The sequence below is a fragment of the Podarcis muralis genome, chromosome 1, assembly GCF_964188315.1.
Source record: "Podarcis muralis chromosome 1, rPodMur119.hap1.1, whole genome shotgun sequence".
NCBI classification, from domain to species: Eukaryota; Metazoa; Chordata; class Lepidosauria; order Squamata; family Lacertidae; genus Podarcis; species Podarcis muralis.
This window is the reverse complement of record NC_135655.1, coordinates 41,821,501-42,109,858: the sequence shown is the minus strand read 5'-3', so window position 1 is coordinate 42,109,858 and position 288,358 is coordinate 41,821,501. Positions and strand designations below refer to the sequence as shown.

Sequence of the window (288,358 nt, the reverse complement as noted above, 5' to 3'; positions counted from 1 at the left end):
AGTTTGTCAGTGTCCTTCTTGAACTGTGGTGCCCAGAACTGGACACAGTACTCCAGGTGAGGTCTGACCAGAGCAGAATACAGTGGCACTATTACTTCCCTTGATCTAGATGATATACTCCTATTGATGCAGCCCAGAATTGCATTGGCTTTTTTAGCTGCCGCGTCACACTGTTGGCTCATGTCAAGTTTGTGGTCAACCAAGACTCCTAGATCCTTTTCACATGTACTGCTCTCAAGCCAGGTGTCCCCCATCTTGTATTTGTGCCTCTCATTTTTTTTGCCCAAGTGCAATACTTTACATTTCTCCCTGTTAAAGTTCATCTTGTTTGTTTTGGCCCAGTTCTCTAATCTGTCAAGGTCGTTTTGAAGTGTGATCCTGTCCTCTGGGGTGTTAGCCACCCCTCCCAGTTTATATCCTTTTATTAATTTAGCACTTCATGCATCTGGATGTCTCCAGACTGTCGCTATTTTGCAGGAGGGATTCAAGAACATACCATAAATTTAGGTTGGAGCAATTCAAGTGTTCTGTTGCCCTAGTGCAACAAATCCACTTTTAAAAAGAAGCAGACTTTTCATGGTTGATACTGATGGGGAAAGTATGGAATGAATGAACAATTAACGGGAAGGCAAATAAACACCACACAAAAATGAATGCAGGATGAATGCTCATTGTCGTACATCTACCCAGTAAACAAATCAGAATAAATGCTGAACGAAAGCAAAATATAGTTTAACCTCTGCATAAGCTTCGTGGAAGCAAATCAGGATGAATGCTCAATGAACAGGTTGTCTGGAGGAGTCCTGAATCCATGTCAGTTTTTGTTGTTGTTTAGTCGTTCATTCATGTCCGACTCTTCGTGACCCCATGGACCAGAGCACGCCAGGCACTCCTGTCTTCCACTGCCTCCCACAGTTTGGTCAAACTCATGCTGGTAGTTTTGAGAACACTGTCCAACCATCTCGTCCTCTGTTGTCCCCTTCTCCTTGTGCCCTCCATCTTTCCCAACATCAGGGTCTTTTCCAGGGAGTCTTCTCTTCTCATGAGGTGGCCAAAGTATTGGAGTCTCAGCTTCACGATCTGTCCTTCCAGTGAGCACTCAGGGTTGATTTCCTTAAGAATGGACAGGTTTCATCTTCTTGCAGTCCATGGGACTCTCAAGAGTCTCCTCCAGCACCATAATTCAAAAGCATCAATTCTTTGGCGATCGGCCTTCTTTATGGTCCAGCTCTCACTTCCATACATCACTACTGGGAAAACCATAGCTTTAACCATACGGACCTTTGTTGGCTTATTCCACGATAAATCCTTTCGACATTAGGATGCCACAGTCTTTTCCAGTTGAATTTAAGGTTAAGGCTCGCTGCAACCTGGCAGCCCTCCTCAGAGGGACCACATCTAATGCAAGACTTTTGAACGGAAATCTTCCTGGGGGGGGGGGGGGACTAATTATAGGCAAGATGTGGCATTTCAACTCCTGCATTTTGGAATGTGCAATGCCCATGGATTTCAACATATCCAAACCTTTCTATGTGGTTCCACAAATTCTTCTTTCTCTTCCTATTGGTTAAGACTGTAATTGTCTCACAGCAGAAGGGAAACCTAAGAGTTCAGTTATACAAGAGGAAGTAGGTCCGGATTCCCATCACCTGAACACAGGTGGGGAACTAAGCAATGTGTGTAGGTCAGGGTAGGTTGCATGCCCAACTTTCCTTCTGAGTTTCAAGGTCAGTAGCGCATTTTTTACAGCTAATAAAAGCAGCCACAAGAGCTTATTTGTGCTGCTGCACCTCTCCTAATTTGGCTTGCTTTCTCCCCTCACCCATGTTGAAGTAACATTCAAGTACCTGTCTGTCAGCTTCTGTATGTAGAATTGAGAGGAAACACCATCTTGTCTTTCACCTCAGGCAGCGAAAGGTCTTGGACCAGCCCTTAAAAAGAGAGAGGAACTGCAGATGGGAGAAAGGTTTACAGTGACTCCAGAGGAACATTTCTGTGTGAACTGGCCTTTAGGAGCCAAGTGTTATAAAATGTTCCAGATGGTGATTGGTCTTTTGCTTCTGATTATAGCCAGAGAATGGACAGAGAAACCTCCCTATATTGTTAATGTTGCAATGATTTCCCACAAATAAATGAATCAGCAATATTCAGAGCTGTGCCATAGACTCTTAAAACTGTCTTTCCTCCAGATACAGCCTGATTTTCACTATACTATACTATACTATACTATACTATACTATACTATACTATACTATACTATACTATACTATACTATACTATACTATACAGCTAAAGCATAATAGCTGATCTCTGATTTTAAAATATTAATATTGTTTAGTTTTGTGTATAATTGTTGTAAACAGTTCTGATATATTTGTGTGTGTGTGTGATTATGATACCAGGTTTCATAAAAAGTGATTGAATGATGTGTGGCAGTTTCATCCTCATTTTCTCACACTCACAATGGGTAAAATAACACTTTTGCATAAGGGAGGATTTTTATGAAATCTCAGTTTGTATATGGAAATCACTTAGATAGCAAGTTGGTGGTTTGAGCAAACCTCCTGTTTGCTGTAGTCAAAAAGGCAAAATGTTTTACATGCTTCCTTTCAATGCAGTTTGCTCCTCTCTCCTGCTGTTTAGTCACTGCAATGTGTTCTGCCAGTGTATTAAACATTGCACTGGAAATATTCCAGGCTACACTCAGGATGGCTTAGACATTAGCCCAGATGAGGCAGCGTGCCTCAGATGCTAGATGATTTTAAAGGGCAACAAACTGTCATGAATTCATTTTCAAATCACATTTTGTAATTACCATGTAAGTACCAGGTCACACAATTAATATGGATTTGAAGGTCTTGTGCAACTTTTCTGTGATCAGGAAGTGATGGGAAAATTCACTGGAAAGTGTGGGATAACTCTTGCTCTGATGCAACATCATCTAACCTCCCTACAAACAAATCAGGTTGACGCTTGTTAAGTAGCTGGCTTTAGTCTAATCTCTGAAACTAAATCAGGATGAATGCATAATAGAAATAGGTTGCCTTAAAGCACACACAGTTCACACTGCAAAATGTGGCCATTTGATAGCTGGGAAAATGCAGTATCACAATAAAAGAAGCACATATGCTAAAACTGGAACAATACAGAGAAGTTACAGGTAGGTAGTCGTGTTGGTCTGCCGTAGTCCAAACCAAATAAAAAAATTCCTTCCAGTAGTACCTTAGAGACCAACTAAGTTTGTTATTGGTATGACCTTTCGTGTGCATGCACACTTTTTCAAATACACTGTTTCAGTTGGTCTCTAAGGTGCTACTGAAAGGAATTTTTTAATTCTGTTTTGAATACAGAGAAGATTGCCCCTACACTATAAAAGAAGTAGTACCTTTGATAAATAATAATGATAATGATAATGATGATGATAATGATAATGATGATGATGATAATAATAATAATAATAATAATAATAATAATAATAATAATAATATTTCTATGTCTGGACCCTTGCTACAATGAGCAATACAGAGATTCATAATGCAAAGGTATACCTATCTGCTCAGAAGTAAATCTCATTAAGTTCAATGGGACTTACTTCCAGGTCACCGGGGTTATGCTTATTCTGTCTGTTAGATATTGTTCATAAACAGGGCCAGCCTAACCATTAGGCAGAGAAAGACAGCTGCCTCAGGCAGCAGATTTTGGGTGCCATGGAAAGACAGCAAATGGTTTGCTGCCTAATTTATTATAACTGTATTTTGCTACCATGGAGGAGGGGTGTTTGTGGGATGTTCTACCTCAGATGCTAACATAACTTGGTTGACCTTAGATACTATGCACCTTGACTTTGGGTTGGGGAGGGGGACCATTTCCTGCTGTGCCACAGACAGTGAAATGTCTAGCGGTGACCCTGCCCATATAATATTGAAAGCAGAATAGAGAGCCATTTTTTAAAATTCAGTTGTACATTCTTGTCCATGTGGGCCTCCCATACTCTGAAACATAGTTTTAGCTACAATTCTTTAGTATCATTTGTGAAAAGACTTTGTTTTACCCCAAATAGTTTTCACTGCTAGTGAGATATTTTGGTACCAACAAGTCCCCACCCCCAGTTTCCAGGCATAGCTGTGCGCGTGTTTGTGTTGTGAGCATAATACCACTCCCTTAGCTTTTTAGGGAGGAAATGTTACCAAAACAACAGCTTTGAAAAGGAACTCTGAAATCCTTCAAGCCCTTTTGAAATACTTTATGAATCAACTGTAAAGTTGAGAGGAGGGAAGCAGAAGCATTTATGAGGAAGTTCATAACAGGAAGCCCTTGCTTGTGGGTTTCTGCAAGGAACAGCCTGCTAATCAACTCCGCCTGCCCACCCCACATTCTCTGGGCTGTTGGCTCCCCAGAGCTCACCTGTTTCTTCTGGAAAGCTGATAATTTGCCATGCAGATCAGCGTCTCTGCTTTCAGTTTGTGGAGCTGTCCTGGTGTTTTCTCTGGCCTATAAAGCATCTCTGGCTCCTGAAGCTACGGAGAGCGTTATGTGAGGAGATCCAGAGAGACAGGAAGGAGGCAGCTGAGAACAAGAGTCCTACGAGTCAGGATCTGAATGCCAAGATGTCAGTGCTTACCCCTATTTTGACCCCCCCTGAGGTGAAGGAGTACATGTCCAGAGGTGAACGCTTTATCAAGTGGGATGATGTGAGTACCGTGGTTTTTAATTCACCCTGGTTTGGGGCTCTTGAGAAGCAGGAAGTGGAAGGGTTCTAGACATAACTACCCAACTGTGTGAGTGAGTAAATCTCTCCTTCTGTGGTTGAGGGCAATAAATGAATGTTTGCATGTGGTAAGATTTAGGGGGAAGCAATGAGTGATGAGTAAAAAAGAGGAAAACTATGCAAAGTAATTATAAAGTTGTGGTGGGCCCACTCCTGCATTTTTATTGTGAGATATTATTATTATAATATTCCAGCCATCCTATGGAAGGCACTGCTATGAAGTGTGGAGGAATAGTATCTATCTATCATCTATCATCTATTATCTTCTTCATTTAATATCTATCATCTTCTTCATTCTTCAAGCTTAATCTGTTGAATACCCAAAGTAAAACATATATCAAATAAATAACTATAAATATAACAGCATCGAACAAAGAGCAACAGGCCATGTTCATACGAAAGAGCTGATCACCAGCCAGTCGAAACAAATGTAAGTTTTGACAGTTCTGTAAATAACAAGTGATAAAGGTGAATCTGCCCTGCGAAGAATCACATTAAAGAGGCCGTGGTTCTGCAAGTTCATCCAATTATCTGTGAGATCTTTCAAAAGTAAGTCAACCACAGTCTTCGTATACGCTGCGTTATCTGGCACAAATGACAAATTCACTGTGTTGATCTATGATTAATATCGGTCTTTGAATGAATAGGAAACAACTGCATGTTTCAAATGATGTGTCTGAAGAATATTGGCAAATGCAGAGGCCAGTGTGGTTCTTCCGCAGGTCCATGTACTCTAAGGCTCTGCAGCATCTCATAACTTTTGTGCAGAAAGCAACATGATGTGGGGATGTCATTGTGCCACTTTATGTGCAGTAAGCCTAGCATGCTTTGGTGATGTCCCCAGACTATGAAAGGTCTTTAAAAGAGGGTTAGATAAATTCATGGAGGAGAAAGCCATCAACGGGTTTCCACTATCAAAGGCAGTATACCTCTCTGAATACCAGTTGCTGGAATCGCTGGTGGGGAGAGTTATCTTGTGCTCACATTCAGCTTACATGCTTCCAACAGGCATCTGGTCGGCCACTGTAAGAACAGGATGCTGGACTAGATGGACCACTGGCTTCTTCCAGCAGGCTCATCTTCTGTCCTTTTGGAGGCCTCCAGTTTGGCACCGGGGTGATTTCATCATTAACCTGTGTTTCCTTTAGAGCAGGGTTGGCGAACCTCCGGTCCAGGGGCCAAATATGGCCCTGCAGCCATCTGTTTTTGGCCCTTAGGTCTCTCACCAGCTAGCCCTACAAACTTCACTGGACCTACTGCGCATTCCAGTGTTTTTGGCCTGGCTGGAATGTGTCCTTAAACTCTAACAATGCCTCTTGCTTATCTGGATAGAAGATACAGAGAGGCGTGTGAGAACGTGTAGAAATATACAGAGGCAAAGTTTACATCCATCGCTCCACTCCCTTTTGCCTCTCGCCCCACCCACCATTATCACGTGGCCCTCTGGAGGAAGCAAAGTAGGAAATGTGGCCCTTGGGCTGAAAATGCTTCCCTGCCCCTGCTTTTAGGGCTTCAGCTGTATAGAATATTGTCCCACATTGGTGACAATATTCATTCCCTGTGTTGGAATTCAGGTCAAACCAGAAAAATGTTTCACCATTGTGCTTTGACGCCCAAATGCACTCCTTCCTGTTTTGTTTTGGTGTTTGTTTGTTTTTTTAAAAAAACTGGTGTAGATTATATGGGTTCACGTATGTTAATTGGGACGCGGGTGGCGCTGTGGGTTACACCACAGAGCCTAGGACCTGCTGATCGAAAGGTCGACGGTTTGAATCCCCACGGCGGGGTGAGCTCCCGTCGTTCGGTCCCAGCTCATGCCCACCTAGCAGTTCGAAAGCACCCCTAAGTGCAAGTAGATAAATAGGGACCGCTTTCTAGCGGGAAGGTAAACGGCGTTTCCGTGTGCGGCACTGGTGCTGGCTTGCCAGATGCAGCTTCGTCACGCTGGCCACGTGACCTGGAAGTGTCTTCGGACAGCGCCGCCTCCCGGCCTCTTGAGCGAGATGAGCGTGCAACCCTAGAGTCGGTCCCGACTGGCCCTGACGGGCAGGGGTACCTTTACCTTTACCTTTACTATGTTAATTAAGGAGATACCTTTGGATGACGTTAACTAATTATAGAGGGTTTTTAAAAAAAAGTTATTGAGGACCTTTATATTATCATTGGGGACGCGGGTGGCACTGTGGTTTAAACCACTGTGCCGCTTGGACTTGCCGATCGGAAGGTTGGCAGTTCGAGGCCATGCGACGGGGTGAGCTCCTCTTGTTCAGTTCCAGCTCCTGCCAACCTAGCAGTTCGAAAGCGTGCAGGGCAAGTAGATAAATAGGTACCGCTCTAGCAGGAAGGTAAACGGCATTTCTGTGCGCTGCTCTGGCTTTTCCAGAAGCGGCTTAGTCACGCTGGCCACATGACCCGGAAAAACTGCGGAAGCAGAGAAACGTCGGCTCCCTCGGCCTGTAAAACGAGATGAGCGCAGCAACCCCAGAGTCATTCGCGACTGGACTTAACTGTCAGGGGTCCCTTTACCTTTTATATTATCATTGCTCTTGAATTCTCAAGCAGAAGTTTCTTATTAACAGTGTAATATCCCAAGCCACTGTGGGTGGCAAAATCCAGAGGCAGGAGTGTAGCACACAATGCTTGCACTATTTGATAGCTTTTCCTTCAGCAGCCTTTCCAGCTCGGATGCTAAAGTGCTGAATCAGTCGTGGAGGAATCTATCACCTGGCTGCCCCCTCAGGTAACAGCTGTGTCGGTTGTTACTGTCAACTGACTCAGCAGCCACAAGTTTTCTGTAAGTGGAGATACTGTATGTCACTTGGAGATAGACCATGTAACTATGGCTTTAATGGTGAAACAGAAAGCTCTTAAGAGCAGACTTCATCATGTTCTTCATTCTGTGTGGTGCGGTGTAGCTCAGTACATCTGAGTGTCATAGATATTTTAAGAACTAAAACCAGCTCAGAGTCTTGTATGATGCAGAACAAGGCTGATCACACAAAACAAGGCGGGCACAGCTGTCACCTCTATCATATTAATTTCCACTCCTTCCCCATTTCCAAATCAAGGTGTTTGCTGTCAAAGACAACCAAATGCTGACTGAGAAGTTAGTTTAAACAAATACAATAAAACTGCAAAAACAAAGCAGTAAAACCACAGAAAACAGAAGCTGCAGCAAATCTACCCCACTAAAAGTCCCACGAATTGGATTAAGATTTCAGGATCTCTTCTTTTAGACAAGTGTGATATTTTGACTTCCACTTTCTCCTCCAGATGCTCTGAGATGAATAAAAGGGAATTGTAGGCAAGGTAGCAGCTCATTCACATCAGATCTGGAAAAGAAAGTGGAAGTCATTATTACATAGTGAAATTAGCAACTAATAAACACCTAAAAATAATAATAGCCACTTCAATTTTGGAATCCAGAACAAACTTTTTCTGAAGTTCTGTCCCATGCTTTAAAACCCTCTCCCCCAATGTTTCCCTCTCTCTCTCTCTCTGTCTCTCTCTCTCCCCTCTCTGAAAATCCCGCTAATGAAGAAAGTGAGGTGGCAGAATGGGCAGGAATAAGGGCAGCACAAGAATTCCACTCAGCTGTAGAAAAGTTTGTGCTGATTTAATGTGGGATACATTCCTCTATTTACCTTACAGCAATTCCTAAATGTATGTGGATAGAAGTCAACTTAAATGATAGCACAGGGGAAAACCTTAAATCAATAATCATAATCATAATAATAGCAGCTAACATGGAGTCATCCAGAAGTTGATGGACTCCAACTCCCATCATCCCTTGCCATTGACCACGCTGTCTGGGGCTGATGGGAGTTGGAGTCCAACAGACAGGCCCAGACAGAGGGGGAGCCATATGGGCCGCTTGGCCCGGGCCTCCGATTCCAAAGGGGGCCTCAGTCAGCATATTCACAATCGCAGGGAATGCACTGGGGCAAACGCGGAGGCATGGGGGGGCACATTATCTACCTGGGCCAGGCCTCTGCCTGGCTCTGCAAGGCCCTGCCAACAGGTAAAATGTTGGCATCCCCTACCCTAAATATATGTCATCCAGCCCACCTCAAGCAGCTGAAGTGACATTTCCTCTCCTTCACAAATATATTAGAACACATAAATGACAGTTTCTGAGCTATTTACTGCACGGCCTTCATTGTTTTCTTTTATTGTATAACTTGCTTTGATGCACTCAAGTGCAAAAAGGTGACTAATAAATACAAATAACACACAAACAAACAAACCTGTTTTTCTGGTTTTGTCAGGATACAGCAACTGCCTCTCCTGTGATTCTGCGGGTAGACCCAAAGGGCTTTTATCTTTATTGGACTTTGCAGAGTAAGGTAAGTCCTGATCCTCAGTCTTTAATTGGAGATGTTGATGTCAAAAGATACCAGAGTCATAGAATTATAGAGTGTCATCTAGTCCAACCCCCTTCAATGCAGGAATCTCAACTAAAGCATTCATGACACATGAGCATCCAACCTCAGCTTAGAAATCTCTAAGGAAGAAGAGTCCACTATCTTCCGAGGGAGACTGTTCCACTGTCAAACAGCTCTTACTGCCAGAAAGTTCTTCCTTAAGTTTAGGTGAAATCTCCTTTCTTGTAACTTGAATCCATTGATTTGGGTCCTCTGGAGCCGGAGAAAACAAGCTTGTTCCTTTAGCCCTTTAGATATTTGAAGATGGCCCCCATATCTCCTGTCAGTCTCCTCTTATCCAGGCTATAAAACCCCAGTTCCCTCAACCATTCCTCATAAGACTTAGTTTCCAGACCCTTGATCATCTTGCTTGCCCTCCTCTGCGTACGTTCCAAGTAATCAGCATCCTTCTTAAATTGTGGTGCCCAGAATTGGACATAGTACTCCAGGTGTGGTCTGACCAAGGCAGAATAGAGTGGTACTATTACTTCCCTTGACCTGGACACTATACTTCTGTTGATGCAGCCTAGAATACCATTAGCTCCCCCCCCCCCCATCGCACTGTTAACTCATGTTAAGCTTGTGGTCTACCTAGATCCTTTTCACATGTACTACTGGCAAACCAGGTGTCCCCCATCTTACATTTGTGCAGGTGGTTATTCCTGTCTAAGTGCAGAACCTTTCATTTGTCACTATTGAAATTCATTTTGTTAGTTTTGGCCTGGTTCTCCAATATGTAACGGTAATCTTGGATCCTGACTCTGTCTTCTGAAGCATTAGCTACCCTCTTAGTTTGATGTGATCTGAAGATTTGATGAGCGTCCCCTGAAATCCTTTACCCATGTAGTTTATAAAGCTGTTGAACAACAACAGGCCCAGGGCTGAACCCCGCTTGTCACTCCCCCCCCCCCCCGGATGATGAGGAACCATTAGTTCTCGTTGGGTTTGAGTCTTTGAAGGGCAAAGCACATAGGTCCCATCCACGAAGCTCCCATCTCCTAAATCAGACCATTCCGTCAAGCTATCTAACCCAGTCCCAGACATCTTCTCTGATTTAGGGGGCAAATTATGTCTTAAATGCAAATGTGTGAAGCACACAGCCCTTATGCCTCACCTTTTTCTGAAGGAGAGCAGCTTTGAGAGGAACCAATTGTGAGTGATGAAGCAAGAAGTGGGGAGAAGGTGAAGATGCGCTTACTTTTTTCTCTGCTGGCTGTATCTCAGTAGTAAAGCATCTGCTTTGCATGGACAAGGTCTCAAGTTCAATCCCCGGCATCTCGAGATAAGACAGGGAGAGACCCGTGTCTGGAACCCTAGGGAGTCACTACAAGTCAGTGTAGGTGACCCTGGGGTGGATGGACCAACAATCTGACTCTTTGTGAGGCAGCTGCTTCCTAGGCAGCTGTGGTTTTCAACTCCAGGTCCATTCATGTGGGGTTCTAAGCAAATGTTTGCACATATGGTTGTGGGGGGGGGGGACAGCTTGGTGACAGAAGAAAAATGGGATTGATCCCCTTTATTCTAACTCCAGATGGGCTCTTCTTGGAGGCTTCAGAAAAAGCAGCCATAGCATTACACCTATCTTTGTATCATGCAAAGTTTTGAACTTATGACGGAGGTCCCTGACCCAGTTCTGCTCTTTGACATCCTTTTATCTGGAGATACCAGGCAGCCAACTTCTGCATGTAAGGAGGGTGTTCTGCTGCTGAGCTCTGGCCCCTCCCAAGCTAGAAGGGCATTAATTATATTTGCTGACTGACCAGCATGTGCATCTGGGGAATTCTGGAGAAAAGCAGTGAGTCAATGGAGAGCGGAAACTAGAAAGCTAACTATTTTATGTATGGAGATGCTTCGTGGGAAGTGATGATGATGATTTTATTCTTAATTGTGTGAGAACATTCTTTTCTCATGCAGTAGTGTTCTAAAATATTAGACATAGGTCATTTTTTAAAAGCCTATATTAAATGCATGAATATTTTAAATATGTTTATTTGTAATGGTGTGTTGTTTCACCACGTTGGTGTTAGCTGTCCTGGACTCTCTTGGGTGGAAGGGCAGAATAGAAATGTAACAATAAAGGAGCATTGAATACCCCATGCCTGTTGACCACTTCTTTCTACTGCAGGCAACCTCCAAACTCACTTTTTCTCTCAACCTTATACATCACCTATGATGTGCCTCTAAGCCTCATAGGAAGCTGACTTGTGCCAAGTCAGCTAGAAGCTTTGTCTACCCTGACTGGCAGAAAACTTTCCTATCAGCTGTTACCTGATCTTTTCTAACTGGAGGTGCCAAGGATGGAACTTGGGACTTTCTGAGTACAAACCATGTGCTCTTTCATTGAGCCACACTTCCTCACTTGGAAGGGACATCGCAGACATTAATTTTGCACTTAACCTTTCTGATGCTCTGAATCTTTTGCTCCTGGTTTGCATGGAATTGAACATGCAGGGGGTAGAAAACACAAAGTACTTGTGCATCCTGTTCTCCAGTATCTCTGTCACAACTGGAGGTGCTACGTGTTCTTTAGGCATCCTCTTAGTCTCAGTTTCTCTTTGACACATCCAATTTAGCTCTTCCAAAGAGCCACTTCCCACTGTCACCTGGCCAAAGCATGTACTTGTTGTTCATTGCTTGTGTAAAAGTTGGGACTTATAGTAGCACTAGGTTGCCTTACATGGAGAGATGCCTTGAAGATTTGAGACTGGGGTAGATTTGTCCTAGGGACGCGGGTGGCGCTGTGGGTAAAACCTCAGCGCCTAGGACTTGCCGATCGTTAGGTCGGCGGTTCGAATCCCCGCGGCGGGGTGCGCTCCTGTTGCTCAGTCCCAGCGCCTGCCAACCTAGCAGTTCAAAAGCACCCCTGGGTGCAAGTAGATAAATAGGGACCGCTTTCTAGTGGGAAGGTAAACGGCGTTTCCGTGTGCTGCGCTGGCTCACCAGATGCAGCTTGTCACGCTGGCCACGTGACCCGGAAGTGTCTTCAGACAGCGCTGGCCCCCGGCCTCTTAAGCGAGATGGGCGCGCAACCCCAGAGTCGGACACGACTGGCCCATACGGGCAGGGGTACCTTTACCTTTTTTAGATTTGTCCTGCAGATTTGGCAAAACAGAGAAAAGAAGGAACATAAGAACATAACAAGGGCCTGCTGGGTGAGGCCAATGTCTCATGGCATCTAGTGTGCTGTTCTCACAGTTGCCAACCAAATGCCTATGGGGAGCTTGAAAACTTGCCATGGGTTTCTGGATTTTTGGTATGTGGATACCAAATGGATCGTAGAATTGTTGAGTTGGAAAGGATTCTGAGCGCCATCTAGTCCAACCCCCTGCAATGCAGCAATCTCAACTAGATCACACATGACCGGTGACCATTCAACCTCTGCTTCAAAACCTCCACCTTCTAAGGGAGACCATTCTACTGTCAAATAGCTCTTACTGTCAGAAAGTTCTTCCGAATGTTTAGGCGGAATCTCCTTTCTTGATAACTTGAAGCCACTGGTCCTGTAGCTTGAAGACCTACCCTCTTAAGCAGGAGAAAACAAGCTTGCTCCATCTTCCATGTGACACCCCTTTAGATAATTGAAGATGGCTTTCATATCTCCTCTCAGTCTCATCCATTCCAAACTCCCTCAACCGCTCCTCATAAAGCTTGGTTTCCAGACCCTTGATCATCTTGGTCACCCTTCTGTGCACCAATCCCAGCTTGACAATATGCTTAAATTGTGGCACCCAGAACTGGACATGGTACTCCAGTTGTAGTCTGACTGAGGTAGAATAGTGTGGTACTACTTCTCTTTGGACACAATACTAGCCGAAACCATGGCTTAGATCCTGTGAGCACAGAAGCAGCATGAAGAGGAACAATCAGCTGCTCTAGCTCCATACACCAGCGCACTCCACATTTATTTCCAAACCAGTTAGGCTTAACTGTGGCTCCAAGTGATATGCATGAACCAGCCCAGTGTAAGGCTGTTTGGTAAGTGGAGCAATAATCCACATGAAAAGGAAGGCCATCTGTCTCCTTCTCCTCCATGAAAACTGAAAACGCAGTGAGATAAGCAGGCCAGTGGGGACTGAGAGCCTCTGATCGTTTAGTTCTGCTTTCTAGTTAAGTATGATACTGTGGTTTGGGGTGCTTCCTTCTCTTAATCACAGGAGTAACTGAAGCTTGAGAATAAGACAATAGCAGTAACTATGCACAGTAGAACCATGTCAGGAGGTTGACAATTTGTCAGGTTTCACTTCCTCTTGGAAGACTAGAAAGTGGTAGAAGTCCAACAGCAGGGATCATTCAGTTTGTAACGTAAGGGCTAACTCTGCTATCAATGTCTGCTAACCAGATAGGGTGGCAGAGGTTTCGTTTGGCAACAAGGCAGAGTGGCATGATGTTTGCTGAGTCACCTCATGCCCTGATTGGCTATGTAGCCCTGAGGGAGCTATGTACAAGACCTTAACTAAGAAAGGCAAAGCTTCTCTGTTTCTTTCTCCTCAAACTATACACTGCCTTCATTCAATTTTGTTCTGCAACGCGTTATCAGGACATTTCTCTCTGAAATCTGTCTGAATTATTTAAGTGACTTTGCTGACAATAAGAAGATCCCAGGTGGACCAAACCACACACACAACGCCCTCTTTTCCACAGTGGCCAAGCAGATATTTCTAGGGAGCCCACCAGCAAGGCATGAATACAATAGCTGTAGCTCCCAAGCAAGTGATATTCAGAGATATAATTGCATTTGGACCTGGAAACTCCATTCACTTATCATGGCCAATAATCACTGATAGTTTTGTCTAGAATAACATGTCACACTAAATTGAAACATTTACCTTGTAATCATGTCAAGTCACACCCTTAACATGCTTAACAAACTACAGTCATACGCTTAACAAACTACAGCACCCAGAATTCTTTGGGGGGAGCCATGAGTGGTATCATAGCGCTTTGAATGTGTGATGTGAATCTGGCCAGTGTTCTCCACCACACCCGAGGGGAGTTGGCTAGCTTAGGGGTGCAGGGCAGGTCACGTTGCACACAAAGCTCTGACCTCCTGAAACCTGGTTGCTGCTTACTCACGGCTCTGCCAGGTACTAGTTTGCTGCAGTATAGGGACCCTTTGAGTTAGGGATGAGTTTTCTAGAGAGTGAAGTGGGGCCTCTTGCACTCTGCTGCTTGTAGTTACTGGCAGATAGCTCACTAATTTGTCAACGGAAGAGATGGGCTTGTCTGAGGGTAGTGATAACTCAGGTGTCTCATTTGCCTGGAAAATTCAGTAGTCTTATGATTAGAATACTAAGCAAAATAAACAAATGTGGGAGTAGGATGGTGGTTTGTTTAATTCCACACTGGGAGGGGCCAGTGGCAGGCTGGTTTCCCACTTGCGAAAAGAGCTTGTAAACAAAGGTGAGCTCAAATGCTGTTGGGCAAGCTAACAAACAGTCCAGTTCCGAAGCCAGTTTTTGTACAAGGGGGGGTGACTTTTTGTACAAATGTATAGCAGTGTACAAAAAGTTCCGTCAGAATGGTTTATCCATGTAGTTCTTTGGGGGATAAGAATTCTATTCCTATCAATTTTAAGGTGTTGCCAGATGTAACATTTGCACATGTTTGCCATCAGATTCCTTGGGATCTTGCATCGTGTGAGATGCCGGATTTTGAGTGGTGAAGTTACTGGGCATTGTGGTGATTAACTTTTCCCTCCCCGTTGTTTTCTCTCTCCAAATGACACACCTCCTGCTGCTTCCCCCTTCTAAGTTTTTCTTCCAGAGTGAATGAAGTGAGCAATTTGGAGCGTGGAAATGGCCAGCAGGGAAAGGGTTACACCCACCCACCCCTTCTCTGCTCACAAATTGAAGCGGCTTTTAAGTTAAATAATAATAATCAGAGCTGAGGCATGTGATGTGCCATTTGGCCTGAATCAGCAAACGAGAATTGTGATGTTCTTGGAAATTTGCTTGTCAGCATTTGAAAATACAAACAAGGGAGATTTAGGCTTCTTGAGCTCCCTGCTGTTATACCCCATCATGAAAGTAAAAACCAAACAAAAAAGATATGCATTGATGCAGATCCGTGGTGTGTTACATTAAAGCTTCCATCATTTGACTGCTGTTGCTAAGCAGTAACCAGGGAAGGGGGTCGTGCCCATGCCGATGGGTGCTAGTGCCGCTGAGAGCCTGCAGACTTTGAAGGTTATAAAGTGCAAGTACAAGAAGGAGAAGGAGACGTGCAAAGCTATTGTGTGGGTTGCCCTGACCACTGTATTTGCAGCATAGCGTGAACCAATGATGTCATCAGAATGCGTCCTTGGCGGGCTAAAGACCTCTGCAGAGGCAAATTCTCACAGCAAGCTCCTCTTTCAGATAACCTAACACAGTGGCTCATAACACTGCATGGAAAATGCAATGAAGGTTGAAAAATGCAGTGGTCGGATTACTGGCTCGGGATCCGTTTAGATCTCTCATGTTTTAAAACACCTGTATTGGTTGTCAGTTTGTTTCTAGGCCCAATTCAAAGGGCAAACATTAGTATGTGATAGTCAAAAGAAGACAGCTAGTGAAAGATCCAGTTGCCATTTGAGTATAATACACAAACGTTTCAGAACGTCCCCAATATTTCCACATAATATTCATGTGAGAGTCACTGTAGTAGTTAAAGCTAAGAAGAATTCTAATTTTCTGAGAAGATACCTTGCATTTTATATAACACAGATTCCAAACATCAAAGTGATACTGGGCTAGCTGTTATGTTTTGGACATTACCAATTACTGCTTAGTAGTGGTAACATTCTCTAATGGAATCTGTTGAAAAATGGGTAATGTTTAATGCATGCTGTTTTGTACATTAGAAGATGTGATTAGGCTGCTGAGTAATGGGTTTGTGAATGCAAGTGCTTTCCTTTCCTTTACAATTGCTCAGGACTTGAATGTTATTTTTTGATATTTTGCAGGAAATGGAATTTTTGGAAATTACAAGCATTCGAGATACTAGAATAGGGAAATTTGCAAAGATTCCCAAGGTGAGTTTGTGGCATAGTGTATAGGATTAGTAATTGTTATCCATGCAATACTCATTGGGAGATGCCATTGTAACTTGTTCATTGACTTCTTCCTCTCATATTGACTGAGCTGTTCTTTTCATTTGCGGTAGCAAATTGTGTGTTTTGTAACACTGGACTGTATGAAATGTGTGACCAGTGAAACATGTATCCTTTTTTGCACTGCTAAATTTGGGAGTGGACAGTGGGTGCAAAATCTGAAAAATGTTCAGGAGAAACTGCTAAACAGTGCTTATGTAAGAGGTTACAAAATAGGTAAAATAAAATGGGGGAAAGTCTGGTGAATAAATGGGCATGCGTAGGCCCACATTTAAAAGAGAGAGAAAACATTCCCAAGAAAGATAAAGTTGGTGCAAGCAATATTCAGTGTACATGGGGTGTTTTTTTTCAAACTCAGCAAAGTCCCACATTAACAAGACAACATCTCATGGTCCTTATTTTTAGGACAGAATTATACATGGCGAAAAACACAGGATTGCTGCAAAAATATTAGCCCCATGAGAGGTTTGTTCCCTTCCTTTCCATAATGTGTGGTGAAACTTACCTGTGATCTGGCATCAAGAACCAAAGGTGTAAAACATGCACATTTCCTGACAAGTGTAGTACTGTAAGTTTCAGTATAACTTATGGAGGAGACAATCTCTCTTTTTTAAAAATATTATTGTATTGATTTTCCAAATTATTAAAAATCAAACCAAATTACTTAATTTAATACATTTTCTTAAAACCAGGTTTCCCACTCTTGTTGCAATCATATGTCCAATATATTCTCCCATATCTGCTCAGTTCTTATTTAGTCTCCAGTTGACATCCTTCACTTGTCATTAAAACATTCTTCCAGCTGTCCCCTTTTTCACCTTACAATCAGCACCTCATTTTCCTCTTGTAAATATATAATCCATTTCACTTGTAGCCCTTCATGTACATTTTTGTTCCAGACTTGGAATGTTAAAAGAGTTCAGTTCTTTCTTTTGTTGTTCAATTCTTTGCAGTGTTTATCTGAGTGGTACAAGGTCACATTCCATTCAGTTCCATTGTTATCAAACTGACATGTGAGCCACAGCCATAAATCTCTCATAGAGTGAACTTTCCAGACATCTGCCATTAAATTCCCCTCTGGAGTTCTTTCTCGGCACACAATACACAGCACACACTTTCCTAAGAATCAGCCTCTCTTCAGTAACTATCCAGTTGCGGGTCGTTTTTCTTTTTCCCTGCTGGATTTCTCCTACAACACCCTGGTCTGGCAGTGGTGATGAATAAAATCCATTCAGCTTCGGTTAAGTGGGGGGCATAGCAAAACCTTATTAAATTCCTTGTAAAGCATAATTGAAAAGCCCCCCTCCTCAGGGGCATACGAAGAGGGGGCAGGGAGCAGTCCTCCATGGGTGCCACCGGGGGGGGGGGTGTGACAAGATGGTCCGCTGCCTGCCCCCCAGCTGTAGAGTGGCCGAGGGTACGGCTCCATACACATGGCAGCCCGTACAGATGGCACTCGATCAGCAGTCCATACAGGCTGCCGCATGTGCGCTACTGGGTGGTTCGCCATGCCCCTCAGCGCCACACCCCAGGTGACGGAGAGGCTTCCTCCGCCACTGCCCCTCCCCGTTTTTGAAGCATCAAAGTAGCAACTACACATGTCTCTTCATCATAGGGGAGGACAAGAAATAGAAAGACCATTAGAAAACCATAAGAAAGTAGAAAGCTCCTTGTCCTCCCTCTTTCCTTTGAGGCTGTTGTAAGGATTCTCAAGCTTCAGAAAACATTCAAATACCTTCAGAAAACCAGTCCTGGTTATTTCGGCAGCTGATTGATTGCAGCCTCTTAGCATATGAGGCTTAGAGAGCGCCTCTTGATGAATGCCAATTATCCAAATTGAAGAGGAACCTTCCACAAATGGAGGCTCATCCATGGCAGCGGCACACTCCCAGATCGCTCCTGTTCTGCCTTTCAAGTTGGCAGACACGGGATTGCGCCACACTGCGGGGTGCAGTGAACTCCCCACTGAAGAAGACCGAGAGGATTTATGCCTCATTTCCTCTCTTCCCCCTGCCTGAATTTCCCTGCAGCCCCTGGAGGGCTGCGGAGAACAACTGCCATTGATGGTGGGCATGGCCAGAAACAATGGAGGAGACAATCTCGACACAAAGCTGCCATTATTTTCTGACAGCTCTGAGCTTATTTTAGCATCTGACCCTGTTATAGTATTTCTGCAAGAAGTTCAATAATCTATGCTGGGGTGGGAACATGTTAAACTTTTCAGTAAACTAGGGATGGGGAACTAGTGACTCCAGATGCTCCTAAATCACATCTGTGTCAGCCAGCACTGAGAAGATAAGAGTTGTAATCCAACAACATCTGGAAGGCCACAGGTTCCCCATCCCTTCTATAAACAGTAAATGAATAAAGTACTACACTATTCAATGAGTAAAGGGAATTATAATTTTTGAAAAATGCTATATTGGTTAATGTTTTCTGATCTTCAAGCTGAATCATTCCACTTTGAATTTCAAGCAAAAGGTTGACCCAGTTCTTGTTGTTTCAGGCAGGCAACTTGTCCTCCCCTCTGCATTCCTACTTGAAATTTTCATGTTTGTTTATCCTTTGCAGAGCCAGAAGCTCCGAGACGTTTTCAACCTGGATTTCCCAGACAACAATTTCTTTCTCAAGACATTGACTGTGGTTTCTGGTCCTGATTTGGTGGATCTCACTTTTCACAATTTTGTTTCCTATAAAGAAAATGTTGGAAAGGTATTCAAAAACTATAAAAGGAATTGGGCTGGGGCATCATGAAGAGTTCTGAAATTGACTCCAAAAGGAGTGATGGGAAGATGGGCAAACTGTCCACTAGTGACTTATTTTTCAAAGAGTGAGCACATGTTATTCACAAAAAGAGCAGTTTATGCTGCCCTGCTCCTCAATTATCCTGGAAGTTTGCGCAAGCAAAAAGATAAATGGAGCTTCCATGCTGAGTCACTGAGAAAGCCAGTAAAATATTTGAAGTGCTGGGTTTGGCTATGAGAGATTAATGTTTTAATCCCTGACTGGCCATGAAGTTTGCTGGATGCTTTGCAAGACACACCTGCTTTCAACTTGAGAAAACAGGAATTGAGAAAATGATTTCTGCTTATTTACCTTCAGCTCTTTGGAGGAAAGACAGAATATAAGTTAATTAATAAATAAACTTTTGTGGGTTTTTTACCTTGATGCTCTTTATTTATTATAGACAGGTACCTGTAAGATGTATCGAAGTGCCCTCTTTAAACAGGGAAAAGAATAATTTGTTCCACTAAAATCCTGATTTAAAGCTTATATACCAGAAACTAAATATCATTTATTTCAATGGCTGTCTAGCTGGAGGGCATCACTTTAGAATGGATAACAATGGCAGAGAATGAACAAGTTCCATGTGGAACTTGGCCATAACACACTTGCTCAGCGGCACTGGAAGTGAGGGTGTTGCACAGTTCATTTTCCAGTCTTTCCATGTGTACACACATCTTGTTTTTTCAGGCTTGGGCAGATGATATCATGGTCATTTCTAGGAACCCCTTTGTATATAATGCTTCCCGCTATTCCTTCCTGGAGAGAATGTAAGTAGTTATCAAATAACTTCATACTACCAAGTGTTTTCTGTTATTCCTTCAAATAGCATGCTAAAGTGTTGAGTGCCAACAGAAAGGGCGGCCCCTGAGAAAGAAGGGATAAGACTTGGGGTGCTTATGGAAACCCTCAAGTTTGCAAAGTACAAAACAACGGTTTAAAAGTAAGGTGTCAGTGCCTCCCCCCCAAAGCCAGCCCAGTGAGGACAGAGCTATGGAATACTGGATGTCAGCTGGAAAAAGGAAAACTGAGAGAGAGAGCTGAATGTCCTGTTTTGGTCCCTTATGTCATATAGTGTCCCAAAGGAGGACTTGGCTAGCTAGGACCTGATCAGGTGATGATACACTGCAAGCATGTATCATTCCAACTGTTACACTTCTTTTGTATTTTGATGACATGAAACTAGTCATGTGCTGAGATGAGAGGAATGTACTATAAACAATTCAATCCAGAAAGCTTAAGTATGATATCAACAGAAGATTCTTTTTAGCATCATGATGCTAATTCTCTGGCAAGTTCCGCTGACTTGTATTAATCATCTCAATATGAAATGTTGTTGCCTTTGAGTTTAGCTTGGGATGTCAGGAAACAAGGTGCCCAAATCTCAGTTTCAATTCACTTCACGATTCCCTGTGATTGCAAATGCGACGAGTCTGTGGAATTTAATAACTTTTCGAATCAACGTGGAATCAAATTTCAGCTTTAAATCTAACAATAATTCACCCCAGGCTTTTCTTATGGTTATCTTACTTTTCCCTATTGTTATGGCTACCATACTTCCCTTGTTCCATTTTTTTTCTCTTAGCCAAGGATTGTCTATTTTGAATGTTTCCACAGACTGGTGAAGCTGAAACTGCAACTGAATAGTGAGGGGAAAATTCCTGTTAGGAAGTGAGTATGGCATGTGCATTGTGCTTCTTTTGACTAATGATGGTGTGTGACAAACTTGAATGACTGCACTATCGAGGGATCTTCTTGGACAAATGGCTGCCCAGGGGTTCTTTTGGGAGAGAATGCTTAGAGAGGTCCAGTGTGATATACAGTTCAGAGGGCTGAGGTAAAATTTACCAGGTTTCAAATCCCAGGACAAATCAAGCTGTTCTACAGCACTCACTATATGTTGTGAAACCAGGTTTGCCTCAACTTAATTGTTTATTAAGTGAGGTCACATCCATACCATACTTTTAAAGCACATTTAAAGCTCATTGCTTCCCCCAAAGAATCCCATGAACTGTAGTTTACCCCTAACAGAGCTACAGCACCCTTTAAAAAAACTATAGTTCCCAGGATTCTTTGGGGGAAGTTGTGTGCTTTAAATGTGTGGTGCACATTAGGCTAAGAGAATGTGACTAGCTTAAGGTCACCCACTGAATTTCATAGCTGAATGAAAATTTGAAACCGCCCAAGCCTTGAACAACTTCATCCCCCTGGCTTCCAGTCCTAGGAAGACTCACTCTCCCTGGTTTCCTCACTTGTGGAAAAATTATAATAATAACAATTTTAAAATATTAAGTCATCATCATCTAACAACAACAATAATAAGGCTGGCAAAAGACAGGTTGCCATTTCATTTATCTGCAGAGGAACATAACTTGGCACCATTCAACATAAGATTGGCAAGAAAAAGCAAACATAGAAAAGAAGAGAGGCTCCTGAATTTATGGAGTTCTCAAAAACACTTTCATTGCCAGATGCCAGATTGCCAGAAACAAAGAACTGCTGAGGGGTGTGACACTTTGTCTCTTAGTGAGGCAAGTCATCTACTCTACTCTGCCAGAATTTTTTTTAAAAAGGGTAACGTGAACTGCTTGTCTTTTCTCAGTCACATTTACTCCTAAACGAAAAGGGGAAGGAAATATCAGATAACTATTGCTTATAGTTCTATTGCTATGGTTGGAGCCTATGCTGGATTAGTTCATGGAGACAACTAATGGCCTCCATGTTGGGCAATTTGCCCTTTTCTCTCTACGGACTGCCTTTCCCACTGGAAGTTTTGCCAAATAGCTCTTCCCCAATAACTTTCGCTCTCACTCACCCTTTTCTATCTCTTTCAGTATTTTTCAAGCATTTCCTGCAGACAGAAAAAGGGTAGAAGCAGCATTAAGTGCTTGCCATCTTCCGAAGGGCAAGGTAAGAAGTATATTCTCCATAGCCTAGGGCTCATAGTCAACAGACATGTCTGCCCAACAAATTTATATTCATTTTATACCAGCTTATGTCTTCTTCCAAAGACTTTTGGGAATTGTAGGTTGGAAAGTTCTGTTAGAGGTTCCTAACTCCCCTCAAAATGCTGTAGTTCCCAGCTTCCTTGAGGAAACCGAATGGCAGTTAAACCAGTTTAATTCTATGAAGTATCGATGCCCATTGCTAACACATCAGTAAAATAACTGTAAAAAAGTCAGTTTTCCAGGGAAAACTGCATTACTGTACAATATACAGTGTACCACAGTACAACACTGCCTATTTAGAGCTAAAATGCACATAGTGTTAGATGTACCTTTGTATTTAACTAGCTGTGTGTGTGGAGGGTGTGTGTGTCTGATGATTATTTGGATCACAGGAACTGTGAAGAGAGAATTTACCAATGTCCAACTCAACAGATCCCTCTTGGTTTGTCTCAGTCTTGGAATCTCTTAGCTCAACCTCAGAAGGTATTTGTGTTCAGTGAGAGGTCTCAGTCCTAGAGTACACACACACACACACACACACACACAAAATGAAAACAAGAATGTGTATGAATGCATGTAAAGCTGAGTACAGTGTATTTATTCTTCACTACTGAATGATGTGCACCTGGCACACATTTATTATTATTTATTAAATTTTTTAGTTGCTGTATCTTGCCAAGACAAACCAAAAAGAATCACAAACAATCAAATGAACAACAACAAAACCCCACATAGATACACTGAAACCAAGTGAGGGTGGAGGTAGAAATACATTTAAAGCACGCATATCTGGGCCTGGGCAGGGAAGGGCATCCAGGACAGAGGGCCCAACTTCCAGGGTAGGCTTTGGGCCCCTTCATTTTGGAAATGAAGTCCACAAAAGGGTCGATAACAGTCATCAAGAATTGCTGTTCTGCTTCCAGAATGACGGCATCAATCCAGAGGACTTTCCTGAAGCTGTGTACAAAACGTTCCTGATGAATCTATGTCCTCGCCCAGAGATCGATGAGATATTTACCTCCCAGTAAGCCTCCATTATGTAGCAGCCAGCAGGTGTGGGAGAGAAGGGATGCTGCACAGGCAAAGGGAGGCTGTGAGAACCAGCTGGAATTTTGCAGACTGCTCGATTGACAGCACTGTTACTTTTTAAATGAAAAAGTGGTGAAGGGTAGCAAGATTATCCCCATTCCTCCCACCATTTTGTGAACATTGGTCACTATCCAGTACAGAATTAAGTGTGCTTACGGTCAGACTAAATGTGAGCATGCTGTAAAGGTAAAGGTACCTCTGCCCGTACGGGCCAGTCGTGTCCGACTCTAGAGTTGTGCGCTCATCTCGCTCAAGAGGCCAGGAGCCAGCGCTGTCCGCAGACACTTCCGGGTCACGTGGCCAGCGTGACGAAGCTGCTCTGGCGAGCCGGCACCAGCGCAGCACACGGAAACGCCGTTTACCTTCCCGCTATAAAGCGGTACCTATTTATCTACTTGCACTTAGGGGTGCTTTCAAACTGCTAGGTGGGCAGGAGCTGGGACCGAAAGACGGGAGCTCACCCCGCCGCGGGGATTCGAACCGCCGACCATACGATCGGCAAGTCCTAGGCACTGAGGTTTTACCCACAGCGCTACCCGCATCCCATCATAACTATAATGCCTAGTTATCCCCATAACTTCTACTTACACCAACATTGCAGTGCATGTTTTTCCAGCACCCACTTCATGCTACTGGATGACCGTTTTAGCATGATAAATCCCCAGTCCCCCCACATCTTGTAGTACTGCTGATACCAAATGTAAAGTATCGGACAGGGCAAGGGTAAGAAGGAATTAGTCATGTCAAAACCACAAATGAGTGTAGGAAAAGTTGTCTTGCTGCTAAGAGGGATTTTCCAGAACATCTAAAGACACCACTCTCTCTTTGTCCTTTTTCCATTGTCTCTGCTTAGCCATTCGAAAGCCAAACCATACATGACCAAAGACCACTTGACAAAATTCATTAACAAGAAACAGCGAGATTCTCACCTCAACGACATGCTTTTCCCCCCTGCCAAGCCACAACAGGTTCAGGGTCTCATAGACAAGTATGAGCCCAGTGGGATGAATATTCAAAGAGGTGAGTTTATTTTTTCCATCAGCAGAAGTATGTATCGTAATATTGTTGCTATTATTATTTCTATATCACTACAATTCCAGGGGGGGGGGGACCCTAAATGGATTACAACCATCCTTAAAACATCAAATGTAACATTACAAAAGATCAAAATAAAACATTGCAAATGAAAACCAGATAGAGATGGTCATAGAGGTCCACTATTAAGGCAGCCAGGGATGGACTGCCCACAATTCTCAGTGAGGCAGTTGCTTCAGGGCAGCAGGCTCAGGACAGCTGGGAGGGACAGCAGACCTGGGTCCCTGAGGAGCTCCTTCCCTGTCTCCTCCTCTGGCGCCACCTCCACCTCGCCTTATCCCACTCACCACTGGCCTCCATTTTGGCCTCCTTTTTATTGGCGATGGTGGCAGGAGGTGGTAGCAGAGAATGAGGAGTCGTGGATGGTGCAAAGTCATCAAGGGAAGAGGAAGAATCTGTTTATTACATGGAAATCTTTCAGTAGCCTGGGCCTAGGGCAGCTTAAAATCATTGGGAAACCCAGCCAGATGGGCGGGGTATAAATAATAAATTATTATTAATAATTATATTATTGGGTATATCTGACTAAATAATACTCAGAGTAGCCCCACTGAAATCAATCACTCATTGCTGAGATGGGCAGGAATATGCAAACTCAGTTCCTCCAGGCCCTTGTATTTTGTTATCAGCAATAGTAACATTTTAAAAATTATCTTGCAGGGCAGCTGTCTCCAGAAGGAATGGTTTGGTTCCTGTGTGGTCCTGAAAACAGTATAGTATCACAGGATAAACTCTTGCTGCACCAGGATATGAGCCAGCCACTCTCTCACTACTTCATCAACTCATCCCACAACACCTATCTAACAGGTATGCAGCCATGAGGAGATATGTCCATTTCTACTAACTGTTGTATTTCAAGAGGGTAGCTACTGACCCTTGACTTAGCTTTGTAGCTTACTTTCATTATGAAAACTGTTCATCAGGCCATGACTTATTTATCACTAGCAGGGAATGCCTGGCAATGTCTGGGAATTTATAGAAAGAAAAAAATATTAAAATTTTAAAACAATTTTTAAATTTGTGAATGGACCTGTCACACCAGAAATCAGGCAAGGTCATGTTTTGGTCCGCCATCTTGAATCAAAATGGCACTCAGCATCCAAATATTGATGAAGATGGCTGTCCCTACCTTAGGAACCCTCATGTCAAGTTTGTTAATGAAGTGGCAGAACATGTGCTAAAAACCAGGTAAAGTCATATCAAAAATCACATTTTGGTCTGCCATCTTGATTCAAAATGGCATCTGGCATCCAGATGTAGATGAAGACCACTGCCCCCATCTCAGCAACCCTTGTGCCAAGATTGGTGATGATATTTTGAAAGGTGTCCAAACAAATAGAGAACAGATGGACAAACTATTGTCCAAAATTCATAGTAGAATTGTCCATAACTACCTTTATTTATATGTATGACACTGGCTTGATTGTGCTGTAGATATTGCTTCATGTTCCTTTTACGTATATGCCCTACTTATTGTTATTTTTGTTTTGCTTACTGTCCACATGTCTACTTCTGTCTACCTATTCTGAAATAAGTTATATAACAATTCTTTCTTTTAAAAGGGTTTTAAAAACATAACAATTTTCAATACAACCCACAATTATATAGCAGTGTGTGTGTGTGTGTGTGTGTGTGTGTGTGTGTGTGAACAATATTCATAATTTCAATTATGTCATAGGTGAATTAAAGTTTTCTGAATTTTTGGAAATGGAGAAGTCACAAGTCATTTTTAAAAAAGAAATAAAAGTTTTAAACATTTGTGTAGCAGAAATGAGTTTCCCTTCTCTTCATTCAAAAGATATGGCTGCATAGATGATGATGACAGGCTTATTTTTCCTCCTTCCCCCCCTTTTTTGCAGCTGGACAATTTTCTGGAATCTCCTCTCCTGAAATGTATCGGCAGACCCTATTGGCTGGCTGCCGCTGTGTGGAACTTGATTGCTGGAAGGGGCGTCCTCCAGATGAGGAGCCTATTATCACCCATGGATTCACCATGACAACTGAAATATTGTTCAAGGTACAGATATCTTTAGATGGTTTTTTTTTTTACCTTTTGTTTTTAGAGATTTCACAAAATTTCAAAACGCAAATTTAAAAAATACTGAAAACATCAACATTCGTAGAAGAAACAGAAAAACATAACAAACCTAGTCAGATAAAGCAGATAAAATCTGTGAAAATAAATATTCTTTGCCTGGTGCCAAAATGACATCAGATTTGATTCCAGGTGAGTGTAGTGGCGGAGGAACCCTCTCCAACACGCGGGGTGGGACCTGGCGGCGCATGCACGATGTGCGTACGAACTGCGCATGCGCGGCAGCCCATACGGTCGCCGTGTGAGAGGCAGCCCGTACTGACACCCATACAGATGGCACACAAGAACGGCAGCCTGTATGGATGCCATGCGAGCAGCGCCCATACTAACTGCACGCGTGCCCCTGGCCACTCTGCAGCGGGGGGGGGGGGGGAACAGCAGGCCATCTTGTCACCCCCCAGAATGGTGCCTGGGGCAGCCCCCCCCCCTTCGTATGCCCCTGGGTGAGTGTACCTGGATGAGTGTACCTGGCAAGGACATTAAAAAAATCAGTCCACCACCACTGAGAAGCCTCTTCCTAATAGCCACTCAGTGTATCTACCTCAGGCAATGGGAGAACCCAGAACAGGGACTCTGATGAGTATTCCTATGCCCCACAAATAACCCAGAGATGTATTTTAAATAAAAAGACACATTCTACTCATGTAAAAACACGCTGATTCCCAGACCGTCTGCGGGCTGGATTTAGAAGGTGATCGGGCCACATCCAGCCCACGGGCCTTAGGTTGCCTACCCCCTTCTCTATACTGAGGCCTGGACTGAGTACAAAGAATGTGCTGAGACACAGAAAGCAACCGTAGCCGACATTAGGGCTCTTCGCAATTTTCTTATTGCTTTATTGGTTTGTTCACACACTCCCAGCCCCCATTTTCATTTATCAGTCTAAGAGCTATTCCTTCTGGCTTCTACTCAGCTTCTACTCATCTATGCCATCTGACATCAAATAAAATACAGTAAAATGTATTTTCTTTGTGGCTTACAGTTATGAATCTACTTCCATGTCTTACAAAGTGAAATAGTTTTAATTTAACACCAAAGATAACCAATATAGCAAACTGAAAACCTGGGTCTTATGCAAACTCCGCCCTCCAGATGTTTTGGGACTACAACTCCCATCATCCCTAGCTAACAGGACCAGTGGTCAGGGATGATGGGAGTTATAGTCCCAAGACATCTGGAGGGCCAAGTTTGCCTATGCCTGGTCTTACATATGCAAGTTTAGTACTTAGAACATATGCATCATTAGTGACCCAACTATCTGCTCAGTGTCTGCTATGTGACCCAGAGTCCTGATGTCTACCTGCATTTTTCCTCTCCCAATGTTTTTGAAGACCTTGCAAAGCCTTTTTTCTGGATGCAAAATGTGCAAAGCATATCTGTTCTGGCAGGCATATCCAGCTAGATTATAGTGGACTAGTACCTCCAACAGTAATTGCATCAGCAGGGAATGAGCGAAGATGAAAGGCCGTTTTCCCTTCTCCTACTTTAATGATTAGCTTCTCTATTATGCTTGTGGGTTTGGTGTTCATAATTTCACATTCCAGATCTTATGACATCACGGTCCCCTTTACAATGCACCACCCAACCTGCAAAACAAATAGAGTGCTATTGTGGTTCACTGGAGCTATAATTACATGGAAGGATTGCTCTGCACCACAACAATGAACCTTGCAAAGGAATTACAGGCCATTAACACAGCATGCACCTTTCATTATAGCTTAAGTAATGTATGTTTCCTCCCTTCTTCCTATGGCTGCCTTCCTCTCCAAAATAGCTGTAGGTGGGGGAGGTGACACTCTCCTGCTTTCAACCTTTGAAATGCAGATTAAGTACAGAGGCACTGTTAACAGCCTCCTCCTAGTTCTCTGCTGCTTGTTCAATCAGGAACAGTTGCTTAGCAAGAGGTAATATCAAGTCCCAGGCCATGCTGAACCTTAGTACTAACGCTGCATATCAAGGCTCAGCTTCCACAAAGAAGTCATAAAATAGCACAGTATACAATTGCACGATGCCACATAAGGGAGCAGAAAGAAGGCAGATAATTAGAGATAAAAGCAATGTTACTGTAAGCTACCAATTACTAGTGTCGGGAGGGGAATAAAGAAAAGTTAATGACAAATGCACAGAGGTTTCACAAAAGTATGATTACAAAATAAATACAAAAAGCTGAGAAAGTGTCTGTGGGATTTGTTTGGAAATCTTATCGTGCCTTCCGTTTGTGCATTTCCCAAACTGTTGCTCTCTGAGAAGTGTCTCATATCCAAGGGATTTGAAGTCCATGTATTTAAAAAGTTTAAAGTGCAAGCTCAACAAATATGTGCTTACAGGTGTGCATGGCTCATCATGCAGCTGTGATTGGCTACAGGAGAACATGGTGTTCCTTCCTGACTTTTCTAATGCTAATGCAAGGGCTAGGAAAGAATCTGAAGGATAGAACTGATGGGCAAGAAGAGGAGGTGCTTAACCTTGGCCTACTGATTTTCTCCAATCCACTCCAGAATTAAATACAGTGGTACCTCTGGTTACGTACTTAATTTGTTCTGGAGGTCCGTTCTTAACCTGAAACTGTTCTTAACCTGAAGCACCACTTTAGCTAATGGGGCCTTCTGCTGCCGCTGTGCTGCCAGAGCACAATTTCTGTTCTTACCCTGAAGCAAAGTTCTTAAGCCGAGGTAATATTTCTGGGTTAGCGGAGTCTGTAACCTGAAGCGTATGTAACCTGAAGCGTATGTAACCCGAGGTACCACTGTACACGGTAAAATAATAGTTGCATAATGTCACAGAAGTAATGCAACAGGAGAACAAGAAGGCAGATAAGTTTGAGGGGTGGTGGGGTTTTTTGGGGGGGCTGTTCATGATTTAAAATAACAGAAGACCAAAGAGATTGTACCCCCCCCGATACAGAGTTACATTGACACTGTAAGACAGAAGCCACATATGATATCACAATGAACACGTGTGGCAAACTCTCAGTGGGATGCTGGCTCTGCTCCTGACCATCATGTGTTCAGCAGGATGCATACAATTGCACATGCATGTAGCAATACACACAAAAGGCTCTCTTTCTGAGATCACAAGCCACGTGTTTTCAAGGGTTCCAGTGGTGTAGAGGGAGCTCTATGGGAATGCTGTTGTATATGCAGAGGCTCTATGCAGATATCCAATGAATGCATAATCCCTCTGTCCCCTCTATGAATTCACTATGATATCTACATATGGACCATGGAGGGAGGTGTTCATGGTGAGTTCCAGCACCTCTGTTCACTGTATACAGTTATAGAAATGGGAGGCCCTTTAAAAAGCTTTGGATATATCATAAGGTTCATACAGGAATGACTGATGCCATTCTGAAAGCTGGATAACTACCAAGAACAAGGAGTTCCTTGGTTTGCAAAGTACCAATATCTCTCTTTCTCTTTCTCATTTGCCTCATGCCTTATTACAGGATGCAATTGAGGCTATTGCAGAAAGCGCTTTCAAAACCTCCCCTTATCCAGTGATCCTGTCCTTTGAGAACCATGTGGACTCGTGAGTACTAAGTGTCTACTGATTAGAGAAAAAGCTGAGATTTGCACTCTGGACAAAGGGTAGAGGGGTGGGTAAGAAATGTGTCTAGTCGGAACAAGGTAAAAAAAATAATTGCTGCACAATTAGAACCCACTTACCTGGGAGTCAGCCCCTTTCAACTCAATCAAACTTACTTCTTATAAGTTATTAGGATACAATGGCACAAACATGGCAGAGAGTGGCAACATTTTAATTTGCATGGGACAGTAAGCTTGGGCAAACCATGCATATGCTAAGAGACAGGTGGGGATTTGGGGGTATGGAGCAGGGATGAGGCCAGTCTTCAGGCTTGACATGTGTGTGTTTTATGCCTATATTTTCTTACAGGCCGAAGCAGCAGGCTAAGATGGCTGAGTACTGTAGAACAATATTTGGGGACATGCTGCTGACAGAACCACTTGAAAAATTTCCAGTAAGTGAATAGGGATGTCAAATTGCTACATGGGATGAAGTTATCATGCAAGCAGGTGTTAGCTTGGTCTGAAGTTGCCCTGGCAGTTTGTGCTACGTCTTCACTAGAGGAGTGATGCAAAAACCTAAACTTTGCATGAATGCTAACCTTTTTCTTATCTTCTGGGCAGTTAAAACCAGGAGTCCCACTGCCAAGCCCACAGGATCTCATGGGGAAAATCTTGATTAAGAACAAGAAGAATCAGTTCATACCTGGGGAGAACCAAGAGACTCTGAAGAAAGCAAGAAGTCTGGAGGATATTGTGACTGATCAGCCCACACCAGTAGACAAGGATAGCATAGGTAATATATTCCATAGGGATAGCCCTGTTAATCTTTCGCAGCAAGAGCAACAGTCTTGTGACACCTTACAGGCTAACAAATGTTATTACTGCATAAGCTTTCGTGGACTAGAGTCCACTTCATCATATACAGGGTACATTATGACAAAGGATGGGCCTCACTTGGGGAGGGGGGTGGGAATTCAGATAAGCCTGGAATCAGTTTTTAAGGCTCTGACATAAGCACAATGATTTGATGTGGAAACAGAGGGCAACACTGCCATTTTAGGACAGAATTTCACTTATAAGAATGAGTGGCTTTATCAGTGACTTCAAAAGCGTCTCCAAAGTAGGTATGAGGAAGAGGAAATCTGATTCAGTTCTCACTTAAAGGTGAGCCTGTAGACCTCCAGGTTTGGTAGATGGATTGGGAAGGGTGGAAATTGCAGTCTGAAGGAATTTCAGATCATAAAGAAGATTTTAGACAAATAGCTGGCAGATCTTGGTTGTAGTCATAGGTGGCAACTCCATGGGACACTGGGTGCCTGAACACCCATAAAATTCCCCATAAAGGGGCTAGACACCTACAAATTTCAGTGCCAGGGTCATGCACACTGCATCGCACACATGCCCCCTGGCACCCACCGTCACGGGGCCAAGTTGGTACTCCTGGTTGCAGTCATCACAAATGAACTAATTTCTCTTTTGATTTATTAGTGAAGTCAGGTGAGGTGACTGAAGAAGTATCTGAAGTAGAGGAAGACATGGGAAACCTGGATGAAGAGGAGATTAAAAAGATGCAATCTGATGAGGTACAATTACTGCTCTTAGTTTAAAGAACTCTTGAACAGTAACATGTTTTTGTTTTGCTTTTAAATCTTCCTACTTTCCTGCTTTTTGGTAGAATTGAGCTTTCCACATGTCCAGGACTGGTCCAAGATATCGTGCTGCCTAGAAGTCTACACATTCCCCACCCCCTGTTCTCTATGGGCCAATTAGGAAGTCCCTGTCCTAGCAATACTGCTGAGGCAGGGGAGCAGCTGCACCCCCCCCCCATTTGTGCACTCTGGTCCTCATCCGACTAGAGAGATGCACAAAGGAGATAGCTTGCTTCTGCATATCTGTGCTTCTCCAGCTGGATCAAAGCCAACTATACTCAAGGACAAAGATATGTGGTTCTCATTGACTGTTCTTCTGAGTTCTACCCACTACTTTCTGATTCTGTTTAGGGCTCTGTCTGCCACTGGGCTTTATCATTTTGTCTGTCTGTTTGTATGATATGCCTTTTCCTCTAACTGTCCTAATTTTGCTTAGGGTACTGCAGGTCTAGAAGTGACAGCATATGAAGAAATGTCCAGCCTAGTTAATTACATCCAGCCCATCAAATTCGAATGCTTTGAAAACTCAGCACGTAAGCAAAGATTTATTGTCTCTGTCCTATTGAATGTCATGTTTTCAGGTATTTAGAGCAAGATACTGTATCTGCATGCATTTAGATGTCATCTATAGGCTCCACTGTAAAGGTTGAACAACACATTACATGCTTTTGGAATCCTGGAAGTCTTCCTAAGGTGGTGTGGAGCAGAGAAGGTGGCAGCCCAAGAAAGGTGTTAAATACCTCCCTCCTGCCGATTCTGTGCTCCAAATCACCTACTTCACAAAACTGTATTTCCTTGAAACAAAACAAACTAGTTGTTAAGGGTTTTATTTTAAGAAAATGCAGTTTTCTTAAGACTGGACAAAGGTGGTGTATCTGGAGGGGGAAGGGCAAATAGGCCAGGTGAAATCCAGAACAGGCATAGATTTAGGGCAGAGCAAGGCAAGGTGCAGTAGAAAATGCATCAGGTTTGGGGCACAGCCATGCAGCACTAACCAAAGCTACTAACCAGCCTCCTAACAGATTATTCCTTCTTCCCTTTTATAGAGGTTATTAGGAGGCTAGAGTTGCAGAAGGAGGTGACCTGACATCCCAAAGCTACGCTGACCTGTAGATAAGTGTTCCTGGCTTGCAGCCCCTGAATCAGATGCTTTTCTTCAGTATGGCTGTGTAAACCCAGAAAATTTCCCCTGTACCTGGAATTACTCTGGTATCTGCCCCAATGTAATTGAGAACTGAAAGGGAGAAGATTGCATACTTGAAACCATATATCATGAGCCATGTTTTCATTACATCTGCCAAAGCATATCAAAAGATTCATGAGCTTGGGTAAACTATTGAGTGTCCTTGAAAGGATTTATGGAATTGATGGGAAGCCTGATGAAATGCAGAGCTTCCCCCTCTCCAAGTTTTGATTCCCAACTGATTTAGTGTCAGACAAAAATCTGGGGGCTTCTGAATCCTCATATTTTAACTAAATAAAATTGCGGACTGCTCTATGCTACATAAAACTCCTGGAAAAGAAGTCTGGAAATGGAACAAAGGACTAATAAAGATTATGCACTTACTATAAAACAAGCTGCTTCTTCTAAAAATATTAGGCAACAATAGCTGATTCTATTCCAAAAAAGGACCAGCAGCTCCAGATCCTTTATACCAATTACTTCTAAGCCTTCTGCCCCTTTCCTGAATCTAGAGTACCCATTCCCATCTTCAATCATAGCAAAGCAATGGAGGTGGTCTCACCTTAACATAAGCAGAGAACTACTGTCACGCTACTGTCACATGTGGCAAGGCCTCCTGAACTAGGGCAGATAGGTGGACAGCTTAAATGCATGAAGAAGAAAAAGAGAAAGTAAAAATAAATAAATGTCATGGACAGGTGCAGAAGGGACACCGTGGAACACTTTGCAGTGAAGTTATGGGCACCATCCCTCTAGGTTTCCAAAATGTGTCAATAGTCCTTCTTGCAAGAAATGCTGTTTACCCACAGATTTGATTAGCAGTTGATTACTGGTTACTCTCACAACCAAAACACTTGCTCAGGTGATACTGTCTGAGGGCTTCAATGCTGCTTAAGCGATTCCTTTGGGAAACTATCATGCAGAGAAAGGTCCTCAAATCAACCTCCATCAAAACCCAATATTTCTTACTACTCTGTGCCAGAGGTTCATGCATAGACAGTGTCTTTATTTGTGAATAGCAAGGGGCTGATAGTGAAGAAAAAATGGTAGAATAGGAGGATCTGGAACACTGGGCATGATTTATGTTTACCTTGCTTGTTCTTCCAGAGAAGAACCGGAGTTATGTCGTTTCCTCCTTCACTGAGATGAAGGCTTATGACCTGCTGACCAAATCGCCCATCCAGTTTGTAGAGTATCCTTTTTCTTTGGTGCACCTGCAAGTGCACCTATTCACATATTTAAAAGTTTGTCACATGCAGCCAATCATAATATTACTGTCTGGAAACAAGAGGTTGTATCCAACGAAGTTGTCCTGTTTGCACAAGGACTTACTATGAAACTGAACATATCTATCTCCTCTCCCTGTGTGGTCCTACACACACACACACACACACACACACGATTTGCTCTGCAGGATTTAGGGAAACCCCAGAACAGATCTGAGAATGCACTGGGGAGGAAAAGGGGACGCTCTGTTCACACAAGTGGCAGTCCTTGCATGAACAGGAAAACTTCAGTGGATAAAATCTACTGCTACCTTCCATGACTCAAGGCCAGTTCCCCAAATGGGTATTCCTTAGAACTATTATATATAAGGTGTACCTATTGATTTCTATAGGATTCGCACAGAAGTTGTTGTTAACTTTGCAGCACTGTGATATTAAACTTTAGTAAACCTTTAAAAACACTTTAGCTGTGTAGTGTTCTCTTCCAAGTGCTGGCCACAGCAATCTGAGGTGGGGGGGGGGGAGTGCAGGGTTCACAGCAAAGTTTCATGTTCCACCAAACGAGAGCCAGGCAAGTCAAGGTAAATAAAAACTCCAGACTGGTGAAGCAAGGGAAGAGTCAGAATATAGGCAGCACCCTGGACAGCTCCATGAAAAGCTCATACTGGGAACCCTGTAAGAGCAAAACTGCCAAGGGCATATATACTGCAATAAACTTCGGAGATGGGACTCCTATTAGGAAAATTCAGCTACAACAAGAGGCAGATGAGCCGAATTTATCCCAAGGGTACCCGGATGGATTCTTCTAACTACATGCCTCAGATGTTCTGGAATGTTGGCTGTCAAATGGTGGCATTAAACTTCCAGACAACTGGTAAGTGGTGCACCTCTTACAGTCCCTTCCTGTTCATAGGCGATCAATAATTTTCTGACTCTTTTAATTTCACCGCCACCACCTTCACTACCCTGCTATGTATAATTCTTTCTTTGCCTTTTCTCTTTTCTTTTCTTCATTTGTGTTCCTTCATTTATGTTTATTATTATTACTGGGTGTTCGCCCCCCATATTGGATATTTCCCCATATCACCCAAAAATGCAAGGGGTCAGCATCAAAGCTTGCCGAATTTAATTAGAGATCTTTCCAATGCAAAGTCTCCACATGTGCTGAAGACAGATGTTTATAGCCACAAAAGAAAGGGCCGCCAGCTGTGCAGTTTGGCACACCTGATTTTTGCCATCCCCTCCAACCTGCCGAAGCCCTGCTTCCTTCCGAAAATGCTGCTCCTGAGAGTTCGGAGACCCTCTGGAACAGAATGGGGTGGGGCTGCAGTATTGGGGGGAAAGACTGGTGAAAATTAGGTTCCCCCAACTTGCTCATGGAGGGGCTTTTTGCTAAATTAAAGCTACCTTTGGATATAATCCAGGTGTCCTTTCAAAGGAAGCAGGTGGGGTCAAAGGACTGCCTGCAACACAAATTAATCTGTTTCCTTTTGCCTCAAGGGCCAGTCCAGAGCCATCTGATAGAATATGGCAACCCAGAAATGAAGTTTCAACAGGCATTTTTTACATACAGAGATATAGATATAAAAGTGACCCACGGTGACTTACAAAATGATACAAACATTAAAGCCAAGTATAAAAAACCAGAACAAAACTAAAAGCTAAAAAACAACCCCACAATATATATAAAAAGGCAGGTCTAACACAGAACACAGCCCACCCTACTAAAAGTTAAACAAGAAAGAGGCCACAAGTATTCCTATTACCCAAAATCTGAGATTGATAAGGACAAATTGCCACAGGGTGATTTTTGTCCCTGATAGAAATGACTATATAGGGCTCAGAACTTCTTAAGACTGGGAATATATAGGAAGCAGGCAGGGAGAGACATTGGAAAACAGTGGCAGTATCAATACTTCCTGATGGAAAGGCAGAAAGGCATGACTTCAGGGTGAGCACCTTAAAGGCAGGAAGCTAAATCAGCATACATAGAACAATAAGTGGAGCTCATGATGTAATTCAGGCAAGAGGTCACTAACCTCTTTGGATATTGAATGGCCAGGTACAACTGAAGTAGAATTCACAGATTCTATTCAGAGCCAGTGTGGTGTAGTGGTTAAGAGTGGTAGTCACGTAATCTGGGGAACCGGGTTCGCGTCTCCGCTCCTCCACATGCAGCTGCTGGGCGACCTTGGGCTAGTCACACTTCTCTGAAGTCTCTCAGCCCCACTCACCTCACAGAGTGTTTGTTGTGGGGGAGGAAGGGCAAAGGAGATTGTTAGCCGCTTTGAGACTCCTGAAGGGGAGTGAAATCCAAACTACCCCTCCTCCTCTTCTTCCTCCTCTTCTTCTTCTTCTTCTTCTTCTTCTTCTTCTTCTTCTTCTTCTTCTTCTTCTTGTAATGGGGGAAATGGAGTATATATTGCATATATTGACAGTACGAGTGCAGCACTTCATCTTGCCTACAGCAGTTTCCATATGTTGCTGGTGCAGATGACATTACCAGATGCTTGCTGCAGTGCTAATATAGCAAGTCAGAGGACATAAGGGATGCCTGACCTGCAGTGGATGTGTAATGTAGTGCAACATCTGTGACCTCCCTCATAGCTGCAGCCTTGCATAGTTTGATCTACTCTCATTTCACTGTGAGGAAGGGAAGGGGTTCAGTCTCCCTTGGAACACAATGGCCAGTATGACTTCTGTTCCATCTCTTCAGTAATTTTCCTTTCTTCCTTACACTCATGCATAGAAGAGCAGAGTTGTGTGATGAGGAGAAGAGTGGGAGGATAAAGTGAACAGATGGGAACTTGCAGGGAGGCAGTGTAATAAATTTGGGAAAAAGGGAGGCAGGATGAATCAAAAAAAGTACACAAGAGAATGAAGGTGTTGATGGAATTGTAAGAGGAATGGGACAAGGAATGTAATGAGAAAGTGGACTGAGGTGTTCATTCATTTTAAAACTGGATACCCAACAGAAGATATTGGATACCCAATAGAAGTGGCAGGAAGATGCAGTTTCCTCATTATCTTCCGTTCTTCCTTATTAGTTTGATTTATTGTCCTATGTATCTCAGTGCCTGTGTGCAAACATCCACCGGCACTTTACTCATGAATGTTTTCCTACATCAGTATCATTTCCATTTAGGAGAAAGTTTTATATCATCACATGTGACAAGTACAGATGTGCTTCTTTCACCACATGTGTATGGTCAATTTGCAGCTTCCCAGCATGTGTACATGGAATGAAACAGATGTACAGCTTTCATACATGATGGTGCCTATATATATATATATATATTTCTACACATAGGTGACATCAGTGTTGGAACATAATTATTACATCCATACATCTCATGAAGTAGGATGCTGCGTGGAGTTAACTCTGCAATAAACCGATTAGAATGCCATGGGGTTTACTCGTGAGTAGATGTGTGTAGAAGTGCACTCATATAAAGGTGCCAGAGCAGTTAAAAACAAATGGGCACTTTCAGAATCTGTGCTGGAACGTGGCCCTATAGTTGAAACTTGAGTAAGCCAACAGGTAACGAGATGGCTAATCCCCTTTATGTAAAGCACACTGAGGACTTTGAAATGAATATGCTGCTGAAGCACAATTTCATCTGCTTTTCATTCATACAGTACATACATACTAACAGACACTCCTGCCTTTGTTTATTCCTGTTGGCCTGCTCCCTTAACAGATATTCCCATGCAGCAGAACCTGGCTCTCTTTGAATTCAATGGACAGAGCGGTTATATTCTCAAGCATGACTTCATGCGTCGCCCAGATAAGCAATTTGACCCTTTCTCTGTGGATCGCATTGATGTGGTGGTGGCGAGCACACTCTCAATAACAGTAAGTAACAAGCGCTAGGTTGCTTCTGGATTTAGAGCCCTTTAAACAGGGGTATAGTCTGGAGGCCCATTTATCACCCAGCAAGGCTCTTTGTGGAAAAATGCACCTGCAGTAACCTGCAAAGTGGTATTTTGAAAAAGGCTAGTTTCCTTCCGTGTTTAAATGTAGTGAGTCAAATGAAAATGGAGAATGAGCAATAGAAAGATGACACAAGTAGCACTAAAGCAAGAAAATGCATCTGAAGGATTAAAGTGGAGAAGAACCACAAACTAAGGACTTTTCCCAATGAACTAATTATTGTGTAATCATCCTGATTTGTTTTCACAAAGTTTGCATGGAGGTTATACAACATTGTACTGAGCAGTTGTTATCTCACATTTGGCAGCTTTTCAGTGTTTTCCCATCACTTTTCTTCCTGCAAAAAGTTCAAGTTGTGAGACGAGGGGGGATTGTTGCACCAGAGTGGCAATTTCACTTTAATTGTGCAACATGAGTTTTGCCAGTATGTAATTGAATTCCATCTGCAATATAGTGACAGTCTCTAATGATATAACAATGGATGATGTAAACTGGCTTTAAGTAAATGCTCCGTTGATCTTGTTTCCATGTATTCGTAGATACTTTCTGGTCAGTTCCTCTCAGAGCGTAGTGTGAGGTCATATGTAGAAGTGGAGTTATATGGACTGCCGGGTGATCCAAAACGCAGATACAGAACCAAGATGTCACCAAATGCCAACTCAATCAACCCTGTATGGAAAGAGGATGCTTTTGTCTTTGAAAAGGTAACAGTGCCTCATGCAACAGGTGTCTCTTCTAAGAACAAGCTTTTTTGACAGTTCTAGACTTCCATGGACTGAGGTCGACTTTCAAACTACAGTGTAAATAGGGTGTGTGGGGTTGAGTGATCTAGGTGCCACTTGCTTATATTTTACATTTTCTTTGCCAGCTTTCATGCACAGTGTTTTTTACAATACTGATTTCCTTCTTGTGAGGCAACCTTGTGAGGCAAATAATTGACATTTCCATTTCACAGATGGAGAACTGAAGCTGAGAGACTGAGGCTTATCCAAAAATTACCCACTGAGCTCTTGTCTGAACAAGCTTTTTAAAATTAAAATATTCCAGATCCAAGTCCACTGTTCTTATTTTATGAACCCACAAAATATTTTGTCCTGTGCGTTTAAAGTGGAACTTGCAAATCAAATGGACTATGGAAGTATACAGTTGCTTTGTTAAACTAGAAGGCATCTTAATTTTATTTCCCCCTCATGTATAAATTTGACAGCGTTGATTATTTTGTATGTTTTAGTTGACCCGGTCCTCTTGTATTCCTGTAATAGTAAGGACATTTCTAGTTCTTAGTTCTTTATCTCAGAGAAGGTTCTTTTTTCTATTAAAAACAACAACCCTTTTATACAAATTCCCCTGAAACTCCCATAATAGAAGTCCCCTCCTGCTTATTCTCATCAAAGTAATTCTTAAGAGCTGTCTCAATTCATTCTCTAATGTCCTGATTAGCAAGCAAAGCTGGTTTAAGAGACCAGGAATGACTCATTTCTAACCATGAGCACAATGTAAAAGAAGTTGAGCCAGACGTGTGATCTGTAATTTTTATAGAGCCAATACTTGTGGATGTTACCATAGTGAGTAGTGAGCTGGAAGCCGTAACAAACTTGATTCAGGTATTTGTTTTAAATTGGTATGAAATGAAAAGCTCACGTCTGTCAAGTCAAATTCACTCTGTGTATCTCGCAGTCCCCACCTCTCAAGGAGGTGCAATAGTTTTAAGTTCCCTGCGATCACTGGAGGAGAGATGTTGCCTGACATGTACATTTTGTAGCGAGATTCCCTAATGTTTCAGTTTAGATCACCTCCTAAGATAACATCTTCCTGTGCAAAGGAGTGAAGTTTTTATAGTGAATGGTGAGGAAATTTAGTTGTCTGTTGTTCAGGACATAAACTTAGCCCATTGTGAACTATTTATTTAGGGTTATCACATTTAAATCAGCCATACTCCTGTTTCAAACATTATGAACCGTATCTCATACAGTCCTTCCTTCTTTCCAAAAACACACATTCCTTATCACACACTCTACCTCTGGTTATTGGGGGGGGGGGGAATTGTGTGCTAAAAACCCCAAAACAAAATAGGGAACACTAAGCTGTTTTGTATACTCTGGCATTTACTTAGAATCAATTAGGTTGATACAATGCTGCATACAAATCAGTGTTGTGCAACTGCACACGCGCTATGTTTTCTCAGCCAGCTATAATCTACAGGACACTAGTGGAGAAAACATATAGCCTGTTATTATTGGGAACAGAGAGCTAGCAAAAACAAATGAACTGGAAGTAGAAAAGAAAAATTGCCCTCAAACTGAGTGAGCCAGAAGTCCAATACTTGGACAATCCAGGAATTCTTAGTGATTCATGATTCTTGAGAACTCAATTTTCTAAAATATTTTAAGTCAATTGAAGATAAGCATCATTTGATTCTTTCTTGACAGATTTTGATGCCAGAGCTAGCTTCTCTCAGAATTGTGGTTTGGGAGGAAGGAGGCAAGTTCATAGGGCAACGTGTCATTCCCATCACTGCTGTGCGTTCAGGTGAGAATGGACTATTTTTGAGATTTCTGAAAATGGACTTATTTTCTTCACTAGATCATTTGGTTGACTAGTAATTTCTCTGCATGAATCCATATGCCCTTCATGTGTTATAGGATATATGTAGAAACTGCTAGTGGCAGTGAGCTTTATGTTTGTTCTCTCTCTCTCTCTCTCTCTCTCTCTCTCTCTCTCTCTCTCTCTTTCTCTGTGTGTGTGTCTGTGTATTCTCTGTTGATATTAAACTTGATGCTTATTAATTTTACCAAATGCCCTCTGCTTCTTCCCTTTCTATATAACTTAATCATAGCTGCATCCTCTGTTAACTGAAAAATCTAGCAATTTAGTCTATTTGTATACAAGAGGTGCTTGGTCATTTTGCTTGTGCTTTTCTAGAGTCCTTTCACTAACTTCTACCCTATCATTTCCAGAGCCATAAATATTCATAGTGAGGATGTGTCATGGTTTGTATATGGAAATTATTGTTTTCCTCACCAGACTGAGACATTGCCACAATTAATTGAAATGAACGGAGCTTCCACAACTATAGCTCAGTTGGTAGAGCATGAGACTCTTAAAATCAGGATCATGGGTTTGAGCGCCATGTTGGGCAAAAGATTCCTGCATTGCAGGAGATTGAACCAGATGTTCCTTGTGGTCGCTTCCAACTCTACAATTCTATTATCTGTGATTCATAACTCCTGGCCATTTCAATAGGACTTATACAGGATAACTTCCTGAGGGCCTGTGCTCCATGAGTCAGCTCCCATGCCCACTATCCTTACTGGCAGGGCCGGCCCATCCATGAGATAAGGTGAGGCAACCACCTCAGGCAGCAGGATCCAGGCGGGCAGAAGAGCCAGACTCCAAGGAAGGCACTGTGGCAGCAATGGTTGCAGTGTGCACCTTGGAGGTTGGATGCGTCCCCTCCGCAGTGCCCACCCACCCCACCATGCCACCTCCACAGCAGCCTCTTGGCAAATTGGAGGTGCTACTGGTCTCCCCACACACTTAGTTCCTGATGTAGATCACTATTGCCCCTTGTTCCTGATGTGGATCTTCACTCACCCCTTCTCCCCTGGTGGGGGCACAATTTTGTGGTTCACCTCAGGTGCCAAAATGCCTTGGGCCAGCCCTGCTTACTGGTACGCAGAACCTGCCATTGCAGGTGACTTGCTGCACCTTGCATCATCCGAAGCTGATTTCTGATTGCCACCAGCATTTTCCAAAACAGTCCCTCAGTAGCATTCTGTTTGCCACCTGTTTCTATTGGGATATGTGCTTTCTGTTTTAGGCTATCACCATGTTTGCCTTCGTAGTGAGAGCAACATGCCACTTACAATGCCTTCTCTCTTTGTGTATGTGGAGATGAAAGACTATGTTCCGGATTCGTGGGCAGGTACCGTATTCCAAAAACCTGAAAGAGGGATGTAGTTACCTTCTTTTTTTTTAGTGGCATCTTCATAATATCTACCCCAGAGCAGAAAAGAAAAACTACAATGATAAAATGTACAATGGCACAGTTAAAATCAATACAAAATAGCAAATGAAGTCTTAATTAAAACAGCAGAATAAAACCTGCAGATATTAGCAGAGTTTAAATTGCATCACCCTTATAATATTGAAAATATGCATCATTCAAATGCCTGAAGAAATAACAATGTCTTCCTATGACATTTCACCGAAAAGATAATCCAGCAGGTACCTGGGAAGGAGTTCTATATTGGGGGTGCCACAGATCTGCCTTCTTGATCTGCGAAGGTGGTGACACTCTGGGAGGGGGCTCAGTAAAAGTTGGGCAGGTTAATATGGAAGGTGATCCTTACAGTATCTGGATTCTGTGCCATGAAGAATTTCAAAGGTTAAACCACCACCATGAAGAAAAACGAGTTAGCAGTGTAGACCTTACTAGAAAATGGTCTGACCATGACAACTGGATCACAACAAACCCTCCACTATTGGTCCGCTTTCACCAACCCATTACAAGCACCAGATCCAGAATGTGACTTGCCAACTCTGTAGGCCCTTTGACAACTTGAGGCATGATGGTCAGGTGGTCATTATTTGTAGTAGTTGTTTCTTAAGGGCTGGATGAGGTATACATAAATCCAGTGATTTTCATAAATGGGAGGGGTGAAGTGGAAATGTGTCCTGATGTGAGTAGCCATCTCCTACCCATGAGGCATGTGTCCCAAGAACACCATTGCTTAAAGAGATACACCCCCTTTTCAGGGGGTGAGCCAGTGGGGTGTAGTGGTTAGAGCGGTGGACTCGTAACCTGGTGAACCGGGTTCGATTCCCTGCTCCTCCACATGCAGCTGCTGGGTAACCTTGGGCCAGTCACACTTCTCTGAAGTCTCTCAGCCTCACTCACCTCACAGAGTGTTTGTTGTGGGGGAGGAAGGGAAAAGGAGATTGTTAGCCGCTTTGAGACTCCTTAAAGGTAAAGGTACCCCTGACCATTAGGTCCAGTCGTGACTGACTCTGGGGTTGCGGCGCTCATCTCGCTTTATTGGCCGAGGGAGCCGGCGTACAGCTTCCGGGTCATGTGGCCAGCATGACTAAGCCGCTTCTGGCGAACCAGAGCAGCGCACGGAAACGCTGTTTACCTTCCCGCTGGAGCGGTACCTATTTATCTACTTGCACTTTGACATGCTTTCGAACTGCTAGGTTGGCAGGAGCAGGGACCGAGCAACGGGAGCTCACCCCGTCACGGGGATTCGAACCGCCGACCTTCTGATCGGCAAGTCCTAGGCTCTGTGGTTTAACCCACAGCGCCACCTGTGTCCCTTAGTCCCTGAGTCCCTTAGACTCCTTAGGGTAGTGATAAAGTGGGATAGCAAATCCAAACACCTCTTTACACCAGCTTAAGTTCTACTGGGCTCAGCATAGCCAGCTGGGATGTAGGGGATGCTGAGCTGAGGATGAGAGAGTTAAGCCAGTGTAGCCCAACTGTGCTGAAAACCCCTGGCTTATCCAGATATGTGCTGAATCCTAGCCTGCTCATCCTGACAGAACTTCATTAAGGGTTGCTCCCTTAATGAACCTGTGCTATTATGCATGAATCTGGAGAACTGAGAGACTCAAAACTCAGGATATATGATCTCTAACATATTCCTAGAAACATAGCAGTAAGGAATAAGTAGGAGAGGGATGATATGATATTGTTGAAAATCCTGGATTATTTCCCTAGATCTCACCATGGCGCTCTCCAACCCAATAAAGTTTTTTAACGCACATGACAAAAAATCAGAGAAGAGCCAAGAGGATACTCCTGAGGTGAGTTCCACAGATACTTTTATTTATTTACCTACTCAGAATAATTGCATTCCACTTTCACTTGCACAGTTCAAGGTGACTAACAGCAGAATTCATGCAATAAAAGCCGAAGTTACTGCAAATGGGGCATATCAAAAATGCCTGAAGTGGTAAGTAGAGAAGACGTGGAGGTTCCATCTGGGTTTTATTTGCTTAGGGGAATCAAGAGCAGGAATGTGGGAGGGGAACCAGTTCTTAAAAGGAGACTTTTTCGCCCTAGGAGGGGCCTACAGGCAGAAGCTGGCAGCAGAATTTGGATCCTGAGTAAAGTTCAGTTCCCAAGAATAGTCTTAAAATGATGGTCCAGAATTCTACCCATTTTGGGTATTGCAGAGTTGGCTTGAACCACATGCAATTAATTTTACAAGGGGGACACTAACTGAAAGGAATGAGTGAACACACTTGGACTTACATTTTTATTAGTTTCCTGCATGTGTACAATGACATCACAGCATCCTATACTGTGCATCTTTAAACGTGTGCATTTCCATAATGAATTAGAATATCCATTTTCCATAAAAGGAGAGGCAGCCCCAAATGCTAGTTTTCTCTATGGAGAAGCTCGCTGCTGGCAATTTTAAAAAATGAGCATTCATTCATTGGGATAGGAAAACTGACACCCACTAGATCTTTTTTTAAAAATTCAAATAGGATGTATCTGGGGACTATTTTTCACATCAAAAGCAGTTGCTTCAAGCATTACATGCCACATTAATTGTATCTACAGGATTCTTTGAAAGAGCTTGAGATGGAAATGCATTCTTAGCATTGTGTTTGAAATTATTTATGCCACTGCAGGCAGTTAAGGTTTTAAATCAATGAATGGCTTTGACTGATTGACCAAGTTAATGGATTAAATACTGCAGTAGCACACACTTCCATAGAAGGCTCCTGTGCCTGGCACATTAGTGCACTACTGTACTAGTAACCACAAGCATCTCCTTTCCCTGCCACAAGCTGCAATGCAACCCCCTCCTCAATTCTAGTGTATTTATTGCTTGTTCCTGAATCTCCTGTTCTGCTTGCCTGTTCAGCCACATAAGACACAAGCCAGTGTCTCCTCAGCTTCCAGCAGGGACAAGAGGGTGCCACCACCAACCAGACTAAAACCCAAAGTCCACAGTGATGCAAGTTTGCAAGAAGATTAAAGATGTACCTTATGGCTCTCTCTCTCTTATGCCTCCTATAGTTTCAGTGTGGCAAAATACACAATGCCACGAAGCAAAACTGAGGGGAAAGTGTCCAGTTGTTTCTAGTGATCCGTTTTGCTATAACTGATGCACAATTAATTTTTGTTTTAGGGGCCTGACTTGCAAAAAAGTCTTTCATCTGTTCAACTCAATACCAACGGGATACATAATGCCACAGGGACCTTTAGTACTCCTCCTTCAAACGGGCCTGGAGGTAATGCTATGGATATGGTTGGGGCTGAGCACGGCCGCTTAAATATACGCTGTTCAGATTCTGAAAAGAAATGATCTTGATCCAGGAGACAAGAAGCAGGGTTGACATTTCTCATTTCATTGGGACTCACTTAACATGCTGGTTGTGATCAATTTCAATGGCTGTTATCTTTCACGAGACAGAATAAGCTCACTCATCTGTCGTGTGTTTTCCCCCCTCAGGAACCTTGAATGGAAAAGGAACCTCGACAGGAAAAGAAGAAACCACAAAAGAACCTACAAAAGAACCTACAGGTATTTCTAATCCTGTTCTTGTTGAATGGCAACATTCAAGTTCAAATTACTGTAATTTCTGTGCTGATTTTGCAGTGACAGCCAATATGGCACCCTCCATATGTTGTTGGGACTCCAACTTCCATCAGCCCTAGCCAGCATAGCCGATAGCAAGGTATGATGGGAGTTGCAGTCCTGCAGCACCTAGAAGGCAACATGTTGGCTAGCCTTGTGCTACTGTAACTGTGCTGGAAGTGAACTCATTACAAAATGTGAGGTAAGTCAACCACAGGCTCCGATTCACCTTTCCCTATATCCTGCACAGAATTGATAGCGGCTTCTGGACATAGCCACAGAATCCTGCAAAGCACATCCCAACAGCATATTTTCATTTTCTGGGATTACCTGGACCTTAAAAATAAGGTGTTGGAATGATTTAACTGACACACTTTAACAATCCAGCCAGTTTTCTTCACAGGAATCATGTAATCTTATACAGTTGTTTTTAATGAAAATAATAAAACTGCAGGTTTATTGTTGCATAAAAGTAGTTAGAACTACAGATTCATACTTTATTATTTCATAAAATGTATACACCGTTTAATTGTAAAATACCTCAAAGTGGTTTACAAAAATAAAACAATAGAATTGTCCATCACTTTTTTATCTGCATATTTTTAAGGGGTGGAAGAACACACACGCACACACATTTTAAGTAGTTAGATGTGTGCTGGAGGGCATCTAAAATATAAGAATAAACAGAAGGTTTCTAAGGCTAAGCAGAAGGTTCATAAAATTATGGAACAATGCTGCAAAGGTAGGTAGTGACTTTGTTATGGCTAGCCAATTTTTTAAAAGTTGTGGTTAAATGAGTGCTCCTGCACTGAAGACAGAAAATAGGAGAGCTTACAGTGTCCATAAGATTCTACAGCAATATTTACACTTTCCAATAAATAAATAAATTGAACTTCACACAGAGACACACATTTTAAAAATTTCAAAAAATGTTGTGGGTTGCAATCTATGCAAGAGGGGGGAATCATTAACCCTCTACTCTGCATTGCATATTTGGAGGGTCCTGTGTCTTAGGAATGGCTTTCCAGAGAGCATGACAGACTCAGTGGAAAGGGGGCCAGGTAAGCCCTGTACATGCATAAGACAATGTGGACTCCAGTGTCACAAACAATACCCAAAAAGGGCCTCTGACATTTGCAGAGTCGCATCTGCGCAGAACTCTTTCGTGGAGGCAAGTGTTACGTTTTCCCAGGGATAAAATATTGTGGTTTGTGTGCTGAGATGCTGTGATATATGTGCAATCGTAGGATCACCTTGAGAGGAGATGGGGTATACGCTGGCATGTCCAACCAGTAGATCGCATCTACCAGTAGATCCCTGGCTGATCCTGGTAGAGCGCAGGACCCTTATCAATCGTGGGATTAAATAAAAGTTTACCGAAAGTTAACAAATAAAAGCTGAAGAACTCTGGGCAATCCTACCCTTAAAAAGCTCAACAACCACGCACGCTCCTCCTCCCTCCAATGACAATGGGTAGATCACTGCCAGTTTTTTTATACTGGGAATAGATCGTGGTCTCTTCGGAGTTGGACGTGCCTGGAATATAGCAAAGAAAGGTCCTTCAAGTGGACAGTGAAAATGAGTGGCAATTTAGCATCTCGTTTAAGCAGATGCATCTCTTTTTCATGCTGTGTTTCAGAGCTGCAAACGGCGAGCTTTGAGGAGCTGCAGCAGATGAAGAATTTTGGGAAACTGTTGAAGAAGCAAGAGAAAGACCTGAAGGACGTGGAACGGAAGACAGTCAAGCGCAAGGAAGAGCTGTTGCAGAAATATGCTGTCCTTTTCATGGAGCTGGGCACGCAAGCTGGCAAAAAGAAAATGCCATGCCCACCTAAAACCCAGAAAAAGAAAAGGTAGAAACTGGATCATGAGCAGAAAAGGCTGTGGGATCCTTCTTGGCCATCAGAAGACTTGCTTTTAACTGTAACTTTATTTAATACATTTCTTTCATAATGTATGTATCATGGCATAAAAGGAATTTGTTCCACTACTGAGACATTATAGGACTTTTCCAGAGGAGAGAGATTTAGGTATGTGCATTAGAGAGAGAGATTTAGGTGTGTGTTACTGATTTGTGTGTTGATACTGTGTTAATCTCAGTGCTAGAAAATAGTGTGAGGAGAAGCCCCTGGCAGATGGCAGGAACAGTGTACTACTATTCTCAGTGGTATAGATACCTGCCACACAAATACACAACAAAACAGAAGGGGAGTGCCACAATGACAAGGAAGGAAGCAAAGGCGCAATTCAAAGCACTGAAGAAAATCCAATCACGGATGTGTCTCATGTAATTATTTAATCACAAAGCTCAGAGATCCCAATGTATTTTAAGGAAATGCCTCTTCACAAAGGGAAACAAATAAAAGGGCATTTCTTACACAACAGCTGCAATAAACAGCTGTTACATAAACAGAGAATTACAATACCACAGTTTTGCTATGTAGCCACTTTCTAAGTATGACAGCTGCAGGGTATAAAGGAAGCAAAATCGAAGGATTAATGATGGCTCCACCGTTCACCTTCCTGCTTAAATAGCAAGTTATTTATATTATTTATTTATAGGATTTATATACTGCCTTTTTGTGAAGGCACCCATGGCAGTTTACAGTTCTGCTACTGTCCCACCCACTCACCATCACAGAGAAACATAGAATATTCCTGCACTGCAGGGGTTTGGACTAAAAGATCCTCAGGGACTATTCCAACTCTACAATCCTATGATTATGGAATTCTTATCAATTCTACAATTCCATAATCACTGCAGAGTTGGAAGTGGCTGCAAGGATCATCTAGTCCAGCCATAGGCAAACTCCGGCCCTCCAGATGTTTGGACTACAATTCCCATCATCCCTAGCTAACAGGACCAGTGGTCAGGGATGATGGGAATTGTAGTCCCAAACAACTGGAGTTTGCCTATGCCTGATCTAGTCCAATCCCCTGCGATGCAAGAATCTTTTACCCCATTGTGGGGGCTCAAACCCATGATCCTGTGATTAAGAGTCTCATGCTCATAAAAATAAAACACAAACAATTCCCTCTCCCAGCCTTTCATCTTCCTATTCATGGGGCAGGTGATGTTCACTGGTCCTGAAAGGAGACAGTCTGACTGGCAAAGGCCTAATGGTTTCCCTGCCTGCCTCTCTTCTTTCTCACATGGCAGAATTAAGGCCCATAATCTACAGCTGTTATAGAACATACTGGCAATATTATGCCATGCAGAGATCTCGTGAAAAATGGCTCCTTGGTGGTACAGCAGTGAATTGGTCACAATATTAGCCATATTGTGAGAATTGTTCCTCTTTTGTCTGAAGTTGCAGGAAGTGGACTGTGGATGACAGCAGCTCAGGAAGGAGCGCCGGTGAGATGGCAGAGAGTCCTCCTGACAACAGAGTCTTGGAGCTGAAAGAGAAGCTGGAGAAGGAGCTAATGCAGCTAGGAGAAGAGCAGTATGATGCAATTCGGAAGAAGAAAGAGCTCCACGCCACAGAGGTACAGATAGGAGGTTTATTGCCCTTTCCTTACTTAACATTTGGCTTGCAGTACAGTGGTACCTCGGGTTACAGACACTTCAGGTTACAGACTCCGCTAACCCAGAAATAGTACCGGGTTAAGAACTTTGCTTTGGGATGAGAACAGAAATCGTGCTCTGGCGGCGTGGCGGCAGTGGGAGGCCCCATTAGCTAAAGTGGTACCTCAGGTTAAGAATAGTTTCAGGTTAAGAACGGACCTCCAGAACGAATTAAGTTCTTAACCCGAGGTACCACTGTAGTTACAGGTCATCCTACAACAGAGTTCTCAGAGCAGCCCACAATAGGAAATGAAACCATTTAAAATCTAATCGCAGTAAAAGCAGCAATATAAATATAATACAGTATAAAAACGTAAGTCACATAGAGTAAGCACAGATTAAAGACAGATTAAAATGCCTGGGAAAATAAAAAGATCTTTACCTCACACTGAAATGGCACCAAAATATGCCCCATGTGCACCTTTTTGAGGAGGGCATCCCATAGTGGCAATGCCACAACTGAAAAGGCCCTAGTGCGCATCATTCGGTTAGGGGCACCGAGAGGAAGATCTTTGAGGATCTCAAGGCATGAAGTCAGTGATCCCAGGTGCTGCGGTCTGAACACAACTCAGATCATTTTGTTGCAACTGAGTAGTGTCAGACAAATAAATCTGTTCACAAGGAAACGTTCAGCACAGGAATGGCAGGTAAGGGTGAGGGAAAACCACTTTTTCCACTTGCTTGTTCTGTAGATTTTAATCTAAGAGAGCAGCAGCATCTCATCCTCACTGCTATGGTTGTCTGATGTTCTAGTCTATGTGTCACAGACAGTGTCAAATATACCCCAAATTAGCTGTTATAGACCTCATGGGGGGGTTCCCTATTTTATGGCTGAATATAGGTTGCAGCCAGATTTATTGTAGGTACTCAGCTCATGGGCTGTTCCTGCTGCAGGAAGGGAAGGCTACAATTTTGCTGATTCCTCCTTCTCCCTGCAGCACCCTTAAGGTCTGCCCCAGCTTGTCAGGGGCCCTTCCAGGACAATGAAAAAGGTGGCACAACGGGCTGCAAACAGAAGTAGGAACTTGCAAAAATTGCCTCTTTCTCCCTTCCTCCAGCAAGAGCTTCCACTGGATAAAAGGCCCTCCCACAAATGGAGGAGCAACTTGCAGTTTTAGGAAGAAAAGAAAAAGAGTAAAATTAAATTCTGACATTCTACCCTGTGTTTTAATCTTTGGACAGCAAATTTCTAAAATAATTGAGCTTGCAAGAGAAAAACAAGCATCTGAGCTAAAGGCACTAAAGGAATCCTGGGAAAGGTAGGTAACAAAATAATGTAAGTTTTTCCCAGCGTTTTCATCTACTAATTTTGCATGGCTTAATTTTTGCTTGTGTTTTCCCTGTTCAGACTGGATTGCAGCTGATAGGAAGGGTGCCATTATTTTGAAACGGCTCAGTGCATGCAGTCCTGGTTGGTGCTAGTCTAGTTCACCTGTCGTTTGGCTGGGCAAGAAATAGAAGGGGTGGTCAGAAGGGATTTGCATGATGTAACCTGCACACAATACCTATGCATTTTCTCTCATTCCACTGGGATCATTTACCTCCGGCAAGGAACGTTTTCAGGCCTGTAAACAAAGAGCATTATGTGGTGCTTCCTTTACTAACCTGTGCTCTATGACTGAAATGATTGAAGACATTAGGTAGACAAGAAGACAGCAATTTACAGAGATAAAAATGTGTTATTGCTGAAATCGATCAACTCTAGGTGATATCTTCCTCTACAGTGACACTAAAGAAATGAAAAAGAAACTAGAGGTGAAAAGATTGGAAAAAATTCAGACCATGGCTAAGAACACAACCGACAAGAGCGCCCAGGAAAGGTACTGTGGCAGACTGATTGGCCTCTCTGGAGTTTGTATCTGCTGAACTCTTTCACAGGGCTGGGCATTAGCTAGAAATAGAGATGGACAAATCTGTCAATTCTGGCCCTCTAAGTCATGGGTCAGCAACCTTTTTCAGCCGTGGGCCCGTCCACCATCCCTCAGACCATGTGGTGGGCCAGACTATATTTGGGGGGAGGGTGAACAAATTCCTATGCTCCACAAATAACCCAGAGATGCATTTTAAATAAAAGGACACATTCTATTCATGAAAAACATGCTGATTCCCGGACTGTCCGCGGGCTGGATTGAGAATGCGATTGGGCCAGATCCAGCCCCCGGGCCTTAGGTTGCCTACCCCTAGTTTTCCTTTTTCCAGTCTTAATTGTAGTTCTCCACATTTCTGCAGCAAATTGCAATTTATTTTTTTAATCCTCTTGAAAATTCACCAGTATTTTAGTGCAAATTTATCCTAATAAACACATTTTGACTCATGCATGCCTTTTTGCAAGCAAATCCCAGTAATGTAATGCATTTTAATATTATTTTCACTAATATGTGCATTTTAATGCACCTTTCCCCCTAATATTTTTGTATATGGTTTGGATAGAGAACTGCTATTGCAAAATTTGGGAAAGTGCACATTTTGAAGGATGGTCATATTTCAGTTTGCATATTGGTTCAGGAAGTGTGAATGAGGTAGTTAAAACAAAACAGAATTTCTCCTCCATGCCTAGCTAGAAACAATTTTTTTATTTGCAAAGAGCCTAAAACTTAAAAACAGTGTGAGAATTCTGGTATCCTGCTAAACCAATGATGGCTAACCTTTTTTGACCCAAGGGCCACATTCATCCTTAAGCAACCCTCTAGGGGCCACATATCAGCCATGAGTATGACCCACATACTATCCCACACAGACTTGCTCATCCTCAGTTGCTCTGTGCTTATCACACATACTTCACATACCCTCTCAGCCATACTGAAAGACAGTGATTGGCCTAAGGTCCCAAGTTAGTTTCAAGGCTGTGGGAGAATTTGAACCTAACCCTCCCTGGTCCTTGTCAGACACTCGTAAGTACTGCCCAGCACATTCTCAGGTTACTACAACCCAATTCATTTGTGCAGGTTTCCTTAACTGACACACATTGCTATCATCATCACTACTGCAATGCACTCTACGTAGGGCTACCTTTGAAGGTGACTCGGAAACTACAACTAATCCAGAATGCGGCGGCTAGACTGGTGACTGGGGGCGGCCTCCGAGACCATATAACACCGGTCTTGAAGGACCTACATTGGCTCCCAGTACGTTTCCGAGCACAATTCAAAGTGTTGGTGCTGACCTTTAAAGCCCTAAACGGCCTCGGTCCAGTATACCTGAAGGAGCGTCTCCACCCCCATCATTCTGCCTGGACGCTGAGGTCCAGCACCGAGGGCCTTCTGGTGGTTCCCTCATTGCGAGAAGCAAAGCTACAGGGAACCAGGCAGAGGGCCTTCTCGGTAGTGGCGCCCGCCCTGTGGAACGCCCTTCCAGCAGATGTCAAAACGATAACCAACTACCTGACATTCAGAAGACATCTTAAGGCAGCCCTGTTCAGGGAAGTTTTTAACGTGTGATATTTTACTGTATTTGTGGTTTTTATGGAAGCTGCCCAGAGTGGCTGGGGAGGCCCAGCCAGATGGGCGGGGTATAAATAATAAATTATTATTATTATTATTATTATTATTATTATTATTATTATTATTATTATTATTACATCCTATAAATCTATCACTTTAGTACAGTTCTTTACAACACAATGCCTTTTGCTGGCAAATCATGTACCTTTAACACCCCTGCCATTTTAATTCTTAACTGGGCATCTGTGATAAACCTCTCAGTCATGACTAACTGAAGCGTTTCCCTGCTGAAGGTTATCATTATCAAAGTGTGTTGATAGGGTGGTTTTTTCCCTACAGACTGAAGAGAGAAATCAACAACGCACACATTCAGGAAGTGGTACAGATGGTCAAACAGGTAAGGCTGTCACAAAAACTAGCTGGATAAGGCCTCTGGCAAATCTTAGTCCAATTGTACAACACAAAAGTACACTCTGGGGATCATTTCACTCAGCTTAGCTTAGGCCCGAACCATTTATTGGAGGACCTGCACCTTTACCATCCCACTGGAACTCTGCAATCTCCTGCTGTGCCTGCCCTCTAGGTCAGGAAGGTGGGTGGCCACAAAGGAGAGAGGTCCTTCACACAATGACAGTATTAACTAGTTCTTTTTTCTTTTATACTCCTTGGTTGCAAGCTGCTTTGGATAGCCATTTGCCCAGAAAAGTGGCATTTAATATTTAAACATTTTTAAAAAAATAAATAGCTATGCCTTAGCTGCTAAGAAATCCTGAGTGTGAACTCCTGCTTTGTCAGCTTAACACATTGCTGAAGGACCACGGGGATTCATCAGGGTGTTTCTAGGGGGCGGCCCAGGGGCCTGAGCTCTAAGTCGTCGTCGTCTTCTTTGCTGGGTCCCAGAATTCTTGCCGCTGAATCACTTTTTACTGGGCACACTGCAAAATGCAGAGCTAGTGTGAAATCCCCCCCCCCACTCACTAACTTAATTTGCCCAGAGGCAGTCTATACCGTTGTGCAAACTTGTGCCATGAGCCTATGCCCCAAGTACCTAGCGATAACATTTGCCGCTTTTATACTATCTGAAGAAGTGTGCATGCACACAAAAGCTTATACCTAGAACAAACTTAGTTGGTCTCTAAGGTGCTACTGGACTATTTTTATTTATTTCGCTTTTATACTGTTGGTTTGAAGATGATGGCTTTTAAAATACTTTCTTTCCCTGCTTCAAGATGAATGAAAAACAGGCTAGGGACCAAGAAGAACTGGAGAAAAAGCAGGCAGCCTGCCTGGAAGCAATCAAGGAAAAGGAAAACCAGGTAAGAGGATGGGAGAATCAAAGGTCTAGAATAGACCCCAGAGATTTACTCCAACCCCCGGCTCTAAGAAGTGTCCAGCAGAGAAAGCCAACAATTCTTTTGAAGGCCTAGTTTTGCTATGGAATGGTTGAGATGAAATGGGTGGTTGACACTATCGCTCCTGAGCACCCTCTCCAGCTTTGTGGCACCCAAGTGGCTGCTTGGCATTCTGGGGAGCTTCAGGCAATGAAGCAAGTCAGACAAAGACTACTGTAGAAGGCAAGTGGTGCAAAGCTCACTCCGAAGCCAGCTGGGCACTGACTAGTGCACATAATCACGCAGAAAGGAAACAGCAAACAAATTACCCAGAGTTGGGAGTACCAGGGGGACCATTTGGACTGGGAATGTGGTGTTGGTCAGGGGTCAACAGCACAGCACTCACATACACCAGTGTGCTTGATCGTACTTGCTGTGGTACCTGCTGAAGGTCTCAGAAAATAGCTCAGCAAAATGCACAGAGGACTGTTTGTTGTCCCTGCCCAGCTCCTGTTTGCAATGGTTAAGCCTCTCCTACTTTGAACCTACCCCATCCAACATCCTTGCATTTCAGTGGATGCCAGGATTCGATACCCACTCTCCTGTGCAGAGCTTCTCTTTGTGAGTTCACTAGTGGCGGACGTTATACCACAACCCCATGGCAGCCATTTTGTGCTTGTCCACACCACAATAACAGCAGCCATTTTGTAACGGTCACCCACAATACTTTCCCAGTATTCCATATGTGCTCACTGGTTCAAAACGGATGCTGACCTCTTGTGTAGGGTAAAGTGAGCCCACGTAATTCCAAAATCCCGGTTCCTACCCCCTTCCCCAAAGCTATTGGCTGCCGAGGTGCCTTGCACGAGAGAACTGGCATAAGGTGGGTGGGTGGGTGGGTGTACAAAGTAATCCCTCCCAATCCAAATATGGTCAGCTACTTTTCATAAAAAAAATGATCCTAATAGCTCCCTATCACAAAAGTGACCATGCCTAGTTTGGCGCTTAACAACCGAGGCTTTGTAAAACAAAGGCTTTTCACCCAGCAGCACCATTTAAAATCCCACAAACAAGCAGCTACTGGGCTTCTTCTGAGCATCTGAGCAACATGTGTGTCTCATGTGCTGACCTCTCTCTCCGTACAGCTGCAGCAGGAGGCATTCGCAGAGTACGAAGGCAAAGTGAAAGCTCTCGGCGCAGAAGTGCAAGTTTTAGTGAAGAACTGTGTGAAAGCTGATGCAGCCAAGAAAGAGGAGCTATATGCTGCCAGTGAGGGAGGCCAGGGGCTGAAACAACAGCTACAAGAAAACAACCTGATACCTGTTGCTGAAAGATGTGAAACTCAGACGGCTGAGAATACGGCAGAGGATGAGGAATCTAGCGAAATACTGGTGAGCAGGCTGTGAGTCTCTCACCTGACCCTGTTCTTAAGGCACAGATTATTTTAATGACTCATTTTGTTCCAGACGTTACAGTTCCATAGAACTTAATGGGCTGTCTCTTGTCGCACTTCCATCAGCTCATTGAATCTTTGATTACTGTGATCTGGTAACCCAGATTAGTTTGCGTCTACACTGGAGTTTCTATCTTTCAGGATCTGTAGTGACAATAGGTAAAGGTAAAGGTACCCCTGCCCGTACAGGCCAGCCGTGTCCGACTCTAGGGTTGTGCGCCCATCTCACTTAAGAGGTCACGTGGCCAGCGTAGTGACAATACAGGATAGAAATAAACTGTTATGTATTGAAGTTCTCACCCTGGCCACCAGGGGGTATTGTGTATATAGTTTTCACTCAGGTCCACATAAGTTAATTTAGGTGGGAAACCCTGGGCTGTTGTTGTTACAATGTTGACAGCCTATAAAAGCAGGCCGGCTGAGCTGTTTGCTGTTCAGTTCAGTTCCAGCTTACTTATAAAGAACTACTTGGAGAAATCTCTGTGTCGTCTGCTATGTCCACCCACTACTTAATATAAACTTTTTTTAAAAAAACCAAAACCTGTAGTCAGAATACAAAAAGAGCCCTGAAGGATCAGAATAAATGTCCAGTTAATTTAGCATCCCATATCCCACAGCAGTTCAACGGGTTTTCCTGGCAGGGCATGAAGGCAATGGCTCTCTCGTAGAGGTGAGGTTTTTCCTCTTCCAGGGCACGGTTGCCCACCCTACCTACATCAAAGTCCAAGGGTTTATGACTGGTTTAATGAAAAAAGTGTCTTCTTTGCAGGTAATAGTATGGTCAAAAAAGAGGCCTGAAATAATTCTAGCTACCAGAGCACTCACAGATCAATTGCTATACAGTGGTACCTCGGGTTACATACGCTTCAGGTTACATACGCTTCAGGTTACAGACTCTGCTAACCCAGAAATATTACCTCAGGTTAAGAACTTTGCTTCAGGATGAGAACAGAAATCGTGCTCCAGCGGCGCGGCAGCAGCAGCAGCAGCAGCAGCAGGAGGCCCCATTAGCTAAAGTGGTGCTTCAGGTTAAGAACAGTTTCAGGTTAAGTACAGACCTCCGGAACGAATTAAGTACTTAACCTGAAGTACCACTGTAATCACTAAATCACTTTTTATGCACACTTTACCCCAGGATATGTATTTTTATGCACATTACTTAGTAAAAACTGCACTGCAAAATTCAGATAAGTGTAAATTTTGACAGATGACTGCATTTTGGTTCACACATTTTAGAAAGTTTCCGCCCTTCAGATATTTGAAGCTAGCTATACTATTTGAAGAACATCACGACTACTGAACACCTAAGAGCTTTGCATTACTGCCTTGTCTTTCCTTCACACTGCACCAAGCAGTTGGTCAGCAATTTCTAGCAGTTTATTTTTTGTCCAACAAATGAGATACATTCATATTAGCTCGCTAGCCAATCCCTTTCCCTTGTTGGCACCACCTCCTGTGTAATTCCTAAAATTTGTTGTTCAAAGGGCTGTTAACAGCTTCCAGAAAACAGTGCACTGTTTTCACTTGACAAATAATCCGTACCTCCATAGGGCATTACAGTGCTATGAAATTAAATACCATGTTAATTAATCTAGGGATGCTTGGACCGCATGCAAAGTCACCAGAGAAAACCAGTTTCACCCAAAGGGACCTACAATAACAATTGCAACTGGAAGAATAATAATCACAACTTCAGGGAGTGGCTTTGGGTTCTGCTTCGCTGCTGGGCTCATCAATGGCATTGCATTCTTAAAAGAGCACCCCACTTTATGACCAAGTTCCGATCAATATCAAAGCACTTGTCAACATTCTCTGCATTGTAAACAGCTGAATGAGTGCTGCTACTGGAATACTATTTAGCCCAGATTAATTTAAATGCAAGAGCTAACCACAAGACACTATGGGTGGCATTTTATTTAGAGTAGATCCATTGGAATTAATTGACCTGACTTACTTGATTGACCCCATTTATATTCTATAAGAAGCTCAAGGGGGCGTACATGATTCCCCCCTCCAAATTAATCTCCACAACAACCCTGTGAGGTAGGTTAGGCAGAGAGGCAGCGACAGGTCCCAGGTCACTCAGTGGCCTTCAAAGCTAAGTGAAGGTTTGAACCCTGGTCTCTCAGGTCCTAGAGAAGCGGACACGGAGCAATGGATCCAAACTACAAGAAAGAAGATTCCACCTAAACATTAGGAAGAACTTCCTGACAGTAAGAGCTGTTCGACAGTGGAATTTGCTGCCAAGGAGTGTGGTGGAGTCTCCGTCTTTGGAGGTCTTTAAGCAGAGGCTTGACAACCATATGTCAGGAGGGCTCTGATGGTGTTTCCTGCTTGGCAGGGGGTTGGACTCGATGGCCCTTGTGGTCTATTCCAACTCTATGATTCTATGACTCTCTAACGACTACACTTATTCATTCATTTCAGGGGATCTACCATTGAGTAAATCTTACTTGAATGTATTGCAGGGGGTTGGACTAGATTACCCTCGTGGGTCCTTCCAACGCTACATACAATCCTATGATTCTAAGACACCCAATATTTTGTGTGTGCAAGTGCATATGCTCAGTGTATTCATATTGTATCCTAATTTGCAAATGCACAGAGCACTCTCACCTGCCTGGATTGGAGAGGATTCATGGTGCAGCAACCACTGCATCCATAGCCCTGCTGCCCCATAGGGGCCAGGGTGGGTGACAACTAGTTCATTCTTAATTATACCAGCTTCAAGGCTGGTCAATGGGTTTTTTTGCCGGGGGTGGGGAGTGGCTGTTCTTCAGATCAACAACCTCCCCCAACATGCTTTGCTCTGGGTTCCACCACAAGCACAGCTTTCTGCTGCTGCAGCAGGAAGGGTCCCAGTGGTGGCTGTCTAAGTGAGGGATCCACAGCACCCTATTGTCCTCCTCTTCCATCCTCCCAGTGACCACAAGATTGTTCCCTAATAGGCCAACTCTATAGGCAGGAGAAATATGCAAACAGATCTTTATCTACTTTTCTTCCCCCCCCCCCCCCACCCTTCATAGACAGACAGAAAGGTCGCTGTAGATTGTTTTGCAGCCAGCAGGCTGGAAAGGAGCAGAAGGCACCTCACCTGATTGCTGGCTTATTAACTTCCTTGTAATTAGTTACATGGCACTTTCTCCAAGAGCTTTACAAACACCAGTAAGGAGGCAGAAGCAGAAGCCTTAAGCAGAAGCTATTGCTGCGAGGAGACTTTTCAAGCAGTGCGGAGAGTCAGGCAACCAAAACGTCAAAAGCAAGTGCCCAGAAAAATACGCACTGCAGCATTAGAAACTCATATATATAAGCTAGGCACCAAATGGCTCCTTAAACCAGGGTTACAGTCGCCAAAACGGAATGTCATTTGGGGGCCAGTCAGCTCAAAAGTCGTATTTTTCAATACAACCTTTAGGTTCCTGAAATTTGTTCCAATTGTGCAGATAAAATATAATGGATAGAATTCTACAGGATGTGTTACTAGTGTGTGAAAACAATATACAAGGATCCCCAGGCATGCATCTCCAGATGGTGGAAACATCAGGCGCCATCCTTGGTGCCCGGGCAGCCTCACTTGGTCCCAAGTGGCTTATAGGCACCTGATACCTGGCCAATTTTGAATGCTGACCCACCAGAATTGAAGTGATGCTGACACTGTTCTCGTGCTCCATACACTCACAGTACAATCCTTTACATGCCTGCTGAGTTCAGTGTGGTTTACTCCCAGTGTATAGAACTGAAGCCTGAAAGTCTCCAAAGCATAACCTTAATAAGAATGGCTAGAACACTATTTTTAAAATGTTTTCATCCCTGGTATGTTGGTCCAAGTCACAGGACCCTGCCAGGTGCTGCTCAGCATGTGGTCTCCACCAATTCACCCTAAAAGGTCCTGCATCTGACGCTAGTGGTGACCTCTGGCTTTTAGCATCCTACCACAAGCGCCCCTTTGCATCTGACTGCAGTCATGTGCTGAAAGCTGGTGGGCGCAGAGCTAAGAATTCACCAACAGGCACTGCACACCTGTCATGAGCATCCGGCTGCTGGAGCTGGTTCTTGACACAGAGAAAAGCTGTCTGGCAGCAGCGGCACAACGGCTGTTTGCTGGTGGGATGATGTTGCTTGGCCCTTAGAAACAATGATTAAAGAGGAAAATGCAGCACCTGACATACAGGGGCTCCCACTGAGTAGGTAGACTACCATGCATGTGGAGGTTCCTGCAGAATCTAGCAGGGGACAGAGAACAAGGGAAAACCCCAGTTCTCCTTTAAAATTAACAAACAGTTTCTAGACCTCGTGGGTAAGTTTGCCATTGGCAACTTGGCTGACAGTAAGAGCACGGGGCTCTGATGTTCAGAGGTGGGTCCTCTATGCACTGCCTGACTCAAGCTGCAAACTCATGCCAGCAGCTGTTGTTGCCTAGCCATGCTCCCCAACACCCATGACATCTTGCTTCCTGACATGTTGTGGTTTTTGTGCACTTTCTGCAAGCCAGATAATTGACAGATAGATTCAATTTATGCTGAACTCATCACAAAAATAAAACTACACTACTACTTGCAAAACAGCCTGAATTTCTGCCTTAACCTAAGGCAGGGGTAGCCAATGTGGTACCCTTCAATGCTGGTGGACTACAACTCCTGTCATCCCTGACCATTGGCCTGTCAGGAGCTCGTCCTACACTTGAGTAGCACCCTGGCAGAGACACATGCCCAACTGGCATGTTCTCTCCCTCCTGGTCTTTCGTTCGGGAGCTTCAAAAGATTTCTTCAGCCCGAACATCACAGCGACCAGTGCCAACAGACACCGGCACACTTAGGGATCTGCAGAGTGCTCGTAGTTTGCGTAACAGACCTCAGCAACTCAGCATTTTGGTTAATCTACTTTATTTACATATAAACACACACGGAGCACTGCAACATGGCTCCCTCTCTCCAGCATCAGTCAGCAAAAGGAATGAACAAAGGAAATAGTCCCACTTCATGGAACACAGTAACACAAACATCCTGTCTCCATCACTTCCCACGTCATGTGAAAGACAACAATCCCATGACTGCAATCACGGAGCAGGAATTCTAACATGGCCATGCTGGCTGGGGCTGATGGGAGTTGTATTCCAGAAACTCCAGATGCTCATGGATCTGCCTCACAACAGTGCGAAGCTGGCTACAAGACTTGGGAGCCACCATCAGAACTGGGCTCCTCTTCACCTGCCAGAATGGGTGGGCCAAGAGAGTGGTTTTTCACTTAATCTCTTGTAGAGAGATTTATGCCTTAATTCTTTTTATATATGAAATTGTTTACATGTTAAATTGCTTCCATTAATTTCATAGGAAGCCATTCATAAATAGAAATAAATAATCAGGCTGCAAAACCTGAATGCTGCAAAAGCAGAATTTTTGGGAGGGCAGCATAGAGATGAAATGAATGCAACTCTGTGCTGGTTCCTCTATGCTTGCTGCATTTCACAACACACAGCAGAAGGTGTGCACAGCCTCCCCTGTGAACCACTGACTTTGAGGTCATATGAAAGGATATGAAAATTTCACCTAGGATGGTGCATTTGCTGCAGGCATCCAGGAGCCCCTGCAGGAGGAAGTGAGTACAAGGCAGTAAGTGCAATTGTGGACCACTTTGGATTGCGGATAAACCCCTTCTTGCACTGATCCCAGTATTGTTACTAACCATCTGCCCTGCAGGAAAGTCGAGAGCAAAAGACCTGCAGGAGGTGCGTGGGCTACAGGGACTGAATGTACTGCATAGACACACATCTAATCCTCTGACAAGCTCATGCAGGAACAAAGGGTGAATTCACACATGCACAGTTGACGGCTGTAACTTTACAGCCACCCAGAACGTCTTCACCTTAACACCTTAACAAAACACTGGTCAAAAGGCACAGTTCAGACCTTCTTCACCCGTGGTAAGAACTACCAAATGATGTGCAGATAGATTCTCTCCATGGAACCACACACTACCAATGATATCACCTTGAGCCCTGAAAAAGTTCAGGCATAAGGATCCCCCAAGTCATCTTCCAGGGGGCTGGACTTGATTACCCTTTGGTCACCTTCCAACTAAAATAATTTTATTTTATTTTCACGTCTTCCTCCCTCCCTGGAGGATTTCACAACTCGGAGAACACCATGCGTGTCTTGTTTCAAGAAAAAATACCGTAATTTCCCGCATATCTATAGGACAAATGCCGTTCCAGTGTTCTTCGGTTTTTAGACTGTTGCCACACTCAGCCAATCCTGGCCAGCTGAGATGTGGACCTGCCACCTTGAACCAGTCACACGTCACACCATCGAAAGCACACTAATAACAAGGGCAGCGCATCTAGCGCACGACATTGCCCTGCCTTATTCGAGGTGGGCGGGGAGGAGCTGGAGGGGCTCCGGGAACCCTCGACGACCCAGCCCCGCCGCCCGCCACCCCAGCGCGCAAACGGGAGAGCGGAGGTGCCTCGGTGGCTCGCTCTCTCCTGACACTCCAAGGCGGCGATCGCCATGGCGACTTGAGGCGAGGTTATAAAGCGGCTCCGGGGAGCCGGCGCCTCGAGTCGCCGTCGGGCCATGAGCCGCGCGGGGTACGAGCAGCAAGCCATGCTGCGGCCGCGGGACCTGGGCCCGGGGGCGTCGACGCGCACCTTCCTGGAGGCCATGAGCGCGGGCCGCCTGCACCTGGCGCGCTTCGTGCTGGACGCCGTGGACGGCACCATCGTGGACTGCCGAGCCGACCGCGGGCGCACGCCGCTCATGCACGCCGTGGCGCTCAAGGACCCCGCGTGGCGAGTGGCCTTCGCCCGGCTGCTGCTGGAGCGCCGCGCCGCCGTCGACCTGCGCGACGACGCCGGGCGGAGCGCGCTGAGCCTGGCCTGCGAGCGGGGCTACCTGGACGTCACCAAGCTGCTGGTCCAGTACGGCGCCGACCCGGACGCGGCCGACTCGCGAGGCTGGAACCCGCTCATGTACGCCGCCTGGCAGGGCCGCGCGCCCGTCGTCGAGTGGCTGCTGCGCTCCTTCCGACGCCTCGGCCTCTGCCTCGAGCGCGCCGACCGCGCTGGCCGCACCGCGCTGCAGCTGGCCGCCAGCGAGGGCCACGGGCGCTGCGTGCGGGCGCTGCGGGCCTCCGGAGCCTTGATCCTCGAGCTGCCCGAGCCGGCGGCGGCGTCCCCCGGCGACGGCTCGACGGCCCCTCGGTCGCCTCGCAGGGACGGCGGCGCCCACAGGCGGGAGCAGGACGAGGAGGAGGAGGAGCGGGGCCCAGACGCCGCCGCAGCGCAGCCCGGCTCCGAGGCGGGGAAAGGGGGCGCTTCGCTGCGAGGCCGCCCGCTGATCCGCAGGGCCACGGCGCCCGACTGCCAGAGCCTGCTCGGCTACTAGGCGGCGAGGGCGGGAAGCGCGCGCTGCTCTCGGCTCCGGCTGCGCGTCCACTTGGCGCGGCCAGCTCCCGCTTCGCCTCGCAGGCGTTGCTTCTGCCCGCGGATCCAGCCTTGGTCGTCGTGTTCCGACGTGCCGGCCGCTTCGTCAGTGACCATTTGGACCATTGCATCGTTGCCCGCGGGCGGATTCGGAGCGCCTCCGCACATCCCGAGGCTCTCCCTATTTGAACAGCACCCGGGAAGCGCAGGTGTTAGATTTTATTTAGTTGAAACAAGTAGCAATGTGCACTGTAATAAGGTGCGATGAATTGTTATTTACTGCTTTCTCTTGTCAAGAATGTTCTAGAATGATTGGGCATAAGGGTTCGTCGATTTCAGCAAGTGGGTCGAAGTGTATTTCCTTGAAAATCAACCTAAAAGCACAAAATGTCATTGTCACCTACACATTCATCAGTTTCCGTTGCCCGACTGGAGTGTTGTTGCCAGAGCTATCTTTGCCCCTCTCAAGAATTTATGTACCGTTTTGGGGCAAAATGTGTAGGTGGAAAATCTCAGGAGCCTCATCCATGGATGGCAAATTACCATTTTGTCAAACCCTAATATCTTCCAGCTATGAAAAAAAAATTGGTAACCTATCACTGTATAGTATACAGAGAACAGTCAAGTAAAACTAACGGTGAACCTGGCTAAAAGTGATGAAAGGTCAGTTCAGGGCACCACAGCAAAATAAAATTTTTGCATTTTCTGAGTATGCTTCTTTCTGTAATGGGTGAAATGGATCAGTGGTTATTTTGGTAAAGAACAAGGGTGTCTATATGATGTCCAGATTGCTACATTTTCATGGCAGTTTCTGTAAGGGCTTCTGAAGAAGATTTTGCACCATGTCTGATTCTTAGGGGATGCTTTTGTGTCCACTTATATCTGTGTGGATTTCTTTATCTAAATGGAATTGCACTCCTGTACATTGTCTTTGAATCCAGCAAACAAGCCTTAATAAGATAGAAATTTAATTGTGACTAGATGCCACATTTGCCTGAAATGATTTCAGTGGGGTGCGTTGGGATGTTTGTGGCCTTTCACTTTTTGCGGCATTTTTTGTTCAAGTTGTATTTATTTAGTGACATTGCATGAACTCTGAAAGTAACAGGGAAGAACAAACAAGGTGTGAAGTGGGAGTTGTGTGATCAGATCAGCTGTTATTTAGCCACAGAGGGGGGAAATGATAAGGGCTCATGTCCCTGTCTCCCCAGCTCCCTTCTGTGACTAAGGTAAAGGGAAGGTAAAGTTAAGGGAAGGTAAAGGACCTCTGGACAGTTAAGTCCAGTCAACGGCAACTCTGGGGTTGCGGCGCTCATCTCACTTTCAGGCCAAGGGAGCCAGTGCTTGTCCACAGACAGCTTTCCGGGTCATGCGGCCAGCATGACTAAACCGCTTCTGGCACAACGGGACACCGTGACGGAAGCCAGAGCGCACGGAAACGCTGTTTACCTTCCTGCTGCTGCGGTACCTATTTATCTACAGTACTTGCACTGGTGCGCTTTTGAACTGCGAGGTTGGCAGAAGCAGAGACGGAGCAACAGGAGCTCACCCACTGCGGGGATTTGAACCGCCAACCTTCAAATCGGCAAGCCCAAGAGGCTCAGTGGTTTAGACCACATCGCCACCCGCATCCCAGTTTCAACTGGATGAGTTATTGGAACACGTTGTTGGTGTTATTGCTTTATTGACATGTTTATTTTTTTTTGTTTTGTTAGTTAATAGTATATTATTTATTTGGTGGTTGTTAATGTATTTAGATATTTATTTGCTGTTGTTGTTGTGGAGGGTTAACCCACCTTCCCTGGTATAACAACCGCAATCCAAATTCTGTTTCTTCAAACAGCTTTTAACAAAAGAAAATTACATTGGGGAATCCAATCCTGGATTTCTCAGGCCCACTGAATTCAACAGTACTCATTTCTGGTTAGACATGGTTTAGCATTGCAGCCTTACTGTCTGGCAGCAGCTCTCCTGGACTCTCAGGGAGGGGTCTGTCTGCTACATCACTTGCTACCTGTTTTTTTGTTTTTGTTTTTTTGAGATGTCAGATTTAAACTGGGATTGATTTTTTATTGTCAAAACTTTAAAAACACACACGTGGTGGTTAAGTTTTTGAAGACAGGAGGGCAGTGCACTTGAAAAGCACATACTAACTTGGAAAATTATTAGCAAGTTTAGATAATAGTGCGTGATCATTTTGTTTCATTTTCCTTTCATAACATCTTTGTAAATTGTAGTAGTACAGTTTTCCACTTCAGAAATAGAGTTGAAGCTGCATTGGTGTCCATCTGATGAGTCTGCAGCTGATCCCCGTCTATGAATTTCTTAGAGCCAGGATTCTAGGAGTTGCATTTTAGTAGCATCGACTGCACAATTCAGAAACACATTCTAAAGCTTTGATCCAGGCCATTAAAAGGGACACTGACTGCAGAATGCCTTGTGTAGCAATAATACAATGTCAGTTCCATACCCACTGTCCAGCATACTGGTTTCATTTACTGGCAGATGCTCTCACTTGTATGCATTCAGTGTTGAACTTCCAGTGTCTATGAAGACCGTGACTTGTTCCTTTTGTTTCTCTTTTTTAAAAGCACATTGTGTTTACAGCAGGATGGACTCAGAATTTTCTTCTTTCAAATGTTGCTTTGTTCTGGTAAACGGTTATGTAGCTTATCAAGCTGACCTTCTACAGAATGCAATAAAACTAGTTTCTTGCTAATTGTATGGCTCTTTCTTTCTAAGGAATCCATTGCTGGGTAAACATTTCCCCCTGTCTACTTTGGCGGATTAATATTCCACAGCCTTTAAATGTGTTGTAGGAAGAGGGGGTTATTGTTTTGTTTTGGTTGTAACTATTTATTTTGTGCTTTCATCCTGTATGAAATCATCTTGTGAACTGCCCTGAGATCTTCAGATAAAGGGAAATATATAAATTTAATAAATAAAATAAATAATACAATCAGATTATGTGTCCTCAGAAATAACACCCCCTCCCTTTTAGGAATTCAGTAGCAGAGTAACCTCCATATTCATTTTGGGACTACTTTTTGTTTTCATCAGTCACAAGTATGGAGGAAGGATCTTTCCATTTCACTTCTCTCTGTTCCATACTTTTCCAATCTTAAATTCAGGTTATCCACATTTCTGCAACGATTTGTGATTTTTTCCCCTCAGCATTTTCGTGCAAATTTCTCCTAATAAACATATTTTGGTCTGCACTTTTGACTAAGGTGCACATTTCTGCAAGCAATTTTTCCTAAGACGCATTTATGTTATTTTTCAGCACACTCATTTTTATGCACTTGTGTACAGATTGTTTAATTGGAGAACTGTATTGCAAAATTTGGATAGGCGCAAATTTCAAAGGATGGCTGTGTTCTGGTCTTCATACCGTTTCAGAAAGTGCAAATTTGGCTCTAAAAGCTAGGTGAATTGAATGTCTCCCCCACCCCTAGTCACAAGCCTTTTTTATTTTCAGAAGATGGTGCCCATTGTCTGCTACTTGGGTTGGATTTTGTAGTTTAAATTCAAACTTTTATGTTTCTGTACAAATGATTTATAGGCACATTCTAGTAAGGTAGTTCTGTGACGAAGGCCACTGAAAACAAAGGAGTTCCACTGATTTACATGGTGTTTGTCATGAAATGCTTTTGCTAGGTTGTGCTCTGTGTTTTTTCTGTGTTTGTGCAGCCAGAGAAGCTTCTTGGCATCTGACACATCTTCAGAAGAATAAGAGAACATTGAGTTACAGAAACTTGTATTTTGTGGTTGTTAACTGCTGGCAGGTGGGGTAGGGATTTTCCGTAAAAAAAGCTGCATGCTTTTTTTAAAGTAGTGCTGCTTCTATGTATTGTTCCAATTAAAAACAAACAAATAGATCTTCAGGATCTATAATGGAGTGAGGCATCTGCAGACCCTATATTCCCTTGCCTCCAGAGTAAAACAATAGGATCATACCTCGCTCCAGGGGGCCCTTTTTTGAAGATCCCTGTCCTTTCAAATGGCAGGGCTGCACCTGTGCCTTATTACTGCCATCCACTTCCACAATAAAGCACTATTGGCCAAATGGACTTCACACACCCCTCACTGCCTTGTTGGCCATTCTTGACTGAAGCTACATGGAACTCATTTGGGCCACTGACTTGTCTGTCAAGTTTATAGGCCTGAAACTTTTCTGTGGCAAGTTTTTGAGTTAGGAACTCTGTGGAGCACTTTGGAATAAGGATAAACGCGTTTTTCAAAAACATTCCAACATTGCAATGGGTTTATGAATAATCAAAATTGTGTTTTAATTTAAAACAACAAATGCAAACAACTCACGGAAAGGAGAAATATTTGTTTCAGATAATTAAGTTAAAAAGAAGGAAGGAAGAAACCTGGGAGTTTTTTGCACAGGATTCCTGGAACATACAGACATATTTTACAACAAGCTCTCCCCACAATATTTCAAGTTTTTTGTTGTTGCTGTTTTTACACGTTTTCATATGTTTGCCACTTGGTGGATTGTGTAAGGGCAGATTGTGAGGCAGTAGAAGTGACACCTGACCCCCCCTCCAACCTACCCCTCCCCACTTTCCATAACTCCTGCCCAAATGTATCACAAAACTGAATTCCAGTTATGTTACAACTATGCTCCACACAGTAACACACATAATACAACCTAAACTAATCGGTGCCAACTGATCTGGACATTACACAGATAAGACTTAACCATATAAAATTTCTGCATCAACCTTAGATAAGAACATTAGAAGTGGTCCACCTACATCCAGGAGATTATAGAACCATGAGCACACATTTAAACTCTGTTCCATGCATTTCCCCTAGTCTCAACAACATAGGAGGTAGGTAGAGAGTCTTAACATTCTCACTGGCAAAACAAACATTGTTCAGTGGAATGGGAGAGCTTCAACGTTTTATTGACCTTGCTACAGAATTCAGAGCTGGTGAAAAACACCACCCAGCAGCTGCCTCAAGGCCGTATCCTTGGTCAAGTCCAGTGTACTTAGAGGGGCCTTGATAGGAGCAAACTGAAGTTCTTATCGGGACAACCCTTGTGCTGCCTTCTACTTCTGGTCTTCGCTGGAGAAGGCACTACGTTTACATGCCGTGGAGTTTCAAGCATCAGGTTCCAGCATCTCTGGAGAAATGTCTGCCATGAAGCGCTGCTTGCCAGCTGGTGTAAGATTGTGAAATGACAGACCATTCTTAAGGTTTGAAAAGCCACAGGCCCCATATTAGTCCCGACTGTAGAAAGGAAGAAAGTCCTGGGGAAATGATTTGAAAGGGAACAAGGTAGAAGAGTCTTTTGTAACAGGATCAAGTAGCCCATTCATGAGATGAGATGATTGTTCTAGGGAAGCCCATTGCCAAGCTTATGCCATCCAGATGATTTGGACCCCAACTCTCATCAGCCCCAGCCATCACAATCCAAATCATCTAAAGGGCACCAAGTTGGAGAAGCCTGTTTTCAGGTTAAAGTAAGGACGTCTACCTTCAAATGTGTTTTAAAGAACAAATACCATCCTGCGAGAGGAATGTTGTTCCAGTGCAGTCAGTAGATGAAGTCTCTGGAGGTTTGCAGGTATGTACAAATCAAGTGGCGAGAATCTTCTTACAGACATCAAACATACTCCTGAGATAGGAACTATCCCAGAAGCTTCACAATATATATATATATTAAGACTTGTAGGAGTCCAACTTTTGATTGTCTTCAGCAATGAAAAAGAGAAAAAGGTAAACATTAAAAAGCAGCTAAAGATGGTGAAAATCCCCTCTCGCATTCTCGGAAAGGACGCTGACAAGTTCCAAGCCATGTTTGCGGGGCCAGGCTGCCCTCGATCTGATAACTCCAAGAGAAAGACTGCATTCGAGCACTATGATATACTAGGTGCTTCTTAAGTTTGGGGTCAGCAGGTGGAGGTCCGTTTCCTGTACCGCTGAATAAGGGGCACCAGGCACTCTGGAAGTCCCGTCTGAAGCAAAAAGGGGTGATCAAGGAGTTCTTGGGCTGTTGCTCGCTCTAACGGGTCTCGTGTTAACATCCGTTCCAAGAAGTCTCTTAAAACTGGAGACGTCTGTGAAAACAGAACAATTCAGATAAGCCATTTCAGGGCAGGAGGGTGGATGAAGGGCAGTATACACAGTTAATAAATAACCAGTACTTAAGGACATATTTAAATATACAGACTCTGCAAATGATGCTTGTGTGGAGAAAGTCCTCCCCTGTGTTGTTTCAGGTGATCGTGGAGAACTCTTTCCTCCATTGCTACTTGACTAAAATGTGATTGATAACACGATCTAAGCAAAAAGTGGAACCAATGGGCTCAGGAAGCATTTTACTAGCAGCTTTGGTCAGGTCCAGCGTTTGATTTAAGACGCAACAGTGTACACAAACCTTTTATTGTGAGAGGCATTTCTTGTATTAGCCACTAGATGTCAGCACCAGCCTATAGAACCAACAGCTGAAATCAATACTAACTTCTTGATTCTGAGTCTGAACAAATCTCAAGTAGTCAGTATAAAAGGTGGGATACATAGACACAAAGGCTGCAACTATCGTAAAGCAACAGCCCAATTGTACTTGGGTTCTACGTATGGCCCAATTTTCAGGGAGCAGGAGCTGCCCTTAAATGTTCTCCACGGCAGTTTCAAATATCACAAGATCCTTCAACATGGAAGAACTTCAACACAGGGGGGAAATAGGGCAAATCCACATATATTACCTTGCGTGCTAATAACATGTGCCTTTGTTTCACTGTGCAGATCTGCTACATAAGACATATGTGAGATTATCATAAGCAACCACCTATACTGGTTTTTTCATGCCTTTCCGTGTACAACTACATCTAGTAGTTACAGCTATGAAGCTACAGCTATGAAGTACCTGGCTGTGACATTTCTTACAAACTGACTGACCTTATGAGAATTCTTTATTTTGGGAGGAGGGCTGTCACGGAGCCTCTTCATTGCTTGGACTGGAGAATCGCTGAAATAAGGGGGTTCTCCATCCACCATCTCGATCACCATGATTCCCAAAGACCAGATGTCTACCTGCAGAAGCAAAATATTGCATCAGTACAGATGGCCTGTAGAAAGATACCCCATGGTCCTCCGGCGTTTACAGAACTTCTTACCTGTGAAGCAGACTAGCAAAGAGGTACTGGGGGCCTTATATCAGCAAAGAACCTGAAAGGCTGAATCAGGAGTGGGAAAACTGTGGCTGCCCAGATGTTGTTGGACTCCAACTCCCATCATACTTGGTTATTGGGTAGACTGGCACTGGCTGGAGCTGATGGGAGTTGGAGTCCAAAAACAGCTGGTTCCCCCCTGTGATATCTTAAAGGACTCATCCAACCTCCAAATTATAGCACAAAAGCATTGCTTCACAATGTTCCTCTTAGGACTGTCATTACCTTTCTTCTTGGCTTTTACACACAAATACACACTCATCCAAAACTTCCAAGTTCTGCTAAAGAATAATAATAATAAATAATCATATTTTGTTAAATAGGAAAGTTGCCTATTTCCATGTTTTATTCTGGATTTGTGGGCTTGACTTTGCTACTTTTAGACTTCCAAAGCTGTGAGAGCACTTTTATATTCATGCTAACCTTTCACTGGGGTGGAGATGTAAGTGCTGCCGGAATTAACGCAAAAGCAACACAATCCAGATTCTTGCATCCTACCATCAAGCACGGTTCCCATCGTGGTGTGCCACACACTTCCCAAGTAACGTAGCAGAGAGCAGGAAACACTGAGGCATGATAGGTCAGATACACCTATGTATGTCAAGGCATTGGTTTCAGAAGGCATCGTAAACCCGGTTTAAACGGCTATGTCCTGCTCATTTGCTGCCTCTTTTGCAGTCGAGGAATGATAGTTACCTCTGTGGTGTATGGAGACCTTGAAATAACTTCCGGAGCCATCCAGTACGGTGTCCCCACTAAGGACTTCCTTTTGGGGACGTCCTTACTGATTTGAGCACAAAAGCCAAAGTCGGAGAGTTTCACCTATCCCAAAGAAACAAAACGTTACCCTAAAGTTACCAGGAAAATAAAATGGGGGAAAGGGGCAAATAAAGGAGGTTGTAGGAAAACCTGGAGGTAGCCTGGGTCCAGGGATGCCAACTTGAATGTTGGGTGGGGTGGGGACAGGTAAGCCCCATCCCACAAGACACAGCACATGCACACCCTTTGAATAGCAATGCCCATCAACTGGGGGGGGGGCAACCCCCTCAAATATTTTATTGGGAGAGCCGAAGGGACCTCAGTCCCTAGGACAGGCATCCCCAACCTGTGGCCCTCCAGATGTTTTGGACTACAACTCCCATGATCCCTAGCTAACAGGACCAGTGGTCAGGAATGATGGGAATTGTAGTCCAGAACATCTGGAGGGCCGAAGGTTGGGGATGCCTGCCCTAGGCGTTGGTTCCTATGCCTGGGTTGCAGGAGTAGGAGGTCGAAAGGGGGCAAAAAGTAAACATATGAAACTACAGTCAAACCTCGGTTGTCGAACGTAATCCGTTCCGGAAGCCTGTTCAGCTTCCGAAATGTTCGACAACCGAGGTGCGGCTTCTGATTGGTTGCAAGAGCTTATTGTACTCAAGCGGAAGCCGTGTCAGACGTTCGACTTCCAAAAAACGTTTGAAAACTGGAGCATTTACTTCTGGGTTTTTAGCGTTTGGGAACTGAAACGGAACCATTTGGGAACCAAGGTTTGACAAACATTTGGCTAGCCTAGTGCTGTCTATGCTGAGCAGCAGGAGATTATCCAAGTCCTCAGAGAAAAACAGAGGTAGCCAACTTGGTGCCCTCCTGATGTTGTGGACTAAAAACCCCATCGGCTCCAAGCAGCATGATGATGATAATGATAATAATAATAATAATTTATTTCTACCCCACCCATCTGGCTGGGTTTCCCCAGCCACCCTGGGCAGCTTTCAACAGAACATTAAAAACAGAATAAAACTTCAAACATTAAAAACCTCCCTAAACAGGGCTGCAAGGAATCATGAGAGTTGTAGCCCAAGATGTCGGGAGCTTCATCACATTGGCTGCCTCTGGGCAAAAGTCTTGCCCAAACTGCTGCCTGAGGACCATAGTAGACAAGACATCATCTATGAGATTAAAAAGACCCCCAGGCAATTGCTAAAGGTCAGGTGTGGGCATGAGAGGCCTGATCCTACTGGGACCCTGCCACAGAGGGAATGGGGCTTCAACCTTCATGCTGGGGTTCAAATCTGGACTGGGTCCTCTGCTGCCTGCTATTTTCTTGGCATGGGGGGAGCCCCCACTTGCTCCAATGGGAGGTGTGCGCCCCACCCCATGCAGGTACAGAAGGCCCAATCTGGACTGGGAACACAGGGAGGCAAAGAGTTAAAGCCTCCTAATCCCACCACATACACTGGGTTCTTGATCTGGATGCCCCCCAAAGGTGCTTGCAATTTACTTTTTAAAGCCATTTGCAATTGCTAATTCATGTGGATTGGTTGTCCACCGTGGGCCTGAAATCTATCTTAAACTACGGAATAAATTTGTGACTTTCAGTGCGCAGAACCTGCTATGGCACAGGGGAGCTGGAGAGAGAGCTTTGCAAAGCGTTGTCAGGGAGGAGAGAGAAGAGCCCAAACTGCAGAAGGAATTCTTACCCTTCCATCAAGGGTCAGGAGAATGGAGTCACTCTTAATGTCTCTGTGAATCACACCTTCGGAATGCAGGTAAGCCAGTGCCTGCAGGACTGACTCACACACTGTAGCAATTTGCTCTTCATTCAGCCTGAAACAAGAAGCAAAAATAAAAAAAACCGGAAGTCATTTTCTTTCATAGAGCAGAAGCAATTAAATATCCAATTATGTCTGATGGCATGAGATTTAAGTGAACTTCCTGCTCCGTCCAGAGTATCGGAGCTTGTAATGGAATGGTGGTAGCCACAACCATTGATTTAGAAAAGAATTAGACAAATCTATGAAGTACGGGGCCTGCAGTGACTGGAATAGCTATGTGGAAGTTTCATATTCCAAAGACGCTTGCAGAATTCCAGAATTTTGTGGGAAGGATTCATAGAATCATAGAATTGAAGAGTTGGAAGGGACCCTGAGGATCATCTAGTCCAGGGGTCAGCAACCTTTTTCAGCCGTGGGCCAGTCCACTGTCCCTCAGACCATATGGTGGGCTGGACTTTATTTTGAAAAAAAATATGAATGAATTCCTATGCCCCACAAATAACCCAGTGGTGCAGTTTAAATAAAAGCACACATTCTACTCATGTAAAAACACACTAATTCCCGGACCGTCCTCAGGCCAGATTAGGCCGAATCCGGCCCCTGGGCCTTAGGTTGCCTACCCCTGATCTAGTGCAACCCCCTAATATGCAGGAATATGCAGTTGTTCCATACAGGGATCAAACCTGCAACCTTGGCGTTATCAGCACCACGCTCTAACCAACAGAGCTATCCATAATTAAAGCGAATTAAAGTGCTCTGTGGCCCTAGCATAAGAAATGCACTGTAAAAAAGAAATAGATTTTTTTGGGAGGAGGGGTAGGAAAGTAGAGAAATGCACTGAAAGTGTGGGATGAACAAATGATTAATGTAAGACATATACTGTAAACACCCCACAAGGAAATCAGAATGAATGCTCATTGCCGTATAACCTCCCCTCGAACAAACGGGAACAAATGCTCAATGAAGGCAAGACACAGTCTAACCCCCATGTAAGTTTTGCACAAGCAAACCAGGTTGGGGCAGCATGCTGGAGTCACACAATATCACCTTTCTACATTGCACCAGTGGGAAACTGCCAATGTAGAATTTATTAGCAAATCTAACACTGTAGAACTTGAGCTCAACAAATCCTGGGAGTGGGCAGCTTGCGACAGAAAGTAATTGTCCCTCTTTGTGTTTTTATTTACATTACTGATCTTGCTAGGCCTATTCATCCCCAGTGGCTGCTTTCTGGGCGTGATTAATGGGACCTGGTGTTTATTGGACAGCGTTCTTATTTATTCTCACAGTGGCCAATCGGATGCCTATGAGAAGCAACAGCACACACCCTATTTGTGCTCTCCTGAAACTGGCATTCAGAGGGATCTGCTGCCTCTGACAGTGGAGATAAGACACAGATACCAGGGCCAGTAGTTCTTGATAGCCCCATGGTCCATGAATTTGTCTTATGCTCTGATGGAAGCTATTGTTTATTTATTACATCTGTATCCTGCCTTTCCTCAAGTATCTCAAGCCAATTTACATGGTTCTTCATCATTCTATTCTTACAACAACCCATTGAGATTGATCAGGCTGAGAGACGGTTACTGGCCCAAGGTTGGGTATGTTTAGCCTGGCTAAGAGGAGACTGGGATGCGGGTGACACTGTGGGTTAAACCACAGAGCCTAGGACTTGCCAATTAGAAGGTTGGCCGTTCAAATCCCTGCAATGGGGTGAGCTCCCGTTGCTCGGTCCCTGCTCCTGCCAACCTAGCAGTTCAAAAGCACGTCAAAGTGCAAGTAGATAAATAGGTACTGCTCTGGCGGGAAGGTAAACGGCGTTTCCATGCATTGTTCTGGTTCACCAGAAGCGGCTTAGTCATGCTGGCCACGTGACCCGGAAGCTGTACGCCGGCTCCCTTGGCCAATAAAGCGAGATGAGCGCCGCAACTCCAGAGTCGGTCACGACTGGGCCTAATGGTCAGGGGTCCCTTTACCTTTACCTTTAAGAGGAGATAGGATAGCCATCTTCAAATATCTAAAGGGCTGTCACATGGAAAAGGGAACAAGCATGTTTTATCCTGCTCCAGAGGGTAGGGTGGTGAACCCAAACTAATGACTTCAAGTAACAAGAAGGGAGATTCCAACTAAACATCAGGAAGAACTTTCTGGTGGTAAGAGCCGTTTGACAGTGGAACAGTCTCCCTCGGGAGGTTGTTAAGCAGAGGTTGGATGGCCATCTGTCATGGATGCTTTCGTTGAGATTCCTGCATTGCAGGGGGTTGGACTAGATGACCCTCAGGGACTCTTCCAATTCTATAGTTCTATGATTCTATGATATTTTAGACAGGAAAGGAGGGAAGAAATGTGTTGCTTTAACCTACCTGATTTGGGACAGAATATCCGTGAGGGCTCCTCCCTGGAGAAATTCCATCAGCACCCAGAGCTCATCACCAACCAGATAGCTTTTGTACATCTCCACCACATTGTCATGTTGGTAGTCTCTCATTATCACCACCTGAGAAAGATGTGGATAGACATGGAACTGAGACTTGCATCCAGTGCAGTGCAAAGTAACTATCAGTGCAAGGATTTCTGTGTGCGCAATGGGATTTTCCATCGGATACAGTTTGCACAAAGCAAACTGGATGACCAAACGATGCAACCGCACAACATCAAAAATAAACCCCAAACATTTACATCCCAAACACCGCAGATCAATGGCCTGCCTGGAGTATTCACTGTCTTCATTCATCTCCCTACTCTATACTAGCTACTATCACCCTCTTTTGTAATCTGGCCCGTATTCTCTTTGTCGACTGCCTTTAGAAATACAGGACTGGTCCCAGTTAGGTATGTTTTAGTCCCATTGAAATCAATAGGGCAATTTAGTCATGTCTAACTCAAATCCCATTGATTTCAGTGGACTAAAGCTCAGCTAACTTAAATCTGGATCCACCCCATTCAGTATTCCTTGCCATCCCCATTCATCTCTTCCCTCATCCAGTCACCTCATTGAAAAGGAGCTCTCGTCGCTGCTGCTTCCGCAAGTCCATCATCTTCACTGCCACCTGCCGTCCAGAATGCTTCTCGCGTGCAATGCAGACGATACCTGTAGACCCCTCCCCAATCTTAACATAGTTTTCCAGCATCGTCCTGGGGTCGCCTTGGTCCACCACCATCCTCAAAGCAGCTTTGAACTGCTCGTGAGTTACGACAACCGGATCCTCACTGGATGGCTGGGCTTTCGAGTCCAAGGGAAGGTGGAGGTTGCTGGAGCTGGTTTGGGTGTGTCTGTTCCGGGGGGACCCCGCGGGCGACGGCCGGCCTGGAGGCAGGGCCGCTGCAGTCTCTGCGGTCGGGGATTTCTGAGGGGTCCCAGCTTCTGAAATCCGAGCGTACTCTGGCACTGGCTGGTCCGAGGGAAGGGACTGGGATTTGGCAGCAGGGCTGTGCGGTGAACCCCAGTGCTGTGGCGGCCGGAAGAAAGGACTGGGCTGGAGGAGAGCAGGAGAAAATGGCATTATGAGGAGGGCTATCAAGTCAGTTTTACAAAATCTCAGTCAATTTCTCAAATGAATTTCTGTTGAATCGTTAATTGCTTAAGGGTGCAATCTGAACCTGCTTTGCCCTGGGATGGAGGGCATGGAAGGGGCCCCTGGTCCAGCCCTGCTGGGTTCCACTGGCCCCTACCTGTGGAGTGATGCAAAGCTCTTCATCCCACCTGCTGAATGGGCAGGCAAGCAGGAGTATCACTGGCAGGAGCCCCATGGCTGGTAGCCAGCAAAAAGCCACAAGTGGTGTGTTCTGAGGGGCTGATCCCAAGCAAGTCCCTGTGCCAAATGCATCACATCAGGCTAAGTCGCAACACTTTGCTTATCTCTCTCTTCCTGCTGTGGCTGGCATGCACAGCAAGACGAGGGGAGATCTGTGGCCTTGTGTGATGTCCATAGGGGAGCCAGATTCTTCTGCTCCTCTACAATTTGAAAAATGAAAAACTATACCCAAGGCTGTTTCAGGATGAACTACATGAAGTTTTTAATAGCGACAAACAAGCCCAAATGGTTCTTAGCTTACTGGTTGTGATTTCTTTGGTGTGATACAAATTGCAATCTCTTGTTTAGATGTAACACTAAGTCAGCAGTTTGTTTCCTTTCCACGCTAGCAGGGAGGAGTGAAAACGCTCAGACAGGTGAATTCACAGGAAACGGTTAAGTAAGGTTTACCATGACATGTGAATGAGGTCACTGATTTACAGTGACACACCACACCAAATGTACACATCTCTATCAGCAAAGTGCTGGTTATGCTTGGAAAGGGGAGATTTGTGTTTTCCGAGGCACCTTCTAACGTGCTGCAAACCTCTTGAAAAACTGGTTTGGTGATGACAGAAGTACAACGAGGGGAAATGCTTGTTGTAGACATCCAGAGAAGGCTAAGAACATGCCTCCACCCCTTGAAAACAAGTTTTCTGTGTTATATGCAAGAACACTCACAATGCATTAAAAAAACATAGTTGCTCAGTTTTATTTGTTAAAGCTAGTTGACTTTTCAAAACATGCACACTGGAAACTTAAACAATTTGATTCCATGCAACAAAGCATTTCACACTTCTAGTATCTGTATGACAACAAATCAATCAGTCATTAGCTCTTCAAAAAAAGACAACCACCAACATTATCTGTTCTTCAAGGCAGCAACCAAAAAAAAAAAAAAAAGAACAACTCTAAGCATACTCTTAAAAATTAAGTGATAGACCTCTCTTTGCCTGAGATCTTCAAGAGCCAATGCTAGCCAGAGTATCTATCCCCACCCCACCCCCATCCATAAAAAGTGAATAAATACTTTTGGCCACTTTGTAAACGGATCTAAGATTGATGGATGAAAAGTGCTCTGTTAAGAACCCAAGTGAAGATGCAGTGAGAGAGTCAAATCAAAGAAAATGTAATTACCAAATTGGAACATTGGCCATAATACCAGCGTTCTCTTGGGGAAAATGCCCAGAGAGTTTCAATAAATGTAAGTGATCCTCGTGTCACTGGCACAGTGACTTGCAGTAGTATAGCATTAATGCTTTTATTGCATTGGTTTTGGGTTATTTCAAAAGAAGTTAGATTTCTATCCTGAAGTATACAAGAATCCCCCGGGGCACTACTGAAGAGAAGCAGCCTTACTTTATGACAGAACACAACATAAGCCCAACCTAAGAGGAAAAGAGTTCTAGAAGATCAGCAGTTTGCTACAGCTTGGCTTGAAACACCTAAATTAACAGAGAGCCGCATGAGATGAACGTTGTTGCTATCATTTACATTTCTATCCCATCCCACTTTTTCTCCAAGTAGTTCAGGGTGGAGTAGATGGGGGATTACTTCGTGAGGTAGGCCCAGCTGAGAAAATATGCGTTTCATGGCTTGGTGAGGGAGTAGATTCGAACCAGTTGAAACCTCTCAGAATATGGACAGGTTAAGTGGCAGCCAAGACACAGACGCATCGGAAAGCAGCCCTTTGGTTAGCTGGGCTGGAGAAAGCAGTGTCTGTGGGGGATTTAAAAAGCACATCCACTGTGGGCCCAGACTGAGTCGCAGGCTTCTTTTTCTAGGTTCAAATGCTGTCCTTATTAAGTAGCTGAAAGTCAGTGGCCTTAACCTTAAAGAGGTGTGGCTTTGACAAGCTAATACATAATATAATAGAGAGGAGAGGAAGTTTTCCTGTTTCCCCAGCACCTATACTCCACCTTGACTGTACATAGTGCACTATCTAAGATAAGCTTTTATTTTTTAACCTATTGACCTCTGTGGGTACACACACACAGGGAAATGCAAATTTATTTTGCTTAGTAACACATTGTGGGTTGGGGACACACACACACACACACACACACACACACACACACACACACACAGTTACAAGTAACTGCCTGTTGAAAATTACTTCCCCGTCTTCTACCTGCACCACCCTTCCATTCCAGCTGAGACACGTTCCTGGAGGAAAGGTGTTTTCAAACCTCCAACTTTGTTTTACAGACGTGCTTTATGTAACCTAGAGCACCCAAAAAAAGAGGTGCCATTGCTCACAGAGGCCTTCCTTCCTAATGATTAGACCAAATATCCGTTCTCCATGTCAAGCTTTCTAAAAACACACACGCACTAGTAGCCATGTGCCTAGAAAAACATAGAAATTTGTTCTTTTTGTTTCTTTTAAATGTTTATAGGATGCACAAAGTTCTCTGAAGGCAGTGAGCAGCAGTATAAACATAATTACTCATTATCATATCACAGTGGTACCTCGGGTTACATACACTTTGGGTTACATATGCTTCAGGTTACAGACTCCGCTAACCCAGAAATAGTACCTCGGGTTAAGAACTTTGCTTCAGGATGAGAACAGAAATTGTGCAGCGGCGGCGCGGCAGCAGCAGGAGGCCCCATTAGCTAAAGTGGTGATTCAGGTTAAGAACAGTTTCAGGTTAAGAACGGACCTCCGGAACGAATTAAGTTCTTAACCCAAGGTACCACTGTATAAACTTTCTAATTTAAAAAATAAAATACAAAAAGTAAGCAGACATACTTTGAAATCTAATCCAGGCATTATAAACACTTTGCTAGCATCATAGAATCACAGAATTGTATAGCTGGGTCCAATAAAAGTACATCACTTAAAAGGTGCTCGAAAGAGAAAGGTTTTTTTAAGCATTTCTGAATGCCACGTTTGAAGGGGCCAACCATGCATCGCTTGGAAGGGAGTTCCACTGAATACAGCCCACCACTGAAATGACCTGTCCCTTCTGCTATCAGTCTAACAAGTGTTGGTTCCACCATCTGGAGGACCCTCAGGCAAGACACCTCTGTGGTTCCCCCTCCTTCAGGGACTTGACCTCCTTACTGTTTAGGGATGGAGGAGAAAATAGATTCAGTTCACACTGAAAGATGAACCCACCTAATTCTTACTTTCTGAAACAATATGCGAACTGAAATACCTTTCAAAATCTATGCTTCTCCAAATTTTGCAATGCAGTTCTCCTGGCAAGTCGAGTGAACAAAAATATACATACCAGTGGGCATGTAAATCTACATATTAGTGAAAATAATATAATCCTATATAAAAATGAGTTATATTAGATAAAACTGCTTTGCAGAAACGTGCATATCAGGCAACATTACATACAAATATGTCTATACAGTCAAACCTCGGTTCTCGAACGGCTCCATTTTCTAAAGTTTCGGCTCCTGAACGCTGAAAACCCGGAAGTAAACGCTCCAGTTTTTTAATGTTTTTCGGAATCTGAATGTCCAACACGGCTTCCACTTGAGTGCAAGAAGCTCTTGCAACCAATCGGAAGCCGTGTCTCGATTGTCGAACGTTTTGGAAGTCGAACGGTCTTCTGGAATGGATTACATTCAACAACCGAGGTTTGACTATCAGCAAAAATTAACTGATGATTAATTTTCATAAGGACTTTAAAGTAACACACAAACAGCTGTGGAAAGCTGAAAGTGGAAAAATGAGAAACTGAGAGAAACTGAAACTGGCAGAGTCACCAATTCCTACTTGTGTGATCCATACCATTTTGCTTTTTCCCTTTCACTGAAAGGAAAGGCACAGAATGAGAAACCAGCAGAGGCCTCAAGGTGCTCTGCAAACACCCTTTAGGGGAAAGAGTGGCGACACTGCAATCTAGGTCAAGTTAACATGGGCTGCAGCCTGACTCGCTCACTACTTGCAATCTGCTCTCGCTGAGCAACCACAGTGTGTGTCATCCTCTTGCATTTATGAAGATGTTCTGAGTCAGCCAGAACTCAACACACTTTCAGCTGAGCTTCCTCCTCTTGGCTGGCCCAGAACAAACGTGGTTAGTCAATAGCAGCAACCAGCTGACACTGCAGGAGTCGTGCGCAACCAGCTTCCAAAGAATTCACAGCATTAAAAGCTGAATTGGTTTTTAATCCTGGATGTCTGAAAGCACCATTCAGAATCAGATTGAGGAAGGGAAAGCCAGGAGGGCAATTTTTAAAATTACAGACATTTCACACACACCCCATATACACAAGTTCTACTCACGCACAACTGTGTATATGTGAAGTGCCGGAAAATAATGAAATACCGTATTTTTCGCTCTATAAGACGCACCAGACCACAAGACGCACCTAGTTTTTGGAGGAAAGCAAGAAAAAAAATATTCTGAATCTCAGAAGCCAGAACAGCAAGAGGGATCGCTGTGCAGTGAAAGCCGCAATCCCTCTTGCTGTTCTGGCTTCTAGGATAGCTGCGCAGCCTGCATTCGCTCCACAAGACGCACACACATTTCCCCTTACTTTTTAGGAGGGAAAAAGTGAGTCTTATAGAGCAAAAAATACGGTAAATAGAATCATATCAGGAAGTGGTGCGAGACTGAAGAGTCCTTGTGGCTAGTGAGGAGACGCTCATGGAGTTCGTAAAAGACCTCAGTGAGGGCAGAGGAAGCCCCAAAGAGGCTAGAGGTGAAGGGGCTTTGTTTAGGCTGCTCAGCCTCCCTGACTAGCAGCTGATGTGCAATAACACAGGGAACTCCGTTTTGGATTTTGTTCTGGCATCTGGCGTAAACTGAAAGTGATTACTGAAGAAATCCTGTAAATCATGAGCTATGCTCAGGTTGATTTAATACGGAGAAGAGATGGAACTGGAATTGTAACTAAGGCATTTAATTTCATAAAAGCCGTTTTGGTAAAAGTAAAAAAAAAGGCATTGGCACGGTGTTTTGTGAGGTGGGAGACACCAGGAAGGCCAAGGATCTGTGTGGAGATGTGCATGCAGTCACAGGAATCCTGCCTCTAGCACAGGGGTTCTCAAGCTTTCTACCTTCAGGTGAGACCGTGGAAAATGACTGAGGCCCACCAGCCACAAAATGACAGTGCAGGGGCAAAGCCCATCAGAAAGTGGCAGATGGAGACAGCATTTGGCATATCCACCTGTCAGGGGTTCAGGGAGAGAGGCACAGATGAGGGAGGAGACTGAGAGCGAGGGGGAAGAATCCCGGAACGAGGAGGAGGAGGATGACAATGACTTGAGGGTTTCCATGAGTCTTTCAAGTGAATCGGAGGATTCCCAAAAGGGGGCGCCCCTGGTCAGGCCAAGGGGAGCCACAGGGGGGACTCGTCAGGAGCAGGGGAGCAGCAGGGAAACCCCGAGTGGGAGTTGGAGATCGGGGCCGGCTTCCCCACCGGAACGGAGTGAAGAGGGTGGAGTTCCCAGTGTGACAGACGAAGCAGAGCAGGAAGCAGAGAGGGGAAGGAGATCGGGGCAAGACGTCCTGCCGGAAGGGGCGGAGAGTAGTACAGAGAGTAGTGTAACTGTCAAGAGGAAGGTCAGGGGTAGCGAACGCGCGCCAAGTTCAAATGTGGAGGTGCGCGGAAATGCGGAGAGCCCGGAGGAGGAGCCTGGTCCCAAAGCACGGAGGAGGGGGGAACAGGCGTCTGGGGACTCAGCGTCAGGGGAAAGCAGGAAGGAAGGAACCCAGGGGGGCAGAAAGACCCTGCGGAAAAGGAAGGACAAGAAGAGGTGGACCAGCACAAGCCTCTTAAACTGGTGTAGAGGCGGGACTGATTCAGAGGGGACTTCAGCGGTCTAAGCGTAACAGACGTGGGGCTGCGCGCCTCGGCTGTGGAACAAACAATGTACTTCAATAAAGACTTTTGTAAATAAAGTGGACTTGGCGTTGGTCTCTTGTGAGCTGGGACCTGAGGCGGCCCTGACACCACCTATCAATGGCTAGCATAATTTTCCATGAATATCAAATCAATCTTTGATAAATTCTTTACCACAGCATTTTCCTTGCTGCGAGGAGTTCCATAGCTCAACTTTCCTCAAGCTACGACAGATGTTGGCTCAGGAGGTATTGTGACTCAGCCTCTTCAATTTAGACAGAATTTGCTGATCCAGTGTCTCTACATGGAGAAGGCTTTTTCTTTTATATTGTTCCCTTCCCACTCCTACTTGCCTCTCTAAGTATTTTTACCCATCTCTTGTAGTTTCTTATCCCATTCTCCTTTCACACTCAACTTGTGCCTTACTTTCAGCACATGCACCCCAGCCAGCCAGGTTTTTTTTCATCCCTCCATCCAGTCCTTCTACATTCTCTTCTTCCTCCTGTAACAACTTTCCTCTCTTGTTCCCTTCCTTTGTATTCCCAGCTTGTTTGCTATATAAATAAATAAATATTATAATAAAAAATATGACTGGGTTGCTTGGGGCAGAGCAGGCCAGGGAGGAGGCAGACAATGACACTGAAGCCCACTGGTGGGTCCCAGCCTACTGCTTAAGAACCACTGATCTACCATTTTATTTTCTTAAACAAATGCAACCTTGAGAGCTTACGTGAATGAATGGCCATTCGAGGGCAGGGCAGCTGCATTCACCATATTTCCAACAGGTATTTTCTCACTCAAAATTCAGCCCCAATTATGATTTTCTCCCCATGAGAAGAATAATAGGTAGTCTCAGATTCAGGAACATCTGGATCTTTAGTACACAAAGATCAAATTTCATTTCATTTCCGTATCATCATGAGGCCTAGAAACATACGTTTTGAAGAACCGTGGAGAGTCCAAAGACTAGTTGCGTAATGGACAGAGTAATGGAGAGTCGAAGACCTGATACTATTCTGCAGCAGGGTCCCTGTCTCCAGAGTCCCACAGCGACCCAATGAACATGAAAGGGGAGCTTTGTAGTCACTTCATGCTCCAAAGCTAAGCATCTAGGAACACTGAAAGCATACAGTGCTCCAGTTTCAAAAGAATGGTGTGCAAGTTCTGCTCCATACAATAGAACTTCACAGAAAACACAACTTAAGTCCCTCCCAAAGAGGTTGTTGGAGCTCCAAATCATTTGCCCACGTATGTACACAGAAAATAGTAGATCTGGCTAAAAGGCAAAACATGGAGATCTGCACTGATTGGGGCAATGCATCCTTAATTATGGCTATGATATAATTATAAGATTATTGTATAATCCAAGAAAGCTGTATGATCTTAGAACGGCGCATGGGTGTGACCACCATGAGTTCGCCACTACACTACTGCCAAGGACAATGACATTGACAAGCAAATTACGATGATTGCAGACATAGATTTGCTTGTTTGTCTTGGCTCCCTTGACAGCTGTGCTGTGGGCAACAAGGGGAAATACAGTTTGCCAAAGAATATACCAGGCTGCTCTGTGGATTGTGTCGATGGTGTAACATCAGTGCAAATTTAGGCCAATAGCTGCTCCATAATGCAAGCATAAGCCCTAGCCTGACATTAACTTTAAACTATTAGAAGCCATATTGACCTTCAGAACTGTACTTGAAAGGCACCAACCTCTCAGGCACAAAATAAACATACCTTTATCTGTGTTTGGCTGTTTCCGATCTTGTTTGAGGCGCTGGACGAGGGGAACACGCTTCTCAAGAGCCTCCTCTTCAAGCTGTTGTCTCTCGATTTGGAGCCAGGACTGCCTTCCCCGGGCGGCCTCGAATTAGCTTGGCTCCCCTGGCTAGGCTGAGCGTAGTGCTCTTCGGAGCTCCATCCCCTTCCAGCATCTTCACTGTTTGCCTCAGGAACCGGGATGTATTGCTGGCGCTGAAAACCTGAGGAGAGTGGGATAAAGCGGCTGTTGGCGCCCTGGAATTCTGAAGGGCCAAGAGACTGCGCTTTCATTACGAGGCCATTGGAGTGAGCCTGTCCGTCCAATGCAGGTTTATAATCTGGCCATAAAGTCTGCCGTCTCGAGGACTTGCTCCCACCATTGCAGTTGAGGTAGTTTCCATATTTGTCTGCCCAGTCTGGTTCCGCACACTGTAGGTACATGTCAGTGGGTCCATCTTCTCCCAGAAGCCCCAGCGACTGGGCTCTTCTCCTGCTCGTGGGACTTTTCCCCCTCAGGGTATTTGAACTGATGAGGGAAAGCTTCTGGATGTCATTGAGTATCCCAGAGATATATCCTTCCACTTCAAATGTACTGGCTCTCACAACCGTCTACCACAAAACAAACAAAAGCTATGTTAACGTTCTGTGGTCACCTGTTCAGGCATTCTCAAATGATTCATTCAGAAGATTCTCAGGCATTTTGAGTGTGTAACTTGAACCTTCCTCTCACTGGAATTAGAGATTTATGGGGTGAACATTCTGCTTTACATGCCTACATACGGTACATATGCTGTGAAGCACCTTGAGATCTTCAGATGAAGGGTGGTATACAAATTTAATAAAGATTACATACAAAATTTTATTTGTATGCCACTTTTCCACAGTTCAAACCATGCTCAAGGCAGTTTACAACATAGAAATATACATAACTACAACATGACAACAGTAGTCATAAACAATAAATAAAACATTTAAAATACACAAGCAAACTGAACAACTGCCACATAAATCACAAGATCTAAAATAATGATATAAAAATTTGAGAGCAATAACTCCAGTTTTTGTAGCTGGAGTCCGTCAGGGCCCTGCCCTCCCACGTAGGTGGAAAGCGCCTGCAAGACTGGGAGCAGGTCTTCCAGGGCCCCCATCGAGATGGTCATCTTCTGTGTGATGCTGAACTTGAATTGGAAAAGGGCTTGGCGCTACCTACAGACTTAACATGGCAAGGTGCTGAGAAATATACCTCATGCAAAGCCACCGCCCCCCACGCCTCAGATAGACAGTACATTTGTGCCTCCTGCTATTTGTTTTTAATTGCTATTTGTTTTAAAAACTGGAGCCATGTTCAGTCATTGACAAACACACAACAATAGTTGCATTAATGGAAGGGGGGAGGAGATGCACCCATTCAGCTCCTACCATCGCACCCTGCAGCAGCTCCAACCAAAGTCTTGCTCATGCATTAAAGACATATCTCTAGCAGTGCAGAGAGCCTTTAGGAGATTTTGGAATAGGTGCGAGGTGAATGCAGCCCTCCCCACTCTGGCCACTAACTCACATTTTTGACAACAATGGAATAGGGGTAATATCTGAGGCTCAATTCAAGCAATCATAGGGCTGAGGGAGCTGGGCTTGTTTCAATCTGTGCAGACAATATGAGAAGGGAAGAGTTTGGAGTTAAGCCACAGTAAATGCACACATGATGAACCAGCTATTTGGATACAATCCACAGTCTTGTTCTAGCTGTCTGCTACCCCTTACTGAGTGATGTATCAAAATGCTGTGGGGGAAATCATCTGCAATGCTAAATCTATAATAATGATAGCTTTATGTTCTCACCGACCAACTCGCCCACAGTAAGAAACTGGCTCCATTCTGAGACAAATCATATTGTGACCATGTGCAAATAATGTTGATTCTGGAACGTAATACAGTGGTACCGTGGGTTAAGTACTTAATTCGTTCCGGAGGTCCGTTCTTAACCTGAAACTGTTCTTAACCTGAAGCACCACTTTAGCTAATGGGGCCTCCCGCTGCCGGAGCACAATTTCTGTTCTCATACTGAAGCAAAGTTCTTAACCCGAGGTAATATTTCTGGGTTAGCGGAGTCTGTAACCTGAAACGTATGTAACCTGAAGCGTATGTAACCCAAGGTACCACTGTATAGCACACACGTCTCTCTATCCCAGACCCCTGCCCCTCCCACACCTTATCTACCTTGCAGCTTAGCCAACTCATTTACTTAGGAAGTAAGAAGCTTAAGAATCTATTAACTAACACCATCTATTTCACCACAGGGAGGCCCGATACAATACCCATGCCTTCTCCTGGCACCATTCCCAATCCGTATAGAGGGGGGGGGGACTTCCCCTGGAGTGAGAAGAGAATTTCTTCCCTTTGCTAGCATCTCTGCAGTGCCTTCATAAAACACAGGCTGAATTAACTGCAGCAGTCAAAACAGTAGCTTCTCCTGACTCCTGACTCCCTTACTCATGTAAGCATGCAGTTCACTGTAATAGATATAAATATGGTAGAGGACTACCAGAGAGCATTCACATATGCATATGTGCTACTCCATAATCGGTCAGGAAGGCCTGATCCATCCATCCAGGTTTAAGCCAATCCTATGACCCAACCATAACTACCTCTTTCCTCTCTCTCTACCTATTCTGGCCGGTGGTAGTGATTCTAAAATAGGCAGAGAAAAGCTCTAACAGATATGCTGCCCTATCAGGAACATGGGGATCTGCACTAGGACTAGGATGTTCCTTCTCTCCACTTCTGCCATGGAAATGCATCCATCTACTTGTGCAGGCACGCATATGTGCTCTTTTGCTTTTTGTCAACAGTCTGACTTGCTCTGTCAGCCACCCAGCTGGCTCAGGAGACGGGCCCTGGCAGATGGGCTGGGCTTCTTGCTCCGTATGTGGTGATAATTTAATAAAAAAAGAGTTGCGGGGGGTGGGGAGGGAATGGCTGAAACAAACACTCAGGTCAAGGAGCCCACTTAACAGGGGTTGCTTGGCCTCTTCAGTCTCTCTCAAACAATCTCCCATGTTCATAATTTCTGGGTTACTGCAACAGAACGGGCTTCGAGACAGTTTGCTTCACACATGCTTTCCCAAGATGGAATGAGATTATATCTAGGCAGTTAAAGAAAAATAAAGGACAACATCAATTCCGAAGTGAGATGAAGAGTGCCCAGACGGGAAAGAGAAAAGGGCTCCTATACCATTGAAAGTTGTTGCTAATGTATTAATCACACAAAAAACCTGTTTTAAAAAGCCAACATCTAAAACCATATAAAATAGACACCCATGGCAAACATCCAGCTGGGAAAGCCTGTTGGAGCAAAGATGTCTTCAATTGTTTCCAGAATGTGTGGATAGTGGGTGCCTGTTCTATCTCAACAAGAAGAGTGTTCCACAGAAAAGGGACAGTCGCTAAATAGACCATTGAGTCCAGCTTCCCATTCTCACAGTAGCTGAACAGTTGCCTGTGGGAAACCAGCAAGCAGGATCTGACCAGCAAGAGCCCTCTCCCCTACTGTAGTGTCTAGCAACTGGCATTCAGAAACATTGCCAGTATGATGTAGTGGTTAAGAGCGGTAGTCTCGTAATCTGGGGAACCGGGTTCGCGTCTCCACTCCTCCACATGAGGCTGCTGGGTGACCTTGGGCCAGTCACACTTCTCTGAAGTCTCTCAGCCCCACTCACCTCACAGAGTGTTTGTTGTGGGGCAGGAAGGGAGAGGAGAATGTTAGCCGCTTTGAGACTCCTTAAAGGGAGTGAAAGGCGGGATATCAAATCCAAACTCCTCTTCTTCTTCTTCTTGCTGCCTCCAGCTGTGATGGCAGAGCGAAGCCATCATGGATAGGAGTCACTGGCAGCCCTCTCCTCCATGAATTGGTCTAATTCTTTTAAAAAGCCATCCAAGTTGGTGGCCATCACCTCCTCTTGTGGGAGCCAGTTCCATAGTTCAACTATGCATTGCATGAAACATTACTTTCTTTTATCTGTCCTGAATCTTCTGACACTCAGCTTCATTAGGTGTCCATGAGTTGAGTATAAGAGAAAAAGGAAGAACTTCTCTAGCCACTTACTCCATGCCATGCATAGTTTTATGAACTTCTATCATGTCACTTCTTATTTGCCTTATCTCTGAACTATAAAATCCCACACCTTGCAACCATTCTTTATAAGGGAGTTGCTGCATCCCCTCCGTATCTGACAAGCTGAAATGTAAAGGAGGGAATATTTAATTCAGATTCCAGATGATTGGGGAGAGTTCAGATATTTCATCCTCACCTTCATAGGCTGAAGCTGCACCCGGGTGATCCTTGAAGGGTCTACGACGGGTTTGGGCCGCCTCAGAGTGTCCAAGATATTCTGCCATTGCAGAGGCAGGCCAATAAATTTCCCCTCCTTTGGATCAAACGAGGTGTGCACACGGTGCTCAAAGTTCTGTGGAGCAGAGATCTCAGGGCGTTTCTTCTTTTTCTTGCGGAACATCGTGCCTGGATAAGAAAGATAAAATAAGCTGATTTATTTATTTTTGGACCACAATACAAGAAGCTAGTTGCACGTTCCAACTGTAAGGCTCTGCTGGAGACCCACATTCCCCATGCAGAGCTTTCTCTCTTTTCAGATTTCAGTTGCCTGCACAGCTCTTCAACTTCACAAGGAGCTCTCCTGAGCCTGCTCACTACCACAGTTGGGATATTTTTGCTCTGAATTTGGGTCAGAGGCAGAGCATGAATTCAGTAGGAATAATGTCTACTGTAGCAGCCACAGACTTTTCTGGCAATATTTGCATTATGCATCACACTTCAGTGTCACGCTTACTAACGTGATCGCATTCCATATTGTTCATCACAGTCGTCACAGCTAATACCATAGCTCCAAGCAAAAATATGTACCACATATTCTGAATGTATTCTTTGCCATCCTGCCCTATTTTCTGGGGTCAGCACAGTCCATAATAGCTGGATGGTTATAATACTGCTCTACTGTGATATGCTGACTTCAGAGGGAAGTTCGTTTTGTCTGCAAACTGCATCACAGTGCCCACAAAAGAGCCTAGATTTAATTAATGAACAGGTTTAAAAATGGACAAGATTCAAATGTTGCTCATGAAAGATGTAGAGCAGCCATTCCTTCTCTGAAGACAGTTGGGAACCCAAAACACAAGCATCTAAATGGTAAAGACAAAGGGGGTGATGATTAAAGGTAACCTGATTTTCACATAACACTAATTTATTATTATTATTATTATTATTATTATTATTATTATTATTATTATTTATACCCCATCCTCCCCGGCCAAAACCAGGCTCAGAGTGGCTAACATCAAATGTATAACACATTAACATAAAATCAGGCACTCAATTAAGATACATCCTAAAATCAGATCAGGATCAGAATAAAACCCAATCAGATGGCAACCCGAAGATTAGGGCTGGGAACATTAAATGCTCACCAAGCCCAACTGTTTGTGCTGAACTTATCTGCACCTGTGAGAAAAACTGGGAGGCCACTTTCATGCAAGTTCTTATGAAAGGAGAGAGGGAGTCAGACTGAACCCTGGCCAAAGACCTGGCAGAACAGCTCCATCTTGCACTAAACCATGGTTTAGTGTGAACACACAGGTTCCTGCAGAGGAGATCACAGCAGCTGAGTTCCTCCCCCAGATCTGCAGCTGCCATGCTGCCCAAGGTAAGCCATGGTTTGGCTTAGTGTGACATCCAAACCTGGGTTTCTGGCTTTCTCTTGCTCCAGTTGCAGTGGCAGACCGTGGGTTCTAAAATTTCAGCAGCACCCTGTGTGACACCAACATTCAGATACACACACCTGCCTCCTGTGCTCCATTCTCCCAGTGTGACCGAACCAACCATGCTACCCTAAATCTGCTTCTGCCAGGTGTAACCAAGGTAGTCCACAAGCTGCACCATGGTGGTTTACAGGGGGAGAAGCACAGGAGCCACAATCTCTCTAGAAATCCACACATTTACACTTAGCCAAACCATATAACCACTCAGTCACATTCCTTAAAAGGAAAACTGCTGAACTAGCAAACAGTGTGTGAGATGAGCTGGCCACTCTGATCAGCAAACTGGTTGATAAATTCTAGCTCATCTATGTACCTGTCCAATGTATATCAAACCTACACAATGACACACACCTGCACAGGTTTGCATTCATCTAGATTTCAGAGTGTCCAGACACAGTGCTAGCACTACTGGGTTATCCTACTTTACATTGTCCCCCTGTAAAGCAGTACATTGTGGTACCATACTGCACACATACTGTACACATATACACACATAGATATACACACAAGAACATTAGCTCTGTTCTTCTGTTGAAAAATGGCTCCCAGAGTAATTAACTGCCTTGAGACCTCTGGGTATAAGGCGGTATATTAGTCAATAAAATAAAATAACAACAATCTACAAAGATCAGTAATAAGACAGTCTCTGTCCTCAGGTTTGCAATCTAAAAGATACAACATAAAAGGAAGATGGAGGGAGGAGGATATAAGCAAACGTAGGTACCAATTCTTAGTTATTAATTCTTCTAATGACCAGTTGGAATGGTCAAGCAGAGGGCAGTTCATAACACTTTTGGCTTCTTCCTTTCTGCTATAGGTCACTCATGCTTCCACTTCTCCAAAGTTCCCCAGAGATTCCTGTCTATTCTTTAGCTCTCTGCAAAATACAAACAAAAATGGTGTGATGTCCCAGACGTTCCCTAAAAGGCCCTGGCTCCTACCTGTCCACCAAGTCTAGACTTCCCCTTAAGTCCCCCCCCCCAAATACACAGCTGCCTCCACCTATAGAGTTAAGCTCTACTTTTATTCATGATTACATTCATACCTCACTTTTTCTCCCAGGAGCTCAAAGTGACATAAATACTTCTCTTTCTCTCTATTTTATCCGCACAATCACCCTCTGAGGCAGGTTAGGCCGAGAGATAGTGACCGACCCAAAGTTATCCTATGGGCTTCATACATGAGTCAGGATTTTAACTCTGGTCTCCCGGGTCCAGTACTCTAACTGCTACACTGCAACAAAATAAAAAAATTCCTTCCAGTAGCACCTTAGAGACCAACTAAGTTGGTATGAGCTTTTGTGTGGATGCACACTTCTTCAGATATACCGCAGGAAAATTTTTCTTTTATACAATTCACTATATAAGCCAAAGCCATTGCATGGGGTGAGATATGCTACCCTATATTCCCCCAAACCAAAAGACATTCAGAAATGTAAAGCAATTAAACATATTTATTTATAGAAAATAACACCCAGAAGAACAAGTACAAAACAAGGAACAATGGTTCTGTTTAGCCTAACACGCCGACTCCCCCCTGGAAAAGCTATTCTGACTACCAGCCTTTGAAGCAGTCCTCTCTCTCTTTTTCTGTTCCCACTCAACAGCTTTTCTCTCTCTCTCTCTCTCTCTCTCTCTCTCTCTCTCTCTCTCTCTCTGCCCAACTGTCTCCTAACTGCCCTTCTCGAGAGACGGAGAGTATTTGTCACTCACTCTGACTCCACTCACCATTCCATCACACACAAACACACCTGCTGTCACTCATTCTTCTGTTAACACTTCTCCTTTCAAATAACTGCCTGAATTTGCTGCTTCATGACAACAAACAGAGGACAGTTTTGGTATAAATAGCAATATGCATTTTGGATATGCTCACTGCTTACTTATTACTCCCATCAGCAGGGGTGTCATCTTGAATAAAATATTGGGAAGGGGGCAGGTAAGCCTTGCCCCACATAACTGATCACATGCACACCATTTGAATCACAATGCCCATCAACCGCCGGGGAGGGGGCTCAAATATTTTATTGCAGGGGGCCAAAAGGACCTCGGCCCCTAGGAGTTGGCTCCTATGCCAGTTAGTAAGAAACAAAAGGAAGATAGGAATAAAACTCAATAAGTGGGTGGTGTCAATGCTCTTAAAAAGATCACCGTAGTTCCCTCAGATATACTCCTAGTTGGTAAGGCAATCCATATGGTAGAGATTGTTCCAAGAGTAATTTTGACTACTGTCAACAGCTTCTACTGGACTAAAGCTGGCAATTGGTTCATTGTGGGCGGGAAAGATTGAAGGCTAAGCTTATAGTGTCGACCCTTTAAACCAAAAAATGAGCGCCCACTCCTATGTCTAAGAATGATATATGCCCAGCAATGTTGCTGGTAGCAACAGAATGATGCCAAGGCATCGTGAAGCTTCCATCAATACAAATGAGCTACTAAATGAAAGTGAGTTAGCCAGGAGTCATAAGAAGAGTTCAGGAAGTTGTGCCCTTGATATTAAACAAGTGTCTCAGCTGTCAAGAGAGTATGAGTAATACCTATCATTATCTTGACAAATAGTCTGATATAGCAAGTAATGAGATTGTCATCTAAAACATTGTCATCTACACCATTGTCCCCAAAGTCCAGTCAGCTGTGGTCCCCCAAGCTATTTTCAATATAGCCATAATTGTAAAAAACAAAAACAAAAAACCACCACCTCCTATTACCTTGGGCATCGAAAGCAGAGTGGCAAGCCAACCAAATGTGCCCTTCAACAACCAACAGAAAGCCCCACCTCAGCACAAAATAAGAACAAACAACAACATAATTAACAGACTCAGTAATTTTGTGATCTTGCTACTTTAAACTTTGCTCTTCCTTTTTCTCCTCACCGGTTATTCCCTTGGAGCCACTCCCATACCAAGGGCCTGTGCACAGAAGGTGAAATGAACCACACTAAATGCCACCTTAGCGTGGGAAATTGTGTGACATGTAGTCAAGTCACAGTCAGCCTTTTTGCCACGTTATGATTTCCCAACAGCTTGCAAATGTCTCTTGCGTGACACATTCAAGGCAGCCCACAGACACGAGACTAACAGTACTACCCCTATGCATATTTACTCAGAAGTCCAATGAGTCGAAAGAGCCTTACTCCCAGGTAAGTGGGTAAACGTTGCAATCTCAATGGCTCTGGATTCCAGCAATAGCGACCATTGCTAGAATCTAATGGTCACTATGGCCAGAACACAGGAAGTTGCCTTATACTGAGCCCAGACCATTGACCCATTTAGCTCAGTATTTTCAACACAGGTTGGCAGCAGCTCTCCATAGGCACCTGCTTGGCCACTGTGAGAGCAGAATGCTGGCCCAGATGGGGCACTGGTCTGATCCAGGAAGACTCTTCTGATGTTCTTATCTTATATTTGGCTCATCCACCTGCACTAGGCTAGTGAATTTCTATAACTTTCCCCCCAACTTGCTGCCATGCCTCATTCAAAACATGCATTTGAAACTTCCTTCATTCTCAAGACAAAAGATCAACCAGTGACCAACATGATAATATTCCTCCAGGTTCCCTCCCTAATTTTAAGTTTCTTTGGATTCTGGACCATTTCTTTCTTCCTTCCCCACACCCCCAAAGCAATGCTTCAGTAAATTCAAATGCTTTGAAAAGAAATGAACGAAGGAACCATGGCTGTGGTGAGCAGCTATTAGCAACAGCGTTCTTCAAAGTCTTCTTGAGTTATGGACTAAACACTTTTACACTGCAGTTGTGGTCTGGAACTCTTGGCCAGCTCTCAAGCCCACACCCACAAAGACTGCCAGAATCCGACCACAATTTCCCCCAAAAAAACACCCAAGGAAGGCAGTTACACCTGCAGATGCAACAGTTACCTGGCTCAGAGAGACACATGGGCACCTTCAATAGCAGACACGTATTTGCTCACAAGTAGTGAGGATGATGAAAACTGCATCCAATTTTGCATTCATAACACCTCGGGTTTCCTAGCAGCATTTGTGTCTTATTTCCACCAGCTATCTCAGCTATCTTAGACCACAGCCTCATACCAGACAGGTGGACATGGTTTAAAAGGTCAGACTAGCAAGATTGCTGGGAGGGGGAGAGACCCACCATGCACAAAAACTGATTTTAAAGAGAGAGAGAGAAATCCTCCTGTTTCAGTTTTAATAACCTGCTTACATTTTGCATTTTGCTGAAGCCACACTGTCCTCGTGCATTACAGTTCTGCTTCCAGCACTCCTGGAGCGTATTTGCATTTCTCTCCCCCCCCCCCATTTAATATATTTTTTAAAAAATACAAAAAGCCTAAATCAAACACTTTTTGAGCTGGTAGAGAAAGAACACACAAGAGCAATTTTAATTCACAACTGGATTTGGACCTGGTAAGTAAATGTAAAATGCATACCTGAGGCTTAAGCAATTAGAGAAGGTCCCTTTTTGACATACAGCCTGTACTTCCAAGACACTGACATTTCAGTAACATGCTAGTCTTTAGTCTCTGCTGCCCCCCCCCGACCTATTCCCCCCCCCCACTCCGTTTAGTGCTCACATCTGTACTGAGAGAACAGCCACCAGCGGAAATAATCAGTCCCTGCCATAAAGGAAAAGGCGCTCGAGACTGAGATTCTCTCCACGATCCATCCCTGCTGCCCGGGAGCCACGTCAAGATTTTTTTCAACTCCGGATATAGCTTTTTCATAGATAATACAATCCCAAAGGCTGTCACATCTCCCAGTGACTGCGAGGAAAAGCACAGCCGGCAGATTCAGAGCAAGAGGGAGGAGGGACCAGCTGGGAAGGAGGGGCGAGGCAAGAGGGGAGGAAAAAAGGGGGTCAGGCACCGTCAGGGAGAGGGGAGTGGGGAGAGGGGAGAGGGAGAAGGAAAGGGTCGGGGGCTGGGAGTGTGTGGCCCGGGAAATGGCCAGCCTGCCAGAAGAGATGCCGAACTACTCGCTCTTGGCGCGGGCTCGCTGTGCATGTTAATAGCGGGGATCTAGCGTCACGTTTGCTATAGCCCCCTGGCCGCACGGTGCATTTGTGAGCTGTGTGAGAGCAGACCCGTGGAAAAGAATGGGCGTGACTAACAGCTTCGTTCATTTCAATGGGTCTACTCTGAGCAGGGCGAGCATCAGATAACGCCCCTGAGCGGGGTTCACCTAATGGAGCCCATCAGCTTCATTAGGGATTCTGCTTGCGTAAGGGGGATTTCTCTGTCACCCCGCACCCCCCAAAAAAAATTGGCTGGGGGAGGCCGGGGTGTCAGGAAAACCCCAGAGCTGGATGCCAGAAGAGAGGGGCGGATTGTTCCATCTGGCAAACTGAAATGCTTGCACAGACTGAACGTGCATCGGAGTCCTAGTTTCTCCCCTCCCCAGGCTTATTAACTTTTCCTCTCTCTTTTTTTCTCCCTCCCCTCCTCCTCTTGTCTTTCCTGCTACTGAAATTTTGTTTGTAAGTTCTATGGGGCAGGGATCTCCCCCTTTCTTTGCTTATGTTGATCTCTAAAGCCATAGGTGCAATAACCAGTGGCTTTTTTGTGACCTCTTTGCTTTCACCTCCTGCCCTACAACTGCCCATGGCAGCCATTTTGTGCTGGCACCCACAGAATCTTTGGCCAAGATATGAGTACTGGCATTTCTTTCTTTCTTTCACTACTATAACAAAAAGGCACTGGAGGTAACTATTGTTGTTGTTGTTGTTGTTGTTGTTGTTGTTGTTGTTGTTGTTTATCATTTCTTCTTTTGACAATACTTTTAATTCTTTGTTCTGATTTCTTTGTTACAGGCCAAAGAACAAGCATAGTAATATCACCAATCCGAAGGCAGCAGGTGTGAAGTATCAGGAACAAGCTAGATATGAGGTGAGGTTAAATGCACCTCCCACCCCGCCAGTGTGGGGTGGGGCAGGTCAGCATCCAAATTGCATCAGCTGAGAGAGGGGAGCTGATAACTAATGAGATCCCAGCAGCTGTGGAGAGGGAATTTAACCCTTCTTCCCCTTTTGTGTTTCTGGAGGATGAACTATCCTCTCAAACTAGTATTTGTGTTGGGAGGAAATCCCACACTGCCACCAATGGAGTGTTTGCCCTCAAAGCAAATACAAGCATCATACCTGGGATTTTCCTCGACTGCTGCAGAGGAAGAAAGGGTTACACTTCCTCTCTGTGCCATCCTTGATCTCATTAATTTCCAGCTCTCCCCAATGAATACAGCTTGCTTTTTTAAAAACAACAACAGAACCTCACATGTTAGATGCAAAGTCAAATTTAAGTCATGTGTACTTTTGTTCCTTAGTGGGGTATATATTGAGGGGGGACAGAAGAAAACTTAAGACTTGTGCCAAATGAAAAAAGGTCCCATCTACTCATTACTGGAGAGATTACATTCCTCTGGTTGCTAATTATTCAGCAGAAATGATTTCAGATATTTCCCTTGATCCTCATAGCTATAGAGATGCTCCAGATTTCCAGCTATTAAGACCAACATCTCATTAGAAGGCTGATGAATGTTATTGTATTACTATGCAGGCCAGAGCTGCTAAACAGAAAGCAGGAAATTCTCCTGTACACCTGTATTTGTGTACCCAATACATTGGTACCTCGGGTTACAGATGCTTCAGGTTACAGACTCTGCTAACCCAGAAATAGTACCTTGGGTTAAGAACTTAGCTTTAGGATGAGAACAGAAATTGTGCGGCGGCAGCAGCGGGAGGCCCCATTAGCTAAAGTGGTACCTCGGGTTAAGAACAGTTTCAGGGTAAGAACGGACCTCCAGAACGAATTAAATTCTTAACCCGAGGTACCACTGTATATTACACTTGCAGTCACACAGAAACCATTCGGTATTATCATTATTTATACCTAAACACAGGTGTTTGTAGCACCTGGCAGACAAGCAAAAATGACGGGCCCTTTCCCAAAGGGGTGTAATAATGTAAATCAGATTTTACCTTGCAATCTAAGATTGGGAGGTGGGGAGGCAGGGAAGATGGAAGCCATGGTTTGGCATTCGAAGGGAGGTTTCTGCAGTACATGTGGAGGCAGCTGGGATGACTGAATTCCTTAGTCCAGAGCTGGGGGACCTTGTAGCCCTCCAGAGATGTTCCTGAACTACAGTTCCTATCGCGCCAACCAATGGCAATGCTGGCTGGATATTATGATCCGCAGGACTGCAGGTACCCCATCTTCCTTACTCCATTGAAGAGCCAGGATGTTGTACATTTCTTTTGCCTCCTTGCTGGGGGAAAAATCCTTCACCCACCTCCGTCACAAAGTACAGTCACTTTTTGTTAGTATGTTGCATTTTATGGCTTTCTCCCCAATAACGACACTCTGCTCCTGGCATTTTAAAGATGCCAATGGCACTGCAAACTGATGATGGAATGCTCTAAATCCTTTTGTGGACACAGATTACCATTCCATTAGAAACAAGCTTAAGAGGGAGACAGAGACTGAGTGAGAAAGAAAAACTATTTGCTATATTGCTGGGTGTATTTGGGGACAGAAGAGAAAGAAACTGCAAGAGTGCAGTGTCTTGTGAAAAATTATACCAAGAGGGCTGAAAGGGTAAAAAAAAGAAAATATAAATGAAACCTAAACTGCATTGTTGTTGTTTTGTTCTTTTCTCATTTTTAAATGAATGGCATCTGATGGCTAGGGGGTATATTGGCTCTTAATAATATGAATGGCAAATTCCATTTAGTGAGCCTGTGTGTTTCTGTAGATAAAATCTTAGGGTGTGGACAAATGAAATGATTGGAATATTCTGAAAGTGGCCTCTCTGAATGTGGCCTTGCTGTGATCTAGGGATGGGCAACCTCTCCCAAGCTCACCTTAGTTTGCCTTGGAATAGAGCCGAGTTGGAACTTTCAGGAATAACTGTTTGCTTTGGAAAGGTGGTGGTGGAGGAACCATAGAATTGCAGAGTTGGAATGGAACCCATGGTTCAGCCGGTTCTGCTCCTTGAAATGCAGAAATCACTGCTAAAGCTTCCAGTGAAGGAGCCTAGCAGTCCAACTGTCCAGCAGCTTTTAGCATCAGAAAGTTCTTGCTAAAGTTTAGTCAGAATCTGCTTTCTTTGAATCCATTGGTTCAGGTCCTACCCTCTAGAACAGTAGAAAGCAAGCTTGCTCCATCTTCCATGTGACAGCCCTTCAGATTTTGAAGATGGCTATCATATCACCTCTCAGTCTCCTGTTCTCCAGGCTAGACATCCCTAACTCCCTCTTCTGATATCCTTCTTAAATTGTGATGCCCAGAACTGGACTCGGTACTCCAGGTGTGGTCTGACCAAGGCAGAATACTTCCATTGATCTGGACACAATACTTATGTTTATGCAACCTAAAATAGCATTAGCTTTCTTTTTGCTGCATCACACTGTTAATCATGCTAAACCTGTGGTCAACTAAGACCCCTAGGCAGGGGACGTTCCTGGGTTTGAACCTGTGACTTTTTGCATACAACACCATGTGCTGTACCCCTGAGCCATGGCTCTTTCCCCCAAAGCTTTAGCCCCACAGTTTCCCTCAGTTCCACAGGACTGATGGCAAGTATAACTGCTCCTATCAGTTTTGGAGAGTCCCATGGCTGCTCTTAAATATTGGCAGAACAAATTACAGATCTCACATGTTGCGTGTAGTTAGAATGGGCAACACACAGAAGCAGAATGCAGAGAAGCCTTGAACTGGTGCAGATGTTGTAATCCAGCAAACTGTTTGCCAATATGTCTTACACTATATTTTACAACCAGCAATTGCTAATGATTGCCAATCTCCTACACATACAATGTACCAATTCAGCATTTGCACATAAAATTTCATCACTTAATGACTGCAAGTGATAATTTCCATGGGTGAAACGGCTATCATCAATGAAACAGTGCACACAGAGCGAGCTTTCATGTCATCGCAAATCACCTGAAACACAATATCTTTTAATGGAGGCCATTATGTACATGCCTCTCACTAAATGCTTGGGGGGGTGGTTTCCCCTGGGTCCAACATTGCCACAGGAGACTCTGGTGGGCTTGGAGTGCCTATCTCCAGCTATACCTGGTTTGCCAACTATGGCCTCCTTTTGAATAGAGATGACTTGGCCACTGTACTCCATGCTTGGATAGCTTCCAGACTGGATTATTGCAATGTGCTATACATGGGGCTGCCCTGGAAGACAGCTCAGAAACTTCAGCTGGTCCAAAATGCAGCAGCCAGATTACTGGTTGGGGGTTCCATTTTGAATGTGTATAACCCCTGTGTTAACACAGCTGCGCTGGTCAGCAGTTCATTTCCAGGCCCAATTCAAAGTGTTCACATCAATGTATGAAGCCCTAAATGACTTAGGCCCCAAATATCTGAAAGACTGCTTCCTTCCCAACAGACCCTCTTAGGTGTTAAGATCAGCCCTCTTGGTAGTTCAACTGCCCTCCGAGGTCCAGGATGGGTGAAGCCGTTGATGAGTTTGCAGAACAGTGGAGCTTTTGTTTCGCCAGCTTTACACAGCGCTGGCCTTTCCATTAGGAGGTGGAGAGTGGCAGCAAGGAGCTGAAGGAAAGATCTCACCACTCATGCTAGCCTGCAATGTGCAATGGAGGATGCTATCATAAGAACATAAGGAGAAGCTGCTGGATCAGGCCAATGGCCCATCTAGGCCAGCATCCTGTTCTCACATGCCTGTGTGAGACCTGCAAACTGGGCATGAGCGTAACAGTGCTCTGCCTACATGCGATTTCCAGCAATTGGTTTTCAGCAAAATGTCTTGGGCCAACTCCTATAGACAACCTTTCCCCCCAAAACACACACACACCTCTCTGATCCTTTGCATCAGACCTTATCTTATGTGTATGACAGCGAGAGGTACACAGCACACACAAAATAGGTCCTACGTTTTAAACGCCTGTCTCCTTATCCTGCTCAAGTTTCCCAGCTCCGTGACATTTAGAAGTTTTCACTCACCAGGTGAACAGTCCGCTGTCTCTTCTCTGTTTGGCCTCAAATCAGGCTAAATCCTTAATACCCTGGCAAAGAAGAATACACAGCAGTCAGCAAATGTTACCAAACAATTCTCATGTGGGACAAGTAATTATATACACACAGACACCACACAACATGTGGCAATTACCTTTGGATCACGGGAGATGTGGGTTGGCATCTCCTCTAAAATCATACAGAAGAGTTTCAGCCCCGTTTTGTCAATTTTCCTTGATAGTTTAAAATTAAATCTGGATTGCGCACGATTCCAGGAGATACGGCAAGTGTATGCCAGGCAGGGGCTTTCTTAGTAAATTTGAAATAGGTGGGTGTGGGGTTCTCCCCGCCCCCACCCCCAGGCAGAAGGTCCTCGGAAGACATGATTATGTCTTGCATACATAGAGGCAGCAGGCAGACACGTTTCTTGCATGCTGACTGATTTCAGAAGCATCAGTTGGGGCATCTTTTAACCCCTTCCCCTCTCCTTGTCAGTTTCATCCATGCAATTTTCCTTCCACGTATTCTGACAGTTTACAGAGTCGGCCCCCACCCCCAATCCTACCCCACCCACCAGACAGACACCACATCCCCAGCCCACCCACCCCCTGTAAACGGCGTTAACAGATATACTTGCAGGTCCACCTCCCACAGGTCTTGGAAATGACAGGGTGCGAAAGGAGATCAGGGTGCATCAGGAATGATGCTGGTGAGGACTGTTCCAAGGGAGAAGGAATAAAAGACTGCTAGCAAACTCTACTTCTGCCATTGAGCAAAGCTGATTGGTGGATGGTTGTTGCCGGGTTACAGGAGTGAAGATGGAGTAAAGGCCTTCCCAAAGGAGTTCAGCTTTCAGTTTTCTTCCCCCCACCCACCCAAGAATAATCCCTGAAAGGGGAGAAGCTGCAGAGAAGCCTTGCAAACTGCTCCCCGCCCTCACCGTACAAGCACATCAATGCTCAGCATATTCCTCCTTGGCACTCTGTTGTTTTTTCTTTTATCTCTTTTTTTGAATGCAGCTCTGCGTACGAAGAGTTAATCCTCAGCAGCAAAGCAACTGGAAAGCGAAGATGTTAGTTGAAACTGACAAATCCAGTCCTCCGTAAGCAGCCAGCAAATAGGATGTGAGAGCAGCAATCAGAAGTCAGTCTCATAAATAAGCAAACCTGGTCGTGCTGCTCCTCAACAGGAGGAAGGCTCCTTTACTCCAGGGCTGCCGCTGCCACCTGAGAGCAAAGTAGGAACTCAAGTTCACGCCGAGTTCCTTGCTGACGCTCCAAAAGAAAACTTAGGAGAGAATGACAGAAGGGGAGCAGAACAGTGGAGAAGGGGGCGGAGGCCTGCCTGGCGTGTTTGTGCAGGGCTCCCGTTCACCTAGCGAGGAGTTTGACTTCGGGGCGTGGCCCTGCAAGCACACAGGAACGCGTTGCAAAGGCACGGATTTGAATTTTAACGAACCGGATAATGCTGACATTGGGATTTGCAGGGCATGAGTTTTCCACTCCAGTGTCCACATCAGGGTTTGCAGCCAAAGTGACAGGTTGAGAATCCCTGACTAAGGTGCTGAGATTTCATACCCTCCAACATTACTCTGACGAAAATAGGAACAGCCTATTCAATAATAATAATAATAATAATAATAATAATAATAATAATAATAATAATAATACAGTGGTACCTCGGGTTAAGAACTTAATTCGTTCCGGAGGTCCGTTCTTAACCTGAAATTGTTCTTAACCTGAAGCACCACTTTAGCTGCTGCGCCGCCAGAGCACGATTTCTGTTCTCTTCCTGAAGCAAAGTTCTTAACCTGAGGTACTATTTCTGGGTTAGCGGAGTCTGTAACCTGAAGTGTATGTCACCTGAAGCGTATGTAACCCAAGGTACCACTGTAATAATAATAATAATAATACAGTGGTACCTCAGGTTAAGAACTTAATTTGTTTTGGAGATCTGTTCTTAACCTGAAACTGTTCTTAACCTGAAGCACCACTTTAGCTAATGGGGCTTCCTGCCGCCGCCGCACGATTTCTGTTCTCACCCTGAAGCAAAGTTCTTAACCCGAGGTACTATTTTTGGGTTAGTGGAGTCTGTAACCTGAAGCATCTGTAAACTGAGTTACCACTGTAATAATAATTACTATTTATACCCTGCCCATCTGACTAGGTTGCCCCAACCACCCTGGGCGGCTTCCAACATATATAAAAACATAATAAAACATTAAGCATTAAAAAAAAACAAAAACCCTTCCCTATACATGACTGCCTTCAGATGGCCCTGGGGTTGGATAATGCCTCCGACATTTCTCTGACGAAAATAGGGATGTCCTAAGGAAAAGCGGGACATTCTGGGATCAAATCAGAAACCAGGAAGGTTTCTGTAAATCCAGGACTGTCCCTGGAAAAAAGGCGTCTGAGATTTGTGAGTGGGTACTCCGATGTGGTTGCACACCTAGTGGTGCCATTGGGGAGAGCTGGGGGGGGCAGATGTCTGGGAACCCGCTACACAGCAGAATAAGCAGGAGGGCTCCCTAGGGCAACAGGGCTGGCTTATTGTACTTTGAAGCCATTCACATTGCCGTCAAAAGAGAGACTCTTTCCCCACCCCTCGCCCGCTGCATAGCAGGTAAGCTCAGGATCCAAAATCCCTGCACTGCTGTGCACAGACCTTCTTAGCTGACTGACCTACTAAAACTTTGCTGAGATCATTAGCTCTTCTCTCTCCCAATCCCCAGAGCCTCAGGGCCTTCGAGCCTTCGCTATCCCTAATGAATCTTGACATTTCTTCACCATGTCACCCAGCTTGCAAATTTCGAGACCAGCCCTGAATTTCCTAGCTATTGCCTAGCAGAAGCAGTCTTGCTTGTTGATATAAATATATATTAGGAGGAGGAATAATAATTAATGCCTTGCAAATCCACACAACACACGATCTGGTTTAAATTCTCTGAGAGTCTCTTGAGAGTCTGTGTAGGCTCCTAGAAAAGCACCCAGCCCCCCAGCCCCAGCAAACCAAGTACACAGAAGATACTGGAAATGCGCCTGAAGTGAGATAAAAGTTCAGAGTTCACGTCATCCGAAGCCATCGGCAAATAAGAGAGGCTTGGTTTATTTGCAAGGATCTAATGCAAACAATGGACACTGCACACGAAAGCGCTTAGGTCCAAAGACCTCAGATAGAACGCCTCAAGGTACACATAGTATCTTGTCTATTGATCTAAGGTCTCACAAGAACAGTACATTCACTCTGTTCAGTTCACTCCATCCAGCTTTTTAAGAAAATAGAGAGTCATGCTTTTCGGCCTTGATTTTAGGAAAGTACAGGGCAACTTGGCTTCTTTCCAGACGCTGCTCTTCACCAAGTGTCCTTGGGAAAGTCACTTGAGCCCATCTGCCTCTGTACAAAGTATTCAGTGCACAAATATTCAGGCCCTTAGTACACTACCATGAAGCATGAGCCATATGGAGCTGGGAAGATGCTGATGATACTGGTGATACTGATGCTTTAAAAAGACCAGTGTTAATCTAACCTCCATGTAAGCTTTCTGCAAGCCAATCAGGATGAATGCTAAATAAACAGGTTATCTAGAGGCACCCAGGGATGAGGCTTAAGTTGCACTGCATTTTATTTATGCATTTATTAAAAATACAGATTTCCAATACTAATTCAGTTCTGCAAGTATAATTTTTAATTGGTGCTTTGTAGTAGTTATGCACATAAAACTGGGCCATGGAAAGGACTCAACAAGCTGGCCTGGTTTTGTTAGGCCACTGTAAGTTAAAGTAACCCTCAAAAATTAGGCTTCCAGGAGCACACATGCGCACAAAATTGCTGCAAGAAGTCAATTTACAGTAGAGAGAATGGCTGTGCCATCTTTGGTATTCTTGTCTTTACAGAGCAGCCTTCCATATTATTATCTATTGTCTGTACTGCAATAGTCACAGAGATCACTATCAAAATAATGGCTACGTGTTCTGTCATCACTCTAAAAGCTTGACTGTGGGTGTGTTTTTTTTGGGGGGGTAACAAAAGGAATCCTCATTCCACATCTCTGACATGGGGAAACCTGACTTTCATTTACCAGTGAGAGATGTTAGCGTTTAGGATTGTCACTGAAGGAATGTGACAATATACAGAAGAACAAAATACTTAAGACAAAATTGCTTAAGGACCTAACCACACTAGAAAACCTTGCAAGAAAATGACTGCACATAAAGGATTTAGTGTCCTGTTTTTGGCAAGCCATTGAAACAGAAGCTATCCCATGATTTACAGTAGTAGCTATCCAAACATTTGAGCAATGTTTTCTATAGATAATATTGTCCAAGTTTGGTCAAAGGCCAATTCTATACTCTCTTTCAACATGTTGCTATAATAAATAAGCCATGCAGGTTGTTGAATAAGCAGAGAGCAACTCCCAACGCAGAAGCGTTCCAATTTGTGTAATCCCATTTCCCACTGAATCCGGTATCAACAATTTCCTTCCAGTTATTATTGGCTTGAGATTTCACTTTGAAAGTCAACAATGTCAGGGGTGCCCGGAGAACATATCTGGGTGCAGGAGTGCCAACTTGGCCCCGCTACTGCGGGTGCCCAAGACTGTGGGTGACATGCGCCTGCATGGCCCTGGCACCGAAATCTGTGGGTGCCTGGCCCCTTCATGGGGAGTTTTGTGGGTGCTTGGGCCCCAGGGAGTTGGCACCTATGTCCACGTGGCTCATATACCAAGTCCATATTGGTAGCCTAAGTTGCCAGTCAAGCTGACCATTAGACAGTCATAGCATTGAGATGCTCACTGAACCCCCCCCCCCCAAGAAGCCATGATGACGTGGGGCTCTGTGGTGTCCCAAAAGGAGAAAAATTTAAAAAATAAAGGAAGTGTTTCCAGACGCCAGTAGTTGCCAACTTAGCATAGCAGATCATTTTTGGATGAGACGTTAGTTGTCAGGACTGAGTTATCTTTATTATCATTGCATTTTAGACTACCCTGATCTTCACAACACACGATGTGAAAGCAAGTCCTATTGATCTCAGTGCTCTAAATCTCCGAGCAGCATGTTTAGGAGTGTGTTTCAGCATTTAATTTCATACAAAATCCCATGAATTGGGATGTGTGTTGAACTTTAAAATGCAGGCAACTTATTCAGGAATGGTGTGGCAGGTTGGACAGCAAGCATGCATCCTTGGCATGGAAAACAGCTCCCTGATCTAGTATTTCACATGGTGATGTCTCATTACAAGTTATAAAGTTCAAAGTGTTTGTATTGACATATAAAGTCCTACGCAGCTTAATACCTTGATACTTACTAGCTTGCCTGCTCCAGATATAGCAGCCTATATACCGTACATTAAGATCAGGTGGCAACACCCTTTTAACTGCACCACACTTACTGAGTGTGCTATTAGTGTGAGGGCATTCTCCATAGGGTATCCCAGTTACGCAATGCCAACCCTCACAGATGCAGCCGCTGCTGACCGTAATAGGTTTTATGCTTCTTTTGAAGACATTTCTATTTACTCAGGCATTTGGATGATTTATTGGGAAGCGATTTCACCTTCACTGAACTGGATTGTGACTTGATTTATATTTATTGTTTTTGTTTGTTTTAAGAGTGGGTGGTGGTGGTGGTGGTGATGTATTTGTGCTTTGGTGTTGTTCCCCTGTCTAAGATTTATTTTAATGAAAATAGGACCAAAAATGCCATTAATAATAATAAAGTAATAATAATTTATTATTTATACCCCACCCATCTTGCAAAATCATTGCAGGAGATCTTGGGGTCCTTACCAGGCCCCGATGGTGCAAGTGGTTCCGTTAAATTGCGAACAATCTGAAAGAGTCTCCTGCTGCTGTTTTCTGCAGATGCAATAGAGGCGATGAAGAAGGTCCTCTTCACCATCGCTATCACCACTTGGTAGGCTCGACGCTGAGCTCTAACCTGTGTCCAGTCCGATTTAGAATGAGTTTTCCTCCACTGGCGCTCTAGCTGTCTCAGCAATTGTTTCATTGCCCTCAGCTCTGGGGAAAACCACAGGGCTGTCCAGGCTCCATGCAATCGGAGAGGGCGCTTCGGAGCCAGACAGTCGATAGCCCTGGTTAACTCCGCATTCCAGCGGGCCACCAGGGAATCAGCTGAAAGGCCATCAACATGGGATAAAACATCCCCTACCACTCTCTGGAAATAAAAACTGAGAAAACTGTGTTCGCATCATGGGTGAAGAACTTACTTCATTTTGCCTTAGAATATTACATCTGCTACAAAGGGGCATATTTCCCCATTTGAGCTCTCCCCCCCCCCCCATGTATCTAGATACATAGATATCTAGAATTGTTAAGGAAGCCTGTGAATACAGATTGCAGTACTGTAATATTGAATCTGTTAAGGTGCTATGTACCTAAGCCATATTTAGAGCAGACCTGCTGAAATCAATGCACTTAAGCCTGCCCTAAGTATGACTATCACTGAATAGCAACCTTAATTCATAACACTATACGCTGTAATTTAGTGTGGGGCACAGATTAAATTACATGGAATTTGTACTTTCTGAATTGAAAAGAGAGCAATCAAAGCAAGAACCTGTCTCTTTTAAAGCATTCGTGGGACATAATGAATACTAGAAGACTGTCAATAAGACAACACAGATGCTACTTAATGAGGCAGAATCTCTGGGGGAATCTTACTGAGCCTACAGTAATCAAGCTGCCATTATTAACTTATAAAAACACAGAGGCCTCTGCCTCTAATTCAACCTTGATAAAATCACCATAGCAGCCTCGAGGAATAAAATTGCTCAAAATATTTAGTTGATAATATAGATCACTAATTCCCAAAGGCTCGGGGTAAGTAAAAATAAAATGAAATTAAAAAACAAACATAAAACTATTCCATTAAAATTGCAATGAAGCTGCAAATTTAAAATCTCAGAAAATGTGAGCTCTTCTCTCCCCAACATGTTGGTTCAGACTCTTGGGCTTCAAAAGCCAGTCTTAATGAACAGAGTCTCCCAGGGTTCCAAACAAAGCTTAACAGGGACGCAGACTTATAAAAAATATTGGGGGGGCCCGGGAAAGCTCATGAATAATAAATAAGCTCATGAATATGCAAATAAAGTGGCACCGCCTCCTCGTGAGCGAATAGGGGAGAGCGTGCTGCGCCTATTAATCAGCTCCAAAGGAAATTGGGTGGAGCTTTTGCTCGGGAGGGAGGGCAGGAGGCATGCAGCCCGCCCCTCCCTGTGCATTTTGGGCTGGGGGAGGGGCGGCGATGGCGCTCTGCTGGAGGGGCGCCGGAGATTATTGGGGGGGCGGAGCCCCCCCAAACGAATTTTTGAGGGGGCTCGGGCCCCCTCAAGCCCCATGGAGTCGGCGCCTATGAAGCTTAAGACTTGGGACATGCATTTCCAACACTGCTTGACATCTGGAAGAACGATTCACTACAGACAATTTTATCATCCCTTCATGTCAATTCAAAAACTGATATTTAAATGGAGATAAAAAGGTAAAGGTAAAGGGACCCCTGGCCATTAGGTCCAGTCGTGACTGACTCTGGGGTTGCAGTGCTCATCAAATGTTGATCAAGGTGGCTGGGGCACACTAGTCAGATGGGCAGGGTATAAATAGTAAAATATTATTATTATTATTATTATTATTATTATTATTATTATTATTAATGTCCCTATTTTCATCAGAGAAATTTTGGAGGGTATGTAAATGTGAGATGTGCAGGGAGCAGGCAGGTGGTACAACTACTAGCTTCTAGCAGATATAAGAAGTGAAACTAGGAATCTGCAAGTAATCTTCGAAACTATGCTAAAGGGACAGTTTCAAGCTCTCTACCTTCTTAGTCCCATGAAATCAATAGAATCCTCTGGTTGTTGGCTGTCTCTTAGCAAACGCCATCAAGTTTAGTAACAGTCGGTGGGCACTTGGGTGGCACAAGGAAGGAAGCAGGCAGCTAAACCAAGCCTGCTGCCATCAGTTGTGCCATGCTATTGGCATTCTGTGCTGAAAAACAACCACCTTCTTAATAGCCAGTTTAGATATAAGAAAAGCAACTAAGCAGAGCTCCAGAGCTCACAAATCTCGCCAAGGTAGAGATCATGATCTCTCCACAAATTGCCGCAAAACTACAAGACACCCACTTTCCCAATTTACCTAATGTCTGAACTGGTTCTCAGCAAAGCAAGACTTTCTTTTAGGATGCTTTGTTCTAGATCTACATCCTTAGAAGCTGCCTGCTTTGATGTAAGGTTGCCAAATCTTCATCCACAGAGATTATCCCTGGCATTTTAAACCAGGGGTGGCGGACCTGTGAACCTCTAAATACTCTGGACTCCAGTGCCCATCAGCTCCAGCCAACATAGCCAGTGGTGAGGAATGATGGCAGTTAAGAGTCCAACAGCATCTGGAAGGCTACAGGTGAGACATCCCAGAGCATGTCCTCCAGATAGACTACGGAGATTATTCTGCCCCACCTACTTTCCTCTCACATCTGCCATGTGTAAACAACAACAGCAACCTAGAATCCTGCTCATTACTACAAGGGGAATGTAAGCAAAGAGGCTGGCAGAGGAACAGGGGAGGGAGTACAGTATGAACATCCTCTCTTGGTGCTTTTGAGTATACTGAAATAGACCAAGGGATAAAAAGCTGTATAATGAACCAAACATATAATTGTGGGGTTTTATTGGTGGTTTTTAAAATTATGTTATGTATTTTGTGTTTCCTTTTGTATTTTTATGTTGTAAACTGCCCTGTGGTCTTCAAATGAAGGGCAGTATAATAATAATAATAATAATAATAATAATAATAATAATAATAATAATAATAATATCAAAATCAAGACTGCTACATTTAAATGATAGTGGCAGAGGGAGGAGATTGGCACTATTCTCAGGGAGCAACTTCAACAAGAAATCCTACTTGGTCTTACTGCATGACTGAATATTGTTTAAAATAGAGACAGGGAACCCTCCAAATGTTGTTGGACCTCTCCAATTCACATCAGCCCCAGCCAGTACAGCCAAGAGCCAGGAGGAATGTTGCAGGATGTAGCTCAGCAACATCAGAAGGACCACCATTTCTTTGTTACTGCATTAAAATTAGTGCTATCCTAGCAAGAGAGTCAGAGTTAGGGAGCACGCCATAAACCCATCTCCATTCTCAGGCTTTCCAATCCAACCGAGATAGAACACAACACTGGGAATCAGCAGATTGTCCTAGAAAGACCTTTGGAATTACTTTAATATTTACCTGGACACCTGGTTATTATCCTGATTCTTCAGTTTGATAATGACAGCACTGCAGCATCAGTGACAGCCCTGCCTGCAAACTGAATGGTTCAGTAGAAAATGAAAGGAGATCAGCAGAGACCAGCTGAAATGTCTTTGCAAAATTCAGCCACTTCCACTTTGAACTGTATTTGAACTTAGCGCCATGAGAGTTCACTCTCTGATTCTTCCACCAAGTAATCCACACACACCCCCTATCCACCTCTCACGCTGTTTGCGACATCTATGCAACCGTCTCTCACACATCCCCTTGAGAGGTCTTATTCGTGGCTGGTTCAAGAGGTGTTGCTAACAATTACTCACAGATACAAATGGCCTTTAATAACCTGCGCTCTAATTCCCTGGATTTCACCAGTATCTTTAGCAGAGAGCAGCAATCAATATTAATTAAGAGCACGTGGTTCTGGCCTGTCAAGCTGTTGCATCCCAAAGGAACATTAACGCTGTTCCTCTTAATTATCCCGCTCTCCCTAGGTAGCAAAAATCTAGGTCCACAAAGTGAACCAAAGGAGAAAGCATGGAAATGGCTGGAATAAAGAATTGTGACCTTTGTAGTGAGGCAGCCAAGTTGCAAAGAAGGGCGCAGAGGGCTCCTCTACCTCGAATGTTTATAACCAAAATAGAAATTTCAACAGATGCTAATTTTTCTTCCATGCATGAAAAGCTCCAGCTTTCAACATTCCCTCTTCTACACAGCCCTGTTCTCCATTGCGCTGTTCACACTCCAGGTGTTACTGAAGTCCCATCACTCTGGCCATTGACCACACTGTTCAAGCTGATGGGAACTGGAATCCAACAGCACCTGAAGGCCCAGAGGTTCCCCACATCTTCCTTTCCTTTCCCTTTCCTTTCCTAAATTTGGATACTGCCCTATACCCATAGATCACAGGGCAGTTCACAACATAAAATCACAATACAAAATACGTACGGATCAGGACCGCAATACCTCAAGGACACCTCTTTCCATATGAACCTACCCGGACCCTGAGATCATCTTCTGAAGCCCTCCTTCATGTGCCCCCTCCTCAAGAGGTCCGGAGGGTGGCAACACGAGAACGGGCCTTCTCTGCAGTGGCTCCCCGTTTGTGGAATGCTCTCCCCAGGGAAGTTCACCTGGCGCCTTCATTATACACCTTTAGGTGCCAGGGGAAAATGTTCCTTTTTAACCAGGCCTTTGGTTGACCTGATTGATATCCTATGCCCTTTTAAAATGTGGCTTTTGGGGGAGGGGGTGTTATTGGCTTATTGTTCTTATTTTGATTTTATATATTGTGATCTTTTCTGTGAACTGCCCTGAGGCCTGCAGGTACAGGGGGTATCAGGGCCGGATTTAGGTTTGATGAGGCCCTAAGCTCCGGAAGGTACTGGGGCCCTTTATATGTCCAGCTGTCCATTGTCAACAACAAATTGTCACTGTTTTTTATGTTGAACATATGCTATATGGTAATTTATGGACCTAATAGGTATCTAAAGCCAATTGCCACTGTTGCTGTATGTAGCTTTTTTATTTTTTTAACTTATATTTTGGAAATGTACATCCAGGTTGTTTTTTTCCTTTAAATTTTTTAGCTTATACGTAAATCCGGCACTGGGCGGTATATAAATTCAATCAATAAAATAAAATAAAAACCAAAGACAACCCAATAATCTCTCAATTGTCTCCCAAGACAGAGGGATGTCAACAGATGCTTCCCCAATGGAGGACCCTGGGATCTCAAATTTCAGTGGCGCCCTGTGCAACGCTGAAATTCAGTGCCCCCCTCTCCGCCTCTTGCCTTCCATTCCACATCATAGTTGTGGCGCCCCCTCCAGCATCCCTTAAGCTCTGCGCCCAGTGCGCCCAAACTGGTCTCGTTCCCCCAAGTCGGTCTCTGCCAATGTGATTGCATTATTGCCATCTCAAGCAGCACTCTTGAGCTATAAAGCAAGACAGAAGAAACCTGTAACACTGCGGTATATAAAAAGTTACAGGCTTTCAGTGGGAAGATACAAAAGAATAAGAGGAAGAAGAGTTTGGATTTAATATCCCGCTTTATCACTACCCAAAGGAGTCTCAAAGCGGCTAACATTCTCCTTTCCCTTCCTCCCCCACAACAAACACTCTGTGAGGTGAGTGGGGCTGAGAGACTTAAGAGAAGTGTGACTGGCCCAAGGTCACCCAGCAGCTGCATGTGGAGGAGCGAGGACGCGAACCCGGTTCCCCAGATTACGAGTCCACCTCTCAACCACTACACCACACAGTCCGTCCTGAAACCTTTGCAGGGAAAAAGGTGCATGACCTGACCCTACATCATCATGAATGCACAATAAAAAGGCCCCAGGTTAAGGAAGGCTTCTCAATACTAAAACTGTCAGACTTTTCAGATCTTCCATATGACCCAACAAAGCAGGGCAATCCCAATCCCAAAACAGAGAGGTAAGTATTGCGCCCACCAAGTACGTACAGTGGCCTGTCACCATAGCCAAAGATTCACAGAGAACAGAACCTAAATTGATGGGTGAAGGATCTCTCTCTGGCAGGATATAAATTATTCCAGACACTTCCACTGTGTGTCTCTGCACCTGCACTGAGCAGACCAGTTTCCCTACAACTAAGTAGATTTCGCTTACGAGAGCACACACAGTTTACAGACTAGTCAGAGAGAGAAATGGAAAACATTTCTAAGCACCAGCATCTCAAAAGTATGTGCACGGATCAAGCAAATGAAAGGGAGGGCGGGAAACAGCATGGAACATATCTATAATCTGTTCTGCCCAGACCAGTGAGCATGTCTGTTCTAACAGCCAGTGAATATATTAGCAGAAACAGAAGTTTAATGGAAGAACGATACAGAAATAAGAATTAATCTAGAACATATTTCCAGTTCTTTAATAAAAAAAACAAGAGTCTTGTGGCATCTCAAAGATTAACAAATGTTATTGCAGCATAAGCGTTCATGGACTAGAGTTTGTCCACAAAAGCTTACACTATAATAATGTTTGTTAGCCTTTAAGGTGCCACAGGGTTCGTTGTTACCTTCGCTGCAACAATCTACCATGGCTATTGCTCTGGAAACCATTCCCAGTATTTTACTCTTTTAAAAAAATCATTTGAAGATGTTCTGATTAATTTCTTCTTAGAAAGAAAAAACACCTCCGCTCCCCTCTGCTCAGACAAGTATATGCAGAGCATTCAAAAAATTCATTATTAAAAACCAACATTGTTTATACCCCTTAAACTCAAAATAATGGCTGTCAGTAACCTTGAATAATCTAGAGAGAGCTGCTTGTTTAGGCTACTGGTTTGGCGCTGTTGGAGGTTCTTAATCTCTTGTTCCTATTATATGGGATCAAACGGCAAAAGGACAGGAGCTATCCAGTTCTCAAGGACGACCATCTTCAGCCCACATCTTAAGTACATAAAAGGGACCCATTAGCAGCTTAAAATTATTAGCTTTTTTAAAAAAAGAAATAAATAAAAGCAGAGCCCCACTCCCTACCCCAACACCCACAAACACTTCGGTCTCCTATGGTGGTGTGTTCAGCTTACAGAATTTCAGGCTCAGCCATTCTTATCTGCTTTTAGTATTCTTCAATAAAGTCCCTGACCCTTTGGATAAGGGATGTAAACCAACCAGATCCTGTCTGCTGTGGTTTGGCTAAAGCTAAAGGCAGCCTTTCTAGGGTTAAAAGTCTTCCCTCCACTTGTTGGTGGTTTTAGGTTTGAAAAGATGGCTCCCATTGGCTGATTTAAATTGATTAGTCTGAGAAGGGAGCGGCAGCTAATAGCGCAGACAGGTCTGGAACATGACAGCTTCCACTTTTCCCAGGCACACCCCACCACCACCAAAAAAAACCCCCACACTTCTACATAAATACTCTTGTTACATGAAGGGGAAGTTCACCTGGACCCTGCTCCTTTACTAGAAGTGGAACTGGGGTCTTACCTTGAAGATCGGCTCCTGCCCTGTGTGCTTCTGCTCTTCAGAAGATTCAGCTTAGTCCCTGCCCATCTCTGACTGCAGGCTGCTGCTTGTCTCAGGAGGAGGGAAACATCCCTCGCTTCAGGCAAAAATTCCCCACAATTCCATCTCTTGAGCTTCAGAAAGATTCTGGTTCAGCATTACACATGCACAGAAATACATCCTCCTCGCAGCTGCTTCCTCACCGACACTCTCCTTGTGCCAGCTTGCCAGCTGCTGTGAAGGAGCAGATCTGAAAATGCCAAACGCCCCCCCTTGCCCAGGCAGGTGTTGAAAAAGCGGGACTCACAAGGAAGCCTCTTCCTTATACGCTTTGGAAAGAATCAGGCCAGAGTTATACTTGGGTTTTTGCTACGATGACCGGCTCATACCCAACACACCTCACAAGCAATTTTTAAAAATCTTACTTAGGCATGATATTGCGGCAAATCAGAGAATTGTAGAGTTGGAAGGGACCCGAAGGGTCATCTAGTCCAAGCCTCCGCTGTGCAGGATCACAACTGAAGAATCCCTGACAGCTTGACACCCAACCTCTGTTTAAAAACCTCCAATGAAGGCAAGTCCACGCCCCCAATTCCAGTTTTCAGCCAATCCTGTAATCTCAGCAGAGAGAAGATTGGATTAGATCCTGAAAGAGAATTTGTATTCCAGGTTAAGATTTTTATTAAAGCTTTTCTTGAAACAATAAGATACAGTGGTACCTCTGCTTACGTACTTAATTCGTTCCGGAGGTCTGTTCTTAACCTGAAACTGTTCTTAACCTGAAGCACCACTTTAGCTAATGGGGCCTCCCGCTGCCGCCGTGCCGCTGGAGCACAATTTCTGTTCTCATCCTGAAGCAAAGTTCTTAACTCAAGGTATTATTTCTGGGTTAGCGGAGTGTGTAACCTGAAGCGTATGTAACCCGAGGTACCACTGTATATAAAACTGATGTAAATAATTTTTTTTAAGCTTCAGAAAGTTCAACTAGAATACAGAGTCCTCTCTTAAAGGTAGTTCTTAACCCTTACCACCCACAGAAGGTAGAAATCCCTCCCATTTCTCACCTGGGATCTTTGCTTTCTCCTCCCAGCCTCTCACCCTGAACATGTATTCTGGAAATAAGACGAAAGGGACAGTTTGTGTTGTGCAGCCACTACTTCTTTTACAACTGAATCTCGACAGGGCAAAGTTGGTGGTTTGCAGACCACCCTGAGTTGAAACAATAAATACAATTCCTCCAGGTCTCCAAAACTGGAAACAAGAGGGTCATCTGCCAAACAAATTTCAAACGTCAACAACATTGCAAAGGGATTGCTGCCATGAGCAAACAACCCGTGTGGCTTGTGACCCAAGATAAGAGGAAGGCTTATCACACCGAAATGCTCCTGTGCACTTTTCCATCTAGCAAGGGACAAAATCCTCCTGGGCAGGGACCCGTGTCACATCTGTATTGTCACTAAATAAATAGGGTGATGATGATAACAGTCAACTGTCACGTAGCTCTTTCACACCAGTTCTCCTCAGCAAGGCTGTCTTCAGCATTTCCATATCTGAAGGAAAGTAGTGGCAATCCTCCCCTGCTCCTTTGACTGGCATACGCAGATTTTGAGATTAGAGACAGGAAAAAAATCACACCCCTCTTTGGAATCTCCTGCCTGAAGCAACTCCTTCAACTTGTTTCATGGCAAAGCCTGCCCTGCAATTTTTAGATTGGCAGATGACCTCGAGGAGGAGTCTGCACCTCTGAGGCTGTGTACCTTTAAGGTATATTTGAAGCACATTCTTTCCCTCAAGGAATTCTGGGTACTGTACTTCACCCTTGACAGAGTTACAATCCTCAGCAACTCTTAGCAAAATTGTTTTTTTGGGGGGATGTGCTTCAATTGTGCTTTAAATGTATAGTGTTTACACAGCTAATTCAAATTCAGATAACAAATCTAAAGGAGAAAGAAGAGTTTCAAAAGATAGCGCTTCTTATTTGGAGTCTGAGAAGCCAGCCACATCTCACACAGTCACAGCTGATGCTGCGATACATTTCAATTAAGACTATTTCTGTCATAGTATTGCCTTCTGACAAGATCCAAGTTCTCAGCAAGGCCCCAGGTAAAACAGGAAACTAAAAAATAAAATAAAAGCCTTGCATCAGAATAATTTCCTCTCCCATTCAAGTTAAAACCAATAGAACTGCCAAAGAAGTATTTCCTCTTTTTCCGGCCTCCTCCCCAGGTATATTTACAACAAAGACAGTTTAGCAATCTGTCAGACACCTTGTACTTTTCTGGAAGAAATTCAGAAGGGAAAACTGGGTTTTCCATTTGATATCCTCACCTGTGTTCCCGCAAGTACATATTCTCATGAGCAGTAAGAAACTATAAATAAGGCCCTAGGCACATTGTACAGTGGTACCTTGGGTTACATGCGCTTCAGGTTACATACGCTTCAGGTTACAGACACCGCTAACCCAGAAATAGTACCTTGGGTTAAGAACTTTGCTTCAGGATGAGAACAGAAATCACGCAGTGGTGGTGCGGCAGCAGCGGGAGGCCCCATTAGCTAAAGTGGTGCTTCAGGTTAAGAACAGTTTCAGGTTAAGAACAGACCTCTGGGACGAATTAAGTACGTAACCAGAGGTACCACTGTAATGTCTGCTGCTAAGTATGCAGTTAGACAAAACTTAGATAACAATTCTGTAAACATCAGCACTTCATAATAAGTTCAAGTAATGAAGAACTAAGTGCAAATTCTAAGAAAAGGACACTGCCAGACATAAGCAACGTTGCTCATGAAATACTTTTACCTGGGCTAGCAAGCATGTCCTGCATTTCTCTGAGTGGAACAGTACAGCACACTCATCCGGGTCTGAAGGGGGGATGAATGGCCGGTCCAAAACTTAAGAAGTGCAGGATGAAGATGATGAAGAAGTGCAGGAAGCGGAGCGAAAGAAATAACTCCTGAGTGACTCAGCCTTGAGTCTTCTGCTTAGTCACCTGTACATCTTCTCTCCAGCTCACCAGAGTCAGCGCAGGTGCCCTGCCAATGCCCACCCACTTCTTCGTTTTGACAAGGTTAGTTATTAAAAAGAGAGGGGGAAGACGAGGGGGAAGAAACGAAGAGGGTTTGAGAGATCGGGGAAAGATGAATTTTAAAAAGCTGCAATAATAGAAGCAACCTTTCCAGAGCTGACAGCAGCCCATTTTGCCAGGGCTCCTCCCACACCCCAAGCCCCCGCAGTTTTATTTCTCAATTAAATCATGAATCAACTCGTTCGCTTGAGAGCATTGCATTTCCTAAATGTTGCCTGGTAATTTTGACCTCGTAGGAAGTTGCCATGGGGAAGAGGATGATGTCATTCGCAGGAAAAGCACAGAATTTACACATACAACAGGAACAGAGCTATTTATAAAAGAGCCTACTTCTCCATTCCCCCCCCCCTTCCCCGCCCTGAATCCCTGCACCTCTTTCAGTGTGGGTGTCAGGGGGGAACAGGCAGGCAATGGTTCTTGACAGCCATGTCTCAGAAATGAACTTTGCTAACCTGTCAAGAAATGCTCCAAGTCCCTGAAACGCTGTCAGGTTTCAGGCATAATTCATTGCATACAGCTGGCTTTTTAGCTCTTCCGCTCAGAGGTGATTTCCAGCGAATCCCTAAATAGAGGTCAGGTGGTACTTGGCATACAGACACCAGCAGAGCATTCAGAATTACTTATTTATTTGCCACCGGTTAAATTTGTGCTCCTTGGGAGTGGTATTCTCAAGGTGAACTCCAGAGACCTTGGGTGCTTCAAGACCGTTGCTGTTTTCAGGTGGGATTCAATCACATTTGGGCAAATTCATGTTGCCCAGTTAAAGTGGATTTTGAGGTCTTGTACAACCAAGGTGGCGCTTGTAAAATGCGGGTGGCGCTGTGGGTAAAAGCCTCAGCGCCTAGGGCTTGCCGATCGAAAGGTCGGCGGTTCGAATCCCCGCTGCGGGGTGCGCTCCCGTTGCTCGGTCCCAGCGCCTGCCAACCTAGCAGTTCGAAAGCACGCCCGGGTGCAAGTAGATAAATAGGGACCGCTTACTGGTGGGAAGGTAAACGGCGTTTCCGTGTGCGGCTCTGGCTCGCCAGATGCAGCTTTGTCACGCTGGCCACATGACCCGGAAGTGTCTCCGGACAGCGCTGGCCCCTGGCCTCTTAAGTGAGATGGGCGCACAACCCTAGAGTCTGTCAAGACTGGCCCGTACGGGCAGGGGTACCTTTACCTTTACCTTTACAACCAAGGTACTGCCCTAAAACTTCAGGGGGTTTTGATAAGGAAAGGGATGGGCAATGGAACATGTCAGACAATTCATGCCTGACTCTACAATTCAACACCAGGTGAAGTGGCCAGGAAGAATTCTGACTGAGACAAACAAGAGCTTCTCCTAGTCGCTGATTACTGTTTACAATAAAGGGCTTCCTCTCATGGATAGATTGCACAATGCATTTCCTGAACATCCTGAATGATATGTTGCCAGGAGTAGTAAAGCCAAACGATATTGTTTCTATAGAGTACTTACATTATGATGGTTACTCGGTACGAGCAATGATCACCTTTCAAGATCAATATTTGGCCAAACTTATCCACAGATCAAAGGGACGCGGGTGGCGCTGTGGGTTAAACCACAGAGCCTAGGACTTGCTGATCAGAAGGTTGGCAGTTCGAATCTCCGCAATGGGGTGAGCTCCCATTGCTCGGTCCCTGCTCCTGCCAACCTAGCAGTTCAAAAGCACGAAGTGCAAGTAGATAAATAGGTACCACTCCGGCGGGAAGGTAAACGGTGTTTCCGTGCGCTGCTCTGGTTCGCCAGAAGTGGCTTAGTCATGCTGGCCACATGACCCAGAAGCTGTACGCCAGCTCCCTCGTCCAATAAAGCGAGATGAGCGCCACAACCCCAGAGTCAGCCACAACTGGACCTAATGATCAGGGGTCCCTTTACACTTTACCTTTTTGTCCACAGATCAAGACATCTATTCTTAAAGGAAAGGATAGCAATATATAAGAGGACCAGGAAAAATCCAGAAAGGAGAACCGACCGCAAAAGGTCTGATCTGATCATCATAAACAAGAGACCCCAAAATGTTAAAAAGGCTGTGTGAACTGTTGGCAGAACTCCGTATAAGCATCTTAAATCTTGATTTTCAACTCTCAGAGAAGGTGTACCTTCTATAGTCATGCCTCTTTAAAATCCACCACGCCAGTTATAGCCAGAGATATTAGCTGCAAGAACAGGAACAAATCACTCACTTTCATAATCTTCCTGGTTTAAGGTGTTTTGCTGACACTTGCTTTCAATGACTGAAAACATTGTTCAAACGTTATCTGCCTATCTCACAGGAAAATCCTCTGTAAATATATTAGAAACGCGTTACGGCTTATTGCGCAAGAGGTACTTGAGAAATGGCTTGTGACATTTTGCTGGGTGTCCAATGTTAATCTGTTTTAAGCTATCCTCATATAGCCTGGTCCTTGCTGTACTTGCATTTATTTAGCAAATTTCATAACCTGGCCTTCAGTTCTTAAGAACTCCGGGGGGACTTAACAAGAAAACAAATGAAATCAAATACAAAAGCAGCAAAGGCAATGCAATAATACAGAAACAGTGAAGTAACAAAATCACATTAAAAGCAAATTCCATAAGTTTGGACAAATGAAAAGGTCTTTGCCTGATGCCATAAAGACTTTTAAGACTTAGTGCTAGGCAACCTAACCTGGGGAGATAATTTAAGATGGGGAGGACATGTCCAAAAAGACCCTGTCCCTAGACACCATTCTCTCACCTCAACACAGCCCCCTATCCTTGCAGGAAGATAGGGAGGGGGTCTGAAATATCTTTCCTCCCAACTCCAAAAACCTCCAAAGATTCACATGCATTCTGCATCAGGGAATATTCTGGTGCTAGCTAGTTGGAAAGGGTTAGGAGTTTGAAGGGGGCTATCCTAACAAAGATTTAGAACTTTGCTATGCTCTGCCTCCACAGCTGGAAGAAGAAATAAAAGAAGAGTTTGGATTTGATATCCCGCTTTATCACTACCCTAAGGAGTCTCAAAGCGGCTAACAATCTCCTTTTCCTTCCTCCCCCACAACAAAAACACTCTGTGAGGTGAGTGGGGCTGAGAGACTTCAAGAAGTATGACTAGCCCAAGGTCACCCAGCAGCTGCATGTGGAGGAGTGGGGAAGCGAACCCGGTTCACCAGATTACGAGTCTACCGCTCTTAACCACTACTCTCTGGAGGCGCCAATGTTTCTGAACACCAGTTGCTAGAAACCACAGGAGGGGAGAGTGCCCTTGGCTCACATCCTCCTTGTGGGTTTTCCACAGGCATCTGGTTGGATACTGTGAGAACAAGATGGTGGACTAGATGGGCCGCTGGCCTGATGTGTCAGGCTCTTCTTAGGATGAGATTACACTGCGGCAGTGCACCCATGCGCTTTCCTTGTGGGTGCATACACAGAACAATACAGCACTTGCCCACAAACAGGTAAGTGCATAGAAAATTAGTTTAATGTGTGAAAAATGTAATGCTGAGTCCAAAGAGAAAATGTAGACAATTCTTGCTTGTCAAGTTTGTATTTCAGCCAGTATGAACTTTCTTATAACCCACTAGGGTGATAGGTCACTCATACGCTTGCAGTTTTAGTGCCACAGCACAACCACAGAAAAAGCCAAACTGATAATTTGCCCTGCACTCACAATGGAATGATAGCAAATAATACCAGATGTAGATAAATTAGTTCCCCAGTCCCCTTGCTAATTAACCATCTATATGCATAATTTCAATTTAACATATTCAAAGTGATAAGCACCCACCCAGAAATATTATTCAGCCTGCAACTGCCCAAGCAGAAAAAGATGACTTCCTCTCTGACCTTCTGAATCTCACCTCAGTGACTCCACCTGCTACAGGACGGATCCATTTAGTTCATGAACCTGATTTATTGCTTCAGGTCCCGTCTCATAGCATTTACAAGCCTACAAAAAGAAAATCCACAGAGCCATGAAAGTGACAGCACTGATGTACATACCTTAGGCATTCAGAGTATTTTCCTCACTTCTGATTTAACTCTTCCTGCTTCTGAGAGGCCCAAGGGTGACTCCAGTTTATCTGTTTGTTTGTTTTGCATTTATATCCCACCTTTTTCTCCAAAGAGCTCAAAGTGGCATAGGTGGTTCTCTCCCTCATTTAATCCCCACAACAACCCTGTGAGGTAGGCTAGGCAGCGACTGGCCCAAGGTCGCCCAGTGAGCTTCATGGCTGAGTGAGGATTTGAATCCTGGTCTTTGAGGTCCTGCAGTTCGAAAGCATGTCAAAAGTGCAAGTAGATAAATAGGTACCGCTCTGGTGGGAAGGTAAACAGTGTTTCCGTGCACTGCTCTGGTTCGCCAGAAGCGGCTTAGTCATGCTGGCCCCATGACCTGGAAGCTGTACGCCAGCTCCCTCGGCCAGTAAAGCGAATTGAGCGCCACAACTCCAGAGTCGTCCGCGACTTGACCTAACCTTTACCAACAATCTACTGCACCACAGAGACTCTCACTGGGTAATAAGGGAAAATCTTCCCGACACCCCAGATGCTCCCCAAGTGCTTGGGGAATTAAGAAATAATTCATTTTAAGAAAGTTTTAGAAGCTGCACTGAAAGGTGAAATGAGAGCAGGGCCTTTGAAATGGCCTACTAATAGTCAGCACCTAGACATCAGACTGAGGAGGTAGACCAGTCACATGATGCCCACAAAGGTGAGGTGCACAATATACATCTGGTTCAGTTACTCTATTTATTTATAAGTTTGTGTAGGTAAAGGTAAAGGGACCCCTGACCATTAGGTCCAGTCGTGACCGACTTTGGGGTTGTGGCGCTCATCTCGCTTTATTGGCCAAGGCAGCCAGCGTACAGCTTCCGGGTCATGTGGCCAGCATGACTAAGCTGCTTCTGGCGAACCAGAGCAGCGCACAGAAACACCGTTTACCTTCCTGCCAGAGCGGTACCTATTTATCTACTTGCACTTTTGACGTGCTTTCGAACTGCTAGGTTGGCAGGAGCAGGGACTGAGCAACGGGAGCTCACCCTGTCGCGGGGATTCGAACCGCTGACCTTCTGATCGGCAAGTCCTAGGCTCTGTGGTTTAACCCACAGCGCCACCCGCGTCCCTTTTGTATAGGCACCTATAAATTAACTTATAAATTATAAATTGTGCCTTTTGCATAGGCACCTATAAATTAACACAGCTCTTTTGTCCTTTGCAGGGATGTGACACACTTCCTCTTTCTTTCTTTTTTGGTGATGCAGAAGTGGCCAGCCTCCTCCAGTCCAATCTTGGCACAAGGCATTCAGCACTTGGCAAAGGATGCTCAAGGGCGAGAGGGAAGGCGGATAGGCAGGAGTCCTTCCACAGAGCAGCATTTTCTAGCCACTGTTGTCAGTGCAGCCTGCTGTGAGACTGTGTTCTGTACCCTGCACTGTTCCACTCTCCCCAGTACTCACTGCCTAGGGCTAAATGATAGCCTAACTTTCAATAATGAACAACCTAGGTTAGGTAACTGGCTGAAAAAACAACAGCGCTGAACCTACTGAAAGCATTAGTCCGTGCAGGCACCATTGGGGAATTTCCCCACCACGGCAGCATGCAGCACTGCACATCAAACATGAGAATTTCGCCAAAGGCTATTCTGGAATATTTATTATTAGGGAAATCAGATACAAGACTAGAGACAGATATAGAAATGTCAGGCTTTTTTACACAAGCAAGGACAGAGAAACCTTGTCGGGAGCTGTTTTTTTTAAAGAAAAGATTTATAATTTGTGAGAGTTCGGCCATTAATAAAGAATTTTGAGAATTTCCACACATACTGGTGAGCATAAATTTAATTGTTTTAATTATGCTTATTAATGTTTAAGACTACTTAAACTGTAAAATAACTATAAACAGATAGTGGTGAAATGTCTGCTTCCAGACAGTATAATCCAGGATTTGTTTACTTTAAAATGTATGACTCATCTCCACTTAAAAAAACAGCCAATGGTTGCTACATGAGAGCCCCACAGTCTCATATGGGCAATCTTCCTTTGAGGAAAGTTGTGCAGATACAGTGGTACCTCGGGTTAAGAACTTAATTTATTCTGAAGGTCCGTTCTTAACCTGAAACTGTTCTTAACCTGAGGTACCACTTTAGCTAATGGGGCCTCCCGCTGCCGACGCGCGATTTCTGTTCTCATCCTGAAGCAAAGTTCTTAACCCGAGGTACTATTTCTGGGTTAGCGGAGTCTGTAACCTGAAGCATTGAAGCATCTGTAACCTGAAGCCGAGGTACCACTGTATAAATTAACAAGTTGACAAAAGTTAAATGATATTTATTAAAATTAATATTGTTAGTGAAAAAGTTACAAGCCTTTGGCAGTTGTATATCTGAACACTGTGTGTGAATCAGTAACAGATAGGTAGCCGTGTTGGTCTGCCATAGTCAAAACAAAAAAATTCCTTCTGGAAGGAATTTTTTTGTGAATCAGTAGTACTTATTATTGGGGGCAGGGCTTCTGGCCCTCCAGATGTTGTTGGACCCTAGCTCCCATTGTTCCTGACCATTGGCCATGCTGTCAGGGCATGATGGGAACAAGAGTCCAATCACATCTGGAGAACTACAGGTTCCCCGCCCCAGACTTATGTACATGCCATAGGACTGCAGCTAAGGATTACAGTCCAGCAATTATGTCATATGGCTGTCCTGCTACAGTTCCATGAATTGACACTGTATACAGCTGAATAGCTTCCTCGTGGTGCCTAGCCAGTATTTCCCTTCTCCAGGGTGACTGCGACAAGCCAATGTTTGGAAATGTAGGTACCCTAGTTATGCTTACCGGCAAACTGAGATTGGCAGCATTGTGTGTAAGAGAGAGACCCAAGATGCATTGTGTGTGTCAGCTGAGTGAGCCAAACACAACGCTTTTGTGCAAGACCAGCTGCAGTACTATGCAAGAGATGCAGGTAAGGATACCATTTTGTTGTTTGTGTTGTAGCAGTCACACACACACACACACACACACACACACACACACACACACACACCCCATTCCACATTCAGAATTTTGTTCATGAACCACCAGTCAGAAGAGCACCTCTTCCTGAAGTGACACCTCAGGCTGTCACACTAACACCTTTGATGGATAGGCAGAACTTGGAAAGCCTGCAGGCCCATTAATAAACCTGTTTTCTTTAGCTACCTTCTGTAGTAAGGAATCTAATTCCCAAAATCTGATCAGCCTAATTTGCATGTTTGCTCATTAGGTGTAAGGACTGGTTCAGCTGCAGGTCAGCCCAGAGTCTCAGAGCTGAGCATTAATAAAGTTAATTCTTTATTCAAGGAAACAGAATACAAACCTACAGCGGTTTCCATAACTGACAATCTATGCCTCCCACTTCCCTCTATTCCTCCTCTTCCTCAGCCGGATGTTTTCCAGGCAGCCTTAAACTCCACCGGGGAGGAGCTCCCTGTGCTCTTTGTTCTGCTACATGCAAGGCTCTCTGTGCCCCTGGAGACAAGGGAGGAGAGGAGTTTAATACATTAGGAACAGTAGGCTGCTGTGAAGTTGCTGCAGCCTCTGCCCCCTCTTCCTCCTCAGCTGCCTGTCCTGCGTCTGCCCTGCTTTCTGCCTCTGGTTCCTTTCTCTCTCTGAATCCTGTTGCTTGTTCAGCATCCAAGCATTCTGCTCCTGCCCGCTTCATCCTCTGACCTGTCTTCAGTGTCCCACCACCACTGCCTTGGCTCTGATCCTTCCTCCTCTGAGGCTTCCCTAATGGGTTCTCCAGCTGGAGCCTCCCACCACTCCTCATCATCTAGCCAGTCCCTGACATCATGCAAACCACGCAGTGGGTCGGGAAGGGGTTATTTCCCATGATTTGCATAATATGCAAATGAGCAGTGTATGGCATCTTTGGGCAGCTGCTAGAGCCACAATATTCTGGCAGGGCCCATTGTTGATGCCTTACTTGGCCTCATCTTGACTTTTTTTCCCCTGGCCAAACATTCCACAAGCGCAAGGCAGCTGGATGTAGCCACCCTTTTAATTTTGCACAATGCTTCTGGCCTAACGGGGAATTAGCAGGGCTGTTGAAGCCAGCCACCCAAGACTGCTTGGAATGCTTTGCAGGAACATGCTACTTCCTAAGGAAGAGACTGCAGCATGTTTGCTCTTCCCTGGGATTTGTAAGTTAGGGTAGCGTGGCAGCTAAACTAAAGTTTGGCTTAGTGTATTTATCCCAGTCCAGGAACATGAGTAATCTCCTTGATCGCAATCTGTAAACAAACCTTGGTTACAGATCAGGGTTAATGAGAGACCTTCATCGTGATCCCAGGTCTGGACGACACACTAAGCCAACCTTGGTTTACCTGACACACTGCACCGAACTAAAAAGTCAGGGGAGGAGCGAAGTAGCTGCGATCTTCACCTAGGGGGCCAGCATGCTCCTGCTAGGGCTAAACCATGGTTTGCAAACAGAATGAATAACTGGTCTTTGTTTAGCATCAATAGCAGGTTTCCTCTTGGGACAAAGAGCAGCCACTAGCAGCTCAAGACTGTCAGGAGGGACAAAGGGTTAAAAACCCTTCTTGCCCTCCCCCAATAGGTACATCTCCCTCTTGTGGTTGCCTTCAGCTGATTAACATTCTGTGTCCTTTTAAATACGTTGAGGGGGGTTATTGTTTTGTCCTTGTACTTGTCTTCTATTATGTATCTTGTATTTTTATGCCGTGAACTGCCCTGAGCTCTTTGGTGGTATACAAATTTAATTAATAATAAGAAATCGTACAGAAAATGCAAGCAGCCAACTGCTGATCAGGCAATTAAAACCATGTCTAGTCTGAGCCTGACATTGCTTTTCTTAATCTCACAACTGTCTACTAACAAAAACAAAAAACCTACACCCTTCAGTACTATTAACAAATGCTAGTCTGATATTGACGTAGTCTACATAGAGGTGTTACTTTACAGTCTTTTATAGATCAGATCAGATGCATACCTAGCTGCTTGGGTGCCCGGTGTGGCTCACGTGTCCGGCAGCTGGGTGAGCTGCCCATGGGGGGGGGCATGGCAAGCCAAGGCAGGGTGCGCTGCATGGAGCCTCTCCACAGCTGCCCCCTCAGCTGTAGGGCAGCTGAGGCGGTGGGCAGACGCAAGCCCCGTACTGCTTGAAAAAGCAGTGCCGAGCTTGCAGGCAGTCTGCCCACCACCTCCCCCTCAGGAGAGAAACATGGCTCAGGTACGCTGTAGATGCTGTGGTGTGGCACCCAGTGTCCCCCACCTCACCTAGCTGTCAGTGGTGAAGGGAGGTGCGGTGGGTGCGGGAGTTTTTTTGTTTTTTTTTTAAAAAGTGTCGTGAGCCCAATTTTTATTTATTTATTTTAAAAACACATATTTTTGCCATTTTGTCACCCCCCTCAGTGATAACACCCGGGGCAACCCACACCCACCGCACCCCTCTTCCTACACCACTGGATCAGATATAGATCATTTCACTATACTGAGAATCATACTCTTACAGATCACACTCAGACAGGTTCTTAAGGTTTCCCACCTTCAGTTGTTACTTTCATCATCTTTTAATCCGAGCGTTTATTCAAAGTATGTCCTGTTATAATCTTGTGGGTGTTGCCTACAGTATGAATACAAAAGGAAAGCTAGTTGTGGTTGCTGTCATTTCACTGGGTGAACTCACACAGGGGTGTGGAGGGCCTAGGAACCCAGACAGAGCAAAAGCAACAGAGCAGGCTGGCCTCCATGACCTCAACTGTAGCTCATGATTCCAGCAAAACTGAAGATACACCTCCATACATGCAAGAGTTTGTCACAGGTGATACCAACACAGAGACAGACCTTATCTGCACCTTATGTAACACACTCCGCTCTGCAATACAGCGGGTGCCAATGACTGTTTGTTTCTGGCATCTATTAGAAAGAGTTCTTTGCCCAGGTGTTTCCCAGTCATTGCTGCCAGGTGTGACTTCCTTTGGGGGTGTAGTGACATTTTGCTGCCGTGATACCTCTTTTACTGGTTTTATGTTTACTGTTGTTTTTTCCGTAAATCACTTTAGTTTTGAGTTAAACAGAAGTCTCAAAGTGGGCAGATAAATAAAAGTCCAGCAAGCTGCATTTGCTGGACCAAACCATACTGCATGTGGGAGACTGAATGTTCAACTGCTTCTTTCTCTTCTCTTCTCTTCTCTTCTCTTCTCTTCTCTTCTCAAAGCTCTACCATTAGATGGCTCCCTGTTAAGGAAGAGTCAGCTGAGTTGCATTCTGCCATTATAATGAGAAAATGGGTTCACAGTGGAAATCAGTTTTATGGCTTATAGTTAGAAAATGGTCCAGTGGACTTATGTGATACAGTGGTATCTCTGGTTACGAACGCTTCTGGTTACGAATGCTTCTGGTTACAAGCTTTGCTAGCCTGGAAGCAGCTGCTTCTGGTTGCGAACTTTGCCCCAAGATGCAAACGGAAATCCTGCACCAGAGGCGCATGCGCAGCGGGAGGCCCCATTAGCAAAAGCGTGCCTCAGGATAGGAACGGTTTCAGCTTAAGAACGGACCTCTGGAACGAATTAAGTTTGTAACCAGAAGTACTACTGCACTTTGCTGTATAGCCGAGGTAAGTATGAGGATCATTCATGCTGAATTTGGGGTAGAACAGATAAGAAATGACTTATTCTGAACAAGTTGATGGAGTTGAGCTAGGGAGATGTCTAGCATGTGCTGTTAGCCACAACTTGTGTAACATGGCTGTAATTTTTATTTTAAAAGCATTTTTGTGGCCAGTGTTATTCAGACAGATCAGGTGTCAGCCTTGAAATTTCTACAATTTAGGTAAGCCAAGACAGTCCACTGAGTGAAAGGAGACAAGAAGAATCCACAGACAAATAAAATACCGTATTTTTCGCTCTATAACACACACCAGACCATAACACGCACGTAGTTTTTAGAGGAGGAAAACAAGAAAAAAATATTCTAAACGAAATAGTGGATATATGATTTTTGTGGTTCATGCTGTGGCCACAGACATGTGATCTGACAGTGAGTTTGGAGTAGCCCAATGCAAAAATCCTGAGGATCCATGTGGATCCATGCTTTGTAACCATGGAGGAGGGAAGGAAGGGGAACCATGGATCCTCTGCTCACAACTGCAGCAGATCCCCCCGCCACCCGCAGGCATTCGCTCCATAACACGCACAGACATTTCCCTACTTTCTAGGAGGAAAAAAGTGAGTGTTATGGTGCAAAAAATACGGTAAATAGTTTAAGGGGTACACAGAGAATATCCCTCTGTGAGGTGAACAGCAGCTGGATTTCTGTTTAAACAACATATGAAGGTGCATGAGAATATTCACGATGGGGTAAGGAGAGTCTTACAGCACACTCTTAGCCATATCTACTCAGAAGTTAGTCCTATTGAATTCAATGGGGCATTCTTCCAGTTAATTGCAGCCTTAGAGGGCACCTGTGTTTAATAATAATTTTATTATTTAAAACCCTGCCCATCTGGCTGAGTTTCCCCAGCTACTCTAGGTGGCTTACAATGTATCTAAAAAACATAACAAAACCATCAATCCTTAAAAACTTCCCTAAACAGGGGTGCCTTCAGATGTCTTATTAAAGTCAGATAGTTGTTTAATAATAAGCTAGTTAGTTGCTGAATTTCCTTTTTCTGCTGCAACTTTTAAGGCTAGTCTTGCCATTTGACCTGCTTGGCCTTCTCCTCCTGTGCCTTTAATGACCACACAATGTGCAGTGGCTGGGGTGATTATAGGGCATGGGAACCAACATGAGCACCTGCTCATGTTACCCAATGAACTGGCTGTTATAAGCAGTAAAGCAGCAGCCCACAAAAGTTTGCCAGCCCATTAAGGGCACAGGAGTCTAGTTAGGGGAAAAGCTGGCAACCTTTGTTTCTAACCTTATTTCACTTAATTAGTCACCTAATGGGTATAAGTTGTTTGTGGATTGCTAAGTGGTATGTAATTTCTTCCTTTATTTGCTTATAATAAATATGTAAAAAGCTCTACAGCCAGAGACACCCAGGAGAGTGTCCAGTAGCAAGCTCTTTTTAGACTAAAGTGTTTAAAGAAATATCAGATATTCTTAAGGAACCTTTTCAGTTTCCTCCATGAGTAGTATTCCTTTATTTGAGGATACAAATGATGGCATTAAATCTAAGGACTTGTTGACCTTTTATTTGGTGGAAAATGCTGTCCAATCTTCATGTTTCTTCTTGGTTACATAACGCTTGGAACACCGCATTTCTAGAAAATAACTTGGCATATTAGAGCTATAAATGTAATAGCAAAACTGGACTCCTTCCAAATACCTTGATGGAATTTTGTTTCCTATGTCAGTGCAGAACAATTACAGCAAATTACAAATGTACAAATTACACCTGTCGCCTTGTATGCATGGACAAGGCGATACTGTGAAAATCCTGGCATCACCTTCTGTCCTTATTTGATATGTACTGGATCTCTTGCTATTTTACATTAAGTATTCTACTTCCTTTAGTCTTATATTGAGATTTCTGTTATTTTTACTGGATTTTACTTAAAAAACAACTCTCAGTCACAGCAATTAAAAGAAGACAGTCCTTGCTTACAGGCTTGTAAACTAAAAGATATAATGCATAAGGGGGGGAAGGACAGTGAGGAAAGAGTGAAAAAAGCAAACAAAGAAACCAATTTTTAAAGTTAAATGTAGTTGGCATCAGCATCTGTCTGTCTCAAGATGCAATGAATTGCGTCTCTGGTGGTGAAGTCAAACCACTGTGTTAGCAGCACTGAAGGGATCTTCCATGGAGTGCAAGCCTGGGCAGTATGTGGAGGTCCTGGGCTGCCCAGATGACAAGTTATGGTTAACTTGTTGTCTGTGGAATGTAATTTATTAAATCTGCATACTGCCCTTCATCTGTAGATTTTGGGCAGTTCACAACAAGACCATTGCCTTAGTGTTGTGTCAATCAGGCCACTGAACCAAAACCATATATAATATATAATGGGGGACTGGAATGCTCTCCACAGACTGAAAATCATTTTTACCTATGCAGAATAGCAGTCATAGGGAGCCTACTGCTGCTGCTGTAGCCCACCCCACCCCCCTACTATTTGCTTTAGGAGAGAGTTCCCATTTAGCACCAATATAGGTTTTCTTCCCACTGTAAACAGTAACTACAGGAGCAGAGGTTACACCCCCCAATTGCTATTTACTTAAATAAAAACCCAACCTCACCATTATTTATGTAAACAATTATTATATCTAGTTTTAACTTAAGTCCTGATATTTCAGTTCTTGAATTTTGTTACAGCTCAAACACACTTTTAGTTGCTGTGCCTACTCAAAATAAACTGGCAAATAAAAAAATACTTTAAAATAAATAAACTGGCAAAGCAAATTGTTGCAAGAGCCACCAGCAGCGTAACATTTCATCCCATTGTAAGTCACAAAAAAAGCAATAGCCTCATCAACCAGGTGACAAATTCTGAAATCCAAGTGGCTGAATACAGGTGAGCACAACGTAGTTTTATTGAAACGTGTTTACAAGGAGTGGACAGAACAGGCCACGTATTTATAAGAATGCAAGGATAAAGAATTCAGGCTGCCATGAAACGATATTTAACAGACATTTTAGCAGCTGTACACAAGGAAGCTTTTAATGTGGCACAGAGAGGTACCTCCAAAGAATAGACGAACTGTACATGTAAGTAAGGCATCTTTTACATGAAGAAATAAATGCAAGCAGTATTTCAACTGTTTATACACCTCAAGTAAAAGAAGACCAAGCAAGAACTCTCACTTGTGCTTGGGGTGGGGGAGGGTGAAGCAAGGAGGGGTGTAGAAAAACTGGGTGGTCTTAGAAGGGTATTTCCTCTAAGTCAGAAGAGGTTCCAGCTTTGCCGAGGGATCACTGAGGAAGAACTGTGAAATGCAGCAGTCAGTTCTTGTCTTAGCTCTCTCAGCAGAGGCACAGTAGACTCGCCTTTTGCGTTTAGAATTCTTTCAAAGAATTTACTCCACAAGTCACTGCCAGCAGACCTAAAACCAAAGGAAAGCAATTTTCATTCAGAATGTCACACACATGGATGCTTGAGGATTCTTGCTTATATGTCAATCTCTCAATTTTCACTGAAAAGGGTATTTTGAGTCCATAGTTAAGAGTAGATAAAATTATTAAATTTCTAGCCTACAACTTTTAACACAAATTTTAGAACATAATTTACAGTAATACTGTAAACTGTACACTGACTGGATGTGGCATATTTGAAATTTACTGCAGTTCACCTGGGACTAAAAACCAGCTAGTTGCCAGTAACTAATACAGAACTACAAACTGAAAAACTTGCGCACTCTTTACTGTTTGCTTCCTTATGCCATATTGATTCATTCAGTTTGTTTCCCAAAGGACAGGCCCAGTTGAAGACAAATAACTACAAGGAGGTATACATTTACTGCAGCTCTTGCCTCTTGCAATGCACCTTTTACCGGTTAACCAACGTTTTTTTTAAAAAAAAGTGTACTGGTTGTACAAGAACCATACTGTATTAATTTTCACTGGCTAAAAAAGGCAACACCACATTTGCATTCACATGCTTCATTAATTCAAGATATGTACTCAGAGTAGTGCAACAGAATTCAGACTTGCTTATAAGATATGCGCATTGTGTAATGGAATTTGAACTTTAAGTCTGGTTACTAATATTCGGCCACGTTTCAAAAGCAATGGTCTATATACTATAGTGCTCTTTAGAAAGTTAGTTCTTACTTTAATGCTACAGGCATCCTTTCTAATTTCATAGATAGTATATGCAAGTATTGACCACCCCCCCTTAAAATGGAAAATATAGTTGCACTTAATCCAACAATCTAAACTCTTTTGCACGGAGTACAATTTAGCAAATATTAGTTGATATTTGGTCACTCAACTTTGTCAGCCTACAGCTTTCCTGCTTAAACAGCAGCACTGGAAATCTTTGAGGACATGGTAACATTCAGTATAAACCTTTGCACAAGAAATCGAATTCTGCATGTGAGAGTTCTGTGGCACTTCAAGTAGGAATGGGGAACCTATGAACGCTCCAGAAGTGTTGGGCTACAACTCTCATCATCCCTGATCATTGGTCATGCTGGCTGGGGTTGATGTCCAACAACATCTGGAAGGTTACAGCTTCCTCATCCCTGACCTAAAGCATTCCTCCTATCAGCTCTCAAGAAAAACCTCATCCAAGAACCAGGAATGAAACAAGTTGAAACAAAAAGCGTAACAACACCAGCACCTGCAAACCCCATGTAGTGCAAATGTGATTAGTATCTGTATTTTAGGGAACCAGGCTTGCCTAGACAGAGTGTTAAGGGTTAACTGAAACACCTTAGTCAGTTTTGCCTATCTGGAAATCTTCTATCTACGTAATTTAAGATTCAATTTAAGAACAGGAACAAGGAGTTCCTGCATACATACACAAACACTTTTGGCAAAGGTATCTCTTTTTCTGCAATATTCTGAACCTTCCAATCAACGTAAGAAAGCGCTGAATATACTGCTCCTTGCAAACCCATCACACCCACACCATGAGCCAGCTCCATGAAGAACGGCTGCTGATGTAAAACTATCTATATTAAGCCCATCTATAAAAGCAGATGGCTATAAAAAGGCAGCTTTGTTCCAACTCTTTAGAACACATAAAGTGCCACAGATTTTCTTCTGCATTGGAACAGACTTAAACAGGAATTGCCAGGATGGCTGACAGCAAAAAGGAAAGGCATCAATTTGCATCAACCATCTATATACCCCCTTGATTCTACTTATGTAGGGGATTAAAAGCAAAATATAATGAAGAGACAGGATAAGTTAATTGGTAAACATTGCACAGCAGACCACTCTCTTGGGCAGCCTTCACCATTCTGATACCCTATGGATGTTCTGCACTGCAATTCCCATCAGTCAGTCAGCCCAGTCTACAAAAAGCTAACATTCCTCCTTCAGAGAAAAGATTGGTATACTACAGATCTAAAACACATATCATTCCATGTCTGAGATATGTCAGCAGGTGCCAGGTCAGCCAAGTCAGTTTACTATGGCAATGGCCCAGTGCCATCTTTATAAGTAAGGCGAGTCAGTGAGTGCTGTCTATGAGTCGGAGTCTGTGTTATGTCTTGAATTGCTGGAGCAAAGAAATATTTCCTACTTGCATATAGATGTATCTGCAAAGCCTACGAACTGTATGTATACAGCAACGTTCAAAACTGAAGCTTTATCTTCTATACTGGTTAACAATTTTGGACCTTAAGCTATCTTTATGTGGTGACTAGAACTGGGGGCAACTTCCACCTTGGGGGTATCTCACCTAAGATCTCCAACACATCATCCCTCAGCATTGGCCATATTGGCTGAGGCTAAAGGAGTCAGAATCTATCATCTGGAGGGCCACAGGTTCCCATCCCTGGGTATAGGGCATTGGGAAACAAAGAAGCAATGGTATCACAGCTGATGATGTCTGGCCTCTGACACCTTGGCTTCCAAGTTAAAGATGTTGGCCATTCCTGAACCAGAATGTAGCAGTGGTGTGGATATAAATTTGCTCCAGAAAATCAAACATTAAACTGGCTTGTAATTCAGTTGCACAGCTACATTAGTATCCTTTCTCCTCCCTCAAGACCTGTTAGCATCCCTCACCACTTTACAATATAACTAGTTGGGGAATAGGGATCTCCTAACAACTCTTAGCACCCTTAACCACACTTCCCAGTGTTCTTTGGAGAAGCCATTGCTGTTTAAAGTGGTATGTTATTACGTTAACTATACAGTGCAGATGGAGCCTCCAATTTGCTCTGTTCATCAACTGATCAATACATGTAGCCCTAACTCAAACATGCTGGCAGACGTTATCACTTCTACAACTATGAATCAGAACCAGTCAATAGAGGAGATAGAACTAATAGTCTAATAGAGGAGATAGAACTAATAGTCTAATACTTACTGAGATAAGTCTCTCATAGTTTTCCAGTGGCCTTTCTCTTGATAAACTTTCATGGGCTCCCCAAACAATATTAGATGTATTGTGTCTGCAATGCCAAGCAAGTCCACCTAAAATCACAACATCATTAGTCAGACTTGGTACTGTCCTCACTTGCAGTTTTAACACCCATCATCATTTAAGTTGCACAGTAAAACAATTTGAAAACTACTCCAGAAATACCATTATCAGCTTCTATGATATGTCATCATGGGGTCTTCCAGTAAGTGATGCAAGAATTTTATTTTTTTAGAAAACAATTCTTTCAAATTAAATATAAAAAAGCAAATAGTGGCAATTAGCTGACATGGGAATAAAACAACAGGAGAAGTAGGCTGCCACCTTCTTTTAGCCAATAAATGAAATGAAGACTAAGGTGAAAGGGGTGTTCCCATGTCAGAAAGTCTTGCATGGTTTGTGCAAACAGCTCCACAAATCCAGACTACATGCCACCTACATAAAAGGTCAGCACATCTGATTTTTCATAATGACCAAGGGCTATCAGTAATGCTTTTTCTACAGATAAATGTATTCACCTGGTGAGGAAGTGATTTTTCATCAAGGATCTGTTTCCCGTTCTGGGTCTGAGCTATTGGAAAACTTTTTAGTGAATTCACTGCTGGCTGCAGCTGCAGGTCTAAGCTGTGGGAGAAATCCACTATTTTCAGAGCACTGCTGGTTTCAGGAACAGCATTCGGATTGCAAATTCTGAGGAAAGATTTGTGGACACAAGTTTCTTGCATGCTCCATTGCACTTGCACTTCGCTATGCTGCTAACTCCCTCTAGTGTTTGTCTTAAGGACTGGTACTAAAAGGAATTTACACTAACAGCAAATTATTCTATTGTAGTTCTCAGTGTAGAATTACTGTGGATTAAAAACACGTTTCTGCTCCTTCTCCTTCTGTCCCCTTATTTGCCCCGCAAAATCTTCTCCAGAGGTTTGGGAGAAGGAGTTGAAGGAAGAAGTCCCACTGCATTAGTGCAAGTACACTTAACCAACATTAGCTTTTTCCCTATAAGAACACATCATTACAGACTTTAGAATAATCAGAATCTCACCCTCTGTTGGCATCAACCAGTATAGGACCATTTCTGCTACAATTCCTACGTTTGAAAGCCAACATCCCCAGGGTACTTGTAGAAGTAAGCGCATAGTATAGCTATATATTTATGATCAAGACCATCAAAGGCTACTGAAAGATTCAGCCAGGTCAACAAGCAGCTTAGAAGCCTCAAAGAAAGGTAGGACAAAAATAGAATCAACAAAGCTTTAATTTACTAGCAGCAACTTTCTAAATTATGATACTGTAATGATACAGTATATTAATAATAATATTAATAAATACTCTGCATATTCTATTAACTCACAGCACTAGTACAAAACAAACATCCGACATTTAAAATTCCAGCCATCTGAACACCTTCTCCTCCCACCCACCCCGATCCAAATGACTTGTATCAATTCAGGATTAACTTTAGAAAGCACAAAGCCCAAGGCGTGGGGTATGGGGTCACTGGAAAGGAGCAGCCAACCTGTCTCCCAAGAATAGTGTCCTTGGATGCAGATTTCCATGGACTATCTCCACTCTGTGTAATTTCTCCACCACTTCTAGAAGATTGTTGACAATCCACACGACTGCTTCTTGGGGCAGGGTATGAATCATATCCTGAGAAGGAAAGAGCAACATAATCTATTACAGTACTATGCCATCATGGTCCAAGCAGGTACATTTGATCATAGGTGGGAACCTATTGGGCTTGAAGAGGGTGATTTTTGTCAAAACATAGAAAATAGCAAGCGTAATGTGTATTATAAGGACTCAAAATTGGCTCCCCCTTACTCAACCAAGTGATCACACTGATAAAACAAGTCTCTTGTACTTTTCCGCATTTATATGACCAAGACTCTGGATGGATCATTTAAACAGAAACATGTACTTTAAACCATTTAGCACAAGTTATACTGGAAGCGTTTGAGTTCATGCATAAGCATCAGCATTCTACTAGCTGGGGGCAGAGGGATCTGCATTATTAACTATATGACTCGGGCACCACTCAACACTGTAGCAATGTGCTTTGGTACAATTGGGGTTACAGTCATACTCTAGATCAGGGGTAGGCAACCTAAGGGCCTTGGGCAGGATGCGGCCCAATTGCCTTCTCAATCCAGCCCACGGACGGTCCAGGAATCAGCGTGTTTTTACATGAGTAGAATGTGTCCTTTTATTTAAAATGCATCTCTGGGTTATTTGTGGGGCCTGCCTGGTGTTTTTACATGAGTAGAAGGTGTGCTTTTATTTAAAATGCATCTCTGGGTTATTTGTGGGGCATAGGAATTCGTTCATCCCCCCCCAAAAAATATAGTCCGGCCCACCACATGGTCTGAGGGACGGTGGACCGGCCCATGGCTGAAAAAGGTTGCTGACCCCTGCTCTAGATAACAAGCATGGAAAATCTCAGAGTGCCAGAAAACAAGGCCAAGAAGATGCATATATCACCCGCACCTTAGGATTGATTCTCACATGCAAGTCCTGCTTGGCTTTTTCCTGCACTGTATTGCTTGAAGATGCAAACTGTAAACTCAGGGATTTATTTATGTGGCACCATCCAAGTTGCACATCATACTTGATGCAAATAATGAGGTGACTTTCTGCCCAACCACAGCAGACTTACACTTTAAACAAAGGCAAATGGGAGGTGACGGGAGACGGGGAAGCAATTGGAGGCAGGGATAAACAGAAGACTACTGTATGCTGTTACTGCAGTTCCTCCAGCTTAGTTATGGTAGGGATATGGGGGACTCCTATAATCACTTGGTGGGGAAAACTAGAGAAGATGGCTTCCAGCTCTGTCTATGCACTGCCTAGTTCATAGTAAACGTTTCTTCACATGGTTGTGTCTATGCTCACATGGCCACATGGAGAAGGATAAGTGGAACCAACATTTTGAGACTCATTTTCAATATGCACCTCAACTCTGCCCATCATACTAGGGTTATCCACACTGACCTGGACAGTAAAATCATTTATCCCCTTGTGCAGAGTCACACAGCCATTGTGGTATAAGAAACAAGAGCAGTTTGCATTAAAGCTCTGATCAAACTCAGTCCCTAGACGCTCTTGGAGTTGCAGCGTGATATAGAAGTCCCATGGCAGAGGTTCTGAATGCACCTAAACAGAAGGAAAATAAAAATACCTATAGTTGAAACTGCACAGTTGACCTAAATGATTGTTCACACAGAATCCAGATAACTTCTGTGCTGGATGGCAGCCTCTATGCAGCATATTATAATCTTGAGCTGACATGACAGGCCTCACAGCATAACTAGGAAGGCCATTTTTATACTGTCATCTCACCCAACGACATCCATGCTTACAATGTGCTCTAGAATTACTGCCAATACAACTTATATTGGATAACACAGCACAGCTCCACCAAAGCAGTGTGAAAGAGATGTGAATGCAAAGTGGCCCATCCCAAACTAAACATCTTACAGGAAAGTTATAAAGGACCTGAAGAAGTGTGCATGGACACAAAAGCTCATACCAATAACAAACTTAGTTGGTCTCTAAGGTGCTACTGGAAGGAATTTTTTTATTTTGTTCTGAATTAGAATGTTCCCCTTCATGAAGATGCAAGAATAGGGTAAACAAAAAGAGAAATCAAAACATGAGGACTCCTCATTAAAACTTGCAATCTTCATCAAGACTCTCACCCAGCTGAATGAAAAGTAAAGTTATATTATACTGCTTATTTAAATTGAACTGCTAAAAGCTGTTTTCCACACACCCCACTACCAATAATGTCTGGAACAAGCAAGCCTTCAACAGCATGATAGAGCCCATTCAGAATATTAAATATAAGATAATAACTAGTAAAAACAGCACATGGCAGAAATAGTATATCATTTAAACATTATAAAACCCCAAGAAGTCAAGAAAAAAAGAAAAGGAACCAAACACATTAACCATAGGTGATCAAGGATAAGACCTTCTCCACTATAAAACCTGTGTTGTTGAAGTCCCTTCCCAAGAAAACTTCAACTGGTATGAAGTCTCAGTTATGGACACCAGGTTAATACAGTTTTATTCTCACATGCTATTAGCTGAACTGAACTTATGATTTTTTATAACTGCTGCTCTTTGGATAGGCTATGCCCTTACATTTCAAAGTTGGTTTTATGGTGCCTTTCTGCTTTTATGCTGTTGTAAATTTAAGATACTTTATAATATCAACACAGCAACATTTTATTGTGTATTTTTGTTCCTAATTTGGGAGCTACCTTGGAGATTTCAACAAATTGAAATATGAGGTATCTAGCTCTTCAGAACAGAAATAAGAGGGCCCCAACGCAAGTCAAGCAAAAATATGAAGGGGTTTGATAAAGGAGTAGTGAAGATACTGTGGAGTTGGGTGAACTATAAGGAGGACACTTATGTACCTTTATTAAAACTGTATTTGAGTCTTCATCTGCACAGCTGGTTGCTACAGCAGAAAACAGCTTGTCACCTTCACTGATCAGATGCTCCTGAGTGATAGAGTATTTCACACCCCCTGTTGAAACAGCATTTTAAGACTGAAGTAATCATGACCACCACATGTTGAAAACAATCTCTGGAGAGAACATTCTACAATATAGATAATTAAAATTTAAGAAAGCTGACTTCTGTTGGCTTTAATGTTTTCAAACCTGAAGTGTGAATCATGGATAAGATCATCCACCCCTTTCTACAAATTTGCAAATAACATGTTTTTCAATCACTGCCTCACAATGGACAAGAGTCAACCAAAGAGTCCCACCAGCAGAAGCACTGTGCAAGGACTTCCACTTGCACAATGTGGCTCCCCCCCCCAAAAAAAAAGGCTTTGGGGAGGGGAAGGAACCTACAGAACTGCATGTGGAGATGGGGGGGGGGCGTTACATCTGGCAAGCCAAAATGCTTTCCCTGACATAAATTGTCTTACCATGACATCAAATTCCTGCCCAGAATTGACAGGTGCTGTCATATATTTTTTAATTAATTCGGACAGCTACAGCTCGCTTTGCTTATCTACTATGTATTTTGGAAAATGGCCCAAGTGTTCTCTATGCCTTTGGATACCTCTTAAGATATTGTAACCAAACTTTGCATTTTGGTTCCTAAGCTCAAAGTGTAGGCTTTTGTCTGCTTGGATACAATTAGACAATTTTGCGTGAAGCTGGAGGCTTCACCTTTTAAAACTGTACTAGTTTTGGTATTTCTTAGAATTTCTGAGCAATGCCAAGTACAAGGCTGCTAGTGTTACACAACAAAATACTAGTTCAAGCAAATAAGTAATCCCATTCAAGATACCACAAGCTGGGCTTAAGAAATACCATATTTTTTGCTCCATAAGACACACTTTTTTCCTCCTAAAAAGTAAAGAGAAATGTCTGTGCGTCTTATGGAGCAAATGTGTGGTCGATTCCTGGCTCCCTTTCTGGCCCTGCCCCCTTGCCCAGGCATCCATTGTTGAATGTTCTGCAGACGGAGGCTTGTTTGTTTCCCCAGCGACATGTGACTGGCTGATTAGATTATCTGTCTGGAAACTGTAGAAACGGCTCCCTTTCCTTTCCTAAAGAAGCTGCAGAACTGAGTTGAACCCCATAAAAACAGGATTTTTTCCCTTTGCAAAGTAAGCTCAACAACTTTGAGCTGATCCTCAAAAAGGGGGGCTTTTCCCCTTTGCAAAAGAAGCTGCACAACTGTGAGCTGATCCCCCCCCCAAAATGGGGCTTTCCTCCTCTAAAAACTAGGTGCGTCTTATGGAGTGAAAAATACGGTATTCATAATACAGTGGTACCTCAGGTTACATACACTTCAGGTTACATACGCTTCAGTTTACAGACTCCGCTAACCCAGAAATAGCGCTTCAGGTTAAGAACTTTGCTTCAGGATAAGAACAGAAATCGTTCTCCAGCGGCGCAGCGGCAGCAGGAGGCCCCATTAGCTAAAGTGGTGCTTCAGGTTAAGAACAGTTTCAGGTTAAGAACGGACCTCCGGAACAAATTAAATACTTAACCCGAGGTACTACTGTACTACAAAGTTTACTGACTATTCTTCCACACCGCAGCATTATGAGACCAAGCAAGGTGAACTAGGTGGGAAAATAAAGCATACTGGTTTGAGAGTTTGTGTGTGCGCATTTTTTATATTTCAAATAAAAAGAAATCAGAAACAGCATGTGCAAGCTAGGCTATAGGTTTTAGGCTGCTCAGAAGAATTCTAGCATAACAAAAGATCTAATCATCTTTACCAATACAAATTTCTTTTCCTAGCTCCATCCAAGGCATAGGCTGAGCCTCCAGTTTAAAGTCAGGAGACTTTGTCAACAAGTCTGGAAGGGGTTGCAACAGTTGTTTGCGCTGCTCGGCATTCCACAGGCTGTCAGGAGAGTAATCTAAAACAGGCAAACAAGCAAAACTATCAGTTACAAGTTACAGCTATTGATAAGGACTGCATGGGCATCTCTCCCCATTGAAGATATAAGTATTTCTTTTATTTCCTAATACATTCTCAAAATTCAATCATTCAAGCAATTTAAACATTTTTGTTCTAGAATCAGTTCTGCTTTTTCTGCCTTAACACTTAAGATCACTTCTCTTTTAACCTCTGCTTACACTACTAGCTTTAGCGGATTTTTCACTGTCATTTGATAAAGGGGTAGGATACACCCCATACCAAACACTGTCAATCATTAAGATAAAAATACTTATTGTTCCATCGGTCATTAATCAAGCTAAAGGTTAAAAGGTAAAGGACCCCTGACGGTTAAGTCCAGCCAAAGGCGACTATGGGGTGCGCTGCTCATCTCACTTTTCAAGCCAAGGGAGCCAGCATTTGTCCACAGACAGCTTTCTGGGTCATGTGGCCAGCATGACTAAACCACTTCTGCTGCAACAGAACACCGTGACAGACGCCAGATAGCATAGAAACACCATTTACCTTCCCACCACAGTGGTACCTTTTTATCTATTTGCACTGGTATGCTTTTGAACTGTTAGGTTGGCAGAAAGCTGGGACAGAGCAACGGGAGCTCACCCCATTGGTTGGATCTGAACTGCCGTCCTTCCGATCGACAACCCCAAGGGGCTCAGTGGTTTAGACCACAACACCACCCACTCCCCATGGTAATTTATAAAGAACCTGGAGGAAGAAAGCAAGTCATCAGCAGCATACTCACTAGAGCCATTTTCAACATCACTGACAAGTTCATCAGTTGAGGTATGACCCAACTCCAGCTTCTCTGGGATTTGTTGAAATTTAATGGTGGAGATATGTGTAGGGGAATATGAAGACGCTGAAGATGCTGAAGAAATGGTATCTTCCTGACTTGCCTCCATAATTGGGCTATACATAATTGGGGAAAGATATTAAGATTTGCATCTGACAGATTTATTCAGACTCCCTTGACAATTCATAATGCAACAGTTTAAGATCCTATCCCTTTAATGAAAAGAAGTTTCAAAAGCATCATATAAAGCAGGAATGTCCAATAGGTTGATCGGGATTGACTGCTCGATCCCCAGGAGGTTGCAATCGATCGTGGGCTCATTTTCCTTTGCTTTTGCCTAAGAGCACCTGGCCCCGGCCCCTCTCCCCTGCCTGGATTTTCTCCTGATATCTGTAACGGAAGATGGAGTTTTTGCTGCGAGGCAAAACGCTTTCACAGTGCTGTTTTGGTTGGCAACTAATCCCATTCCCCCTTAAAAGTCTCCCCTCCCCAAACAGAACCCCAACTAAATGGGCATAAAAAAAGTCAACAACTTTTACCAGAACCCAAAAAAACCGGGGGTAGATCACTGTCAGATTTTAATTCTGAAAGTAGACCGCAGTACCTCGGGAGTTGGCCACCCGATATAAAGCATAAATAGAAATGAATAGAATAGAATAGAATAGAATAGATTCTTTATTGTCATTACACAAGTGCAACATTGCACAAGTGCAACGAAATTGGATGCCATCCCTTAAAAACAACAAAAGCAAAACAACAACAACAACCAAACAAACCAAAAATTGAACTAGTTCAATTTTTAAAGAAAATATTAACAGGTGCTTCAATATTCATACCAAATTGTCCTACTTGGAACCTGTTCAGAAGCTATTTCACCCCAGGATCCTGCCCAGGATTATTTTGGGAGTGGGCCTCAAGATTGTGCACTCATCACCCATGCTCCTTGCCACATTTTTGATACAAACCTGGAGGTGAAATAGCATCAAAGCAGACTGAGTTTTCAGTATCATAAATCCGTTAAAGCTTTCAAAATTCTCACAGGACCCACAGAAAATGAAGTTGTTTTTGGAAAAGAATCAGAGAGAGAAAAAGGCATTACAGGCCAAAAAAAAAATAGATGTGTAATGAGAGTGAAACAGTAAGCAATATCTTAGTATATAGGAAGAATGTCTCCATGCTGCAGCTTGCATGGTTGCCAGTAGGCAAAGAGGGCCACTGAAAAATTTGAGCCACCATGGAACACTGAATCATGCAGTTCCTAGTATATGAAGGCAAGGCAGACATGTGTCCCACCCCAGATAAAACCACATGAAGCCCGCTGAATCCGCTTCAGGTACCTCAGCTTCTTCGTAGAGAGGGCCTCAGCGTATTGATTTTCACTAAGAATTGTCTGCTGGCTCAGAGATATAGGCTTAGATTCTGGATGTTCCTCCTTTGGTTTGTCTTCAAGCTTGTCATCAAGCTGATTTCTCTGTTCTGTTGTCCCATGGAAAGGGGTTGATGCCAGGTGGGCAGCTCTAACAAAGTCACAGGTGTCTTCAGGATTAGGACAAAGGGTTTTGTTCTTATACGAGCTTGTGAGAATTGCATCTTCATTCAACGGTTCGATTCCATTGAGTTCAGCCTAGAGAGAAACACATAATAGCCACCACCAAAAGGTATTTTTTGTTTTCAGAAATTTTGTCCCCCCAAAAAATCTACCTACTGAACAGCATGCAGGTACATCTATGGTAAGAATTTACTTCTACACCACTTTGCTCATTACCCAGGTGAGAGACCACCTTCTAAATGAAACATAGAACCAAGAAAATTAATTCAAGTCCAGCATCCAGGAGGGACCCAAAGTTTATTGCAGCTATGCAATAGGGCAGACCTCAACTTAACATGGTTGTTCTAGCCAAATCACCAGTTACGAAAGTCTGCCACAAGGGGCATCAGAACAAGGGTTTTATAGGCAACACACAAACAGCTAAACATCTGAACATTCTTAAAACAAACATCCTTAGGATGGAGTCTGAATTAGGTCACCCATATGTCTTAAGTCAGGGGGTATCAATTTTGGTTTTCTCAGGGGACATGCTCTTCTCAGATACTAGTCCTGAAAGCCAGAAGGAATTACGCAAGACTGTGGGTAGGCAAACTAAGGCCCGGGGGCCGGATCTGGCCCAATCGCCTTCTAAATCCAGCTCGCAGACGGTCCAGGAATCAGTGTGTTTTTACATGAGTAGAATGTGTGCTTTTATTTAAAATGCATCTCTGGGTTATTTGTGGGGCATAGGAATTTGTTCATTCCCCCCTCAAAAAAATATAATCCGGCCACCCACAAGATCTGAGAGACAGTGGACCGGCCCCCTGCTGAAAAGGTTTGCTGACCCCTGCGCTAGACAAACCAGTCCCTTCACAAAGTCAGCAGCAGCAACTTCAAGAAATAAGAGCTTTACCTTGGGAATGCCTAGGCTACTGAAATCAGAACATTATTATTAAAGTGTGGAAACAGAATTATCTTTAAAACTGTTAAAATTTATCTCCCACACTTATACTCTCATAGGGTTGCTGGAGGCCAGACAAAATTGGTTTAGTGGTCTGACCCAGCTCAGAGTTGTCCCATTCCACCCTCCACAAGTCTACACTGGTGTGAAACTGATTTAACACAATAGATCCTTCACACATGATGGGTGACATATATTTAAAGGTAAGCAGTGCATACATACATACACTTTGGTCAATGTGTGAAGTGGTCCTTAGAGACAAGATGCCACAAGTGTTCATGCCTATGCCTTTATTCAAGAGGTAACAGGATATTCTACATAGATCTCAATGACTCCAAGTTATGAAAAACTTACAAAATTTTCAGGGGATATATTTTCCTTCGCAGTTATACTTTCTGAAGGTTTGCGAACAGCAAGAACTCGTCTGGAACGTACCACTGGAGGGCCAATAGAAAGACTAAAGGAAAAAACAAATATATGAACAGGTTGACTTTGAATGCCAATTCATTCCATTCAAGAATTTCACCACTTGCATTCATTTTCTTCTGGGTTACAGGATTACAAATGTACTGTACAAATACAGCTCTACACGTACATTTTAAAAAAATCATAGGTGGTATAATCCGTATTTTAATAAACTGGTTTTTGTTTGTTTATTTGTTTGTTCCCCCCTCCTCTTATGTTTTATTGTAATTTTATTGGTGTTAGCCGCCCTGAGCCCGGCTCTGGCTGGGGAGGGTGGAGTATAAATATATATATATATATATATATATATATATATATATATATATATATATATATATATATATATTTTATTATTATTATTATTATTATTATTATTATTATTATTATTATTATAGCATAAAGAAAGATCAATGAATTTTCTTGATCATGAAATTGATCCCAACATAGAATGCTTGTAAAACAAAATTGAGATCACTCTGTCTCCTGCTGAGAAATTAGTTACACACAGTTACCTGGTACTTGCATTTTCTGATGCAGATTCCTCAACAAATATAGAAAATGTCAAAGGATTCACTGCAGAAGGAATCTCAAAATCTGTGGAGAGAAGAGCCAATAGACTTTAAAAGCTGTTTGGAGTTATTTGAGAATATACTTTTTACTGAACACATTGCAAAGGTGCAGTGCAATCAGCCAACTCCAGTAGCCCCTCTTCACATCAGCTGATGATCTAGCTCACCAGCAAGTTCCACTATAACAATGAGGATGAAAACCTTTAGCAGGAGGCACATGGTATCCACTAAAGAATTTCTCAAAGCAACACGTGTGTGAAGGAATGCAACTGTTTCAGCCATTTTACATTCTGTTTGTTGTAAAGGTTTAGAGCTTTCTGTGCAGGAAAGACCAGAGGTTCTTCCTATGACACTGACATACAAAAGGAAAATGGCAAGTCTAGCAACTAAAAGGGGGAGAATAAGGAAATGTAGTTAGGGGAAAATGAACACACATAGAATCTACTGTCCTGATTGGTGAAAAGGTTGCAAGACAGAGTAACATGATGAACTCAGACTAGATGTTCTCTTGGCCTAACTTACGTCACATGCTTACAGTTTTGCGGATCTCACAGTGGCTAGGAATAGATTTTTTAAAAAACCAAAATGGGTTTTGTTTTTAAAACTGTAAATTGTACACTTCTGTTAAATAATTTAGATAAACATGCTAGCTCCTACAGTTAATCTACAAAATGCATTTGAGCTAAGGGAGACTTCCTCTTGTCAAATGAGAAACCAACTTTATCATTTCATGTATTTGCACTCATTTTCATCTGAGTAAAACAAGCTGTTCTACTGTGACCAGCAACTTTCAAGTTTTCATTTTTGCTTGCTGCTTTGTTTTTGTGAGGGTGAGGATGGATCAAAGCAATGTAAAGCAGGAAGGAACAATACTGGAAAGAAGAGATGGGTTGCTGACTTCTGCGGGTCCAGGGCCAGACTGCCTTATAGAAAAGCCTTCCAGGGTCACACCCCAAAGCGGTAGGCCCAGAGTCAAAGAGCAAGCAAGGCTTCAGACAATTATTAAGTATCAATAATTAGTCAAATATTGGTCACCCAAAAGAGATTAAGCATAAGTAGACATAGGGATCAAGTGACAGGGGGGAACTGAGAAGTAGGGGGAAATGAGAAAGAAAGATTAGAGGCAGTCACAGATTCTATTCCATCAGGGTAAAGAAAAACCTCAAAAACAAGTAGGCAGACACGCACTGCCCATTGCCCCCTCCTGCTGCTCCTCAAATGATTAAAATTAGCCTCAGTCATTTAACAGAGTGTGCATACTGCTTAATTGTAACTAAAACCTCTAAGTGGTTTTATTGAACATATAGGAGGAAAGTCAAGAGACTTCCTTCAAGCAGGAGCCTATGAACAAAACTTACCACTAGAACTTGATTTCTCCTGTGGAACATTTCCAACCAGATCAAGATTGCTATAAAGAAAGCATTGGATTAAAAAAAAATACAGGGCACCGTTTAGATCACAATATAGACAATATAGTAAGCCACCCCACACCACTCTGAAACATATTTTGAACTGGCATATCATTTAAATATCTGACAATTTAAAAAAGGAATTTTCTTTTCTCCAGAGCCAACTCCCACTTTACCTTTTCAATGAAAAAACATCTGAAGGGCATTCTTCAACAAATGCTTCATCATCTGCCAGAGAGAGCTGTCTTTCCTTTAAAGGATGCTTCAGAATCTCAGCCTCTGCCTTGTCAGAAGGCACACCTGCAGGCTCCTGCTCCACTACTTGCTGAAATAGTTGAAGAGAGCAATCTGCTCACAAACCATACTCCAAATTACGTCCCATATGCTCTAGAATGGCCACTGCAAACAAATAGCCTACCAGAAATTAAGGTGGGATATTACCTGTGCACATGATCTCTGCTTATCATTTCCTTGCTGCTCTCTCCCCATCTTCTCCAACTCCTCAATCTTCCTTTGTAACTCAGCTTTTTTCTGTGCTAAGGCCTGTAGTTCCTCTGTATGAAAGAAGGTAATAAATCACGACATATTCTCCACAATAGAAGTATAGCTAGAAAGACCATGTATAGTCCCAACCATTTTCCCAGGTTACCCTGTTGGGGTGGGAAAGGGACTGCACATCTAAAACACAAGGCTCCCACCAAAAGAAAAGAAAATGGACACTAGTCCCATGTCAAGTTTATTTCCTACCACCTGCAACATGCAGTGGAACTCTGTTGTTGACTAAGTTGAAATACATTTCTCAGAGGAGAGGGAAACTGAACTGAAGGCTGAAATGATCCTACACAAACAAGGTTGCTGAACAAATAAATACCGTAAGGCATTTACACATTGAGTATTCTAGAGTAAAGAGAAAGGGGGAACATACTTTGTTCTTCCTTGACTAACTCACCTTCCATCTCTGTTTTTTTGTTTAGAAAGAGGATTGCCCCAAGGCATAGACTTACACAGAAGGGCTTACTAGCAAACAAGGCAGGACACTACAGTGCACTCTGCCCAGCTTAGAAAAATAATCTACAGGACGAGAATTCTTTGAAGAAATAGAGTATTTGATGATGAAAGCATTTCCTTGACTTGTAACATGATCCAAAAGTGCTTTTCAACCAATTTCTTTCTAAGAAACTAGCGCAGGCTCTGGAAATCTATACATTTTCTGACTAACATTAAGCAACACTGGAAGATTTTGCCCGTTTCTAATAGATACCGTCTCTTCTCTTTTTTGCTTTCTGTCGGTAGATTTCAGCTCTGATCTCCTCCAAGGAAAACTCCTCCACTCCAGCATACACTTTCTCTTTACAATACATTGGCTTTTCTTTCTTCTCCTGGCCATCCTGTTGATGGCTTTGTACACGATGTAGGGGATCCTCCTCCTTTCCAGGCTTCCAAGTGCTTAGTACACAGTTTATGCTGGACTCTATTTTACAAGGAGTCCTAAGGAGGGAAGTATGAAGCAAGAGTGAGGATCGGACCAGGTACTTAAGTGCAAACTATTAGGACGAGCCCTCTATCTAATGGGTATGGGATTATGCAATGGAACAAGTAAACAGGGTTGTAATTTTGGTATTTAAAACTGCCAACTATGTTAACACAAATATCCCAGGGAAGTTACTGTCATGTTCAACAAGCAAATGTTTGAAACCAAAAGGAGGAAATGGTGATATGGTATAGCAACATACTCAACTTCATACGAATCAAATTATAAACTAAAATTTTACTATGTGTTCAGGAGCAATTTAAGGTCAAAATCTGTCTTGGTCATCCTGATAAATGCCCTTCTTTGTGAGAGGGACAGGACAAGTGCAACACTTGCTCTTGCTTGATCTCTCAGCAGCTACTGATACTGTTGGTCACAGTATCCTCCTGAACTGTCCCTGTGAGCAGAGGGTTGGTGGCACTGTGTTTGCGTTTCAGTGTTCTACTTCAGTTAATGGGGATTATGCAGCCATGCCCTTGCAGTTGTTATGTGGGATGCTACAGGGTGCTATTATGTCCCCAATGCAATTTAAGACCTATTTGAAGCAGCTAGGAACACTCATTAGGAGCATAAGCTGATGACATCCAGCTCTTTCTCTGCAACATTTGAATCAGGAGAGGGTGTGACTGTTTTGAACTGGTCCTGGATGCAGAGATGAGCTAGATGCAGACCAGCAAGTTGAAACAGAATTCTGTTAAGAGGAAGACTCTTTGGGAAGTGGTTCCCAGTTCCAGGCACTCCCTCAGAAATAACAGGGGGGTGTTTGTGGGGTGGTAGTGGTGTTCTAAAACTATCCTTGTCAATGAAAGCCAACGTAACTTCTAGGGAAAGGAACATCAATCAATATAAGTTGCTACACCAACCATGTCCTTTTCTGGACAGGGATAACTTGCCATTGTGATTCAAGCATGGATAACATCAGAGTTGGGTAACTCATCCAGGAGCTGTGGCTGATGCAGAATGCTGTGGTCAAGTTGAGATTATACCAGAAGGAATTGCACTGGAAGTCAACTGCCTACTGGGCCATGTTCAAAGTCTTGTTACTATCACACGAGAGCCCTCAACAACTTGGGGTCAGATTACCTGTGAGACTGCCTGTGCCTTTATAAACCTATAAACTCATTTATTTCCCCATATGATCATTTAATCATAGCGCTCTACAGAATATCTCTGAGTGGGTGTGTTACCCAGGTTCAGGCATTTTCCTGCTATTTGTCCTGCATCTCTTTACCATGCATGAAGCATCTTCAGTTGCTTTCGACATCTTGTAAAGACATACTTTTGTCCTGGCCTTCCCTAACCCATAAGATTGAACATTAGTTAATACTGAGTTTGTTTTTATTATACAAAGGCATAAAACCTACATTGTTTGTTGTTGTGCAGACTCTTCAACATATGGAGTAAAGCTGGGGACTACAGCAGGGGAGACAGTAGCAGAATCCAAATTGTTCCGAGGACGCTAAAGGGAAAGATAACCAGTATCAGTATGTTCAATATGACCACACCAGTCTGTCATAGTGGCCTTTTAGATACTTCCATCAGATAAAGGGAACCCTGACGGTTAAGTCCAGTCATGACCGATTCTGGGGTTGTGGCACTCATCTCGCTTTACCGGCCAAGGGAACCGGCGTTTGTCCGCAGACAGCTTCCAGGTCATGTGGCCAGCATGACTAAGCTTCTTCTGGTGAACCAGAGCAGCGCACAGAAACGCCATTTACCTCCCCACCGGAGCGGTACCTATTTATCTACTTGCACTTTGATGTGCTTTCAAACTGCTAGGTTGGCAGGAGCTTCCATCAGATAGCCCTTTACAAAAAAAGTGCACCATATCAGCCCTGCGAGCATTCCTTAAGTAAAGGTAAAGGTACCCCTGACCAACAGGTCCAGTCGTGACCGACTCTGGGGTTGCGCGCTCATCTCGCTCAAGAGACCAGGAGCCGGCGCTTGTCCGAAGACAGCTTCCGGGTCACGTGGCCAGCGTGACTAAGCCGCAGCTGGCAAGCCAGCACCAGTGCAGCACATGGAAACGCCGGTTACCTTCCCGCTGGAGAGCAGTCCCTATTTATTTAGCTCACCCCATCGCGGGGATTTGAACCGCCAACCTTTCAATCAGCAAGTCCTAGGCTCTGTGGTTTAACCCACAGCGCCACCCGCGTCCCAGCGAGCATTCCTTAAGAGTACCTAAATATAAAACCTGGGAAGTAATATCACTAGAGACTGAAATTTCTTCTTCATTAGTTCATTATAGTAAGATAAATCAAAGCTAAATACAAGGCAAGAGCCTTTTCTGTCCCTGTGTAGAACCCACTACTTTGAAGTTAAAACCATGACTTCAACCTTCTGATCCAAGCCGCAAAGTATACCTTGGGTTTTGCCTCCTATAGAACAAATTTCGTTTCCCCACATTTCCTCTTATGCAAAACAATGCATTTCTCGTCCAAGGATGAATGGCAAAGCATTTAGGAAAGCGTTTATATATCCCATCTAAGGCCTAGAGAGTGAATAACCAGGAGCTGCAGATTCTCCAGAAGCCCAGGAGGTATCCCACACCCAAGGTTAAAACATCTGATGCTACCTGGTTTATGCATGCTAACCAGTGCTGTATGAAAATGGACTTGAAGATAGATTTAACTACCAGGACATTAAGACAGGAAATACTCAGTCCAAAAACTTTGAATGGTCTGAAATAGTCAGAGAGAAAAGAGCTTTAGTTTTAGACTGAGCCCAAGATTAACATTAAGAAAGCGAAGGTGAATTCCCCACTCTCAAAGTAAGCATTTACTTTTGAAAGATATTCCTACAGTCACAACATTATGATGGAAGATTGGGTTAAATTATGGAAAACTGACTTAAAATTTACAGATTGTTCCCTATTGAAGGAGAATTACATGAAGATGATGTACAGATGGTACACAACACCAGTGCAGTTAGGGAAAATGTACAAAACTAGTTCAAATATATGTTGGAAGTGTAAGGAAAAGGAGGGAACATTTTATCATATGTGGTGGGATTGTAAAGTAATTAAAAAAAATTGGGAAATGATATACAATGAATTGAAGAAAATCTTCCATTTAACATTTGTTAAATAAACCTGAGGCTTTTTTGTTGGGGATTGTGGGGAAAGACCTGCCAAAAAAGTTGAAAAACATCTTCATGTACGCGACAACGGCCGCGAGAGTTCTGGTAGCACAAGGATGGAAGATTGAAGAAACCCCAACTAAAGAATCATGGCAAGAAAAATTGATGGACTATGCAGAACTGGCAAAATTGACATATAGGTTACGGGACAAGGATAACTGTGACTTTAAGGATGAATGGGAACCTTTTACGAAGTATTTGAAGACGCAACAAAGCGAACTGGACTCCTTGGCAGGTTTTGAATAAACATTCACAATTTTTTTTACTGATAATAATTAACTAAACAGTTTGAAGATCTACACAATTCTGTAACATGCAGAAAATAGTGTTATTGGAGAAACCAAAAACTGGAACTGAGGGAAGTCGGGGGGTGGGGTGGGAGGATGGGTTTTGTGGGGGGGAGGGGGGGAGGAAAAACGGGGGGGGGGTAAGGATATGTTTTTGGAAAATATGTTTTGTTATAACTTTGAAAAATAAATTTTATTAAAAAAAAGAGATATTCCTACATAGGCACCCAATACGTTCCAACTGTAGTGGGAAGATTCACCCTTTTTCCTTACCCTGCCTGTGTTCCAAGGTCCTGCCTGCAGTTCATTCTCCTTAGCCTTTACTGCTGGCGGTACAACCCATGGCTGTGGTACAAGTGCAGGAACCTCAGCTCTAGGAGCTACAGCTCTGTTCTCATCAAATATGGCAAAGCCTGGGCGATGTGATGCTTGCTGAGATGAATTATGGAGTCTCTGTTCTTGGCTTGGAACTAGAAGATGACACTGAGGTTAAAGGTAAGTGTTCATTGTTCACATGTGAGACTAATTGTTTCTAACATAGCCAAGCTCCACTTACGCTTCAAAGCATTTCCTACACGGCTGATTGGCGCTTTCACCATTTTCTTTCCTCTTCCCTTCAGTTCTGCCAGTGTAGCTCTTTGGGGTTCAGAAGCAAGAGCACCCAACTCCTCTTCCCCATCAGCATCTTCTAGATCTTGCAAGGCCTGTCGAGACACACGGGCCTGGAACTGCCTAGACACAGAAGTAGCAAGTTCTTTGCAGTGTAAACGACATTACTAGGGGTTTTTTTTTGGGGGGGGGTTGCTTTCCGTATTCCCACAGGCCCAGTCTCTCTTGTGATAGGTTACCTGTGATGGGACTCTAGTTTATCTAAAGGCTCAGCTTTGAACTGCAACCCATCCTGGAATATCAAGTCAGCTTTCTGGTAATTCCCTCTTGCCTCAAGTTCCTCGGCCCAAGTGATGTAGAGTTGTGCCAGGGATTTGCCTATCCCTTGGCTGTACATATAGCTATATAGGTCCAGTGGTTCACTACAACAGCTACCCTGCAAAATGCAATAGAAAAGTAAGGCTTTGTTGTATCAAAAGGGGGAGGTACAAATGTTCTTTTTCAGAGCTTTTATCCAACATTCTAGACTTCATCAACTTGCAATGCTCTGCAGCAATATGGAACAAAACAAAGCACACTTCTAGTCCTTGGGGGTCTCAGAGACATTGGACTATGGGAGAATGAAGTGTTCTTTAAGCTGTTCACTCTCATTCTGTGATAAGCATGATCACCAGGATACTAAACAGTGCTCAGTCTGACCTGTGTTCAACATTCAAACTGGCCCTCATCAAAACATGAGAAGCAATTTTAAATTCAAATCATTAGCCCTTAGTCTTTTCTCTTTTTTTGGCTTATTTGTTATTTTAATATTTTTATTTTTTGTAAGCTGCTTAGAGGTTTTATTGTAATCAAGTAGAAATTAATACGGTTATATTTACATATGGTTAAAACAATGTTTCTAAAGCAAGAAACATGCTTAGTTTTTAGATAATTCACACATGACATAGCAAGCATCCCTTCCTGGATGGAGAGAGAGGAAGAATGCTTCTTAAGACTCTACTTGGCACCTACAGTTTTTTAAGAGATCACCATTTCCCTTATATAGTGTGAGAGTTTCTCCTAAAGGTCCCAAAGAGATCAGAAGCCTGCTCCACACTAATTAGGAGCAGGGCTTTCAGTGTATCTGCCCCTGTTCTGTGGAGCAGCATTCCTATTGAGATATGGCAGGTGATCACTATCTACTACACTTTCAAGAAACAATTGAAGGCATTTTTATTCTGACAAGCTTCCCCAGTTGAGTCAAGAAGTCCCTGCCATGGGCATCTCCTTATTTTCTAATTCATCTGCTGTTATTTTTTGTACTGTTCTTAAGCCATTTGTATTATATTGTGTGCATTGTCTTGAGACATATTTCAAAGGTGATTAACAATCAACAACAAATGTATAATATATATAAACCACCTGCTTAATCAGGGCTCCTTCTCAGTTTATTATTACATTTTATGTTGTTATAAATTATAAATATTACAAATATAATAATAATATATTTTCCTGCCTTCTTCCCAATCTGGGACTCAGGATAAAAGCGTTTGAATCCACACTAAGTGCTGTTCCAAGTATTTCTGTATTTATTGTTAAGGGTTACATTACCTCTTGAAGAATACTGCAGCATATGTAAAACAGTATTTTTGCACTTGCCATATTTTGTGAAAGTAATATGCAAATAGTTGCTTAGCATCTAGCCTGTCTCATGGCATTGTCATCAGTTTTGAGACGTACGGTTTTGATATTGTAATAGATGCAGTACAAGAGACATGTCCTATTAGTATTAAACTCTTTTGGAAAACTAAGTAAGTCCAAACATGATACGGTTGGATGATTCAGAGGAGAGGATCAACTAGGTAAAGGTTAGATTCTCCTCCTCCCCCACCCATGAAATCTAACTTTTTTGCTGTGGCACGTGTGTGATTTCATCATGGGCAAGAATTAGCCAGTGCAAATGAATGCACACATCCTCCCATAAATGGAGACAGTTCATGTGGAGTTAACTGCCTCAAGAAAACTCATGAAGTACAATAACTTCTGTGACGGAATAAGAAAGTCAATGAAACTTACTGATGTTCAGAGCATAAAGTAACCTACTACAGTCTGACAAGGCTTAGAGCTCAGCAAGCTGAAACAGAATACACATGAGAAAATTCAAATAATATATCTATCACTCACAAATTTAAGCCAGAGACTGAGATAGCGGGGGTCTTGGTAGTATCTCTGCTGCTCATTCAGTGCTTTAACAGCTCTCTCCAAAACAGCAGAAAGGTTGCTCTCTTTACCACCTTGAGGAAAGGTTTGTTCTGTCCATTTAATATACCTAGAGATATCAGAACAATTATGAGCACAAGGAAATGACACCTCTATTTGAGAATTGCCCATGTTCTCATTTTATTATTATTATTATTTTATCCATCAATCATCTGAAGACCTCAGGATATAAATACAAAATAAATAAAAACAAGAACAAATAACCCCCCCACAACAAACCAATAATGCCCCCCCCCCTTCACAAAAGCTTACCTGTCCCAAACATCCAGTGGATCATCTCCATTATAAAAGCGAATTTCAGATTCAAATTCCCTGGAATTAAAGTAATCAATACTTAAGTAGCTAGAAATATATATTTACCATTTCTTAGCATAATTTAAAAATTAGCATCAGAGGTTTTTCCTCAGTTAAGTCTACTTTTCCTCACTATATACAAAGTATTTGAGTAGCAAGATACCACATTTTGGAAAATTCTTTTTCAAAGGTAGTAAAGATTCTAGGTTTATAATAGTGACTAGCTTGTTTGAAATACTATTTTGAGGAGAACAGACAATGTTTTACTTGACTAACTTGTGCCATTTGGATCTCAGGTAGCAGGGCTAGGAAAATTCAGATCAAAAATCACTGAAAGTTGAAGGAGACAATACTGAACTAGATTGACCAATTGTCTGAATGAATACAAGATAGCTTCTTATAGCTGGCTTATAGTAGCCTATGTAAATATGAAGTTCCTGGATCCAGCGCAGATTCAATTGCTGGAATAGCCAGGTCAGCCTGGTAATGGCCCTATGGATCCTTAAGAGAACAAGGGGAGTGACTGTGCCAGAGGGCAAATGGGTGGGCCTCCTTTAACTGTTAGAAAGAAAAAATGCCAGAGTTAGGAATCATGTAAGCCCAAAGCTGGAAGAAAAGCTGCAGGCTGCAAAGGCAGAGAGGTGGCCATGTTTGATTTCTATTTGAATCTACGGCCACTTAAAAACAAAGACCTTAAAGCAGTGGTTTCCAAAAGGTGTGGCACCCTGGGGTGCCTTGAATGATGGTCAGGGGTGCCACGGGCAACACTGGCCTCCATTCCTCTTTCTGTCCCTCCCTCCTCTGATACCCTTTCATATCTCTGCCTCCCAAAGGCTTGCATGGCTGTTTGTTGCAGCAGCCCTGGCTACAAGCTCCTCAGGTGAATGGTGCCTCTGGGGCTGGCCAGGGGGTGCTGGTTGCCAGGAGCTGAGGTAGCCTCTGAGTAAGCAAGCAAGTGCGTGAGGAAGCCCAGCCAGCCAGTCCGCCAGCCTTTGCTGTTGGGAATGGACAGATAAATGAGAGGTCAGGCAGGCAGGCGCTGCACTGGACTTTCTTGTGCTTAATTGTGCAAGGCCTGTCTAGGAGCTGAGTGCCCGGTGCTGAAGGAGAGCCTTTCTGCCATGCAGGCCCAGTAGCACCCGCTGCTGCCAATCAATGTAAGGTGCTGGCCTCACATTCTCCTTTGGCCAGTCTCCGTTGAGCCACTAAGGCTGAGAGCATCCTCTTCCCAGGCCCCTGTGGGGTGGCATGAGGAGGCATTTCTCTTTGGGGCAGGGGGGGCAGCAGCCCAGAAGACTCCCAAGGAGAAGGGAGAGGAGAGGGTGGGAGGCTGAAGGAACTGCTGACATAACTGGGCTCCTGAGCCCCACAGGGGTGTCACAGAAAGAATGTAGTTGGTCAAGGGGGCAGTGGACTCAAAAAGGTTGAAAACCTCTGCCTTAATGGATAGAGAGACAAACCATACTATGCTCACCGCTTTTGCTGCTGGATGGCTGTATGACTAGAAACATCCAGCTGAGCCAGAGCTTCCTGTAGGGTAGCCATCACTCGTCCTTGCCTAAGAGGTTGAACATTCTCCTTGCTCAGCTCCCACTCGCTCCCATCCGAAGACATGGTAAACTGTATTTTATGCACACAAGGCAACAGCGCCTAGGTGCACGACTCCAGGATTACAAGCCCTAGTGATAAGGAGAAATGAAAACAATGAGGATATTTGTGTGGAATGAAAGCAGGCATTCAGCTTGTTGGTATATTTCCTAGCAACCTGACAGTATACAGTTGCAGGCCACCCCAATCTGAGTGGTGCAAGATTCCAGGGGTTCCAGGGTTCATGTTTCCTCAGAATGGGGGACAGCAGAGATAGTCTTTAGGATATATGGCTTATTTACACACATATATACAGTGGTACCTCTGGATGCGAACGGGATCCGTTCTGGAGCCCCATTCGCATCCTGAGTAAAACGTAAGATGCGACAGCGTGTGTCATGTTTCGACGTTTCCACGCATGATGTCATTTTGAGCGTCTGCGCATGCACGAGCGGCGAAACCCGGAAGTAACGTGCTCCAGTACTTCCGGGTCGCTGCGGAGCATAACTTGAAAACGCTCAACCTGAAGCACTTCTAACCCGAGGTATGACTGTACAACCTGAGCTTACGATGGAGGGGCTCACAGCATTCACAGCCCAGAGGATCTTGCTTCTCCCATTGCCACAGCCTTGGATTCCAGCAGTAATCGGGCATGTCTCTCCCTTACAGGCTTCTGCCTGCCACCTGCTTCTAGCTCACTCTCACACACAACTCTCCATTGTCTACTTGCGTGTCACAACTGCAAGCAAGCAAAAACGTGGGAGGAGAAAGAAGCGTGTAGGTTCTTATGCTCTTGCCATTCCCTTCGCGGGAGCAAACGGGTTAGCAAGAGCCTCGCCCCTCCCCGCCCCCGGTGTTCCTTGGACAGTTGCTGCTAGCGCCGTATTTGTCCACTCGCTGAAGCGCGCTTAAGAACTGGCGCTCCACGCCAAAAACAAACGAAGAGGGAGAAAGCAGAGACTCGCCACCCTTCGGCTTCCCTGCCCCGCAGAAGAACCGGCTAAGCTAAAGGAAAAGCAGAGCGACAACCGCTCACCTCAGCCTCTCGCACGGCCTGGGCCCGGGGGGGGAGGCGCCTTCCAAGAAAAGCTGCGTCTCCGGGCTCCAGCTCCGAACTCTCGAGGCTCCTCAGCAAGTCTCTCCTCCGTCCACGTTCAAATATTAACCGCCGCACACACGCACACCCCTTACGAGACCCCGCTCCGCCTTATTGGCTGCCTCCGAACACTGCCCGCCTGCCATTGGATGGTAGGGAATGCAAAGCATGACGGATCCGCCGGTGCATGATGGGAACGGTAGTTCTCTCTGGGTGTCGCGTGAGAGGGAGGAGAGCGGGCTAAACGGAGCTCGCTTTGCAGTGCAGCCTTCTGCAGGACTTTCGCTCCCAGCAGCACCCCCTCTATCTGAGCCATAGAAGACATTTGGGAATATGTACAGTGTAAGCAGACGCAGGGTCGGGGGCGGTGACCGAGCAGTTCGTGGTGCTTTACAGCGTACAAAAGAGCAGGTCCCTGCCCGGAGGACCTTACCATCTTAAAGTACAATACAGAGAAAAAGAAGGGGAAATAGTGTGTTGCAGCGGGCAGGGGCGAACACGCAAGTCAAGAACATGCCTCGTCAGGGCCGGATTTGGGTTTGATGAGGCCCTAAGCTACTGAAGTTAATGGGGCCTTTTATATGTCCAGCTGTCCTTTGTCAACATCAAATTGTCACCATTTTTGTGTTGAATATATGCTATATGGTAATTTATGGACCTGTTGTTGTTGTTTAGTCGTTTATTCGTGTCCGACTCTTCGTGACCCCATGGACCAGAGCACGCCAGGCACTTCTGTCTTCCACTGCCTCCCGCAGTTTGGTCAGGCTCATGTTTGTAGCTTCGAGAACACTATCCAACCATCTCATCCTCTGTCGTCCCCTTCTCCTTGTGCCCTCCATCTTTCCCAACATCAAGGTCTTTCCCAGGGAGTCTTCTCTTCTCATGAGGTGGCCAAAGTATTGGAGCCTCAACTTCAGGATCTGTCCTTCCAGTGAGCACTCAGGTCTGATTTCCTTAAGAATGGATGCGTTTGATCTTCCTGCAGTCCATGGGACTCTCAAGAGTCTCCTCCAGCACCATAATTCAAAAGCATCAATTCTTCGGCGATCAGCCCTCTTTATGGTCCAGCTCTCACCTCCATACATCACTACTGGGAAAACCATGGCTTTAACTATACGGACCTTTGTTGGTAAGGTGATGTCTCTACTTTTTAAGATGTTGTCTAGATTTGCCATCGCCTTTCTCCCAAGGAGCAGGCGTCTTTTAATTTCGTGACTGCTGTCACCATCTGCAGTGATCATGGAGCCCAAGAAAATAAAATCTCTCACTGCCTCCATTTCTTCCCCTTCTATTTGCCAGGAGGTGATGGGACCAGTGGCCATGATCTTCGTTTTTTTGATGTTGAGCTTCAGACCATATTCTTTGGGATTGGGATGTAGACTGATCTTCTCCAATCTTCTGGCCACTGCTGAGTTTTCCAAATTTGCTGGCATATTGAGTGTAGCACCTTAACAGCATCATCTTTTAAAATTTTAAATAATTCAGCTGGAATATCATCACTTCCACTGGCCTTGTTATTTATTATTTGTTATTTATGGACCTAATAGGTGTCTAAAGCCATGTGCACATGCAGAATGTAGGCACCCAATATATAGAAATGAGCATATTTTAGGGAGCATGCTACCATTACTTACATCATAGGAGCCTATACAACACAAAATACTGTTGCTGTACATAGGTTTTATTTTATTTGTTTTTTATCTTATATTTTGGAAATGTACATCCAGGTTTTTTTTCCTTTTAAATTTTTTTGGGCCCCCCAAGAGAGTGGGGCCCTAAGCTACAGCTTGTTTAGCTTATACAGAAATCTGGCACTGTGCCTCGTGTTCATGCATGGGGACACTGGAGCGCCAGATTTGCACATATGTATGCACACATGCGATCTTGCTTTTTGCTCCTAGTGTTGCCAGGGGTGAAATATGTCGGGTGGGGAGAGACAGTGGCTTTCCAGGTGTTGCTCAACTCGTATCATCCCTGGCCTTTGCCACTGGCTATTCTTGCTGGGACTGATGGGAGTGGCCTTCAGCAATGCCTGAAGGATAAAAGGACCACTCCCCTTGCCCCACACACCTGCAGTATGTGATTCTTTCAGTGAATTAAGCTAAGGCAGGAGCTAGGGAGCTGTGCCAAACAGAAGAGTAGTTCTTTGGGCAGACTTTCAAATGACAAAAGCATTTCTGGGTACAGCAGAACGATTTCCTGGCTCCACACTTCATTTCCTACTGCTCACGCATATGGTCTAATTCAATCCCGAAGAAAAGGAGTCACGTTTTAGCAGTATATATTGGGAGTAAATTGCAGTGAATACTGCAATTGATGGGGTGGGGAAGAATGCAACCTTTGCTTGGCTCAGCTGTAACTTTAGTTCTTTGTTTTATTTTATTTTAAAAGGTTTTTGTTACTGTTTTTGAACAATACAATTTAAGCAACATGCAAAAAATAAAATAAAAAGGGAAATAATATAGGAAACAGAGGCATGGGTTAAGGCAGGAGTAGGCAACCTAAGGCCCGTGGGCCACAAACTGCCCACGGGGGTCGTTTAACCGACCCCTGAGCCACCCCTGAACCAAGCCACCTGCTCGGTGAGTCCCCGCGCGCTGCGCTTAAACTAGTGCAATGCAGCGTGGTGACTCGCTTCCGCGGCACCAGAAATTGCGTCTGCGCAGACACCAGAAATCGCCTTTGCGCAGATGTAGACGCTGGAAATCGCAGGTGTGCTCATTCACGTGCACGCACAATCTGGCCCACGGAGGGATCTCTGCTGGAGTGAACCGGCCCAGGCGAGGTAAACCTTGCTAACCTCTGGTTTAAGGTGTTTTGACCATATCAGTTGTTAAAATACAAATATACTGGGCTGCCAGCTATGATTAGGGTTGCCATATTTCAAAAAGTGGGAGCAAAGTTGTTGAGCATTTCCCACTAACTTTTCCAGTCCTGTAACTAACTACCTGACCCTTTAAACCTTTTCTTAAGGAATGTCATTTGGGAAGATAATCACATTGGGTGGTGCAGAGGAGGGGAGCATACAGAAGTAAGAGCTGATTACAGTGGTACCTCGGGTTACAGACGCTTCAGGTTATGTGATTTCGGGTTGTGCACCACGCCGAACCTGGAAGTACTGGAACAGGTTACTTCTGGGTTTCGGCGCACGCGCAGAAATGCTAAATCACGCTTTGTGCATACACAGAAGCGCCGAATCGCGACCCTCGCATGCGCAGTCACAGTGCTGCAGGTTGCGAATGCTGCGGGTTGCGAATGCTGCGAGTTGCGAATGTGCCTCCGGCACGGATCACGTTTGCAACCCGAGGTTGCAGTGTATTGGAAGCAGGAAGTCAATCTCATTATATATCTCCCCTTGAATGATGATGCCTAGCCTTTCTATCTATATATATATCATTGGAAGCACATTTTCCTCTTAACGAATTCTGGGCAGTTTGAGCAGGGAATGTACTTCAAATGTGCTTTGAAAGTATAGTTATGTGGAGCAAGACATTTTCACTGTAGTTTGTTTCTTTGCATTTCTGGCCGCTAGGTGCTGCTATTAGGATAGGATATATATATATATATATATATATATATATATATATATAGGTTTTGGTGTCCTCGGGTGTCTTCCCGTGTAAAAGTTGGGGTGTCTAGGCGACGTTTCGACGAGGTCTCACTCGTCATCTTCAGGCTGGTGCTTTCGGCTTCTTGTTACTGGAACAGAGCAGGATCTCAGTGTTTGAGTTCCTATAAATACTGTTGAGGGGTGTGGTGTATAGCCTCCAATGTTCTGGGCCGAGAGGAAGTTCCCAGGCTAGTGTGCCTTTTCTTCTTTTGTTCCTTAGTTGCTTGAGGGATATCTTGAGTGATTTCTTGAGTGATATCCTGAGTACCACTTAGGTGGGTCATTAGGTGTGGATTAGTTGCTAAAGCCTTTGTGTCTTGACCTCTTGAACTTTGTGAAGAGTTTTTCTGAGAAGCCAAGCCAGAGCACAACTACAGCCATCTTCTCAGAAAAACTCTTCACAAAGTTCAAGAGGTCAAGACACAAAGGCTTTAGCAACTAATCCACACCTAATGACCCACCTAAGTGGTACTCAGGATATCACTCAAGAAATCACTCAAGATATCCCTCAAGCAACTAAGGAACAAAAGAAGAAAAGGCACACTAGCCTGGGAACTTCCTCTCGGCCCAGAACATTGGAGGCTATACACCACACCCCTCAACAGTATTTATAGGAACTCAAACACTGAGATCCTGCTCTGTTCCAGTAACAAGAAGCCGAAAGCACCAGCCTGAAGATGACGAGTGAGACCTCGTCGAAACGTCGCCTAGACACCCCAACTTTTACACGGGAAGACACCCGAGGACACCAAAACCTGCATACCTATACCCGTGAAAATCTACGAAAGCAAATATATATATATATATATATATATATATATATATATATATATATACACACACACACACACACACACACACATATATATATATATATATATATATACATACACACACACACAGACACACCGACTAAACATTTCTTGTCACAATCCAGCTGCAAACATTTCCTCTTTCCTAAGACAAGCGTTCAAAACTGTACAATGTTCACCCTGTGGAATATCTCTTGTGAATATAAACAGGGCCAGTCCAGAATAAGGGGCCTGTCCGTATGGCTATTGGTAGGAAATAATTATTAACCCAGGAGCACTTGGTGAGTTTCATAAAGCAACAGATACCTCTTCACCTGACACCATGTGAAATGGCGTTACACTAGTGCGGGTTGGTATCCCTTCTAGCAGAGGAAGATGAAATCAGATACAGGATTCATATTTTTGAAATTAAAACCTGCGCATTTATTCTACTAGGCTAGATGTCTTCAAAACTTGCTTCAAATAGGAGAAAGACTTCCTCAATTAACTATCCACAACCATTGGTACTATGTATCATGACTTGAAGCAAATTGTTTGACTAAAAAACTTGTCCTGCCCTCTTGATCAAAAGTAAAAGCAGTGTGTAGAAACATATCAGAGGCACTATTTAGGCAGGGAACAATTGCCCCACATTCCACGTTACATTGCACATGTACTTATTTTTGTTTTTTGTTTTAATTGTATTTATTAATTTCATTTATATCCCACCCTGCCTCCAAGGAATTCAAACATGGTTCTTTCCCCCCCCCCCACACACACATTTTATCTTGCAAGGTGGGCTAGGTTAAGTGAGAATGACTGCTAAAGGACACGCAGTAAGCCAGGAACCAATGGTACGGCGCTGCAGAGCTGCCATCCCAAAACTGGCATTGCTGCAGCTTACCTGGATGCTGTGGAGGTGGGGTTATGACAGCAGTAAGAACAGAGTTGTGCAGGCACACCAGCAATAGCACCAGATTGGCTGTCAATGTGGGCACATTGGCAGTAGTGCCAGATTGGCTCTGCTGGTGAGTTTACATAGCCCCCAGTCTCATCATCATTCTGCCCTGAAGCAGCTCTGCAGCTGCTTGTGCAATAGCCACACTGGAGTGGCTCATCCAGTGGGGTGCAGAAGCAGCAGCAGCAGTGTCCCAACAGCAGTATCACTGCTGTTTACTGGGAGGGTAAGGTTGAAGTAGTGGTGAGGTTGGGGTCATGCAGGTAGGCTAGTACCTACTCAGCCTCAACCACACTGCCTCCTCCTCCGCCTGATAAACAGCAGCAACACTGCTGCTGGGAGGCTAGTGCTGTGCCTCAGCCCCATCAGATGAACTGTCTTGCACATCCTCCTGAAAGCCTGGCATGGCTCCCTTGAACCTCATTATCATCTTGAACTAAGTGGAATTATGTTTTTACACGAGTCACACTTCATTCATTCACTGCAGTGGGTCAGTTTGTCTAGCTGTTAACAAGAAGATTGGTGGTTTGAGCCCACCCAGGGGTGGCTGTGGGCAGGATTCCTGCATCACAGAGATTTGGACTAGATGATCCAGCGTGGTGTAGTGGTATAGTGGTTAAGAGCGGTGGACTTGTAATCTGGTGAACCGGGTTCGCTTCCCCGCTCCTCCACATGCAGCTGCTGGGTGACCTTGGGCCAGTCACACTTCTCTGAAGTCTCTCAGCCAGCCCCACTCACCTCACAGAGTGTTTGTTGTGGGGGAGAAAGGGAAAGGAGATTGTTAACCAGTTTGAGACTCCTTAAGGGGAGTGAAAGGCGGGATATCAAGTCCAAACTCCTCTTCTTCTCTTCTTCTTCATCCTCAGGATCCCCTCCAACTCTACAAATCTGTGTTTCTATGATACAAGACATCTACACGACATCATCCAGTTGCTGCATTCCTGTGTTCCTCGCCCCCGTCCCGCTGCTTCCATCTTTTACAGACTGTTGAAAATCTTATTTTCTTTTAAAAGAATGGCAGTAGCACAACCTTCATAGGTGTGGATGACCCTTTTTATTGTTTTTTTGGCTTTTTCAAGATGTGTGTAGTGACATACTGGGCAAGTGAGTCTATCACCTTCACTGTTACCTTTCCAGTCAGCACCATAGCAGCTGCATATTTTAGTTAATCTTTTAATATTATTACTGATACATTTCTTATTATTAAAATATTTGTACAATAGCGTTTAAATAAAATAGGATGGTTGCATAAATTTTAGAAACTGCATTGTTGTTTTAAAAGGGAAAATTGCCATTCTGTTTTTTCTGCTCACTACTATTTTTATCACTGTGTTGTTGTTTTTCCAGGTTTTTAAAGTTTATTTTCTTTTCTACCCTTTAACGCTGAAGTAATTGTGGAATGTGGGACGCGGGTGGCGCTGTGGGTAAAACCTCAGTGCCTAGGGCTTGCCGATCGCATGGTCGGCAGTTTGAATCCCCGCGGCGGGGTGAGCTCCCGTCTTTCGGTCCCAGCTCCTGCCCACCTAGCAGTTTGAAAGCACTCTTAAGTGCAAGTAGATAAATAGGTACCGCTTTATAGCGGGAAGGTAAACGGCGTTTCCGTGTGCTGTGCTGGTGCTGGCTCGCCAGAGCAGCTTCGTCACGCTGGCCACGTGACCCGGAAGTGTCTCCGGACAGCGCTGGCCCCCGGCCTCTTAAGTGAGATGAGCGCACAACCCTAGAGTCGGGCAGGGGTACCTTTACTTTACTAATTGTGGAATACTGCTGAAATTCAAAAAGTACTTCAGCAGGTAGAGGCTAATAGGCATTGTAGTCCAAAACATCAGGAGGTCTCCAAGTTGGCAAAGTCTGGATTAAGGTGTTGTAAGTCTTTTCCTTAAACTGCTAACAAAAAAATTGTCAGTGAAGGATGTATTACAAGGGAATGGTGTAGAGCTGATAGTTGTTCTTTAGGAAGCCATTCAAAATGACCAGGCGTTTCATTATTTCATTGTTTTCACTTGTAACAAATATTCTGCAGTTTGGTAATGATAACTAGGAACAGCCTCACCTCAAACCTTTAATTAGAAAGTACTGTACAGGAACTGGAAATTTTTAAAGAGTACCAAGCATCATTGGGTTTGCAACATTCATATGCCTTATCTGAAATCATTGAGATTTCACAGTTTGGATTTCACATGGCTGCAACTCAAAGCAGTAACAATGACATAAAATTCACAGATTAGAGGGCTTGTTGTATTAACTGCCTGATTCATTAAGTGCTTAACATCTCATCCAATTGACTATCCACATAATACAAGCCACAGAGCTTATCATAAGCAGTACATCGTCACCAAAAGCCGCAATTAGGAGCTAATATTGTTACAGAATGGTGCTTGTGATATCAGAAAACTGTAACAACCTGCACATTACATGTTGCAGAAATAATGAAGTATGATGATAACAACCTGTATGTATGTATGTATGCATGCATGCACACACACACACCTTACCCGGTACCACCCACAGAAACAAACTTAAATAGAATCCAAATAATTAGAATTCACCTTGTTTATGATGGGCACACATTCACACTGGCTTTTCCTAAATTCCCTGGGAGTCGCTATTATCTATCCCTATTTTCTCTTTTGAACCGTGGCCCTAGTTAGGCGATACAGCTCTGGGAAGCTTTCCCACTCTTCAGATAGTTACTCTGTTACTGTGCATTTGTTTAATTAATTGCTCATTTTGTTCTCAGGCTGTTGTGTTGGCCTGGTGTGTTTAAGGTATGCATGAGTGCCTAAAAGGTGACAAGCCTCTGAAGGATGACTCTGTCCCTTTCATTTATTTATATGACTTAGGCACATGATCCCCTGTTAATTGCAGGCACTGTTAGCTTAGTGTGACTTGAGATAATGTAGTGTTGGCTCCAGGCCTCTTAGCTGGCCGTACGCTGGTATATTAACTCAAGCCTATATCATCAAGATCCAAAAGTGGCAGGCGTTCTCCCACAAAATGGGCATGCGAGTTCTAAAAATGTTTATTCTTCATTTGGCATTGGAGGCAGGCAGGTTGAAACTAACCTACAGGCGAGTTCAGAAATTGCAGAAATCAATATAAGGACAAGGTGCCAAAAGGCATAAGAACAGAGTGTCTGTTCATAGAGAAAGCTTAGCATACCCAAAGAACCCACATCCAAGCACAGGACGATGTTAATAATATTCCCTGATCGCTTGAAGGCAATTCTGACTCGCAAGTACAAATCAGATGATCAAGCAAGTGGTGTTTTACTAGTCTGGCATTGGCCATCAAGACTAAGACTTCCACTCCATGCCAGCAAGGGTGATCTATCAATGGCAACAGGCTTCTGGATGTGGATCCCTGCATTGGAAGCAGAGGAAACGGGTGCTACAAGGGAGAAAAACGCTTCAAGCAGCTAGGATCCAAATCTTATTCAGGAATGGGAATATTTTAACAAGCCTGCTCAAAAATGGTAGTGCTGAGCACCCTGTTCCCTGTTGTATATGAGGGCCTCTAAATCTTTCAGAGGGTTGCATGAGTTGTTAAGGTATTTTTAAGTATTTATTTCTTCATTGAAAGTTATAGCCACTGTATTATTATTATCATTCCCCACCCATCTAACTGGGTTGCCCTAGCCACTCTGGGTTGTTTCCTACAGAATATAAAAACGCAGTAAAACATCAAACATTAAAAACTCCCTTATACAGGACTGCCTTCAGATGTCTTCTGAATGTCATATAGCTGTTTATCTCCTTGGCATCTTATGGGCAGGGCAGACACCACTACCAAGAAGGCCCTCTGCCTGGTTCCCTTTCTTTCTTTGCAGCACTGCAATCTTCAACATACTTATCTGAATTTAAGGCCCCAACCCTGCTTACCTTGGAGTAAGTCCAATTGAACTCAGTGGGACTTATTTCTGACTACTCATGAATAGGATTGCCCTGCCAGCTTCAATGAAATCTGCAAGGATAAACACTTAAGGATTGCACTCTAAATCCCAAATAAACATAGTTAGGATTTGGTTGCACTTATTTACCTGCTAGTAAGCCCTACTGAATGCATTGGGAGTTACATTTGAGTATACCTGTATAGCAGGGATAGCCAATGTGCTCCCCTCCAGATGTTGTTGGACTACAACTCCCATCATCCTTGATCGCTGGCCATGCTGGCTTGGGCTGATGGGAGTTATAGTCCAACAGCATATGGAAGACATCACTTTGGCTACACCTGAAGTATAGGGTTACATTTGTAAACCAGTCTGTCCTAAACTTTAATCACCAAATGCTAGGGAAATGACCTCAACATCTGGAAAATGCTCTGACTTGCTGTGTTTTCAAAGGAAGGACTAGGGAGCAGCCACATACAGTTATCTCTGTACCGTATACAGTGGTACCTCAGGTTACATACGCTTCAGGTTACATATGCTTCAGGTTACAGACTCTGCTAACCCAGAAATAGTGCTTCAGGTTAAGAACTTTGCTTCAGGATGAGAACAGAAATCGTGCTCCGGTGGTGTGGCAGCAGCAGGAGGCCCCATTAGCTAAAGTGGTGCTTCAGGTTAAGCACAGCTTCAGGTTAAGAACAGACCTCTGGAAGAAATTAAGTACTTAACCCAAGGTACCACTGTATATATTTTTTGTTCAAACTGTATTCCATGGAAGCCTGGAGTTCCTCAATGAAGGAAGTAATGTTCTTTGTTCATTGGATTTATATCTTGCTTTATCATAGCTTCAAGATGGCTACAATAATAAAACCCCAGTAGCATAAAATTTTTATTTTCCATGTTGAACATGGAGATGGTCCATTATAGACAACCACAGTTTGAGACACAGACCCCCTAAGCAGTGGGGCTAATGTTAACTCCTCCTCCACTGGAGATTTCCTTTCTACATGTTCTACGCACAGAATGAATACTCTGGAACAGCTACCCTGGAAATTAGGATGGTGCCAACAATTCATTTTTAGGCATCTACTAAATACCTTCTTTATTCAACCAGGCTTTTCCAGGGCAGCATAACTGGATATTGTTCGTGCTGGTTTTACAAATAGATTTAATGTGGTGTTCCCATCCCCCCTTTAACTTTGTACTTTGTATTTATTTATTTATTTATTTATTTATTTATTTATTTATTTATTTTGTATGCCATAGCAGTCTTTTTGAAGGTGTGTTGTTTATAATTTTTTAAAATAAAATAAACTAATATAAAAGGAGCATATTGGCTATTTTGGCTAGCATCCAGTATTCACTAGAGGCTGGGAGGAAACCGCCACCCGCCCCCACCTCAATTGATCTCTATTCAACATGAAGATGAGATGCATATCTGTGAGCAGCAGGGAGTTAATTACATTGATGATATGCCGGCAATGTAAATAACACCTGCTGCCTCAGCAACTGAATACTATCAGTTATAACCACACCAGTATGTTTTCACAGTTACATATTACTAGTGGTATGGGCACACTATAGATCCGATAAACACACCCTTGTTACATTGTGCACTAGATTCTGCGTGACTAGGGTTGCATATGGATGACCAAAAGATATCCACCTGGGTCTCAATTTCTTTCAATGCAGCAGACGCTATTCTAATTATAATTAGGGTGACATTATTTACTGGGGTAAATAATACTTTAACACACAATGCTTCTTCCAGGAAGGTTGCTGACTTTGTGTAATTTCTGTTAAGGTGGTCAGGTACCACTCAGCAGAGCATGTGATAGATAGATGAGATTAGAGTTTTAAAAATGCCAGGATCAAATGGCCGTTTTCTGTTACTGACTTCCAGACAGCTGAGATAGAGCTCAGATACGACTGTGATATGCACCGTAGAAAGGTTTACAACTGACATTTGTCATTGAGAAGCCACTGAATAAACCATCTACTCCTTACACAACAGTGTAGTACAGATGCTGAAATATCAGCTATCATCTTTTGATTGACATTTCTAGCTACACTGATCCCTGTCTCGTAAGATCTGGTGACTGCCCACTATTCACGCTCATCGTCTTTAAATATCTTGGGAAAGTAAATGGATCTACATTGTCACAGAAGTACATTTATTTTTCCTTCCTTAGTTGTCCTCCAAGGAAACCAAACATTAACCATTTACGATAACATAAACATGCATAGTTACAGATGGGTAGCCGTGTTGGTCTGCCATAGTCAAAACAAAAAAAATTCCTTCCAGTAGCACCTTAAAGACCAACTAAGTTAGTTCTTGGTATGAGCTTTCGTGTGCATGCACACTTCTTCAGATACACTGTGTATCTGAAGAAGTGTGCATGCACACGAAAGCTCATACCAAGAACTAACTTAGTTGGTCTTTAAGGTGCTACTGGAAGGAATTTTTTTTGTATAAACATGCATACTCTCCTTTGCATTCAGTCTCAGACATTGAAGCTTACAGGCCACTGCACAACCACACACCTTCAGAATGCATCTGTGAGGATTGTTTTGTGAAAGCACTTCCATGTCATTAGTTCATTAAATTTATTGGTTGCTTTTTTGCCACAGCAATTCAAAACGACTTACAATATTGTAAACAAACACATAATACTTTAAAACCAGAATTTTTAAAAAATATCTTAATTCTGTTTTTAAAAAAGCTACATAGATTAAAACTTCCCACTCAACTTTGTTGGACTGGTCATGATTATCGTCTTCCAAAGCAACTACTCTATTCCCAACTTAAGAATGGAAAGCGAAATACCAATGGACAACAAAAGAGGTTTAAAGTATAAGCACTGATAATTGGGAAATACTGGCCTCTACCAAAGGCATCATGGACTTTGAAGAAGCACAAAGTCAGGACGAAAGGGAGAAACGAGCTAAGAGGAAGGCACGTCTGGCAGATCCTCACCATGATCAACTCCTGTCCAGAAACCTATGTCCCTACTGTGGAAGGATGAGTGGATCCAGAATTGGTCTCCACAGTCACTTATGGACTCACTTTTAAATCCATGTTTATGGAAGACCATCTTTGAGTGATTGCCAAAGAAGATTATTTTTTATGTTTTAGCATTGTAAACGGCCTTTTGATCCTTGGATAACGGGGGGTTTATATATTTAATAAATAAATTCATAAATCATTGGCAAGCATTTATCAGTCAGAGTTTACAGCACTGAGCTAGGTATGCCCATGAACTACCTCAGTATAACTTAAGGCAGCTTCAAGTGCCTTGCTCTTTCTTTTTGAAGAGTTAGTGAGTAATCATCTGCATGTGTCCATAAGCACCATCTTTCATGTACTAAAAATAAAAGCTTTGGAAGTGTTTGGACCTCTATGTCCTCCATATATGTAAAAAAAACCCTTTAATGTGAACTGGGACCTTCCTGTGCACATAGATACCTGCATGAATTGACTGCAGTTTGCTGTCCACTGCAAAATAAATAAGAAAGGCTGGATGAATTGTATGAACAGAGCTCACTTGCCGTCAGTTGTGTATACAGGCCTCAGTTCATACTGCCGGTTCTATTCGTTGTGAGCTCAAAGTTCACTCCCATGCCTCAGCGCATGTGAAAAACTGTGTTGGGCCCACATGTAAACTGGACCTAAGAGATGTGTGACGGTTCTGTGGTCGAGAATGTATTGTGTAGGTTCAGTTATAAGAACATTACCTTTCAAAAAGCAGTCAGGAGGTGTGCAAACAGCCTCTCAGCAGCTTCTGCTGGAAGGGTGTTCAGTAGCAAAAGTGAGTGAGAAGTGATTACTTGAGTCTGTCATCTCCTTTGGCATCTCTGCCGTCGAAATCCTGGCACTCTTTCCTCAGAGGCCAGCTCTTGGCTGCCCCTGGCATCGCTGAACAATTGCTTTGTGAGGCTGTGTTTAGACTTTGGACTGGTGCCTGGTTTTCAAATCCGACGCACTTTGTGCAGTGAGTTGAGGTGCCTCCTGAAGGATTTCCTCCCTCCGCCTGCTGCTCAATCCCTGGTGTCACTGTTCCACAACAGGCTGAGACTACAAAGCTTGAGGCCAACAACTTCTCCATTACCTCTCAGGTAACAGTCAGCTCTTCCGATCAGATGCAGTCTCAAGAAGTCCCTGATAATGTGGTGTGCATTCCAGATTCCACTTCAATTATTCACACCGGGATTGTACTTCAGTATCTTTCGCTCAGATAGTCTCTATCTCACTTTTCTTTCTTGCTTCTCTCTTTAAATAAGACATGCCCCACGCTCAAACATAGAGAAGAGTCACCAGTATTTATCCCTCAGCTTTAGTTTCTACCTCTTTTTTAAAAAATAAATCAGTCTGAGATACATTTCATAAACTGTCTGAAAAACAATATTGTCTAGAGATACCAATCAAATATGTCTTTCCTAAGTTTTTATGTCCTTCCCCTCCTCCACTTGCTCAAAGATGGCTACAGCTAAAAATTGGGGCAGTAAACATTGTGGGCTGGAGTTAGTTAACAAATTGAGGCTGCAATCCTTAACATATTTACACAAAGGCTGCATTTACACATCAGTTTATTCCATTTTCCCGATGTTTCCCTAGCTGTTAATTTCCACCTCATATTTGAGCTTTCACGTGAAGTAAAAGCCACTTCCAGAAATATAGTGGAATATATTGCAAATTTAGCACTCATTTCCATGTTATTTGCTTTAAACAAAATTCCATTTTCGAATAACACGGAAATGAGCAGTAAACCTGTGCTATATTACACTATATTTCTGGAAGTGCCTTTTATGTAATATGAAAGCTCAAATATACAATCATAGAATCATAGAATTGGAAGGGACCACAAGTGTCATCTAGTCCAACCTAGTCTGCAGAAATCTCAGCTTAAAGCATCCATAACAGATGGCCATCTGATTTAAAACCTTCAAGGAAGGAGAGTCCATAACCTCCCAAGGGAAACCATTCCGCTGTCAAACAGCTCTTATTGTCAGAAAGATTTTCTTGAAGTTTAGTTGGAATATTCTTTCTTGCAACTTAAAGCCATTGGTTCGAGTCCTACCCTCCGGCGCAGGACAAAACAAGCTTATTCTCCCTTCCATGTGACAGCTCTTGAGATATTTGAAGATGGCTTTCATATCTCCTCTCCGTCTCCTCTTTCCCAGGCTAAACATACCCAGCTCCCTCAACCACTCCTCATAAGGCTTGGTTTCCAGACCCTTGATCATCTTGGTTGCCCTCTTCTGCACACATTCCAGATTGTCAACATCCTCCTTAAACTGTGGTGTCCAGACCGGATATAGTATTCCAGGTGTGGACTGACCAAGGCAGAATAGAGCGGTTAATAATGTGGAAATTAAATTAAGGAAACGTTGGGAAAACTGATGTGAATGCTGCCTTACGCTATATTCCAGATGTATCCAAAACAAGAACTCAGAATTACTTCCTTTAGATTCTCAGACAAAACTGAAGAGAATCATTGCAAGCCTATTATCTCTGAATACCAATTATGTCAGGAAGCTGGACAAACAAAACCCATTGCTTCATTATGTCAAAAACCATTGAGGGCTACTGAGCTTAAATTCCTCTACGTTCAATGGGACTTTGCTCCTTAATAAAGTGCCTAAGATTTCTGCCTTACCGGATCAAGAGGGTTTTATTTGTTCTGTCACTATCCAGTGAGAGGCAAACATTTCTAACGTTAAAAATTCAATGAACTATTAGTGCATAAAAAGCAAGTTGAAAAACGTAAAAGGAAGATGAGCCCTAATAATACTTTAATGATGCATTTTTTCAGTCGTATCACTGACTTTGCGTGCATATTGATGGTGTTTTAATTCATACTGTGCTTTAAGGTATCGCCTCAGGTTAGAATGAATCCCTGGTGCTGGCCCCTCTCGGCAGCAGCAGGTTACAGCCTGAAACTGGTCTTTGACTGACAGCTCCTTAGATACAGCAAGACTGGCAGAACCCAACTACAACCCACCACTCTGCCTAGCCTTGGAGTCACTTTGGTCAGCAGTGGCCTGAGCTGAACAAAAGAGTAAGGAGACATTTGAGGAAAACACCATGCAAATTTAATGGTGTTCCAAGAAGGCCAAGCATAATAGACGAGAGCCAAGATCTCCCCATTCCCCACCCACCCCAGTACATTCATGAATACTTTTATTTTATTTTATTTATTTATTTACTTTTATTCAGAAGCACACAGCGTAGAGCAGGCATAGGCAAACTCGGCCCTCCAGATGTTTTGGGACTACAACTCCATCACCCCTAGCTAACAGGAGTAGTGGTGAGGGATGATGGGAGTTGTAGTCCCAAAACATCTGGAGGGCCGAGTTTGCCTATGCCTGGCGTAGAGATTATACTGACACGCATGCACAAATGTGCAAATGCTGTAGGAAAATCCTAGCACATATACAGACAAGTGTATAACTGTCTAGAAAGTTAGGATGCATGATAGTCACCAAATTAGTATCTGAAACAGCTGCAACCTGGTGATGAAATGTGCTGCTGATCATTTCCATAATCCAAAACTGTAGACATAGGAACGACCCCCAGGATAGACACGAGAAGTTGTTATTCACATCACTGAAGCAGCCTACCCATTCCTTCCTTCCTTCCTCCAGAGCACAGATCATTGGCATCAGTGCAGTGGCCTGACATACAGTAATCTGTAGGGGCAGCTAACAAACAAATCTCGCTTGTAAGCCTGCACTGGGCATGGGTTCCAACCCTGAGCCAATGCAGACAGTGATCCATGCCTGGTCTGGCAGGCCTGCTGTTTGTTTTAGTTAGTGATGGGCTGTGCATGCTGAGCACCATTAAAGTGCAGTCTAATAATTCATTTAGCTGGTGTGAAAGTGCACTACTGATAAAGCACAATATATATATTTATTTCAATAGTGTGCATGTGTAATTGTTTTAAATGGAAAGGCAAAAACATAAGCCCTAAACGGCCTCGGTCCAGTATACCTGAAGGAGCGTCTCCACCCCCATCGTTCAGCCCGGACACTGAGATCCAGCGCCGAGGGCCTTCTGGCGGTTCCCTCATTGCGAGAAGTAAGGTTACAGGGAACCAGGCAGAGGGCCTTCTCGGTAGTGGCTCCTGCCCTGTGGAACGCCCTCCCAGCAGATGTCAAAGCAATAAACAACTATTTTACTTTTAAAAGTCATCTGAAGGCAGCCCTCTTTAGGGAAGTTTTTAATGTTTGATGCTGTACTGTTTTTAATATTCAGTTGGAAGCCGCCCAGAGTGGCTGGGGAAACCCAGCCAGATGGGCGGGGTATAAATAATAAATTATTATTATATTATTATTATTATATGTGTGTGCTATGATGTGCACTGCCCATCAGAAGGTGCCACTACTCTTGCCAAAACTTTAGCATCTGCAGTAGAGGCATCAGAAAAGTAAATAGCTGTGAATTTTTGCTGTTTAACACTCATAGCCGTTTTTGGAGTACAGGTCTAATGGATCAAAAAAGAGGAGGGAAGAATTCCATCTGTATGCAAAAAGTACAAACTATGCAGGGGACCATTCTGCTATGCTTAACTGATGGATTGCTAGCAAGCTACCTCTCTTAGCACTATCAAGGCAAGCTAAGGGGATGCAACAAAATGAGGGCAAAACATCTTGTTCTACTTCTTCACAAGGACATCTTCTAATATCTTGGGGATGGGTGGAGGAGATGAAGGCCCTGTAAACATCTTATCTGATTTAGGGAGGTGTCTTTACAAGGGGTGGGATGGAGAGGGGGTAGTAAGAGGATCTGTTCTGTCTCTTTAATAAATAAAGAATTTGGGTGACACAAGACCTTCTTGTATCCAATGGAGAACATTTCTTCTCTTGGGAACCTGAAGCTCAGTTGTTATTAAAAATGAAAATCTGTTTCTGCCTTGCAACCAATTTTGTAGAAACAACAAATGCTTAAAAGGAGCAGAGGAGGAAAAGGAGCGAAAGGACAGAGGAGTCTTCCTGACACAGGGATCTGTGACGAACAACCCTAAGAACAGGCAGGACAAAGAAAAAGGGTGAGCTGTTCTCGTTCGTTTCTTTTACACATGGTATATCTCCATTTTCACGCACAGTGTAAAGGATGTGTTCCAGCAGCTGTGCCAGCCAATTCTATGCATGCTTTCTCAGAAGTAAGTCCCACTGAATATTACAGCCTACTCCACAGCACAAACTATAATTTCAGGAAACTGCTTGGTGCCATTGTCTGGAAAATAAGCTTCCTCCTATTATTCCCATGGTCAATCCATTTCCCTGTCGATTTCTGCATTGGCGATAGATCTTTGGAGAAAGCAGGTTTGTTTCACAAGACCTCCAAATCTTCTTTAATTGCAGCGCTTAAATCTGCCAGATTGTGACTGAATCTCATCCCCAAAGTGACTGCTTGGAAGCGCCCTTCGGCCAAAGAAGCTTTTAGTATTTATGGGAGTGAAAGCTAAATCAAAGGCCATTAGTAGTGGCTTCAAAAAAACCACACGCTAGCTAACAAAGTCACCCCATGTATGTCTGATCAGAGGTAAGTCCCTTAGAGTTCACTGAGACTTACTCCCAGTCCCCAGTAAAGTGTATATACTTTGTCAAGGACATTCTGAGATTTTCATATTTGTTTTCAGCTTCCTTTTGGTTTTTACATTTAGGATTAGGGTGGAGCACGTTGCAGAAAAGGGTGCTGTGGATCCCCAGTGAAAACGGAGGAACTTTTCCGTAGCCACACTTCACTGCTACAAAGATTAGGTCTTTAATTTATGTTAGCACCTTGATGAAATGATATTAATTTACAATAATTTTAGGAAAGGGGAAACATTAGTGCACAACAGACAGTCAAAAAAGCAGGCATTTGTATATGCTTACCACTTTTGAATGGGAAAATGGGGAGAGCATTTTACAAATTTATTGTTATCCTACATTAAAACTTAAGGGGGGTTAAAAAATAAATATGCAATACACTTAGGTCAAAACAGACCCTCTCCTTCACTCGTTTCCATGCATTGCTAAATGTGTTGCTAACTATGTCTTTCAATTTAACCTGAAGGTTTTTAAAAATGCAAATTGCATCAACTTGGCGTGGGGCTGAGAATTAATTGTTTCAGAGCGTGCATGGAGGGAGAATTTAGCTCTTTCCTTCCGTTCTATGTTCCTGAGTAAAATTCCTCCTCTGATGGTAATATCTGCTTTGGGAGGAATTCTCCCACTGGTGCCAAACCTACATACATTTATTAGGGTATAAATCACATTCAATGTAATGGAGTAAATATGCTTTACAATTGTGTTATAATGGCCTTAAACCAAAATACTGTAGCCTAACTGATTGCCGGGTTATAATCTTAGATTGATTCCTTCTATTTCTGATATTTGAATGCTTATTTGTCATCCTTAGTCACTATACAGTGGTACCTTGGTTCTCAAACTTAATCTGTTCTGGAAGTCTATTCCAAAACCAAGGCGTGCTTTCCCATAGAAAGTAATGCAAAATGGATCAATCCGTTCCAGACTTTTAAAAACAACCCCTAAAACAGCAATTTAACATGAATTTTACTATCTAATGAGACCAATGATCCATAAAATGAAAGCAATGTACTGAAGTCACACAATCAGTCAATCAATCAATCAATCAATCAATCTGTAGCTGAACTGGGTTCCACACAGTCACAAAAACAAAACAAAAAAGCCGCAAAAACAAAAAACTCAAAATAAATAGCAAAAACAGACAGACCCCAGCGTAACACTCAAAACGGAGGTGTGGCACTCAAAACAGAGCATGTTCGGCTTCCGAAAAAAGTTCACAAACCGGAATACTTCCGGGTTTGCAGTGTTTGGGTTCCAAGTCGTTTGAGTACCAAGGTGTTTGAGAACCAAGGTACCACTGTACTGAGTAAGGGCTCGTCCACACTTCCCCTTGTCTTGTGAGTAGAAAGCATGGGTCCAATTGCTTCAGTTAAGCGGTAAGGAGTGGGTTTTCCCTGGGGGAAAGCAGCAGGACAAGTGGGCGTGTGCAGGAGCCCTAAGACTTGGTTCATACAGAACACTGCAAAAGCATCTACCAATCCTGTTAACTTGGGAGAGAGAACAAAAAAGAAATTGCATTCTCTAGCCAGTGTAGGTATCACATTTTGACTGCTGCCACGAGAAACACAAAAAGCCAATTCTTAACCATGTGAAAAAACCCAAATTTGATCCAGATTGCAAAATCTGTTTCCAAAAGCATAAAACATTACCAGCGATCAAGAAATCTGGCCTGCAAAATCAGGAAAGCAAAGGACAGAAAACCAGGAGGCAGAAATCTAAAACTTGCTGGAGATCTTTAAGCAGAGACTGGGTAGCCATGTATCAGGGATGCTGTAGTCCCATCTCACAACATAGTTCCATTGTAGACCCTGCATGGAATGGAAGTCTGGACTCGATGACCTTGGAGATTACTACCAGTTCCGTAATTCTGCGAGAACAGATGAGCTTGTAAGGAACAGGGCCACAGAGGAAATGCTGTTTAAACAATATGCACACTTTTCTGGATCTTATCCAATAGTTACTTTGTGCTGGCAGAAGAACGGCTTGCACACAGTAGAACCGGGGCTGCCAACAGGATTTTCTGCGTCCAGAATTGGACCAAATATGGGCCCTCTGTGGCACTCAAAAAGAGGATAGAAATTTGCCTACTCTTGCAAATGTGTACCCTCTTTTGTAGGTGGGGGTGGCAGGCCCAAGGAAATAGTATGTCTGACAGATATGATGTCAACAGTTGAAACTTCCCCTTGGTTGTATTTCCACACCTGAAAACGATTTCCCTGTTTAATTTCTACTTGCCACCCAGCTGTTAAAGGGACAAAGGCCCTGTTCCCCTACTCCATGTCAGCCTTAAACCATGCAAATAACTCAGGTGCCTTGAGTTGTGAACCAGTTATTACTGTAGGTTAGGCTTCCTCAACCTCGGTCCTCCAGATGTTTTGAGACTACAATTCCCATCATCCCTGACAACTGGTCCTGCTAGCTAGGGATCATGGGAGTTGTAAGCCAAAAACATCTGGAGGGCCAAGGTTGAGGAAGCCTGCTGTAGGTCTTTCACCAATTGATCTTAGGCCAGCAATACAGGTGTTAAGTTGTGGGTGAACATATCAGACGACACAGCGATTCTTCAAACAGCTCTTTTTTATTCAGAGGCCAGAATAGAACTGAACTGAAGAGCTCAGTCAGCCTGCTTATATAGAGCTCCAGGACAATGTAACTGTAGCAACTTTCTAAAACTATCCAATCACTGAACATCACTTTCGATCCTTTATTTGCATAACTATCTACAGTATCCCCCTGCTGGCCCAGGGTGAGAACTTCAGCACATAACACCAGGCAACAGCCATTTTGCATGGGGGTTCTGTTCACAGCCCCCACCCTCATTTTGTTGTCTTCTGGTTCCAAAACGACTCACATGGTGCCAGCGATTGCGCATCAACTGGACGCACCTACCTACAATGGTCGCCACTTGTACTACATCCAATGTAAGATCAAACGTGGTATTTCAGATGGAGGGGCTGAAAAATAATAATAAGATTCACAGCAATCCACATGCTCCTGCTTGGATAAATTCAAGTTTGAAAATGGTTAGAAGGCAAGCTGTGTATTGTAAGATGATTTGTGATTATTAATAGATTAATAGATCATAATAAGAACAGCAATGTTGTCACACAGATGAAACAGTCACTATGCCCATTTAAGCGTTTATACCGCAGGCAGCAACTGCCTTATTTTCCCCTTAGGGATGATAAAGCAATTAATCACCCCTCCCTCCATCCTACTGCTACAATCAACTTCAGCAACCCACAAACAAACACACACAGCTCTCCCCCCCCCCCCCCCCGCAGCCAGTTCTGAACTAATGTGTTTGCCTGGTTTTGATATTATTACCATTGGAAGTGGATCAGACTTGGATATTCTTTCTCCAATACAGTATTCTGAATGTGTGTGTGTGTGTGTGTGTGTGTGTGTGTGTGTGGACAATTCTGGCTTCTAGGATCAGTTACTGCTAGCAAGGTGCCAACAAACAGGGCTGCATTTGTTCATTGTGGAAGCTCCAGCGCAATGAAAAGCAACCGCGCAAGAGCGCTATGCTTGTGCTGTTTCCATTCATCCTGAATGGGTCTTGCGCGTGCAGGAAAACTTCTCAGCTGATTGTTTCCTTTTGTCTCCCCTCTGCTATTGTGGCAGCTTCGTTATCGACCTTGAGCAAAACCACCGCTGCACAACTTGCTTCAGTTCCCTGTTTTCTCTTTCAGACACACTGTCTCGGTCTTGGTTTGGGTCTATTTACTCAGAGCCAATGCTTAACAATGACTAATTTCCTCAAGGAATTCCTCTGAGTCCATCCTTTCATGAAATCCTGCCATATCTCTCTGTAAATCATTGCAAGGCAAAATATCCTTCCAGACCTCTATTACTGCATTAGGCTGTCAGACATGCAACTTTTACTTCTCATCTTAAGGTGCAGGCTTCGAATCTTTTCCTTTGAGCAGTCTCACCAAAATCAGCAGCCACAACCTATTCTTTACATTCTGCTTACTTATTATACCTGGGGTCGCCAACTTGGTGCCTGTGGGTGTAACAATACCCTCCAGGTATTCCCCTTATGCCCACAAAAACTGAGTCCCCTTGATCATGAGGAGGTAAAGGTGGTGACTCCCCCTCCCCCCATTACATAGAGCTGAAGAAGGAAGTTGGAGAATGGCACTCTTTTCCATTTCCTCTTTTAGCTCCCTGCGATTTTCTACCCTCAGATTAATTCTACTGGATCAAACTACCAGATTGCTTGAAAAAGTGGCACATGTGCCCATGCGTGCGCTTTCAGCAGGGGGAGGGATGTTCTGGTGAGTGGCCCAATTCAGGGAGGTGGGAGCAGTGGCGTAGCGTGGGTTGTCAGCACCCGGGGCAAGGCAAGTAATTTGCGCCCCCTAACCCGTGGATTTGCGCCCCCTAACCCATGGATTTGCGCCCCCTAACCTGTGGATTTGCCCTAACCCCAGATGTTGCGCCCGGTGCGGCCGGCCCCCCCTGCACCCCCCAAGCTACGCCACTGGGTGGGAGTGAAGTGCCAGAGGGTGGTGTCCACAGCACCTGCTCAAAAAAATTCAAATGTGCCCAATCAGGCTTAAAAAGGTTAGCGATCCCTGTACATGGGGGCAGGGAGGCAACTAGCCCCCCTAAATCAGGTAAATCAATAAAAACACAGTGGTACCTCAGGTTACAGACCCTTCAGGTTACAGACTCCGCTAACCCAGAAATAGTACCTCAGGTTAAGAACTTTGCTTCAGGATGAGAACAGAAGTTGTGCAGTGGCGGTGCGGCGGCAGCGGGAGGCCCCATTAACTAAAGTGGTGCTTCAGGTTAAGAACAGTTTCAGGTTAAGAACGGACCTCCAGATCAAATTAAGTTCTTAACCTGAGGTACCACTGTACTTAACTAACTGAGGTTCTCCCCCCCCCCCCCCATAAATCCTGGCTATGCTCATGTCCCTGTATTATATAAGTTAGATGCCACCTTTCTTCCTTGATGGATTTAAGGTAGTACAGGTTGAATTCCCACCTGGACTCTCCTCCTGGCACCAAGAAGACCTAGCTCTACCTTTAGCTTCAGCAAAGTGGGTGCATCATGTGTCTTCACCCCATGCCAGTGGAGTCCAAGGCTTGATGAAGCAGCTTCATCACCTTGGCTCTGTAAATGAGAGGGAGTCTGAGGAAAGTCTTAATAACCCTGTCTTTGCGGCATACACTTCTGGGCTAAATGTCCACCGGCTATGAGAAGATGTACAGGTGACTAAGCAGAAGACTCAAGGCTGAGTTATTTCTTTCGCTCCGCTTCCTGCACTTCTTCCTCTCTTAAATTTTGGACCAGCCGTTCATCCCCCCTTCAGACCCGGATGAGTGTGCTGTACTGTTCCACTCAGAGAAATGCAGGACATGCTTGCTAGCCCAGGTAAAAGTATTTCATGAGCAACGTTCCTTATGTCTGGCAGTGTCCTTCTCTTAGAATTTGCACTTAGTTCTTCATTACTTGAACTTATTATGAAGTGCTGATGTTTACAGAATTGTTATCTAAATTTTGTCTAACTGCATGCTTAGCAGCAGACATTACAGTGATACCTCTGGTTACGTACTTAATTCGTCCCAGAGGTCTGTTCTTAACCTGAAACTGTTCTTAACCTGAAGCACCACTTTAGCTAATGGGGCCTCCCGCTGCTGCCGCACCACCACTGCGTGATTTCTGTTCTCATCCTGAAGCAAAGTTCTTAACCTGAGGTACTATTTCTGGGTTAGTGGCGTATATAACCTGAAGCATATGTAACCCGAGGTTCCATTGTATTGCGTTATGAGCTGCCAAGATATATCCCTTGCCCTCTCCCTGTTTGTGCAGTTCTAGGCAAGCATCAGAAACAGCAGATTTAATTAGCACCTGCGAGGCCACCCTATATGGCTGGACACATGCGTTGCAAAAAAAAAAAAGAAAAAAAAAGGAATACATCACAAAAACAAGACATAAATTTGCACAAAATTTGCATACACTAATGTGTGTGTGTGTAAACCTAGAAACAATACATCTCATCACTGTGGAGAAGACTGACCTGTGTCCCTGCTCAGTCTTCTATCCAGGTACTAACTGTTGATGGGCAACTTCAAGACCCCTGCTCTCCCTTCTTATGTGCATATATCAGGTGGCTGGTGCTGAGGGGCAGGAATGGGCAGAGCTGTGGGTGCCACAAAACCCCCAAGCCAGCCTGCTGCCCTCAGGGGCATATAGCTGTCCCTTCAGCAGTGTTCAAGTAAGATTTAGTTGCCACTCTGATCAGCTTCTGTGTCCGAAATGGGGAGAGATGCCATCTTTGCCTCAGGCAGTAAAATGTCTTGAGCCAACCCTATTTAAGAAGGTCTTTTGTGTGCAACATCTGTTCTCTTTTGTTTCTTCATTTTTTGGTGTTGCTTGATAGGGCTTTTCACAAAGGAGTCTCCCGAGAAATCTTTGCCCCGTTACTAACCTCTTTTGTTCCTACGGATCATTAATTTCCCCCCTCATATTAGGCACATCGGCATAAAAGCACATAAACACACATTTTAATGTGCTCCATTGTTTCCTTTAGTCTAGTAATGCACTGCTCAGACTTCAAAAGCCTCTGGGAGCCTCAAAAGCCCAAACAAACAATAGTTTGATTTGAAAATGACTGGCTGTTGTAGCAGAAGTCTGAAATCAGTTGCAGGCCCAGCCAAGAGCTTCCAGAGCATCTGTTATGATGGCACTGCTTTCAGAACTGGAACCAAGGCTGTCAAAAGTGGAGAATAATCCAAGGCCAGTGATATCTGACTAGCAAGATCAAATGCAATTTTGTTTTGCTGCATATCCATTATGTTGTAATTTGCATTCCATTCTTGTTAGTCATGCATTCTTTTCAATTCATTAGGATCACAACAATTAGGAATGGAAAAGGACAAATCTAAACAAGCTAGTGTCAGACCAGCAATTTTTCATAAAATTCAAGGTCAGTGGGAGAGTGGGTGGGTGAAAACACTCTCAAAAGATTCCATTAATTGGCATATTATCATTTATATCAGGAGTGGGAACCTGTGGCTGCCTAGGTGCTGTTGGGTTGCATCTTCCATCTTTCCTGGCCATTGGTCACGCTGGCTGGAGCTGACGTGAGTTGGAGTCCAACATCTGCTGCAGGGCCACAGGTTCCCCAGCCTTGGATTATAAATTAATTAATTAAATTTGTTTATGCAATTAAAAGATTGCATGATGTCTATTAGAAAACCCCCTCACCTTTCTTTCTCTTTAAAAAAAGGCAAAACTTAAGGGAGATAGTGCAGGTGGGATAAATATGTCAGAGCCAGCTGCTAGACAACACAGTCAGCTTCTGCTTCTAGCTCACCCTGAATTATCTCACTAGAAATAAGTTCTAGAAAGGAGTAAGAATTTTTGACATCAGGGTGATGAGTATGCTTCTAGAAGAGCAGGACAACTTCAAATTTTTAGGTGTTGTCCTAAAACCCACAGTTTTAAACTGGTTCCACATTGCCATAACTCTGGGAAGTGTAGCTTTGTGATTCTCTGTTCTTAGTCTCTAGCCACTTAATAAATAATCCCAGGGTTCCTTGTTTAGAATACATACTTGAAATCATTTGAAATTCCTGGTGTAGATCTGCAGCTGGATTTTGTGTAGAGCCTGGCTACTGGAAAAAAATACCACCTTAAAAAGGTGATACAACTTTGATTATTGTGCCTGAAAGCTTGCCTTTAAGAAAGGTACAATTGTCAGATGTGACTCTTCACTTTCATACCTTCGCTGAGATTTACAGCATGGCCTGGTGTTTTTCTTTTGCCCCTTACAAAACAATATTCAGCATTCGTTTATTTCCAGTTCACAAGTGATTAAGGATGTTCTTGCCTTGCAGTGCACAACTGTCAGAATCAGCTCCTGTTGTTCAAACATTTTTAATGGGGTCAGTATTGGAGCCAGAATACACAACAACAGGGAAGAAACGTGTTTCCTACTCTAATGTTGATGATACTGGTTTTCAGTTCAGTACTTGTGACATGGAATAGTTGATTCAGCTGCAAAGGTTACACATGCCTATTCAAGTGAATAGACAAAATCTGGGACTATGCCCACAATTCCACTTGTCTTGTGCCTGAGCTGTTTTGCCTTTGCCCTGCCACTGTCCCCTGGAAAACCTGCTCTTTACTGCTAAATCAGAGCAAACATCAATCCGGATAAAACTTGATTGACGTTTGCTCTGATTTGGCAGTAAACTGGGTTTCGTAGAGGTATGGATTAGCCCTTAGACTTAGACCCACCACCCTGCCACTGACAGCCTCCCAGCTCTAAGGAAGTGCTGGAGCTGGGACCAGTTACATCATTCCATATCAGTATGGCCTAAATAATGTGTCTCTTAAGGGTCCGTTAACAGCTGCAATTTCCTGCTATTTTGGAGCTTGAGTGAACATTCAAAGTCCTTAATACACCATGTTCAACTGAAAGGTTTTTTTATTGATTCTATTTCTTTACTAACATTGCAGGAAAACCACCACTGCAACTTTTATTATACAGAGAGGTAGAATTCATCATGAAAACATAAATAATTATTTCACCTTTTGGGCCCTTGCCCAAACATTATGATTCGGGCTCCCCAAGCTGTAATTCTGAACAAAAATTACTGAAAGTAGCAAAACTGTATAGTGAGCTTGGTTTGGTGCATGTTACAGAGCAGCACAGATCACTATTACGCATGTTGAATCAGAAGTAAGTCCAACTGTGCTAGGACTCACCATGAACACCTCCCTTGTTCTCTTGGGATGGCAATGGCCTCCACTTCAGAGGTGCTGGAACTGAATTCTGGCGAGTTCCAACTGAAAAAAAGCCCTGCTCACTAGCAAAGGGATTCTAGGTTTGCAGCCTTGAGAGCACATAGCATTTAAGGCTTCCAGTGTAGTTCAGAGCATCAGAGGGTGCATGGCAAGTCTGGACATGCCTCTATCCCAGATATACTTCATAGTGCATAAGAGCAGCAAACTGAAGAGGGGAACTTCCTGACTACGATGTCGCTGTGACCTGGTTTTCTTCAGCAGATGGTCTTTCATATATGGTAAGTAAAGCAGACCTGTAACTAATATCCATATTAAGTATGTAGCTGCACTAAAATGTTTCCTCTCCTACTGAGTTCAGGACTTGCTTTTGTCTCAAGAGCAACGGTATAACTAGTTATTTCCGTACCAAAGACAGTTTCTCAATTCTGTGCCTTTTCCATTCTTGGAATCCGGCAGCACGCAAACTCCTTTCAAATCACCTCGGCAATTATGATCCCCTCCAAACTGTCAGCGTTTTGTGTGAGGGATTCAAGGGTCTCCCAGGAAATTTAGATTTGTGTGATTAAAGGGTCCTATCAGCATCAACTAACAAAGATAGTCATGCTGGCCCATAAGAAAACATTTCGTTGGCCCAGTAACGCATAGCCCTACCATGGATTTTGGAATTCTTTTCATCATACTGGCATTTCAGCAACAATTTATGGGAAAACGTAACTTAAGAAAAATCAGGGCAATGTTCTGCATAGCTAATGAAATAAGAGCATGCAAAAGCACCGTCTACAATAGTCAGCCCAGTAATGATAGCTTCTGAAAACCCAACAAAATGATTTGGCAAACCACCTTACACCTAGATTGCCTCTCCCCATCTCTCAGCTGTGGCCATTGCATATCCCATGCTCTCCATGGTTAGTCTAAGGGCAGTGGAGCAGCCCCTAGTCACCCAGTGAGCTCCACAGCTGAGTGAGGGTTTGAACCTGCATCTCTGCAGCCCTGGACATTGTGGTAGCAGTAGCCTTTTTGCAGGGGGTGGCCTAGACCAGTGTTTCCCAACCGGTGTTCCGCGGCACACTAGTGTGCCGTGAGACGTTGCCTAGTGTGCCGTGGGAGGGAGGCGGGCGAGTCGGGCGGCGAGAGGTGGGGCGGCGGCGGCGAGCACACGCGGGGCGGCGAGCGAGCTCCCTCCCACATCCCATCGCCGCGAATGCAGGCTTTCGCTGAAGCCTGGAGAGCGAGAGGGGTCGGTGCGCACCGACCCCTCTTGCTCTCCAGGCTTAAGGAAGCTATCCCCCCAGCCGCGCAAGCTCCCAGAGTGATGCCAAAGCTGCGAGCACCTTCGCCATCGCTCTCCGACCCGTTCGGGGGGCTGGGGACGGGAGAAGCTCCGGCTTCCCCCGCCCCCAGCCCGCGCAAGGTCCCAGAGCGATGGCGAAGGTGCGCGCACCTTCGCCATCGCTCTCCGACCCGCTCTGGGGGCTGGGGACGGGAGAAGCTCCGGCTTCCCCCGCCCCCAGCCCGCGCAAGGTCCCAGAGCGATGCGGAAGGTGCGCGCACCTTCGCCATCGCTCTCCGACCCGCTCTGGGGGTTGGGGACGGGAGAAGCTCCGGCTTCCCCCGCCCCCAGCCCGCGCAAGGTCCCAGAGCGATGGCGAAGGTGCGCGCACCTTCGCCATCGCTCTCCGACCCACTCTGGGGGCTGGGGACGGGAGAAGCTCCGGCTTCCCCCGCCCCCAGCCCGCGCAAGGTCCCAGAGCGATGCGGAAGGTGCGCGCACCTTCGCCATCGCTCTCCGACCTGCTCTGGGGGCTGGGGACGGGAGAAGCTCCGGCTTCCCCCGCCCCCAGCCCGTGCAAGGTCCCAGAGCGATGGCGAAGGTGCGCGCACCTTCGCCATCGCTCTCCGACCCGCTCTCGGGGCTGGTGACGGGAGAAGCTCCGGCTTCCCCCGCCCCCAGCCCGCGCAAGGTCCCAGAGCGATGCGGAAGGTGCGCGCACCTTCGCCATCACTCTCCGACCTGCTCTGGGGGCTGGGGACGGGAGAAGCTCCAGCTTCCCCCGCCCCCAGCCCACGCAAGGTCCCAGAGTGATGCGGAAGGTGCGCGCACCTTCGCCATCGCTCTCCGACCTGCTCTGGGGGCTGGGGACGGGAGAAGCTCCGGCTTCCCCCGCCCCCAGCCCGTGCAAGGTCCCAGAGCGATGGCGAAGGTGCGCGCACCTTCGCCATCGCTCTCCGACCCACTCTGGGGGCTGGGGACGGGAGAAGCTCCGGCTTCCCCCGCCCCCAGCCCGTGCAAGGTCCCAGAGCGATGGCGAAGGTGCGCGCACCTTCGCCATCGCTCTCCGACCCGCTCTCGGGGCTGGTGACGGGAGAAGCTCCGGCTTCCCCCGCCCCCAGCCCGCGCAAGGTCCCAGAGCGATGCGGAAGGTGCGCGCACCTTCGCCATCACTCTCCGACCTGCTCTGGGGGCTGGGGACGGGAGAAGCTCCAGCTTCCCCCGCCCCCAGCCCACGCAAGGTCCCAGAGTGATGCGGAAGGTGCGCGCACCTTCGCCATCGCTCTCCGACCTGCTCTGGGGGCTGGGGACGGGAGAAGCTCCGGCTTCCCCCGCCCCCAGCCCGCGCAAGGTCCCAGAGCGATGGCGAAGGTGTGCGCACCTTCGCCATCGCTCTCCGACCCGCTCTGGGGGCTGGGGACGGGAGAAGCTCCGGCTTCCCCCGCCCCCAGCCCGCGCAAGGTCCCAGAGCGATGCGGAAGGTGCGCGCACCTTCGCCATCACTCTCCGACCTGCTCTGGGGGCTGGGGACGGGAGAAGCTCCAGCTTCCCCCGCCCCCAGCCCACGCAAGGTCCCAGAGTGATGCGGAAGGTGCGCGCACCTTCGCCATCGCTCTCCGACCTGCTCTGGGGGCTGGGGACGGGAGAAGCTCCGGCTTCCCCCGCCCCCAGCCCGTGCAAGGTCCCAGAGCGATGGCGAAGGTGCGCGCACCTTCGCCATCGCTCTCCGACCCGCTCTCGGGGCTGGTGACGGGAGAAGCTCCGGCTTCCCCCGCCCCCAGCCCGCGCAAGGTCCCAGAGCGATGCGGAAGGTGCGCGCACCTTCGCCATCGCTCTCCGACCTGCTCTGGGGGCTGGGGACGGGAGAAGCTCCGGCTTCCCCCGCCCCCAGCCCGTGCAAGGTCCCAGAGCGATGGCGAAGGTCGCGCACCTTCGCCATCGCTCTCCGACCCGCTCTGGGGGCTGGGGACGGGAGAAGCTCCGGCTTCCCCCGCCCCCAGCCCGCGCAAGGTCCCAGAGCGATGCGGAAGGTGCGCGCACCTTCGCCATCACTCTCCGACCTGCTCTGGGGGCTGGGGACGGGAGAAGCTCCAGCTTCCCCCGCCCCCAGCCCACGCAAGGTCCCAGAGTGATGCGGAAGGTGCGCGCATCTTCGCCATCGCTCTCCGACCTGCTCTGGGGGCTGGGGACGGGAGAAGCTCCGGCTTCCCCCGCCCCCAGCCCGTGCAAGGTCCCAGAGCGATGGCGAAGGTGTGCGCACCTTCGCCATCGCTCTCCGACCCGCTCTGGGGGCTGGGGACGGGAGAAGCTCCGGCTTCCCCCGCCCCCAGCCCGCGCAAGGTCCCAGAGCGATGCGGAAGGTGCGCGCACCTTCGCCATCGCTCTCCGACCTGCTCTGGGGGCTGGGGACGGGAGAAGCTCCGGCTTCCCCCGCCCCCAGCCCGCGCAAGGTCCCAGAGCGATGCGGAAGGTGCGCGCACCTTCGCCATCGCTCTCCGACCTGCTCTGGGGGCTGGGGACGGGAGAAGCTCCGGCTTCCCCCGCCCCCAGCCCGCGCAAGGTCCCAGAGCGATGGCGAAGGTGCGCGCACCTTCGCCATCGCTCTCCGACCCACTCTGGGGGCTGGGGACGGGAGAAGCTCCGGCTTCCCCCGCCCCCAGCCCGTGCAAGGTCCCAGAGCGATGGCGAAGGTGCGCGCACCTTCGCCATCGCTCTGGGACCTTGCGCGGGCTGGGGGCGGGGGAAGCCGGAGCTTCTCCCGTCCCCAGCCCCCCGAACGGGTCGGAGAGCGATGGCGAAGGTGCTCGCAGCTTTGGCATCGCTCTGGGAGCTTGCGCGGCTGGGGGGATAGCTTCCTTAAGCCTGGAGAGCAAGAGGGGTCGGTGCGCACCGACCCCTCTCGCTCTCCAGGCTTCAGCGAAAGCCTGCATTCGCGGCGATGGGATGTGGGAGGGAGCTCGCTCGCCGCCCCGCGTGTGCTCGCCGCCGCCGCCCCACCTCTCGCCGCCCGACTCGCCCGCCTCCCTCCCACGGCACACTAGGCAACGTCTCACGGCACACTAGTGTGCCGCGGAACACCGGTTGGGAAACACTGATATAGAGCTCCACTAGAACACAACAGTAACCATTTTCTGTAACTATCCAATCACTGAACGTCACTTTCAATCCCTTATTTGCATATGTGGACCTGAACTATCTACAGTATCCCCCTGCTGGCCCAGGGTGAGAACTTCAGTACATAACAGTGAGAGAGTGGCGAGGTTGTATGCCTGTGTGTATGAGTGGGGCAGGGAAGGGTCTATGTCCGTGTGGATGCTTTCCCTACCTGCTGCCTGGATTTGCCTTGGTGTGTGGCCTCTACCTGCCCACGCACTGCTGCCCAGTGCTCTTTTTTGCCAAGAGGCTTTCTACCATCCTTGGCCTAGACCTTGAATGCAAAAACATTTATTATGTGTACAAGGCTAGTGGAGATCCAGGCACTCTGATTTAAGGATGATTGTTTCTCTCATTAAGAAGAAATGAGGGTGTCAGCCATGCCCACCCACTTAATGCGCCTTGGGATTCTTCAGAAAATGGAATTGCTTTAATGGCAAAGCTACCTGAAATCACCTGCAAAATAATATCATTACAGGACTGAAAAACCTCCTGTTTCTTTAGAAATGGAACAATGGTTTTAGGCAGCAATCCAAGCTGAAAATATGCTTACGAAGCAGAAATTCTGTTTTTGTGGCCAATGCCATTAAAACACATTATAAAAGGGGAACTAGAATGGATTTTAAATGCTGGCTCAATTAGCTGGAAATGCAGTGGTGATCCTGGAAGCACAAACAACATCCTTTGCACATCAGTCCTGATTTCAATAGGTGGGACCTCTAATCTGCCTCATAAGCTAATATAATTGTACTGTAAATGAACTTTGTGTGTCTAAAACTATCTTATTTAAATGCTAAAGCGCATATAGTGCATTTTCCCAGCCATTGTACATTTGTGTTGGTGATGTTGCCCTCTACTGGTAGTTTCAGAGAAAAATAGTGTATTTCAGAGGGCATTTCCCAACTATAATATTAGTTTTTCTGTAGTAAATGTGCAGCCACTACTGCTCTGTTGCATGCAGTCCAGACATCCGCTCTCTAGACTGTAGGGATATCAGCCACATGGCTATCACATTTTCCCTCACTATGGCTGCATTACATTTTGCCTTTGGGGAAAATGCAATTCTTCTCCCAGGGACACGGGATTCTTGCTTTGTGGAAAGTAATTGCATGAGTATCACAGCAACTGTTTTACACACTGCAACATAAATGGTCACGCGCAACAGCAATATTCTCGGAGTGCCCATGAAGCAGTTATTAACCTGAGAGCTGTAGCCCAGAATTGCTTGCAATGCCACACAAGGATAAGTGATACAACAGCAACTGTCCCCCTCCCTGCCACTCCCACTCATACAGTGACTTTTGTTTAAAATGTGCCTTTGTGACTTTATACCTTAGAAGAGGGGCACTCCACTGTTATATTACACTCTGCTGCAGGAGTGTAATATATCTAGCTCTTTTTTAAAGCATGTCAAACATCAGTACAGTGGTACCTTGGTTCTCAAATTCAATCCGTTCTGGAAGTCTGTTCCAAAGCCAAAGCGTTCCAAATCCGAGGCGTGCTTTCCCATAGAAAGTAATGCAAAATGGATCAATCCATTCCAGACTTTTAAAAACAACCCCTAAACAGCAATTTAACATGAATTTTACTATCTAACAAGACCATTGATCCATGAAATGAAAGCAATAATCAATGTACTGAAGTCACACAATCAATCGATCAGTAGCTGAACTGGGTTCCACACAGTCACAAAAACAAACCAAAAAAGCCTCAAAAACAAAAAACTCAAAATAAATAGCAAAAACAGACAGACCTCAGCGTAACACTCAAAATGGAAGTGTGACACTCAAATCAGAAGTGTAGCACTCAAAACGGAGCATGATCAGCTTCCTAAAAAAGTTCACAAACCGGAACACTTACTTCCGGGTTTGCAGTGTTTGGGTTCCAAGTTGTTTGAGTACCAAGGCATTTGAGAACGAAGGTACCACTGTAACAATATCTTAGCCAATTCTCATCAATGCCGACTGGCAAACACAAGTGAGGCTGCCTTCCCACATTGTTACCAAATTCTAAGTGTCAGCAAGGTTAACTCTTTGGCTTACCAATACTACACTAGCGTACCATTATTTTTATTCCATTCTCTGAAGGCTCTGTACACCTCCTTTCCCTTCCCAGTTTTGGAGTTGGTTCTAAAATTACCAGAAGCAGGGCCTTCTCAGTGGTTTCACCCACTTTGTGGAGCGCCTTTTCAAGTGAGATCTGTTAGGCCCTGGTGTACTATAGTCCTTTAGATATTTTGCCAAGGCGGTGTTTTGCTGAGTAGTACTTTTTAGCATGTTATATTAATGCTGTCCCTTTTATGATTATTGTTCCGTGATTATTGTTATTTAAGTCATGACTCAATCCTGTTCCCTTTTGTAATCGCTGCTCCATGCTTCTTATTTTCTATCCATTGATGCGTATGTAAGCTTAGTCTTGCTGTTGTAAGCTGCATTTTAAAAAGGTGGGCTGTATGTTTTAAAAATAAAATAGAGACATAAAATTGCTCCCGATTGTTCCTTTAAAAGCGTGGCTTGCACGCACCACTGTTTAAATGGGATGCTGAATGCCAGCCACTCTACCAGGTCAGATCCACTGGGAGCTCCTGACTGGGAGCTCCCATGTGAATCTGACACAGTCCGAAAGCAGCATGGTTTGCAAAGCTTGCAAACTGTGGCTTGCATTTGGTCCAGTTTAAATTAGCACCAAATACAAGCCACGCTGCCAAGTTGGATCTACTCTGAGTGAAGCTTCCTTGTGGATCCAACCTAGGCCAAAAGCAGCACAGCTTGCATCCAGTGCCAGATTTAAACAGCACAGAATGCAACCCAGGTTTGCAAAGAAAAATTGGGAGCAAAGGCTTGCTTTTGGCGCTGTTTAAATTTGGCACTGAAAACAAGCCATGTTGCAGCCAGCAGACATTGGATCTACTGGGGGGCTAATATCAGGAGCCGCTGAGTGGATCTGACCCTAGCTGTGCAGCTTGCCTTTGGTACCGAATTTAAATGGCAACAAATGCAAACCACATTTGCAAAGGAACAATTGAGAGCACACCCTTAAGGCTCCTGATGGATCATTTGCAGCTGTGGCTTTACCTGCCCCACACCTGGTATCATGTGATGTCAGGTGAGTGACAGGAGGGCATGACTGGGAGAAGATGGCCTTGCCTGTTAAATCAGGATCCCTAAAAATGTTGTAAGTTTGTAACCGGTACCAGGTTTCATAAAAAGGAACCATTATACTGGGATGAGTTGAATTTTTCCTCTGCGTATTGATGACTAGGATTCTCAAGGCTAGAATTGTTGAAGTTCTTAACAACAGAACAGCATCTGCAAACAAAGTCTCGCCTCATCATCCTTTTAAAAGTCTCTGTGGCAGTACAATTTTATGCCTATTTACTCATTTCCATTGGTGGAAATCACTTCTAGGTGCATTTGAGGTTATAGCTTGGAAGTCTCAACAAACCATGCAGGCTGCTGGAGACAGATGACAATATTCAAAGGGGCAAGTTACAGGGGACCTTGGGAAACATACTGTTGGGTGCCCCCTCTAGTTATCTCAACCTGACCTACCCAGGGCTGACCTGCCCATGAGGCAAGGTGAGGTGACTGCCTCAGGTGGCAGGATCCACAGGGGCAGAAGATCTGGCCCATGCTGCCTCCACAGTGAATAAGAGGCACTACAGTCATACCTCATGTTACGTCCGCTTCATGTTACGTTCTTTCAGGTCACATCCCGCGGCGACTCTGAAGTACCGGAAAGGGTTACTTCTGGATTTTGCCGCTCACGCAGAAGCGCAAAATGATGTCATGCGCAGAAGCAGCAAGTCGCAACCCGCACATGAGCAGATGCGCTGCTGTGGGTTGTGCTCTTTTCATGTTGCGAATGGGCCTCCGGAATGGATACCGTTCGCAACCAGAGGTATCACTGTACTGGTTTCCTCCCATCCCATTCCCACTGTCAATCTTTATTCCCTCTTGTTTCTGATGTAGGTCACTCCCCTTGCCATTTTGTGACTTGCCTCAGGTGTCAAAATGTCTTGGGCTGGCCCTACCCAACCTTTAAGAGAAGGCAAGCAACTGGGGTAGAGGTGACAGAGCAAGAACACACTCTCAGGGCAGAATGGCAGAGACAGTTGGACTCTGTGGTGCTGCCTTCACAAAACAAAACAAAAACACTTAAGCTGTTCCTTCTGCTCACTTAATTTCTGCCCTTGCTGCATGGCGGATTGGCACCCTTGGCACCCTAGGCAAATGTCCTCGCTACATTACTACGCAGAGGGAAAGAAAGGGTGAGCAAGCAGAGGCTTGCCATTGCATTTGTTCTGGGGTACTTCCTTCTGAAAGGACGCAGGTGGCGCTGTGGGTTAAACCACAGAGCCTAGGACTTGCTGATCAGAAGGTCGGCAGTTCGAATCCCCATGACGGGGTGAGCTCCCGTTGTTCGGTCCCAGCTCCTGCCAACCTAGCAGTTCGAAAGCACATCAAAGTGCAAGTAGATAAATAGGTACTGCTCCGGTGGTAAATGGCGTTTCCGTGCGCTGCTCTGGTTTGCCAGAAGCAGCTTGGTCATGCTGACCACATGTCCCTGAAGCTGTACGCCAGCTCCCTCGGCCAATAAAGCGAGATGAGCGCCGCAACCCCAGAGTCGGCCACGACTGGACCTAATGGTCAGGGGTCCCTTTACCTTTACTTCCTTCTGAGCCCACTCCTGACTGCGCACAGGCAGGGTGAGCAAGCAGGTAGAGAATCCCAAAGGGAGAAGAAGGCGAATGATCAGGAGCAGTGGTAGGTGCTCTTTGTATTCCTTGCTTCCCCAATCTTCTCGAGTTAAAGGGTTAACAGTAGGAAGGGGATGAAGTGTTGCTGTGCACAGTGCAGAGCAGCCGCCCCCCCCCCCCCCAGTGGGCCCAAACTTTCCAGGGACTGATGCATCTCAGCAGCTGCTCATCAGCAGGCAAGACAGATACAGGAAACCTGAACAGCTTGTTTTACAGAAGCAAACATGATAAGGAGTGTGCATATCTCAAGCAGTAATCCTGTCTCTCTCTCAAACCACCTCCAGCTCTATGGAAAAGCTGTAATCTGTTTCCAGCCTTAGAAAAGTGTAGTCTTGCAGACGATTATATGCTCTGGCTGAAATCCCATCACATTTACAAGGGTGTAAGTCCCATTGAAGTGGACAGAGACCTTGACCAAAGCCTCTTAAGGATGCTTACTTAAGACTAGCTCTTGCTGAGCCCCGTCAGATTTACTCCTGAATAAACACTGCTATCATGGTGTTGCATCAATGGGCATTGTGCTTCACAGAGTTTCATGAGCAAAGTTGGATATCCTATGGAGCTCACCAGCTAATGTTGTCAATGGGGAGAAGAAACATGGAGAAGGGAGGCTTAGGAAAAGGGTAGCAATAATGCAAGGAATGAGTGCAGTTACATATACAGTACGTTTCCGAGCACAATTCAAAGTCTTGGTGCTGACCTTTAAAGCCCTAAACGGCCTCGGTCCTGTATACCTGAAGGAGCGTCTCCACCCCCATCGGACACCTCCACTGGACACTGAGATCCAGCGCCGAGGGCCTTCTGGCAGTTCCCTCATTGCGAGAAGTAAGGTTACAGGGAACCAGACAGAGGGCCTTCTCGGTAGTGGTGCCCGCCCTGTGGAACACCCTCCCTTCAGATGTGAAGGAAATAAGTAGCTATCCTATCTTTAAAAGACATCTGAAGGCAGGCCTGTTCAGGGAAGTTTTTAATATTTAACGCTGTATTGTTTTTAATACTTGATTAGAAGCCGCCCAGAGTGGCTGGGGAAACTCAGCCAGATGGGCAGGGTATAAATAATAAATTACTATTATAATTATAATTATAATTATAATTATAATTATAATTATTATTATTATTATTATTATTATTATTATTAATGTATACTTCCGGTCAGGTCATGGACTGTACCTTTGTTACAAGCAACCAAGGTGTCACAAAGTTAGTGAGCAAGCTTTTGAGTTCTCCAGAATTCTTCATCGGCCTGAATATTAAGCAGATGGGGGGGGGGGAGCTGACTTTATGTTGAAGCCACAACGTTTACATTTAGTCCAAGACTATGAGATATAATAGAGCCTAATCTAATGATGTCTGCTGGGTGCTGTGCAGGTTTCAAGTTGCACCTAAGGACTGCCGGGACAAAGAAGCAAATGATGGCTGATCCCCATTTATGAAAGTATAAACCCAGCAGTTATCTGGAGCTTTCTCCAACCCTTAAGCGACACACACAGATGGAAAGGGAAACAAGAGTTAATTGACTTGTTATTCATAATTAGCATCATTACTATGCTGCTCTGTAACTGAAGTTTTGAAGGCGGCATATATAAAAATTGTTAAAACAATGAACATCTTTCAAGAAAACAATATACAGTATAAAACACAGCACAGCAGACCAACAAAATTAAATCAAAACAGGGCATAAAAACTTTTAAAACCCCAAACATCAAAATCTATGGGGAATATAGAGAATAATAAAGAAATTCTCACTTGCATTGAAAATAGAAAGCAAGATTCTGTCTCCTGTCCCACGTTATGGACCAGGATGACTTCCCTTGCTTTTTATTTGTCTTGGGGAATACATGTATAGTTACAGGAGTGAGGTGCCAAGAGTCATAGGACATGCCAAGTCCACTCGTGGAGCTACAAGCAGTTTCAAAACAGGAAGCAAAGGCAAGAACGGACAGAGGTTTTACAATGGAGGGAAGTAAGCAATGGAGTCTCCAAAGGATCTCCGCTGGGAACTGTGCCATCTTGGTGGCTTTTAAAAAAATATGAGCCCAGTCTAGGGAGGACTGATCTACATAGCCATGTGATGTGTAACAACTAAATGGAACATCCCTGTTCAGCAGCAGTATGCCCGAGTCCCAGATCGCGGACTCGGGAACAAACTTTGCCTTCTAGGTGAGATGATGGGAGTGAATGAGAGTCCAAGCAACTTCTATGCACAGGGGTGGGCCGGGAGCGCAGGTTTCCCACAACATCGATTCACTCATCTCCAGGGGAGAAAGTCCGGTCGTGTGAAGGGGGCCTTCCGGGAACGAAGAGGGGAGAGCCCCGGGGCAGCTGGCGTTCGCTTGGAAGCCGCTCCGCTCTCCCGTCCCGCCTCGCTGTGAGTGGAGATGCCGAGCGCCACTGGGCGAAGCAGCCACGTTGTGTCGCCCCCAGCGCCGCTCGCGGGAGCCCGGGACGCCTCCGGGGATCCCCATTGGCCGGCTCCGTCGGGCGCGTCACGGCGGGGGCGGGGCTCCCATCAGCTGTTTGGGTAATGCCAGGAAGCAAGTGTATTTTGGAAACAATGCCGTGTGCGGCTGGCGGCGGCGGCGGCGGCGCCTGAGGTTGCAGCCCGGGGACTTTCCGGCTCCCGCTCTTTCCGCTGGCCGCGCTCGCTGGCGCTGCTGCTGTTGCAGCAGCAGATTAGATCAGATCAGGCGAGGGTTCCGCTTCTCAGGGTTCGCTGATCCCGCCTTGCAGCGGCTCCCGAGCCTCTTGCCTAAAGGAGACGCTCGCTGGCCGCAAAGCCCCGACCACAGTCCCGCCCAGGCGGAGTCGCAAGTAGGGCAGCAGGTCAGTAGTGTGTGTGTGTGTGCTAGTATTAGTCGCGCGCGTGTATATAGGCATTGATATATAGATGTTTGTGGGTGTGTAATATTATTTGACAGGCGTTGCCTACAGACGGGAAGGGCGAGTTAACTCCTGACTAAGCATCGCTCTCATGGGTCGCCTTGGATCAGATCTTCATTTCAACTTTTAACGGGATTGTTGCATTTCCCAAGTACCTACTGTTACTCGGCTTCAGCCTTCACGATTAGGTGGGCTGTAAAATTAAATGAATGAATGAATTCTCTGAAGGGCTTCGTTAGAGGTATACGGATCTTAATGTTCTGCGATCTCAATGCACTGTGAGCCGATAAGTAGAGCAGAGGAGCACACCCTCCCCCCACAATCTCTGTATTAGTTTGGGGGTGGTGCTTTGGGGAGGGGGTTATCTTACTTTTACAATTTCAGCGTCTACAGTTAAGAAAAACGTTTGTTGGCAAATGTATATCTGCTTCACCTTTTCTTTACATGCACCAGAAAACTGGGATCTCATGAGGTCACGCAGCCTTACCCCTTCCACTTTTTCACCTAACTTTCCAGGGAATAACATCATTCCTCTGAACAGTTGAGCAGAATGAAAAGTATCAGTGATCACTGAGTTTCTGATGAAGGCTGCCACTTTTTTTTCTGGCAAGGCTTCTGTGCCTCTAAAACAACTACTCTGCAGTCAGAAACTCAAAGGGAAAACTTAAATGTGTTGGATTTGTACCTGTCAGCTAGCTGTTAGGACTGCCACTTTTGTTCTGGGACAACTTCTATCTCAGACAGATTAAGTGAACTAGTGGATACCAACAGTTCAACCATCTCAGTGGTTCCTAATCGCTTCCTTCACTGTGGCTTCTTGGCATGCTGTAAATAATATAGTTCAATTCATCTTTCACTATCTCGAAATAGAAATACTTGAGCCCCTTCCCTTGAGAGACATCCGTAGTAAACAGATCTCGAACTCTTTACATAAAGCAACAGATCAGGCAGGTGCCAAAAGGAATGATTTTTCAAAAACTGCTTATTTGCTTTGTGTTACTAATAAAAAGGGAGTCATTTCCTCTAGGTGGTTTGGCCACTAATGTGCTGCGAGACAAATACTTAACTAAAGGATCAAATGACTTTATATACCAGATGTGCTCTGCAAAGTACTGCGTTTGTCAAATGGTCTTAATAACTTTGGAGTTTCTTTCGTGTGTGTGTGTGTGTGTGTGTGTGTGTGTGTGTTGTAAGGATGTCTTTTGGCCTCATCCTGAATTGAATTGATGCATTTCAGTCTTAAATCTCTAAGGAACAGAAGGTGCAGGGAAGAGTTAAAAAGGGAATTGTGAAGTCCAGCTTGCTTTGTTTTGGTTAACTGGCAGTGCATGTGTGTCCTATAGCCTTCCTCTTCGCTCTTGAGAGCAGGCAAGTGGCTGCAATGTTTTGTTTGAGGCTTCTTTTTTTCTGAGGGAATGCTGGAGGGAGATGGAAGAATGTATGCATTGTATAGTTCCCAACAGGTGTTTCCAAGTTGGGAGGACTGCAGCACTATTCTAATTTTACATGATTATTATTTTTTTTTAGAAGTTGCTTGCTGAACTGACTTCCTTCTTTCAAAGGGATATGATTATTATTTATTATGCTTTGACAGCTCTTTCAGGAAATGTAGAGCAGCTTATGCAGGGCTCCCAGCTGCTGACCAGGCTGGAATTTTCTATAACGTTATAAATATAACAGCATCAAGTGCCCTCAACTTGCCCTCCTAAGTGATTTCTAGGGTAGGCCATGCCTGTGCTCTATATTCCTTATCCTTAAATAACCACTGTAAAGATTTTCCTCCCTTTAAAAACCTGTTCCTTCTCCAAGCTTATTTGTTTGCATCCTGTCCTTCTTCCAAGGATCAGAGACTCTCTTGTCAGCCTCCCAGTCTGGTGAGGTGGATAGCCTGAAGGAGAGTGCAGAGTTTCTCCCAAGCTTCATGCTCAGCGAAGCCCAATGTCCTGGTCACTGCACAAAATGCCCCACAAAGGCAGCCCTATGGTCTCTTCTCTTGGACTGAGCCCCACGGAACACAGCTGAACTTGCTTCTTGGTAACCGTGCATCAGATTGCATTGTAAGGGAACACTTTGGCTTTGAGATCTGCTGTGCATAGAATCTTATTGAATGTTTCAACAAGTGCTAGGGAACCTGTGCCTCTCCAGAAGTTTTCATAGGATCACAGAATTGTAGAGTTGGAAGGGCCCCCAACGGTCATCTAGCCCAACCCCCTGCAATGCAATAATCCTGCCCACAGCTGCCCATAGGTGGGTGGTGCTGGGCTGCAATTCCCATCAGCCCCCACCAACATGGCCAGTCATCAGGGATGAAGGGAGCTGTAGTGCAACAAGCTCTGGAGGGCCTCGGGTTCTCCACCACTTTTATAGATCTCTGCAAGCACATTTTTTATAGTGAAATATATAGTATAAGGCCCTGACTACAGTGGCAGCCGGTGTCTCGAGACATTTATGGGGATTTGGGGCCTACCCTACTAGATAACCATGCTTCAGTCATGAGCTCGGGTGCAGGGCCGGTCGGAAGTACCGCGAGTGATAGCAAGGGCCAGCAATATCCTTCCTGCCCCCAGGCCCCATTGTTCAAAACATGGCCAGCTCTGTTCTCCTCTTTTTTTACTTTTACAGCCACTTCTCCTTCCATTTGCAGTTTCAAGACTTGTCCTTTTCCACTTGCCCCTTGCTGACTTTTCACTTGGAAGGTTGTCTGAATTCATGTAACCGAAGGCACCTCCCAAGAAGCGGAAGGAAAAGCTGAGAAGATTCTCTTCTGCAACGTGTATTGCGAGCTTCCAATGCAACTAGAAGGAAAAGCAGAGCATGTGGTACTCTTCCCCCGCCCCCTCTCCTCAGCCTGGACCAACAAGATATTACTCTTACTGTTTCAGGAAATGTTTACTCCTATTCCACTTACTTGTAATCTGTAATCTTCATCTTTCCTCTTGTACTTTAGATATGGTGTGTGCATGTTCTGGAACTTTGAGCTTAACAGCCCAGTGTTATGAATTCCTATATAGAAGTCACATTAACCTCAGTGGCAATGGACTTATTTCCAGGTAAGGGTGATTATGATTGAAGCCATCTAGTATCAACTTGCACATCTTGACTCTGAAGTAAGCTCCATTGAGTTCAGTGGCGACATCCTATGCTTAGGCTCTGGATTTACATTACTTCTCTTGCAGTGAATTCAGAAACAATTTGTTTATGTTGCTGCCTTCTGGTCTGTCTTAAAGTTCTTCTTACTGCTAGTTAAACTACAACTCTATGCCTGTTGCATGGATCTGAATAGCGGGGCGTAGCTGACATGAAAACCAGATCATATGAACATCAGAAGACCAGGCCAGCATCCTACCTGGTCCAGCTTCCTGTTTTCACAAGCAGGAGCTGAGCTCAACAGCATTCTCCCCTCCTGTGGTTTCCAGGAACTGGTATTCAGAAGCAGTATTCTGTTTAGTGAGGATACATCACATAGGTTGAATCATTCAGACGTAAGACAGCTTCACAGCAGAGTGAAACTTATCTGGAATTGGACTGTATTTGCAGCTGAATCCTATGCAGGTTCAGTTGGAAGTCCTTCTGGTTTCTGTAAGACTTATTCCCAAGGAGAAGCATGCAACACTCCTCTGTGCCAAGACTCTTGATCAAAGTATTGTAGGTTATATTGCACAAACCACTGCAAAACAAATGACCCAAAGATTGAATTTCACTTCCTTGTTCAGGGTCTGGAGGCATTTATTTGTGTGTGTGTGTATGCGTTTAGATTATGCTACTTTTAAAAGGAATAACAAGGGACTTAATTGCTGGTTGTAAGGAGCTTTAAAAACACTACATTGCCTGCTCTTGTAATCTCTGACCCAAAGGCATGCCCGTGGACATCTCTGTTTTTTATGTTCAAGCATTTTATGGACTGCTAAAAGGAACTGAAGCCTTTTCTTTTTCGCCACAGCTTTTCTTCCGAGGTGGTCACCAAAAACTACTTCTTTTGAGCAGTTCAGTTTTAACAGAGAAGGGAGAGATATTTGGATTTGGGAATTCATCAGAAGAGCCTTTCTTGGAAGATAAGGCCATGTTCTACTCTGTTGCAGTATGCCTCTGAATAACAGTTTTTGGAAATCAAAAGTGGAAATAGGGACTGTTGCACTCATGTTTTGCTGGTGGGCTTACCACTGGTATCCATCTGGTCACTATCAGAACATGATGGTGGCCTTTGACACAATCCCAGCAGAGCTTTCCTTATGTTTTTTCTGTCTTAGACTTATGGCAATGCTCTGTCTTCCATCTCAGTGCCTTTTGATCTTTCTGTGCAGAAGAATGAGAATTACAAGTTGTTGAACTTCCGTCCACTGCACAGAGGTGGTGGGTGGTCTTCTCTGGCAGCTGGGACACTCAAGACTTCTAATATACCACTCAGGCATCAGGTTGGCTCTTCTGTATTTCTCTATTCAGTCTGCTGGCATTTCGGTGGATGCAGAAGTTTTGAGAGGGGGGCTTGGTCTTACTTCTTCCCTGATTATTGAAAGGCCAGTTCTGTTGGGCAACATCCCAACAAGCCTCTTCCTCCCCAAGACCCTCATTCATCCTCTTTTCCTCTGTTGACTACATCATTCAGACTGGCAACAGCACCCAACATCCTTCACTTCGTTGGGTTCCATCTTGTGTGGGCGTTCTTGGAAATCAGGTGGCTGATCAGATGGCTAGGAAGGCTTTGGGATAGAGGGACATTGATCTTGGACATAAATGGACACAGGTGAACAGCAAAAGCAGTGGAAGGTGGGTTCTGTAGGTTGGAAGTTATTCTCCTTTTCTCCAGTATTGGAGGATTTTTGTATTTTTACAATGGCACACAAGTTAGTTGGCTCAAGAATTTTCATGGGGCATTGTGCTCTCTGGGGTGGCTTGTACTCTGGATGTTGTGAGGTTTGTAGGATGGAGAAAACAATTCATCATGTTCTACGGGATTGCTTGCTGTATATGGAAGACTTAGGACCGCTATTGTGTAGTTTTGTGATGTCTGTATGTTACAAGTTTTCTGTGGGGGTTCAGTGGGGTTTTTCTCTGGGGTTCAGTGTTTGATAGTTTATAGCAGTTCATGAAGGATACAACGCTGTGGTTGAAATGTGGCCTTTCCCCAGACTTGCTATGCCATTAAACCTGGAGGAGAGGCTGCAGTTATGAACAGTCACCAGCAATTCCCAACTTGTTACTCAAGAAGGAAGTAATGCTGTCTCCCACCAAGAAGCAGTTATAAGCCTCTTATTGAGAACTTCTATTGATTTGATCTCCTTACGCTGGCAATAAGAAGTTCATCTTCTGTCTTGTCTTTTTGGCTAAGGTGGTTTGAGTTGCCAGTGACCAATCTGCTCCAGGTGTTTATAGGATTATAAGGGTTCTCTAGATCCATTTTGATCTCGGTTTGGAATATTTTATCAACGTAGGGCACGCTTTGGATTTCTTGGCTTGGTTACCAAACAGTCACCATCCAGTCCTACTTGATCCTCAAGAGTTTCAGCAGTGTATTGCAACTAAATCCCAGCGTTTTGTAGATCCTGCTAGTTGTGATTAGGTTCCAGCACCTGGTGTCCCAATTCTATTCTTCAGGTACATTCATCAGTCCCAACTAATACCTTGAAACATTTTTGTGTGATTGTAGAATCCTCTGGATTTATTGAGGACTTTGAAATCTAAGCACTGGGTATGGAAGGTCTTTATACATGTATATGTGGTTGTGATGAGCTAGCATGGTATTTGGATTCTAAAACATTCATCATGGAAGGCTTTTCTTGGACTTCCTCCTTGTGGCTACCGAGTTCATAAAAAGTCTGAACCTTTGGGTGCAAAGGAGGGAAGACTGTCCAGTTGGCCTCCATCATTTATCTCTTTTATCCCAAGCCTAATTCACAGGCTGTTTCGTGAAGAAGGCGCAAAGAAAACCATGCATCCTCTCTAGGATATTCAGTGGCATTTTATCTATTTTCTTTTTTTAAAAAAAAATTGCAGGTGAAATGGATTCCCCTGACTACCTGGAGGAGGATTTCTCCAATCTAGATGGGCTGGAGGATGATGTCTTCCACTCTGAAGACTGTGGACTTGCCAGTCAACCCAATGAGATGACATTTCCTGGCATTTTCACACAGAGTAAATCTTACAACTGCCTTCTGGGGAGATTCCAGCTCTTCCCACTTACACACTGTTGCGGCCCAGGCACCAGGCATGCCAAGCAGCAAGATAAGGCAACTCAAACCCTCAACCCATCCTCTTCTAGCCAGGATGTCATGTTACCTTGTGGAGTCACTGAAGAGCCCCAGAGACTCTTCTATGGTAAGAATGATGGATGTTTCTATACTTTTGCACTCAATGAATTGTCATGTGTTAGTATTCATGGCATTCTTAGGTTACTTCTTATTCTTCTAAAGAAATATAGTTCTCTCTTTGTGTGGGACAAAGGACTGAAGTTGGAGGATCTTAAAATCTATATGGTCAGTACTGCACCATGATGCATGAAATTGGATTTGGGGAAAACACAATTCATTACCACAATTCATCTGAGTTCTGAAAACCTCAAAATATATATGCTATTTTAAAGAAGCAAGTTCCGTTCCTCATGGAACTTATATTGTCAAAATAGCTCCTTTATATTTCTTCTAAAGGCAACAAACTGCTTAGAGCAGGGTTTCCTAAATTTGGGTCTCCATCTGTTGTTGGACTACAATTCCCATCATCCCTAGCTAGCAGGAGTACTGGTCAGGGATAATGGGAATTGTATTCCAAAAACAGCCTGAGACCCAAGTCCAGGAAACCCTGGCTTACAGTATCTAATTGAAGTGTGGATATTTCAAGGAGGGAGAGGCCTGTCCCATATAATCCACTACATCTCACCAACTTCACAACAAGGAACAAAACCTTGCAGCATACCTGAATGCCTTCTTCTCAACATAAAAAATGTGTTGGTTCAGTGGTACTTTACATCACATATATGGCACTTATACCTGTATGTCTACCAATGGGATTCAGTTAAGTTCATGCATCAAATATCCACCCATCAGCAGTTTATATTAGGCACACAGACCTATAATGTCAGATATAAAGAGCAAGAACAGTAAGATATCAGTGGCTTACCATGTTAGTTTCCCTGGACACAGTGTTGTAGATCTCAGAGTTACTGTTCTTAGGAACATCAAATCGTGGGGATAAATGGTGCATGAGATAGTAAAACTGGGATTCATTCAGAAATGTGAGAGAATTAGCCTGGACCTTCATAGAGATTGTGGTTTCTTTGCACAATTAGCACTAAGCCTGCACCTTACGCACATTTAACTTGTGCTCATTCAGCTTCATGCACTTGGCAAGTTTAAAATAAAAATAAAAAAGGGGATGGGCATCTGGGAAAAAAGACTTTGGCAATCCTACCCACCATTGAACCCAATGTGTTTTGACTATACGCAATTTTAAGCGAGATCCATGAAATGTACTCTCCGCTCCGCCCCAAAGTTGTGGTCTTACTGAGTTGCTATCCCTTTAAGAACTGCATACAATGTTTTCTTTTGATCAGCTTTTAACAGACTAAATTACCTGGCTTTCCCTGGTTTCAATTTAGCATGTGAAGAGCTTTTTGCCTATGCAAGCTCATGCAATTTAGCAATTTAAAAGCTTCTTCATAGTGAAACAAATTTCTGCCCCGCTCCTTATTTGCGATCCCCTCACACGGAGCTCAGAAGGAAGTCCCATTAAATTACTTCCAAGTAAGTATGTACAGGACTGCAGTCTAATTGATTGAAAATCTTTTGTTGGAAAAGGGAACCTGGTGAACTGGGCAGGAGATCTTTTGAAAAGGTGTTAATTATTTTTAAAGCAGCAGTGCTTAGGAAGTGTGGGGACTTGGAGTAAATATTCTTCTGCCTCATGAAGGAGGGAATGCCTCTGCAAAGAGATTGCCTGCTGGGACACATTCAGGTACCAACTAAAAACAGAGAATACATTTTTCATGAGCACCATTGTTCTATCCAAATGCAGATGCCATCATTTAACATGACAATCCTAATGGGAAGGACAACTCAGAGGTGGATCTGGCACCAAATACAAAACCCTATTGGTGGGTGAGGGGGTAGTGGGATACAGTTTTTCCTTTCCCACTTGGTAGAGAATTAACTGTGCCAGCTGCAGGGCTGACGTACTTTAGAACTATGGAAGGGAGTCTAGGAAACAAGATCCACAGCATCCTCAGACATGCAGACCTTCCAAATCTGATGGCAGAGAGCAGGCATAGGCAAACTCGGCCCTCCAGATGTTTTGGGACTACAACTCCCATCATCCCTAGCTAACAGGACCAGTTGCCAGGGATGATGGGAGTTGTAGTCCTAAAACATCTGTAGGGCTGAGTTTGCCTGTGCCTGGCAGAGAGGGAGGCCCACAGCATCCAACAACCCCCAGATGTTGGGCCTATTTGAAATCAAATCAATCACATAACGGGGGCAATTCAGGGTCCATGATTCTGTTTGGGGTTGTTTTTTTACAGAAAAATAATGTAGCATTTACAGTGTTTGCATGTTCCTCTGTGGGTTTAAATCAGAGGTGGTGAACCTTTAGCCCTCCTGATGTTGTTGGATTACAACACCGATAATCCTTGACCAGTGGGGCTGGGGCTGATGGGAATTGAAGTCCAAGGACACTTGGAGGGCCATAAATTCCCCATCTCCAGTTTAAGGGGACGGTTGAATCTTTTTATCTGCTCCAAAAAGGTGCCCAGCTGGCCCCGTGATACTTCTCATGAAATTCTATGAACTGCTGTTGCATAAAGCAAGGAATCCGTGGTCCTCCAGATGTTTGCTGGGCTTCCAACACCCATCAACCTCTGCCAGCGAGACCAGTGGCTGGGTGTGATGAGAGCTGGAAAATCAAGCAAAATCTGGAGGTCCACTGATTCACTGATTTCCTATCATTGGCTTAGAGACTAAAAGTGACCTATAATGTGGCACATCCGAGTCCGTAAAACACACAAAGGTTTGTGAACAAATTCATCGGAAAAATACAGTAAAACCAAATGCTCATCCAACAATACTATAAGAAGGATAAATTCCACCCCACCTATGATAAGATGAACACGACAAACAGGCCAGAAATCGTGCTGAAGTATGACACCAATTAATAACCAAAAGCTTGGACAACCAGGGAAGTCTTCTGGTGTTGAAAAGCTGACAGTGATAGTGCCTCGTGTGTTTCTCTGGGGGGAGCATTCCACAAACAGAGTGGCCCATTTTTGCACTGCCAACCTCTGCACTTCCCTCAGAGGAGCCACTGGGGAAACTGCCCCATGGAGGGCTTCCTCTTTTACCTGTGAGCAGACTTAGGTTTACCCAGCAGAGGCAGCAGTACTCTAGGGTGGCTGTGAGTGTCATTGTAGTTTCCTACAAAAACCCAGAGGTCCCAGTGTAGTGTCATCCTAGAGCATTGTGGGAAATTAAAATGGACTCTTATAGACTCAGTTGCCCACTGTGGAGGGTCCTGAGCAGGTATTGTCATGGATCCCTTAGCTGTCTAAAAGGTGGTTGAAGTTTAGCTATAAGTGCTTTGCTGAATTCAAATGAGACATTTTATTTCCTTGATTATGATCTTGATTTTGCTGTATTCTCTTCCGGTGTGCTGTTCATGGCAGAAGGATTGTTCACATACGTGAGAGGCTATAAGCCCCTGACTCTTCTCTGATGTTTGGCAGGGAACGCCGGGTTCCGTTTACATGTCAACCCCATTGGTTTCTCATTGAGTCCACACCTCCGGGAGGAACCTCGGGAAAGCCCACAGGAACTGCGAACTGAAGTTCAGATTGCACGGAAGTTACAGTGCATTGCGGACCAGTTTCACAGGCTGCACCTACAGAGGGTAGGTTGTCTTTTGGGCAAGGAAAGTGGAGTGTTGGTGGTGGAGTGAGGGGGGGGACTTTTATTCACTGTCGAGGATGCTTTATTTGGTTTGGCAAAATGTGTTCTCTCTTCTTTTTCTGTTAGATAGCCTACACACACACACACACATTACTGTTTTAATAATATACATTTGGGAAATTGTTTTTTGAACCACATTTTCTCTTTGTTCAATGGTCTTTTTAAAAATAATCATTCTGTTTTATTTTTCGGGGGTTTTTCCGCCCTCCTTCGCACAAAGCATCAGACTGCAGAACAATATTATTTCTTTACATAAAGCCAATTTCTCTTGCAGCACGACCAACGAATAGGCCTCATGAGGAGTTATGAAGTTAGGAGCAGGCTTCATTCTTAATGGCCCTCACCAAATCCTGTAGGACCGAGTGAGAAGTCAGCAAAATGGTTGAGGAAAGGGCCTATCTGCTCTTCTCAATAAACTGTGGGTTGACTCATGCCAGAGAGCGAGTTTAGCCCCCACCCCAGATATATGCCTCCGTACCGTACATACTTTTGGTTTCTCACATGCATTCTCCCCTCCTCCTGCTCTTCTAGCTTTTTCACTTCAACTATCCCAAAGTCTCCTGCTCCCTCAAATTCCCCTTGTAGAATCATAGAGCTGGAAGTGATTTAGTCCAATCCCCTGCTCACTGCAGAAACTGCAAGCATGATGCGAATGAGGACCCCTAACAACTCTCAGCACCCTTAACAAACTACAGCCCCCAGAATTCTTTGGGAGGAAGCCATGACTGTTTAAAGTGGTATTGTAGTGCTTTAAATGCTTGGTGTAAATGTGCCCTTGGGCTGGACTGCAGTGTACAGTATTGATAGCCACATTAAAGGATCCTGGCTCCAACCCACTATTTAGGAGTACTGCTTTGTGTTTTAATTTCTTTGCAAGGAAAGGCACCTGTATAACCACAAGGTGTCAGAAGTTTCACCTTGGGCTTTTCTGATTTTTTTAATATGTCAAACCAAAGGAAGAAAGTTAAGGTCTTGGAACTTCAGACCTCTCTTCTTTGCAGTCTGAGAAGAGCTAAGGTCACCTCTGGGCATAGGGTGGCCCCTCTGCTCTACATCCCCCCCAGACCCCCAATTACTTCTGTGTAAACTACCCTCACTGTTGCTGTGGCTGGTCTCTCCTCAGCCCATGTGGAACATTCTTAAACAGAAATCTCAGTGCTGAAACAAAAATAAAAATTCCCAGAATTCTTTGGGGGAGAGCCAAGACCGTTAAAACCAGTTTGTTTTAACATACCCAGAATGATGCTATCTGGGCCTGGGCAGATTTCCACTTCAGCTGTGAAGACTTGCATGCCAGAGCTTATCATTGCTGTGGGTTCTGCTTCTCTTCCAAGGATGAGTGCAAGTTGTGTCACAGGGCCAAAGCCTTGGTCCGGGGCCAGAGAGTTCTGTAACCGAACATACCAAGCTTTCTAAAAAGGAAACCTGCACTTTTTAATAATATGGATGTCTCTTTGTAAGATAAGATGTTCATCTGAGCCGTTTTAAGGGACATAAATTCAGGCGCATTGTCTCGCTGTGGCTGTTTCCAACTGGATGGAAGTGGGAGCAAGATTCAGGAAGTTCTTGTGGGTTTGGGTCATGTGCGGAATGGATCTGGGCAGTGGCTGTGGAAGGCGAGAGTCTGACATTCTGCATCCATAGATGTTTCCTTTAGGCATTCTGGGACAGCTGTCTATGCAGATTCGGGATCAACCCAGGGAGAAGGATGTGCATGCACTTTTTTTTTTGGCTCATGTCCCACATGGGGCCAGACATTCACATTCCAGCTGCCCATTGTTTATCTCAGAGTCTTGTGCTACCATCTTATTTATTCCCTTCATTCTCAGGACTTCTTTTTACATTGTTGGTTGGGGTATGGTTGCACTTGAGCTAGGGTTTTTCTTTGGCAGGTGTGTGGGTGGGTGGGTGGGTGTGTTCAAGGCAAAAGAGTGCAGTCTCCAAAGTTATTTGATCTAAGAAAGCAGATGTGAAAAAAGGTTAACTGGAACATTTAAAACCAACTGTTCATACTGTCTGGTGGCATCCTATTTTGTTGCTTTGTGTGCATGTGGAACGTTCACATGGGGAGGGATTTTTTAAAATAAAAAAATCTCCCCTACCACCACTATGGACATCATTCTCTCCCCCACCCCTCACTCCTGCCCTTAGATAGTATTTCTTCAATATCCGTCCTGGAACTCATCTGTGGCGTAGCTAACTTTGCCCAGAGTAGTAAAGGTTAACTGGGTGCCTTTCCCCCCTCCTTCTTCTGTCAAAAAAGTCCTGAAGGGAAGCCACAGAACTGGTTGTAACTCGACCCTTTCCATCTGGGGAGTGTAGCTATCCGATGTCTTTGTCTGGGAAATGTGTCCAAGAATGCCCCAGGAGGAGGGGGGGGGGGAATAAAACCTGTAACCCAAAAAAAGAAAATTGGCCGGTCCCCTCCCTTTTCTTCATCTTCGGGCAAGGAGTGTGTGTGTTGCCGTGGCACCCGGGTCCCTGAGGAACTGACTGCAGAGCAAAAGGAGGGTGAGAGAGAGACTTTCTGTGGAGGCCGGAGAATCGCGTGTCAGCCAAGCATGTGGAAGAGTTAGTAAACAAAAGCATCCCTCTTTACTACGACCTCATGCAGCCAAGAGAGGAGGGGCTCTTTCCCTTTCAGCTGAAATAATAGAGTGTTGTAAAGGAGAGGGAGAGTCCTAGCTGAACATTTGTTTTGTTTTTAAAGAGAGAGAGAAGCCCTGGACACAGGTGGGGAAGAACTTAAGCGCTGGGTCTTCACCGCTCAGTCTTTGGACTGATAACTGGCACTCTGTTGGCAGGGAGACTTTTTGTGTTTGTACGGAGCGATGTTTGAGACCATTGAAGGTTTTATTTATCGCTACACTTATGCTAATACCGTCTTTTCCTTCCCGCCTCGCTCTTTGCCAACTTTCTCCTCTCGTTTTTGGCAAAGATAACAGAGCGCTGTCCAGTCGCTTTTCTTTCGGTTGGGAAGGACGTCGGAGGCCAAGGAGACTTTGTCTTGCCCGTGCAGTTGCCTCTGTCTGGTTCAACGGCTCCAAATGGCACTTTTGGAGCAACCCAAAAGTTGGCCAAAGGCTGTGGCAAGCAGCTTCTGTTCTGCTTCGCTGACAGGACAGCACGTAAACCGCTGGGGGAGTCTCCAGGGTGCCAACTAAAAGCTGAACTAGAGTAGATGTACTTCTGGTGGCGTCCCACCAGCGGCAGCACCTGGAAGTAGAGCAATCTAGGAGTGAGACAGGGCAGCCTTCTATCCACAGGATGCGAGGCTCCCCCATTTCCCTACATGCTCATAGATCTGGCCTGATGTTATGGCAGCCACCATAGATAGGTCTCAAGGAGATTTGCAAATATACCACAAAACAGCTAAAACAGTTTTTAAAAACAACTGAAGATAGGCCTAAAAACAGTACAAGATGAACACCTAAAGCAGAGACCTTTTCCTTGTCAATATTGGAGACCAAGATTCTCTGTAAATTTATCAAAGAAGATAAGCTATGGAGCTGCTGTTTGAGGTAGAAGACTATCCAAAACCAGGCTTCCAGCATTTAAAATGTACATAATTCCATGTGCATATTCTCTATGGGAGTTTCATTGGGGTTTGAGCTGACTCGTATTCAAAAAGATGCACCCAGCTCTCTTCAACTGCTCTATTAATTTATTAGACAAATTACACTCTCTTTAATATTCAGTTTATGTGCTTTCAGTGTAGTGGGCCCAAGCCTGTGGAACTCCATGCTAACTGAGATTAGACAGGCCCCCTCCTTGCACATACTGTAACTAATACTTCCTTGCTCCATTTTAAGGTGGTGTTTGGCTTTATGATATGTTCTCATTGTCCCATTTCCTGTGGATTTATTTTTACGTATACTGCATAAAAATGCAGTCAAGCAGTATTGATACAGGGTAGGTAGGCAAAGTAATGTTAAAGTCAGATTCTGATTTGCAGGATACCAAAGTACATTAATCCATCTTTTTTAAACATTAAAAAAAATGAACCATTTTGAGGTTCTTTATTTGCAGGGCCTCAGACTTGATTGTGGGATGCCATCCCGTCTAAGGAACAGGTGTTGGATCCTTTGTGTGCAGAACATGGACCTATAGTGTTTGCTCACAAGTAAGACCTGCTGAGTTCACTGAGGCTCATGGTGCAATCCTAAGTATAGGAAGCTGGTGCAATTTATGACGGATTAAATTAATCTGGTGTTAAATTACCATTGGGACAGGCGTGGCGCTGTGGGTTAAACCACAGAGCCTAGGACTTGAAGATCAGAAGGTCGGCGGTTCGAATCCCCGCGACAGGGTGAGCTCCCGTTGCTCAGTCCCTGCTCCTGCCAACCTAGCAGTTCGAAAGCACGTCAAAGTGCAAGTAGATAAATAGGTACCGCTCCAGCGGGAAGGTAAACGGCGTTTCTGTGCGCTGCTCTGGTTCGCCAGAAGTGGCTTAGTCATGCTGGCCACATGACCCGGAAGCTGAACGCCGGCTCCCTCGGCCAATAAAGCGAGATGAGCGCCGCAACCCCAGAGTCGGTCACGACTGGACCTAATGCTCAGGGGTCCCTTTACCTTTAAGTTACCATTATTCCAAGCTCCATTCAGGAGCAAGGCTGATATGGCCTTTATAATAGAGTTTGACTTACACAACAACCCTCTTTGCTTGCATATGTTCCACCGGGTTGCCAGGTCACGTGACTAGGCTGGAAGAGATTTCGAATAGGTGCAGGTCTATCTTTGTCCTGCCCCACTTCTGCAACCCTCCCTATTTTGGACTTAAGTTGGTTCAAGATACACAGACTAAGCCAGAACAGCCATGTTAAGGGACGCATGCCGGCATGTTGCTGGCCGAGCTGCGATGAGGGAAATATGCTTGCGTAGCTCTGGTTCAGCAAAGACAGCCCAAGATCTCCCTATTCTAAATTCACACACCTTGATATTAGATTGCTCTATCAGTCCCAAATAAGGATGCATGGGATTATAGCAATGGGTAAGACCTCTTGCAAATGTTAACTCAACAGTGTGCAGCCTTTTAGAACAGCAACAAAAGCAATCAGTTTCCACTTGACTGTATTTTGGCTAGAGTCTCCTGTAATAGACAGGGAGTCTATAAGAAATGGGAGGCAATTTATTCTCGCGGCACTGAGGGCTGCATAACTGTCAATAAAATCCAGGAGACCTGACTCCAGTCCCCCTGCTCTGGCCTCCAGATCTTGCTGAGATAATGCTTTGGGGCTTCGGGGACATTTATGTTGAAAATGAGTTGTAATTGAGAGCTGTATATATTGACCAATAAAAGTTTATGGCAGTGAGGCAAGAAGGGGAGAAACACAAACTGTTAAATTCCTCCCTGCTTCTGCAGAAGACACACCAAGGGAGGCAAACCTGTCACAGCCTTTCAAAGGTGCTCTTGTCAGTGGTTCTCAATGGGATCATCGGGCAGAGCTTTGATTACCAAGGGCTCCCCCCAAAAGGGGATCATTTCCTTTACCCTTTGCTGCAGTTTCATGCAGAACGAAACTCTGCATTGCACACAATCTCCCCCTTTTTTTCCAATGTTGCTTTTATTAACCCTGATTAGTATGAGGCAATGGAGCCCCAGGCGATGACAACGAAAAGACACCAGAGCCAAGAAATGTACCTCTTTAGGCTGTTTGTGGGGCTTTTTTGGGGGGGGGTGTTTGTTTTTTGAAGTTAGACATAGGAAGAAGAAAAAACGTCCAGGGCGTATGCATGTGTATGGCTGTGCGTGAGAGATGGAGAAGCTGGGTAGTATTTGCTCTGCGGCCAGCACTGTTTAAATCGCTCTCTATATTTAGCCTCTGAGTCATCACAACTGCTGACAAGAGGCTGAATTAGCTGAGACTTTGGTGCTGCACCTGACTGCTGGCCTTTGTGTGTCTCCAACAGAGAAGGAGTGTAGCTCTGTCTCAAGATTTTCTGAGTCGCTTCCTCCGGCAGATCTGAAAGTTCCACTTCTACCTCCAGTTCTGTGTAGTGTAAACACAGGCCACTCCCTCTTCCTCATTCTCCTTGGGACATCAGCTAAAAGATGGCTTAAGTGAAATGATCCTTGTCCATTGGCTTCTTAGGAGAAGAAGGATTTTGTGTGTGTGTGTTGCAAAATAAAGCCGTGTGCTAATAATAATAATAATAATAATAATAATAATAATAATAATAATAATAATTTTATTATTTATACCCCGGCCATCTGGCTGGGCCTCCCCAGCCACTCTGGGCGGCTTCCAAGAAATATTAAAATACTGTAATATATCAAACATTAAAAGCTTCCCTAAACAGGGCTGCCTTCAGATGTCTTCTAAAAGTCTGGTAGTTGTTGTTCTCTTTGACATCTGGTGGGAGGGCGTTCCACAGGGAGGGCGCCACTACCGATAATTTTTCTGCCAACCTGCTTCCATTGACTTGCTTATACTAAATTTTAAGAGCAAGTTAGAAATCGATTCTCAGAACTGGATTGTTGCAGGAAGCATCACTGCAAGTTAGTAGAACTGAAGGAAGTTTGCACTCCTAGGACTATCTGGTCTCCAACCAGGGGCCTTGCTGCCTTCAGATAGCTACTTTGGCAAACTGCCATTTTTCACTCTTTATGCAGCAGTAAGGTAAAGGTAAAGGGACCCCTGACCGTTAGGTCCAGTCGCAGACAACTCTGGGGTTGTGGTGCTCATCTCACTTTACTGGCTGAGGGAGCCAGCGTACAGCTTCCGGGTCATGTGGCCAGCATGACTAAGCCGCTTCTGGCGAACCAGAGCAGTGCACGGAAACGCCATAGTAGTAGTTGACCAGTATTAGCTGCTGTGAATATGTGTAAAGAGGACATCCCCAAATGCTTTGGAAAGGTACATAGCAAGGAAGTGCAGGTGCTTCTTCCTGGTGTGAGCATTCTGAATGCACATTTATCCTTCATACTTGGCCTTCATCACTGAGACAGATTGTTCATGCCTGTACAGTAGTGGAGTATAAAGTGTGGATCTTCTTTTAGTGAAGACATTGGAACTACCAAGGGCCAGCATCTGACATCCATTCTAGAAGCACAGATGAGGGAGAGGATGAGCTGAAGAAGGAAAGAACTTTTTTTTAAAGGCAGTTGGAAAATGAATTGTAGTCTGGAGCACGTATCCTATGACCATACATGCACAGGACCATACTTGTGCAATTGTGCTGTAGGCTGAGAGGAGAGATGGCTTGAGGAAGGCAGAGGAAGTTGCCAGAGGATGTTGAGCTGCACTTTAATTCCCTCCTAGAATATGTTTCAGTTGGGCAAACTATGTGCCAATCCTGCTGTTGATTCTTAATGCATAGGATCAATGGGGAAGCCATCTGGTGGCCTATACACATAAAAATTCACAACCATTTTCTTAAAGCTTTTTGCTTTGTCATCTGAAAGCATACCTTGGGCCAATGAAATGAAGCCACATTTCCCTCTTTTTTTGCTCTGATTGCTTTTTTATTTTTTTTTAGGATAGGCGTGAGTATACTTGCCTTTATGTCATTTAATATTAAGGCTGTGTTTTAATTGTTATAACTGGCTCTGGGACCTTCAGGTGAAGGGCAGGCAATAAATTGTTACAACAACAGTTTGTGATGCTTGTATGCTTGTATTGCTTGACCTGGAACCCTTTTTTCAAAACCCTTGAACAGAGATTGCCAATTCCAAAACCAACAGAGTTGAGAGCCTATGTTGGGTATAGAGCACCCTTCCTTCCTTTTTGTTGCATTCAGAGCAAGAAACTAAACAAACCATCAGAGTTAAGCAAGACAAGAAGGGCCACGTCTTGTGGGCCTGGGAAAATGGTGGTCTGAGGTTATCTTCTCTGGCTTGGAAGTCAACTGGCTCTTGCTACCACTTCCTGCAGCCTCAGTCCTGAAAGACAGAGATGGAAGAGAATGGTTATTTTTAATTGTAAGCATACTGAGGAATAGTCCACTTATACAATCTTACAGCAAATAGATTGGGTCACACATCAGAGGTGGATTTAGGGGAGCACGACCAGTTCGGTCCTCGGGAGGAGGAGGGCTGCAGCTATGATGTAGAATGAAAGGCAAGAGGTGGGGATGCCAAATTTTGGCATTGGACAGGGTGCCTCTGACATTTGAGAGGTCTGCCACTGCACACACACACACACACACACACACACACACACACACACACACAGCAAAATCCTTGGGCAGTGTCTTTCCCCGTACAGACTCTGTGTTGGCCCTTCTTATTGCTTATGTGGCCAGGACATAACTTTTACCCCTCCCCCTGCTTACCAAGTCACTTTTCCCTGAAATATACTGCACTGTTCTGAAATGCTCAGTGGCGTCCTTCTTAAAATAGTTGGGTGGTTTTTTTTGTTTCAAGTCTAATGGGAAGACTATTGTGTGTTTGATGCATTTCCACACACACACCCTTTTCATAAGCTTGCATTTTATGTGACAGGCGCATGGTACCTGAAGGATCTCTCTCATCTTCCCTTCTGAGTTTGGGTTGAAAATTAAATATTGGAGAACCATTAGCACAGCTGGACAGTTTTCTTCCTAGTTCACTAACTTCTTTTTGATAGTAAGAAGAGAGGTGTCTAGGCTTGTGCTTGTTGTTCTGTGACTACTTCTGCTTCCCCTCACTCTGCCCGCTGCCCGCCAACTTCCTTCTCCAACATGTTCCTGACCTCTGTTGCCTTGGGGAACTTGAGTGATTTCCTTGTTTTACCTAATGTGTAATCTGTCCTGTGGCAGCACAGTTTGCCTCCAGGCCCCTGGCAGGCAAAACAACTTTTCAAGTGACTCAGCTTCTGGCTTCTGTGCGCTGCATACTTTGTTTTGCATATCATACTCATTGGTTTGTGTTTTGGTTGCTGGAGTCCCCTTGATTTTCTGCTCCAGTCTTCAGAGTTCCATTTTATGTTGCTGGAATGGCAACTTCAGAGTTAATGCTGACTCCGTCTAGTCCGATAAAAGCTTGGCTGAAGGTTTGGAAGTGGCCACACCTTGGTCTTTTTTAAAGATTGGGCCAAAATGATTTTTTTTTTTTACATCCACGCCATTAATAAAAGTTTGCTCTCTTGTGTAAAGTGCTCAGCTGCTTGAAAAAATCTATTTCATTGCACCAGATGTCCCAATTAGCAACACTGTGATGGAAATAAGATCTCAGATATTTTGAAAAATTACTCTGTGAGTATTTCATCCAACATTATTCCTTTCTTCTGAATTCTTTCTCCTTATCCTCAAAACACACACTTGCACACCTGTAAATGTCTTAGGAAGTTTTTTGAATTCGACACTGGCTGGAATAACATATAATAGATTCCTTGGTATTTACAACAGCTGCTGGATTGACCGTATCCCACAAAGGAACATAATTTATATCATGCAGGACAAGGTTGAATGGCACTTTTTTGAGAGAGAGAGAGGTGGGGTGAGGTGTCTGCAGTGGTCATGGGAGAAGCTGGACCTGTGACACTTAAGCACTTTTAAGTTCTGGAAGCAGGTTCTTTTTATTTTATGCATACTGTTCTATGCTGCCCATTTCCTCAGCAGTGAGAAGTTTCCGTAGGACAGGAGTGGGAACCTTCAGCCCCAGGGCCACATTTTCTGTGGGCAACCTTTCAGGGGCGCAATTTGGGAGCGGGGTGAGCAGGGGCAAAAGTGCATCAGACTCTTAGCTATATCAACAGAACACTGAGGTTTCTACAAATGCATAGGCAAGCAACAGGCATGATCACAGTGCCAGGACACATTTTCACCAAGGAGGGCATGGAGCAAGGCTGGAGAGGGGTGTGGGTCCCTGGGCCTCAGTTTCCTAATGCTTTCTGTAACTGCAGCAATGCTCCCAAAATACACAAGGAGAACATAAATGGAGAAACAAGCAGTATTGCACTCCTGTTGTGCATCCAATATACTACCTCACAACTCATCCCCCGACAGAGGGATATCCTAGACCTCAAGGTGTTTCTTGCCTTCTTTTAAACTCTCTGCCTCTCCCCAGAACTGCTGTTTCTGCACACATAATCCCACTCTTCTTAACTGGGTAAACAGGTTGTCACTTCCTGGGTCTTGCACAGCACGGGTCAGCCAGGTTTATCTTGCCTGGGCCAGATCGGTTCCACAGAGATCCCTCCGTGGGCCGGATTGCGCTTTCCCCCTCGATTTTTGGTGTCTGCTCATGCATAGATGCAATTTTTGGCACCACGGAAGCAAGTCCCCGTGCCGCATTGCGCCAGTTTAGTGCAGTGTGCGAGTGGGAGGCTGGGTTCAGGGGCAGCTCGTGGGCCTGTCAAACTATCTCTGTGGGCAGCTTCCATCCCATGGGCCTTAGGTTGCTGACCCCTGTTGTAGAGTGAATATATATGTATATATTCTCCAAAAAGGTAATTATTGGGAGTTCAGAGTTATATTCATCATTAGAGCAACCCTGACTCCTGAATTTACCCAAGCAGTCAATTGGGGGAGTTGGTGATGCTGCAAGGGAACCAACTGGTATGTTTTCAGAACCCTTTCAATGTCACAGAAGATACTGGAGTGCTGCTCTCAGCCTGCACAGCTGAGATATGAGATTTTTCGGTCATGTGGCACAGCTGCTTGGGCTTTCTTAATGTCTTGGGTCAACCCTGGTCAGCTTAAACCAGGCTTCCATTCTCTGCCGCTTTGGAAGGAAATAAAAGGCCATTGTTAACAAATGAGGCATTATGAATGAGAATAAGCAGACTTCATGCTGATAACTGAAGGGAACCAGAAAGAGAAACAGTCCTGGAGTTGCCAGGGGTCCTTTGTTTTAAGGGGGCTTCCCCTTTAATCTACATCACAGCCTTATGGGATATAAGGGAGGCAGCACACGTCATAAACGTGCAGCTGTGTAGAACAATGACAATGGCTTGAATCCAGAGTCGGTCTTCCACAAATGGAAGAGCTCCTTCCACCCTCAGAAGGAGGTACAATCCAGCAATTGCCCCTGCTGTTTCCTGCACTGCTTCCCATTCTGTTCTGAATGGCCTTCTGACACTCCGGAGCAGATTTTGGGGGGCTGCAAAGGAAGGGGGAACTCCAATAAATCTCCTCCCCCTTCCTTCAGCAGCAGCATGCTGTGAGCACAACTCTACTCACCGGATCTCTCGATCCAACCCTGTGTCTGCACACGTCTCTGATTTTTGAAACTGGGATCTGGCATCCAATGGTGCCTAATTTTCAAAGCCTGATTACGGCATTTGACAGGAGTTGAGTGGCCGGGTGCTCTTGTCCAAAGGTAGCAGCATAAGGTTTCAGGTTCTCCCTCCCCGCCACCACCCCAAACCAATTTTCTACATTTGCTGCTTGATAATGGGACCTGAAATAACCCCTAGGTTCCCCCCCCCCTGTTTTTGTTTTCAAGTGTGTTCTTGCTTAAGGTTTAATTGGCTCCAGTCAGTAGGAAAGGGCTCCAAGACTGATTATTTATGGCTTACTGTCAAAAGGAGCTATAAAAAGGGGCAGTATTATCTTGGAGATGCTGGGAAGCAAAGCATGGGGGGGTGGGGAGAGAGCGCGCATAGGAGTGTGTTTTCTTGTACTGGATAAAATCAGTTTTGCTGTCTCAGCAGTGTGGTTTAAATTGAAGATTAACCCTTTGACCTTCACGGTGTCAAATCATTTACAGATGGATCACCAGCTACACTTCTCTCTCCCTCCCTACCCTCTTTCCCCCCTTCTCTTTCTCCTATGTTTTGGGGGTGGGGAGAGGGGCACCCTCCTTTTTTTAAAAAAAAAAGGAGGGGAAAGAAGTTGTTTGTTCTTGCAGCTGGGGCTTTGAGTGGCTCAGAAGCCAATCTGATTAAAAACAGCACTTGGCTAAACTCTGCAGAATCCTGCAGAAAGGAGGAGGAGAAGAAAAAACCTTAATCCTTTTGTGCACAATACATAAAGGGTCTGCTCTTTTCTTTTTTACAATGTTGGAGCTACAGTGATTCCTGGAGGATCTACACCTCCCCCCCCCCTCTCTCTCTCTTTCTTCTTCTTCTTCTTCTTCTTCTTCTTCTTCTTCTTCTTCTTCTTCTTCTTCTTCTCCCTCTTTCACATTTTGGGCCTGCCCTTGAAAGCATAACTGGAGTTTTCACTGGAAACTTGGGCGGCGAGTTTAATATGAGTAATCGTTGTTTAGACCCTTTCCCCTTTTTACAGCACCAGCAGAACCGAAACCAGGTCTGGTGGCAGATCCTCCTTTTCCTCCATAACGTGGCGTTGAACATGGAGGCCAACAGACACCATGCGGGTCGGAGGTGAGAGCTACCCTGCTTCTTCGGGTCCCATCCAGTCTTCTGGGAGCACTGAACAAATCCAGGGCAGTCATGTGTATGCCACTAGACAGATGTGAGGCTCCTGTGAAACTGAGGACACTTGTACAAAGGACTTGCTTTCTCTCTCCGTGGCTTCCTGTCCTCTGAGGTGGGAAGCTTTGGTCCAACACTGTTGAAGAACAATCCTCCAATCAAATGTGTGTGGCTTTCACTCAAGAAGCAAGCGAGCAAGGAAGGGGCTGGTATAGGGAAGCTTTGGTTTTAGCCAGTGATGGGCGCATGCAGCATTTTGCAACATTGCTTGCCGGTTAGAATTTAGGGACGATGAGTCACAACGATTTGGGGTATTTTACAAATGAGGCACACTTGTTTCGGGAAACTTTTTTTTAAAAAAAAAAAATATTCTGTTCAGGAATAACTATGAAATGGCATACATGTACAGCTGGGGAATATTGAATCCTTACATTTTATTGCTGGAAGACACTGGTTTAAAAAAAAGGAGCAAAGCTTGACTGGAAATATACCTTCTCTGGAATTCACGAAGCCATGAAGCTGGGTCCCCCTCCCATCTTTTATTTTGGGGGGGAAATCGAAAAATAAGCAACACCTTCTCATTTAAAGTACTAACTGCACTACTTTGAGAACACAAAAGTGTATTGTGTTTAACCCAGCAGATAAAATTGCGCTGTATCATATATTTATGAAAATTTTAAGCATCATTGCCTTAATCTTATTCAAATATATCCAGTGTTAGAGGTGGAGCTGCAAGCTACTGCCTCTAAGATACCTATCTTTATTTTTGTGAGTTGGGAAAAATAGGAGTAAAAATGATGGGAGAAGTTCGCCATCACAATCTTCCAGTCGGTCCATCAGCACATGCAATTTCAGCTTGCCCAATGGAAAGACATTCCTTCCCGTCGCTGCGCAAACTGTTCTGGAGTTCTCCTGGCACCCCCCCCCCCCCGAGCCAGTTTGAGAGGGTCTTGGGGGTGCAGTGGGACTTTCCCCTCCCTCCACTAGCTCCCACTAGCGCACCTACTTAGTTGACTCCTACCCATTTTAACAAATATATTATTCATGGACTACAGAAACATCACAGTGAACTTGGGGCGGGGGATATTACCAGGACTTAGAGAGAGAGACCTTGATACATAGCTATGAAACTAGTTTGGTACTCCAGGGCAAGTTTGGGACTTGTGACATTTTCAATCTTATGCAACTAAAAAGTCAGAGGGTCTCTTTTCCACACACACACAAAAAAACCTTTCCACAATACTGCAGAAACAATATATCAGATATTTGGCAGAACTCCTGCAGCAAATCGCTGAAGATGTTCTGCATTCTGCAGCATTTAGAGGTCTCTTTGCTAACATCTAAGAGTGTTCCTCATTTGGTGATCCAGCCCAGATTAATAGCAATTATATCCTTGCTAACTCTACTTACTTCTAATATATCGGATCTAAGAAAATAAAAACTGAATTAATTGACTGTGTCAGTATGATTTTTAAAGGCTGCTTTTAAAAGCAGTTCACTTGTTGTGAAAGAAAATTTATGTCACAAGGGTTTTTGATTCGCTGTCATCCCAAATTTCTAATTTTTCAACTTTTCCTTTGGGGGAGAAAGCAGGGCATGGGGAGAGAGAGTTTCCTCCCCCCCCCCCCCCCCGCCTCTTGCAGGCCTTAAGTCTACTTCATATTCCCCTCTGCCTTTGCTGCCTCATGCTCTCGTGAAGCTGACCTTGCAACATTTGCACGAATCAGTGCAACTATTTCTTGTTAGATTATTTCTCAGCGTTTTCCAGGATGACGTGGTAGCTTACAGCTCAAAGGACTGTTTTCAGCCTGTTGGAAAGTGGTCTCCCTGGACCCATTCCAGACCCTGGAGAGTCTCTAATAGTTCATCACGATGTGAAAATGGATCATTTAGGAGGTGTGGTTGTGACGATGAGACTTTGTTGGCAGACTCCTTTGGGAGGTCAAGTTTGGGCTTTCGGCCATATAAATATATGCATACTCAGGGAGTTATGCTTCTCAGAGTAACTCCCTGGCAAAATCAGTTGCTGAATGAGATTGCGCAACCTATAATGGCCTATGGAGTTAGTGATGGTGTCGGTGGATTATATCTTCTTTTTTAAGGACTCATCTAGTTTCATTTTTGGCAACCCCTTTCGCAGCTTTTCCTGATCAATAAAACTAATTCCTTTCCCATGTGTTACAGAGCTAATGCCTAAAGTCCATTTGATATATCCCCATTTGCCAGCAGTATTGGAGGTTGCCATGAGTGAATATTGGCTAGCAAAAAATAAATGTCATGAGAGTTCTTATTGGCTTTGAATCTGAATAATACACAGTATTTGAGCAATATGGAACAACGGATTATGTAGAACAAAGGATGGGCGTCTTTAGTTAATATTGATACAGAATTATTATTGTTGAGTAATAAATAATATTTTATTGCATCCAACAAATTGTCCTGATAGCGCGAGGGCTTCCACTTGCTCAACAGTTCCTCCTCTCCTCATGCTCTCTCCCCCAAATTTGTTCTGGGGTTCCTCTAACTACCTGGAACCCCCAACTATAGGAGGTGGAGAGGGACAGGAACTCCTCTTCAAAGGATGACTTCATTGGATAGAACCCTTCATGTGTTAATTACTATTATTATTGTCAGTATTGGCTGTTGGTTAACACTGAACAATTATAATAATCAATACATAAATATTAAAAAGTGTGACCGAGAAACAAGGCCTGCAGCTTGGGCTGCTTTGTATGATGAAAGCAGACAGGGGCTCCATCCTATCTTGAATATATAAGGACGCAAACGTCATTCCTGAGCGACGATCTTGGGAGCCTACAAGGAATTTCAGCTTCTCATTTCCTGGAGAACAGTAAAAGCTGCTACTTAAGAGATGGTAATAGAAAATGAGGAGTTCCACATTTGCTGCCTCCACTGTCCTTAGGCTCTTTTAAAATATTAAACTCAACTGCACAGGCTAGAAAGACTTGACTTGTTATGGGTATTCCCTATGAGTTCTGCAGCTCTATCATGTTTCGTTTGTATACTTTAGCTGGTCTGTTTTTTCTGGTCTCTGTTTCTGGATAGTGTACATATTTTAACCGCCTTGTGATGCCGTATTAACATTTTGTTATTGTGACATGCTGGGGTTGCCCTCTCCGGGAGTCAGCTGTGTTCTCCAAGTGTCTAGAAGTGTAATCTTTGGGAGGAGTGAGTGCTCAAGTGTGTAAATGTGTAACCATTCATTGCTCACACTGCCCCTGCATTTGTACAGCACTGGAGAAGGATTTTCCCAGTGGTCTTCAGTGCAAGGAGTACTATTGCTATCTGTGAAATGCAGGAGGGCATACGTTTGTACTCTGTTGTGCATTTGAGGACCCCTCTGTTTTCTCTCAAGTCAATATTTCAGGCTGTGAGGCTGAATTTCCAACCTCCATTGCCCTGGACTGGGAGGAAGAGGCAGACTGGGCATGTGGCCTCCACTTGCAGAGTGTTGCCAGCATCGCTCTCTAGCACAGAGCTTCTCTTCTGCAGGTGATATGCCTGCTGGTGGCAGTCCCCAGGAAACTCCCAGGAGAGGGAACAGGGCTAAGATGGCCTAGGATCCACTGGTTCCCAAGCCAGCCCTGCCCCACTGCCATAACATGTGACAGAACAGAACTGGTGCAGTTGTTTGCGATGAATGTGGTGGTAGCATTGGGGTGTTAGACAGGTAAATAGTTAGACATTTGTGAATGTCAGAGTTTTGGAGTGGTAGCTATCACCATTGGACTGTTTGGAAGATAGTGAAATTTGTACAGTGGTACCTCGCAAGACGAAATTAATTCGTTCCGCGAGTTTTGTCGTCTTGCGATTTTTTCGTCTTGCGAAGCACGGTGTTGGGAAAGTTTTGGAAAAGCTTCAAAAATCACCAAAGTCTTTAAAAACCTCAAAAAAGGCTACCACACCGCGTTCTATGAGTTGCTCCTCGAAGTCAAGTCACAACTGTATTAACGGTGTTAAGAAAAAGGAAACAAACTTGCAAGACGTTTCCGTCTTGCGAAGCAAGCCCATAGGGAAAATCGTCTTGCGAAGCAGCTCAAAAAACAAAAAACCCTTTCGTCTAGCGAGTTTTTTGTCTTGCGAGGCATTCGTCTTGCGAGGTACCACTGTACCTTTTAAAGTATTTTTATGCATGTTTCCATAAAGCCATTGATTTATTTCATACATGTGCCCACTTTTTCAAGCACAAGTTTTAAGGTGAATCTGACATTATTATTACTATTTTAAGTTGCATTCTGCACACCCTTCACCAGCATATTTGTCCTTGACTAAAAGTGCTTCCAGGCAGGGGTTTATTGTGGATTTGGTACTGTCATGCATCCAACTTTGTAGGCAGCATCCACACAATGTCATTGGCAACGAAACACCAGCTCATATTCCCTCACTGCCCCCTGCCCCCAGCTGCCAAAATATAATCCGGATTTACCCTTTCGGGGGGGGGGGGTCAAATCCAGTAAGGAGAAAGAACCCGATTGTTGACTACCCATTTGTGGTATCTCCAGGGCCTACTTGCAAATTAAGTCCCCATCTGGAAGCATCCTCAGAAAAGAGGATTTAAATAATAATAATTCTGGGCATCTTTTCCTTTTCTATCTCTTTCTCATTTTCTGTTCTTTCTTTGTCAGTCCTTTTCAAACTTTCCTTGGATGTTTTAAAGCCAGTAATAGTGCTTTTGCTGCAATTCTTGGAAACTGAGACAGAAATCATAACAAACTGCACTGCCTAAGGTAGTTTCCAGCTGCCAAGAATTAGGGCAAGGTAGGGAGAGAGGAGGGGAAATGGTCTTCAGATAAAAAGAGCAGCCCTTGGGAAGACCGGCTTTTCACAAAGTGCTGATGGTCTCGGTGCTAGCAGTGCTCTGCTGCACAACTTCTGTGGCTACAGATGCCCCGCTACCGTTTTTATGTCGGTTTCTGAGGTTTCTCTATGTTCCATGGCCTTTTTATTTTTCCCATTGTACCAGGCCTGCCTGTCTTCCCCTGCCAACCTAAGCAGCCTGTTGGCAGCAAGTTCTTGTCTGTGTTCCTGAAGGATGGAACTCTCTCGTTTTGCATGCTGGCCCTGAAGCAAGGCTTTCCTGCTCTTCCAGCCTCTCTGCCGCTTGCGAGCTTTGTCCATATCAGCTGCTAGAATAAGGGAGCAGGAAGGGTAATCCAGTGCCTGCCTGCATAGGAGGCCATGCCTGTAGCTTTGCTTTTTCCTCAGATTGGCTACTGGTCTTGTTTTGCTCCATGTGGAGTATGAATAAGGGCTGTTTTGGCATGGCGATAAAGCCTGAGTTAGATAAAGCACCAAGATGCTGTTCAAAAGGAACTGCGAGCCGGTATTGATTCACATTAATAAGTACTTTGCACAAATAAGCACATACATAGCCCCTGATTCACAGCAATAGCTGGCTTCAAGCCCACTTGGACAATGCTGCCCTGTGGAAGGGGGCCGGGGATGGCATTAATCGCACATTCTGAACCTGGCACAACAGGTCGAATGTGCTTCATGGAATTTGACATGCACAATGGTTGGGAGAACCTTGAGCATAAAGTTGGAAGTATCAATGCCACTGAACAAAGACTTATGGCGGGGCTTAATAGAAATTTGCCCACCAGCCATAAGCAGAGTAAGTGTATACTCAATGGAGAAAATGCTATAAGCACCACAAATGAAACCAGTTTATATATTTGCTACTCCACATTGTAGTCACAGATTGCCAAATTGCATTCTGGAACATGGGAAGGTGTCTTCTGCTGACACAGCCCATTGGCCCTTTCAGCTTAGCTTTGTCTACACTGATTGGTTCTCTGGGGTTTCCCAGCCCTACCTAGAAATACGAGGGGTTGTTCCTGTGACCACGTGCCTCCCTATGCCCTTTTTTAAAAAATCCAAATGCATCTGTAGAGACTTTGCCCACCTGAACGTGCCTGTGTGTGCTGCCAGCTACTCTTCTACCATGCACCTGTATCACACACCCGCCGTCCAGGGAGCAGGGATTTGGGTGGAAGGAAGAAATCACTGCAGGGCCAGCCCATTCGGGGAAATGGGGCAGCCAGCTTGACCAGCAAGTGCTGGTGAGCAAGGAACAGCTGTGCAGGCCTGGAGTTAAAAAATGCCTTGGGATTGGGCTGCTGCCTTATCACCAGGTGCATCAGGTGATTTAAAGGCATTGGGTAGGTTTCTGGGTGGTATCCTGGCGATCCAAACACACCGCTTTTTCTGGCATGGATTTTAATACCCTTTGCAGAGCAAGCATGTTAATGATGACATGTGGGGATAGCCATCCTGGGTGTTGTTTTATTATCTCCTAACCCGCCCAGTTTTGTGTTCTGAAAGCGGGCATTCTTGCTCATTCTCCCATTATGTCATATTTTTAAATGATTTGAGTTCCGCATATTAGCAGTGGGCAGAGCTTACCTGACCTCCCGTTAAGAATGTCGCTGCAGTTTACAAGAACGGAGCAGGGGGCAATATGCAGCAACAAGGTCAGCACTGTGCAAACGCCAATCCGACACTCACGCCAGTGCACTGGCAATGTGCCCACTGCACCACTGGGAATGGGAGGTCAGCTACGTGCCTCCACCCTGCTGACAGTGGCTGCTTCCACTGTGGGTGATAAACTCAGTAGTGGAGCTAGAAATACGCAAAGCAGGCCTGAGGATTGTTCTGGTGGAAGATACCATTCGCTGGCAGATTCCGCCAGCAATTTATTCGAATGGGATGGAGGGCTTTCCTTTATTGGCAAGCTTGTTGCATCTGAATTGCTTTGTATTAGTTGCAGATGAAAGTGTGTTCTCAAAGTAGCTGCTAAAGTCCGAAGTGAGCTGAAGGCGCAGTCCCGTGGCACACCTGACTGAGTAAATCCTACTGAGCTTTGTAGGACTTACTTAGTAAGTCGGCAGGGGATTGTGCCCCATGTCACGTCAGTATCTCTGCGGCTCCTTCAGAGCACTTCAGCAAATCCTCAGAAATTTACCTTTGAAAACCTAGATATGTTCTCAAGGTGCGACGTTTGTGAGCCGCTCTCCTTTTGAGCCATCCTTCTCAGTTGAGGGCTCACGTGCCTTAGCTACAGCTCATCTATTTCATAGCTGGGGGGGGGGGGGGAGGTTGATAGGGGTGCCAGCTTCTCAGCTTGTTGGTGTGCCACCAAAAGCTGCTTGATTTGCAGGATTTAGCTGCCGACAGCCCATGTCATAATTTGCTGGTTTCTGCACATCTAGCTGCTCTGAAATGTTAAAGTCTGAATGCTCCCCACCCCATCAGTTGGCAACCCGGGTTGTCATTCCTGTGATTATAATCCAAAACTGCTTAATACGGCCATTAAAAATAATAAAAGATTGCTTCTGATTCTTTAGCTAGCAGGGGGGAAATGCATCAAAAAGAAGTTCTTAGTGAGCTGTCCAAGGACTCTTTCAGCATATAAAGCACAGACTGGGAACCTGTGGCCCTCTAGATATTGCTAGACTGCAGTGTCCATCAGACAGCATGTGCAGTGGGCAGGGATTGTGGGAGTTGTAATCCTGCGACATCTAGTAGGTCACAGTTTCCCCACCTCTGACGGAAAGAGTGCTTGCGGTCATTCAGTCTCATTTGTACATGGGCTCAGAACTGGTACAAAGTTCTAGTTCTTAGCTGTAAGTATCGGGAGAAAACAGGCCAAGGGTGTCTCCAGATGAGTGTTTATTGTGGATTTGGTGCTCCTCATGCATGCAAGTTTTATGCAGCAGCCACACTATGTTGTCAGCATCTAAATGCCAGCCTGTCTCTCCTGCCCTCTCTCTGGAGAAAAATCCAATAAATGAAAACAAAACCCTGTTGCCAACAAGCCATTTGCAATATCTCAACAACCCATTTGCAGATTAAGCCCCTTTGGGGAAATATCCCAAACACGAAACGTTCTGGAATATAATTGTTTATGTGTATAAATAAAATGTAGTCTCTAAAGTTCTTCTGTCCCTCTGCTTGAGATACGGTTGCTCCTGTTTCAAGTGCCTTGCTGCCCTGGACCTCTATCAGCAGCTTGACTTGCTGGGCTTAGAAGGGGGTTTGGTGTTCATTTCCATGTTGTAAAAAGCCGTACCCTGTTTGTTATTCCATTCCAACCAAGCTGCTGTTGAAAGGCGCAGCTACAGAGGCTAGTTCAAATATTGGCAACCCTCCCCTCTGCCTGCACAGACACAAACACACACTTGTATAAGAAACACTTTTCCTTTGAAATTAATTTTGGAACTTGGCATCTTCCAAATTAAAATCTGAGTGAAGGTTGGTTGTGCTTAAATGAAGCTCTGCTGAAAGCAAGTGAACATCAGTAACTCAGGCCTAAATTTTCCCATTGATTTCGATGGGTCTTAAGTGCAACTAACTGTCTCTGGGTGGGGCCTGTGTCTCAGGAGGGGGCACTGGAGATTATGGAAGCCATTTCCTGTGTTCATGAGGAGGGCTTTTGTCTATTTGAAGCCTTTGAGTAAAGCGGGGTGTGGGATGGGGGAGGCAACTTAAGGGTGCTAAGGGGATTGAATTGTTTAGATGGTTTAAAATGGTGTTATGAAAATTATTGCGTGTACAATGCTTTTTCTATAAAAAAAAAAACCCCTAATGATTTCTTCTGTATGTTTTTTTCTTCTGAAGAGCTTCAAGGAGTCAGATATAGGCATACACAACCCGGAAGGCAACTGTTACACAACATTTTTTAGATGACTTTTCAAAGTGCAAGGTGCTTTTTATTCTTACTCTTATGATCTTGTTCAACTTCACAAGAGCCACTTAAAGCCAAGCTGTCCAGAACGTCTTGGCCAAAGAAGAAATAGGCAGGTCTAGTTTGTCATACAGGGATGAAGAACAAATAAAGAATGAAGGACTGTCCCCTGTAAAGAAGGCTACATGCCCACTGTGCCTCCCCTTTCCAACTCCTTGACACCATATTCATCACATTGATGTAATATCCATTAAAGAAGGCTATACTATTTCTCTCCCCTCTTCAGACAGATAGTCTGGTCAAGCGATGTGAAGAAGACCAAATATAAGTCAAATGTTTTGAAAAGTTGCGTTCCTAACCGTAGCATCAGCCTTCTTCGGGGTTTTAGAAAATCCTGTTACTATAATGGTGTAACCTCCAGGTGAAGTTTGAATTTGGTTATTGTGCCTTTTTCTTTTTTTTCTTTTGCAATCCTCTCCCTTTCCAATTGCAGATTTTTTAAAAAAGGGATTTAGATATGCTCCACGATTCTTTCAGGAGTGTTATAGAAAGAGAAGTGTGTGTTGCTCCCGCACTGGACTCTTGTACTCTCCATAGAAAGAAGTTAACTTGACAATAGCCAATTGCACTGGGAAAGCAGGTAACCTTTCTAAAATTAAAATTAGTTTTAGCATATAATTCACTCATGCTGTCTCCCCTTCGATCCTCCCAGCTTGCAAGATGGCTCTCCAGCCAGATCCTTGGCAAAGCTGGTCCTGAAGCACACAAACCTCCTTTCCATAGTCAGAGACCCAGCGAGAATGTAGCATTTTGTCTATCCTGGTTGTGTGCCTTCAGGACTCTTCTGCCTTGACCTGTGGCAACTTTAGAGGAGATCCTCTCCCCCCCCCCTTTTAGTTTTTGGTACCTTTGCAATATATTTAGCTCTGGCTTTTCTCTGTTTTGGTGCTTTTAAATATATTTGAAATTCGTCTTGGATTCTTTCCCCATAACTGGTACAATTTTTAATAAAATGCTTAAATCAAATCCTCTCGTTCTGTGTGTTAATAATAGCTGCTCTTGAGTTCTTCTAGTTTTCACCTCGGTAAAAGATGGGAGATGCAAGCAGCACCTTTCCTATGGATTGGAGGGGACATGGAGGGGTGCATATGGGAGGAAGTGCACCTTAGGGTACATAGTTCCCCCTGCAAGTCTTTGAAGGGTGTTGAAGGGCATCACTGGCACTTTCAATTGGGCATTCAGTACTACAAGCTTCTGAATGTTTTGGAAATGCAGCTCAATATAGAGCGTCCTGCAGTAATCGACTTGAGAGATTAGCCAAAATGAACTCTTAAGTCAAATATTTGTATTAAGACATGGGTGGGGCACCTTTTTGGGCTCCATGGACCAGATCCTTATCTGTATTAGCCTCACGGACCAAATCTGTGACAGGTAGATGGCTGGTCAATCATATGAGATCGTTATGCCAGTCAAAATCCCTTGCATGGGGTTCCCAAGTACCTGACATCCAGCTCAACCCCCTTGACCAGGAAAGGGAATGTTAGCGACTGGCCTACAGTTGTTTACATCTGCTAAGTCCAGGATAGGTTACCACCAGGACCAAGAAGATGCCAGTGTATTTGATGTGCAGAATCAAAGAAGCTCTTAGAGGTAAGTCTTGTCCAAATGAGGAGGAAGGTAAAGGAACATGAACTCTGGCCAAAATAAATAAATAAGCAAGCTGGCAATAAGGGATGCTAAAGGAGAATTTGAGGAGCCCATTGTTAAAAACATAAAGACCGCCATCAACAAAATATTTTAAATACATTAGTAGCAGGAGACCATTTTGGGAGGCTTTGGACCCTTGGATAACAAGGGAGTAAAAGGTGTGCTGAAGGAGGACAAGGAGAAGAGAAGCTGACTAAATTCTTTGCATCTCTCTTAATAATAATAGTAATAATTAATATGGGGGGCGCGGGTGGCGCTGTGGGTAAAACCACAGTGCCTAGGACTTGCCGATCGTATGGTCAGCGGTTCGAATCCCCGCGGCGGGGTGAGCTCCCGTCTTTCGGTCCCAGCTCCTGCCCACCTAGCAGTTCGAAAGCACCATTAAAGTGCAAGTAGATAAATAGGTACCGCTTTATAGCGGGAAGCTAAACAGCGTTCCGTGTGCTGCTCTGGTGCAGGCTCGCCAGAGCAGCGATGTCACACTGGCCACGTGATCCGGAAGTGTCTGCGGACGGCGCCGGCTCCCGGCCTCTAGAGTGAGATGAGCACACAACCCTAGAGTCTGACAAGACTGGCCCGTACGGGCAGGGGTACCTTTACCTTTACCTTTAATAATTAATAAATAGGCTGGGTCCTTGTTCCTAAACATTTGCAAGAAGTTCAAGGCCTAATAGACGAAATAAATGTGAACAAATTGTTGGGACTGGATGGCATCCACTCAAGAATTGTCAAGGAACTCAAATGCGAAATTGTTAATATGCTAACAAATATAGGTAACTTGTCCCTAAGATCTGGAAAAGATAGCCAAAGTAACACCAATTAAGTGATCTGGGTTGGTAGGTTGGTGGTCTGGAATTACAAGCTGGTTAGTCTAAAGTCTGTTTGGGAAGACTGGTGGATAGTATTGTTAAACAAAATAACCAAGCCTATAGAAGAACAAGGTTTGCTGAAGCAGCAGTAGCAGCAGCATGGCTTCTGCAAGGGTAAGTTCTGTCTCCCTAACTTACTAGAAGTAACGCACATATACAGTAAGTAGAGGCAATCCAGTTGACATAGTGTTCTTGGACTTTTAAAACGTTTAAAACAAGCTATGCCTCCAAAGATTCCTGAGCGAGCTTACAGTCAAGGAGTAAGAGGAGAGGTCCTTTTGTGGATTAGGAACTAGTTAAGTGGCAGGAAGCAGAAAGAAGGAATGAATGGACAAGTCTCCCAATGGAGGAGTTTAGAAGGTGGAGTCCCCCTTCCCAAGGATTGCTTTTGGGGACCTGTGCTTTTAAACTTGTTCATAGACTTATCTAGAGTTAGTGAGGTGGCCAAGTTTATTTCACATATATTTTCATAGGGTCCGAACTGCCAGTAAGTGACCAGATCAGGACAGCAGCAACTGTGAAAAAGACAAATTCCATGCTAGGGATAATTAGGAAAGAAACTGAAAATAAAACTGCAGATATCATAATGCCATTATATAAATCTATGGTGGGACCGCAATTGGAATACACTGTATAGTTCTGGTGACCTCAACTCAGAAAAGGTATTGTAAAGATGGAAAAGTTTCAGAAAAGGGCAACCAAAATGATCAAGGGAATGCAGAATATCCCCATGAGGTAAAGTTATAGCATCGGGGGGGGGGGGGGGGGAGTATTTTAGAGAAAAGGTGAGTGAGAGGCAGCATGATGCAAATGTGTAAAATTATGCATATGGCATGGCGAAAGTGGACAAAGAAGAGTTTTATCTTCTTCTGCACTAGAACTTGTGAACTTCCAATGAAGCTGAATGTTGGAAGATTCGGGTGAGAAAACACTGTGCATAAACTTTGGAGTTTGCTCCCACAAGAGGCTGTGATGCTTTCAAAAGAGGACGGGACAAATCCATGGAGGACAAGACAATCAGAAGCCAGTTTGCGGGCTTCTCGTGGACCGCTGGTTGGCCACTGTGAGAACAGGATGGTGGACCAAATGGACCTGATCCAGCAGGGCTGTTCTTATGTTAGGTTTCTTCACGAGCAGTCCAATCACTGTCCCTGTTAAAGAGGCTAGGACTACTCCCTCACAGAAGCGCCTACTACTTCCTGGACCCAACCAGCTCATAACTGTATCCAGTTATTTGTTCAACAACAGAAGTACTGCTTCTGGCTTGGATGAAAATGGCAAATACAAGTAGGTTTCAGCAGCATCCTGTACTTCAAATACACGAACAATCTCTCCTGGTTCAACTATACAACTAGAAGAGATAAAAGTGTCATTACTTTTAAGGGAGTTGATGGGTTATTTCATTTGGCCTTTCAGAAACTACAGTGGTACCTCGGAAGTCGAACGGAATCCGTTCCAGAAGTCCGTTCAACTTCCAAAACATTCGGGAACCAAGGTGAGGTTTCTGATTGGCTGCAGGAAGTTCCTGCAGCCAATTGGAAGCTGTGTTGAACGTTCATGTTCCAAAGAATGTTCACAAAGGGGAACACTCACTTCCAGGTTTGTGGTGTTTGGGAGCCAAAACGTTTGACTCGCAAGGTGTTCAGGATCCAAGGTACATTTGTACTGCAGTCCTGATGCTGGAAGAAAGCGCATGATCCATTCATCTCATGTGACTTTTGTAAGTGTCATTATCAGTGCACCAGGGACAAATCCACATGAAATCCAGATCCCGTGCCACAATGGCAACATGAATTGACCCCATAACTGCTTGATTTCTTATGCACGAATTGCAGCCAACACTCTAAAAGAGAGCAGGGCACAATCCAGGTAAACGGAAGCCCCATTTGAAGTGCCATCTGTTTCCATGAGAGGGTTAGGCATGTGCTTAAATTTCTCACATTCACATCAGTGTGATTGAATGGGGCTCAATTTTAGCTGGCTTCTGACTCATTAAAAATAAATAAATTATGGAAGGAGGGGAAATCTCTCCTTGGATTTTCTGAGAAGGGTTGCTTCAGCTCAGAACCCCCTGCCTTGTCTCAGCTCTTAATGAAAGCTCTGACTGTAATCCTGCTTGCAGGAGGAGAAAGAGGTGGAATTGATTCAGACAGCAAGAAATTCAATCTGAGTTGTTTTCAAACTCTCCTGTAAATTAAAAAAAAAAAATCTTAGCATGGGTTATAGTTGATGAAGCGGTTTTTTGTTTTTAAAGAGCTGAGTGTGCAGGTGTTGGTATAGAAAAATACAATGAAAATTGATGACAAGTCCTTCCCCTGGAGACAGAACAGGACTCTGGCACATTGAGCAAGCATTGTAATAATAAACAATTCTGCCATGAAAGGCCCAAGCCCATCTTTACTCAATTGTAAGAATAAAGATGCTATCGCAGGTTGTGCTCGTATGAATACTGGAAAGTGGCTTGAAAAGAGAAGTATTACTCCGTAGAACCTGAGATGATCAGATAAGCAAAACCTGGACTCTCCTAATGCTCTCCAATGCTATCGCTGGGCAAAATGTCAATGATGCAGTCTTTTATTTTGAAAGGATCTCTTTAAATCAACAGAGGATAAATTCAAGCAGAGGTTGCTCCAGTCCCCTCTCCACATACTAATGAAATACAAACCTGAACGCATGTCAAAATTCAGTGCAGTCAAACTGTCGGTTGCTGTTCTCCCTTCTGCTATAATTTAGGTTGGAAAAACGGCCACTTGCCTCCTGGGATGGCAGAACTGTTGCTGCTTTATAGGGCTGCTTCAATCTTGTGCTTTTATTTTATCTAGGACATGAAGCTAGTCGGATTTTGTGTTATGTAAAAACAGTACTCCCCACCCTGTGTAAAAAGAAAAAAAAAGTTTACCCTAGGTTTTAGTAATACAGTGGTACCTTGGTTCTTGAACAGCTTAGCTGTTGAACAAATCGGCTCCTGGGCGCCACAAACCCAGAAGTAAGTGTTCCAGTTTGCGAGTGTTTTTCAGAAGCCGAACATCCCACGTGGCTTCTGCTTGAGTGCAGGAAGCTCCTGCGGCCAATTGGAAGCCACACCTTGGTTTTTGAACGGTTTCAGGAGTTGAGCGGACTCCCGGAACGGATTAAGTTCGCAAAGCAAGGTACCACTGTATATGTGATGCACACCAGTTTCCAGAGTAGACTGTATCTCTCATAAATTCAAGCCACACTAAGAACCCACTAGATGCCTAGGGAGGGAGGCAACAGCATGCTCTTCCAGCAGATGTGACACAACTCTCTCCTCCCTCCCCCCCATGCACTCTTCTGGGGATTCCCTGCCCCCCTGAGCTGAGTGGTGGGCCCATAGGAAGAGGGAGGAAGTCCCCTTGCTCCTGCTAGTGCACCTACTTAGTTGAATCCATCTGTTGGTGTTTGTTACAAAAGAGTAACTTGATGCAGTTCAATGCATGTACTATATGTACAGGAAAGGTGAGGAAACTGTGGTCCTTCAAATGCTGTTGGACTCCCAGCTCCCATCATCCCTGACCACTGGCTATGCTGGCTGGGATGGGTGAGCATTGGGAGCCCAACATAGGATTGTTCTTGAAGTACCAAATGATGGAGGGAATGAATCACATTGAAGGCAATCCTTCTGAAGGCCTACTGTTACTGTTTGGGCACCCACAAGGCTCAAATGATTTGCAGGTGGTTGTTGTAGCCATGGCTATTCAGAAACCAATATGTCCTTTGAAAGCTGCCAGGCATTCTTCCCTGAATTTTTTCTCCACTTGGAATGAAGCAGCAAGGGAAACATGCAACATGATTTTTCAGCTTTCCCTCCAGTGACCTCTCTCCTTGACAAATTATTGCCTACAAAATGGACGGGAGAATGGGCCTTCTGTGTTTTAATTTAAATATCTTCTTCATTAAAATATAGCCAAGGCTAATGTAGGTTTCCATTGTGAAGGGACTGTAAAATTCTGATTTTATCTTCAATTTTTCAATCTTATCGCCCCCTTGTCTACCAACAGAGATCTGTCTGTACTTTCTGCCTCGCCCAATTTTGCCTCGGGATTCTTGAGGTATACAAAAGCTTCTGTGTCTGCTGCCCCTCGCTGTCACATGCTTTCACTCTAACCTTAAGAGAATCCAAAAGAATCCCATCCTTCTGTTGCTGGAGAGACCTCATTTGCAGCTGACACTCAAACCCTGTGTGTGTGTGTGTGTGTGTGTGTGTGTGTGTGTGAGAGAGAGAGAGAGAGAGAGAGAGAGAGAGAGAGAGAACACAACAAACCCACACTGAGCAGATATAATTGGCTTTCAGTAAATAGGTCAAGTAGAAACTGAAGACCGCACCCACCAAGAAACACAAAAAAGAGGGGGGTTTCCTTTCCTCTCTTTTCTTGAGTGTTTCAGTACACAGGCAACCAATTTTATTTCTGCACAGCTTAATGGCTTTTAAAGGTTGGTGTGGGGGAAATTGTGTGAGAAACAAGAAGGAACCATTGACTCAAGAGTCACACACTCCAATTGTATCTATTTTTATTTCTTTTGCGTCTGCCCCTGTTAAATTGCTCTTCCTATTTTTGCATTTTACGATTTTTTGATAGTGAAAGGGCCTCTCCAGGCTGGTGGGGGTGTCTGCAGGTGTATTCTGCAACATGTCATTGAGGTAATAATAGTGTGCTAGTTAAATCTCTACCTTTATCCCTAGCCACACTGCCGCCACCACCCAAACACATAAGCAGCGAATTTCTCACCGGACAGTTTCTCATACCTGTGCTATTTGTAATAATATGACATTTAGTGATATGAATTATGACAGCATGGAATAAATAATTTCTTGGTTCACAAATGAACAGGAGCAGAGATCTGGAATGAAACCAAACAATGCTTCATCTTGTGCACCAGAACAAGCAAACAGGATCAAACCTGTCCATACATTCCTACAGAAATAGAGTGGAACCTTGGTTTTCGAGCATTTCGGAAGCTGAACGTTTCAGTTTTCAAAAGCTGAAAACCCGGAAGTAATTGTTTCCGTTTTCAAACACGCCTTGGAAGTTGAATGGTTTCCAAGGTGCATTTCTTTTTCTTTTTTAATGTATTTTTATTAAAGATTTCTTGGTTTACAAACGTATGTGTAATGTCGCTTTCAAGTTACATTTTCTACAGATCAGTTTCATCTGTTGAGACATTAATGTTACATTAGGAAGAAAAGGGGGAAAGAGGTGGAGGGGGGGAATGGTGAGTGGGGTTGGGTGGCGATGTTTCTATTTTACTTAATGTATGTGTGGAGTTTTGTGTCAGCGTCGCTTGTGCAGGTTCTCTTTGCTATTTGCTTGTGTTCCTTTGGTGGTGAGAGAGGTTGGAGTTGGCCTAGGGCAGGGGTCAGCAAACGTTTTCAGCAAGGGGCTGGTCCACTGTCCCTCAGACCTTGTGCGGGGCCGGATTAGATTTTTTGGGGGAAATGAATGTCTTCCTATGCCCCACAAATAACCCAGAGATGCATTTTAAATAAAAGGACACATTCTACTCATGTAAAAACACACTGATTCCCAGACCGTCCGCGGGCCGGATTCAGAAGGCGATTGGGCCAGATCCAGCCCCCAGGCCTTAGTTTCCCTACCCATGGCCTAGGGTGTGGTTGTTTGTTTGTGATCGGCTGTGGTGAACTTTGTTTTCATGTGTGAGTGGAGTGGGTGGGTGTTTTGGATCAGGTTAGCCGCATTGATTCGTATGCTGTTGGTGGATTCTTGTCGTGCTGTGTATGTGATAAAGGGGAGCTATACCGGGGTGAAGGCGTCTTCTTCTATTTGTCCCTATGTCAGTTTCAGTATATTGGTTAATTTTTCTAGTAAGGCCAAAGCACATTTCTCAGTTTCTTTCAATTGAATTCTCCAAATGCCCATTGCGCCTCGGTTGTCAAATGTTTTGGAAGTCAAATGGTCTTCCAGAACGGATTACGTTTGACAACCGAGGCTCCACTGTACACTTTAGGTCTCCTATGTTTTACTGTGCTTACTCAGGAGAAGCTGGCTTGCGATACACACAGGGCTTTTTTCAGCCAGAACTCACCAGAACTCAGTTCTGGCATCTGTCAGATGGGCAACACTGCCATTCTAAGAGAATGAGGGAGGCCTTCATGGTGAGTTCCGGCACCTTTTTCTAGAAAAATATCACTGGATACTAGTTCTCTGAGTTCAGAGAATGAGGCCTTCTGAAACATGAATGGCTGGATGGAATTCTCCAATATGCTGGGGACTCGTGGTGTCACTGAGGAAACTGGACTGCAAGGTGCAGGTCCATGTGAGCATGCATGCACAGAGTGGCAGCAACCATCAGCTCAGTTGTCAACCTTTCTTCCAGCACATCTAGCTGTGCCTTTTGCTACAGTGTGCTCTGTCTGCATTAGCAGGCAATCATACTCACCTCTGGGTGATAAAAAGCTTCCCCAGCTTATTTTAGTACACTGCGCACAGGCTGGCTTAAGGTTTTTCTTTGTCTGGTGAGCTGACAAAGGAAAAGTGTCTAACAGAATTAGCCCCATGAGCATTATTGACATGAATATTATTGTTATATTTTGCCAAGTGAGAGGATACATGTAGTGAGTTTCAGGCAAAAGAATCCAAAATTGATAGCAAAACATGTAAAGTGAGGAAGAACCTGAATGGGAGGAGGCCATGTAACATGTATTAAGCAGGCTCTCGCCCAAACATCTGTACGTGAATCCCGTGTTTTGGTAGTGCCTGTGACGCTGCATGTGTAATACATGAAGCGTCCTTTGCTAATCATAACACAAGTTCTGAGATGTGGGCTTGATTTCAAGGGCCTTGTTTCCTGTGCTGGCAACCGTTTAATTCCCTGGCACCGCGCAGCCCTTCTTCACCTTGCCAGGTACTGATTAAGCAGCTATATTGCAGGTTCAGCATTTTCCTGTACGCCTACCAGAGATCATGGAGGGGCACATGCATTTATGTAGCTTGATTATTAATTTAAACTGTGTATTTTATGCATCAGTTTCCCCTTCCTTTGCAGAAATCTAGTTTCTCTTCGCTGTTTCACAATCCCAGAGACAACGCTGAATGAACCACCCGCTTTGTCCTCTCAGAATTACTCTTGGAGGACTTTGATTAAACTCACAATGTTCAAGAAAATGTGTTGCTTATGACACGCTGGATCCCACAAGCTCTTTCCCTGTGCCCTTTTGACATAAAAATGTTAAGAGAGTCTACTGAATCAGACCAGTGGCCCATTTTCTCCAACACTTTGTTCTCACTGTGGTCAATCGGATGCCTATAGGAAGCCTGTGAGCAGGACCTGGGTGCAATAGCACACTCTCCTCTCTTGCAGTTTCCAGCAACTGGTATTCAGAAGCACACTGTCTCAAATAGTGGAAGTTGGACATAGACATCTGGGCTAGTAGCCATTGACAGCCTTGTCCTCCTTGAATTTTTCTATTCCTCTTTCAAAGGCATCCAGGTTGGCGGCCATCACTGCCTCTTCTAGTAGGGTTGCCATATTTCAAAAAGTGAAAATCCGGACACGAAAGTTGTTGATAAAGTTTTGTGTTTTTTTGCAAAATCTATTTTTTTGAAGTTTTTGGGCTTTTTTAAAGGAAATTTGCCAAAATCTACACTTCCGACATACGTCTGGATTTTCCCAGACATTACGGTGATTGCCGCCTGGTCAGTGTTTGCGATAGCCGAATCCTGGCTGTGTCTGGGAAATTCCGGACGTACAGTGTATTGCAACCCTATCCTGTAGGAGCAAATTCCAGAGTTTATTCCCTGTGTGGAGAAGTACTTTCTTTTATCTCTCCAGAATCTTCCAACATTCAGCTTCATTGGATGTCCCCAAGTTTTAATGATAAGAGAGTAGGAGAAAATCAGTCTGCTGACATTCTACTTGGTGCCCACTGACGTTGTGCTGTGCTTGCCTGGTACATTACAGTCCGCTTTGAAACCCCTCCCCTTTAAAAAGACAGAAGATCAGCACTAAAGGAATATGCAGTCTGTGAAGACTATTAGTCTCTTTTTCTTCTGAGAAATGTCAGATTTTCTGTGGTTTGATGGGGGGGACAGAAGGATCACAGGGAAAATACAAGACAGGAATGATTGAATAATGGTGGTGTACTGATGCCCTGTAAAAAATTAATATGTAGACTATGAGTGGCAATTCCATTCTAAACACCTAGGTTTGTATCCAATTAAGTTTAACACACAATAAGCCATTGAAATTGATGGGCCCAAGCTAGTAACTCATGAACGGACATGACTAATATGAACTACAACCCCTAGTGTGGAAGAGTGCTGTTGTCTGGCAACACTTTTTTTAACTTAACCGTTTTTGCCCAGAAAGGGTAAATTCAGATTATATAAAGGGGGGGAAATAATCTGGCATTTAACGATGATGCACAGACACTGCAAAAATCTTGTATACATGAGAAGAACTAGTCTGACAATAAACGCCCATCTGGAATCACCTTCTGTCGTCTTGTGGGGTTTTTTGTTTTGTTTTTGTTTTTACAAAAATTAAGAATGTTTACAATACAGAACTATCGATGGCAAGCAGTTCAGTCACAAAATAACCTCATTATACTTTTTTTACTCTTCAAAGACAACAGAAGACCCATTTCCAGTCCCTTACTGCAGATACCAATAACTGCAAATTATAACGCTGATCCCAGAAGAGTTCTCCATCAGTTGTTGATACAGGAAGCCTTGGAAGATAGCAGTAGCAGAGACACTTATCCACCAGATACTTATGATCAAATGGCTAGTGAAATCAGAATTGCATTTTCTTGTGGAAAATAACTTTATTCCTTATACTATGAAAAAGCAATATGAGCCCACCCACCCAAAAAGTGCATTTCAGTTTGGAAAAATTAATAGTGGAGAAGCTTTCCTTGACTCAGAAGTTTACATTATTTCAGCACAGGGTATATATAATCCTGAATATGCATTTGGAGTGAGAACAAGAAAAAGAATGTTGCAGCTACAATAGAAGAGAGGTTTTGGTACAACCACAGCCAAATGGTACCACAGTAAATGTGAATATTCGTCAGGCATGGAGACCTTTGTGCTTATAGCCCCTTTATTTCTGCTGGAGTCTTCTTGCCTAGTGTACAAGCAGATGCCCTTACACCTCACTTATCGGTTCATCAGGGTATGTATTTCACAGTTGTAAAGGATCAGCTTTTGGCACCAGTTCACATATAAACTTTGAGATGTACAGCCATAATTATTCCAGATCATATATGTTTATTTTGGATGCGTTTCAGATTTGCATGAAGGATCTGCATTTTCCACTGCTGTCTGTGAAGATTAAGGTCCGTTTTCCTCCCCGTATCCTCAGCACTTGTTCAGCTGTTGGTAAGAAAAAAGGGATGGTGAGGTTTGGAAGAGCTCTGGATCCTCAAAGAGAGGGTACATACACTCAGGTAAGGGTGGGATGCAACTTTATTAGAGAAAAAAATGACTCACGAATCAGAAGCCCATATGTTTAATAGGGAACTGATAAGAAGTGTGTTTAGGCTTGCAGCCTTACGTCACCCAATGTATCCTTGGGGTTGCCAAGCAGGCATGGAATGGTGGCGAGTAACATGCTGAAATTGTGGGCCCATAACAGGAAGAAGCAAACATTGCAAAATTTATTACTATTGCTTTATTTTAATGTACTCGCTGCACCGCAATCCATTTTCCTATGTTCTGCTTTCGCTGAACCTTCCGTGTGTTTTCCATTCCCTGAAAATCTGCCAAGACTCTGTCCGGAGAGTATGAGGAAACCTTGCTGAGGCCAAGCTCCCATGAACTGCATAAGAAGCCTCTTCTTCTCCCCCTCAAAAACCTTGAGCCTCATGGAAACTGTCTATCTCTATTAAGAGCTAGGAGATTAAGAGGGCTCCTCTTCAGCGTTGTTACCAAGAAGCCTTTCACTCCTGTCAACAGCCTGTGAAGACTCCCCTTCTCAATGGACTCTCATAGGTTCTCATGGGATCAGCTTTTTCAAGTGCACTATGAAGCTGGGACAGAACTGCATGTGGGAGGAAAAGAACATCAACTCTCTATTCAGGGTGATTTGGCGATGGGGTTTGATTCTTTTTCAGAATGAGCACAATACAGCCAAATACTGCATGCATCTGTTCTGCTTGCTAGACTTGAGGTCCTGCAGAATCTTGAATCTGATAGCAAGAATTAGGGCAATGGCAATAATGGAAGGGGAGTTTGAGGCTTCAGAGGGTTGAGGGAAACAATACCAGCAAGACAGTGGACACTGGTGGCCTGGCAAAGGGACTGGCAGGAATCTTTATGAAGATTTTTAACCAGTCTCTGGCCCAAGCCACTGTTCCACCCTGTCTGAAATCTGCTACCATTATACCCCTGCCAAAAAAACCCAAAGATAGACAGTCTGAATGATTTTCACCCTGTGGCATTGACACCCATTATAATGAAATGTTTCGAAAAACTGGTGAGGAACTGCATCATGTCTTGTCTGCCAGTGGGACTTGAGGAAGTTGAGCAGTTGGTGGAGTGGTGCAGGAAAAACAACTTACTCCTTAACTTAAAGAAAACAAAAGAGATTATTGTGGACTTTAGGAAATGTAAATTGAATATTCAGCCACTTAATATTGAGGGGAAGTGCGTGGAACAGGTCTCGGTGTTTTGTTTTCTGGGAATGGAGTTGAGAGATGACCTAACCTGGGGAGAAAACAGCAAAGACCTGATGAAGAGAGCACAGCAGAGGTTATATTTTCTGAGAATCGTCCAGAAAAACAATCTCTCAAAGGACCTGTTGATGGCATTTTACCATTGTACTGTGGAGAGTGTATTAACTTATGGTCTGTGTGTGTGGTTTGGGAGCTGCACGGTCAAGGGAAAAACAATGCTGTCCAGGGTTGTAAAGACTGTGGAGAGAATAATTGGGTGCACTCTTCCTACCTTGGATCAAATCTATGCTTCCAGGTGCCATAGGAAAGCTGCAGAGATAGTGCAAGATAGTGCACACCCCAGAAATGATCTCTTTCAGCTTCTGCCTTCTGGAAGAAGGTAAAGGTAAAGGTACCCCTGCCCGTACGGGCCAGTCGTGACCGACTCTAGGGTTGTGCGCTCATCTCACTTAAGAGGCTGGGAGCTGGCGCCGTCCGAAGACACTTCCGGGTCACGTGGCCAGCGTGACAAAGCCGCACTGGTGAGCCAGCACCAGTGCCGCACATGGAAACACTGTTTACCTTCCCGCTATAAAGTGGTACCTATTTATCTACTTGCACTTTGATGTGCTTTCAAACTGCTAGGTGGGCAGGAGCTGGGACCGAACGACGGGAGCTCACCCCGCTGTGGGGATTCGAACCGCCGACCTTACAATCAGCAAGTCCTAGGCACTGAGGTTTTACCCACAGCGCCATCCGCGTCCCTAGAAGAAGAAGGTACAGGAGTACTGGAAGAAGGAACAGGGTTATAAAGACTAGGACTAGCCACCTGAGAAACAGTTTCTACCCAAATGCGATTTTGGTTTTAAACACGGTGTAAGGAGTCTCTGTGGGAATATATTGTATTTAAAAATGGGGAACCATTTGCCCCGCAGAGGACCTTAAGGTCCATGAATAATCATAGCTTAGAGGTCCTGGCCCCTAAGGAAGTTAGATTATCCTCCACCAGGGCCAGGATCTTCTCAGTGATGGCTCCGACCTGGTGGAATGCTCTGTCCCTCGAGACCAGGGCCCTGCAGGATTTAACTTCCTTCCGGAGGGCCTGTAAGACAGAACTATTCCGCCTGGCTTTCAATTTGAACCTGGCCTGATCTTTTGTTCCCCTTCCTTCCCTCCCCCTCCCCTTTTTGTGAAGATTACCCACTCTGGGATCCCACAGCTAATTCTCCCCTGGTCTCCTCGCTGGCCCAAGTGGGACTAATTTAGCCAGCTAGCCCTGGTGATCATCTAATGTTTATTGGATGGATTTCCCCCCTAAATTGATTTTTGATTTTTGATTTTATTGTTATTTACGCTTTATACCGTATTTTATGCTGTTTTTTTGTAGCATCAATTATGTGTTTTAAATTTGTTGTTAGCCGCCCTGAGCCCGGTTTCCTGAACTGGGAAGTGCAGGGTATAAATAAAAATTTATTATTAGAAGAAGAAATCTAGTGTTTGTTGTAACTGCTACTCAATTGGACACATTTCTCAGGAAGTTGATCTCGCTGATGTCTATGGGAACTAAGTGCAACTAACAGTCTGGATTCATCCCATTCTTGACAACAGGCAAACCCCACTACGGGAAGTGAAGGAACTCTGTGGAGAAAGAGAATGTTGCAAACAACAGATGGAGGAGTTTCGGAGCAGGAGGTGCACCCTAGGAAGCCCACGGAACACGTAATACCAAAATAAACAGCAAAAACCAACAAAGGGAAATGTAAGCCTCTGCACAGCGAGGGAAATTTTCAGAAGACGAGACCAATACGGATCAGGCTTTGAAGTGAATTGACATTTTCAAGCCCAAGCAGGTACATGTGCAGCTCGCAGAAACATGAGAATAAAACAATATTAAAAATGAAGATTACAGAGTGGAAATTTCAATCTGGAAATCTTCTCCCTCCCTCCCCCCTCCCCCTCCGCCGGTTAGTGTAACTATAAGCAAGGAGCAAGTGCCCAGAGGAAATGAGAATTTAAGAAAACTTAGACAATCTGGCAGGGTCCTGAAATGCCGTGCTTTAAATTTGGGAACCACTGCTTGAATGAAAGGAAAAACAGAAAGCAGGACTAGATATTAGCTGGAGAAAAGACAAGAGCATAAGACCTTCTTTTTGGTGAAATTTTAAGATATCCCATATTGTGTTAAAAATCAAACAATATGCTGCATTAATATGGAAATGCTTGTCATATGGATATATATATTAAAAAATCAATTTTCTAATGGGCAATATTATCTAACTTTCTGTAGAATTTTTTTTACCTGCAGGTCAGGCTTTTCCTTCATTAAAATTGGAATGGTGTTGATGGATACACACTCGCTATTCTCTCTAGCAGTGAGTTCTTGGCGCTAACAGGTTGAGTTGGATGGGAGAAGACTAGATAGAATGCTTAAGCCATTTAGGCAACATTTGCTTTCTAAGAAAATATACAAGCAGAGCATAAATCACATGCTGTGCAGGAACTGTACCCCTTCATCCACCTGCTCTCCCTCTCTTTCTGCTTCTTGCAAACTGCACTACACACAAACACACACAAACACAATACCTTACCTCAAGCTCTGATGAGTTTCTCATTCATATGCAGAAAAGTTTCACAAGTAGCCATTAGCTCCCATCAACCAGTCATTCTGGGTTCTTAAGAATAATCTGTCTAACAAAAGAAACAAGCAACCTTTTTGATCAGATCAATGTATGACCCAGAGGAATGGCTGGATAATATCCCCTCCTGCCATTGTACCCCCCCTTTCCCCAGTCAGCTGGAGCTCAAGAACAGGACTGCCTTTGGAGCAAGGTGGTTATGCTTCTTGGATTCACCTGCACTTGTTAGCAGTGGTAGCTCAGGCTGTTTCAGGGAATTCTGGTACAGCCCAATTTCCTTCTTTAGGATAAGATCATTGTCAATATCCTAAGAGATTGCCTGCTGTATACAGCCTACCTATTCAGAGACCACAGCAGAAAAGGGCAACCAGAATGATCACGGAGCTAGCTGGGACAATTCTGGTGCCCCTGAGCATGTCCATCACCACATTCCTTGGTCTGAGCTTCAGGTGTTGAGCACAAAAGGCACACGAAACGTCTGGGTTATTGGGGAGCATATTCTATCAGCCTGCCCCCCCACCCCGATCAAGCTGGGGGATCTACTCACACGCAAGCAAATAGGAGAAAAATCCCTTAGCAGACCTTCCGCCCTCAGCACTGGAAGGTCATGGGCTGACCAGGAGGAGGCAATGCACACGGTGGAGGCAGGGCCTGCCCCTATTTTTAAACGCTGTGTGCTCAAGCAAATGCCTGACCAATTATTTACACTGTTTAAAAGGGGGCTTGCATTAATGGGGGATAAGGCTGTCAGTGACTATGGCTCATGATGGCCATATACCAAAGCCATAGCTACGGTGGTGTGGGAGGTGGGGCTAGCCAGGTTTTTTACTGGCTCCAGAGGGGTGCCATTGAGGCTCCTGGACACTCTCTCTCTCTCTCTCTCTCTCTCTCTCTGTGTGTGTGTGTGTGTGTGTGTACAAATGCACATGGGGAGGAGTGCCAAACTGGGTCTTTTACCCGAGTGAAATAAAGTCTAGTTTTGCCCCTGCCCTATACCACCCCCAGCATTTGAAACACAAATGCCAGTCACTGGGGGGAAATAGGGGGAGAGGGCTGTTGTGCTCATGTCCCCCAGGTGGGCTTCCTATCAAGGCATGGAGATAGCCACTGGGTCGGTTAAGGATGCTGCACTAGATTTTGTCCGGCCAAACAGGCTTTTAAAAATATATATAGTCTGGAAACGGACATCAAAATATTCCAGTCGAGGGAAACAAGTCCTCTATGGACCTAGCTACATGTTAATGATGTGATTAGTGATCACATCATGGGTTGAAAAACATTAAATATGAGGCATGGGCAATAGCAGTTGTCCTCCTCATCCATATTATTGATAAGAGTCACTCCCCTGTGTTGTAATTAACACCAGAGAAAGAAGTTATTTTTACCAATACTAGGGATGTAGGGCAAGCCCTACCAATACTGCTGAATGTTGTGCTCCTGAAGACAACTCCCAAAACACACACACTCTCTCTCTCACACACACACACTGCATTAATTTTTAAAAGTCCCAAACATGATTAATATATTGTGTCATTAGGTTGTATTTCTTCCAGTTTCTTTGGTAAATCTACAGCTGCTGACTATTTTTCATTTCTGAAGGTTTGATCTGTCAACCACAGGAAGACAGAAGAGCTTCCCTGAAATCAACCCCAGATATAATATTTTATTCTGTCCGAGCCAGCATTTACCTATGTTAAATAGCAAGAGAGTCTGTGCCAGCTTAAAAGATCGAGGAGGGAATCCTGCTACAATTCCCAGTCACATCAGTGAAGTTTGCAATCCTTCAAGGACTAGAAAGTTGGATTTGGAGAATGGAAAGATGGTTATTGAATTTTTCCATTCTCCCAATCCAACATTCTCGTTCTCCCTTATGAAAGGCAGTGAAGATAAGAGGCACTCCAAAATGTTAAGTATGAGCAAAATAGCCACCATTATTATGACTGGCGTTTGAGCGGAAAGAAGGCTTGTGCCGTGCAAAGGGATTCCTGCCAGTGAGGGCTGAGTCACCCACTGTCAGGGTGGGTGACTACCTTCCTTGCAGTAGTATTTCCAAAAAGATTGCTATCTTTACTTTTCTCCACAGGCCTGAATAACACCCATACTCTCAGAGACACTACTTCATGCAGTGCCTAGTTGAATTATGGTGCTTGTTCCCACAGGAGGCAGTGATCACCACCAACTTGGATGTCTTTAAAAGAGGATCATATAAATTCATGGGGGATAAGGCTCCTATTGATGATCGATATGTTCTGCCTCCAGTGCTGGAAATCACAGAAGAGAAGAGTGCTCTTGTGCTTGGGTCCTGCTTGAGGCATCTGGGTGGCCACTGTGAGAACAGGATAGATCACTGGTCTGATCCAGAAGGTTCTTGGGTTCTGATGGCCCTAGGTTCTAACTATGGGTGAAGGCTAAGCCTCTCCTTACTCTTGTTCTTTCCAACCACTGAGAATCCAGACTTCATCTGTCTACATCCTGGTTACTGTTTTCGGTGCTGCTAAAATGGGATGGAATACCCTCCCTCCCCTTTAAAAAAAGAAGACTTTTTTGCAATAAGGAAAGTGATGACAAAATGTACTGGAAAATGTGAGATAACGTTTCCTCAATGCAATGCCATCTAACTTCCGTGCAAGCAAATCAGGATTAATGTTAGAGAAATAGCTGGTGTGGTCTAATCTCCCTGCAAACAGGATGCATGCTCAATAAACAGGTCATCTGGAAGTGATCAACGTCTCTGAGCATGTCAACAGGGGGTTGCGACTGTCCATATCCCCCTTTCAGAATGGAATCTTTATCCTCAGAGCACCATCTTTTATACCACATAGCCATATGACTCTAAGATACTTCAATTCTTTTTGCACTGAAGGGACACAAGGGCAAGGCATGTTTCCAATCTTTCCACCAGAAGGACACCAACAAAATCCAGGTTTCACTTCCAGTAACTACTGGCTTCTGCACACCAAACAAGAAAGCAGAAGACATTTCACACCTCTTCTGAACGTTTAAAGGAACCCAGTGAGATGCTTGGCCTGCGCTTAGTCTAAGACGTCCCATATCAACTGTTCATTCCACCACCTGTTATTCAGCCTTCTGTGGTGCACTCAATTCTTTCACTGCATTTGGTCAGAATGCTTGCAATGCCCCATAATCTTTATAGGAAGGAACGTGCACTTTTTGTTTTGTTTTGACATAGTTTGTCAAAGGCTCTGAAAAGGGCGTGAGCAGAGAAATGTCAAAAAGTGCTGGTGAAACGAAATGCTAAGACACCAAATAAAAGTTTCAGAACAATGCGGTATCTCTGGGAAAGTAGAAAGTGGCATGTGACATTAAATATCCATATTTCGGAAAGATTTTTTTTTCCGGTCAGCAATCACACTAACGGCACAATTCTGTACATGTCTAATTAAAAGAAAGTCCCAGTGAGTTCAGTGGGGTTCACTCATTTTCTGGACTGGATAGATCTTTGGTCTGTTCCAGCAGAACTCTTCATATGTTCTTAAGACAGGATCCCTTTCAATGTCGTAGTGATGCAACTGGACTTTGACCAGACAACCCTGCAAATACAGGACTGTCCTCTGTAAAGTAGGAGACACAGCCACCCTATCTACTGGTGAGCTCCCCACCCGCTTGCCATGTCCCCACTGAATAGTGTGTCTTCCCAACTCCTGTTCTGTTAGTGCAACTTCAGTTATGCTTTATAGAAGAGCCTCCTGCATTTACAATGGAGTTGTGTGTGCTCCAGTTTCTGCAATTTCATTTCCCCCAGTCTATCTGCTGCCACATGAGGTCTGGTGGCACCCTTAATACCCATACGCCTAGCCATGCTCTCAGGAAGGGACAGAGATAAGGAAAGATCCTTTGAGCTACCTGGACCTTCTGCCGCCATCACAACCCACTTCCTGCTCCTTATTGTGCAAGGTGCATATCCTGCAGCTCTTCCTTGCAGTCTCTTTGTGAGCAGGAAGAGCCTAGTGATAAGAGCGATTTTTAAATCCTCGTAGCTTCGAGCCACAGAAAGCTCGTTTCCAAAAAAAAAAAAAAAAAAACCAACCAGCTCACACGCAATACTAAAAGTCTGTGTCTGGAATTACGAACACAGGAAATTAAACACAAAACTAGGTTACAATAGCAAGAAAAGAATCAGACTCAAACTGACCCAAACAACGGCAAACAGAGTTGACACAGGTTCTGCAAACCGCATCCTCCCCATGACAATTTGTTTACATGAGTAATGTAAGTCAATTAAGGGTGAATTTATTTATTCATTATTATTTTTAAAAGTCTGCTTAAATTACCAGAACACTTGAATGCACTCTGTTGAACAGGTGTGGCATTTGAAGTTGTTACAGTAAGTGCCACACTTTTCACATTGGGTTGGGGGGAGTGTCAGTACTGTACTGTGTACCCTTGGGTACCCCCAGAAAAAAGCATTGGGTATAGTGTGGAGCTACAGTTTTCAGAGTGCTTTAACAATTAATCCCTCTTCATAGGCAGCACTGGAAATTGTAGCTTTAAGAGAGGAATAGGGGTCTCTTAACAACTCCCAGAACCCTTAACAAACTACAGGTCCCAGAATTCTTTGGGGAAAGCCATGCCTCTTTAAAGTGGTATCATGGCGCTTGATGTTAATGTGACCTGATATTTCTGGAACCAGTTAAAGATTTCCCAAACAACCCTGGTCTTCAGCTTTTCTTTCTTTTATTCTCAAACCGACACTCTAGCATCTCTGCTTTCTACTGGTGCTGATCATTATTATTTATTTATTTATTGTGTGTGTGTGTGTGTGTGTGTGTGTGTGTGTGTGTTGCTCTTGAAAGAAAACAAAGGAACTTTGGGATGAGGATATGATGGGAGATTATTACTCTTTCCCCCTATGGTTCACTAAAAACAGGCTCTTGCGAAGCGGACCTCTTTTCTGAATGTTTTCTATAGCTCTGCAGAAGGTCCCACGTCTCTTCCAGAAAAAGGGTCCACCGTCTTCAACAGAGTGTCCCCTCGCTTGCTGTTTCTGCATAAATGCGGCCCATATTGGAGTAAATAAACAGCCAGGCAGTGTCCCAGACAATGGGCCTTGGCGATGAATTAATAAACTCTGCCTTTTGCATTAGCAGAGTGTGACTGGAACTGGCAGGAGTCCCTGGCCGGACTCCAGAAACTATTATTACTAGACAGAGCCAAAGGAGACTTGGCACGAAACAGGGCCCACAGCTGGAGATTAGGTAACAGAGTCGGAGCGCTCAGTGAGCTGCCAGGGTGTTGGCCATTGTGCCTGAAGAGAGGGTCAAAATTCTGTTTCTGAAGCTCACAGCCGCACGCACACATTACCTTCGTAACGTGCAACAGTACAGCCTGTAACAAGCAGTGATTTTCTTTTTTCAAAAGGAAAGGGATCTGTTCTTCCAAACACCACAGGGTGCTTACACCAGCAATTTATCTCTGGTTTACTAAGTAACCTTGGAAAGGCTTGCCAAGGTACGCTTTGCAGTTCTCAGGTGATGCAGTTGGGTTTCAAGTGCAGGTATGTTAACTCTGGCACTCCCGAGTTTGCCAGGGAGAATCGATATTAAACGAACAATGTGGACATTACCTTTATTTATTTTTTAAGTGTAATTTTCAGTGCACCCTCCAGGGCTGGCCAAGGACAAGACAGCATTCCCCATTTCATGGACAGACGCTGGCTGGGAAGGCGGTTGAAACTCACTTCAACCCTGGCAGTGGGGCAACATCTTTCCATGCACCTGAGGGCAGTGGGCTAATTTAGGTAGGGTTGCCATACACCCAGATTTTCCCATTTGTTTCCCCCAAAATAAGCTCAACAACCCTAGTTGAGGGAGTGCATGGCACACACACGCAGGGTGTGGAATTTAGCGTAGCACTAAGTGGGGTGTGCAGGAAGGAAACAAGGTCCACTTGTGCAACAGACTTTTCCTTCCCCACTGCTCCCACAAACTTGTTCTGGGTTCCCCTGCAAAAACAAAACAAAACACCCTCTCTGGCAGAGGGCAGGGGAGTCTTGTTACACAAGCAACAAGTTAGCTGAATCTTGCCCACACTGGGAAAGGGTTAAGCATGCAACTTGCCATTTCTCCATGGCAAAAAGCCTTCTTTCAAGGATGATTTGCAGCAGACAATCAGCCCTCGGGACATGCAACTGCCTTTGTGAGGGAGTCTGAGCAGCAGCTTTCCAAACCTATACAGTCACCGGTGTTTTTAAACCACACTGAAGATTGTGGTTTAACCAATGGCCCATCCAGTCCACCAGATGCCTATGTTATATTCAGTACAGAACAACAGTCTCCCTGTAATGAGCGCCACCTGGGAATGGTTACTTATGCTTCAGGTTTCATGCAACTGGTAGCAGTGGTTACATATCCTCATGACCACTGCTCCTTGTGCATTTTTCTAATCTATGGAGTATGTACCTTTGTCCTTCTTATTGTAGTTGTAGCATATGGGTTGCAATGTGTGAAGTTTATATAGCTTTCATGTACACAGGTCATTGTTTCATATTTGAATTCTTTTGTAGTTGTGCTGAAGAAGATTCCAGCGAAACAGTCAGATTATCCGGGATCACTGTCCTACGTTGTTACAGTGGTACCTCAGGTTACATACGCTTCAGGTTACATACACTTCAGGTTACAGACTCCGCTAACCCAGAAATAGTGCTTCAGGTTAAGAACTTTGCTTCAGGATAAGACCAGAAATCGTGCTCTGGCGGTGCGGCGGCAGCAGGAGGCCCCATTAGCTAAAGTGGTGCTTCAGGTTAAGAACAGTTTCAGGTTAAGAACGGACCTCTGGAACGAATTAAATACTTAACCCAAGGTACCACTGTATTCACTTACTACTTCGGCACCATGAACGCCTAAAAAGTTTTACCGCTTAGTCCACAGGATAGCATCTATTACTTTGTTTCAACCATAGACTTATTATACAGTGGTGCCTCGCAAGACGAAATTAATTCGTTCCGCGAGTTTTGTCGTCTTGCGATTTTTTTCGTCTTGCGAAGCACGGTGTCAGGAAAGCTTTGGAAAAGCTTCAAAAATCACCAAAGTCTTTAAAAACCTCAAAAAAGGCTACCACACCGCGTTCTATGAGTTGCTCCTCGAAGTCAAGTCACAACTGTATTAACGGTGTTAAGAAAAAGGAAACAAACTTGCAAGACGTTTCCGTCTTGCGAAGCAAGCCCATAGGGAAAATCGTCTTGCGAAGCAGCTCAAAAAACTAAAAACCCTTTCGTCTAGCGAGTTTTTTGTCTTGCGAGGCATTCGTCTTGCGAGGTACCACTGTACTTCTATGGACTTTCAAAGATTGACAGAGGTGTGTTCATTTGTTTTCAAATATATTAGAGAATTTACAAGTGTACACATTTTGTTTTTGTTGTACTAAAACATGTATCGTATGCAATGATAATTACAGTGCTATCTAGTATACTGGTCTTCGTGTTGCTTGTGTTGTTTGTTATGCTATATTCAACGGCAGGACCAGAGTGCAACAACACTCTCCTCTCTTGTGTGCTTCCCAGTGACTGGCATTCGGAGGCATGCTGCTTGTCTGACCCTGGACGTAGTCCTTCTTCCTTATGGTGGGAATGAGAATCTTGCATGAGAAAGTTTAAACTGCTTATACCAAGATAAGGCACAATAATAACAAAGCAGTTAATAAAACAGATCTTGAAGGAATTCAAGCAAAATAGAGCAGGCCAGCCGTCAGAACCCTGGCCTCCTTTGTCTCTTGCCATGCTAAGCCCTGTGCTTCTTTAAACTCTGGAGAGAGCAGCAGGCAAAGAAGGAATTTGGGGACATTGCTGGAGATACTTTTCACTTGGAGAAAGGGACATCACGTGTGCAGGGCCCTCTGGGTTGCAAAAGTGCAACACAGCTTTTGCCAACCTGACCAAATTTGTAGTTCAGAACATCTGGAAGACACCAGGTTGGCAAGGCAATGGAAATAAACAGATCCACTATATTTAGATAAGGAAGCTGTGACAGAACACCGTGGAGAAACTCATCCATTCTGTTACCTTTCCTACAATGCATGCCAACTCATCAAAAGTATATAAAAGCAGGGGCTTATGTTTCTTCCATTTCAAAACTTCCAGTGCGCTCCCCTCTGCACTACTGCCCCTAGCATAATGGTTATGGTCCTTAAGAGCTTAATATAAATAGAGTCAGTATGGTATAATGGTTGGAGTATTGAACTAGGGCCTTTGGTGACCAAGTTTCAAATCCCTATCGAGCCATGAAGCTCACCAGGAGACCTTGGGGCAGCCACCATCCTTAACCCCCGTAACCTACCTCGAAGGGTTGTTGTGAGGGGAAAGAGAGCCATGTATGCTGCACTGAACCCCTTGGAGGATAAGTAAGTGTATAAGTAAAAATAAACAGTCCATCCTCCTATTCCCTAACACTGCCCAACAATTTTTCAGTCTCAGCAGCTTAGCCACCACATGTAAGGAAACACTGTGGTATTCTGTACATGTTATTTAGTTTGTACATTCATATTTGCTGTTTCGTGAGGCGATTTTCCTTGAAAAGCGGGATAAAAAAAATTAAATAAATGAAAATAAATGTGCTGTTTAAAAACAAGAGCAGTTAGAGAGCTGGAAAGGCCTCCTAGCAAAAAGACAGGTGGTGAGTCTAGAAGATTAAAATACAAAGTGTGAGGATAAAGATATTGTCATAAAAATTGATAGTCTTCTAGCCCAAGTGGGAAAGTTGGCAGGTGTGAGGCCATCATCTGCATCTAATTGAGATCCATGGCAAAAGATCCGTTGGTTTTCATGGCTGTGGATTGTATTCCATGAACTTGTAAAATATTCTATTTTTATCTGTTGAATATTGGGAGAGAAAGAATCTATAACCCCTCAGCTGTGCTGGAGGAACATTAGATTCTTTTTTTTTGGGGGGGGGGTGAAACAAAAGTGATGAAGTTCCGTATTTATAATGAAAGGTTACATGGGGAACAGCCTTTCCCTCTGTTGGGCCCTGGCTGGGACATGAATTGTTGGAATCTCGGCACCTGGCCTAAACTCTTGGGAAAGGAAAGATACTCTGTTGATTTGCAGTGGTCCACTGACTCCTTAAAAAGGAGCACTTCCTGCCTGCCACCGCTGAAAAATGATCACCAGAAGGCATGGCCCTTTCAAAGAGGAGTCGTAAATATGGAGAAAGTGAGGCTAGATTAGGAGCTGTGACAGAACACATGCATAGCACAGAGAGAGAGAGAGAGGAGAAAGAAAACTGGCACACGTATTTGAAAATGCAACTTAATTTAGGAACCTGTTTGTGGCCAAATTATTTCCCCGGTATATTGCCCATAAAATGCTGGTAGCAGTACAAAATAGATGCTTGTTTCTAAGCAAAATTGCATGAAAAATCACTACCCAAAGGAAGTAGGAGTACCATATTTTTCACTCTATAAGACGCAACAGACCATAAGACGCACCTAGTTTTTGGAGGAGGAAAACTAGGAAAAAAATATTCTAAATCTCAGAAGCCAGAACAGCCAGAGGGATCGCTGCGCAGCGAAAGCAGCGATCCCTCTCGCTGTTCTAGCTTCTGGGATAGCTGCGCAGCCTGCATTCACTCCATAAGACGCACACACATTTCCCCTTACTTTTTAGGAGGGAAAAAGTGAGTCTTATAGAGCAAAAAATACAGTACCTTCTTCTGAGTGAATTCAACATAAAAACACGAGAAGAGCCTTCTGGATCAGACCACTGTGGGAGTAATCTGTTCCCACAGTAGGCGAGTAATCTGTTCCCACAGTGGCCAATCAGATGCCTGTGGACAGAGGCATACATAGGGTCCCTTGCTCCTTTGGCAAGGAGTTGTATCTGCGCCCCCCCCCCCTCGGAAGAAACCACTTTACCGCAATAGCCGCATTAGAAATTATTACATTTTACGTGAGGGAAAGGTGAGGAGGAAGGGCAAAAAGATTCACACACCCTTGTGCCACAGCGCAAGGAGGACAGGAAGCTCCTCCTGTGTTTGATCTTGCTGTGACAGCAGAGGCATGGCACCACACACATAAACATCATACAGTCATACCTCGGGTTGCGAACGCTGCAGGTTGCACGTTTTCGTGTTACGGGTGCGCCGAACCCAGAAGTACCGGAATGGGTTACTTCCGGGTTTTGGCACTTGCACATGCGCAGAAGCGCTAAATCGCTCATTGTGCATGCGCAGAAGCGCCAAATCGCATCACGCACGTGCGCAGACGCGGCACTGTGGGCTGCGAAAGCTGCGGGTTGCAAACGTGCCTCCCGCACGGATCACGTTCACAACCCGAGGTTCCACTGTACACTCCCGAGTCTGATAGGTGATTTTTGCACCATCCCTTGGCCTTCACCCCTAGCAGCGGCCGGTTTTGCCAATCTCTAGGTCACTGGTGGAGGAAGAGGAATGCGGGGGCAGCACACCACCCCCGGCAGCGTGATCCCGGTGGGGTGCCATCGCGGCTGCCCCCCTGCCTGTGCTGAGTGCCACACCCCCGCAGGCGGCATGCCATGCCCCCAGGACGCGCGCCAGCCCTGCCTCCACCTGCTCTCTGCCCCCCAGTGCCGGAGCATGAAGCTCCGCCACTGCTCTAGGTAGGCCTCTGCCTGTGGAAAGCCTGAAAGCTGAGCATGAGCGTAACAGCACTCTGCCTACCCGCAATTCTAAGAAGCCTCTCTAAACTCTTGTTTTTATTTTTTAAAGTATGCATAGACTCAAATTAGTGGCATGATAAAGAGATAAGCCATACATTACCTGAGCAAGACAGAAACTGTTGCCCTGCGGCTCTTTTCCACGTCCTTCCAGCTGCATCTTTATCACGAAGTCATTTGTATGGCATTTGTCTTTGTTACAGTTGTATCTCCTGCCTTTCCACCAAAAATGTCTAGCACCTAACTAGAGTAAAATCCACAACCGAAGACAACATTACACATTCAGCTACATGACAATGGCTGCTATCCTATACACACATAACCAATGAATAAGACCCGTTGAGCTCAGTGAAACTTCCTTCTAAGCATAAATGCATAAAGGTAAAGGGACCCCTGACCATTAGGTCCAGTCGTGACCGACTCTGGGGTTGCGGTGCTCATCTCGCTTTATTGGCCGAGGGAGCCGGCATACAGCTTCTGGGTCATGTGGCCAGCATGACTAAGCCGCTTCTGGCGAACCAGAGCAGCGCACGGAAACACCGTTTATCTTCCCGCCGGAGTGATACCTATTTATCTACTTGCACTTTGATGTGCTTTCGAACTGCTAGGTTGGCAGGAGCAGGGAGCGAGCAATGGTAGCTCACTCCATCGTGGGGATTCGAACCGCCAACCTTCTGATTGGCAAGTCCTAGGCTCTGTGGTTTAGACCACAGCGCCACCCGCCTCCCACATGGATGCATAGGAATGTGCTAATCCTAAACTTTTTTGTGGTTATATTTTTGTACCCTTTAATAGCAATATCAATATTATCAGTTCTGGTCAACAATCAACATAAGGTTTGCATGATAAGTTCTACTCAGAGCAGAACCACTGAAAGTCATGAATCTCAGTTAGTCATGTTCATTCATTTCAAGGAGTCTACTCTGAGTATGACTATGAACCCTCCAGATGTTGCTGGGCCACAGTTCCCACCATTGCTGACCACTGGCCATGCTGGCTGGAAGAAGTTGTAGTATCATAATATATGGAGGACTGCAGCCCAAGTCTTATATGTTGTCTGTAACACCCAATCTATTATTTGTCCAAAGTAGATATTTTAAAAGGAGAAACAGGTTATTTTCCAGCTTTGGTTCTACTATCAGATCAGTGAAGGGAAATATTATAAACCCCTCCGATTTCATGAGATTTCACCACTTCCAAGATATTCATGGCATTGAACCAATCCTTAAATGCAGGACATCTGTGAACCCAAACAGCAACCATTTCTGAATCTAGCCATCATTTGCTCAGCTTTTCTCTAATTAAACAATCCACACTCCTCATCGGTTTCCCATTTCCTACCCCCAGACTGTTACTTTTATTTCCCCCCACTTTAACCCTCCTTGTGATTTCCCTTAATCTTCTCTCTTTTCTTCTCTTCCATCAACCTTTCCTGTCATATAGGTGAAGATCTCCACAGGGTTCTCTCTCCTGCATAGTGTGTGGGGCAATATGGCCTTGCTACACCAGCAGATCGCTTGATGGCATGAAGGCGCTTACCTGACCTCCCAGCAGGTGAGCCACTGCTGCTCATGGGCAGGGGGGATGAGGTGATGAGGAGGGCAATGAAATGCAAGCGTGTCAATGTGGCTTGGCTGGAGCGCTTGCACTGCACTGACCTTGCCCCTTCCAGTAAGCAGCAGAGACACACCTGCTGGGAGGTCGGGTAAACTGCTCTGCCTCACCATGCCAGACACTTCTGCCTAGCTGCCACTGTACATACACTGCAATGCATAGGCGCCGACTCCATGGGGCTTGAGGGGGCCCGAGCCCCCTCAAAAATTCGTTTGGGCGGGCTCCGCCCCCCCAATAATCTCCGGCGCCCCTCCAGCAGAGCGCCATCGCCGCCCCTCCCCCAGCCCAAAATGCACAGGGAGGGGCGGGCTGCATGCCTCCTGCCCTCCCTCCCGAGCAAAAGCTCCACCCAATTTCCTTTGGAGCTGATTAATAGGCGCAGCACGCTCTCCCCTATTCGCTCACGAGGAGGCGGCGCCACTTTATTTGCATATTCATGAGCTTATTTATTATTCATGAGCTTTCCCGGGCCCCCCCAATATTTTTTATAAGTCCGCGTCCCTGCTGCAATGTGCCTGCTACCAGATTTAATTCTTCCCTGGAATCTAACCATCTGAAGGAGAATGGGCTATTTTATGTTACAGGATGCCTACAACATACCCTCTATGCACCCACACTTTTCTTTGATGTTTCAGGATATACTTCCAAGTATCAACACTTAGGTTTGTAGCATTGAATTCTCCACTCATTTGTGAGTTAGGCATACAAATGCTTTTATTATCTTCAACATAGATGCCTTCGGCTTTTTCCCTTATGTCTTCTTTTGATACTCTGCTGGGCTATGCGCTGCTCAACACGGCAGAGAAAATCTAAAGTGGGATATATGGAAATGTGCCGGGTGCGTGAACCATTTCTGGAGCGTTTGGATCTGGCATTCCAAAACAAACAAAGGGGTCAAATGACCTTTCAGCCTGACTTCTCACACTCTTCCCCCCCCCCCTCCCGAGACATTAAGAAAAACATTTCAGAAAACAATGAATGTAACCTCCCTCATGGCCTAGTTCCTGCCAAGAGCAACATTTCAATGGCTACAAGGTACGGGTTGTAGAAGGGAAGGAGAAAGACTAAGGGCATTTTCACACGTAAGGCTTCGTGTTAAACTCTTATTGCAAATGTGAAACTATACTGCGTTCAGTTACTCTTCTGAATTCATCTTCCTCTCCCCACATTAACAGTGTATATACATGCTCCCACACCAAAAAAGAACCCAAACCCATGTGTTCCAAACACACAATTTAGGGTCACTTGTTAAAAGGCCTGAAGCAAATACTGGCTTTCATTCATCATTGGCCACCTTTGGCTGCAACAGGTCAAAGGTCAAGGAGTCAAGAGAACAGATTATTACTAAATGACTTATTCATGTGAGTACCAGAAAGAGCATAATAACTAGAGAAGGGTGATGAAAATGTCCACTGAGGACCATTCAAGCTTGCCAGACAAAAGGATAAGGAGTATTGGGTGTGTGGTCTTAAAGGGGGGAAATGTATTTTCAGACTCTGCCAGACAGTTTTGCATCACAAATCACACTACATATCTATTGATAAGAACACTGGAAATGCCCATTGATCTGGCACACAAAGTCAGAGCTGTGCTTATTCCAAAGACGACTGGCCTTTTAAGGGCACCAAGCCAGGTGGAGGTTCCACAGGCGCAGCTTCTCCCATCACAGTGTGGCAGTGGCAGGAAATCCCCACCTTGGCTGATGTTGCTCTGTTTAAAAGCTCTTAAAGGGACAGAATTTATTTCCTTTTTGGAAGAAAGCCACCTGAATTAAATCTGATTCCAGTGCCAGGTAGCAAATGCTACATGTGATGATATAGCAGAAAATCTATTTATGAAAATGTAACCACATGTTGGAAGGAGCCATGCTTTAGCACGAAGGGCGGGGGGGGGGATGCTTTTTGGACCATTTAGCAGCATCAGTTCCCACAGTGCGGACTGCAGCAGCTCTGGTGTAACATTCCCAGCTGCTAAAGAAATCAAGAGCTTTGAGGCTTGAGTTTGCTCTGGAGTCTGTAACGTTTTCTGGAACAAATCTTTGGACTGTATTTCTGCTGGAAAGGGTGGGAAGCTGCTTCTTATCTGTACCCAAGAGGGTTCCTGGTGGCTTTTGGTGCTTCCAGGCTGGTTGGTGGCTGTTAATGCTATCCCATCGCTCTTCCTCTGTAAGCTACATGGAACTGCAACTGAGAATACCCAAGCAATCCCCATTTTAAGCGTTACCAACATGTGCATAATCGTGCACATGGCGCCAAACCCGGAAATGACCTGGAAACATCATAAAAGATGGCACTAAAAGGCGGATTGGGGGTGGAATGGGGTGTTTCAATTGCACACGATTTCACGCCAGCACACCATGACCCTGATAAAATGATGCCACTGGGAAGCGTAATATAATGAAAATGCACCGAATAAATTGTGTGGCGACTTTTTATGATTGGGAAAGTACTGTGATAGGGAAATGCAGTGAAAAGTATGGGTTGAATGAATGGTGAATAGGAAGGTGTGCAAAGACCCTGCAAGCCAACCAGGGTGAACGGTCATTGTCATATAACCACCCTGTAAACAGATCAGAAAGGACAGATCGTGAAGCTGAGGCTCCAGTACTTTGGCCACCTCATGAGAAGAGAAGACTCCCTGGAGAAGACACTGATGCTGGGAAAGATGGAGGGCACAAGGAGAAGGGGGCGACAGAGGACGAGATGGTTGGATAGTGTTTTCGAGGTTACCAGCATGAGTTTGACCAAACTGCGGGAGGTAGTGGAGGACAGAGGTGCCTGGCGTGCTCTGGTCCATGGGGTCACGAAGAGTCGGACACGACTAAACGACTAAACAACAACAAAAACAGATCAGAACAAATGCTCAATGAAGACAGGACCTAACTCCAGTGCAAGTTTTGTGCAAGCAAATCAGAATGCTGAATTAACAGGTCATCTGGAACATAAGAAAAGACAGGAGAACCACAGAGGGGGGCAGGGAATGATTGAATGACCCCATCATATAGTTGCCTCATAAAAAGCAAGTGAACAAAAGCACAACCATTCTGGAGTAAATGCCAAGTGCGGAAGTCAATTTTATTTATTCGGCCACTTTGGTATCCTTGAAGGAAAGGTGCAGAATGCAATAGTAACATTGGAAGAGCGGTGGTCTTTTCATAGGAACATAGCAAGTTGCCCTATACCAAGTCAGACTGTTTAAAAAAAAATTATTAAAGATTTCTTAGTTTACAAAAATACGTGCATTGTCTCTTTTTTCAAGTTGTGTTTTCTACAGATCAGTTGTGAGACATTAGTGTTGCATGCAGTATTAGGTTAGGATGGAAATGGTGAGCGGGGTGGGGTGGTTATGCTTCTGTTCTTGTACTTAGTGTATATGTGGGGTTTTCATCACACATCACTTGTGTGGGTTCTCTTACTGTTCACTTGCGGTATTTCCTTGGTAGTGAGAGAGGTTGGGGTGGCCTAGGGTGTGGCTAGTTGTCTTTGGTTGGCTATACCAAGTCAGACTGTTGATCAGTATTGTTTCCCCTGACTGCTCCAGGATTTCAGGCAGGAATTGAACTGTGGACCTTTTGGAGACAGGGCATTTCAGGAATGCAATGATATGGTTTCTGTCATCTGTTCTTCAAGACCAGTAAGACAAATACAAGGAAAGGACTGGCTAAATCGGGCATGTAAAACCAGCAACGCTGGGAATCTGTCCCATAATTGGTAATCGACATATTAGCAGGCCTTAGGTGCTGGTGCGGGAGTAGAAGGGAAGGTTAGGAAGGTTACATAAACAACTCATCTAGAGTCTTTCGTTAATGTTCATTTTTATGGCTCCTCTGTGGCAAAGAGTTTCTCAGGAGAAACACGATTCTGCGGCTCTTCCTCTAGTCTCAGTATAAACGTATTAGGCATTATTTTTATTATCTGAGCCCCAGTGAGTAATGTTCAGTTTATTAAACAGTGACTCAACCCCACGTTCTCCCTCTCCCTCTCTTTCTTCTTAATGGAACACTGTTTTTCCTCAGCGGTGGGATTAAGCTGACCTGTTTCAGCAGAATTTACCTAACAGTTGCCCTCATGTTGCAACAACTAGCTTCAATTTCATCCCACAAAACAAAACAAAACAAAAATCTCTCTTCTATCGTATTGTAAATTATTTACAAAAGGGAAAAAAAATGATGAATCATGATAACTCTGTGGCTGGAGACGAGGTATTTATAGCTTTAAATTGGTCTTTCCCACATAATAACAAGATCCCCGCCCCATACTACTGACATCTAGATTTGCCAGATTAGAAGTTCACAAAAGGGTCACTTGGGGTATCTGAAATAAGGGACGCCCAGTCTGTTCTATGGCACTGTGGTGCTCATTAAGACTTACCAGTAGCCCAAGCTTTAGCAAAAAAAAAAAAAAAAAAAAAAAAAAAAAAAAAAAAAAAAAAGCACAACAACTTTTGTGTCCAGATTTTCACTTTTTGAAATATGGCAACCCTAAATAAGCTGAAGCTGCTGGGAAGCCTTTATAGGCCAAACTGCAGGCTGCAATTACTGGGGAGGGGGGCAAATCCACACCATAGTTTATTTAATACCTATTTAAAGTGCATGGCTTCTCTCAAAGAATCTTGGGAACTGTAGTTTCTGCCTCATAGAGCTACACTGTAATTATCAGCACTCTTACCAAAATACAGATCCCAGGATATTTTGGTGGAAGTCATGTGCTTTGAATTTACCCACATGGATGTGGGTGGTTGGGAGACATGCTCGCCTGTATACATCAGTTACCATGCGTGAAAACCACACAGCTGTTTACTCTGGCACTTATGTGCGCTGATGCTTCCCAACAAATGACAGTACACAGAATTTTGGGTATAGTTATATAAGGCAAAATGTAACATATTAAGCCATCCTGGAGAGGGGCAGATCTACTATGAAACTAATGAATCTTATATTTCAGGGCCTCTAATCCCAGAGGGGATCGAGAAGGAACTTTAGTCCACATTGCTTAATTTTTTGGAGGGGTCTAGTAGACCCAATTTGAGTTACACAACTCAAATTGATTGCCATTCGATTCAGGAAATATAAAATAATGTTTTTCTTTTCATGCAGCACACAAGTGACTCTTAAATTTGACTCGTGATCACTGGCTTAGCTTCTAAAGAGGGGATTTAACAACTTCAGGGCAAGTGGTTGGGGCAGATACATCTATCAACAGCTATTAGCCATGATTGATTGATTGATTGATTGATTGATTTAAAAGCATTTCTAAGCTGCTTGATATTTTAAAATCTCCATGCAACATACAAAACACAACATAAAAACAGGAATTGAGTAAGAACAGGGTCTGATTTTGGGGGACCAGGGAAAGCCTGAGCAAAAAGATAATGTCTTTACTGGACACCTGAAACTGACAGATTTTGCTTCAAGTATGGCAGAGGGTGGGTTTGTTCCCCGTACGAGCCATTAAAAAAAAAAGTATTGTAGAGAGAATGGCATTCCAAGGGTCAGGGGCAATGGCAAAGAACTCCCGTTTTTGGGTCACCAATCTGTGATATTTTTTTGGTTGCAGTGCCATGAGTAAATTTCCCCCAGATGATCTAAGTGATCTTACAGGTCTTCACAGGGTCAGGTGGTCTTTCAGGCTAAGTGAATGCTAAACTGGACCATGCACTATTAGTTACGTCCCTAAACGCCTCTGAATACTGGAGTGGATGGAGATGTGGGGGATTGGGTTGGGAGGGAGGTGGCTAGTGATTCCTTGCCCTGGTTGTGAACTTCCCAGAAACATCTTTCTGACCACCATTGGAAGTGGGATGGCACTTTGGACCGATCCACTAGGGCTCTTCATCAGTGGTGCTATCAGTCTAGGACAGGAGTCCTGGGGCCCCCACACCCAGCAGAATGAACAGCCTAACTCAGCCACTGCTCTTCATGTATTGTTAAGAATAATTGGCAGTGGCACCCTGCAGCAGAGCAGAATTTGGGAGCAAATTCTGTTAAAAATCAAGGGGACAGATTTCTTTGTGAATTCAAAAAGAGCAAGCTGTAGAAACAGAGTCCTTTCTTCTAGCATAATCTTTAAGAAATAACTATTCTGGGAGTAGGGATTTCTCATATAACTCTCTCTCTCCCTCTCCCTCTCCCTCTCCCTCTCTCTCTCTCTCTCACAAAACACACACACACAGAGAGAGAGAGAGAGAGAGAGAGAGAGAGAGAGAGAGAGAGAGAGAGGGATTGAGAGAGAGAGAATAAATACTGTGTATGAGTGTTTTTCTCTGCCAAGGAAAAACTAGAAATGAAGAGGCAATAGTGAATATGAAACATTAAAACTTATGAAACTAGCAACAAACTTCTTACTGGATTTTTCGTTTCAGGATTGCCACACTTAGGGGCTGTATGGAGAATGTTCTTTTGTTTCAGGAATCCTGTGATCTGATTCATGAAACCAGTTAACATACTGCTGAGGTGCTCAAGAACATGCTTCCATCACTGCCATCCTCAAAGGAACACTGTTATCATATAGCTGGGCTGCTGTTGCTGCTGATCCCTAATTGGCCGGGAAATTAATATGAATGATAGCTGCAACTATAACCATTTCCCCACATTTTTGAAGTAATTAATTCCAAGCTGAGATGAGACCACAGCCACCGCTCAATTCACATACAGATTTATTTATGCAAAGTTTCCATAATGAAATCCTTTTACTTATCCAGCTTACTTTACGACTCATGCCACTATGTATCTGGCATGCTTTATGCACACAGTCAACACACATACTCAAACACACAACATACACCAAGTCCCAGGCGTCCCATGGCCATAGGCAATTTCATGTACCTCGGCATGTCCAGATATTGGTGGCTATACTGTGAAAACTGTAAACAGCTGTCACAGTGATATTTCATTAGATCAGGGCCAAACTTGCTGCAATCAGAACTGATGATCTATTGAGGAAGGTCTGTTTCCTATTATCAGAACAATCTACTTTTCCTTTTCTGGATTTCTCTCTTATATTTGAACTGTGGCAGGCTGCAAATCTTATATCTATAGCAGCTGCCTTTCTCTATCCAAAACTAAACAATCCTTTTTAAGGCTTGTCTAATACACACACACACATTCTAGCCTCATCTATTCTGATCTAAACCTAGCAAGTAGCAACATCTGAAAATCAGGGCAGGGCAAATATGGCAAACAATATTGGGCCGGCCTTGAGAACAACATCTCTATGACAAATTATCACACTAGCAGCATGGCACCAACCACAGAATGATCAAAGAATCATCAAATTGTAGAGTTGGAAGGGACCCCAAGGGCCATCTAGTCCCAATTCCCTAAAGCATCCATGACATGATGGGATAGTGTTTTCCTCTAGTCAAAAGCAATGTGGGCCACTACCTAGGATAGGGCAGCAGAGAGATGTCTTCTCCTACCCTAGCTAGAGGGGCGTGTGTGACATTTTAATGTGAAAGCCTTAGTTTGTGTGGACTGAAGAAGGAGAACGCCCCAAGTGGTCATAAACACTTAAAAAAAATGTATGCCTGGATAGCTCAGTTGGATCAGATCGTGGTGCTGATAATACCAAGGTTGCAAGTTCAAGCCCCGTATGGGACAGCTGCATATTCCTGCATTGCAGGGGGCTGGACTAGATGATCCTCAGAGTCCCTTCCAGCTCTATGATTCTACGTGTGATTTCAGTATCTGACAAGCTACAACCTGTAGACAATCTATGATGCAAATGTAGGCTAAAGGTTGGCTCTGATCCAGTGGAAGAGGCATAGCCTCCCCCCGCAACCAATTGACTAGAATAAGCACTTAATGGATGTGTTTGGACATTTATCTAGGAAGCCTTCCAAACAATGTTTTGATTGAACAAAACTACATATGGAAAATGAATACACAATATGGAGGGGCCCCCCTTTCATTGGCACGGGGCTCTGAGAACATTCAACAAGCCCAATTACCCTTCGAAGAGGCCGTGAAAAGCAACTGCACTCATGAATGTGCCAATGGAAACTCAAGGTGTGGGACACTTTATCTGCAAAACCAACATTTTGTGCAAAGTAAACTGAGCCAGCAAACGGCACTGCAGCTTGCAAATCTTGGACAAAAGCATTCGGCATAACCTATGGGTGGCCTTCGACCTTCCCACTGCTGCTGCTAAGGCTGAGCCCTTTCCTTTGAGTTAGTTCATGGCCCTGAGCTTTTTAATAAGGGAGTTTCTGTTTTAGTGTATATCTGCTTCATTAAACAACCTATAGTGCACTAGACAAGGCAGAGGGTGGGCAGCTTGTTAAAGGTTTAATGAGTAAACACTCTTTCTCCCTTTCCCCCTTCAGCTTTATCCATGGCCACTCAGCCTGAAACGGGACTCTGCTGGGCGGCCGAAAAGGCCCCTGTGCTTGTCTCCAGCTCAGAGGACACTGTGGTGCATCTCTGAATGAGAATGTCGTCGCAAGGAGCACTTATGCATGTGAACATGAGAATATAAGAACAGCCTGCTGGATCACAAAATCTCCATTAGCTTATAAGATACATAAAATACTGTAAGCCTGCTGTATCTAGTCCACCATCCTGTTCTCACAGTGGCCAACCAGATTCCTGCAAAAAAAGCTTGAAATTGGGTCTGGACAATTTATATTCCAAATGGATTCCGTTTTTATGCATCCAATTGCTTCATGCTGCCCAATATTAATATCTGCAATAAAGGATACCAGTTAGATCATTACTGCTGCCTCAGCCTATCCATTGTGACTGTTTATGTGCCTCAACCACAGCCTGTTGGGAAGGGCCATGGCTCAGTGGGAGAGAACAGGCTCTTCATAAATAAGGTTGCAGGTTCAATCCCTGGCGTCTCCAGGTAGGACTGACCCTGGAGAGCCACTGATGGTCAACAGAGACAATACAGTGTATTAAGCTAGATGGACCAATTCCTGCATTACTGCAGGGAGTTGTACTAGATGAAGCTTGGTGTCCCTTCCAACTCTACAATTCTATGATTCAGTGGTCTGACTTGGTATAAAGCAGCTTCCTATGTTTGGTGATGATCAGTTTACCCTGTGAGGAAGGGGGGAAATGGGTTATGTGGATCAAGTGCAGCTGGAGTTCACCCTCCCTCCCCAAACACACGTTACATTTATATGCCGAACATATTTACCCATCAAACAGAAAGTACACAATCAAACGGTGGACAGTTACTCCAGATTTCTGCAGGCCTGCTTGCTGATTCACTGCCATTTTATTGTTTGGTTAGTGAGTGCTAATGCTAATCATTTGCAGAATGAGACCCTGAGGGGCAACATATTGGCTGTGCAAAGGTACAGCAGGTCTCGGAACAAAACCAGAGGAACAAACACCGCAGAGAGCTTTTCCATGGTCAAACTGCAGAGATGAAGGTGAGTTTACAGTGCAGCGAGTGCTAAGGCAGTTAATGTTTAACATGATTATTACCTCATCTTCCAGGGGCTGCTTCTAAGCATAACAAACCGATGACAGGCCCCTGATAGTTCAGAGGAGAGCAGGGAAGGCCGAAGGCGATGATGAGCGTAACTTCCCTTCCCCCCTGTTTTGATTTTCTGCTCTGTTACTCCCAAGCTTTGGCTGGGCATGACCCCTGGCTGCTTTTTCCATAATTACCAGCTCCTGCCAGATTTACTGTGGAAGTTAACGTCTGTTCCAGCCAAGTCAGCCCTCACTGACTAGTACACTGCATCGAGACAGTAACCCCTTCATTACAAGGCCGGCCGATGCAAAACAAGAAAGGATGGCAGGCAGGGTGAGGGGTGATCTGCAGGAATAAGACTCTAGAGGAAGCTGTTCTGCCATTTGATGAAGGCCTTGAAGCTTTGCTAATGCAGAGATTTCCAAGCAGATGCATGCTGGGGAAAATATTTCCCATAGAGTTTTCTAATCCTGAAAACAGTAGGTAGAATGCTGATAATCAAGGCCAAAATCTTCTCTCTAATTTTCCCCCACCCCAAAGAAAGCCTTTGGGTTTTTTCATTGTCAAGTTATTGTTATGTTTCTGCAGCTGCAAGTTGTCCAAGGGAATTTCATTCTAACCAATGAAAATCCTACTGATTTGCCCTCCAAGAGCATTGATGAATAGGATTTCTAAAAGAATTCAACACACAGGGCTCTTGAACTTTCTTCGCCCCTTGAAACTATTTATTTATTTTAAACATTTATATACTGCCCATTGTCAAAAGATCACAAGGCGGTTTACGACGTAGAACATAATAAACAATATATGTCATTACACAACATACTAACCATACAATGAAAAAAATAATAATTAAATAGTTGTATAAATATAATACATAATAATAAGTAATACAAAATAGCTCATAATATGTAATTGTACATTATGCATAATGAACTTAATGAAAATATAATAAGCAGCAATGTCTAATTATACCCAATATCATCCCAGCAATAACCCCTGTAAAATAGTGTCTCGTAGCTTAAGTGATTACCTGCTTATCTCAGGTGAACAATAAAACATAATACACATCTAGGGCCAGATTCAACTAAACAGCTGTGCTAGCGGGAGCCAGTGCTAGAATTTCTGCTAGTGCAATGGGACTTTCCCCCTCCCCTACCCCCCCCCCCGGTGCATCCCCTCCATTCCGCCCCCCCCCCCACTCCATCTCAATTTGGTTCAGCGAGTCAGGAGAACCCCTAGAACAGCACATGGGGGAAGAGAAGGGAGACGCTTCCATCTGACAAGCTGAAATGGCTGTGATGGAAGCAGGTTGTCATTCTGCAACGATAAATTCTACCCTTTTTAACATTAGCATGCTAAAAAAATAAAATAAAAGGAGGGAGGATATCTAAAGTTTAGAAACAGTGGACAAGTGCCTCTACTTCTCTCTGTACAAAACTAGTTCTTAATCCCCACCTCTGCAGAAAACAGCAAACTCTTTCAGCTCCCAACTGGGAGCTTTCCTTTCCTCTCCAAGACTCTCAAGAGTCTCCTCCAGCACCATAATTCAAAAGCATCAATTATTTGGCGATCAGCCTTCTTTATGGTCCAGCTCTCACTTCCATACATCACTACTGGGAAAACCATAGCTTTAACTATACAGAACTTTATGGCTCCCCTTTATCACATACACAGCCCAACAAGACAACAACAAAAATCCACCAACAGCATACAAATCAATATGGCTAACCTGATCCAAAACCCACCCCACTCACACATGAAAACAAAGACCACCACAGCCAACCACAAATGAATAACCACACCCTAGGCCAACCCCAACCTCTCTCACCACCAAAGGAACACAAGCAAACAGCAAAGAACCTGCACAAGCAACGCTGACACCAAACCCTACATATAGTAAGTAAAATAGAAACATCACCACCCGACCCCCACCCCCACCCATCTTCCCCCCCTCCACCTCTTTCCCCCTTTTCTTCCTAATGTCTCAACAAATTAAATTGCTTTGTAAAAATGTTACATGGGGGGGGGGGACGAGAGAGAGACATTGCACACTTTTGTAAATCAACAAAATCTTTAATAAAAAAAAAAGTGGGGGAAAAACACTATACAGACCTTTGTCGGCAAGTTGATGTCTCTGCTTTTTAAGATGCTGTCTAGGTTTGTCATTGCTTTTCTCCCAAGAAGCAGGCGTCTTTTAATTTCGTGGCTGCTGTCACCATCTGCAGTGATCATGGAGCCCAAGAAAGTAAAATCTCTCACTGTCTCCATTTCTTCCCCTTCTATTTGCTAGGAGGTGATGGGACCAGTGGCCATGATCTTAGTTTTTTTGATGTCATAGAATTGGTCAGTTTCTTTAGCACCGGTAGTTGGTGCATAAACTTGGATTACTGTGATGTTAAAAGGTCTGACCTTGGACTACGTATCCTAAAATATTCACAAGTCCCCTTGTTTCACTGGGTCAAGACAGAAGAGAATGCTGGAGACGTGGTTGAAATACCTTATACAGTCGTACCTTGGAAGTCAAACGGAATCCGTTCCAGAAGTCCGTTTGACTTCCAAAACGTTCGAAACCCAAATTGCGGCTTCTGATTGGCTGCAGGAAGCTTCTGCAACCAATCGGAAACCGCGGGAGCCCTGTCAGACGTTTGGGTTCCAATGAATGTTCGCAAACCGGAACACTCATTTCTGGGTTTGCGGCGTTCGAGAGCCAAAACATCCGAGTACCAAGGCATTTGGGTTCCAAGGTATGACTGTATTGTGACACTCACTCCACTTCTGTGGTCAGACCTCCAGGCATTCAGTATGTGGGGCTGGGGCTTGCCAGGCCTCCCCATGGTGGCGGTGGGCATGGCAGCAGTGAGCCTCGTGCGACCTCATGGCCTCCTCCTGACGCATGTGCTGTCACACACGCACACAATGAGCCCCTCCCCATATGTCAGGTGGAACTCGGCGCCTCTGCCTGCTATTAAATTTTGGGGGAAACTGAGATAGTTGCTGGGGGTACATTTAGCATCACACACAGTTTGTACCAGAGTTTTCTCTTTCTCGGTTTCAAACACTGCAGTCTATTGTTCTCCTGGTACACAGACACCTAGATTACATCATCCATAAAGTGGGGATGTCTAATATGCTTTCAGGCATTTCAGAAGTCTTAAGGAAAATGGCCTTATAATTAGTTCCCATGGAAACACATTGCTGGGCTATTAACTCTCTTTTGTCAAGTTCAAGGCTCTGGCCAAGTATTGCCTCAGGGCAGCCCATACTGATAACTCTACCCACAGAAACAGTATTTTAAAACAGGCAGGCAGAGCAGGTAAGAGGCAAGTACGGTAGCTATTTATGTTGTTAGCTGTTATGAACATAATAAGCAGAAGGTGGATGCACACATGTGAAAGAAAGCCAGCCAGGCGCTACTAGTCCCCAAGCAAGTTCAGCCTCCAGAATCAGGATCAGTACCTCTAGCAAACTAAGGGACGCGGGTGGCGCTGTGGGTTAAACCACAGAGTTTAGGGCTTGCCGATTGGAAGGTCGTGGTTCGACTCCCCGCGATGGGGTGAGCTCCTGTTGCTCAGTTCCTGCTCCTGCCAACCTAGCAGTTCAAAAGCACATCAAAGTGCAAGTAGATAAATAGGTACTGCTCTGGCGGGAAGGTAAACGGCGTTTCCGTGCGCTACTCTGGTTCGCCAGAAGCGGCTTAGTCATGCTGGCTACATGACCCGGAAGCTGTACGCCGGCTCCCTCGGCCACTAAAGCGAGATGAGCACCGCAACCCCAGAGTCGGCCACGACTGGATCTAAAGGTCAGGGGTCCCTTTACCTTTTACCTCTAGCAAAGCAGCTCCAAAAATTTTCGATTATAGTGTTCTCTTGCAAGACAAATTATTTTGATTTCTATCTTGGTTGTGGTCAGTGCTTCTCTGCAAGAAGGACATTGCAATAAATCTGTTCTGAGAGGGGCAGTATTTACACCTTTACTGAAGAAGCCTCTCAACTTGGTGATTTTGGAAATTACGGACCAGTTTCAAATCCAACAGTTTTGGCTAAAATGGCCGAGTGAGCAATGAATCAGTCTCTTTATGACTTAGGGTTGACTTAGAGCTCATCCGCTTGATCCACCACTTTCCCCAGGGGTGAACACACTTTTTACCTCTGGACCAGATCAAAGTCAAGTGGGTTTTCTGTGGAATGATGCTTATTCTGATTTAGAGCTGAATAACAGATTGGAAAGGCAAAATCTCCTGGACCTGTGCTTTTCCTTATCCAGGTGACCTATTGTGGTTTGACATGTACCTTCTTTCAGCTGATATTATCCTTTAATATAGGGGTAGCCAGGATGGTACCCTCCAGATGCTACTGAATTACAACACTTCTAATCCCTGTCTATTGGCCATGCTGGTGGGGTTGGGAGTCCAGCAACATCTGAAGGGCACCATAATGGCTGCCCTGGGCCTGCGTACACCAATATCCTGCCTTTCTTTCATCACGGAACTTGAGGTTAGCATTCATGGGATTCTCAGGCAAACTCTCATCAAAGCGCGGACCAAATCCAGACCTGCTCAGCTTCAGCAACATGACTGCTTTTATCATGTGCCCTGATATTCTGCCTGCATCCCTTTCTGGAAAACAACAATCCTGCCTGGCTTGCATATCCCAGTGTCTTCTCAACCTGATTACTGTAATAAATTTCCCCTTGGGCTGCCCTTGAAGACAGTTAAAAAACTTTACTGTTATGAACTTTACCAGTTCGTAACATAGAGCAAAGCTTTCATCCAGTGCTAACCAAGGGACTAAGATCTAATAATAAAAAATAAAGAAATATTATTCCTGCTAAAGGTGACCTTGCAGGGCTTAATATAATTTTAAATATGTTTGATGTCTTTAGAAGGCTGCCTTCATGAAAACTATTCCATATAAAAAGGCCACATTTTGTTTTCTGCATATTCACCAGTTCTGTTCCCACAATAGTCCAAGTTGGGGAATTCTCCAGAGGCAACCAGTATGGTATGAGGGACTGCAGTCTGCAGTGAAATATTTCAAAAGCCCTGAAGGATCTATGTGTGTGCATGCAAGGATCTCTAGATTCCAATCTTTATTATTACTGTATTGTGAACCAGAATAATTGCTATAATTAAACAGGTATTACAAGCTCAGCAAGCTGTTTGTGCTCAGGCCTTGTTTGTTTTGTAGGTTTCTTTTTGTAAAGTCAGGAAACATCCTTTTAAAAGGACCCAGCCACAAGGTTCAAGAAGTTTCCCAGAATTAAAGGCTTTTGATAGTTTATGATGTTAGTTTTTGATCCATACTTGCATTCAGATGTTGATTTGGGAAATGCATCCACGTTGGGTCTCTCGCGGTGACTGTTATAAACAGGCGGCGACTCACATTGGAGGCACTAAACATGATTTAAGTGATTCAGTCTGGGAATCTAGCCAAACAGCAACTCCTTCTGTTTGCAGCGGAGCTTTCTCCCCTCCTTCTTGTGGCTTAAAAAAACAAAACAAGACACACAAAAAACTTCACATGCAAAATTCTTAGAGACTGTCCTGTGAGAGTTTTCCCCTCACGCTTCTCAAAACAAGCTGCAACTCCAAATGGACAGCTGACCACTGCTTCTTTTGATGTGGCTTTTATCTCCTAGGCCAGGGCAGACTTGTCTCTCTCCCTCCCTCCCTCCTTCCCTCCCTCCTTGCCTAGGGCAGTGTTCCATCAGGGTCTCTAAGGAGCTTTGTCTTTCATACAAGTTTTAAAGGAATTGTAAGGCTGCTACAATGGCTCCACAACTTGACCTTTCACCCTTCCCAATTATGAGGGGCCATAAAGTGGAGGCCGCTAGTAACCGGGCTGGTGTCTAGGGCAGATCATGGCTCTGGACACAGATCGAGTTTCTCGGGATTAATTTGGCCAAAAATAAATGAGAGGGGAAGGGGAGAGAATGGTCCAAAACAAATGTTTTCTCCCCATTGCCTTTGTTGTGGTTGGTCTCATCATGATTAGCTAAAATAAATGGTGCCATCATAGCAAAGCCACTAACAGATAGGAAAGCAACAAACTCTCCCTTTGATATTCGCAAGAAAGAATCAGTGTTAATATGGTGCCCTGTCTAGATTGCTGAAATGATTGATGGGGGAGTGAAACCACCAATTTGACTCCAGCCATAAGGACCCATGAAATTTGACATCCTCTCTAATAAAAGTGGAAGGCTCCTGAATTACGTAATTGAGATCCAGTTTAATGTACATATTATTTTATATTATGCAATATTGCCTTGTTGACAATTTTATTTCTGTCTTACTGTTTTTATTCTGTTAATTTATTCCTGGGTCCAGATTCAACTGACAAGCCCTGCTAATAGAAGCCCCTGCAAGGACTTCTGCTAGCACTACAGGGCTTCCCCCCTTGCCGCCACCCCCCATGGGGCTAGGGAAAACCCCAGAACAGGGGTCAGCAAACTTTTCCAGCAGCTGGCCGGTCCACTGTCCCTCAGACCCCCTATATTTTGCAGGGGGGGGGGGAAGAATGAATTCCTATTCCCCACAAATAACCCAGAGATGCATTTTAAATAAAAGGACACATTCTACCCATGTAGAAACATGCTGATTCCTGGACCGTCCACCGGCCAGATTTAGAAGGCGATTGGGCTGGATCCGGCCCCTGGGCCTTAGTTTGCCTACCCATGCTATAGAACTATGTTGAATTCTGCCCCAATGCTGTAAGTTGCTATGGAGCAGGGTTGCCATATTTCAAAAAGTGAAAAGAACTTTTGGCAAAGTTGAGCTTTCAGCTATTGTCACCTGGACATCGTTTCAGATGGCCAAATCCCAGCCATGTCCGGGAAATTTTGGATGTGTGGCAACCCTACTAGAGAGAGAAAACCCATAAATATATGAATTGTTTGCCCTTCTGTCTCAGCAACGTCTATGCTGCCTTGGTCACATACACAGAATGGAAGATGGAAGGATCCCCAAGGATGTGATTTACAGGGAGCTGGCTTCAAACTAGGCCAGTTGGCAGACCAACTCTGCGCTACAAAGATGTCTGTAAACGTGAAATGAAGGCTGGCAACATTAACCCCGCCATGTGGGAATCCCTTGTGTATTCTTAGCAGTGATCAGAGGAGAAATGACCGCTGCAAGGAACACAGAGGGAAGAAGTGCACCTATAGTACCAAAACAAGGTGGCTTCATCTTCCCGGGCTACACTAAACACGCCTCTCCTGTATTGGTCTCTACAGCCACAGCAGGCAAGGAGCTCCAACAGCTTGACTACCCCCAGAAGGCTCACTCTTTCATTGTCTCCCAAGATGGATGCCAACAAGATGCCTCTGTTAATAACAAATATTTAAACCGAAACTCAGTTCTTTGATTCAGATTGGTGAAAACATGGAAGAGTAGTCATGCCATAATCCCCAAAATGGGTTTTATTCAAGAACAATCTGATGGCATATGAGTCTACCACCCTGCTGAAGTTCTGGGTGTGTTCAGTGCTTGCATGGGAGCCACCTACACACTGCCTTGGGTTCCATGGTTAAAGAAATTGGGATATCCCCCCCCCCCAAAAAAAAACCTGAACACCACCACCAATGAATTTTCACAGTGTCCCCTTAAGAAGCACCTATACTTGGTTATACTATACTTGGTACTATACTTTGTAAACTTTGTACTTGGTATACAGTGGTACCTCAGGTTAAGTACTTAATTCGTTCCGGAGTTCTGTACTTAACCTGAAACTGTTCTTAACCTGAAGCACCACTTTAGCTAATGGGGCCTCCTGCTGCCGCCGCGCCACCGGAACCTGATTTCTGTTCTCATCCTGAAGCAAAGTTCTTAACCTGAAGCATTATTTCTGGGTTAGCGGAGTCTGTAACCTGAAGCGTCTGTAACCTGAAGCGTATGTAACCCAAGGTACCACTGTACTTGGTTATACTATGTTAGATGCCCACAAAGGCTCTGAACTCCCACTGAGTCAAACAAGGAGCTCAGCATAACCCACCAGCACAAGCGGCATCTCCATTACACAGATGTATGCAAATAGAAGCCCTGTACACTCATAACTGGAGTGTCATTTCAAGCCCAAAGAACAGAGGGGCTATGATATGCCAGCAATATGCTCTCTCTTTTTGTTGTTTGCAGAGGAGAAGTATTGCATTCAGGCCCTGTGATTTAACTACACATTACTCTCAGCGGCACTCACGTGCTATATCTTCTGATTAATTCCTTAAAAGCATTTTTAAAAGAAATCAGAGATTAACAGCACAATCTTTTTCATGTTTACACAGAGGTAAGCTCTACTGTATTCAATGAGAGTTGCTCCAGGTAAATGTGTACAGATTGCAGCCTGATGACACGCTCCTCTGCCATTAGAAATAAGTCCTGGAGCTTACTCCTTTGTAAGTGTCTAGGATTTCAGCCTAAAGCAAGCAAAAGGCCTGTTAACCCTAAAATATCTATGCAAACAACCCTGAGATACATTCAAAGGCCAAGCTGCAAGCTAGCCCACAGTGTACAATGATTACAAGTTATAACTGACACCCAGGGTGTGCACAGAAATGTCCAGCAGCTTTCAAGTGCCAAACACATTTGCTGTTGCTGTACAGGGACATAGGCATTTGGTTCTGAAGACAATATAGTTAGTGTAAAGGGATAATGGATGGTAGACCTCAAGGTCAAAGGGTCAGCCCAACAGCTGAGTCCTGAACAAAGACAAATGACTAAGAAGGTGAATCATCTTAGCAAAATATTGTGGGGCCGCCTTTTGGGCCGAGAGGCTCTGCAATGGGGCTGAAGGGGAAAACACAATCGGCTTTTTAGATGGGAATGCTGTAAATGCGGGCAATATTTTGATAAGAGCTGAGAAGTGCACTTTATTGAAACTGCTTAACCCACAAAACCTCTTCTCTCTGATGACAGTGGTTTTGTTACCACAGCAATAGGCCCCTAGGCGGTCTTCGCGCTGCAGTGTCATGCCGCAAACTCTCCATTTACAGTTTTACTGCCTCCATCTCTGCTGCAGAATCACAGATGCAGCTGGCAGGAGAAACCACACACCACAGATCTGCAGGTGCGCCCAGGCCTTGTGGGGAAGAATATTAACTATTTCCTGTTAAACGGAGCACAGACACGATACTCCAGTATAAGAGCAGAACAATCACAACAAGGTTGAGGGGCTGCACTATTGTAGTTTGAACGTACGGGAGACTGTTGTCTAGAGCAGGAATGGCCAACTTCTGTATTCTCAAAGGCTCTTTAGCAAAAGTCTCCAGAAACACAGAGAGCCTGGACAATGCACAAGCTGACCCCCTCACAAGTAATAATCTTGGAGATAGCTAGCAGTAGGAGATTCATATCTATGGAGCACACAGGTTCATCACACAAAAATCCCACAGAGAGATTGGGACTGGTAGGGCGAAAGGCAGGTAGACCGTCAGTACGTGGAGCCAGAGCCAGTGACAGGCAGAACCACCCCTGATAGGTTGTAAGTAAGAAGGCAAGCAGGTGGGGCCTGGCTTAGAATGAACTGGGTTGGTGGGGCAGTGCCCCTTTTGTCCTAAGGATCAGTCTGCGCTGGATTTTGGGTGAACTATTTTCTGCATGCCTTTTCTTTCCTCGCTGATGAATAAAACTATGGACAATGTTGGGGTCTCAAATTTCAGTGGCATCCTGTGCGATGCCAAAATTATGTGCCCCCTTGCCTCTTGCCTTCCATTCTGCATCATGCTTGTGGTTTCCCCTGCAACCGCCCTCCCCTAAATCTGCCTCTGCTGTGGACAGGAGAGGCTAGTTGAGAAAGAAAGAAAGAAAGAAAGAAAAAGGAAGGAAGGAAGGAAGGAAGGAAGGAAGGAAGGAAGGAAGGAAGGAAGGAAGGAAGGAAGGAAGAAAGGAAGGAAGGAAGGAAGGAGTGCCAATGAGTTAAGGAGCAGTGGGTAGTTCTATCTCTGTATCTCTTCCTTCATTGTCCTTTGCTCCATTTCTTTCTATCCTCCAAGAGAACATCACAAAAAGTGATGGAGGAAGAGAGCATCAAAAAGCATAAAGAGAACTATCTCAATGTCTGGATAGACCATTTACTGGTTCTTACTGAGAGGCTTTCTCAAAAGTTTGACAGCTGTATACTAACCTCATTGATCTTTAAAGGTGTTTATATACTGTATTGCAATATCTTGCCGGAATTAGAAGCTTGTTTAAGGGAGTGTATGAGAGGCAGAAATATAGCAGGTGAAGCTTTTCTTGGTAACTAGGCAAAACGGTGCTAAAAGTTTCACCTGCTAAATGCGCTGCCTGTTAGGCAACTCTAATGGCACGGGAAAAAGTTGGCAATCCCAACATTTGACAAACTCTGAAGTCATTACTTGCAACCACAAAATGATGTGTGGGTAAATAATAGATGAAAGCATTTTCAATGAAAATTGGTTGTGTTTAGACTTTGCTGACAAACTATTCTGTTAACTGAAACTATCCAGGATTCTGGTTTTGGCTCACAGGCTTGGCAAGTTGTGTGGAGGATACATACAAGCTGACGAAAATGTATGCCTTCTTGGGTATTATTCCTAGAGCCGTTCCATGACTATGCTGGGACTGGCTCTAAGTCTTCCCAGGGTGATGAAGATCACAAAAACATCCAACCATATTGGATGGGAACTCTTGGAAAAGCACAAACAATTAAAACCATGAAACAACATTAAAACAAACACCTCAGATCAAACGTCTTTTTTTAAAAAAAAAACAAACCCCAAACAGCAGAAGCAGAAGAGGTGTAAGAACATCACAGGAGGAGTATAAAATCAGTTCAGATGCCATTTTAAAATATCTTTGCCTGATATCAAAATAAATGAGCCTCCCTTTCCAAAAGGGTTGTTTGGGCAGGTCCTTACCAGCTGGTTGCTTCCCCCCCAAAAAAATATTTAGTTATGCAATATTCACATCAGTTTCATTTGCATCGTCATGAGACATGATACATGATACCATTGCCATGCACAATGTCCTGGTTGACTCCGTCTAAAGCAGGTCTAATGGGTCCAATCTAGGCACATTTTGAACTAGATTAGAAAATGGACACTCAGGGTGACTGATCTAGAAAATATTTGTCCAGGAATGGGGGGCAGACATCCCAATACAAATGTTAAAGCCCCCCCCCCGATTTTCCGAGAATGCTGCCAGAACTCCTTTGTCTTTTCCAGCTTCTGATCTACCATCCTGAAGTAACTTTCTTGATGCCCTCATATTTTTGAGGGCTTCAGCTGCTGACACCAGCATCATATCCTCCAAGTGTCCCTATTTTCCAGGGACAGCCCCAGATTTACAGAAGCTGTCCCGATTTCTGATTTGATCCCTGCTTTTCCTTAGAATGTCCTTATTTTCATTGGAGAAATGCCGGAGGGTATGGTAGGACAGCCCTATTTTAATCAGAGAAATGTTGGAGGGTATGGAGTTATGCGGCCCCTGAGCCAAGGAGATAAGTAACTATACAACCTATAGAAGACATCTGAAGGCAGCCCTCTATAGAGAAGTGTGTTTTTAATGTTTAATGTTTTATTATGCTTTTATGTATGTTGGAAGCCGCCCAGAATGGCTGGGGTAGCCCAGTCAGATAGGTGGGATATTATTATTATTATTATTATTATTATTATTATTATTATTATTATTATTGAGTAGGACGTCCTGATTTTCATCAGTGTTGGAGGGTATGCCCCTGAATATCAGGTGCTGGGGACAAACACCAACTTTGGCATGCCAGCCCTACCATTAGACAAGGTGAAGTGGCTGCCTCAGGCATTTGATTTCGAGTGTCAGGAAATGGCAACAAATTGTTAGTGACTTAATTTGTCATTGTTTTTACTGACAGGAAAAGGGAAATAGAATTTGACCAATCTTGGGTACAACACACCTCACTTTGGGAAGGGTGGAATGTGCTGCTCTGCCCTGCCTCAGGCAGCAAATTGTCTTGGTCTGGCCCTGGGGTGAGGCCTTAAGAGTTTCCAGAGACACCTGGCCAGCTGCCATGGGACTTAATGGTCTCTTGCCCTGATCTAGCCAGGGAATACTTCTGTCAGAGAATAACCCAACATAGCGTCAGCAGAGATTTGTTTTGTTCTTTTAGTTTCTTCTTTGTTATTTGTTCATCCTGAAAACAACGAAAGAGGACGAAATAAGAGTGTTTATATCAAATAATGCCATTTTTTAAAAAAAGAAAGTCAGCCCAAGTTGCACCTTGGACTCTCAGCTGTTTGCTCTCCTGTTCTGTCTGCTCTTTCACCTTTTTTGTAACACTAAACTCCTGAAAACTTTACTGCGCTCGCTCCTTAAGAGGGGCTGCACTCTTTGCCCAGCTGTTGACTTGCCTGAAGGTGAGACCTCTACTTAAATTCATGGCTCCAGCTGTCAAAAGCAAAGAAAAGCAGCTTTTCCTTGGCGGCTCTCTGCTTTGGGTAGAGCTTGACATCTTCCTCAGTCAGCAGAATTTAATCAGCAATGAGTACCCACAGCTTCTCAGCTCCACCACAGCTCATTTGGGAGGGAGGTGGAGGTAGGGGGCAAACCCTCACTAATAGAAAAGTGGGGGGGGGGGAGCTGAAGCCATGACATGCCTGAAGGCACGTGCTCACCCAGTGCCTGTAGGAAATCTAAAGCCTAGTGCTGCTGTCTAGAGGCAAGTCCCATTATGCCTTTTGATTTAGTAATTGCTGCTTCCATTAACCACAAAACTGAACTCCCACCAGATTAGGGAAGACCTGCCTCCCTCGCAAAGAGTTTGCTGTGGTTCCATGACCTGCTTCAAGTCGCTCGTGAAATACTGCTTTAATTTGCAGATCGTGGTGATAACGATGAAGCAATTTTAAGAGAATCTCCCTGGAGCCACCAAAGAATCTCACTGGGTTCTAATCAGAGCTGGAAAAGCTCATGAAGAAGACTTCTATTGTTTTTTTTTCCCCCTTATTCTGATCAACTGGGTTCAGAAAATCCCTCCCCTCCTTGCATAGTTGACCTTGTTTTTTCACCCCTCTTCCGCCCAAGCATTGTTGGTCTTGGAAGCCAATGGAGTTGTACACCTTTGGGGGTGAAGTCAAACCTTTGGAGAGTTACAGAGTCTGCAGTGGCTGTAGAGACCGATAGGGGAGAGACATGTTTTGTTGCAGCTGGGGCAGATGAAGGCATCCGGTTGTGCTGATGCAGGTGTACCATGGCGTGTCTTCTCTCTGTGCTTCTCCCAGTGGTCATTCCTTCTCTGGTCACGGCTGTGGATACACAACTGGACTATCTCCAGGCACTGCGGTTGTCTGTAAGAGATTCCCACACGGTGGGGTTGATGCTGCCAGCCTTCATGTCTCATTTGCAGACATCAATATAACACAGAGTTGGTCTGCTAAGAGACCTGGTGCCTGAAGCCAGCTCCTCATAGAGCACATCCTTGGGGATCTAGTCAAGCATAGGGCCATAACTATGGGTGATATTCAACTAAGCCCTACTCAGAGTAGACCCATTGAGATTAATGGATCTAATCATGTCCACTAACTTCAGTGGGTCTGCTCTGAATCACAGTAGCCCTGTATACTGCCCTATGGGCAGGTTTCACCTAGTGAACCCCATCAGTGGAAACCCTGTGCAAGGACTTCGACTTGCTCAGCACCTCTTTCCACCCGCTCTTCCCCCTGCAGACCCACCACACCCACAAAATTGGCTCTGGAAAGGTTGGGAGATCCCCCAGAGGAGCCTGTGGGGGGAAGGAGAGGGGGGTTGTTCCGTCTGGCAAGCTGACATTTTCCATTGTTGTTGTTGTTTAGTCGTTTAGTCGTGTCCGACTCTTCGTGACCCCATGGACCAGAGCACGCCAGGCACTCCTGTCTTCCACCGCCTCCCGCAGTTTGGTCAGGCTCATGTTTGTAGCTTCGAGAACACTATCCAACCATCTCATCCTCTGTCGTCCCCTTCTTCTTGTGCCCTCCATCTTTCCCAACATCAGGGTCTTTTCCAGGGAGTCTTCTCTTCTCATGAGGTGGCCAAAGTATTGGAGCCTCAACTTCACGATCTGTCCTTCCAGTGAGCAGTCAGGGCTGATTTCCTTAAGAATGGATGCATTTGATCTTCTTGCAGTCCATGGGACTCTCAAGAGTCTCCTCCAGCACCATAATTCAAAAGCATCAATTCTTCGGCGATCAGCCTTCTTTATGGTCCAGCTCTCACTTCCATACATCACTACTGGGAAAACCATGGCTTTAACTATACAGACCTTTGTTGGTAAGGTGATGTCTCTACTTTTTAACATGTTGTCTAGATTTGCCATCGCCTTTCTCCCAAGGAGCAGGCGTCTTTTAATTTCGTGACTGCTGTCACCATCTGCAGTGATCATGGAGCCCAAGAAAATAAAATCTCTCACTGCCTCCATTTCTTCCTCTTCTATTTGCCAGGAGGTGATGGGACCAGTGGCCATGATCTTCGTTTTTTTGATGTTGAGGTTCAGACCATATTTTGCGCTCTCCTCTTTCACCCTCATTAAAAGGTTTTTTAATTCCTCCTCACTTTCTGCCATCAAGGTTGTGTCATCTGCATATCTGAGGTTGTTGATATTTCTTCTGGCGATCTTAATTCCGGCTTGGGATTCATCCAGCCCAGCCTTTCGCATGATGAATTCTGCATATAAGTTAAATAAGCAGGGGGACAATATACAGCCTTGTCGTACTCCTTTCCCAATTTTGAACCAATCAGTTGTTCCATATCCAGTTCTAACTGTAGCTTCTTGTCCCACATAGAGATTTCTCAGGAGACAGATGAGGTGATCAGGCACTCCCATTTCGTTAAGAACTTGCCATAGTATGCTATGGTCGACACAGTCAAAGGCTTTTGCATAGTCAATGAAGCAGAAGTAGATGACATTTTCCATAGCACAACACTAAGTTGCACCCCAGGTATACTATCATTAGTCAGCACTGAAGATACTACAGGATGTGCAGTTTTGTTGAAAATATGTGTACGTTGACCATGATCAAGGAAGGCTCAAGATATACTTACTGGCATCCAGTGATTGCAGAAACTGTGATAGTGTGGTTGTCACTGGTTACAATCTATACACATGTTATAAACGATGTGTAGCTTTGTTCTTGTAGCTTGCTTTCAGTAAATTTCCACAGGCCCAGAAGTACTGGAAGTACAAAAGTTAAACTGATCTTATCAAGCGCTGCCTAACCCACATCCTCCCCATAGATTTGGTGCCAGCTCCGCAACTGCTTTTGCTAAATAAATGTACAAATAGTAGGACCGCGGGGAAATTCTACAAGGTCGTAGCTCATGAGCTCATTCTTCAGTTCAAGACTTTAAAGAGGATATTGTACAAAGGAACTAATTTTCAGTGGGATGGTGTCTGTGGGTTTTCTCCCAGGACAGCCAATTGGGAGAACACCTGACTGGCTTCTCAGCCAAACCCAATCTCTGCTTAATCTGATTTTCCCCCTCCTAAATCGTTTTACCGTTGTTTTAAGTTGTTGGTATAATTATTTTCTTCATGTCTTTATTGGAACCTTGGAAAGCACATTTTGTCTCTGAAATGGCCTTATTCCTATTCTTGTTCAGTTATGCTCACATGTTAATGTCTTTTGTTTTGTCGTACAGCCTGGGTTTTATAACCCCTAGTAAACTGGGTGTTTAAACAAGGCTCCTGGATTGTTCATTTCTCCAGGAGGCCACATGGAACAAAACCTTGGGAGGGGAAGGGAATATCTTTCGATGGGAATCACTCTTCGGAATTGCATGTAATAGCTCTGGGAAGAAGTGTTGTGTTATAAACCTATCATGAAATAACGAAATAGAGCAGAGATGGAGAACCTCAGGCCCCTGGTGCCAGAGGCTGTCCTCCAAGTCTTCCTGTCTGGCCCTCAGGACTCTCCTCGGGCCTCGCATCCTCCCAAGCCACACCTCTCACTGGCCCTGCTCTGCATCCTCCTTGAGTGTTTTTGCCTGGCTGGAATGTGTCTTAGAACTCTAGCAACGCTTGTTTGCCTGCTTGGAAGACGGAGAGGGAGGTGTAAGTGTATGTAGAAACTAGGTGAGCACACAAGGGTAAATATACATTCAATGCCCTGCTCACTTTGGCCCTGCCCACTAAATGCATTGAAGCCGATGTGGCCTTTGTGCTGAAAAACGTTCCTCAGCTGCGAGGTAGAGGGCCAGTTTCCCATTACAGCACCCTCCTTGTTCCCTTAAAGGAGAGGATAATGGAAATGGGTAGTTGAGTTACATGACCTCCCAGATCCCTTGATTCTGTGACTAGCTTGAAACACTTCTGCTGTGCCAGAACTCAACATTTTGCCTGTTGTTGAGTTAGGCTGTGGAGGGCTCAAGTAGCCAAGGGTGAGGACCCCATGTTTTGAAGCAAAAATGAGTCCAACCCCAGGTTGTCTTGCAAAGCTAATGAGGGGGGGGGGGAGTGCACTTTCAGGAAGAATCAGCAAGCAGGAGATATTGCTGGTCTTGGCCCCCCTGCCCCCCGCCCCAGTCTGCCAATTATCTCCTACAAATGCCACCAAGCCACTTTTAGCAAACCAGTCATCCTAGCTAGGGGGAAAGTGGCTTTGGGGCAGGGGGAGAATCAATCGGCAGGGCGAATCAGTGGGCACGGGATTGTTTAAATCCCACCTTCTGCCCCCCTCCATTTCTCCCTAAAAATCGTGCCCCCATGTTACCTGAGGAAACATGGATTTTGGAACATGCACCTGCCAAGGTAGTGTGTAGGTCCACCTGTGAGTACAAGCTGCCGGTGAATCTCTGTACAAACTTTACCAAACCCATAAACTCACTAGTTTGCCTTAGATAAGTCACTACTCCTTCAGCCTGAGCCCCCGGGGAGAAAATAACACTAGCCAACTTTACAGGGTTGTTGTATGGACTAAATGCTAGGTATTATTTCAAAATACAAATCAAGAGATTTGTATTTCTAGAGCTATTTTAATAGCTTTCTTGAGCTATTTTAGTAGGTTGGGCTGGGTGAGCAGGTCTGCAGGCAGCTTGGCATCCGTTAATCAAAATTGGTAAGAAACTCAAACACACAAACACAATTAACAACCTGAGATACACTGGCACATCCATCACTGCAGTTATCTCCCAGAAATGCAAACTGCCCTGAAGTTCTGCACCGCCAGGCAGTCCAGAACGGTTTGCCTGTGGCATGCACACATAAACCTCTGCAGATGGACATGCACCCCTCTTAAACTTCACAGGCCATCAATTAAGTTCAGTGGGATACACGGTAATGAGCTATGTTCTATTAGTCCCTCTCTGTCCTGTCTACTCCTCCTCCTCCGAGCAGCGATGTTCTGCCAGCACACTTGTCTTGGCAGGAGTAAATCACCATAAAGCAAAACTAAATCCAGCTCCAGCTTGTTTCGTGATTCACACAATCTCTGACAGTGCTCTTCGCCCCCACCCGTGAGAGACAAGTGCAGATTGCGAGATACAAAGAACAGACACAAGCAGCAAGGATTCTGCGCAGCCCTCCAAACGGCACTTCGTAAAAGGATTTATGCACTGAGCTCGCCTCCCATAAATCAGGGCTTGCACCTCAAACATAGCTGTAAATGTGTGTACCACATTGACTCTTCAGTTTGGCGCTGAGAGATGACTGGTTATGCACCATCAGTTCACGGGGCAGTTTTCCTTCCGGAGGCATCTCTTCGCACCTCTTGTTAACTAGTTATATACGTAAGGTAAAGGTAAAAGGGATGCAGGTGGCGCTGTGGTCTAAACCACTTAGCCTCTTGGGTTTGCCGGTCAGAAGGTTGGCAGTTCGAATCTGTGTGAGGGGGTGAGCTCCCGTTGCTCTGTCCCAGCTTCGGCCAACCTAGCAGTTTAAAAGCATACCAGTGCAAGTGGACAAATAGGTACTGTTGCGGTGGGAAGGTAAACAGCGTTTTTGTGCACTCTGACTTCTGTCACGGTGTTCTGTTGCACCAAAAGTGGTTTAGTCATGTTGGCCACATGACAAATGCCATCTCCCTTGGCCTGAAAAGCGAGATGAGCATTGCACCCCATAGTCACTTTTGATTGGACTTAGTTGTCCAGAGGTTCTTTCCCTTTCCCTTTCCCTTTCCCTTTCCCTTTCCCTATAAGTAGGTCATGACTAAGGCACTGATCACATGAGACAGGGTAGCTCAGTGGCAAAGCAGACTCTTTCCATGCAAAAGCTCACAGGGTCAACTCTCAAAAATCTCCGGGTAGGACTGTCTAGGCCCCCATCTAAAACTGCAAAGAGCCACTGCCAGTCCTGAGCTAGATTAGTACACTTCCATCTTGGGTCCCCAGATGTTGTTGGACTACAACACCCATCATTCCCAGCCCACTTAGAAAACGTTCAGAGATTACAGGAGTTGTAGTCCAACACCATCTGGGGACCAAAGGCTGAAGAATGCCCCGTCCCCTGTGTGCTCCTAGCTCCCGCTTCATATATGGATAGGACAGGTATGGGCACTGGGCAAGGGGGTGGGATATACGTGGAAGAGCCATAGCTCAGTTACAGAGAAAGTTCATTTCTCAGTGGTAGAGCATCTGCTTTGCATGCAGAAGATCTCAGGTTCACTCTCCAGGTAGGGATGGGAGATCCACTGCCAGTCAAACTTGGCCTGCCACAGGTCCCAATTTGGTCTATGGGACCAAACCCCATCAACACGTTTCTGATGTCAGGTGTGGGGCAGGTAGAAAAGCTGCTGGATCAGCTGCAGACCTGTGGGGAACTTGTGTGATCACACAGCCAAACCCTGTAGAAAGCAGCTTTGCCAGCCCAACGCTTGGCACTTTGTTGGGCGTAGGGCCCGCAAAGCCCATTGTGCTGCAGTTCCCAAGCACCCAGTATCCAATAAGCTGTTGGACACTTGGCAACTGCTGGGCAGAGGACTTTGATGGGACAACCCAACTGCCAAAGGTCCCATCCACCTGACAAACTTGTAATGGAGTAGTGGGGACAGATTATTATTATTATTATTATTATTATTATTATTATTATCTGTCCCCTTTGGCCAAAATGGCTCCCCACGCCTGGGTTGACGGCCCAATGGTCTGACTCAGTATAAGGCAGCTTCTTATGTTGCTATATGGCTGCCCCTCACTGTATATTTGATATATGGCAATTGACAGTGTGGACTGCCTATACCCAAAAGCATTGCTTGTGAGGAAATGCAAACGTTCTGTGTGTTCCACAGACGGCAATGCTTCTCAATGGAGTCTGTGCCACAAAAAGAACTTTTGAGTTACCTCACCGACAATGCTTTCAGTGTGGGCATTATACCCATCATTGCCTTTTGGCAAGATGGCATGGTGGAAGACGTTGTGCTATGCAAGCAACTGCCCCTGGGGCATCATATAGTTGGAAGGGATTTCACAGGTCCTCTAGCCCAGCCTCATTTCAATGCAGGAAATCCATGGCATCCCCAATATGTAGGTCTCCAGTCTTAGAACCCTGTTACAAAGGAGAGCCTGTTGTAACATATGGGATCTGGTACACTTGTGGCCAAAATGGTAGAAACCTTTTGGAAAAAGTCTATTACCGAGGTTTGATGGCTCATAACACCTGATTGGCTCTCTAAACACTCATGCTCATTGGCTACATTCAAATGAAGGAACACTACTGCATATCAGCCTAAGCAACTTGTGCTTCCTTTTTCTGGTTATTTGGCTATAACTTTTGATAGAATACAGATAATTGAACAAACTTTGTTGCATCACATTCTTCATTAATTTATCTTTCCATTGATATATAATTTTATGGTATTACAGTACTCAAAAAAAGTAGTGTTATGAGTCATCAAACCTCGGAAATACACTTTTTCCAAAAGGTTTCCACAATTTTGGCCACTAGTGTAGTTGTAAAGTAAGTGCAGTTACAGTAAGTGTCACTAGTTGGCGCTAGTGATAACAGAGCTATCCAGCTCTTTGGGGACTACACTTCCCATCATCCCTGACAACAGGTCCTGCTAACTAGGGATGATGGGATTTGTAGTCTAAAAAAAGAGCTGGAGACCCAAGTTTGGGAAATTCTGGTATAAGACATACCAAATGTGTTATTCAGCAACCTCAGAGTGTGTGTTTGTTCCTTTTTACATAGCACCAATGATAGAGCATTACACCCCAACGGTGAGGAAAGCTCTGAAGCATGCTAGGCCAATAGGCCCTCTTTTTTCTGCACCTTTGGGATTCCACCTTTCCTTTATCCTAGCATTTCCTTCCTTCCCATCTTCTGTCTTGTTACATCCGCAATGGCCCATTCAAATATGGAAGTTGTCACCTGATGTTGGCATTATAAACATGCATGTGTGAACCAACCCACATGTGTGAAAACAGGGAGATGTGAAGAGACAAATCATCTAGACAACATGAAATCACAGAACTATCTCTCACCTGTGGCAAACCTATAACCAATTTTGAAGTGGTATAAACCTCTGGAAAGAACTGGAAGAGATGCTTTAGGCATGGAGTTTCATTTTATTTATTTATTTTAAAAAAAATATCCTGCCTTTTCTCAAAAATACCTCAAGATAGATAATAACCATATATTTAAAAAATATCCTGCCTTTTCTCAAATTTACTTCAAGATAGATAATAACCATACATTAAAAACTTTACCATGAGAAATAAAATGCAGAAGTTAAAACAATAATCAAAACATATCCAGCAAAAAAGTTTCAAATGCTTCCAGTAAATTTGAAACACTTAATCAAAAGCTTTATTGAAAAGGTGAGTGGGCTTGACTAGCAGAGGAGATGTGCTCTCGAACGTAGGGCTGCCAACTTTTGTTCTGGCAGGGCTTCTTTGCTTTCAGCAGCTGAACAACAAGCAGAAATTTAGCAAGTGACACTTTCACAGCATCAGCAAGCTTCTCCTGGCAGGAAGAGCATTGCCTGCAAATACGCTTGCTTGGCACAGAGCTGTTAAAGTCACAGGAGCCCTACTAAAGGCGGGAGTGGAGGAAAGGGCTGCCTTGCATGTGAGGCAGCCCTCTGCAACATTTGACAGCCCCAGCCCTCATGCTGCCTTCCCAAAGCTGGGTAAGTGAGCCACTGGGCTTTGGGAAGGAGGTGGGAGGGCAAAGAGGGGCATCAAATGGTGACTTTGCTCCTCTTGCCAGCTTGCATGACAAGGCCGTGTGTTGCCCATGGGTTCTGTGTCAAAGTACACTTGGTATGAAAAGTTGGACCACCCTGCTGTAGATCATATCCCAGCTTCATTACTAGGGTGGGGTGGGGGACAGGCCAGCATTGCTCTGCATGTTGGGCTGGCATAGCTTTGACTCAAAAGGAAATTGTTATAGCTAATAATGGCAGATCTACACACTCTGACTGCTTCGCTAAAAGACTGATTTAGCTCCATACAAATGAAGGGCAGACATGCCACAGATACACACACACAAACACACTTTTAAGCATCTCTTTAAAGAGGCTTGGGCCTGGGTAAAAAAGTTTAAGAGATGTATATAGACATTTGTGTGATGTCCACTTTGACCCAGATGCTAGAAGAAGCCACCACAAGAGTTTCCACTAGCCAGCGGTGCTGAGTTGCACCCAACATTTTTTTATGGGGGGGGGGCGTTGCACACGCATGACATAACACATGCGACACCTCCCAAAAAACCCAACCAGGTCGACTTGGCCTGCCACCCCCTGCCCACCGCCAGACGCCTAACCTTTGTGAAAGGGACGTGTAGGGCCAGGCTGGCTCTGAAATCAGGCCCTGGTGGTTGTCAGTTCTGAATTCCGATACAGAGACTTAAGAGGAAAACTCTAGCTTGAAGATCAGTGATAAGCAAGGAGGGAAAATATTATTGTTCTACGTGACTCATATGTGGCCCTCCCCCCAATGTACAATCCCCTTGAAAGGAGTCAGAAAATAAAACACCAGCTCCCACTTTTTTTTCAGCACCTTGCTGAAAAAAACTGTTTATTTTTACAGAAAACGAATCAGCCAAGGTCTGAGTCTCTTCAGTAAGACCAACTGTAGTCTGAACTGTTGTGAAATGCAAGCCTTATTTCCTATTTGGTGATCAACAGAGAGCAAGGAAACACTGGGGAAGTGTTTCTTGCATTCCCAATCCATTCAGTGGTGCTTAGTTTTTCAGGCGTGTTAATTGCTATGGGCAAATTTAGGGGCAGGGGGAAAGAGCTGGCCATCATTCTGACTGCCGCATTCAATATATTTGTTGTTCCGTTGCACACACAAATAAGTCAGGGGATTTATATTCCCAGTTTTCCATCACATCCCATTACAACACTGTGTGCCGAGTTCCACTGTGACATTAAGAGAATGCGGATAGAATATATATTTCATTTACGCCGCTGATTCCATCCTGTTCCATAATGAGCACCAGAAGACAGGAAGAGGGTGAGCAACACCCTTCCCCAACAAGCAGTTATTATTATTGCTGAAGCATAAACTGGATATATACCATACATTTAAGCATTATTGTGCCGCTTTTAACAGTTACGGCTTCTCCCAAAGAATCTTGGGGACTGTAGTTTGTTAAGGCTGCTAGGAGGTGTTACCCCTCACAGAACTACAATTCCCGGAACCCTTAACAAACTACAATGCCCAGGATTTTGGGGGGAGCGAGAGCCATAACTGCTTAAATGGCATAAGCGTGTTTTAAAAGTATGGCATGGATGTGACCTCAAATAAAGCAGCAATAAAAGAATACAGTAAAATTGTGGTGCTACAGTTATTTCTCTTTCAGAATTCTAATTTGGGGACAAAGCTTTTCCTCCCGCCAATGCACTTTGCCTCTTAAGTGTCCCCAATATATTTTTTCCTGACGCTCTGCCTATGCTGTTCCATCACCCACTTCACTTGATCAGTTGCACAACTTGGGCTGGACGAGTCATGAAGGGTTGCACGAAAGCAGAAATGGAAAGGAAGTGAGAGACAGTCAGAAATGAAAGAAGAAAGAAATCAAATATTAAAAGGGGCGGGGGGAGGGGAAGCAGGAAGCATCCCAAAGCTAGAAAATGGGTTAACAAACAGGGAGCCCAACATAGGAGTACGACTGCAGTATTTGACTTTAAATCCCCCAAAGTCCCAATACTCAGTTACGCCTCCTCTTTCAATATCAACAACAAGGCATGTTTCCTGCAATGGCAGAGGACCTCTCTGTGTCAAGTATTCCACAGCAATGCCATAGAAACCCAATAGTGGTCATTTCTTCAAAGCAGCAGCACAAAAAGGTAGGATGCCAAAGGGAAAGGAAGAACTGAAAATATTTTCTTTTTCATCTACAGACGTTTGTTGCAAGGACTCAGCTGTTGTTGTTGTTTAGTCGTTTAGTCGTGTCCGACTCTTTGTGACCCCATGGACCAGAGCACGTCAGGCACCTCTGTCCTCCACTACCTCCCGCAGTTTGGTCAAACTCATGCTGGTAACCTCGAAAACACTATCCAACCATCTCGTCCTCTGTCGCCCCCTTCTCCTTGTGCCCTCCATCTTTCCCAGCATCAGTGTCTTCTCCAGGGAGTCTTCTCTTCTCATGAGGTGGCCAAAGTACTGGAGCCTCAGCTTCAGGATCTGTCCTTCCAGTGAGCACTCAGGGCTGATTTCCTTCAGAATGGACAGGTTCCATCTTCTTGCAGTCCATGGGACTCTCAAGAGTCTTCTCTTGACTCAGCTATACAGCTGCAAATAAAACGTTGTGTGTATGTTGTAAAGTGCATTATGCAAATGCGACACTAGATGGCGATGGTGAGCTCTGGCAAATTCAATACATAATTTGCACCATAAGAGGTGGAGAGATTTAGGAGCCAGGAATAGATTATTGAAGTCTAGCAGGGGAAAATGTTCATAGATGATGTTCCTGGGTCACATTCCCACAGCAGCAGCAAAAGCAGGAGGAATTTGGGGAAGGTTCGCTTTCGCTGTCCTTTCAACCACAGATGCGATTCCACAGACACAATCCTACAGGCAACAGGTCTTCCCTCGTGGGGTTCCATAAGCTTCCCACCTTCCAGGAAGCAGAAACTTTATCCACAGTGTTTCCAAATCTGTCTGCTTCAGAGGCCAAGGTCAGTCCTGACATCTTTCATCACAGCGAGTTGATTTAAATTTCTGCTAAATATCCCGTCCCTTCAGCTCGCCAATATTTGGAAAGCATGAAATTGTGCACTGTAAATGGAAAACCACTTGACCTTTGTAAGGGGTTGGGGTCTTGTCCCAGGCAGCTTCCAGCCACAGACTGTGCTGCAGGAATCATTTGTCACTTAGGCAGAGGCCAGGCATTAGATCTGCTAATCTCCTTCAGATTTAAGAGGCTCTGCGCTGCCAGGACTTCTCTGCCAAAAAGATAACTTTACAATCCTGATAATAAGGCACTCAGCTATACTTAAATGTTGGCTGCCTGAGTTTGTATGAAAATATCTATTCTGACAAGCATAATAATAATAATAATAATAATAATAATAATAATAATAATAATAATAATGGAAACTGTTTTCGGTGTCCTTTCAGATAGAGAAAAACAGAGGCCAAATACTTTTACCCAAAGGTGCCTGGGTGCTACTGGCAATAGGACAATAGAAGCAGCGGGAAAGAGACCAAGCAGATCTCCCAAAGGATCATGGTCCCCACCCCCTGCAGTAATAAGCAGCTGCATTGTAAAGTAAACATTAAATATATAGTTGACTCATTTATGATACTCAAAGGTAGGGGAGTATAAACGGGCCTGGACAAATGCTCCAGTTCTGGCATTGCACAGCCAAGTTTTCTTTTTTAAAAAGCTAATTTCAAGTAGGGACATAGGAAGCTCTCTTAAACTGAGTCAAAAACCATTGGTCCATCTAGCTCAGTACTGTCTACACTGTCAGGCAGCTCTTCTCCAGAGCTTTAGGCAGGAGTCTTTTCTAAACCTGTCTGGAGATGCCAGGGATTGATTGCTGGCACCTTCTGCATGCAAAGCAGTTGTTCTACCGCTGAGCTATAGCTTTCCTCCCATGCATGCATGTAGCCTGTTCAAGAAGTCAAGTGTTCCAAAATGGAGCTCTGTTAGATTGCCTTGCTGACATCTGGAGCTTTCAGGCAAGGCTGGGCTTCCTATTTACTCCACTGTGGGGGCAGCACCAGCATGCTCTCCAAATTTTACACGTCACTTGGGATGACAGGCAAACTAATATCAGTGTACTGGAAGAAGCAAAGATCACTAGTGTTGAAGCAATGATACTTCAACATCAACTTCATTGGACTGGTCATGTTGTGCGGATGCCTGATTATTGTCTTCCAAAGCAACTCCTCTACTCCGAACTTAAAAATGGAAAGTGTAATACTGGTGGTCAACAAAAGAGGTTTAAAGACTGTCACAAGGCAAATTATTTTATGTATAAGGTAAAGGTAAAGGTACCCCTGCCCGTACGGGCCAGTCTTGACAGACTCTAGGGTTGTGCGCCCATCTCACTCAAGAGGCCGGGGGCCAGCGCTGTCCGGAGACACTTCCGGGTCACGTGGCCAG

General features: G+C 44.4%; 5 protein-coding genes and 1 long non-coding RNA gene across 24 annotated transcripts; 3 read left to right on the top strand and 3 right to left on the bottom strand.

Moving 5' to 3' along the window:
- Nucleotides 1–4,301: 4,301 nt before the first annotated feature.
- PLCB2 (phospholipase C beta 2) lies at nt 4,302–55,676 on the top strand. Its single transcript, XM_028722540.2, has 32 exons — nt 4,302–4,691; nt 9,037–9,114; nt 16,136–16,204; nt 18,854–18,994; nt 19,757–19,836; nt 20,684–20,737; nt 21,901–21,976; nt 22,938–23,038; nt 23,957–24,123; nt 24,859–25,005; nt 26,058–26,215; nt 29,739–29,821; nt 30,188–30,272; nt 30,442–30,613; nt 31,309–31,403; nt 31,906–32,002; nt 33,760–33,844; nt 34,628–34,752; nt 37,580–37,734; nt 38,352–38,516; nt 40,242–40,341; nt 41,633–41,737; nt 43,532–43,617; nt 44,958–45,060; nt 45,282–45,353; nt 47,047–47,260; nt 48,719–48,896; nt 50,158–50,234; nt 50,700–50,795; nt 52,755–52,812; nt 53,645–53,731; nt 54,892–55,676. The coding sequence occupies exons 1-32, from the start codon at nt 4,608–4,610 to the stop codon at nt 55,150–55,152; spliced, it is 3,654 nt and encodes a 1,217-aa protein (XP_028578373.2). The 5' UTR covers nt 4,302–4,607; the 3' UTR covers nt 55,153–55,676.
- A 5,840-nt stretch (nt 55,677–61,516) lies between these two features.
- On the top strand, nt 61,517–63,325 carry ANKRD63 (ankyrin repeat domain 63). The gene has a single exon (XM_028722529.2). It carries the CDS (start codon nt 61,772–61,774, stop codon nt 62,579–62,581), a length of 810 nt encoding a protein of 269 aa, XP_028578362.2. The 5' UTR covers nt 61,517–61,771; the 3' UTR covers nt 62,582–63,325.
- A 3,558-nt stretch (nt 63,326–66,883) lies between these two features.
- Nucleotides 66,884–112,984, bottom strand: PAK6 (p21 (RAC1) activated kinase 6). Of its 14 annotated transcripts, none has more exons than XM_028722389.2 (11): nt 112,714–112,984; nt 99,485–99,546; nt 90,257–90,409; nt 88,011–88,219; nt 83,680–84,312; nt 75,334–75,819; nt 74,707–74,840; nt 72,269–72,395; nt 70,506–70,631; nt 69,538–69,672; nt 66,884–68,696 (listed from the first exon to the last, which is right to left on the bottom strand). In XM_028722389.2, the coding sequence occupies exons 4-11, from the start codon at nt 88,212–88,214 to the stop codon at nt 68,529–68,531; spliced, it is 2,013 nt and encodes a 670-aa protein (XP_028578222.2). In that variant the 5' UTR covers nt 88,215–88,219; nt 90,257–90,409; nt 99,485–99,546; nt 112,714–112,984; the 3' UTR covers nt 66,884–68,528. The 14 variants fall into 14 exon arrangements, with proteins under 14 accessions (XP_028578222.2, XP_028578271.2, XP_077782847.1 ...); XM_028722438.2 differs by lacking the exon at nt 112,714–112,984 and adding an exon at nt 112,317–112,387; XM_077926721.1 differs by lacking the exon at nt 112,714–112,984 and adding an exon at nt 100,663–100,821.
- A 16,294-nt stretch (nt 112,985–129,278) lies between these two features.
- BUB1B (BUB1 mitotic checkpoint serine/threonine kinase B) lies at nt 129,279–155,856 on the bottom strand. The gene is made up of 23 exons (XM_028722267.2): nt 155,716–155,856; nt 154,567–154,771; nt 153,051–153,110; nt 152,703–152,847; nt 150,779–150,975; nt 150,487–150,662; nt 150,204–150,400; nt 147,870–147,964; nt 146,236–146,462; nt 145,416–145,528; nt 145,151–145,299; nt 144,924–144,973; nt 143,509–143,590; nt 142,886–142,988; nt 141,380–141,666; nt 139,992–140,158; nt 139,065–139,208; nt 137,230–137,342; nt 135,797–135,958; nt 134,322–134,455; nt 133,324–133,495; nt 132,752–132,858; nt 129,279–129,812 (listed from the first exon to the last, which is right to left on the bottom strand). The coding sequence occupies exons 2-23, from the start codon at nt 154,704–154,706 to the stop codon at nt 129,653–129,655; spliced, it is 3,180 nt and encodes a 1,059-aa protein (XP_028578100.2). The 5' UTR covers nt 154,707–154,771; nt 155,716–155,856; the 3' UTR covers nt 129,279–129,652.
- Nucleotides 155,857–182,584: 26,728 nt separating this feature from the next.
- Nucleotides 182,585–262,193, top strand: BMF (Bcl2 modifying factor). Of its 6 annotated transcripts, XM_028722289.2 has the most exons (6): nt 194,078–194,386; nt 197,391–197,493; nt 200,435–200,755; nt 204,147–204,310; nt 237,223–237,381; nt 240,196–240,488. In XM_028722289.2, the coding sequence occupies exons 2-6, from the start codon at nt 197,439–197,441 to the stop codon at nt 240,319–240,321; spliced, it is 825 nt and encodes a 274-aa protein (XP_028578122.2). In that variant the 5' UTR covers nt 194,078–194,386; nt 197,391–197,438; the 3' UTR covers nt 240,322–240,488. The 6 variants fall into 6 exon arrangements, with proteins under 6 accessions (XP_028578147.2, XP_028578122.2, XP_028578138.2 ...); XM_028722314.2 differs by lacking the exons at nt 194,078–194,386; nt 197,391–197,493 and adding an exon at nt 182,585–182,659; XM_028722305.2 differs by lacking the exon at nt 197,391–197,493 and having other exon boundaries at nt 194,083–194,386.
- On the bottom strand, nt 237,183–263,202 carry LOC114593726 (uncharacterized). The gene is made up of 2 exons (XR_003705770.2): nt 262,916–263,202; nt 237,183–237,307 (listed from the first exon to the last, which is right to left on the bottom strand). It is a non-coding gene; the product is annotated as an uncharacterized LOC114593726 (long non-coding RNA).
- Between the last annotated feature and the right edge of the window lie 25,156 nt (nt 263,203–288,358).

Coding starts and splice junctions, on each gene's coding strand:
- PLCB2 (XM_028722540.2), top strand. CDS start 4,608: ATGTCAGTGCTTACCCCTATTTTGACCCCCCCTGAGGTGAAGGAGTAC. Junction 18,995..19,756: donor ATAAAGAAAATGTTGGAAAG/GTATTCAAAAAC, acceptor TTGTTTTTTCAG/GCTTGGGCAGATGATATCAT. Junction 43,618..44,957: donor GCCAAGAGGATACTCCTGAG/GTGAGTTCCACA, acceptor TTTTTGTTTTAG/GGGCCTGACTTGCAAAAAAG.
- ANKRD63 (XM_028722529.2), top strand. CDS start 61,772: ATGAGCCGCGCGGGGTACGAGCAGCAAGCCATGCTGCGGCCGCGGGAC.
- PAK6 (XM_028722518.2), bottom strand. CDS start 94,133: ATGGCAGGGACTGATTATTTCCGCTGGTGGCTGTTCTCTCAGTACAGA. Junction 84,313..88,010: donor TGCAGCTTCAGCCTATGAAG/GTGAGGATGAAA, acceptor GTTTTGTGGTAG/ACGGTTGTGAGAGCCAGTAC. Junction 72,396..74,706: donor GATATTCTGTCCCAAATCAG/GTAGGTTAAAGC, acceptor TTCTTGTTTCAG/GCTGAATGAAGAGCAAATTG.
- BUB1B (XM_028722267.2), bottom strand. CDS start 154,706: ATGTCTTCGGATGGGAGCGAGTGGGAGCTGAGCAAGGAGAATGTTCAA. Junction 146,463..147,869: donor TCTGCACAACAACAAACAAT/GTAGGTTTTATG, acceptor TTCCCTCCTTAG/GACTCCTTGTAAAATAGAGT. Junction 135,959..137,229: donor CAAATACAGTTTTAATAAAG/GTACATAAGTGT, acceptor CCTTCTGTTTAG/GTGCATTCAGAACCTCTGCC.
- BMF (XM_028722289.2), top strand. CDS start 197,439: ATGAATTCCTATATAGAAGTCACATTAACCTCAGTGGCAATGGACTTA. Junction 197,494..200,434: donor GGCAATGGACTTATTTCCAG/GTAAGGGTGATT, acceptor AAAAAATTGCAG/GTGAAATGGATTCCCCTGAC. Junction 200,756..204,146: donor GCCCCAGAGACTCTTCTATG/GTAAGAATGATG, acceptor GATGTTTGGCAG/GGAACGCCGGGTTCCGTTTA.